This window comes from Rousettus aegyptiacus, unplaced genomic scaffold (genome assembly GCF_014176215.1).
Source record: "Rousettus aegyptiacus isolate mRouAeg1 unplaced genomic scaffold, mRouAeg1.p scaffold_m13_p_7, whole genome shotgun sequence".
Lineage (NCBI taxonomy): Eukaryota > Metazoa > Chordata > Mammalia > Chiroptera > Pteropodidae > Rousettus > Rousettus aegyptiacus.
Genome location: NW_023416310.1, coordinates 2,934,295 through 3,138,278, shown reverse-complemented (window position 1 = coordinate 3,138,278; position 203,984 = coordinate 2,934,295). Strand labels below are relative to the sequence as shown.

At 46.8% G+C, this 203,984-nt stretch overlaps 2 protein-coding genes, 1 long non-coding RNA gene and 3 pseudogenes across 9 annotated transcripts; 5 read left to right on the top strand and 1 right to left on the bottom strand.

Moving 5' to 3' along the window:
- Positions 1 to 16,814: 16,814 nt before the first annotated feature.
- MBOAT2 (membrane bound O-acyltransferase domain containing 2) lies at positions 16,815 to 92,305 on the top strand. Its single transcript, XM_036224578.1, has 13 exons — positions 16,815 to 16,981; positions 49,056 to 49,201; positions 52,663 to 52,740; positions 67,123 to 67,218; positions 74,952 to 75,007; positions 76,271 to 76,325; positions 81,106 to 81,292; positions 82,032 to 82,224; positions 82,575 to 82,678; positions 85,214 to 85,278; positions 86,642 to 86,774; positions 89,062 to 89,213; positions 90,494 to 92,305. The coding sequence occupies exons 1-13, from the start codon at positions 16,907 to 16,909 to the stop codon at positions 90,717 to 90,719; spliced, it is 1,566 nt and encodes a 521-aa protein (XP_036080471.1). The 5' UTR covers positions 16,815 to 16,906; the 3' UTR covers positions 90,720 to 92,305.
- Positions 71,347 to 71,465, bottom strand: LOC118606279 (annotated as a pseudogene).
- On the top strand, positions 88,215 to 88,333 carry LOC118605917 (annotated as a pseudogene).
- Positions 92,306 to 107,969: 15,664 nt separating the features above from the next.
- On the top strand, positions 107,970 to 184,160 carry KIDINS220 (kinase D interacting substrate 220). 7 transcript variants are annotated; one of them, XM_016121147.2, is made up of 30 exons: positions 107,970 to 108,129; positions 115,218 to 115,359; positions 116,537 to 116,635; positions 117,651 to 117,749; positions 121,502 to 121,600; positions 122,433 to 122,531; positions 124,780 to 124,878; positions 126,399 to 126,596; positions 128,835 to 128,933; positions 130,886 to 130,984; positions 132,254 to 132,352; positions 133,138 to 133,315; positions 135,708 to 135,872; positions 136,834 to 137,013; positions 137,779 to 137,944; positions 139,300 to 139,451; positions 139,607 to 139,896; positions 140,609 to 140,749; positions 141,421 to 141,664; positions 141,836 to 141,924; positions 143,347 to 143,491; positions 144,858 to 145,020; positions 161,023 to 161,201; positions 162,112 to 162,338; positions 164,351 to 164,464; positions 170,516 to 170,548; positions 176,209 to 176,337; positions 178,107 to 178,205; positions 179,165 to 179,401; positions 181,193 to 184,160. In XM_016121147.2, exons 2-30 carry the CDS (start codon positions 115,252 to 115,254, stop codon positions 182,450 to 182,452), a joined length of 5,289 nt encoding a protein of 1,762 aa, XP_015976633.2. In that variant the 5' UTR covers positions 107,970 to 108,129; positions 115,218 to 115,251; the 3' UTR covers positions 182,453 to 184,160. The 7 variants fall into 7 exon arrangements, with proteins under 7 accessions (XP_015976633.2, XP_015976632.2, XP_036079938.1 ...); XM_016121146.2 differs by having other exon boundaries at positions 122,430 to 122,531; XM_036224045.1 differs by lacking the exon at positions 170,516 to 170,548.
- On the top strand, positions 157,989 to 158,104 carry LOC118606351 (annotated as a pseudogene).
- Positions 184,161 to 185,282: 1,122 nt separating the features above from the next.
- LOC118605022 lies at positions 185,283 to 189,550 on the top strand. The gene is made up of 2 exons (XR_004951852.1): positions 185,283 to 185,838; positions 188,186 to 189,550. It is a non-coding gene; the product is annotated as an uncharacterized LOC118605022 (long non-coding RNA).
- The last annotated feature ends 14,434 nt before the right edge of the window (positions 189,551 to 203,984 follow it).

Sequence of the window (203,984 nt, the reverse complement as noted above, 5' to 3'; positions counted from 1 at the left end):
AGTTACATTTTATCTTGTCAGTGTGTATGTTAAGTTACTGATTTGAGGGTCCTATTAGTTTTCTGATTTGTATTGTAAGTATGTTTATATTGCAAATCATATGCATATAAGGTAAATAAAACATCTATCTATATTTCAAGAAATACAGGACCTGTTAATAGTAGTAGTCTTTGAAGTAAGGTAACTGTCACTAGTGAAAAAAGTTCAGGCCTCTGAAAATGGTAACAATACTGTAGTTAGTGTCATGCAAAAATCAGAATTAACTGATAAATTTCTCTTTGACTAAGTACACTCAAGACTGTTTTCTTTTAAAATCTCCGAAACACCTAATTGACTTAAATGTCAAATGTCATTCAAAACACCCCAGAAAGCTTGATTAACTGATAGAGTTTTCACCCCCTGCCTGTAGAGCAATAATACTGTTTTTACTACGTAGAACTTGTAGAACGATTATGGCAGCCTCACCTAGCTGGACCAAAATGTGACTCCGTTGGATAAGCAGGAACGACAAAAATGTTCACAGCAGGGTTCTCACCCTTGAAGCTATTTAGGCAGGAAGGTGGGTGGGACCTGTGTACACACACACAGACAAAGGACAAATGGAGATTCTGGAGCCAGCGTCAATCCTGTGATACTCTGGGGAAATTGCAACCACAGAATTTCAGAGTTAGCAAAAAACTCAATCATATAGCAACTCCCTCATTTTACAGATGAGGAAAATGAGGCACAAGGGTGACTCATTGGAGGTTAGTCAACTGGATGCCAAAGAGATCGAGATGAAGATCCCCTACTTTTTCTACTGTACTGTGTTCCCTACATGTATTTCTGGGCAGAGTTTGGCTGTGGTCAGGGGACATGAAAGATCTGAAGTCACTGAGTTAGCAAAGTGTAGTATTAAAAATAAATCTTGGTTGTTAAGACCATTGATTCGAAGGCTGAAGGGGGAGCTTTATAAAGGACGGATCGGGCTATTAACACCTGAAATCACTGAACGATTTTAACATTACCGAAAAAGAAACTCCCAAATAGTATATGTCTCCTGATGCTACACCATAGGAAGTACACATTACCACCTGTAACAGATTCTTGCCAAAAAAATAAATCAAAGCCAAATCCGATTAAGCCTCTACCTACCAGTCGTAAGGAAATACAGAGGATGGAAAAATAAGTTACACACCACCACAAGGGTGCGACTAGCTGAATCCAGACCGGAAAATTCTACAGATCTGATGTCTATAGAAAATGGACGACCCAATTTCTTCGATGACGACATTAAAATAAGAAGAAAGAAAGAAAGAAAGACATTGGGAAAGAGGGAGGGAAGATGTTTGTACATTAAAAGAGATGGAAGAAATATTAACCAAATATAACACACGGACCTTGATTATCTCCTGATTCAAGCAAACCAAAACACCAAAGACTCTAATAAGACAATCAAGGAAATTTGAACACTGACTGATATTAGATGACATTAATTTTCTATTCTTAATATTCTTAGGGGTGTGTCTTTTAGAGATACAAACTGAAGTATTTATAGATTAAGTAATAAAATGTAATTTAGTTTCGAGTTATCTACCTGGGGACAGGGGAGTAGATGAAAGAAGCTTTGATTCATGTTGATAACTATTGAAGCTGAGTGATCGGTATTCGTTAGACTATTTTCTCTACTTTCGTATATGTTTGAAAATCTCTAAAATAAAAAGGTGAAAATAAAAATAAAATGAAGATAACCAGAAAATGTATGACAGACTCTACACATATAGTCTGCTGCCAAATTTTTAAAAATAGGATTAGAGAGATCTCTGAGTCTGTGATGTTTCTATTTAAAGTCATAATCCTACGTCTTTGCTGAATAACATCCGAGCATCGCCGGACAGGACAGGAGGGACCCTCGGCATGTCTCTGCCCTGCGCGTCATATTGTAATGCAGCTTTGCGTGTCCGTCTCTGAAGGGAGGGGCTGGTTCTTCTATCACTTTTCTGTCCCTTGCACAGAGCACGGTATTTGGTGGGTGCCAAATAAAGAAACGTGTTTTTAAGAAAAAACGTTGGTCTCATTTACCACTTTAATCAAAATTTTCTTTACGTTAAAATGCAAACCTGTCGTTGTCATTGGTAGTGTTATTCTAAAATAACACTTACTAAAAACGAGAAACAATGTTAAAAGGAATGAAGAAGTGATAACCGAATCCCCTTCCATAGCTCTTTACCTTCTGCCCCAATCTTCGATTTGCTAATATTTCCTTGGGAATAATTCCTTTTTAAAAAAGCCATTGCTCTGTATCTGCTTTGGAACTTTTCAAGATTCTCAGTCTTACTTAAGCTGAAATTTTTTAAAATGGCAAGATACTCACGCAAATTATTCCGATAGCTTTCGAATTTTACTCTTCACTTTCATTAACAAAGCTCCCAACGTAGGGAACAAGAATTTGCTGATCACTTATTTAGGACATTGTCCAAATAAAAGTCACATATAGCTTTCCCATTCAGCTACCTGAAACTCTCCATTTCTTCCTTTCCAAGTTGGAACTCAAAAACCACTAACTTTTAGAAATCGGAAGGATGTAAAGGGTGTAGTTGACTCTTTGCAAAGATGGCCACCAACAATTCTTCCCATTCTTAAATGTACACATCGCTCCTTTCATCAGAGGTGGAGTGTGCTTCCCCTCCCTTCACAACGGGGCTGGACTTGTGACTTACTTTGATCAATGATGATCGAATGAAAATGACATCGTGCCATTTCTGGGCTAAAGCCTGAAACGGCCGAGCAGCTTCTACCTCTACCATCTTGGTGCCCTGGGCTGCAACGTAAGTCGAGCTCTCCTGTTGGAGGGAGAGGCCACGTGCAGGAGCGCTGGCGCCCCCACTAACGGGGAGCAGTGGGGTTCCGGACAGGGGCGGGGCCATCTCGGACCCTCCAGGCTTAATCCAGCCCAGCCGACGCTCTGTGGATCAGAGACAAGCCATTGCCACTGAGCCTTGCCCACACTAAAGATCCGAAGCTTGTTGTTTCAAGTTACCTTGTTGGGGGTTAATTTGTTATGCAGCTGTAGAGAACTGATACAAAAGGGGAAGGTGAAATCCTTTCTCCGTGTTCCGCCTATTGTTAGAAACGAAAATGCTAATTTCCGTCGTCTCCGCCTGCCACAATTCTGCCCATCTTTGCCAGCTACGCAATGGTCCCCAAGTGCAGGAGATTGGTCGTGTCTCGATTGTTCTCTCTCCGAGGGCTGAGGCAGCGTAGGTTTGAGATGCACCTGGAACATATTCCAGGAATTCTTTCAAATGCCGGGAAGGAAGGAAGTGCTCAAAAAAAATTATAGGAGTTTATATTCAGGAAACAGGGACCAGCTTGAAGGGGCTCCCAATAGTCAAGTCTGGGACATTTTGCCCAGCAAAATGATTAAGTACGAGAATGAATTATAAACCATTTACAAATAGAAACATCGTTATCAAATTATAATAACTAGACAAATAGGAAGAAAGAAAGAAAGAAAGAAAGAAAGAAAGAAAGAAAGAAAGAAAGAAAGAAAGAAAAAAAGAAAAAAAGAGATCGATCAATTAACGGATGGGAGAGAAGAGAGGACTTACTCTTATACCAGAATGCTGAAGCCAAATGAGGCAAAATATTAATCCGGATCGGAATCTGGATAAAGGGCACGCAAGTGTTCCTACAGTTATTTTTTTTTTGGTATTTTTAATTATTTTCAGGCTGAAATTATTTCCCGATAAAAAAATTAAGCAAGAGTTCAACCGTTTTGAGATACGGCCCATGAAACTACTTCTCAGCGCTCAAACATGAACCACCTCTCTCCTCCCAACACCTCTAGCACTTAACCGTGTTTTTTTTTTTTTTAATTATCACATGGAACCTTGTTACTCAGCCGCTCAGGGTTCTCGGGTGTGAGAGGCTGTATCCTGTCTTCTCATTCGCATGCTTCATCACTCGCTCCCGTCCCCAGTGTGACGCCGGCACCCGGCACCGAGTAGGTGGCGCCGGCTCTGCGTGGTCGGCGAGAGCCCTGGGCGTGAAGCCTCGGCCCGAAGTCTCTGCTCTACCGAGGTCCTCTGCGAACTCGGGCGAGTTAACATTCATCTCTGTGCGTCCGTTGTTCCGTTTATTAAGTCGGAGGGCTGCGGGTGGCTTTTCCCATTCTAAAACCAGTGGTTAGATATCTGGTTATGCTGAAGCAATTTTATATTCTGGAAGTAACATGTGAAAACATTAGGAATTAGAATATGAGTTTCCCTGTATTAAAAAAATGCTTGATAGCATAGCAGGCTGCAGTTATTAAGAACGATTTAAGAATTTTGAGGGTCCCGAAATCTTCGAATTGACATTTTGAGGAAATTTGTTGAACTGTATGTAGGTCCTTCTGCTTGTTGCATTTTGGTGGCTTTTTTTTTCCCCCCTACCATGGACGCTGTGATGACGACTGGACTGAGGCGCTGAGAACACTGACCGCCCCGACCCCTCCCACTTGAGTTATCTGTTTTCAGCAGTTAAGTTGGTTTCATATCAATCTACCCACACTCTACCTGGCTTCCCTGTGGCTAACAAAACACACTTGCAAGATACTTGCTTGGTTGAGGTTACAAGCCTGCCAGTGGTCCTTGGCAGTTGGATGTTCATTTAATCGTTCTTCATTTTCTTTTTTATGGTGCTAATGATTTCGAGCAAAGACCCACATCTTCTTTCTCCCTCCCTCTCAGGGCTAAAAATGGCTCTTTTCAGATTGAGGCTAGGGAAAGTCTTATTCAAATACACACCTTGTTACTGAAAGATTAAAATAATGGATATAAGAGGAGTTCCTCCATTTTATTGACAGAAATAAGTTCTTTCTTTTAATTTGATCTTTGCCTATGTCATACCTAAATCTACCATCATATTCAAAATTTAAAAGGTGTCAGCTATTCTGAAAAAAAAAAATTGATCCATTGATATAGTAACAACATATACTTCATTTTATTTATATCTATGAACAAAATTTCAGCCAATAGAAAGTTATGTTTAATTGAGCATCACGCTTTCTAGTTGTCAAGGCTCCTATAAGGCGTACGAGAATTAAGTGAGAAGTGGTGTGTACATTGAGGCAATTGCAGATATTTTGTGAAGAAATGAATACATGAGCAATAACTAATACTTAAGCAAACATTCGTTTCATGCACTTCGCATGAATTGTTAATATTTTCAAAAAACCCACTGAGCTGCTCAATCACGTCAGTGAGTTGGTTTCGTCTTGATTTTTGTCACCAGCAGAAATTTTAAAGGCAACAGTGGAGTTCCTAAAATTTCTAATACTGGGATGGATCATTAATGCTAATTTAGCTCATTCATTCAGGCTGAATCGGATGCGCTTAATTCTCCAGGTGGGAACAAGTGTAGTAAATTGGAATAGTCGTGACCTTCGGAGGAAACTTCTCCACGGCTCTGTGTCACCTTCGAGCCCCGGCCTTCCTCCATGGCATCCCAGTGACTGTGCTTCGTGCTGGTTAACCGACCTCATGTTGGGGATACAGGGGTCCCCCATCACCTGAGGCTTCTCTCTTCATGGTTTCAGTTACCTGCAGCCAAACGGGGTCCGAAAACATTCAGTGGAAAAATCTCGGAAGTAAACGAGTGATGAGTTTTAAACCGTGCACCGTTCTGAGATGTGGGATGAACTCCCACGCCCTCCCACGCTGTCTCGCCCAGGATGCGACTTTGTGCAGCCTGCCCACCCTGTGTGAGCTCCCTGCCCATTAGTCACTTAGTAGCCATCTCATTGGTAACCAGAGAGACATGACTGCTATTACAGGATGTTGTTATAATTGTCCTATTTTATTATTAGGTATTGTTGTTAATCTCTTACTGTGCCTAATGTAGAAATTAAACTTCATCAGCAGTGTGTGTGTATAGGAAAAACATAGTATATACAGGGTTTGGCACTGAGGGTTCAGGCATCCACTAGGGGCCTTGCAGGACAACCCCTGCAGCTGGGGGCGGGGCCGCTACAGGGGGGAAGTGTTCTACGGCAAGCTGTTTTCACTGCTGCCTCTTTTAAAGGTTAACAAGAATTCTATCTTGGGCCACAGCCCTTACAGACATCAAAACCACCACTGATGGAAAAACATTGTTCAGAATGTCCACCTTGTTAGTGGCAAAAAGTGACGGCTCACTTGGCCACAGAACAGGGACATCATCGTGACTTCTCTAAACAGAACTCCTAATTTTTGACTTTGTGAATATGATATCTTGGGGAGGAAAGGCTTGGTTTGCATATCTGAAATCAAATATATTACACAGATCATCAAATATATTAAAATCAAATATATTACACGGATCTTTGACCACCACTGCCCAAGGTCAAAGGTGTGTTTCGACTTTTACAGAGACACCGTAAAAGGGAAGAAGTGATAGTGTGTGGAGTTCGTGTCTGTGTTATAACCCGCTGTCCACATTGTCAGATGCGATACTGGTTTTTAAAAACTACTGGATTTTCGATACTTTGGTGAGTTTATAATTCATTCTCCTCCTTTTAAATAAAGCATGTATGTTCTCTGGAAACTCGAGATGTATTCCAACTTGAAAGTTCAGGGTCTTATTGTGAGGTTGTGTACATTTTAAGATCAAATTTTTAAACTAAATTGTTTGCCTGACAAAATGTTTACACCCCTATCTTGACAAATATCTTTATTCAGAATAGGATTATAATTTCATATCTCAATAGGGAGAAACTGGGCATTGCAAATACAATAAGTTTGTCTAATTCATGTTAAGAAATATCTTTGTTGAGAAAAACTTAATGACATAAATGTAACTTAGAAAAGAAGTAAACTTGGTTCAAAACTTAAATCTAAACATTGCTCATGTGTAATATGAAATATTTTAAATTATAAAGATAACATATGTATTTGTTTTTGTTTTTATTTTCTGATTAAACTGTAATGCTTAACAAGTTTATAAATATTAATATGTGGTTAGCTGTTTGGAAATTTCTGATGGATGAATCAATATTCTTTGATATGGTATTATAGATTATGATATGTAAACTTGGCTGATTTAATGAGCATTTAATTCAATTAGAATATGGTTCAAATGAATAATTTAATATGCGTAAGGTTTTACTGTTAGTGGCATTTACGTGGCGTTCTTTATTACTCATGCTATTTTACTATAAGTTGTGTCAGAATCTCCTTGTCAGAACAGTGAAATTCCTGATTTCAGCAAAACCTGGTCAGTGGGCTGTAAGGATTGTTTGCTTTTCACTTTGGCAATGCGTAGCGGTTAGCATCAGTGAAGGTGTTACAAGTTTATCCCTGACACTGTGAAAATCGGAACAGTAAGGTAGATCTCATATTTCTTCATGTTCTCACTTATGTTTCATAAGTGGTCGATTTGGTCATTATGCAGACGGCGGAACAGTGAGCTGGTTAGCGGCTGCCTCGTCTCTGCACATGTGTCTGGGAATATTCTGAGCGCTTGTTTTCTTGCGTTGTTTGTACAAATTCCCCTCCTTATAACGTAGCTTTTTTGTAATGTGTGGAACATATTTTATTGTTATCTTGTTACTTTTATTCATTACAAGAATTTTCAGTGAGGAAAATGTGTATAATTTTGTGAATGATTTAATGAAAAAAAATCTGGAAGGAAAAAAACCAGTAAATCAGGAGGAGGCTGGATGATAAAGTTGAGAAAATCTTACATGAGAAAAGATAAAGAGCAGGAAAATAGAGAAAAAATTATAGGATCAATCTAGAAAGTCCAATATCTTAAGAATCCCATAAAGAAAGAATAGAGATAATGAAGGGGAGAAAATCATCAAAGAAAAAATAAAATTTCCCTGGATTAAAGGTCATGAGTTTCTAGAATGAAAAGGTCTGTAAAATACCCAGCATCAGATATAAAAAAAAAGACCCGCCCCAAAACACACACTAAAATTTGAGAATGATAAAAATAAAAAGAATGTCTGAAAAGCTTCTGGAGAAGGAAAACAAAAACAATGCACATACAAAGAATCGGGAATTAAAGTGGCATTTCTTAACAGTGTCATGGGACCATCTAAGAAAATGGAGCAGCGATGCCTTTAAAATTCTAACTGCAAAAAAAGCTTTAAATCTCAAATTCTAGATTCAGCTTTAGCAAATGTTACGGACTGGCGTACTCAATACCCATTCCCTTTTCTTCTTCCTAACAGCCTTCTTCTGCTTTAAACGGCAGGGAGCTAAAACCAAATTTCCCAGACTGCCTTGCGGCAACGGTTCTAAAAGTCACCAAAGTCCCATCGAGCAAACTCAACCAGGAGACGCTCGGAAGGTGGAGTCGTGTGAAGTGGCAGCTACACAGAGGTGTCGGATGTTCCGGAGCATCTATGGCAAAGGTCGTATCATCTCAGTGTTTCTCAGACTTTTTTCTTTTCATTATTGCTACCCTGAGGTGCCTCCATAGACATTTTTTTTTCTCTAATTACTCCCATTAATGACATTTTCATGCCTCAGATATACTGTATGGGTAGGTACTATATATGTGTTTTATATTTTAAAAAATAAGGTTTTTTAAGACTTCCCGTCCTCCCAAAACAATTTTTTGCCTTTCGGGGCCATGTTGCCCCCATCGAGAATCCCCGTCCTATCTCATTCCTAGAATCGTAAGTATACACGGCAGGTGGCAGTGACGGTGGAGTTATCACGCAGCCCGATGGTGTCACTGAGTGTTGTCCCTGGCTACGTAACACCCACGCGTCCCGACAGAGAGAAGTGACAGGAAGCCTTCCAGGACATTGAAGGAAAGTTCTAGGCTGAAGGCTGGCTTTAGAGCATAGAGAGCAGCCAGTCCGGAAGGAAGCAGGAGAATGTGGGGTTCCAGGACACCTGTGAAAACATAGAGCTGACAGATCCCCCCTGCACAGGAGAGTCACGTGGTGGGATTTAGAGATGAATTAGTGACAGTTATCTGGAACACTGAATGAAGAAAAAGAAAAGGCAAATGCTAATTCCAGAAAAAAAATGCAAAGCAGTGTAGTAATAGAAACCATTTTATAGTATACTATGTGACTCGTCTTCGAATAATATTTATGAGGTCAGAGTAAAGGAAACTATGAATATCTATTAAAATTATATCAGGAGGATAAGGTTGAAGGGGGGATGGGAAAAGAGCTGTATTCTCGTTGTCCATAGTAAGGCGGTCAGTGCATAATGTTTAAAATGAAAAAGTCTTGAAATAGTGGCATAAATGTTTTTTATAAAAGAAAATGTGGAAGTCAACACCAACACAGATGAGTTATAAGAGCTGAAAATGTTGACTGTGGGAAGCAAAAATCAAGAGTGGGAGAGGGAGGGCAGGAAACCTCCTCTTTTTAAAGTCTGTGCTACTTGATTTTTTAACTTACACGTATGTTACTTTATGACAAATACCAATGAAATGAAATTCAAAACATGAAAGCAAGAGAAAAAAGTGCCTGTGCTGTTCTAGGGCCTTCTGATGGCTTCTTTTTCTTTCTTTCTCTGGATGATCTTGTTCATATTTGTCTGTAATTATTTTTTCTTCACAGAAGACATCAAATGTACCATTCCTGGGCAGAGACTTTAGAGATGCACATTACTTACAGGTCTTGATCTAGATGAGTTTCCTGGAATGGAACGCTGCAGCAAACGACTTTTCTTTGCTTCCCGAATTCTCTTCCGAGTACAATGTTCTGTCATTTGAATGGTGTATTGGCCAATGCTGGCTCTCAGATGAGGAGTCTCAAAGTTGGCAGATTTCCGATACTTGTAAGAAACCACAGAAATATAAAGAAATATTAATGTCTTTATCTTTATTATACATACAACAGCCAATAAGAATTTACTCTAAGCATTTAGTTTTGATTTCATTTAAATAACAAAATGGGCCTAGTCACGTTAGTTGTCAGTTATCAGTGCTGTTATGATTAGTGGATTTAATTAACGTTTCAACATAGGAAAAGGGTTACGGATTTATTATTTGTAAGTTTGAAAGACACTTAATAAAACCTAGCTAAATTACTTGTTCCGGTATAAGAGTCAGCACCTATGAATTATTTATGTGTTTTCTTAATTAGAATGAAGTTCTCAACAAAGTAAGAGCCTTGAGTGATGGCCCCGGACCTTCTGTGTGTGCTTCGGAACCTCCCACGGGCACTGGCGAGGTGCCGACCCTCAGGGCACCCCCGGCCTGGACATAGTAATTCTCCTTCTCTCCTTCTCCTCCTTCCCCTTCTCCTCCTCCTCCTCCTCCTTCTTTTTAAAACTTCGTGTGTTTGGTATCGCCCAGCAATATGGATTTTATTTTGAATATTTATGTATTTATTTATGATTTTTAAAGTTTTTATTTATTTATTTATTTGTTTGAAGGTGCATCTGGATTTTAAACACGTGTTCTGGTCGATTCTCGTAAAGGCGGTCCCCGCGGAAGCCACTGAGACACACTGAGTTGCTGGGTTGTATCAGACCTACTTGAGTGCGTTTTATTTTCCTTTTCATTTGTTTCTCAATGACACTCAAGCAACTCCAAAGGGAACAATTTTAAGTGCTCTTTCAGATGAGTATCTAGGGACCAGTAGCTGGACAGATTTTACACAAAGAAAGAATAGAGTAGCTTTATGCAATGAGATCAAATTCCTGGACCCTGTCCTAGAATAATGGAAGATCCTTTCATTGGCTACCAGCTGGATGCTAACCAAAAAAGATAAATATCTGGGGATTTGGAGATGGTATTTAAAGAAAGGCTATACAGAAGAATGAGTCTAATGGTATTTAGGATTTTTAAAATCATCAACCAGAGTAATAACTTTTAATTGTGTCACAAATAGTTCAAATTATAAATTATACTTTCATTAGCTTAGTTCTTACCCAAGAAATTCTTATATAAATTACTGTCTGTCTTTTTTCATCTTTTTTTCCTACTGTGTAGGTTGTAAAGGCTCAGAATAGATACTGCCAGTTAAAAAACAAAATAATCTTACTTACCACAGTAGATTCCAGCATTTAAGAAGGAGGAAAAGTTTGCCCTTAGTTGTCATCTTATCTACTTCTGCAAATATAAAGCTCTGGTCAGGTGACACAGGCCAGAACCATAATAAATCATTTAGTGTTCTCTTTATACACCAAATCTTAGCCTTGGTGTTTTATTTTTCCCCCCTCCTCTCAATTCGGAGGGACAAACTGACTAAATCAACCTTTTGTTGTTAATTTACACTTCTACTTGGTATGTGGTACCCGCGGGAAACGTGACCATAGACTGCGAGACCTGCTGCTCCTACAGTCACGATGGTGATGATGGCGGTGATGACGGCTCATATTTACTGAGAGCTTACAATGGGATAAGCAATGAGTGTTTTATGGGCATTAAGTTACGTGAATGGCACAAATCATTATCGTTCCCATTTTATAGATAAGAAGATTGAGGCCCTAAGGATTAATAACATGCCCCGAATCAAATAAGTAACAATTAGCTTCAAATGCAGACAATCTGGGTCCAACGCCCACCTTCTTCACCCGGTACTTTCTATGATCCTCACCGACCAATGTCTCAATGAAGTTAGGGGTAATATTTCAAATGAAGACTCTAAGAAAGGGGCTCCCACTGGTGGTTATTTCCACCTGATCTACTTCCTCATTTTGGAAGTGGCGACCCATTATTCATAAATCTAATAATGCAACTGGTTTAAGCTACCTAGGGAACAGTTGGTACCTCTTTCATTACAGATTTTTATTTTTAATGTGTTGTAATTTTAATAAGAACTGTTTTACGCCATACAGTGTTTTCAGCCTAGATCAGAATTTACATACAAAAGCCCAAGTAAGAGAGATGAAGTATCTGCTTTCAAATGGAAAAATAAATTAAAAGATAATTTGATGAAATCAAAACCAAGCCATTATCTGATTATGAGGAAATTCCTCAGCAGGTACCTCACGTTCAACCAGAAGAGTCACCTGTTCTGGAGAGTTGGTCCTTTGGCAAGGGAACTGGGTTAGATGTGGCAACCACAGACCTGATGCGTGTGGTGATGACTCTCTCTCTCTCAGTTCTGCCCTGCTCAGGGCTCTAGCCTGGACCCTGTAATCTGAGGAACAAACCCAGCATCTGAAAAAGGACAGTAATGAAGGAAGGGTTTAAGTAGAAAATACCTATTACAAAAGTAGGGGGTTTTTGTTTGTTTGTTCGGACATTTTCCTCTGAAGAGGAAAATTTGCTGAAAGCGGCAGGCCTCTGGGCGAACTCTTTGGTGGGCTGGAGCATCACCTGGGGCTTTCCCTTGCCAGGGCCGGCAACAGACACGCGGGGACCGAAACCGCCTCCCGCGCCGTCAGCTGAGACTTTTTGGGAGAGCGGCGCGGCGTCAACACATCTAAGGAAGGGCGCTCATCTTATAGCTAGGCAAACGGAAATAACCTGCAGCATGAGGTCGACCTGGGAAAGCGAGGCCTTCTTCGCCAGTGTGGTACCTGGGGTAGGGGCGGCGCGTCCCGCTCGTGGCGACGGTGACGCCGGGGGAGCCTGGGCGGGTGCCGTGGCTCCCTCACGAGATGCTTCATGATCCGGACACGAACGCGACGTGGGGCAGCGCGGGGCTCGGTGCTTCGTTATTCCGTACCCGAGGGTCAGAGGGTTTCGGACGGCCCCGACTTCCGATGAGTGAGCACTCGCTGAGATCGGACTCATTCTTCTACAGGTGCAAAAGCCATACAAGTCCGTGAGGAGGATGAAACGTTTCCCCCGGGTGCACAGATATCACACACAGACCGTCGCAGGCCGCCGAGAATGACAGACGCGTTCAAGAAGATGGGCTGATTAGAGACACGATAAATCGGAGACAACTGTGAAGCCGGCGGAGGGAGAGGGAGACAGAACAAGAGTTCTAGGAATTCTCGGGAATCGTGTAACTTTAGAGGAAGACGGGACCACGGAAATTATTGTTATTATTTTTTTAATCTCCTAACGTATGGACAATGACACCGAAGGTGCCTGACCTGTTACAGTGGCCTCGTCAGAGATGGGCCGAGCCAGGCCTTCCGCGCCGGCCTCCGGCCTCTGGACTGGCCCACGTCCGCTTTCTCTCCTTCGGGCTACTTCGCGATGTCCTCACTGAATTGAGTCAGGTCTTCAAGGGTGACGTTCTGAGTTCCACTTTTTTGGCCTCAAGCTAGGGTGAACTTGGAAGTATTAAAGACGGAAGTGTCGGAAGTGTCAAAGAAGCATTAGCTGGGGCTTTTACTATGTGTATGTTCGAGTGCCTGTTGTGATCGATGCCGTTCCTGGATCTCAGGGCACAAAATGGGCAAAACAATTGCCTGAGAACTCTAGCTTCACTATCACACTTTTTTTTTTTTCTTTTTTTATGAAACAAAAGCAGCTTGGCAGATTATTCATTTCTTCTGGGTGGCTTATTCGAAGTTAAAAATAAGTCGGGAAGGGCAATTTTCATTTTACAGATCTTTAACCACCACAGGCGTTCCAGGAGGGGCATGTCATGGGGAGGGTGAGCACGGGACGGGGGGGCGGGCAGGGGGGCAGACAGTTATTCCCCGTGAACTGCGCTCGGCGCGCTGACTATTCGGTCTAAGTTAGAACCTCTCGTTAAAATATAGTTGCTATATCAAAATCCCTTTCCTACTAGCTATAATTTCTAATACTAATTTTACTAATATCTTTTTAATAATTTAGCCTCCCATTAATTTCGCGCTCATCATCACAATCCTCTTGTGAGGTAAGACGAACAGTTAGCACTATCCACAATTGACAATGAGAAGCTTAAGGCACAGAAAAGTTAAGCAGATTTCTCAAGTTCAAAGCTGTTTGGTGGAAAAGTCAGGACTAAGCTCAGAGCTTTTGACTACCAGCCAGGTTTTTTTTTTTTTTTTTTTTCCCCTCTCCTGGATGTGTTCTTTGATTTTAACATTTAAAGAGAGACCTTATTTGGTACTTTTATTTTTTTAAAAAATTAATCTATTTTTCCAATTACAGCTGACATACAATACCATATTAGTCGGGTGTACGACATAGTGGTTAGACATTTACACACTTCACGACGTGATCACTGGATAAGTAAAGTTCTTATAAAACTTCACTCTGGGTTGTGTATGTGACTGCTTCTTCTTTAGATTATAAATAGTGTTTACTCTTTAAAACCCCCCCCCCATATTCCCTGAACATAGCCAGTACCTAATAAATGTTTGTTTTTAAGAATTAAGAATGTGAGAATCACCTTTGTAGGGTGGATGTTATCTGAGATAGGACAATGAGGCATTATACATAACTAGTCCAACTCTTTCCCCTCTCATCACAGTTTAAGAGCCTCTGGTCTAATCACCAGATGCCGGTCAGAAGGCATCAGATACACACTATTATCATGGAATCATTAGCTTAAAGAACAAGCCTCAGTTTCTTCATCAAAAACACAAAGATGAAGTATTTTTAATCTGAGAAAAATAGTTTCATTTTCAGAAGTACATCATATTTCTTGGATGGTAATATATTTTAAGTCTTACCATGCACCGATCATGGTTCTGAGCTCTTCACATAGGTAAGATTTATAATTTATGGATTATAATATGTGAAATATAATTTATCCTATTATTATGCTCATTTTTACACATGAGGAAACGGAGGCTTAGAAAGGTTAAGTAACTTCCCCATGATCTCACAGCTAAGAAAAGGCAGACAGCTGAAAACCTACTTCTGTCTAATTCCAAAATCTAAGCTATTATTAATGCTACACTATATTTTACTTATAGCATTACGACTCTGACACAGCTAAGTTTTCCAGATGGCTAAGATCCTCCCCGTTATAGATATTAAAGTAATTTCATGTAGTCACCCCAAATAGAGAACTATGTTCTGTCATGTCCTACTAAAAAAGTCAGTCTAAGGAAACTCCTCTTTGTAGACACGATTTGTTTTAGACCTGAGAGTGTATCTTCATGCTCCTTAGGTTGTGATCTGTTCCCAACACCCACCTTTAAGTTTTTAAAATGGTATTTCAAATTTTCCTTTAGTTGGTATGCTCAGCCACTGTATACTCTCTATATACTTCCCCACAACTGAAGGAAAAAAAAAAACTCCCAACATTTCCTAAGATTATATTAATAGAGAGGTCTGGATTGTCAGGACAATATGCTTCAATGAACTGCCCACTGAACAGGTTCGCTCGCTATTGATTAGGACTGTCATGGGAAAATGGCCCAGGGAGAATGAAGGTCCAGGCTGGATGGTTCTTCCTTCTACCCCTTATCCAGTGAGGGTCGAGAATCTGCCAGTCTAGAACTACGTTGACCAAACAATCAAAGAACATTAGGTGGGAAGGGATTGAACTGATAAATTCAACTGTCTCTTTTTCAGAGAGACAAGTGAGGTCCAGAGGAGCGACTCCCGGAAGCTGGCGTATTCCTACCTGTGCCGTCCCTCCTCTGTGACTCTGCCGCAGGAATCAGGTTGACTGGACTCCTGAGAGCCCGTGAAATTCGGGACTGGGTTTTCATGAGGAAGACGGCGGCCTGGCGTCTAAGAGGTAAACTGAACGTAGATTACCTGGATGGCAATACTTTATTAGCGGTGCGTTCTTGGGCAAGTTGGTTACCTCCCCTGTGACTCCATTTCTTCCATCGGTGGTGGGTGGTAAGAGACCTGTCTCGCGTGGTGGTCGCGGGGAGTACGTGTCAATATACCTTCAAAGCTGCGTTTAAAACATGCAGTTAAACGCTCAAGAACCGTTAGTGATTTCTACCAAAAACTTCAGACCGTTATCAAGTCCTCGAATTTTGAGCCCTCCTGATATGCCCCTCCAGCATTCCTCCGCTTTGGAAGTCTTCTGAACAAAGGCTGACACTTGCATTTTCAAGAAACTCAGATGGGTTAAGGTCGGGCCAGCAGATTAGATGGATGTCCACGCCACAGACGAGCCGCCACGCTGCCTGCAGGTACGAGAAACAGCGCACGCACAACCGAAGGTGGGGCCGAAGGCGACGCGCGGCGAGGTGACGCGTAGCAACAGCGCTCGTCCCTGAGAACCGCGGCCCCTCAACGTCCAAGGAGCTTAACGCGACGAGCCCTCTGGGCACAAGCGAGAGCACCTGTCTCCCTCCCTGGGTTGGCCGAACCCCGCCCGCCCTCTCACCCCTGGAAGGCCCAGGTAGGCTTGAGGGTGACCGAAGGGCGCTCACAACTATAACTGGCCTCAAGTTTGGGCTTTTTCCCAGCAATCCCGAAGACAAAGGGACTTCCTATGTAGGTCAGTTTTTTTGGTTTGTGGCCCTCCTCCCGGCCCCACGCTCTGTCCCCCCCCCCGCCCCCGCACTGGTAGACGGCGCCTCTCACGTCGTCCCTTTGTCTGGCGGCCACCCCGGCCTCCTTTGTTGTCCACCGTCCCTCCTGGAAAGAGGGGGGCTGGCCTCTGACCCTCAGGTGGCAGGCCTGGGGAGGCGAGATGCGGGGACCCCCGCGCCAGCCCCGGGCAGCACCTCGCGCGACAGCCCGGCCGCCCCGCTGCCCCTCCGCCGGGGCCTGGCATGGGGCGGGGCGGGGCGCCACCGGCGCTCTCTGATTGGCTGCGGTTGTTGGGGCGCCGCGCCGCGATTGGGCCGCGGGGCTGTCTGGCGCGAGGGCGCGCGAGGTGGGGAGGGGGCGGCTGGAAGCTGCTGGAAGTCAGGGGGCGGTGCGGGCGCGCGGGCGGCTGCGGCGCGGGCGCGGGGACCAGGGCCGCGGGGGCTGCCGGGGGCGGTCGGGGACGCGGGGGCGCGGACGGGGGGAGGGCCCGGCAGGTCCCCGCCCCCGGCCCCGCCCCGGCCCCGCCCCGCGCCGCCCCGACCGCGGGCGGCCAGGGGGCAGGCGCGCCGGCTGCATCCCCATCCTCGGCGTCGCCGGGCACAGCGCGCGGGCGAGCGGCGCGGGCGGCCGGAGCGCTAGGCCGGCCATGGCCACCACCAGCACCACGGGCTCCACCCTGCTGCAGCCCCTCAGCAACGCCGTGCAGCTGCCCATCGACCAGGTACCCGAGGAGGCCCAGCTGGCATCGCGCCCTCGCCGCCCCCTCCGCGGCCGTGTGCCATCCGCTAGGGACCCGGGACCTAGGACCCGGGATCCGGGGCGCGGGCTGGAGCTGGGGAGGGCGCCCCTGAAGGGAGGGGGCGACCCGCCTGTTATTGTCCGTCCGCCGCCTGGCGCCGGCCGTCCCTCCCGGCGTGCCCACCCAGCCCCCACCCAGCCCGTGCCCGTGCCACCCGGGGGGGCTCGGCACCGACGTGCGCGCATGCATGCTCGGCCCTGTCCCCTGCCGGGGCGGCTCCGGGGCCCGGGGCGTGCGTGCATCTGGCGGCCGGCCACCCGCAGCCCCCAAGCTGCCCCCTGTGCGAGCGGGCACGGGAGTAGGCGGTGTAGACAGCTGTGCTTTGGGCAAGCCGGGTGTCTGCCCTGCGCGCGTGGCGCCCGGTGTCCCACGGGGAAGCTGGATGGATGTGCCCAGGTGGAGAGCGCTCTAGGCAAGGCGCGTGTGGTGTGGAGGAGGCCAGCTTAGGGGCCAGCTACCTGCTTGCGCTTTGGGACAGTTTGCGTTGAAGTGTGGCTAATAGGCAACAGTTTGGGAGAAGGCAGAGGTTATGAAGAAAAGTCAAAGTGAGTCAATAATCCAAGGAGTTCTAGCTGCGGAAGTTGCAACCTTGTAGCTAGAAGAAGCCACCCTATCCCCTCTCTGCCAGCCCTCGAAAAAGCCTTTGACACTATATAGGGAAGGGTGTCATTCAAATGAGGGTAATTGAGTTCTTAAAAAATGCCTCAGGATTATTGTGAAATAAACAGTATTGGGTAAAGCAACGCCATCATTACTCAGAAAAGAAAGTTTGGAAGTATTTTGTCAGAGTGACATTTAGGCAAGTTGTGGATGGTGACAAATGCTCTAGCCCTAAGCTTAATGTAATTAACTGAAAATTTTGCTTAAAGGTGTTCAAGTGTTTTTGCTACAGAAGCGTTTGCACTTTACAAGGGACCCTGGGTCACTGTCCTCTCGAATGTGTAGCTGTCATTGATGTCGCCGGGGATTTCATGTATGATACAGGATTCCTCTGGTCCAGACTATGTCTGACGGCAGTGAGATGTGACTCCTGTGCCTGGCATTATGACACCAGGTGCTTTGTGCTCTGCTGTATTTTTTTTTTTTTTCCTGTGTCCAACAAGTGTAAGAAATTCTACCTTCTGTTCAGATCCGAATTCCTTGCTTATATTTCAGTCATAACTTTTGGTTCATCGTAAAATACCTAATTCCCCACACATCTTGAACAGTTACAATGTGTATCATGCGAATAGATTTATTAATTAATCGTGCACTGTAAGAAAGTAGTCCTCTCTGTTTATTAATACACTGACCTGAACTTAAGGTTTTCCTGCAAAGGAGTCTCACTTTCCTGAAGTACAGTGTGTCCTTTTAGCGTATTATGCATTACCCCCTGACCTAAGCAGGCTGCTGCAGTGTATCAGAAACTGCAGCGTAGGTATCTCTTTAAAAATGTTTTTTTGCTGACGAAGGGCAAGGTGTATTTTAGGGAGACAGGTATATTCATATTCTCACTGTCTCTGTCTCTCTCTTCCAACCATGGCGAGATATTTTCTTTAATATGCTACCACCTTTTAATTTCTATAAAGCTTAGCTTTTAAAAGTGATTTAATATTAACAAACTCATTTAGACATCTTAGCAACCCAGAGCAAGCTCTCCTCAGGCCCGGAATAAGCAGGGGGATCTGGGAAGGTGGCAGGACCTACAATTTGACTGTCCCTCTTTATTATCTGTGTCTCGATGTGGTACCTGGGACAGTATTTACTCTTGTGTGCCCACTCCGAATTTGTAGAGCCAGGTGTATGCTCTTTTGAGTTGTTTTCTCTGAGCGAGTCTTAAGAATGTTGGATTAATATCAACAAAAGCCTTAACTTCTCACGTAGTGATAATAAATTGTTGAAGCACTGAAGAGTTGACTTTTTGTGGATAAAGCTCTTGGAATACCTGAAAACTGAATGTAAAGTTGGATGAATAAATAGTCATTTAGCCATTATTTTAAAAGTGAGCAAAATAGAAAATTACTTTTGTAAAACAATGGAAATAATTGAGTTCAAGTTGAAAGCTTAGGAATTGGTTGTAATCAAATAGTATGATTCAACAGGAAGAAGACGAATCAGGAAATGCAAAGGGTAAAAATATAACTTGTTGATATGTTAATTTGGTATGTACTAAACAGTGTTTTGAACATTTAGGAAATTATAAAAGTGTTTTTTGAATGTCAGAGGAAGATAAGGACCACAGGGCCAGAAAAAGAGCTTAACTTTTTTACTGGAGTGTAGAATTTCTGAAATGATAGAAATTACTGGTACGGAATAGAAGAATGTACATTTCAGGTGAGGTAGGACAGAAAGGAGGAAGTAAGTGGTTTGCAGTAAGACCAGTCACAGTCTAGGAAAAGGAGTACAAGATCTTGCCTTAGACTCCTGGATGTTTACTCTTGCCCGAGAATTCCAGAGTGACCCTGAGGTAACCATAGTAATTTGTTCAGTGGGCCTTACATTTAAGTAAAAATATAAAACCTAGTATCGAGTGAGGTTCAGTGATGCTCTAAGATAAGAGATCTCTAGCATGTGACGTTTCCCCTTTCTAGGCCTTGCATCACAGGTGGCATTATTTCTAGGGCAGTTATTAAAGGGATCTGTGGAGGGTGGGTTTTGCGGAATGATTGGGCTGAGGGACAGCCCTGCCGGAGACAAGCGCTTCTCCAGGTGTGCTATGGGGAAGACATCAGATGCCCCTGACCACTGTGTTCTTAGTTGCTGATGATGTGAATTTTCAAAAGACTCCAAAGTGAGGAGGCTTAAACAGGGAATTAACGACATGTTCCAGAATGTTCCAGATCAGCTAGTTTTTAGTTTATTTTTTTTAATTATTTTTATTTTTTTAAACCTCAACATGTCATTTATTCTACTGCATCTGGTTTACCTCAGTCTCTGAGTTATCAGACTGAGGTTGCTCCCCAGCCCTCCTCTTCCTTCCTCCCTTCCTCTCTCTTTCTTCCCTTTTATTTTTTTGGGGCTAGTGGTGGTGGACAGATATGATTTAGTAGCTCTTCCTTTATTTCGAAGCTGCAGTTCAGATAATGCACAGGACAACCATGCAGATGTGGATTTTCTTCATTTGAAAGAATGATACTTAACGGCTCACAGCTGGCATCCCAGGGTGCGGGAGGGATTACCTCCCCCCCCCCCGTTTTTTAAAATTGAGGTGCACTTGACACTATAACAGTATATCAGTTTCAAGTGTACCTATAATAATCCATTAACACCTAGAAAGAAACATCTGAGTTTTTTCCCTTTTTAACCATTTTGTTTCCTTATTTCCGTTGATACTGTAGCTATTGTGAAACTAGAGTAAATTTCCTTAGCGACATGATACCCAGGTTGGCAGACTCGCCAGATGGACAGTTAGGGATGATACTGGCCTGATCAAACAGCCCTGTTTTATAGGGACAGGGTCATTGTTTTAGAGATGATGCGCTGAACTTTTTGGGCAGGGATTGGGGCAGGCGGGAGACTCAGATAGCTGCAAAGGTTTGGAGGAGGGAGGTGGGAGGGGGAAGGAGGACCACCTGTCGCATATTATTAATCCTGCAAAGTCAGTAATAATTATAATAATTATAAACCTTATAGTTTACAAATTTCTTTCACTTGCATTATTTTATTTCTCCAAATCCTCACACCACCTTATGAAGTCAGATAAAATTCAAAGCCTGAAGTATTCAGCTTCAGGAATATATATATTCCTTGAGTAAATATACACACACACACACGTATACATACACACACATACATAGGACTTTGAGTAAAAGGTCTATTTTAATTTATAGTCTTTACATGTAGCAAATAATTTTGGTACATCATTGCTTTAGAGCTGAGTTGCCAATATATTTTTGGAGGAGAAGGCGGAGGGGAGCAATTTCCCAAACACTGAAGAGCTGGTAGTAATGGTTGGGATAGGGAAAATCGTGTATGTAGGTAAGGCTCATAAAAGTCTTGATTTTTTTTTTTGGTCAGTTTGTTGATTGACCTTTTCTGTGTATGCTTCCCCCCCCCCCAACCCCCGCACCGCCCATATTAAGGAAAGGAGTAGTTTAAATCATTAACCTCTTTAATCCTCCTCCAGTTCTGTACAATGACGAACCCCATCTTATAGGTGAAGGAATAAGTGAAGTTCTTAGTATTGAGCCTTTTTTACAAATATGATATGACTTTTAGAAGAAGCTTAACAGCAGCAAAAGACAATCAAGGATTAATTTTAATTAAAAATTGCCATTTGAATGCTCTAGGTTTGGGACATAAATATTGAACTCATTTGTCTCTCCTGTCTGCTTTTACACCCATGATGAGCATCAGTCTTCATGAGGAGAACCCCAAAACCCTGAGACAGTCTGTCGTGGACGGGGCCTGCTGATGAAGAAACGTGGGAGACTGGGAATCAGGAATCCGTATTTTAGGCCCTGTCAGTTAACTAATTTTAAATGTGTCACTTCACATGAGTGAATTTTCTCCTATGTGAAATGTGCGATGTGCTTAGTTTTGCTTTGTTTGTTTGTTTGTTTGTTTATTGTGCTTAGTTTTAAAATTCCATGATTCTTTGTTTCATTAACTGAAGAAGCCGCCCCAAATTCTTTTTGGACTGTGTTGGAGGGAATCTAAATAAAAACGGAGGGGAGGAAAATGGACTAATAAATCTTGACGTTTTCAATGGTAAGACTTGAAGCACCTCGGCAAAATACCACATTCCCTGAACGTGGCAGTTAGCGTCGGCTTCCCGGACGATGTTGTCTCCCTTTATTTGTAGAAAGAGGTTGTGTTGGGGTTTCCTGGACGTGCCATGACTGAGTTTGGGGCCAGACTCTGCCAGCCTTGTGTTCTTTGGCAAATTATTGTATTTTAAGTCCTGGTTTCTTCGTCTGTACGATAAAGATAATAGTAAGTAGCATCTACTTGTAGGTTATTGTGAAGATTCAAACAGTCTATGTAAAGTGCTTGCCCGGCTCCTGGTACATGTTCGATACACAGTCCTTTTCTCTTTACAAATTATGAAATGTTTGGCATTTCTTCGATATTTTTCTTAAGGGAAGTTAACATCTGTTCCTATGCATTCTATTTTTAATGTTTAGGGTTTCGTTTTTAGGAAAGGGGAGACGAGGCTCAGGTTCGATCGTGTGCCCACGCAGTGATTACGCAAGATCACAGTCCAGGTTTGTGTTTGGAATCAAAAGTGGTTTTTCTGCTTCCTTACTGCTCCAAGAGTTCTTTGTCCCCCTGCTTTAAAAATGCTTCCTATGTTATTACTGCCCCAGTGGGTACAAATAACCCTGGTCTCTGTGTACTGTCGTCCGCTGGGGCCGACTTTCGAGGGAAATAATCAGAACACACACACGACTCCTGCCTGCAGTGGGTCTAACAGGTGGGGCTTTACGGTGATCGAACTTGCGAGATTTCTTTAAAATAAAACAAGCCATGAACACGGCCCTGAGAAGAGTGGTCATTTGATGATTTTATGAATGACATGGGTGAAGCCCGAAGTCATGCTTCGGTAAATGTGTTAGGGTGTGGAAAGGGGGCAGGGGTAGTGGATGCGTGGAACGACAGAATCAGGATGGGGGTCTGAACAGGTGCGCGTGATGTGCCCTTCTTCCCTTGTTTATCAACATCCTAACCACTCTCACGAGCCTGCGTCCAGCGCGCCTTGCATGTAAACCTTTCCGGGAACGCCATCTGACGTGACTGCTTTCTAATTTGAACAAAAGCTTTTGGGATGTGGCATTTGTATTCGGCTTAGTGTTACGTGTATCACTCAGGGTTCTGGTACGAGACAGATTGAACTAGGTAGGTAACCAAGGAGACTTTAGAACCATCTAGTACCAGGATATGGGCAGGTTGGGGAAATGAGCAAGGAACAGCACGGTCTGCCAGCACCAGCTCCCCTGGGCCTGGAGGGGGACAAGCGGAAGGAAGGGCAGAGCCCCCAGGTGGGGGCTGTAGGAGCTGCCTGCCAGGGGAAGCTGTGGCTTCAGGTGACAGACCCGCTGGCCCGGGGTGGACTTGAGGAAGGGGCACTTGGGAGAGACGAATACCCCCTCTCTTCCCTCCTCCATCTCCTGCTGGTGGCTCCTTCAGGGTGCCAGTCGATGCTCCGGGGGAGCAGAGCGAGCTGGATCTGGGAGGCATTTAAACGCGACCCAGAGCATCGTGGTTGCTGACGTGTGTTTCCCGGTGTTACCGCTTTCTCCACCTGGCGAAGTCGGGGCTCTTCGTGCACCTGCTCATTCTGCCTCTTTCTCCTCACTCGTACGTTTTGAAAGAATTGTCGATTCTTGCCTTTTCCATTTCCCTAATTTCTGTTCACTTTTACAGCCATTGTGATCAGGCTTCTGTCTCCAGCACGGAGAGCCAAATCCAGTGACAAACTTTGAGGAATGCAGGCTAAGCAGTTACGTCCTTGCTAAAAATTCTTCCCAGCTTCCATGCAGTGTCTCTGAGGTCGCTTATATCAAAAATCACGTGGGATTGCTGTTCAAAATATATACTCTCGGCCTCTACCGAGACCCACTGGACGAGGGCCAGGGATCTGCATTTTTGACCAGGCCCCTTCCTTCCTCGGCACCCCACCACCACCGCCATCGGAGGTACAGAGCTACCTCGCCTCATTTTTTAAGACTCTCCATATTATTAAAAAGTTATAAAAATGCGATACATTTTTTAAAATGTGTATTTAAGCAATTAACATATAACCTCCAAAATATAATCCAGTGTAATTGACCATATAATTCACAAGATTTGGGAAAAATAAAGTTCCCAGTGCTCTCTGGGTGGGATGGCCCTGACATGGGACACGTTTTAGTGGTGTGATGTCCATGCCGCCTTCCAATTCTGTCACCGTATATCTGGTGTCTGTATGCATAACCTCATGTGTAGACGATATCAAAAGTCTAAATTTGGGGTCTTTCCTGGACGCGAGGCCGCCCCGTGCGAGGCCCTGTCCCCCTCCCCGCCCACCCCGATCCCTCTGCTCGCTCACCTTCGAGAACCACTGGCCCAAAAGAGACCTGGAACCTCTGGAGTGTGGCTGCCGGCTCCTTCTCGCTGTTCAGCCCCTCCCTCAACCCCTTCCCCCACCTCCGCCCACTCTCTGGGCAGGGGCCCTGGCACAGAGGGCGGAGAGGGGCAGGGCTGGAGCTTATGTCTGGGGCTGCTGCCGCTTCAAGTACCCGTCTGCTCAGTTACCTGACGTTCCCCCGGAGACATTTGCGGGTCTTCTAACTGCGAGTCTTTGAGCTCTTTCCTCTGCCTGAAACCCCTGCCGCCTGTTTTTCTTCTCTGTCCGCTCAGCAAGCCCGTATTTTTTAATATCTAGCCAAAGCCCGCGCCTCCTTGATAAAGCTTTTTAAGATCTGCCCCATTCTTCGCGGCCCGCCTCCCTGCCGGAACCTCCATTGTGTGTCTAGGGTGCACACGCGCTCGGAGCCAGGGGTCCCCGACCCCGGGGCCGCGGGCCGGTACCGGTCTGCGGGTCTGTGGCCGGCGGGGAGCAGGGCCGCCCAGGCGGAGGTGAGCGGCGGGGTCTGCAGCCGCTCCCAGCGCCAGCATCGCCGCCTCGGCTCGTCAGGCATTAGACGCCCACAGGAGCGCCGGGCCCTGGGGCCAGAGGGTCGGGGACCGCCGAGTGGGTGCGGACTTCGCCGCAGGCCGCGGGTGCCCCAGGCGGAGCCGCTTTAAGGAGCCGCCGGCGCCACTTGTGTCCCGAGGCGGGCGCTGTGGGGGAGCGAGTGTCGACCTCCGTCCGTAGCCCCGGACTCCGCCGGCCCCTCCGTGTCTGCAAAACCAAGCCCAGTGTCACCCGGATCGATCTGTCACGAAGGAGTTAATGGGCACATTTTCGGGGCCTTTGCCCCTTTCCACTGGCGATTCGTCGATGTGGAATCGGCGATGGGCGCCCCTCGGATTTCCGGCGGGCTCCCCTGCCCTGTCGATGGCGGCGGGCCTCGCACCCCCCCCCACCCGCTTACCCCCCCCCCCCCCCCCCGCCAAGGCCCAGGGGCCGCCGCCTCCTGTCTTCACCCCCGGCGCTTGGGCCCGCCCTTGGCACAGCGCGCGTCCGGGGTGAGGGGCGCAGACCCTCGGGTTCCGGCCGCCCTGTGCCCGTGCGTCGTCGGAGCCCCCCGACCTTTCGGAAGCCTCGGTTTCCCCGTCTGTCCAGAAGGCGGGGCGACGGCGGGGCCCCGCACAGGGCTGCGCAGGCGTCGGGAGGCGCTGCGGGCGGCGGGCGGGGCGCTCGGTGGCCCCCGGGCGCTTCTCCAGGGCGCCGGGGGACACAGTGTCCCTCGGGCCTCGGGCCCTGCCATCGGGCAGTGAACTGGCAGCGATTCACTTGCACGCGCGGGCGGGCCGGGCGCGTGCCGGGCGGGGCGCGGACACGCGGGACTGGGGGAGCACGCGCCGGCACGCAGAGCGCGGCGCCCCGAACCGTTGCGGCGCCGCCGCCCCTCGGCGGGGTCGGCCGGGCAGCGGGGGGCTCCACGCACCCCTGACTGCCGCGGGCCCCGGGGCTGCGGGGGGGCCCTCGGGGGTCTCTTCCCTGGGACCCCCTGGCTGTTTCACCACCTTTCGTGGGGCTGCGAGGTGGTGGCCTTGCCCTGGGTAAGGCGCTGCCTCGTCTCCGCAGCCCAGCTGGCCGGGTCCGCTCCGGCTGGTCACTGCGGGGCCCCCTCCCGGCTGCGTAGCCCGGAGAGTGAAGGTCCCGTGTCGCGAGGGGGGCCGCGCAGCCAGCGGGCTGCACAGACCTCCCCGGCGGGCTGCTTTTCTTCAGGAGGGCGAATTAGAAGATGTGCAAACCCTTGGTGTGTGGGCGGGGGTGGGGGGTGCGACTCATTATCCAGAAGGAAGTGAACGGGGCTGTGAGAGGGGCCGGTGTTCTCAGCCGGATGATAAGGGGGGGAAGGGGCGATGGGGAGACAAGCGTTATCAGCGCGGTTGTCCAGAGACCGAGGAGAAGGGCGGCTTGGCGCTTCGTTCTCTTTATCGATACAGAACAAAGGGCTGTTGTGTCCGGCCCTCTCCCCACCCAGCGGGGCCCTCCAAATAGGGTCCTTGGGGGCACACCCGCCCCGCGTTCCCAACCAGCCTGTCCAGGGGAGGCCTGGCTGTTGGCCAACAGCAGGTGTTTATGGCGTGATGAAGCCAGGGACCCCTGGCCCCCAGCTGCCCACCAGAGGACCTCACTTCCATGAAGGCCCAGGCCTCTGCCCAGCTGGCCTCGCTCCTGTCTCGGGGTTGGACAAACCTGTAACATGCTTTCTGTTTTAATTTACAATCACGTAGAAACCTTTTTAGTTTTTAGAGGTCTTCTATGCCAAACAAGGTGTTTGTGGAAGGTCACAGTTGTAGATGACATATAATTTTAGACATTTTAAGTTACTCAGTTACATGTAGAAATAAAACAGCTTTCTACTTATACAAACAAACAGAAAATTGTGGATCCTTTCATTTTCGTTTTGAAACTAAGTTATAGGTAAAACCACAGCGCCGCGAGATGTCCAGGGGACACCCACCGTGTTCAAGCGGAGTGGGGAGAGGGGCCCCGCCTTTTGCAAAACCACTGGTCTCCTGGGTGCTCAGTAAACAGTGAATGAAATGACTGAATGAATGATTTTAACAGTATCGGATTTCAAAGGCAAATGTAAAGGCCCGCGGTGAAGTTCTAGCAGTTGGTTGTGTAGAAGGATTGCTGTCCGAGGCTGGCATGAGGTTTTATGCAGAACGCGGGGAGTTTTGTGTGGGGTGAGGTGGTGTTCGGCCAGCCAGGCCGTGGGTTGGGTAAGGCCGCTAATGCCAACGTACACTCCCGGTTCGGATGTCTTGCGGGGACCAGGCAGGGGCTGGAAGCGAGTGTGAACGTCGAGGCAGCCGCTTCCTGAGGCCTGACCACATGACCGTCTGGACGGCCCAGGCCCACTCAGGAGAGCCCCCACTCACGCCTGCTGGTGGCCACCGGAGCTGATTTTTCAGGCAAAAATTCTGGACTTTTTGTGAAAATAGTAATTTTAAAATTTTGGCGAAAAGTTTTCTTTTCAAGAGCCTTAACAACACACCTAGGCCAGGGTTAGCTTATTGGCCATTAGGAAGTAGGTAGCAAGTTTCTGTTACGGTTTGGTGGTGGTCAGTCTAACCCGAAGCACGCGGTCCTGTCCTGAGACTTCAGAGGGTCACTGACGGACGGAATGATAGACATTGCAGGACAAAGGGACTACAGAAGGCTTGCAAAAGGTGCCATACCGCAGCTGATGATTTAATTCTTGTATTTTGTCACTTAGTAATCATCCTTAAACTGTTCAAACGAATTTTAAATTTTGTCTGACTAGTACTTTTTATTCAGAGAGGCTCACGTCTTGGAATAATCTTGGAAAGTTAATACCTCATTAAGATGGGAAGGTTGGAATTTCACACTACTATCTTTGTTCTTTTTGTGGGTCCAATATGACAAATATGAATTGGTCTAAGTTGTCAAGGCTATTTTATGAAGTGTGACATTAAAAAAAATAACTCTAGCTAGTAGGGAATAAGTAATACTTGGAAAGATCTTGCTTGCCTTATTAAGCCCCTATCAGCTTTTCAGGGGTTTTTTTAGAGTTAATGTCGAATTTTGGCCAGAGTGCTTTGTCTCGTGATCGCCGCTGAGGCCTCGGGGTATGCGTTTAATCCGCCATGCCTCTCTGTGAGTGTTGGCATGCCTTGCCTAAGAGCAGGACGGCACAGCTGTTCATGTTAGCCGCATTCCGGGGACAGACCCGGCGGGGGTTTTGGAGTCTGAGCAGAGCTGAGGAGGTGACTCTCCAGAGGGTGGGGCGGGGGAGGTACCCTCTGCTGGTACTTAGGACCTTCGATGACAATCAAGGTTAAGGGGTCCTGACTCGAGATTATAACCCTGCTGTGATCAGGGTCTTCTTACGTGTCTCGTAGTATGAGACGAGTTATGTGTTCTCTTGTTCTTGGAAAATATCTTTAAAGCCACATAATAAAGGAAAATCTGGGTGAATTTGGAATCACCACATTGAACTTCAGCCTTCCACTAGATTTGAGAGGAAATTCTGATAAACTCATCAAAATTGAAGAGTAGAATTTTGGGTATTGTTGATTTATATACTTGGTAGAAGTTTTGATATGGGTTAGAAGGAATCTTCTAAAGTATTAGTTTTTTTTATGTATATATGAGGTAAAGGAAATATAAATTAGTGGAGAAATATGCCATTCAAAGGAGATTTTTGACTCAGGCTCAGAATTTTACTGCATAGGACAATAATTTATAGAATAACTTTGTTAGGAATATGACATTTGGTAGGAAACACTTGTAGTTTGTTTTTTGTTTTTTTTTTTTTTTTTAATCTTGCTTGGAATATCACAGATGAAAGGATGTCGGGGCCACTGCAGCAGAGCAGACTGGAAAAACGCCAGAAGGCCGGCCTTGGCTTGTTTTCCTTTTTGTGTTGATTTTATCAAAAGCAGGAACCTCTGGAAAATAATGAAGACATTAAACTACTTTTCCCTACTTTGCTGCTAACTCTAGATTTGGGAAATGCATGATGTTGGAGTTTGCGCTCTCATGAAATCGAGGTCAGGGCACCTCGTTTGGCCAGTAAGGCGGGTCAGCAAGGGGACCAGCCACCTGCCTGGGGAGCAGTGGCAGCTCGTGCAGGGCGAGGTGTGCCGAAGGAAAGCCAGGTGTCCTGTCTTTACTGCGAGTTCCCTGTCGGGGAGGATGGACAGCCCGACCCAACCCAGAGCCCGCTCTGAAACTGGGGGCCACGCAGACCAGGCACCAGGGCTGCGGAAGAGAAACCTTTGACACACTGGCGTCATCCCGAGAGTCATCGCGGGATTGGAGAGCTTTAGTCTATAGTGAACGTTAGTACTTTTCGGAACATTTTTAAGAAAGGAAAGTCGTCGTGTTACTGGCGTCACTTTAGATGTTAGTAAGTAGTAAGGCAGGAAGGGACACCCAGGCATTATCGCCTGCTGAGCATGTGGCGTTGGCTGGGGCTTTGTTAGAGCCCAGCGAGGCGCACAGGTGAGTCCGGCGGCTGCTGGCTGGCGGGAGGAGGCAGACCGACAGACGCTCGCAGCCTGTAATGAAGTCAGAGGAGGGAGACGCTGGAATTGTTTGGGTGAGGCCGCTGCAGAGACCCAGCAGCGCCATTGACTTAAATGTGATAGAAGTTGATTTTTCTCTGATGACAGTTTCGGTGTGAACGGTCCAGATCGCTGGATGGTTCTGCTCCACCCGGTCCTAAGAAGACCTGTGTCCTTCTAACACATTATTCTGCTGGCAGAACAGCAGCGCGGGGCCTTTCCGTCCCCTGCTCGGGGCTGGCATGCTGAGGGCAGCGGTCCTTGAGCATGCGTGAGACTCCCTGGAGCACCCGTTGGAACGCAGATCGCTGGGCCCCGCGGCCAGTTTCTGGCTCAGTGGGTCTGGGTTGGGGCAGGACACTTGGCAAGTGTAACTGCTTCACAGGTGACAGCACCGCTGCTGGCCTGGTGACCATACTTTTCATATTTTGAGACTTCTGGTCACCCAGCAGGCAGGGAGGGGAGAGAACCCCCATGGTCGCAGTCGTGGGCCGGAGGTGGCCCGTACACATCCCTTGACTCGCGTGCCTTTTGCCAGCGCTTTGGCACACGGCTGCCAGGCCCAGTGCGGAGGCGAGCGGAGGTGGGCAGTGATGTCCCCTGTCTGGGGGCCACGTCCAGCTGCGGTCGTGTTGGGATGGGAGGGCAGGGCAGGCTCCGCGGGGTCTAGAACCATCCATGGAAGAACAGCTGCAACCTGGAGGTGGATCGGTCAGGGCAAGGTCACGCTTGAGCCCAGATCGCGAGGGATCGGCTTTCCCGGTGACCCGGAACCAAAGTGCAGGTCGCGGTTGAGGAAACAGTGTTTGCACAGGAAAGCGGGAGTGGCCTGCAGGCTCCCTGCTTCGGTGGGTGCTGACGGCGGCGGGCTTCGGGCGCGGCCCCGCGTCGCAGAGGCTCGAGGGTGGACGGGCAGCGTCTGTGATGCAGCTCGTGAAAACGCAGACGTGTTTCCCACGCGAGGATTCCAGCGGCTAAGATCATGGGCTCGGGGCTCAGCTTGGGGTCACGCTGTGCTCCGCCACGCGGCGTCCCTCACGGGCCGCGCGGGTCGCTCGAGCTGGGCTTCGCCCGCACCCCAGGGCCCAGGGCGCCGCGAGTGCTCTGCAAGCGTTCGCGGATGCCAGCATCGCACCTTTGCCGCGAGCCGTTTCTTGTGAAGGAAAATCTTCTCCGGGCAATCGTGTGGCTTCCACTTGAACACGTCTACGACGGGGAGCTCAGTCCTTCCTCAGCGCAGCCGGCGCCCTTCCTGGATAGCTGCGGAGGTTAGAGTTTGTCATCTCGGGGCCGACAGACTTTCTGGCACAATCCAGAAGCGGTCTGAAGAAGCCCACTTCTCTGTGGCCACGTCTTAGATCATTGGATATGTTTCATTCTTCATGTGGCTTTTGAACAGCAGCACTGTAGTAAATTAGCTAGAGCCACCCCTGCGTCTCCGAATGCGGAATTTGTGGGTTTGTGCGTGAATGCCCCGAGCCCTCCCGGGGGGCACCCACATCTGAGAGCCCAGCGTCCGAGCCTCGTCCTCCTTAGGGAAATGCAGAGTTGGTGTACTCGTTTCAAGATTTATTGTTTTTATGCCTCCTGTTATTTACTCAAATGTGCTAAAATAAAAAAGTGCTGATGTAGTAATAAGCATGCTCTCATAAATAATACAGTTGAGACAATGACAGAAACCACCAGACATGCCTCAAATACCGTTTTTTTTAGACTCAGTGGACTCATCGTACTCAGCTGGCTGATCGTGTGTCCACCGTGAAAAGGCGTGTAACAGAAGAACATGGACAGAATGCTGGAAATGTGTTATCTGAGATTATCTTTCAGTAGCGTCCATCGAATCACATTTTTGGTCCAATGTCTAATGGCTCAGCATTAAAATCAACCTTCAGTCAAAGCTGAATATTATCCAGGCACATCTCAAAAATTTCTTTGTCTTCAGCTCTTGGAAATGATCGATAGCATCCTCTAATTGTTCTGCGAACGTTTGTTTCTTTTCCTAGGTTAAAAACAATAGAAATTCTCTCTCAGAACATTCTTCTGAAGAGCGTTCGGGTTTAATTAGTGAGAACAGAACATGTTTTGAAAACCCCAGTTCTCTTTCACACTTTCCTTTTTTCTTCCTATTACATATTCTTATTAAGACTGTGTGATTCATTATGGCCAGTGTCGCATCTGAGTGTAGGGTTTTTCTCCTTGTGAGATTGAGATGACAGAGCCAGTCAGTCTGCTGTAATTCGTTCGCACAACATGTGTAGGATTCCCAAATAGAGCTTTTTCATTAAAAAAAAAGCATCGTCGTGACTTAAATGGAACTAAATAACTAAAAATTGAATACAGTTCTTAAAGGTTGTTTTATGTTAGTACACTCAACAGTTTCACAAGTAATAGAATTATAATCTAATCTATCTTTGACTTTTAAAACATTCATAAACATTTGGCTCAAAGGATATAATGTGCTTCCCAAGGCCGTCATATAAATGAACCCTTTCTCGGTACTCACGTCAACACATCTGGTTTCTTGTTTACAGTTTTCCTCCTCATGGGTTTTAATATTTTAATCTTGCAGCAACAGTCATGTATTTATATTCTAACTGATAAATATATAAATCTTATACACGGTGATTTCACTCTGAGTTAAGTGTTAGATGCTTATCTATGTATATTTTATATTTGTAGTTCATATTCATATATGAACAATAAATATGAGTGACAAGCATTGTTTGTATTGTGTTATTTTGCTGATCAGAAATGACGACAGATTATTAGGCTATTTTCAGTAATAACTGATCTCGACAGATTCAAGGATATGTTAGAAATGACCAGGAAACAGACATCAGGCTTTTTGGCCTGTTATAGGCCAAGACCCAAAACAAGGCAAAATAGTGAATTTGGACTGAATAACAGGGTGAATGAAACCAAACTTCAGTTCATCTGCAACTTGAAAAGTGGGTGAAATTATGTATTTCGTAATGCTTTTGTTCTTTGAGAGCCGATTCTTCTTCTTTTATAACATATGTTTAACATTCGTACATTTCTGATTTTGTTTGTGCTTTCACTATGTCTTATGCACCCTAATCTCTTAATAGGGAACTGAATTTAGTTTGTGTATTTTCTGATTTAAAACATAACACATTCATTGTATAAAGCTTATAAAATACAAAAGGTATAAAGATGAAAATTTAAAAATCACCTATTATCCTTTAGCCCAGAAACAAATTTTGCCAACTGTGTGTGTGTGTGTGTGTGTGTGTGTGAGCATTTAAACAAAATTGGTCTTGGACTGACTATAAAATTTTGTAACCTTTGTTTTTACTTAACATTTTGAGACTTTTCCAATTCTATTAAATTGCTTTCCAAAACCTATATAAAGGTCCATTATTATGATTTCACAATAAATTTCCTCATGTATATTTAGTGAATATACCTGTTCATAGGAAAAGAGGTTTCATGGGTCTGAAACAATATGTAAAATTATTGGTTTTTGAGTGACTGCTAGAACTTTTCCCTTTTCTCTTAAATCATTGCAGTCATTTATGTTCTCTTTTACTATTTTAGCGTGTCCTTCCTTTATTTGTTTTTTATTTCTTCACGCCCACTCCCTTTAGAAGTTACGCCGTCGTGTCCTTTGGTCCCTGAACGTTTGTGCATGGGAAGGTCACCTGTCCTTCCCTCCTGCCCCGCGGAGTGCCACCCCCACGCCCCGCTGGAAGGCTTGTCAGTGCGCCTTTCTTAGGCGGCAGGTGCCTCCTTTATCCCCGGCCTCTGGCGTGGCCGCGGGAGGGCGTCTTCTGCTCACTGTTGCTGTAAGTGCTGGTTCGCGAGGCTGCTTCTTCTGCTAGACTGAGCTGTTGGGTGCAGGGCCTCGGTCTTCCTCATGGGTCCCAGGGCTGGCGCCTCCTCCCGCAAGCACCTGTCATGTGTTTGCATGGTACATTGCATACCAGTTCTGACTCAATTTTAAGCCTCCAAACCTTTTGGAAGGCCACCAGCAGATTTCTTTAAAAAAAAAAATATATATGTGTGTGTGTGTGTGTGTGTGTGTGTGTGTGTGTGTGTGTGTGTGTATATATATACACATACATACACCAAATCAGTTACTTGGAAGCACTGCTACACTTAACCTAGTTATAGTGTTTGCTCGCAGGTTCTCACTCCAGTTCAGTTAGTGCTGAGAGAGGTAGCCCTCACGCAGGAAGGAGCCACACCACCTGCGGACCACACGGCGCTGTTCAGAGATGCCGGGGCTGCCTGTCTGCTGTCGCCCTGCCTGATGCACGAAGGTCACCGCAGCCACTTCTGATGAGGCATCATAGTTAATTGAGCAGACACTCCACCTCATGCTTCCTCCCTCTTCTAGCAAGCCTTACCTCATGCTTCTGAGAGCAAGAGGGAAAACTCCACGCATCCTTGATCTCTCTCTCGTCGGTGAAGAAGAAACAAAACATGGTCATCTTGCTTTAGGAGACACGGAGTGCAAATTGTATGTCTCATCGCTGCGCAGAGCCATCCGGGGAATTCTCTCCTCCGCTGAGTAGGGCCCCGAGCCCCATCGCGATGGCCCTGCCGGCCTGTCGGACCTCACTTCCGTCCAGCAGGCCCTTCTCTTTGCCTGCGTCTGCAGTGCGCTTCTCACAGCTCCTTGGGTGCTTCGGGCGCGTTGCCGTCTCGGCCTTTGCGTGGACGGGTCTGCTCCCCGGCGTCCGTCTGTCGCACCGCCTCACGGGGGGTGGCTTCCTGCTCAAAGCCTTCTCCCCGGGGCCTGCTCTGATGGTCTAATGTCCCCGTCCCGAACCCGAACCTCCCGTCACTGCGTTCTCGTTTGTTGTCCGTCTTATTTTTAAAAACGTTGACCTTACATTATGTCACACATTTCGACATTATATAGTCACGTGTTTATTGTCTGTTTTTCTCACTAAAATACAATTTCCATGAGATCCGGGACTCTGGCTTTTTTTTTTTTTTTTTTTTTTTTACTGATTCGTACCTTCTTCCTGTAACAGTGCCTGGCACATAGCAGGTGCTCGATAAACATTTGTCTTTTATATTAGTGAACTATAAACCTGGCGACTATGTGTATTTTTTTTTAGCTTTCATTTTTTTAAAAAAAAAACACTAAGCAAATACAAGTTATCAACAGCAAATGACAGAAGAAATGACCTGTCTTAGCATTAACTTCTATTTCCTTTTTGGAATTTCAGTTTACATTGAAGTTCACATGGGTTTGGGAACTTACTTTTTTCTTGTTGGGAAATGGGTTTCAAATGGTGACGGTGCTGTTTTTTGGTTTTTTTTTAGGCAGGAAACCCGGGACTAGTCACTTAACTTCTCCAAGCTGTGAAACAGAGGTAGTGGTAACATCGCAGTTTTAGGGTTCTGGTAATTCGTAACCTCCCCTTGCCAGATTTAGCCCGGCTGAGGGAGGGAGACACAGGAGTCGGACCGCCGTGGGTCGGATGGTCAGCCTGGCCGAGACAAGCCGTGTTGGGGTCCGTGCGCAGACGGGCTGCCCCGTGGAGGTGCAAGTCCTTTACCTTGCGTTAGTTCACCTCGCCCAACGCAGGCAGGGCTGGGCGCCTGCAGGGCCCCCCGGAAGGAGCTCAGCTTCCCCAGAAACGTCCCACGTAGTGGAGCAGGCCGTAGGCTGAAGGAACCCCAGAAGGTTTAGTGAACAGGGGGACAGGAGTATGATCCTAGAAGAAACATGAGGCCCAGGAGGACCCCAACAAATAGTCCATGTTGCATCAAGGCCTTTATAAGATATTTCCTCTGGAAAGAGTCGAGGCACAGGAAGTGCTCACTATTAGCCACTATTATTGTTGTAACACTCGCGCGTGTGATCACCGACAGCAGTCATCATGCTGGACTGCAATTTTTTTTTTTTTCCCTCGCTTACTCACTAGACTAGATTGTAAGCTCCTGGGGCGAGAGAACTATTCATTATCTCTTGAATCTCCAGTGTTGAATTAGTGTTGGCTTGTAGCGGTCATTGAATAGATAGCTGAGAAGAATGTCATAGTGGAAAGAGTGTGGATTTTGGAGTCGGGAAAAAGGAATCTGCTTTAAATTCCTTTTAGGTCCAGGAGGAGACATGAAAAAGTCAACGCCGAGAAAGGAAAGTGGACTAATGTGTGTATACAGTGAAGGTTTTTAAAAAAATAGTAGTTAAAACAGTTTCTGCCTCATTAATGAACCTAGCTAAACAAAATAACACACGTCCTGGATATTTCCTTTTTTATCGGCTTTCCTGTGTTTCGTGCGTCGTCCTTAATAGGTAGTGGTTGAGTTAGGTGCCTACAGAGTGCTGGATAATTTATAAACATCAACGTCCAGCCGCGTTTTCTAATTAAGTGAAGACGAAGTTAGAGAATTTAACATCGAACAAATATAGTAAAGTCTTTTTGAATATATCTTATGAATATGAAAAGTGAGTGAGTGTTTTATGGAAAAACGTCCGTATGTGCTCACAGGGTTTACGAGAGTAAGTGCCGCTTGGCGGCCGGTGTGGGCAGCAGGCGGCGGTCAGCCGCGTCCCGCCCGCCGCCGCCGTCCCGCACCCCTGCATCCGAGTTCCGTGGCGCCCTGAGCGTTGCTCCGGCTCCAGCAGCCCGTGTGCCCCGCTGGACAGGGCCCTCGCGTGACCGCGCTTGGCGGCCGGGGAGACGCGGCGCGGAGGACAGCGGCGATCTTCACTCGGACAGAGGCGGCCGGCCCTTCTCTCTCCTCAGCCGGGGCCGCTTTGCCAGTCCTGATTTCACTTGCGAGTTAAAATGTCACCTGGCAGCCACACTCAGGATCGGGCATGGGCTCGAGGTCCTGACGAGTACCGTGTCCCAGAAGCTCACACGGAGCGTGTGGCCCCTTGGTGTCACCCCTGGGTGACGCTGTGCGCAGCCCCAGGATGTGCGAGGCGGGTTACATCTCAAACTCCAGAAGTAGCCCTCGCATATTCAGAAATGCTAATTTTTCTCATTGTGCGTTCCCCACGCTGCTGAAAATTAGTCCCACGTCGCGATCTTTGATTTTGGTCTCAGCTTCAAATCTGGCTGCCCTGCCCTGTGACTCTAGCAGGGTCCTTGAATTTTCTGAGCCAGTTCCCTATTTTTCAAATGGGGATAATAGTAACTGCTTTCGCTGGGTATTGAGAGTACCGCGTGGTTAACGGAGGATGCAGGGTGCCTTGCACGTTGTAGCCGCTCGACAAGTGGCAGTTATCACTTACCAAATGGGCAGACGGCACTAGGTGGCTTCCACGCCGAGTGTCCGCACTGTGCTGGGCACGTGCTGGCTCCTTCTCGAGTCTGACACCCTCGATCGCCCCCCGTAACAGCACCTCACAGCTCTCCTGACGGGTGGACGGGGGCGGTGCAGCTGCCCCTGAACCCCAGGGCCCCCCAGCTAGTGAGCATAGTGAGTACTAGGAGCTGGACTAGAACTCGGGTCTGATGGGACTCGTGCTATGCAGCTCGCAGTGCGGTGGACACAGCAGCTCTTTCGATAGGCGGTTACTTCTACAGTGAGTGAAAGCGTGTGATAGAGTGTGTGTGTGTGTGTGTGTGTGTGTGTGTGTGTGTGTGTGTGAACCAGTTCGAAGGTAATGAAAATCTCACTTTTTTAGATTTATGAGTTTGTTTTGTAAATTACTGCTAGGGAACCTTTCAAAACCAATCATTTTTTATTGGCAGTTAAATAGAAAAGAAAACTATTGCCTTTGTTCTGTGGGCCAGGGAGTGTAAGATTTTAATGGTCATTGTCTCTTTTGGGAGGAAAAGGAAAACTTCCAAAGACTTAGTTTCAGGCAGAGGAAGAGTCAATTTAAAGACCGTTGGTTTTTAAAAATCGTTTATTGTCCTTTAATCTTGCTATTTTAACATTTTCTTCATATAAATTTTTTTTTTATTAAAATGAACAGTATTGCATATAAGAGCCAAATTCATTATTTGTCGAATCCTGTGCTATCTTCTTGGTTTAGACTTTTATTTTGCCGAAGCACACCTCCAGAACGTAACTTCCTGGGAGAGTACACAGAAAGTACTTTGCGAGTCAGTCTCTACGTATTTGAAAATATCTTCATAGAACTGTACGTCTAACGTAACTCTCCCTCGTGGCGTTTAAGACGCGTGCTGCTTTGTTTTCCGCATGTGTAATTGCCGATGAGAAGTCTAACGCGAGTCTAGTTCTCTTAACTGTGTGGTTGACCTCATTTTCTTTCTCAAAGACCCTCTGGGTCTTCTGTTTTCCTCGACGTCCTTAAATTTCACGTTGTGTGGGTGCTTGGTAAGTGCTTTCATTTCGAAGGCTCGTGTTCTGGGAAGTCCTCCAGAATTAGTTCTTAAATAACTTCTTGACTCTCTTTGTTCTTGTTGTTGTTGTTTGGAACTACCGTTTGTTAGTTATTGACATCTTAGATGAATTCTCTCTGTATTCTCTCTTGCTACCCATGTCTTTCGGAGACTTCCCTCAACTCTACCTTCCAACCTTCGGTGAATTTCATTTTCCATAGTCACAGCAGTATTTCCTGTACTTGTCACTCCCTATCAGGGGTGGAACTTATTACCTTTGCTCTTGAACCCAGACAGGTTTATGACTGTTCTGACTAACAGAACATGGAGTAAGTGACATTATGTGACCTCTGGGATTAGGTCATTAAAAAGCTACAGCTTTCATTGGTGTGCGTGGCTCTGTGTCTGTCTCTATATCTCTTTCTCAGAGTGCTTGTCCTTGGAACCTAGTGTCGACCTTAAAGATAAAATAGCCAGCAAAAATGAGCTTATTAGGGAATACCGGACGAATTGCAATTTGGGACATGGAAACTGTGGCAAACTACAGGCAAGTCTGGAGAAAAAGCTGTGACGCCTTACAGAGAAAAAGGAGAAAGTTGGGAGGGGCAGTTATGAGCAGAAGTTCATTGGAGGAGGTCGAGGTGGCGGTGGCTTCTCATTGGCTGAGTGTGTTGAATTCTCATTGGCTGAGATGTTGCTGGGCAAGGAGAAAAGCTTCCTTCTTCCTATCGAGGTAGTAGAGTAAGCTTCTTCCTGGCTAAATTTGTAAAGTAAGCCGCCGTGAGTGGTATGTGTGCGAGAACTCCTCCTTTATTCATTTTCACACCAGCCACTGTGTCGTGAGGAAGCCCAGGGCACATGGAGAGGCTGCGTGGAGGTGTCTGACCATACAGCCCCGGCGAGGGTCTCAGACGGCAGATGGCAGACAGCATCAGCCGTCCGATGCGACTGAGTGAGCCTTGAGACAATTTCAGCCTCCGCCGATGCCAAACAAAGCAGAGATGCTCTCTCCCTGCCCGACTGTGACCCGGTTGCAGATTCAAGAGCAAGAGAAATGTTGCGTTAAAGCCACCAAGTTCAAGTGTAATTTCGACATCATCAAATTTCTCATTGTGGCATGCACGTGTTTTTAAAAATGTTCATTGAAGTATAACGTATGTGCAGGGGAGTGCGAGGTCTGAAGTGTATGGTTCGATCAGTTGTGACAAATGCACATACACTGTGTGACCCACGTCCTGTGCAACTCACCCTCACGACGGTGAACTTGGTAAACCAGAGTGTTAGGTGATGAGTTGGAAGAGATCGATATGAATTTGGTTATCATCTAAATGGAATGGGAAGCTATTAGAATTGAAAAAAAAACATGAACTTTTTATTTTAGAACAGTTTTAAAATTACAGAGTTGTGTCGTGCAATTTCCATGTAACCCACATCCGCTCTTTCCTGCAGTTCATGTGTTGTTAACGTTAGCGTGGTTTTGTGGTGAGGAAACCCATATCGATACATCATTGTTAACTACACTCCATACTTCACTTGTGTTCCCTTAGTTTTTACTCCAGGTGTGTGTTAAGCCTGGGCTGCCGCAACAAAATACCAGACACCCAGAGGCTTAAACAACATTGTTTCTCTCAGTTGTGGAGGCTGAAGTGTGAGCTCAGGCATCTGGCCAGACCCCTTTCCCTGGCTTGCAGGTGGCTGGCTGCCTTTTTGTTGTGTGTTCACATGGCCTGTGTGTGTGTGTGTGTGTGTGTGTGTATGTGTGTGTATGTGTATGCACGTGCACATGTGTATGCAGGAAAGGCGAAGGGAGAAAGGGAGAGCACACTCTGGTGTCTTGATTCTTACAAGGGCGCCAATTCCATCATGAGAGCCCCACCCTCGCGACCTCATCTAAACCTAGCCACTTTCCTGGGCTTCGTCCCCAGATTCTATCACATTGCAGGGTAGGGCTTCAATGTACAAATTTTTGGGGGGTGAGGAGGACAAATATTCAGTTCGCAGCAAGGTCATTTTTGTGATCCAGGGGCCCATGCAGGACAGTCCCACATTACATTTTGTTGTCGTGGCTCCTCAGGTTCCTCTATCCTGCGACGGCGTCTCCGACGCTCCCAAGTGGGAGGACCCGGCGGCTCGGAGGAGTCCTGGCCGGGGACTGTGCAGGTGCCCGTCTGGTGGCATCTAGATTTGTCTGATGTTTTTCTCGTGATTCGTCTCGGCTCATGATGTTTGGGCAGAAGACCGCAGAGGAGCAATGCCATTTTTGTCACCTCATGTCAAGGGTACTTACTTTCGGCCTGACCGACCACGATTGGTGTCGACCTTGACCGCCTGGCCGAGGCCGTGTGTGTCAGGGTTCTCCTTGGGGGCCGCTTGTTTTATGCCCTTTTCCGCCTTGAACTCATTGGGAGAGGTCACTGAGCAGCCCACCCTAGGGGGTAGGCTGTCAGCTGCGCCAAACGGAGGAATCAGCTCATCGGATTCACTTTTTAAGAGGACTCGTCAGTGAGCGGAGGGGAGAGCAGGACCCTGGAGTGCGGCCAGGTGTGGGGTCGCCGAGCTGGGCCGCCCCGGGGACATTGGAGGCGGAGCTGGTGTGCAGACGATGGGTGAAGCAGGAGAGATGTGGCTTCCGGAGCGTGGGACGGGTGGGCCCGAGAGAGTCTGCCGAGGCCGCGTTCCGGGCGAGCCGCGCGGCCTGCGGGGGGAGGTGGCGCGTGGAGCGCCGGCCGCGACTCCGGGGTTCGGGGTGCAGGGCAGGGCTCGGGGCCAAACGCAGCAATGCCATTGTGCTCTCAAACCAGGAATTTGCTTTGAGGGAATAAAGGGCCTGTCGTAATTTGACCAGAATGATGAGAAAAATTAAAATCAAACAAATATGTCTTTTCTGGGCACATTGTGAATAAAAGGAAGAAAACATAAGTGATCTTTTGGTGGCCGTCAGTGGCTCTGTGTGTCTGACGTTGGGTCCCAACTAACACAGTCAGACGAGCAGCGGGAAATTCAGAATTCGATTTCCGTGTCTTATAACTCTTGGAAAAAGAAGCTGGAATTGTGGTGTTTTCCCCTGAGGAACTGTGTGCATGTGTTTTGGGGGGCCTCACGGGCAGCCAGTGTGCCCATGCATTGCATTAATCTTTCTTAGAGGGAGCCGGTCAGGAAGGGGGGTCCTCTGCTCGAGCCGTGTTGTGATGTAGCTGCTGGTTTTCATCTTCCCCTGGGGGGGACCCTGGCCCCCGCGCCGCCTCCGGGGTGCCCCTCCTCACGCGCCACTCCCTCCGCTGTGACCACTGTGGGCGGCTGACCCTCCCGTCTCGATTCCTCTCCTCGCGATGGTGACAATGGGGAGGCTGAAGCATTTGCGTTATGTGGCGCCCCAGTAGGAATTTTCAAAGATAATTTGGCAGTTACGCACAAAACTACATAACATCTGACCACGCCGCTGACGACCTGACGTTTAAGTTGCCGTACACCAGAACTTGGCCCATTACCATTTAGAAAATAGACAAGTTAATGATAGCGGGAGAATTCGTGGTTCTCTCCTTTTCTCTTCCCTCCCCCGTCAGAGCCATTTGGACTCGTACATCCTCCCTTTCCTGGGGAGTCAATCTTATTTTACTTAATTTGTATTTTAAAAATATTTTTAGATTCTGCACCTATTGGGGAATTGATTTTAAACATCAGATTTTCGGGAGACTGCGTACAACCACCATGTGCTTTAGAGGGTGGTGAACCCCTCACCCATATTCCAACTTGGAGACACCCGTGTCAGGCCTCCTGGGTGCCCCTCTTAGAGCTCATCCGAGAGAGGGGTGGCTTCTGGAATTTGGGGTTCATCGTTTCCTTGCTTGTCTTCAGAGTGTTAACCGCAGATGTACGTGTCTTTAAATACCGTGTCTAGTTTTCTGCTCAGTTCTGACTTTTAACTTTTATGTGAATGATCCATTCTGCATGTCTGTTTTCTTCAAGGTCTTGTTTTTTAAATCGATGACATTATGTTTGCGAGATACATCGATCTCGATATTGGCAGCTGGGGCTGTGGGCTTTCATTTTCACTCTGGTCTAGTGTATTCACAGCAGAATACACTATATACTATAACTTACTTGTGTTTTGCTGTCCGTTTGGATGGTTTTCAGTTTTTTTCCCATGGGAACTGAATACCCGTTAAACAACGACTCTCTATCCCCGCTCCGCAGCCCCTGGGAACCTCTCTTCTGCGCCCGGTCTCTGTGAATTCACTGTTCTAGACGCCTCGGGGAAGCGGAGCTAGCTCCCCGAAGGGTGCGAGCTCGCACCCCCTCGGGCCGGCTGGCCAGGTGGGGGGCCCCGTCGGGGAGAGGATCAAACGTGTGACTGACGTTCGTTCGCTTTTCTTCTTCACTGTAAATTTCATAACCCACACGCGTAGGTAGCAGCTCTTCGTATCGTCACTCTGGGAAACACGGCGCAGCCCGCGGCCGCGAGGTCAGGTGTATTCACGCGCTCTCCTCGGTGGTAACGAGCTGCTCGGGCCCACAGCTGTCGCCTGCCGTGGCATGACGAGTGACCCTCCGCAGAGCCACAGTCCCATTGCTGTACGTTGGCACGTGTGGCTCCCCGCAAACCAGTTTTGGCTCTACTGCTTTTTCTTAGAAACGGCAGGGTAAGAGTCATCTTTTGGGGATAACGTTTATTAATGTCGTTAACCAGCTTGACTATTTTGACTTTAATTAGCGATGAGCTTCCTGCGATGGCTGTGTGGGGCTGTTTAACATTTGCCTCGGAGTTGGGGTAAACGTTTGGTCCTCTGGGATGCGCAGACGGACCCCCCCAGCCCTGGCTCCCGCCCTGGCGAGACGTGTCGCTGGTGGAGCCAACGCGTGAGGACCGCGTGGGGTCCTGCTCCCCAGCACACCCTCCGGCAGACGGTCCACCTTCACCTCCTGTGATCCACTCACACTGTATGGTTTGGAACGCAAACGCTTGTTGCGATTTGTATCAAAGCATTACTTTTTAGCTCATGCTTAATATTGAGATGGCATCAAGCAACTGGAAGAAGGGGGTTGCGCATAATTCTGGAATAATAGGGTGAGCTATCCGAAAGCCCCAATGTGAGCCGGCAAGGATTTAACAGCACCCTTGTCAAGGGCTGGGCACGGGCCAGGACTAGGTGCTGAGGGGTATAGTAAACACAACAGACAAAATCCGTGTCCTCCTGAAATGTACACTCCAGTGATTATCGCAATGATTTACTGTAGGATAACTTACAGTGTGTGGCATCAAGAGGCATAGCAATCAATTGTGATCTTTTTTGGTAGGAATGTCTGAAACCTTTTAAAGTCCTAAAAGGAAAAGTGAGAAGTTAAATACTTTGGCTCATGCGAATAATGTATTCTTTAAGTGATAAAATGTTTAAATGTTATTGCCAGGTTTTGGGTCGAGCAACTGGATTTATGAGGGTGCATTTACTTGAGACGGGGCAATTTGGGGGAGAATTTGGTGGGGGGGAGGTCAAGAGTAACCTCTGGGCCACAGTATGTTTTAGATTACTCACTCACTAGACATTCAGGCGACGGGGGATGGTGGCAGTTGAGTAAGTAGGTGAAGTCTACAATTTCACAGTGAAGTGTCAGCCAGGTAGGACGAAGTCCCCGAGAGTTAACTCAGGAAGTTGGGCTCGCTTTACCGAGTCACAGAGACTCTCTGTGAGAAACTTAAAGTGATAAGAATTTTCAGTAAAATGCTTCTAGCTTTTTAAACCATGACAGCGATGAATGGGGAAGAATGTAGACATTTACGTGTTCCACATCTGTATTCATTTCAAGATCGCGTGTCAGTTGCTTGTCCGCAAAGCAAGATACTTGACTGAAATGATACAGCCTTCCAAAAGTAAAGACGTCTCAATTGTGTCGGAGCGTCTTCAGTTAAATCCAAATGATGGTCAATCCGAATTTATTTTTACTTAAAACATTTTAAACAGCTTTATTGAGGTATAATTGACACACAGTAAACTGTACGTATTTAAAGTATCAAACTGGATGTTTCGACGAATGTATCCCTTCATGAAACTATCCCTGCAGTAAAGGTGACCCACACTTCCTAGCGAGGCCGCCTCTGGCCGCTGCCTGCCCTGCATCTCCAGGTGACCGCTGATCTGCTTTTTGTCATTACAGATTATTCGTTTGCGTTTTCTAGAAATTATATAAATAGAATTGTGCAGGAGGTACTCTTTTTTTTTTTTTTCCTGAATTCTTTCAGTATAATTATTTTGAGCTTCATTTACGTTGTGTGTCAAGGTAGTTCATTTCTCTTATGGTCTGTTGCATGGATAGACTAGGATTTTTTTTTTATCCAGTCATTGTGAATGTAGACTCCTCTTACTTTTTCCTTACTTTTTTTTCCTTCTGATCTGCTGGTATCATTTGTAGCCTGAGTGACAAATACTTAGTGACAAATGCTTAAGTACACACACACACACACACACACACACAGACACATACACACTTGTGCACCACACACACTCGAGTTCCAAACCCTCTTAACAAAAGGGCTGTAGCTCCGTGTTCTCACGTGTACTCCCCCGTCCTATTTAGGGGTGAGCTCCTTGGCAGTCGTTTGTCGGAGTGGGTTCGACAGGGGTTGGGGTCAGAAGCCGATAAACCCTCCATGTCTATGCTGTGTGATATCTTGGGGTGTTTATTTCAGTAGATTGCCTTTGCTTGAGCTTCATAATTTAGCAATTGTGGATGCAATTAACCTAGCACCTTTTAATTCCACAGGTAAATATAAATAGATTCCTTCTTCCTTCATAGGAATTCTGCATAGACAGTTAAGACTGAAGGTAAATGAGATAAGCTTATGGACCCAGCAGGAGGAAGAGGCCTGCTTTTAATCTCGTCATTAAATCACGTGCTTTCTGCTTCTGTTGGGTGCGTTTGGAAGAGCTTCGGTTTCTGGGGGTGATCTGAGGTCACACTTCAGGGTCCGTCAGTTAATAAACCCCTGGGAGTCTGGCCGTTTCTAACGCCGTCGAGGGCAGCACGGAGTGGGACGTGGTGGGGTGTCAGGGCTGTCACCGCGGGGTTCTCTGTGCCTCTGTCTGGAAGGCGAGAGGAGGGAACCTTCTAACAAGGCGCAGGCCGGTCCTCGCAGAGCGAGGCTCTTGCCGGCTAAACGCACCGTGTTTTCTTTACACGGGATTAGGACGGGCCGTTCCCACATGATTCAGGAGGCAGGGTGTAGTCCCGAGAGGCAGGCCCAGTAAGTCCCAGTACTCTGTGTTCTCCTGACAGCCGTCCGCAGCCTGCCCCCTGCTTAGCAGCCGTCATCGTTATGGCTCATTCATGTTCCCCTGCTGGCCTCTAAGTTTTGTAGGCAAGAATAGAATGTATCTTCACGTGTGTATATTTACTTATTTTTTATTTCTGGTTATGAAGTTTCTATTTGTAGCAATGAGTACGAAGAGCTTTAAGCCCCTGAAGAAAGACGGGAGGTAAATTCGAGCTGTTATGTCCTAAGTAGACTACGCTCCTTGATTTGAAGCAAACTCTTGAGACGTGATTCTTCTCCATGCTTTTTCTTTCAGTCCGCTCACAGCACCGGCAGAGCCAGGCACTGCGCTCTGGGGTGGGCAGGGATTCATGGACGGATGACATTTGTCTCCAGGCTTGGAGAAGCTCCCAGTCTAAAGAGAAAGCCAGACCCATAGGCCAGTACGTGACAAGGGCTGTTTAGAAATGGTTTAAAGGGGGTTTTGGAAGCCCGAGGGTGTGAGTAAATGTTGCGGTGTCTAGTTGAAGAGCTGGGTGGAAGTGACCCCTTAGCTAAGGGAGGGGCCTGCGAGGGAGGGCAGATTTGGTGGAGTAATGAGATCGACAGACGAGGGTGCAGGAGAGAGCTCAGCGTGAGAGTCCGGTCTGCATTTTGTGCGCGCTGGTCTTACTGGATAATCTGTAGGTTTTTATGGTGCTTACGAAAAGCAGATTCCCGAATTTTTGGTTTGAATTCGTTTTCACTGTTTATGGGGAGATCATATTAAATGAGTTTGACGTTACTTTATCAATGTGAGTTCCAACAGTATCCATTGAAAGAGTAAAGAGTTGTTTTTCTATGCTAATGGGCTGATCGTGTTTGAGAATGCTTATTATGACACCCTGTAAGACCCGGCCGCCTGTCCCGTGGCATTTAGTGCGATGAAACCAGCAACGCGGATTCAGTGGAGGGAGATGAGCTGCCTGTGCTGTTAAATCTTGGTGGTCAATCTTTTGTTCGGAAATTGGAAAACAAGCATGTATCACTTTTTCAAAACGCACGCATTTGGGGGCAGATAATAAATGCCCATAGCGCAAAATAAACAGGAGAACGGGGCATATGTCGAAAAATGTCTCCCTTTCACCCCTGTCCTCCACGCTGAAGGACGGCCGGGCACTGGGGCGGGGGGCCCCTTCCAGAGCCGTCCCCAGCGGAGGTGTGTCACAGTGTGGAACCCCGGGGGCAGCAGCTTCCAGGGCTGGTTAACTCAGGCCGAAGTCAGCCGAGTGTTTCCGTCCTGGGGCTCCCGTCCTCCGTCCTGCCTGCTCTCTGTCCCCCACTCCCAAATTACTGGGGCAGTTTCTGTGGAGGCATCTGGTCATTTGTGTAGGTATGTTTTCAAGGAAATCGGTTTGAAAAGAGAGAAATCAAGTCTTTTTGGTCAAAATTTCTTTCCCTTCAGAAGAGAGCTTACACAAAGGCGGCGGCCTGGAACAAGCCGGGACGTCCATGGGCCCCACGTCGGGTCTTTCAGCGTGTTCGTTAGCCGCGGGAAATAGCCGGCTGTTGACATTGTCTCAGCTAGGGTGGCAGTGTTTTGCAGGGAACGTTTTTGAAAAGTCTTGCCTGTAAGGATCGAGTTTCATCTTCAGACTTTTCTCTGGAAGTAGAGAAGCAGCCGTGGGCCAGCCTCGAATCCGCCAGACTCGGACTGCGTCTGGGGTCCCTGTTGTTACAAGTGACCCCATTTTGGTTGAGGAAAAAGGGGGAAACGGTGCCTTGTTCTAAGGATTGAGTGAGATGATCAGTGTGAGGGACCCAGACAGGACGGACCCCCACATGTCACGGCTGCGACAGGTCTCCCTGCATCTCTGCCTCTCCAGCATCCACCCCCCCCTCCCGCCCCGCCCCACCTCGCCCTGACTAAGTGACTAAGCCAAGGTTTCAGTTTGGGGAAGTTTCACCTTTAAGACCTTTCTTAATGTCTGAGTGTGCATGCATCCTAGCACTTTGTAAAACCACAGCACAGGGTCTGGGCTTCTGCATCAGAGGGTCCTACAGATTGTTTTCTTGATAGGAATTGATAGGAATTATGCTGCCCGCTCCTCCTGGAGTTCCCGCCAGGGCTGGACTGTCCAGACCCTTCTTGTCCTTCACAGCCCAGTTACAGGACCAGGTGCGCCTTTCGGGTTCTCTCTCTCCCAGGCCAGGGCACTCGCTGCCCCTGCCCAGGTCCCCCCAGGCCTGCGACACCCCGATTGTTCTCTCGGGGCAGGACCCCCCCACCCCCATGGCATGTGTCTCTGTGTTTCCTGCACAGTTACCTTAGCTGTAAGTGGGCAGCGTATGGATTATTAAGCTCTGTGATTTAGACAGGTCCCCGAACACCAAGACTCGGTTTCCCCATCTGTGAGGCGGGGCTTTCTGCTCTGGACGGCAGCTGCCCTCACCAAGGTCAGCGGGAGAGTTGCAGTCATCAGATGAGGTGGCTTGCTGTGGACTTCATGCCCTATGACATCCCCGGGTGGCATGGCCTCCGGAGCCTCCCCTTGCTTCCCGCCCTGCCCCCAACAGCTGACTCCTTCTGCTTGCTGCTGGGACTTGGTCCCAGATGCGCCCGTGGCAGGTCTGTGTGGCTCGTCCCCGGGTCCTCTCGGCTTCCTGTGGCTCCCCTCCAGCTGCGTCCCTTCCCCCCAGGTCCCCATGGGCCCGCTGGCTCCAGAGCTGCCTTCTAGCCGCCTTCCGGGGTGCCTTCTCGTCCCCCGGGCTTCTCAGACCGAGCATCCCTCAGGGACGATTCTTCCTCTTGCTACAACCCGCTCAGCCCCCCACAGTGCCCTGTCTTGATTCATGCCATCATCCGTTAGGGACTTGTCGCCTTGCCCTTCCCCCCTCATCTGCGCGTCTGGGGGCCAGCCCTGACAGCCCCGTGGCCGGGGAGCTCTTCGAACGGGCTCTCCTCTCGGCCGTCCCCCTGTCCCCCCACCCTCCTGTCCCAAGCAGCGCCCAGCACAGCGTCCTCACGCTTAGCGACGACACTCCCAGCTTCGCAGAAGCGAGAATCAAGCCACTTTCTTATTTCCAGAGTTTTCGGTGGGTCTTCATCCCTTAGGGGCCGGGTTTCCGCGCCCCGCGGTGGCCTTCACTCCTCGTTTTCCTGCCGAAAATGCCTTTTCCCTGTGTTCAGACAAGGTGGTCCTCGCACCCTGGGGATTCTGAAGACCCGGTGTGTGCGTTTGGGGCTTTGGGGTCTGCCCCCAAAGATGTCGATGGCAGTGAGGCGTGACCTCGTTTCGTTGAACCGGGAGGTCGGGGTCGAGTGGATGTTTGCAGAGACGGAGACGGGTGTGTGTCCGTGGCCGAGGACGATTCCACGGGGATGACCGCGTTTGGCTTTGTGTCAGGCGGATGCAGGGGGGGTCTGTGCAGCCTCTACGGGCAGGCGGCCAGGTGCCGGAAGCGGATTTTTTGTTGTCGTCGTCCGTATTTTTTTTGCAAGTTTCTAATGTCAAATGGATTTTTTTTCTTTTATTTGTAGATTTTTTCAGACACATTTTCCTTAATATTTTGCAAGACTGCTTCATGAAAGAGAAGCGATCTTTCTTGAGTCTTTAAATATCACGAGTCTCGTTACCGTATCATTTCTCTTGGGAGGAAGAAAGGCCGAGGGCGAGGAGAGTGGGTGGCCCGGCCGCCAGCTCCGTGTCACGCCCGCGGGGGAGGGGCGGCGTGGTCCCCGGGCGGGAGGGCGCCGTGGCGGCGGTGGGGACTCGGGTAGATGCGTCCCGCCCCCTCGTGTTGTCCGGAGGCTCCCTTCTCCGCGCCCTCATCCCTTGCACCCCAGAGCTGTGACTTGCGCTTCCCACTGTTTCCCACGTGGTGCTTTGAGACCAGCAGCCTCCCCGTGGCCCCCCGCCCGGCGTGGGGACAGAGCTCCAGGGGAAGAGGACGCGTTCCGCCAGACCCCCGGGATCTGCGTCGGATCCTGACCCCGGGCTTTCTCTTCTTAGCGACCTAAGTCATTCGACACATTTTCCTTTCGCTCAGACCACAGGGCACCCGCCCGGGCTCCCCATTTCTCTGTCTGACCCCCGCGTCCACCAGATCCTTGCTGGTCCCCTCAAGGCCTTTCGGGCACCACCTGTCACTGTCACCTATGAGCACACACACCGTGCGTCGGGCCATCACTTTGAACTCGAGGCGGTCACCCCTGGGAAAGTCCCTGAATTTTCCGTTTCGTTTCTTTTGTAAATTGGAAGATCTTAATTTTATACAACCTTGGTGTTTTTTTTGTCCTGAGAATTTAAACGTGACAGCACATTAAAAATTCAAGTCCGTGTCGCTAACGTGAAATTTTGATTTTTCTTTACAGGTCAACTTTGTGGTGTGCCAACTCTTTGCCTTGCTAGCAGCCGTTTGGTTTCGAACTTATCTCCATTCAAGCAAAACTAGCTCTTTTATAAGACATGTCGTTGCTACCCTTTTGGGCCTTTATCTTGCACTTTTTTGCTTTGGATGGTAAGTATTTTGATCCTATTTAAATGAAGACGTTGGATGTCTTTGTGAATCAGTGTGTAGAAGGATACATTATGTAGAGTTTTGTTCTTATACTGGTAAAATTTAAAGTGTTTATTTTTAATAGAAAACATAAAGAGTGGAGAATGGGCTTTGTCTCCAGTTTGGGCTCAGAGGGCAGTTTCGTTAATAATTTATGAAAAAGGACAGACGAAGAATAAAGACATTTTACTCTGTCGTGAGGAATCCTTCTCACCTATTTTGCAAATAAATAAACTGTTTAAAATAGTTTTTTATTTCTGGGCAAGTGGCCTTCGAGAGTCTGGTAAAACCCATCGATAGAACTCTATTACCGTTTTGTTTTTGGATCCCACCATTACCTTTCGTTGGTTTTCGGTGGGAAGGGCGATTCCGGGGAGAGCTCTCGCTCACGGCCCCTCTGAGCCCTGCACGTTTCCTCCAGTTAACCGCTTCCTAACTGTCCGCGCTGCCGCAAGGGTTTGAAGTCGGAAACGCCACCTCCCGTTTGTTCAGGGGCCCGTGGCTGTGTGGCAGCAGGAGCCGGGAGGCAGCGCCGCGCCCTGGCAAAGCCGAGGACTCCCCGCGGCTCCTCCTGAGTTTCCTTCCTCCCGGGCGGGTGTGGTCACGGTCGCTGTGTGTCCGCAGGGCCACAGGTCCGCTCCAGGCCCTTTCTGCCGGTAGCCCCGCCCTTCACTGAGTCGCCAGCTTGCTTTTTGGAAGGCGCGTTACTACGTTACTACTCTGTAAAATTACTCTATCGTTTTACCCACTTCTGTTTGGCTTAAGCTTTTTTTTTTTTTTTAACCCCCCTGCAAGTTTCTTCTAACAGAATTCACTTAGCGTTTTCATCACTTATTTGACCGTCTTGATAACAGTGTAAGGTAAGGAACAGAGTCAGACACCCCTGACTCCGCTCTGGCACCTTGGCCTGGTGGCCGTGTGACATCGGGTGTGTCATGCCTCACTTTCCTCATCTGTAAAGTGCAGCCAGGGACCGCAGGGAGGACCAGCAGACAGAGCACTAGGGACAGGGGCTGACTTAGCACGATGGCCGCTCACTGCGGCCGTGGAAGGCGACACGGGGTCCAGACCATTGTTGTTGTTGTCCGTCGTTACCATCGTCCGGTCGGTGGTCCAGACTGGAAACTTTTATGTTCACCCCATGTCTTTTTTAGTGCTTATCGTGCAGTGTCAAAGCAGTCTGTTTATTCGTACATCTTTCTCTCTAGACTAGAAGCTCTCTGAGGACAGAGACTGTGTCCCATTGACTTTTTAGTCCTAGCGTCCAGCGCGGTGCCTTTCAGAAAGTACAGATGTTCAGAAAAGATCAGTCGAACGATCAGAGACCTTTCTCAACCTTTTAAGAACGTGCTCTTATTTACTAGCAATAAATTTTATACTTGCCTTTAGTGTGATTAGAAGTTCAAAATAGGCAAAATGTGATATCTAAAAACAAACTAAAGTTTTGGAATAAAGGGCTGTTTTGTTTTCAAAGTACTAAGGCATCTTGAAAGATTATGACATATAATTCATCGGGTTCCACCTCACCCCTTAAGGATCAGCTAACGGACACATTGCCTAGAAAGAAACAACTTTAGTTTTAATGTCAGTTAGGATACCAACTTTTAGTTTCTGCAACTCTAAAACGACTAGGGTTGGATTGTAATAGACTTTTAAGAAAGTCTACTCTTGAATTTTTATATTAATAATAACACTTAGTAGTCGAGTGCTTACCGCCTGCCAGGAACCCCAGTCAACACTTTCCTTGTATTATCTCTTCTACAAAGTACGAAGTGGCTGCCGTGTGTTTATTACGCTCGTTTTTCTACTGAGGGCAAACGGAATGGCCGCATAGGAGAAATTATAAAGAAAATCCCCCGTGCAGTCAGGGAGTGGAAAGGCAGCTTGACGCTTGTCACGGAGGTTGGCGAGACAGAGGTGAACGCAGATCTGCTCCGTGTGGGTAAACGTCACAATCATGAAGGCTGAGTACCGGGCGGCCGGCTCCCCAAGAGACGCCGGGCGCGCCATCAGCACGGGGTGCTGGGGCGCTGGGCGCCTTCGGGCGGTGTGAGGCACCGTGGCGCTGTTTGAGAAGTGAAGCTCTTGGTTTCGACCGTTGCCGTTCACGCCTCATGTTCCGAGGAGTCCCCAGATTGTTTTTGTTGTTTGTTTAAAACAGGTATCGTTAGTGAGTCTCGCTCTCGATTAATAAAGCCCCCTTCAGCATTTTCACGGGGTTTGTTAGTGAGAGGTGAATGCTGGCAGTACACAGAAGGCGGATGATTCGTTTGAAAAAGTGTGTTTTAGTCTTATTTTCGAGCTTCCTCCTGTTTCAGTTTCTACTCATGTATGGTTTCCTGCTTCCTTAGGGTCCTCTCGTTGTAGTGTGAGTGCGTGTGAGGTGGGGTGAGAGACAGGTGGCCTGGCCGGGTGACCCACAGACGTGCTCTCTGCGATGAGTAAAATGAGTTCCTTCTCTCGGCCTGCCTTGGAACCTGCTTCCTGTCTATACTATTTCTATGGGAAAATTTGTTCCAAAATTTAAGTAACTTTTCTATGATGATTAGGTTAAAATATAATTTTTAATCATAGGTTAAGATCCTTATTAATACATTTAAGTTGTGTACAACGATTTGAAAACTTTTTCATAAATTATTTATGCCATCGAAAGGGGAAGAAATATGCACACATAATCCAGGGATAGTTTGGATTGATTTCAGAACCAGAGATTCTAATCATGTGTTGCATGAATTTTGTGGAACGAACGGGTCAATTAGCGCTCTCATTTAATGGTGAATTTCTGCACGAGAACATTGGAAAATGCTGTGTTGGCTCAGCCAGAACGCGATTTCGTAGGTCGATTACTGCAAATTGAGTTAACTAGATTTGTACAAGGAAGCTTATACAAAAAAATGTGACTGGAGCCATGATGTTTTCAGAATGAATAGATTCGGGTCTATGTGCCTTTGAGTAAATTCTAATATTTAGTACCTTGTTTTGAGTAATGCTTGAAAAGAGCGAGTTCACAGCTGATAATGGAGAAGTTCATTTGGGGAAACAAATAACTGATGTTCGGACGGGACAAGTCTGACGTCCAGGTTTATGACAGCTTTCCATCACTGTGCCTCGAGATATGGGGCAAGCCGTAATCCGGAGCCACGTAACCCCACAGTGTTTTCACGTAGCTAGGCGAGGCGAACTCCCAGGGCGCCGAGATTGCCTTGTGGGGTTCGGTTTTTTTTTTTTCCCAGCTCTTCTGGGGCTTGCGGTATGGGCCTCCCCTTCCAGGGTGTTTATGGGATTTTAGGCTTTGGAGAGTTGATTTCTTATTCTGTATCTGGGAATGTTCTATGTTCCACTCAAACACTCAGTCGCCTAAATCATTTCACCGTGAAGTTCGTGAATGGGTACCCTTCTCACGTTGCTCTCGCTTTTTGCAGGTATGCCTTACATTTTCTCGTACAAACTGGAATTTCCTACTGTATCATGATCATAATAGGAGTGGAGAACATGCACAAGTAAGTGTTCGCTTTGTTCACATCTAAATGTGTATTTCATTATGATAGAATCGGATCAAAGTAGAATTTTATTTTATAGCATTCAGAATTATTCTAAGTTGTGGTAGTTTTTTCCAAGACTTGACATAAATACAAAAATAAAATCATTCGCGCGCAGCACTCCTCTGTTTACGTAAAGCAGGGTCTCTGAACCGCAGCATCGCTGCCATTCGGGCGGGTGGTCCGTGGTGTGCAGGGCCGTCCCGTGCACTGTCGGACGCGAAGCGGCGCCCAGCCTCTGCTCACTGGGTGCTGGAGCATCATCCCCACGAGCCGCGACCACCAGACATTTCCAGATGTTCCTTAGGGGGCAATACTGCCTGCCTTTAAGAACCATCGGCTTCGTCTGGGCGTGACAGCAGTGGGAAGGAGTGAGATAAGGCGATGGGAGAGAGATTGAGCAGGACTTGGTGACGGGCGGGACGTGCAGGCATGAAGAACAGTGTCAAGGATGACGGCGTGAGCGGCAGAGCTGATGAAAGCGCCGTTCTCTGAGGCACCAAATCCTGGAGGCGGGGGGTCTAAGGGTGCACATTGCAAGTGGGCATGTGGTCAGCACCCAAAACAGTGCTCAGGGTGCAGTAAATACTCAGTGAAGCTCTGCTGAATAAACGAACATTGACGACTTTAAAGCAGCTGTCCCCAACCTTTCTGGGACCAGGGACCGGTCGGTGCTCCTATGAGAATCTAATGCCTGGTGATCCGAGGCGGAGCTGAGGCGGTGATGCTGGCACTGGGGAGCGGCTGCAGATACTGACGAAGCTTTGCTCACTTGGCAGCTGCTCACCTCCTGCTGTGCAGCCCGGTCCCTAACAGGACATGGACCAGTACCGGTCCCAGCTTCGGAGTACCTGCAGGAGCTGGTGGCTGGGTGTACACGTCTAGGGCAGAGATGTAAGTTTGAGAGTGGAGGTATAGAAAACTTACTTGGTCGGACACCCAGGGGCAGAGCATAGTGGTAGGTCCCACCGGCAGATCCTGCTGGGCGGGCGGTCCCCTCCTAAGTGTGATGGCACATGCATGCACTGTACTTCTGAATTTGGAAACACATGATTCCACGAATTTTGCACAAGGAAGCACGGACCTACAGCTGATTGATTAGCTTTTTTCCAAATCTCGTTCTCTCCGGGTCTTCAGGGCTCGACTTCTTGGTCACGCCCGGTTTCGACGTCCCGCCCTCTCTCAGCTCCCGCGGACCGCACCTGCGCTGGCTGCCCTCCTCCCTCTGTAAACCAGCACTTACAGTCCTTGCTGTTTTAATTTTCATTTCTATAAGAGGAGTAAAATGTGTCGTTGGTGTTTCAGGTGAAGCAGTTCGTATACCATTATGACCCTATTTTTAAAGTGTTGCAGAGATGACACGTTCAAAGTGATACTGTATTTAATGTCAGACAAAAAGAACTGTGTGTGCTTTTAATCTGGACAATAGAAGGGAAACATGGCTGGGTCGCTGACAGCAAAGGACTTGTATATTACCATGTGAACAGAAGAAACATTGGAAGGTTAGTAAATTCACATCTAGTAAAAGGAAATTGTTTCTTTTTCTGAAAGGCAATGGCATTCCACAAAGTCCACTTCATAGTTCCCCGGCCCTGCGCTGTCCAGTAGGAGAGCCATTTATTACATGAGCCTGTGTTAACTTAAAGTAATTAAAGGTTAAAATCCAGTCGTTCAGTCACACACAGCCCCATGTCCAGGGCTCAGCAGCCACCGGCGGGTGTTGGCTACTGCATCGGACAGATGGGGAACATTCCTGTCCTCTCAGGGACCGTGCGGCGTTAGGGACATCGAGTTGTAGACGCTGTTGTGTTACTCTTACAGTTAGAGTTGGGGAGGCAAGTGCTACCTGCATGTGTGCTTCTGCTGGACATCGGTGCCCGGAGTGGACATGGTTGATGAGCGTGTTGGGGTAGCCAGGGCTTGCCGTGCGGGTGGTTACGGCAGTGACAGGAGGCGGGCTTGACCTTGAAGAGTGTGTGTTCGTTCGTTCTTTCTTTCTTTCTTTCTTTCTTTCTTTCTTTCTTTCTTTCTTTCTTTCTTTCTTTTGGTGTGTCATCCACATATGCTTTTCTTTTTTTACTTAGGCCTTTACAGTAATTTAAAACGTTTTTAACCAGTCAGACTTTAAGAATTTCACTTTAATATACTAGAGGGACTTACAGCATTCCTAGGTGTTGGTCAAAGATATTATGTGTAATATAGTTTCATTTTTTTTTCTTTCAGTCTAGTTTTACATGGTAGGTGCAATGTATTTCTTTGAACGAGAGGGTTTAAGTCTTTATTTTATTTATTTGTTTATTGATCTTTTTGGGGTTTAAGTCTTTAAAATGAAAGATTTGGACTTTCATGAGTGCTTAACAGTTTAAAAATTATTGAATCTCTCTGCTTTATGTATAAGATTTCATGATATAGTTGTACTCTATAACAAATCCACGTATATATTAAAATATTTTAATATAAGCTTTACTTTTGTAGCTTCCTTTAATGCTTATATATATCGTATTATTCTGATCCATATCTAATTTACCTTTAAGACTTAATCTATTCTAGAACTCAGTGCTTTTTCTAGTTTATATTTTCAGTTAAGCTTTGAAATTTTTGAGGAAAACAATCGAAAACCTTAGGCGATAGAGACAAAAGGAAAAGAGTTTTGAGGGATAGAATGTTCTGTATATTAAGATGTCAATGCTCCTTAACTCACGGAGGGAGAACTTGACTTTTGCTAGATCTGCCCAGCATTTCCGAGAGCAGAGTGTGGCAGACTGCAGAGGACCGGACAGCGAGTGTTCTAGGCTTTGCAGGACAGGTGGACTCTGCCACAGCGCTTCAGCTCTGCCATCGTTCCGCAGAAGCACCGTGGACAAGACGGGAACCCTTTAGCCCCGCCGCGCCCCCGCGAGACCGCAGAAACAGGCGGTGAACTGTGTTTGGCCAACCAGGGCACTAAGCACAGAGATCTTAACAGGGGCGGGGGGAGGGGGAGGCAGGCAGACCCTCTTCCCAGTAGTTTCGAAAGTACAAAATAAGCTTAAGGTTGCCCCGTGATCATTCGAAACTCGCTATAGCACAAATAGTGGGACAATGAACTTTCTTGAATGACTCACTGTGGATTATTGTTCTGAAGCAGGTGGTTTCTGGAAAGTGGGTTGAAACGTTTGCCTTCTTCTTGGTATAGCTTTTGTGAGAGAGGCTCGTTGAAATAACGCACAGCCTGACGTTTAACACTTACTGCGATTAAGATAATTTTAAAGGGAGCAGTAAAACCGCAAGATGTAAGAGTGACATTAAAAAAAAAATCAGTTTTATTTCTACATATTAGAAATGAGCAGTCCAAAAGTGAAATTTTTGAAAATCCGTTCATAGTAGCATCTGAGTAAGAATAACGTGTTTAGAAATAACTTTATTAAAAGAGGTGCAAGACCGCTACGCTGCAAATGAAAATCACTGCTGATAAGAACACCTGAATAAACGGAGAGATATACCATATTCATGGATCGGAAGACTCAACATTGTTAAGATGGCAATTTGCCCACAATTGTAGAATAGATACAGCGTGATGCCTATCGAAAATTTGGTTGCAAAACTGACTGTATAAATTCACTAAAATTCATTGACCTCTTACTTAAATTAGGTGTTTTATGGCATGTAAACTTGACTTCGGTAAAGCTGTTAAAAAGACAAGAGCATTATAAGGAGAAACGCAAGAAGGAAGATCAATATTAAAATAAAATAGCATACTTTTTGAAAGTCGGTTGAAGGGTTTTGCATATTTTCTCGCTTCGGCACATTTATAGATGCACCCGCATTTTTCTGAGTTTGGTTGTGAGCGAAGGGCCAAGAGGCACATCGAAGGCGGACGGCGTCCTCCGGGGAAGGAAGTGCAGACGTAGGCGGGAGAGCCCAGCCGCCTCTCGACGTCGGAAGGGGCCTTGTCTGTGCCGTTCTTCCGAGCACTGAAATGGAACCGGGCTCTGAAGGAGCCTCATTTTTTTTGGCCCGAGGAAGGACAGCCTCAGTTACAGGCGGAGCGCTTCACAGTGGGCTTTGCGGGGCGCTCCGTCTGTCACGGGCGATGTGTAAGGAGGTGTCTGGGGGGCGCCGGTTTGGCCGCGACGGGATGTGGCGGGGCCAGGTGCCGTCCCGATGCCTGTCTCACGGGAGCGCGTGGCAAGCCGCTGCCGCAGGTGCAGGAGCCGCAGACCGTGAGCTGTTTGCGAGCACCTTCGACGCCCCGCCAAGTCCTAAGTGAAATCGGAAAGTTCCGCGGGTTCGGGGTGGACTCCCTGTCCTCGCTCTCTGATGCCTTAGTCGATCTCTTCTTTCCCTTTGGGTACCTGGTGCCTTATGTATTTACTTATTTACTTTGCCTCCCACCAACACCTGGGGAAGGGGGCGGGGAAGGGGCTGACTGCGCGCCGGGCTGAGTGCCAGGAGCTTTCCACTGCACTGGGGTGGCGGCACCCTCCTTTCGCAGGCCAGCGGATGGGGACTCTGCGTTGCTAGGTAACCGTTTGAGGTCAGGTAGGTTGAAGATGATGGATTTGAACCCACGCCTGCTCTGTCCCAAGGCCTGTTGTTTATTCTTCCATAACATGCTGTTTCGGGCAATTTCATTTCGTTTGACTGAAATGCCTCCCACTGTCTGTCACAGGCAGTATTTTTGGTCCTCGTCTCTGCTCGTGAAATGCGAAGGTGTCCCTGTCTAAGGAACGACAGCCCAGCCCGCAGCGCTCGGAGGGGGCTCCGCCCTGAGAGGCGGGGCGAGGCAGTGCGGCCGCGCTTCCTCCTCGCGGTGCCGCGTTGTAGAGCTGTCCCCAGGGTCCCCTCGGGCGTGTGCGTGTGCGTGTGTGTGTGCATTGTGTGTGAGAAGTGGCTGGGATTTATCCTTCCCGCCTTAGATGACCGCCCTGTTCCCCCAGAGGTCCTGAGCTCCGGGGAGCAGTGGCCGCAGCCTGTCTCCCGGGCCCCGTGCTCTGTGGGGGGCGGACTCTCTGTGCGGCCGCAGCCCCGAGACCCGGAGCCGGCTCGCGTCAGCATAAGCACTGAAGTTGCCCCGGCCGCAGCCTCCCTGTGCAGGGACCCCCTCCGTCCGGCCTCCCGTCACCGCACACCTTTCCTGGGCTGCAAGACGTTCGTCCCACTGCCTGCTGGTTTCTCTTGGCCTCCATGCTGGGGTGTCGGTCCCCAGGACTCGTGGCCCCAGGGCGGGGAGCAGTGGGCCGCGGGACGCACTGAGCAGTACCCTGTAGGGCTTCGGCTTGGGGAGCGGGCGCCTCACGCAGAAGGTGGGGAGGGGGTGGCGAGTGGACCGCATTCACCGCGAAGGAGCCGCGAGCATCGCACGCAGGGCCGACCTTCCCGGAGGCCACGGCGCGTGACCGTGACGCGCACAGGTGACAGCTAGGCTTTCACTGGCCGAAGGGCCAGTGCGGCAGGACTTCGCTGGCAGCATGAACGGCGCGGGCACCGGCATTGAGGCACGACGGAGCGGGGTGGGGAAGGCCGCCAGCGCCGCACACGGCCGGGTCCCCGGGTGTGGTTGGACGTGCGTGTGTGGGCACGTGCTGCGGGGAGCAATAGTGTCACCCACAGGGACACTTCGCGGGACCTCCCGTCTCCCCTGGCCGTGTATTATTTGTGTAGTAGTTGCCTCGTTCAGTCAGATGAGAAACAAAGGAATCAAATGCGATTCGTGTACTGAGAGGTAGAGATGGGGCTGAATTCTTACTGTTTTAATCTAGTCTTTCTCTAGCACGTTCCATTAAAAAACGGGCACACATGTGCCTCGCTTACAGACAAACGTGCGAGTGATTCCCACATGCATGTGGATGTGTGCCGCACCTAGCCACGCTCGGATGGGACCGCGCAGTGAGAGCTCTCTGTGCGCGGTCCCCTCGCACGGGCCGTCCGCAGGCACACACCACTGTCTCTCCCTCTCGGCTGGAACCCGGACCCTGTCTGTCTTTCATACTGATCTGTCCCAAGGTCCTCGCAGACTGCCTGGCGTGTGGCAGCAACTCAGCAAACATTCGCTGTCGGAATGAGTCCGAGACGCAGCCTGTGCCTCCCCCGCCCCCCGGGCCTTCGCCTCGTTCCCCAAGAGCACGTTCTCCATCAGCGTCTTCCCGTCCTGGAAACTGCATCCCTCCCCCCCACGGCCTTGTCCGCTCTGTCCCCTCTGCCTGGACGACTGTCCCTCCCTGGCCCTTCTCGCTTCCTTCTGGTTCCCTTTAGTGCTGTGCCCGTAGAGTCTGGCCCAGACGCCCTAACCGAGGACACAGTATCTGTCGCCGCTCTCACGGAACTGTGTCCCTTTCTTCTGCAGATTTATCCCGATTCTTAAATTATAGATGTTTCGAAGAGCCGAGTAACGCATTTCGCCTTCGCGGACTGCTAAGGCATCTTTTTAAAAATTGGGAGATATTAAAAAAATTTCTCTTCAGACGCGCTGCCTTTACCGATGATCCAATCGAGCGGCGGGCATTGCCGCGAGAAAAGCGGGTTCGGACTGTGGCCTCGACGACCGGGCGAGCGCTGGTTCGGAGTCGGGGCTGCGCGGGTCGGGGTTCAGGCCCCGCTAAGCCGTTCGCTGCTTCCGCCTCCGTTCTCCGGCGGGTGCGCAGTGGGCGGGCGCCCGGCGGGCCTGCAGCGGGCGCGTTGGAGAGTCAGCCGTCTTCTCGTTAAGCCAGCTGTTAAAGCGATTTGCAAAACATGTAAAACAGTGCCACTCTGCTCATCACGGTTTTTTTTTGGAACATGTACTTATTTTTCATCAAAACATTGTTTAGGTCGGCATGTTTATCATCCCTGTTCTTGAATTAACAGGATTTTCTGAAGTCCTCCGTTCCGTGGTAATGCAGGAAATGTCAGTGGCTGTCGTTTACGTGGGTTACGCTGCTTTGGTTTCCCCGAGTTTTTAGAGGGTAAAGGATCCTAAGACCAAAAAATGTGAGAACAGCTGCTCTGGAGTTCTCTCTTGTGGCCGGCTTTGTGGACCACCCACCCAGCCCCTGTCCCCAAAGCCGCCGAGCTTCCCTGCAGGTCCCCTGGCGTCTGCGCCGTCACCCTCCGCGGGGGCCCCACTCTGCTTCTGCAGGCGGCGGGGACCGCGGCCTCCTGGATCCGAGCTTCTGTGCCCCGGCGCTGGCCCCGCGTCTGCCCCGCGCCCCGCGGCCCAAACGCTCTTTGGAAACGCGGGCCCCGCGCGCCCCGGGCCGTCCTGGACCCCGCCGGGCTCTCGCAGCCGTGCTTACCGGTCACCTCTGGGCCGGAGCCCACCCCCCTCCGCCCCGTCCAACGTCACCTTCCCGGGCACGGCTCCCGTGCGCCTCGCCGCACGCCGTCCGTCCGCGTTTGTTCGAGACCCCGGCCGGGAGCCGCACCGCCCGCTCCTCTCGCTCAGCCAGCCGCTCGGTGGCTTTGCCACGCTGCCCGGGCCGTCGCCCTCTCTCCCCCCAGTCCCCCCAGTCCCCTCATCCGCCAGTGCCCACCCCGCAGGCGTGCAGCGAGCGAGCCGCGAGAGGGCACACGTGCTTCGTTCCTCCTAGACGGCGGCGTGTGCACCCCCGGCGGGGTACGTGTCGGCAGCTGCGAGAGGCTCTCGCTTTCGAGCGTGTTAAGGTGGGAGGACACCCGAGTGTCGGGTTCCGTGAGCCATGGCGCGCGGCACCCCGGGCGGGAGCCGGTGGGAGCCGCGGCCCGGTCGGCCGGGCCGAGGGGCTGGGGACTGAGCCCCTGGCGGGCTCGTGCTCTCAGACGGCACGAGGCACAGCGAAGGGTTAGAACGCGCGTGCGAACACCGCTGAATCGACTGCCCACCAGCCGACCGCGTCCCGAGGCCCGCACCGAGGGGCAGGCCGGAGAGCGCCCCGGCCCCAGGCCCCGGTTTCCGAGAGACCCCGACCCGCTCGGCTTTGCTCACCTCCGGCGGGGGCCTCTTCCCAGCCCCGCTCCCTGGATCTTTTGTATCGTGAGCTGAAGTGAGGATTACAGAAAACTGTAATTCACAGTCTTTCTTGCTGCTCTTGCTTTTAAGACCTTTGCAGAATTAACTGAATCGCTCTGTTTTCTCTTTCTGCTTTCCACCTAAATATTTTTTTCACCCTGAAGTGTAACAGAAGAGAGACGAGTGACCTTTTGTGCGGTGGGAGGGCAATCAGGACCCTTAATTAAAATGCAGCCCCTGACGAAGGGAGGTGACGGGCTCCTCGTCTCGGGGTTGGTGGTGGCCCGAGGTCTTTAAATTGGGGAACGCTAGGGGTGAAGCGAAGCTTTTCCCAAACATTTTTTCTTCAGAGTCCTGGTTTTAGTAGCAACTGGAAGGGGCTAAAACTGGATGTGATTTTTTATTTATTTATTTATTTTTTGGCGGATAATCGTGTGTCTCAGTCACCCAGAATTTTGCCATTACATTGTCAGATGTAGTTTTCGGTATTATTGAAAGTTTTAAATTTTTGTTTCTGTGTATTTGCTGCCTTTCTAGGAAAGGCCGAATCGGGGACCGTTCGTCAGATGGTGTTTTGAACTAGAATCCAAAGGTCTTAATCTTGATATAAAGCATAAAAGTCCATATTTTGAATGACCAAACAATCCTGCTTAATAACACCAACAGCCCAGATCCAAAATTTCAACGCATCTTTGCACCACTTTCGGAAATTCCCTTCGTAAAGAACAATTACGTGACTTCATCGTGTCCCTGAGCCAGGTGTGGGAGCAGAAGTTGGCTTTTGTGGAAAAGCCGAACAATAGCCGGGCGGTTAGGTCCGTTTCTGCAGTCAGTAAACAATGAGAGCAGGAAAGAAGCGAGCGGCTTCGCGGGCCTGTGCCACTGTTCGTGTCTGGTCTGGCGAATACGGCCAAGCTCCTGTCCTCGTGTTCATGACGGAGGTTTTATAAAAGGGCAGCAGGGTCCCGCACAACTCGTGTCACAAGTCCACGAGCTCTCCCCGTCCCGGCCGAGGGAAGTGGCCGCGGCGACCCACAAGCCCTGGCTGCTCAGGGCGAGGGGGCGTCTGTCGAGGGACATGAGGGCACCCGGAAGCCTCTGGGAAGGAGTTACAGGTGTGTCCTGGTGTCTCCGCGCTCGGGGACAAGCCTCAGGGGGTCCCAGAGGACGGCAGCGCTCCAGAGTGACTGGGAGCAGAAGGGGGCCCCCTGAGTCTCGCATGAGGGCAGCATGGCTGTCTTTTGCTGGTGAAGAAGGTGGTGTTTAGCGGTGGTTTCAAATTCTTCTGTCAGCGTAGCAGACACAGAGGTGACTTCCCCGTGACAACTCCGTTCTGTCTGCCCGGTGACCCCTGGCAACCCCTCCCGGCCACCGAGACTTCACGAGACGTGGAGACGTTTCTGACTTTCTGGATCTCTGTTGGGGGGACTTTACCCACCACTGAAATACTTTCCGCACCAGCCCGCAAAAAAAAAGTTTTGATTGCTGGAACGTCTATATATAGCCGTAAAAGTGGACAAACTTGTCAGAACCATTTTAGGGCTCTGGAAATTGACCCAACGCAAAACAACAATTTGAGAAGCGTTTATTCATAAAAAAGCGGCTGACCTTTGAGGAAAAACAGTGGGAATCAGGGGTATTTTTGCCTGGGGTCACCTGCATTCCTCGTTCCTTGGCGAAGCAAGTCTCCTAGCGTAGGGCTGGCCATGGAAACAGCACGTGACACCAGAGGCTGTTGACTTGACTTGGCGCGGACGGCAGCAAACCCGTGCAGTAAGGAGCTAACAATGCCTCCGGCTCTCCTGTCCTGAGGACGTGGCCGTACATCGAACAGAAACGAAAGGAGAGAGCCCTAAAGAAGGTCTCTGTGCAGCCCTGGCCGAGGGGAGGCTGCCTCCATGCCCAGGGGAAGCCCAGGAGGGCCTGACGGGAGGGGGCAGCAGGTAGAGCTGGGGCCGGCCTGCAAACTGCTGGACCACCACCAGCTGAGCTCTCAAACCAGAAAGCAGAGGCCTTCCTGGCTGAGGGCGTCGAGCATAAGCTCTGACTAATCACTGGCTGACCACTGAACTGTGCAGATACAGGGTGACCCCTAGAGCATTTTTTGTGGAGAAACAGGGGGGCAGGGCAGGGTGAAGAGCAGTCAATTGAAACTGTCTCTAAATGGATCCAGGTGTTGAATTTACCAAAGACTTTAAAGCAGCTTTTATAAATATGTTCAAAGAATTAAAAGAAGACGCAATGACTATGACTCAACAAACAGGGAATATCAATAAAGAAACAGAAAAGAGAACCAAACGAAGGTCCTAGAGTTGATTCAGTAAATAACCAAAATGGAAAGTTTACTGGATGTGCTACACAGTGGTTTGTGAAGGCCAAAGAAAGAATTCGTAAGCTTAAGATGGATCAGTCGATGTTAGCCAGTCCGTAGAGCAGATGCAGAAAAACATCCGAGAGAAACAAACAGCTTAGGTGATCTTTTCATAATCCGACTGTATTTTTGTGCTTCTGCATGGAGCATGAATAGGGGAACTTTTTATTTCTGAAAGGAAAGCTAACCTTTTAGCCTCAGGTACCTCATTCGTCCTTCTCCCATTAATTTTACATGCCAGCTTTCAGTAATGTCAGTGGTACAGTGAGTCTTTTTGACCTTCTCTGTTGGGTGAATCATTCGGTGTAATTTTGAAACCACACTACGTTATAAATCACCGTGGCATATTTTATCTGCTAGGGTAGGGCAAGTCCTCCTCATTACATGTTTAGTTTTTCAGAGGACCTTGAAAATCAGCCAGTCCAGTTCCACTAAAAGTGTTATTAGGGTTCGATTGGGATTATCATGTTGAATTTAGAGGTTAATATGAGGGGAGTGGACTTTGATGTTATTTGAATTTTCAAAATACATCTAAAAGTTAATCCATACTAACACTTTGAAAATTTTCACATGTCTTCCCCCAGAAATTATTGATGTTTCAAGGCCAAAAAGTACTGAATGTTTTGATAGATTTTTTTTAACATTAAGGAGGCATCCTTTTCCCTTAGTTTACTAAGAGTTTTGTTACACGGAAAAGTTATTGAGTTTTATTAACCGCCTTTTTACGTATCTGCTGTAACTGTTTTTCCTTTTGGCTCAACACATTGATCATATATATCCCTCGTCTTCCTATATTGAATCATACTCGCATTTATCAAACAAAGTCCACTTGACCGAGGTCAGCTATGTTAAATCACGATGAGTTTTAGTGTGCTAATTCTTTATTAAGGAATTATTTCACTATTGCGGCATGACACACCACCCCAGACTTAGTGGGTTAACAGGCATTTATTAATACTTTTCATGGTTCTCTATGTCGACTAGACAGCTGGCCGGCTTTGCTCAGGGTCTGGTGTGGTTGGGACTGCAGCCACCTGCAAGTTTGCTTGACCGTGCATGAGGGTTTTGCTCTACAGCGGGTGGTCGATGTAGGCTGTTGGCCGGAGACCAGAGCGCTTGAACGTTGCCTCAGTGCATGGGCTCAGATGGCTCACACGTGAAGGCCGGGCTCAGACAGAGCGTGCCCAGGACAAGCCATCCAAGAAACCCAGGAGGAGGCCGCAAGGCTTCTTATGGCCTCGCCTCGAGGTTTCAGGAAGACATTTCCATTGTACGCTCTTTGCAAACCAAGTGATTAAGTCCCGGCTGGGTTCAGGGAGAGGGTTATTTATATTCCAGCTCCCGATACACAGTCCCGCACGTGCGAAAGGGAAGCCTGTCTTGGGGACAGCGATCTCTGGAGACAGTTCTTAAAAACCTGCCTAGCAGGGAGAGTCTAAGAGGCATACCCTTAACGTTCTTAGAAACTCTTTTTTTTTTAAATCTGGGAGGTTTCACAAAGGCGCGCCCTTCATCTTTCTGAAGTGTCACCAGACTCCGTCGTTACCCTGACTGCGAGTATTTTGCTGACCTGAAAATCTATCCCGAACCCTTTCTATTTACCTAAGTTCCGCCCCGAACCTGGACATTTTTCTTTCATCGTTCGTCTCTTCCTGCCCGTAGCTCATCATGTGCATCTGAAAGGAACCAGTTGTAGCTTTTATTAGGTGTGTTTTCCACTTTCCACATTAAGACAAGCGACAGCGTTGCCCAGTTTCTGCCGGTGTGTGGCGTGGGTTGCCTTTAACCTCGTCTCCAGTTACGGTCTGGCCACCGCCCTTCCGGTCCCCAGGACCATTCCTGCTCCCCCGCCCGAAACCCAGTGCTGTGATTTAGGGGTTTGTTTTGGTAACACCCTATTTTCACTTACTGATTTCTGTTCCGATTATGTCACTACATCAAAATGCAGTGCCCTGAAACAAATTGGTATATTCTTTTGCTTATGATTTTGTGGGACAGGAGTTCAGGGAAAGGTTCACCTGGGTAGATATCTTTTTTTCGTATGACATTAGCTTTTTCACTCATGCACCTTATGACCTGGCGCCGCTGGGCACCTCTCTCTCACACACTCCCTGCTCCCCCTGCATCTCATTCTCCGGAGTCTCTGCATGTGGTGGCCTCGGGACAGTAACACTTCTGTCCTGACAGCCAGCCTCCAAAACGCAGACAGTGGAAATTGCCAGGCTAGTAGGGTCCACGCCTGGAGCTGGCAAAGTGTTGCTTCTGCTGTAAATTACTGGTTAGTGCAGTTGAAGGGCCGACCCCGATTCAAAATGAGGAGAAAAACAGACCCTGCCTCTTGACATGTGAGCAGGAGGTCAGGTTGTAGAGAGCAGTGACCCGGGAGATGTCGTTACAGCCGTCTTTGGGAAATTCAATCTGCCATGTGATTTTTAAAAATTATTTTAAGTTTGATTTGTCAGTACTTTGTGTGCATATGCATTGTGCTTTTTATCAAATATAGATATCAAGAAATCTATTACCTTCGTAAATCATTTAAATTAGGAAGCTTTCTTTCTTTTTTTTTTTTTTTTTTTTTGCTCAAGAATAATTCAGGTGGATCAGAATTAACTGTCTAAAGTTTGAAAGAACTCCATAAAATCACCTGCATTGCCTACATGAGAAAGTTTAAGATTTTAATTTAGTCAAAATGTTGCAGAAATGTTGCAAAAATCAGACCGAGGAGAAACCCAGCAGCACTCGGAGAGTTGGAGAACTCAGGTTTATTATGCCAGCGGTTGCAGAAGAGCTAGTGCTCTGAAGGTCTGGGCCCCGAGCTCAGATGCAACCTTGCTTTTATAAGGTTTGTCCACGCAGTTTCATCTGGCCAGTTGCATGGGCCAATTGGTTAATTTGTTGTCAGGCAGTTACAGAGCGGGAGAGTCGCTATGGGTTGCAGTCAGTTATAGCGGTCATTTAGGCAGAACGAGCAAAAGGGAGGACGAGTCTTTAGTGAGCTTCGAGGTCACTCTGCCTTTTGGCCTGTACGGCAAGCAAACCTACAGAACTGCTTCGTTCTGCACAAACAGCAGATTATAAGGTTAGCCTTTTGAGTGAAAATTCGTCTTCAAGATATGTTGGGTGTTTTTCCCCTATTGATTCCTTATGACACACACATGTATCTATTATGTATGTTTCGAAAAGTGTCTTTAGAAAGATTTCTTTCCCCGGCTCGAGAACGTTCGACTGCTCATCCGCAGCTTGTATGTGCTTTGGTGTTGTGTTACGTGTGTATTGCTTACTCTGTCCAGAATCGTGAGACGAAGGTGTGTGTGGCACCCTTTCCCCCGCCCGCGTCGCTCACCCAGCAGGTGAGAGCCCGTCCCTTCCTGCGGATTTGCATTGCACCTTTCATTGTGTGCAGTGCTATACTATCTGTTCTAGAGTCCGTTTCTGGGTTTCCGTTCTCTTCTGTTGATAGGCAAATTTTCCCCCCGTACTATGATTTTAATTATTGTAACTCTCTCCCAAGCATTTTAAGATTGTGAAAAATCACTAAATGTCTGTGTCTATGAAGTGTGAGCAAATGCTACCTGATCCACACGCAGGGCGTAAGCTCGTTAAACTATTGCGGACGAGTTTAAAAAATCTTGTTAAGAATTTGTTTAATTTATATTTTAGCCAAATATTTTTGTGCTAAATTTTGGTTTTGAGGAAGAAGGTAGGAATGAATAGAATAGATACCAACACTCACAGTTTTATGCTTATGAGCATGACTTTCAGATATACGTATGGAGGTTCTTCAAAAGAAAATAATGAATGAGGGAAGGAATTGCAATCACGTACCGTTACAGGTGGTACACAATTCAAGTAAACTGAAGCAGAAACTAGTAAAAAGTTTTTGTGATTTATTAAAGAAAGCTGTTTATGGAATAGAACTAGTAACATTTAATTTTTGAATCTTATCGACTAATAAGTTACTTTAAAACGTATTCTTTAACAAAGTGAATCTTTCGTTTCACTAATCCAGCTTGGTTTTGTTTTTCAGGTACTGTTTTGTGTTCGCTTTGGGATACCTCATAGTGTGCCAAATTACTAGAGTCTATATCTTTGATTATGGACAATATTCTGCCGACTTTTCAGGGTAAGATGAAAACTTTGATTTAGTAGCCTGTTTATTCTAACATGTTGGTTAAAGGACTAGAGTCGCATTTAGTAGTTCAAATTAAAACTATTACTAAACTTTTTAGTTGAACAGTACTTATGATTTTAGGATGTTTCTTCTTGTAAAGTAGTCTTTTATCGTGTTATATGAGTCACAGAAATAATCTTTTATATTGACTTTTAAAATTTCCCAATACATAGTAATGCGGGAGCCAGCTGACTAAAGTCGATCAGTACCTGAAAGAGGGGGGTGAAGCCTAAGAAAAAAGAAGAAAGTATGAAAGCACCTCGGGAGGGCATCCAGTCGCTGCCGCAACCCCGAGTTCATTTAGCACAGCCTTTATATAAGTTTTTGGATACAATAGCAAAGCACAGGGTACAATGTAGTAAAGCACAGGGAGCAACAGTAAGGTACAGAGTACAATGGCAAAGCACAAAGTACATTACCATAGGAATGCCGACATTTACATAAGTTCCTATTCTTTTCTGGGCTGTAAAACATTCCACTATCTTAAGAAGATTTCTCTCGGAGGCAAACCTCCCCTCCAGGGTCAGTAATGTTTAACTCCACACCCTGCTTCCTAGAACCTTTGTTTAAGCAGTCTCAGCAGGGGCAGCTGCTTCATGGCTATCAGCTACGTGACTTCTTCAGTGTCTCTTAATGGCTCCCGACATAGCAATTAAATTTGTTATATGGCATTCCGATACTGAAAGCATTTTCTAATTTTGATTTCTGCGGTCGTCTGTATCAGCCTCCCTTGAGCCTGTATCCTTGCTGCCTTTTCTTCCTTTCTTCGTTCTCCTGAGTCCCTTTCGTACAGTCATTCGTCAGCTTCTCTATAAGACCTGGTCGCCTGTCCTTGCTTCCTGGCTCCCCAGGGGACTTTTTGGGACCCAGAGGTCCTTGGAAGTAGCTTAATCAGTCTGAATTCCTAGAGCGGACACTTGAGCCTGTATTTCACTTACATGGAATGTTCTACATTCTTATATTTACTGTTCAGCTGAGTAGTGGAAACACTCTGGCTTCTGTTCCTTCGGAGGGGATTTAGCCCCTCCGTGGTGCTCTGCCTGTCACAGAGCCGATCGAAGGCCTGCTGTGAGAGGAGTGTGGACCCAGTCCTTAAGGACTCCCTTGCTCGCCATCTTTGTAAAGGGACATCTGCTAACAACCTGGTGCCAGGTGGGGACATCGAAGATAAACCTCTGTATCGTTTACTTCAAGCCTGGCCGCTTTCTCTGTTGAACAAGACACAGATGCCGCTTCTAGGTCGGGCAGTCCTGAGTCCGCTGGACGGGATAAATGACGACCAGTGAATCCAATTTAAGGATAACCAAAGTGGAAAAAATGAAAACAAATAATGACACCTATAGAAAAAAAAAATTGTTCGAGAGTAAAAATGGACCAAAGGGGTGTTGGCTCAGAGAAAAGTCACTGCCGCCAAGCGAGAGAATTTCAGGAGATTTCTTTCTGGAATTTCTCTTTCTCCTTAATGAGATTAAAACGAATTTTATTAAACAGATTTTAAAAATAGACTTGGATGAAAGGAGGTTGCGCTCAAAGGAACAAACGAAACCAAGCCGGAAAAAAAAAAAAAAAAAACTGATTAAACACACTAAAAAAAAACTAGATAGACAAATTAGCAATATTTGAGAAGGGAGAATGAGTAAAGTCACCCAGCCTTTGTGCTAGGCCGTAAGTGGCCTGTTGCCCGCGAGCCGAAATACAGGCAGCGAAGGCAGGTCCCTCCCTGGGGATCACCTGGGAGCTCTTTTATGTGGGGCAGTCTTAATGGAAAAATCCGTGTGTGTGTGGTTAGGATCAGGATGCATGCAAAATATTAATTAGATGAAGGAGATTTGCCTGTTAACAGAGATTTATTTTTGCAGAAAGGTCAAAAAGCTACTGAGGTGGTTAGCTTTCAGAAAATATAAAGATGAGTATAAAACAATTAAATAGCTTTCCTTTACGTCAGCAATAATCCATTAGAAAATATAATAGAAAAAGGATCCTCATTTCAAAAGCAATAAAAACTGTGAAATACCTAGGAATACATGTAAAAAGAAATGAATAGGACCTCTGTAAAAAAAAAAAAAAAGAAAACTATAAAACTACTGTAGGATGTAAAAGAAGTCTAACTGGAGAAATATCTTGTTTACTCGGATAATAAAATTCACTATTGTTAAGATGGAAATTCCTCTCAAGTTCATCTGCAGGTGTAATGCAGTTCACGTTGGGGTTTTGAGGGAAATTAGACAACTCGACGTGCTCGAGAGAAGCAAATTCAATATAGAAACATAGACCTTTGTGAAGCAGCAGTTATTTAAATATGATGGAAACGACACAGGGACGGACAAATCAAGGAAGCCAGAGTAAAGGAAAGAGATCCATGCCCGTGAGAAGAAGGGTAGAATCGAGCTGGCGAGGTTATGGGTCGGTGGGGATGCCCCTCGCCGCTGCTCAGCGACCTTGAGACGGAAGGCCTCCCTCCCATGCCGATTAGCGACTTGTAGACGGAAGAAGCAAGAACAGGCTTCGTGGCGCGAAGGTAACGGGTTCTGATCAGAAAATGCTGATTTTCGTGGTGCCAGAGGGACAGCTTAATGCGTCCACCCAGAAAGGTGATGCGACACAATCTTCCACTCAAAGCAAGGGTGTGTTTAAAGCGAACCAGGTGTTATTAGACACTCGGCCGAATCTTCCTTCCCGGCGCCTCCCGTGTGTTCATTCAGCGAAGGCGCATCGAGCACGTTTTGTACCTTTGTTCAGTGCCGAGTGCTTTTTTTTTTTCCCCATCGACATTTACATTCCTTACAATGCGATCACCGCACTAAGTCCAGTAACCACTTATTTTCATATCTCAGTGGCTGTCATTTCAGTAAATATAAGTCTAATGTACATGTAAATAGGTATTTTACATTAATTACAGCAAAACACCAGCGGCGTGTAAGGCGCTCCGGACCATGGCGTTTCCACGCAGTTCTCTTTCGCTGTCTTCTACACAAACATCCCCGGCATTGCGCGTACCCAGAGCTTCAGCAAACATTCGTCCCATGAGTGAAAGTGGCCGGCGCGTTCGCAGGCGACCGTCCTGTCAGGCCCAAGAAGGGGCAGGCCTTTCGGTCTGAAAGCCCCGGGTGTGACTGTCACGGTCACGCCTTTCGGAAAGCCTTGCGAGGGCCTGGCTGCCCCACCCCCATCCTCCCGTCCTGTCGTGGGTAGGGACGGCGTAAATTATCCAGCCGCTGAACCCCGGTGTCCCACTTACCCTGCTTCGCCCCGTGGGAGTTCCCCGGCGCCTTGACCTACATTCGGTTAGAGGACACGGTCTGCTTCGCTGTTGCCAGGGCCATTTCAGTGGCCCGGGCGACCCCATCTCACGGATGGTCACGTCTGGTCGGAGAGAGAGCTGGCTCCCCGGCCTTCCACAGCCGTGAGTAGCGGGGTCGGGACCGGCGCTTTGCGACTCCCGTGCCAGCTGCCCGTTCCCCTCACCACCCCCACCCCGGTCCTCGGTCTCCCCCCTCTCTCCCCCCTCCCCTCCCTGCAACTCCTGCCCCTCCTCAGGCGGCTCTGTCCTCCTGGTTCGCGTCCTGGTCAAAAACCGTGGTGGCGTTAGGTCTCAGACCCCGCCCCGACTCCGTTATCAGCTCATCCTCAGATCCTGTTGGCTTGACCTTCAGGTCACGCTGGGCCGCGCTTCAGCCCGCCTGGGGCGTCGCCCGTCGGAGCCACGTCCCTTCCTGGCCGCTCAGCGCATCCCCCGGCCCAACGCAGGCTGTTCGCCCCCGAGCCAGAATACGTGCGTTTAAAATCAGGTCCTTCTCTGCCTCAAAGCCTCGGGGTCCCCATGGCACCCCGCAAAGCCCTGCTGGGACTGCCCCCTGCACCTATCCGCTGCTGCTCCCGTCCTGCTCACTCACCCGCCCAGTCACGTCCAACATGCCAAGCGTACTTCTGCCCCAGGGCTGTGGGACTGACCTTTCCTCTCTTCCTGGAGCATTATTAATTTATTGATCGATTTATTTATTTTGGGCGCGGCAACCCTCGGTTGACCTCACAGAGGGCAAGGACCTTGTCAATTTACAATCCCTTATTTTTTATTTCTTACACCTTCAGCACCTGGTCTTCCCGGGTGGTCTCCCATCCAAGTACTACCCGGGCCCGACCCTGCTCAGCTTCCGAGATCAGACGGGCTGGGGCTCGTTCAGGGTGGCGCGGCCGCAGACTTCCCGGGGCGTGCTCGGCCCGGACCCCCACGTGGCTCGCTCCCCGACTCGAGTTCTCTGTTTAAAGTTCACCTTCTGGGCGTGGCCTGTTCTCGCCCACATCCCGGCACACCCTCCCCCCACAGCCAGGCGCTCGGCTGCGTCCGGCACACCTGTCACCTGTTTGCCGTCTCTCTCTCTCACGTCCTGGCACTCCCTCTTCCCCGAGCCACGTCATGCTGCCGCTCGGCACTTGGCAGCGTCTGGCATGTGTGTGTTCACCTGTTAATTCATTTATCACCCGTCTCCCCGGTACAATGTGAATTTCACGCCGCCTTGTTCACGCCTGTTCCTCCAGCATCTGGCGCACTGAGGTGCTTATCAAATACTCGTTTTCTGAATGAGGGAGTAAAGTCCATGCTCGGCTCAGAAACTGGTGGCCTTTGTCATCGGATCTTGCTGCGTATTCATTCAGCATTCGGCATGTGGGGTTTATTTGGCTTCAGGGGATTTTTGGTTTATGGAGGAAAGAGACTGGAGTCCTTAGAGACGACTGCGTGTGGACAGCCAAGGGTTTGCCTCTGTTGTCGTTTAACTTATACCCCGGTGGCAAGCCGACCGTTTACCTAGTAGGTGCTCGTAGCTGCTTCGGAGCGTGAAGTGAGATAATGCAGCAGTGAGGAAGGCGATTTCGTTTTCTCATTCGTTCTCCGATAACGTTTAACGACAGTCAGGTTTGACCGTGCGATAGAACTAAATCCTAGAATTCTTTGCAGAGAAAAAGAAGGCAAGTAAATTTTTAAAAATTTCGCATCCTTTTTATAAATGTCGACGAGTGTTTTAGCAGTTTATGTCAGGTGGGTATTTTTCTTTTTTTTAATATTACCAGAAACCATTTCATCTAAGTATTTATTTCGGACATTCCCATCCTCACTCCCGGCGGAGTTTCAGTGGGGGGAAAGGTCTGTGGTTCCACCCGTGTGTTTAGAAGGTGTGGCGGCTCCATCCTGTCACTCAGAGGAGATGCTGTAGCCGTCTGCCCCGCCCGGGCCCCGGGGACACAGGGAGGGCGTTCTGACTCGTGTCAGGTTGTCTCAGACTTCCCGGCACCCCGGAAGCGATCACGTATCGGAGGCTCCACTAGACGCAAAGTCAACAGGGAGTTAAAATGCCAATAAAGGTGTAGGTGCAATAATCGTGTGAGTCGCTCTGCTTGTCGCCGAAACGGGTGTTTATGAAGGAAACGTGCCCTTCGGAAAACCCAGTGCAGTTAGTCTCCCCGCGAAGGGCGCACGGCGCGGTCGGGGGTCTTCACTCCCAGGGGTTCTCCACACGCTGGGGCCGCTGCCACGGGCTGGCGTGTGTCCTGACCCCCCCCCCATCACTCCGTGTCTCCCGCTCACCCTCGCGAGGGGCCCTGCGCCCACCACACCCGGCAGAATGGGAACCGTGCGGGCTGAGGGGGGTGCGGGGAGGGGGCCGGGACCCCGGGGGTGCCGTGCGGCCATGCTCGCAGGTGGCACCTGCCGCGTGTTTGGAGCGTCTTGTATACGTACCCAACAGTTTAGTGCGTCACCGCGTCGATGAGAGAAATCTAACAATGATTACGTTTCAAGGTGACATGCGAATTACGATTTAGAACTGAAGGGTGTTTTATAATTCATCGGTGAACTAAAGGGAATTCAGGCAGGGCGAGAGAAAGATTCCTTTCTCCCAGAGAGATGGAACTTTAATAATCCTCGAAGGCACGTACAACACCCGGCGAAGCTGACCCGCAGCTGGGGGCGGCTGAGAGCGGCCGGGGGTGGGGGGGTTGGCGGAGACGTGACTTCTGGAGAGTGAGCGGGGCGGACGTAGCGCTCACCGTGCGGGAGCCCAAGGGGTTCCGCTCCCCTGGTACTTGGAGTTTCATCGGACAGTTTTTGACGAGGTCTCGCCTTGGAGGTGAGGAGAATGAGCTGTGAGGCCGTCGCCAGTGGTGGGAACATTTAAAACCAGCCCCTTGGCGGTGCCGACGTTGTGAGAAGCCATCTCCTTTCCTTCTGCGTTTAAAGAGTTAGCAGACATTCGATCCCAAACGTCCACGAGGCATTTGGGCCACACCAAAAAGGTCCTTGGTATTTGGCCCTGTCGGAAACGCCCACACTTAGTGAACGTCCCTGGGTTAGATAGCCCGCGATGCTTATTTCGACTTCTGGTTGGCAGCATCAACGCATCGAAATACCATCATGTTTTATTGGACCTGTGACTGTGCTGTGGTCGGATGGCCAGCAGTAACCCTCCTCGCTCTGTGGCCCAGCCGGTCGTGGCACGTGGCGAGGGGCAGGTGGATCAGCGTGGATCAAGCGTCCCTCCTCATGGACGTTTTGGACAGGACCAGAAAGCAAGTACCCGATCTCGGGGACCTTTCGTCATGGAACACGCGTCCGTGTGGATGTTTTGGACAGGACCAAATGTCCCGCAAGAGTTTAAAGATGCTGGCACTTTGCCGAAGGTGGCAGGGACACCGAGCGGTCAGTCTCGGGCTCTGAGCGGCGGGCCGGGCGCAAGACCGGACGGGGTCTGAGCCTCCTGCCCCCCTTGTCCCCGGCTGCCGTCCTTCCCTTGGCCAGGCTAGGGCGACCGCGTACGCCAAGCCCAGAGAGTGCGCCTTCCACGGCAGGCGCAGCCCCGTGTCCTGCTTCTGCCGAAATTCCCAAACCGTAACCGAGCAACTCCGTCTGAGAAGTCTGAGAGCTCAGGCTGCCGTCTGAGAAGTCTGAGAGCTCGGGGGCGGAACGGAGCCGGCTTCATTTTTCTCTTTTTTATATTTTCGAGTCGTCCATTCAGTCAGAGGTGATAAAATGTGTTAAAGAATATTGCCGTTTTCTTCCGTGCATCCTGATTTTAAAGTCTTCTTGCCTTCAGCGTGCGCCGCGGTTTGCCGGCCCGAGGGGGCGGCCTCCAGGGCGAGGGCGTCTGTGACGGGCCGTTCGCCCCTGGGCGCCTGGCCCCGGGGGTGGGCGGTGGACGGCCACCTTCTTCTTTCCCCCCATTTCGCTCCTGTCCACGTTTCTCACCCGCGCCCTTAATGCGCTCCCCGTGCCCCTTTCCTCAGGCCGGTCACTCCCCACCTTCCAGCTGAGCCCCGAGACACAGGCCTGACAGGGGCCTGACTCGCCCGCGGGGCCCTGTGCCCCGCCCTCTCCCCCACCTAGCGTCCCCTGCATGAAGTGGGCAAGGTGGCGGGGCTGCACCCTCAGCCATGGCAGCTTTTCAGGACGAGCTGCTCCGTTCTGCTTCGTGAAGCGACGCCCAGGTTCCCCACCCCCCCAGGCCCTCCCCCTAGTCCCCGCCTCAAACACGAGGCCCCCGAGCTACCTCTTTGAAATCCCTTGGAGGATATTTTTTAATGTTAAAAAAGGTCAGGGTTTCATAGTCATATAAGCCAAATAAACTTTTTTTTCCCATAGAAAGTATTATTTGAAATACACTCTTTTAAAATATTTATTTTTTGTTTTGTCGCAGCCCAATGATGATAATTACCCAGAAGATCACTAGTTTGGCTTATGAAATTCATGATGGTAAGAATGAGAAATTAATTTGTCATCACTGAAAGAAATTATATTCAAATAATCTTTTGCTTGAGAGATTATCATAACTTTTTGTTCTTTATTAGAGGAAGGGTGGGGATGAAGTCGGACGGGAAAATAAATAAGTATGCATAGAGTTATTAAAGTGTGTTTTTCTTCAGGATTTTATCTTTATTTTGCATTCAATTCAGTGACAAAGCAAAGTAAAATAGTGTGATTCAGTCATATGACCCTAAAATATTATGACGGTTTAGAATAGACATTGGGTTTAAATTAAGTTTTACTAATTCCTGCTTCATCTCTGTGTTCCATTTTTATTAAGATTTGAATTTTTTTTCCCCTTGGCCTTTGTCTCTTACACACACACACATATTCTTAGTGTAAGTATTTATATATCTTTTATTTACAAATGTTCATATTTTGCATCTTCAGTGAACAAACACCTTGCCAGAGGACATGCTAACAGTCAGGACTCTGGGCAAAAGAGTTGGTCTGTGGTTCCTTGAAAGGCTGAAGGTGCACCCGTCAGCACCCAATCAGCACCCTGTTACCACAGGCGTTTGTAGTAGCCGAGGGCACTTCACAGATGAGTTTTTTAGCCAGATCTGTGCCATCTGCTAGGGGAGACCTACAAATATTCTGAAGCATGTTTGCGTCTTAATTCAGTCCTCTTTTAGTCTTCAGATTGGGTCAGGACCTAGGAAGTTGATTGTAATCACATTATCCTCCCATTTTGGGGGCGGCGGTAAGGTAGACCGCTGAAGATGGTGGAGGCGTACGGCTCCCACTTATCAGAGTCAGGCAGGAGGAAGTTGTTCTTGCCATAGCACTGATGTCAGTCACTTAAATCACCCAATAATAGAAAAACTCAATGCCCCTTTTTTTGAAAAGCCATAGCCTTTACTGTTAAAAGTGCCAGCTCTTAGGAATTTTCAAACTTTACGATTTCCTCTGGAGGAGTCGCATCATTCTCTGGTGTGTGCTGTTCGCCTCACGCAGACCTAGACGTGTTGGATTGCATGGTGGCTGTTGTCTTACACAGACGTAGACGTGTTGGGTTTCACGATGGTCCTTCGACGTGGCTGAGCCTCTGGACCCATTTTATCAAACATGATAATGTCGGGGCCACAGCATGAACTGCAAATGAGAAAGGGACGAAACTGTGAATGGGAAAAAACGCCATTGTTTTTTTCTGGAGACGTCGTAATCGATACTGCACCATGATTGATAGGAGCACCTATTTTTATTTCTCAGGCATGTTTCGACAGGACGAGGAACTGACCCCATCGCAGAGAGAGTTAGCGGTAAGGTACGTACCTTCTAACTGCATCCTGCCATGGTTCGCGCTGTCTCTGCCTGAGACGCACATCGCTCACGGCCAAAGCTGCTTGTCCTTCTAGAGGTTCTTCATGAACACCAAACCCTCCTCCCTTTGCATACCTCCCTGACACCAAATTTTGCTAGGCTAGGCGAGGCATCCGTTCTAAAGCTCCCATGGCACCTTGAATGTAGCATCATGGAGTACACACCCTCTGCGTACCGTGAGACTGTCTGCCAAGCTTTCTGCCTCCTCGAAGGCTCTGAGTTCTCTAAGGACAGGAAGATCACAGTCTTCACATCTGCCATGTAGTGATTAAGAGTAATAATCGCCATTTGTAGACCAATAACTTGATGACAGGTATGGGGCTGGGAACTATGAAAACACAGGTGCCATGTTTTCAAATAATGAAGAGGTAGTAAGACATTCTCATTATTATTTGAGGAATTCATTCTGAGATAGGCTTCTACTTCATTAATTATAGGGACTCCGTTGACTAACCTAAGGAATAGCTTACTGTCTTGGCGGGATCTATCTTAATCCAGTATAATCAGAGATCAAATACACATTTTACTTAAAGAAAAATGTCTTACGAAGTACCTTGTTTCCTGAGAACCTAGAACTAATCAATGCAGGGCTGTTAGAGAATGAGATTAAGCTTGTGACAGTAGACAGACCTCACCCCCTAAGTGTTCGCCTTTGATCCCAGGTAGCCTGTCTTGGGGATCTTTTTATGTCTTTTATTTTTTTAATTGTTCTATTTTGACATTCTCTATTGTCAGTCATTAAATGTCAGGAAATACATGCTCGAACATACAGAGCCGAGGAGAGGTTAACTCGATCTCAGGTTTCTAACCTTTATGCCTCCGTGGTCCGTCCCCGGGACCACTCAGTGGAAACTCAGGTCCCGTTTGCCCTCGGCCTCTCACCTCCTGCCTGGCAAAACCCCGGACCTAGGTAATCCAGCTCCCTGCCCACCCGAGCAGTGGGAGCAGGCGGAGTGGAAAGACACCCGGTCTTGCCGATTGGACTCGTTTCGCATTCGTCACCCCAGATTTAAAATCATGGCCCTGAGTGTTGCCGACGATTCGGCCGCGTTTCCTGAGTCCACGCACTTTCCCACTCTCTTGTGAGATTGTGTGCTCTAACACTCCTCCTTCATACTCGAGGCGGTAGCGGAGTTTATTTTCGGAGGAAGTAAAGGCAACTCTACTTCATTCTGCAGAAAACGAGTCTGCCACACCGCCTGTATCCGTGCCAAACTCTGTCCTCCTTCCAGAGGCAGGCGTTAGCTGCCCATCACCCACACGCCCCGCCCCCTCGGCCCCCGTCTCCCCTCCCCCGCTGCAGTTAGGTTTTCGTCCCCACTCCTGGTCTGATAGCGTCCTGTCAAGGTCGCCCTTATTCTTGGCAAATTTAATTGTCGGCCTCAGCTCGCATGTCGCTCAGCCCTCAGCAGCACTTGACCCAGCTGGTCCCTTGGTCCTCGAAACACCTTCTTCACCTGCCTTCCAGGACACTGCGTCCTTCGGTTCCCCTCCTGCCTCTCTGGCCGTCTCTCTCCGTCATCTTTGCTGAGTCCCCCCCTTCCCTTAGCACGGGCCCTCCGCGTGCTCCCTGGCCCAGCCCCGGGGCCCGCGCGCCGTCTCCGGGTGATCACAGGCGATGCCGTCTACGTAGCCGAGGCCTCCCGGCTTCCTATTCCCATGCCGCCCCGTCCCCCGAGCGCCGGCCTCATGTAACCAGCGGCCACCTCAGCCCCGGGGCAAGGACCACGACTAGGCGCCTCGAGGAGGACACGGTCGCCTCGGGCTCCTGCTCTCTCTCCCCCCGGCCCGTTGGTTCCCCCCCCCCGTCACCCACTCAGCTCAGGGTGGCGCCGTTTGTCACAGGTGACTTAGGGTGTAAACTCAGGCCAGCCCCGTTTTCCTTACCGCACATCCACTCCGGCACGTCCGCTCGTCCTGCGAAACCTGCCTCCGGCCTGACCTTGACATCTGACCGTCGCTTATGTGACCGGCGTCTCGCCGTTCCCGTGAGAGCCCAGCCCAGCCTCGCTTTCCGCACGGTCTCCGGCGATCGCTTCCTACCCGGGCTCCGTTGTCCCCGTGGCCGTCCACAGTCTGCTTCCCACCCAGTAGCCAGAGGCCGTTTTGACGCGTACTGGGGTATATTACTCCCCTCCGCTGATGAACACCCTCCAGTGGCTCCTTTGGGAACTGAGAGTAAACTAACAAGCTTCTGGCAGGAGCCGGGGCTTCCGCCCTGCCTGGCCCCGTCCGCCTGTGACCACACGGCCACCTCCACCTGGAGCGCCTCTTCCTGCCCCACTGGTACGCGCGAGCCCTCCGCCTGCTTTGTTTTTCTTCATACCGTGTATTACTGTCCGGTGTTACGTGTTCGTTTATTTTGATTGTCCCTCTCCCTACCCAGCTGTAAGCTCCGTGAGGACAAGACTACGTCTTGTCTGTCATTGCAGCCCCATTACCTAGATAGCAGGTCACCGCTGAGGACGATTGTGCTCCCAGGAGGCGTGTGACGATGTCTGGAGCCAATTTTGGCTGTCACAAATGGAGAGGAATGGCTCTATTGACATCTAATGGATACAGGCCAGGGATGTTGCCAAACACCCTGTGTGCACAGGACAGTCCCCCAGAGCAAGGAATTCTTGTCAAAATGTGACAAGAATCTGACAAGAATCATCTTGTCAGTGATGCCGAGACTGAGAAGCCCTGACCTAGGCCAATGCATAGCTGATACCAAATAAAAATGATGGATCGAAAGAACAAATTTTCATTTACTATCATAAGCGAAGTATTATAATTATACTTGGCTTTCGTTTTAATCACATATACTATAGTCGCCTACTGCAGCCCCTAAAAGACTTGTCCCTTGATGTGACAGTCAAGACAAAGATGACTTCAGCAAATTTCATGGTTCGGAGTTATCTCCTGTCCTTGCGACTGTGATACATAGTTTGCCTTGGGAAGGCTGAGCTGCGCGCACAGAAGCTGCCATTGTTTTGGGGCCTGAAATAATTGGTGTTGAAAATGGAACGCTGTTGTTGGCGCACAAGAGGTCCCTTTGTGGCTGGCTGCAGGGCACGTCCCGGTGGTGAGCCAGCGAGAAAGCACTGCGTCTCGGCATTCGGTGGCAGGAACCGCCCGAGAGAATCTGCCCGAAACATGTTTCTCTCATCAATGCTGAGTCCTAAAGAGAAAATGCTTAAAGTCCAAAACACCTCTAAATGGGGAGAAGTGATTCTGAACAAATCGGAGAAGGCGTCGGGCTGCGTGGCGGCCCGGCGAGTGCCAGGCGGACGGGGGACGGTGCCCTCTCGCCGACCGCCCCTCACGAACGCGCGTCTCGGCCACGCGGCGTATCTGTGCTTCTTCGGGAGACAGAGAGGAAGAAGGGGCTGTCGCGGGTTGGAGAAGCCGCCGACGGCTCCCGGGCGTAGCTGTTCTTCTGCGTGTGACAGTTTACAGCTGCCAGTGGACAGCAGACTTGATACATGGAGCCGGTTTTCAAAAATAAATAAAAACATCCACCACGACTTCACTTACGTGGCGATATGTGCAGTCCGCAGATCCTCCTCCGTCACTAACCATTTTCACCCGGTTACCTGCGCCGACCACACCTGGCAAACTTTAGATACCGTGAGCCATTTGTCGGCCCTCAAGGCAGTCGAGTTGGCAATGTGGGGCGACGTCCTCGATTCCTTTCTCTCTGACACCCACACCCAGTCCCTCAGGACACCCCGTGTCCAGACGCGGTGTACGCCCCCCGGCCTCGCACTGCTCCGAGCCCCGGTCACCTGCTGCCTGGCCTTCCTCTCTCCACCCTTCCCCTGTCCGCACGCACAGGGACTAGAGCAGTTTGTTTGAAACCTAAGTATTCGGAGACGGTCCTATAGTTTTTCATCGCGTTCAGAATAAACCCTAAGTCCCCAGGTGGCGTGTAAGGCAGGCCCCCTGCGATCGCGCCCCGGCTCCCTGCCCCGTCCCCCCGCCCCGTCCCCCCGCCCCGTCCCCCTGCCCCGTCCCCCTGCCCCGTCCCCCCGCCCCGTCCCCCTGCCCCGTCCTTCCTGCCCCGTCCTTCCTGCCTCCCTGCCCTGGTTCCGTCCAGTCCGGCCGCACCAGCCGCCCCGCCGCCGAGGCCCCGGCCCGGTTCTCGTCGTGCCCGCGGCCTGGATTCCGCGTCCTGGGCGTTCACACGGCTCCTTTGCTCGCTGCCTTCCGGTCTCTGCTCTAAGCTGCCTCACCCGGGAGGCCGTCTCTGGCTCAGTGACACAATGAAATGCCCCCTTCTCTTTGTGGCACTTCGCATCCCGGTTTTTATTATCAGTTTGAGGCAACCGCTAGGTACGTCCTGCGAATGCAGAATTGCTGTTTTGCTAGCTGCGGAATCTCTAGACTCCGGCGCGTGTGGGCGCGTGGTCGGCTCACCCATGGATTTGCTAACCGGGTGACTAGGAAGAGGTGCCTCTTTGTGCCGGACCTCGTCCGCCGTGGGTTGGTTTCCCTAGGAGGAGTTAAGGAGAAACCCTTCATGGCCGCTCATAAAGCTCTGCATAGAGGCTCTTCTAGCCATGAACACTGCTGCACGTTCCCGCGTCCCGACCTTTCGAAGTTCTTGTTGTCCGGATGCAAACGGCAACACGGGGGTGTTGCGCGTGGGAAGAGGCGGGAGCGGAGAGGCGGAGGCGCGCGCTGGCCATACTCCCCGGGGCGCCCGCCACGCCTCACGAGTCGCTGTGTTTCACTCGCAGACGCAGGCCCAGCCTCCTGGAGTATCTGAGCTACAACTGCAACTTCATGGGGGTGCTGGCGGGCCCCCTCTGCTCCTACAAAGACTACATCACCTTCATCGAGGGCCGATCCTACCACGCCGCCACGCCGCCGGGCGACAACGGCAGAGAGGACCGGCACGACGGGAGAACGGAGCCGTCGCCAAACGTAAGGCCGCGCGCACCCGCCGCCCGCGCGCACCTGCCCCTTAAGCTGTTTAGTGACGGACGCTGATGTTTTCCAGGTTTGCGTTTACCCACCTCCTCCCTTAAAATCCTTTTTGTCAAGGGAAGTGGCGTCGCCCAGTCCCCAGGAGCGATGCTCCGCGGCTCTGTGAGGAGGACGCTGTACAGTCACGCAGAACGTTACACGAGCCAGCCTGCTCGTCCAGGCTCTTCCCCTCCTCTGCCTTCTGTCCCAGCAAACTCGCAGCGCTCGCTTCTCCTCGCCTGCTTTCGCCCCTTATCCTGATCACTGCCAGTCCAAACCGTCCTCCTCTTTAAGGGCCGACCGCAGTCGTCGCCCGGTTCCCTGTCCGACCCCAGCCGTGAACCGTAGCGGCAGCGAAACCCCGATCGCGCCTGTCGTCCGCGCGCGGTCACTGCGTCAGCCCTCACAGTCAGCTTCCAGGGTCGGCGCCGTTAGCCTCGCCGCGAAACAGACGAGGAACCTGAGGCTCGGAGGCTGAGTGATCTGACCGAGATCCCGGGGTGGCGGGCGCGGGGCTAGCATTCAAACCCAGCCGGCCTGCGGCTCCCCACCAAGCGGCCTGAGCCCCCTTTCTCACTGCTGGGTCCCCGGGGCTGCTGAGATACTGCTTCGTCGAGAAAGGCTGCGAGACCTTGTGTAGGAGAGTCGCAGACGGGAAGGTGGGTTCGGCTCACGGTGTCTCGTCTCGCCCTTCCAGGCGGCGGTGACTCAGAAGCTCCTGGTCTGCGGACTCTCCTTGCTCTTCCACCTGACCATCTCTAACACGCTGCCCGTGGAGTACAACATCGATGAGCATTTCCAAGCTACTGCTTCGTGGCCCACCAAGGTCATCTACCTGTACGTCTCTCTCTTGGCTGCCAGACCCAAATACTATTTTGCATGGACGTTAGGTAAGTAATGCGTGACTTTTTCTGTTATTGTGCAGCTGTGAAGTGTATCTCACCCCACACGTAGCCGTGAGACTGCCCCCTTGAGGATATGTAGTTAAAGACCAATTTGAACAATGAGAGTCATTTATGTAGAAGAAACACACCTTAGAACTCATGTCCAAAATTTAGGGATATATCCCGAAAACTGTTAGGATAATCTAAAAACTGGGTCAAGAATCCTTTTATTAAATACTAGATTAGACTGGGAATAAAGCTACTGTTACTATTTAAGAGTAACATATACATCTTCTGGGAGAACACGGCAGATTGTTACGTAGGTTCTTAATACTTTTTTTTTTACTTTTCTATAGCTGATGCTATTAACAATGCCGCAGGCTTTGGTTTCAGAGGGTATGATAGAAATGGAGAAGCTCGTTGGGACTTAATTTCCAATTTGAGGATTCGGCAAATAGAGGTACGTAAATCGTTAAGAAGCTGGTTACCATAAGCCATTCGAAGGTCCATCGTTTGTTTTCATCAGTTATGGTGTGACGTCCAAGATGCTATTAAAATATTTCTAGGACGAATACTCACTCTTTCATATACCCGGTATCCACTGGTCATCAACCATGTGCCCAGGCCCTGGGCATGCGGGGAATAAGATAGGTACGATCGGGGTATGCAGGGGCGGAGTTACAGGGCCGCAGAGAGGCAGGTGATGCTCAGAGAGGGGGCGGTGTGTGCTTGCTGTTAGATGATCGGAATCCATGTTAGACGAGGAAAGTGTCCTGAAGGGCATAATACCGTAAGCTGAGTCCCGATGAATGATACAGGAAGTGGCCGGGCAGGAGGGAGCAGCGGCCTGAGGGAGTGTGGCTCACGGAGGCTCACCGTAGCGGGCGGTGACAGACGAGGCTGGCGAGAGAGCGGCCGGGCCGAGGCCGAGGCCGTGGGAGAGGCCGCGTGAAGAGCTTTCGGCTCTCGTGAGCGCGATGGAGCGTCGTGAGTGGGTTCTGTGCCTCACGCTCTGTGGGAACCTCGTCGGGCTCCCGACAGAACAGACCGACTGGGAAAACACGTTTTTAGACAATCAGGAGTATCTGAGTACAGTACGGGTATTAGAGGATGTGACGAGGTTACTGTTCATTTTGTTGGGTCCGATCGTGGTTTTTCAGAAGTCCTATTTATGGGATGTAAATTCTGAATCATTTACAGGTGAAATCGGATGTCTGGTATTTGCTTTGAAATACTCTTAACGTCAGTTATGAAAATCGAGAAGGGAGGGAAAACTGGTCATTTTGGAAGTCGGGTGATGAGTATGTGTTTCTCACCTTCGGTTCACGGTTTCGGAGCCTTCCGAGGCGTCTTTTCCTAATCGCCCACCATGAAATTTTAATATCGCAGATAAACCGTATATCCATTTATGTACCGTATGTACTGTGTGCTTTACATGTGAAAAGAGTAAGTTTCCTTGGCTTCTTAAGAACCAGCTTTCATCCTCGTCGGGGCGATATCACCCCCTGTGAGAAAGGGCGATTACACCCCCACGAGTGCAAGAAAACGTATGAAGAAAAGAAGGGAGTTCACCGTGGGTCTCGGCGTCCAATGCTGCCGTGACGTCTGTGACACAGGGACTCACAGGTGCCATCGGCTCTGACGCCTGGGAGTTCGCCCATGATTTGGGTGACAGTCCCGAGGGAGGGCAAAGCACAACAGCCAGATTGCACAACTCTTAGACGTTTTTTACCCATAAAGGGAAGGAGGGTAGAGATAAGGCAGGAGCTGAAGGGGCGGGTGATGGGTGGAAGGAAGGATTTGTGTTACGAATAGAGAGATGGAAACGCGGGTGCTGACTGGAGTATTTGAAGAGGGGCAGTGTGAAAACTGAGCACAGGGGAAGAGAGGCTTATCCGTAGCCGAAGCCCCTAGGAAGATGGGCAGAGGGGAGGGGCTACCGAGGGCAGGTGGGCAGGTCGGCCTCAGGACGAGCGGCCACTTCCGCTACGAAGGCAGGGAAGGGCGAAAGCTTACGCGTGGGTGCTGCCGGGCTTGTAGCGCCGGCTCCCGCCATCTGTAAGGTCGGAGGCCGAGTTCCTCGTCGTGAGGGAGGGAGGAGGCGATAGGACCAGGCATGCGAGAGTGAGAACGTTTGAAGTGTCGGACGGGAGCTTGTGACATTGCTGACACTTACCTGGCTTTGAGTTATAAAAGGAAAAAAAAAAAAGACAACGTCACACGGTTCGGTTTGATAGGCATCTCCAGGAAGAGCATGAACCGTCGAGGGGAACGGAGCCTGCTCGGTAGGTTGAGGGCCCGTTGGCGTGGAGAACCGCGACCTGATGACGGCAGCCGCGAACGCGCGTGCCATTCCGCGTTCGGGTGTGATGAACAGGGAGGCCGGCGGGGTGGGGCTCCGCGGTCAGGATTCCGCTAGGTCGGTAAGTTAGACGGAAAAAGAAAAGGCGCCCGAGATTTTGACGCGCGTCGTAGAGAACGGGCCACAGGACGGCGGGTGGCGAGAGGCAAGAGGAGACCCGAGGAGGAGATGGTTACGTAGGGAAGGAGCGGGGGCCAGGCGGGCCGGGGCGCCCTCCGATCCAGGACAGCTCCGTGGGGAGCCGGCGGCAGGCTGGCCGCTCACGCAGGGGCGGGTTCCAGGCGGGGTGGCCGCAGGGGTGCGGAGCGGAGGGAGCTGCGAGACCGCGATGTCAGGGGACGTCCATCCTCAGGAAAGGGTCGTGTGCGTGCTCCGTCACAGAATTTCACGACGCCCCTAAACATTAGCCTAGAGGAGAAAATGGCGGTGATCCGTTTGCCCGTAGATGCTCCCCGCGGCGGACAAGCCCCTCTGCCAGCGTGACGGAGCTGTGTCGGAAACGCGGCGTCCGGAAGGACATCTCTGCCCTGCGTCGTCAAGTTCATTTAGTTTTAGCCCGATAAAACGTTATTACTTACACTTAAAGCGTCGTTATTTTGTTGGCCAAAGAAAAGAAGTTCCTTTGTTTTTCAGATGTCAACAAGTTTCAAGATGTTTCTTGATAATTGGAATATTCAGACAGCTCTTTGGCTCAAAAGGTAAGGGGCCCCTCAGGGACGACCTTCAGCTCTGCTTCGGCACCTGACACTGGAGACCGAGCTCCAGATTCTTGGTTAAATTAACGTGTGCCGAGTGACACCGTGACGCTGGCATTCCCCAGGAGACGGCGTTGACCTGCGAAGCAAGGTCGCTGTCGCTGACCTCTTGGCCCGCCCGCGAAGGCCTCTGCCGAGGTCAGACCACACCAGGGTCCCCCTGCTCTCGTTCCCTGGAGATTTCTTTAAACCAGAGCGTCCCTATCCAACCACCGTACGCACGCCCTAGACTTTGTAGCGCAATTCCAGTTGTAAATGTTTCAGTTCAACGGGGCTCCATCCGCTAGACACAGGATGCAGAGATGAGTGAGACAAAGGCCTCGGCCTCTGCCGTCCGAGTTCGGGTCTTGCTCAGGACACAGCAGCGCCGCAGGCACGTGCCGTTCCCTGCGGCCAGGGCGCTGAGAGGGAGGGGAGCAGGCACGGCGAGGACCCGAAGGGCGAGGAAGGGCTCGCGCTGAGGTTCGCAATCAGAGGGGATTTGTCAGGTGGACGCAGGAGGCAAAGGCGGCCCAGGCAGAGGTCATTTACAGAAGATGAAGCTAGGAAATTCACAGACACTCCCAGAGACTCTGCCTCGCTGTTCCCAGCGAGACACAAGACAGAATGCCCTGTGTTGAATTTATTTTATAAATTTTCTCTGTAGCCGTAGGTCTTTAAGCCCCATTCTATGTATAGCAACTTCCTTCGGTAAGAGCCTTGATTTTATGACAAGTCGAATGCCTTTCTCTCTTGAGATAACCAAAATATGTTGTCATCATTCCATGTTGCCTTGCGGTCCTCCCGTGGCTGCGGATTTTCAGAGCTAGCCTTTTCTGTTATCTTTGTTGTCGTCATTAAACTTTAAATTTGATGACTTAAGAAAAATCTTATTTTCATCCGAGGTTCGTAATCTGTTACCAGAAAACTCTAGACCAAGCACGGCCTACTTGCCAGAAAGATTAGTCTCGTTAGATCAGTTGGGAATTCTTAATGTTATTTAAAAAAAATAATAAAATAATGTAAAATAAAAATAACTTTACTTTTAAAGTTTTTCTAATAAATAATACAGAATCCCAAACACTAGAAATGATCATTTTAGCTATTACTCATACCAGGAAGAAGATGGGAATTAAGTTTATTTTCCTAAATCTGACACTGTACAGCTGTGACCTCCCCAAGGACACAGATCACGTTACTGCCCCTAAGATACGCTGTGGTGATTACCCCGGTGCCCCTAAGCCCTGTCGGGCAGGGAATGGCTGTGGTGGCTTCACAGAGTCTAATCGTGCACTCCTCTTGGCCCTGTGCCTTTTGTGGTCCTCAGGGTGTGCTACGAACGAGCCTCCTTGAGCCCGACCATCCAGACGTTCGTCCTCTCTGCCATCTGGCACGGGGTGTACCCCGGCTACTACCTGACATTCCTCACAGGCGTGGTGATGACGCTGGCAGCCCGAGCTGTAAGTAGCGAGAGTTTCCCGTCCTACCTCAGCGGCGGTCTCCCGGAACTGGGGCAGAAACCGAGTCAGGGGTTGACAAGGCCGGCCCCGGTCAGCGCTCCGGCGGGAAGCGAGGCGTGGGCCCGGCGTGCCGGCCCGGTGCGCCGTGGGCCGCACACGGGACGCAGCCGCGGGGTGTGCGTCGTCGTCACGGAACGTTTAAGGGGAGCTGAAGCTGAGTTAAAAAGGAAGATCAGTGGGTAGGTGTGTTTCAGAAACGTTCCTGGAGAGCGGTAACCTTCGCGTCGTCTTCTAAATGAAGACGAGGGTATCGACGGGCCTCGATTAAGGGCCTCGATTAGGTGCGCGGCCCAAGCCCGGCGGCAGGTGCCGCGTCGGGAGCAGGGCACAGCTCTCGAGAGTGTTCACTAGCTTGCGATCTGGAGTGATATTTTGGAGAACGGTTGAGAAACTGGGTTGGAGATAGGGTTGGGCAAAGAAGAAGGGCGCGACGTGACAACACGGGGCTTGAACACGCTTATCATGTCACTTACAGGTAAGATGGCGTCACCGAGTAGTTACTGCATTCAGTTGTAAGGTACCCTGGAGGTATACCGAGGGCTCACCTGGCAGTGTGGAGCATAACTGGGGGCATGAAGCGTGTGCACGTGTGTGCGTGCGTGTGTGTACACGGGCCCCACAAGGCCTATGACATAGATCCCATGAGTTTTATAGATAGTAGGTGTCATAGGCGTTCAGAGGGGAGAGAAGCGAAGTCCCTTTTGGCCAGCTTTGCTAGAAGTAGGCTCGTTAGGCAAGCGTGGTTGGATTTGGTGTTGGAATGATAAAAGTGATTTCAGAGAAAATGACACTCCAGGCATGGAAATGACATTAGCAGAGCTGGGTTTGACAGTGCGCGGCGTGTTTGGGAATGACCTGTAAACGTGGTTGAAGCCGAGCTCCCCGGCAAGCGTAAGCAGGGCACGGTTCTGGAAAGGCAAAGGGCGAGGTGGGGGGAGCAGACAAGTAGCAGGAGAACTTGGTGCCAGGCTGGAGAAGAGCCTGATCCTCATCCTGTCTGTGCATCAGGGAGTCAGGTGAGGTTTTTGATCGTGGGACTGGAATGCCGAAAGCCGTGCCTCAGGAACACCAATTTGCCTTTGGTTGACAGAAGGGAAAAGAGAGCGGGCGGCTGTGGCAGGGAGCTGGGCAGGCAGCGGAAGGAGCCAGATTCCGTCCTGGCCGCTGAGAGTGAGGGTCTCTGTGCGGGACCGCCATTAACCGTACCCCAGATCCCCCCTGAGGACCTCGTGTGGCATCCTCGTAGCGGGGCCACGTTTCCCCTGTAAACACATTAGACAAGGAAAGTGGGGAACACAATAGAAAAAAAGAAAATAATGTTTGGTTAAGTTACACATTTTAAAACTGAAATGTTCTAGAAGCTTAAAAAAATTAAAATAGTCTAATGGCCGTGCCACCCCGAACAAGCCTGATCCCGTCTGATCTCGGAAGCTAAGCAGGGTCGGGCCTGATTAGTACTTGGATGGGAGACCACCTAGGAAGACCAGGTGCTGTAGGTGTAAAAAAATAAAAAATAAGGGATTGGAAGCTGACAAGGTCCTTGCAATCTGTGAGGTCAACCAAGGGTTGCCTCGCCTAAAAAAAAAAAAAAAAAAAAAAATTAAAATAGCGATAATTAGATGAAACCTTTTTTTGAGACGCTCATCTCAGCTTCCATTAATGAACAAGTAATGTGCATACTCATTTTTTTGTTATTTTTATCAAATTTCATTTTTTAAATAAATAATGCCTGACGCTCATTGGATACTGTCACAGACGCAGAGGATGGAGAAGAAGGAGGAGGATGTCTCATTTCACAGTCGCTGCTGTGAACATAGTTAATACCTCGGACAGATGGAAAATAGGTTGAGCTTTATTTATATACTGTAGTTTTACCAAATATGGTTGAAGGACCTGTAGAAACAGTGTTCCTAAACATGTCATTTTTAACTTCTTTTTGAAACTTTTAATTTTAATACAACTTCAAATCCAGAGAAAAGTTACAAAAAACGTCTCGGTGCCCTTTGCCCAGATTCATACATTTTGCCTGCGTTCTTCCTCCCCCTTTCTCCGTGGTTTTTTTTTTTTTTGTACAAAAATGCATGAGTTTTTCTGAACCCACTTTTCCGGTAACGGTGCTGCAGTTTTGGACTCCGGCAATGCGTGAGTCTCAGTCACTTCACAGTCTGTGTACTTTTGTAAGTAATGTTATCAGGACGAAGCAAATATTCTTGTTTCTTTATTTCAGATAAGAAATAACATCAGACATTATTTCATTGAACCTCCCCAGCTGAAATTTTTGTATGATGTTATCACGTGGATGGCTACTCAAATAGCAATAAGTTACACAGTAGTGCCATTTGTACTTCTTTCTATAAAACCGTCGTTCAAGTTTTACAGGTAAATATTACTCTTAAAAATACGTCAGTGGGAATGACTTCGCTTTTCAGAGCACTGAGCTATTAGGTGTCCTCGAAAAGGTCTGCCATTGCCTCCTTTCCTGCCGCTAAATACACTATCAGTTACTCTTTAATTTTAAACCAGGCAGCCTCAGGTTTCCTCAGAGAGTGGTTTCGCTGCTCAGCCCTTAGACGGGAGTCTGAGTTGGAAGAAAATGAGCCGGCTAACCACTGCCTCGAGTCTCTTGAAGATTTAACTAGAAAATAAAGTTTTTGTTTTTGTTTTTTTTACAAGGAGTTATTACTTCTCTTAATTTCTTTATCGAAAGAACATAAATTACTTATGTTTCGTTTACTTGCTTTTGTTTCACTCCCCTTTCATGCTTCACTGGTACTCTGTCATCTCTATGTCATGGAAATTGTCGTCCCGGAGTCCACATTTCATTTTTCTGTCTCCTTCCCGCACGTTAGGGTCATCTTTGGAGTGAAAAGCGTTATCTTTTCACAGATGCCCCGTCACCCGAGCACACGTAGAACGGCAGGCAGCTCAGAGTCTGTGGTCTGAAACTGTTGACTGTGACGATAATCGCACGGGGAGCCTTTACGTGTCTCGTGCTCGAATTTCATTTGAACGAAACCGTTACATGCTTTTAAATGGAATCAAGCTGTCGGTGGGATTTCCCCCTCGGCTTTTCGTTCACAGTCGCTTGCACTCAGTTCAGGTCACATCTGATTTATATTTAATTCGAGGAACGATATTTCTAATAATATCTTTAATAATGTGACATTTCGTGGCGGTAACCATCAAAAAGCAATATCGCTTATCTGTGACTCCCTTCGTGAGGGTGCTCGTGACTCATTAGGGACAGTAAATCGCAGGGGAGGTCAAAGGAGGTCAAGCCCACGGCTGTCCCTGGTTCTCTTGTTCACTCACTTCTTGATTCTGTGGTTTTGAGGGAGTCCAGGTCACTACGGCTACTAATAAGCACCTCAGGGTTTTTGTTCTATTTAGCCGTGGCCTTTGACTCTGACTGAAGAGTGTAACGGGACAGCTGGGATAGCTGGTCTCAGGCTCGTACCCGGCCTGGGTTTATCCAGAGCTTCGTGAATGCCTCCTGGCGTACACTGTAGAGTTTCATCTCAGGGTGATGGAGGGGACGGATATAATGCAGGAAATAAACACACCCTGGGGGCGGGGCCCGTGCGGCATTGTGACAAGTATGTAGCTATCGAGGATTGTTAATGAGCAAAACTTAACAAGCTCTTTCCTTTTTCTTCTAGCTCCTGGTATTACTGCCTTCACATTGTTGCTATCTTAGTATTACTGTTGCTACCAGCGAAAAACACTCAGAGAGGGAGGAGCACACACGAAAACGTCCAGCCGTCACGATCCAAAAGGAGTGACGAAAGAGAAAATTCTCTGGGACAGAATAGTTGTTCCACGACAAACAGTGTTTGCAGTCAGAACCAGGAAATAGCCTCTAGACATCCATCATTAAAACAATGATGGGGAGAACCCTCCATGGCTATTTTTTGTGTGTTAACAGAAACCAATCTTAGCACCTTCTCAAGGGGTTTGGGTTAGTCCGAAAAGAGATGGAGTGCGGGAAATCGGACCGTCGTCGGTGGGGCGTTTTCTGTGCACCCGATGGGAAACGGAGTGAAGTAACCCCTCCCATGCCATGTCCCTGTGGGCCACGCCTTATATAAAATATTTCCATTATTTCAACGGGCGCTCGGGACCTCGGCGTACGTCCGCAGGTCCCATGCGTGCCCTGCTGCTGAATGTACGTGTGCACCCCGAGACGCTGAAGAGGTGGAGAAACAACGTGTCCATCCGGATGACGGAGCGAAATCAACTTTTCCCAAATGACTGTCTTGCCTTAAACCATTTCCTAAAATATTGTTCCTACATGGTATTTTTAAGTGTAGTATTGTTGAGAACACTATTTCGATATTCGATGTTGTGTGCCGTAAAGGAATTCTGGAGGGATTCGAAACAGGATATTTAAGGTCGTGGGGTACTTTAAAAAATGCAATAAACATCTCAGCATTGGAAGGGTTTTCTTAAGGCATCTCAAATGACTACAGGACGCAGTGGACCTGCCAGCAGGGTGCTGGATGATAGGTACCGTATTCCCCTGAGAGTTGAGTTACCTTATGTCGGTCAGAGAGCCCTTCAAGGATGAATTCCTTAAACGTAACTGAAGGTTGGCAGTGCGATATTTTAAGCCTGTTTTCTTGAAAGAGAGAGAGAGGATGACGAGGAAGGCAGACAGGCACGGATGAAGATGTGGGCCAGGCTGGGGGCGGCAGCAGCTGTGACGGGCAGGAGCCCAGCGCAGGAGCCCAGCGCAGGGACCAGGTGCTCAGCAGAAGTGCTTTCCCCCCTTATTTATCGGAGTTTTCTGTCATTATCTAAGACGTAAAAATTTAATAACTTTTTAATACATTGGACTTTGAAATTTCTCAAGTAAAAGTTCTACAGAATTCTAAGAGGATTATGAAAATAATCACAGTAGATCGCTCGAAGGTTTTGACGGAGAAATCACTGAGTAAGGCTACTGTCCGGCTAATCACTCTCTCACCCTTGACAGTTTAATTCATATTTAGGAAAGTTTTAGGGAAATGAAAACTTAGTCATCGGGTCCGAACTGCACCTTTAGAGAATCATACAAATTAGTTTCCCAACTCTTAATGTCTCGCATTAAAATTTTGCCGTTAACTCTCGTTGATGAGTTTTTGATTCTGTAAGTAGAAAAATATCCTTTTATCTTATGGGCCATTTTTGCCACAGTGGACCCCACCTGGAATTGCTATGAGGCATCTCCTTTAACCCCACAGAGCCCTGCGATGCCGCAGTAGCTGCAGAAGAGCAGGGGGGTGACGCCGGGGGGTGTCGGGGCCTCGCCATGCATCCCGAACCCTGGGCCGTGAGGCAGGCGGGGCGGGCAGAGCCTTCGGACTGACTGCACCTTTATTTGACCAATTTTTTGTGGAATTTATTTTCTTTTTGCCTTAAATTATTTAATGAATTGCAAACTGTGTGTCTATGGTAAGTCTCTTTATGTCCGTCATTAATAAATGTGTAAATGAACTTAAGAACAGAACAACTATCTGGTTTAAGCGATGCAGTATTTCATTTAAAGAAGGAAAAGCCAAGGTGCGTGGGACTTTCGAGGTCTTAATCGGCAAAAATATCAGTGTGCCCTTCTAGAACTTCAGAAATATCTGAGTATTCGTTCACATGAAATGTTTTTATTTTTCTAAAGGTAAATGTTTTCCTACCCGCTGAGGTTAGCCATGTCCTGCGACCTTCTAGAAAAGAATATAGGTAGCTGAGTAAATTTTCTCGTTTTCCTCGTGCGTTGAAATTAAGCTCGCTGTGTAACGTGAGAGGGTAGAAAAGGATAATCGTGAGAAGTATCCGCCTCCCGAAATCTCTCCTCCATTTAATTAATGCTGCAGAGAATCTAATTGCCATTCAGAAAAAGTAAATAAATTTAGAATTTAAAAGACAAGTCTAGGCATGTCATAAGTGAAAACAAGAGAGCTTATCGAAACGCGTTTCTTCAGCCTGTTTAGCCATTTACAAACAATCACCATTCGTTTCTATTACCTGACTCTCTTTTATTTCTCAGCCTGCAAACATGAAATCACTGTTATCTCTTGCTCAGTGAATATAATCATAGCATTGCCGTTGAGAAAGCAAGATAATTGTTCGATTCAATTGCTTTGAAGATAAATAGTTTGATTTCCTTCCCACTGGATCAACAAGTTTTTTTGTACAAAATGGCTTTGGATAGCTTTTCTCTAATCCTAGGGAAGTTGTAATCACAAGTATGCAACCTAGGAGAAAAACTAAAGAAGTAATTCTAATTCTCAACTTGACTTTTCTCCTTGAGAGGAGGCTTTGTGCTCCCTAAAATGAATTTATCTACTTAGAGTATTGCAAGGACTAACACCTCTACTTACAGGAGAAGAACTGAAAGCTGGTATGTCTCTACTACTGTGAAGTCTGAAGCGATTCACTGTAATGCGTGCTGCATTTAGATCACGGAATAGGACTCAGTGCAGATTTACATTATTTCTCCCCTCTTCAGTTATCCGGAGACCACTCCAGAGATGATCGGTCAACATCATATTGATACTTTTGGTTAATTGCGATACTACTCAGGGAAACAAATGAACACAAATAATTATTCTTCCCTCGATTTCATTTTCTGGAAGCAGTTACAATTAATTTAATTTGATGTATCTCAGCTGTCACCAGTTTACAAGGGGCTTATTCTCAGTTTTTAAAACAAGCGTTTATATTGGATCTTTGGGTAAGTGGAGAAATTTATTTAACTTCTAAAGTGTCTCGCATGAAAGAGGTTTATTCGGCTTCAGAAATGCCCAGCCACCATGGCACTTTTGCTTAAAAAGTATTTTTGTAGGATCTCCGCCATATGTGATAGTCACATACGGGATTTCCACAGATAGCAATTTTGAGAAAAATTTGTAGTAAAAAGGATGGTTCTAAAAAGGGTAGGTGACTCATGAAGCGCTCAGTGTGTCGGGCAGAGACCATCCGGCTCCGTCATCGGTGAGCCTGTGACTTGGACAAGTCACCTGTGCGCTAGACCAGGATTGCTCAATGAGCCTAGAGGGGACAGTTCTGAAGGTTTATGGCCAGTGGTGTTTGCAGTAAATGGAAGTTTTAAGCAAGATGTCTAAGAGGCACAGACAAGGGCAAGTTCACACTCAGAATTATTGGCACGGTCATTTATTATTGTGCTCAAAGCCATGATTTCTCAAAAGGTTTTCCGCAGCAACAGAAAAGCTTTCAGTCCATTAAATCAGAAGGCGTGGCAGTGGACCAGTTTTCCCAGAGATAGCCCTTAAAATGAACCTTTTGTAATGAAATAGTCTCTACTGTAGAAAACATATTTTCCTTTCGCTTTCTCTGCTTTTTTGGTCTCTGTGCTATGTAAAACTGAAGAAGATATATGCTAAAAAATATATTTTATACAAATTACCAATTTTAGTGGACAGGGTTTACCAACATATCTCAAATAGTATTTCATTCAAAGATATTTAAAGCGTATTTAATTGAGTTATACTTTATTTTAAGCTGCAGAAAAATTACTTTAAATTTTTGCTATTAAGGCAATTACAAAATTTATATGTTTAATCAAGGACGAGATTATACTTAGGACAAAAATCTCCTATTTAAAATTTATACCTTACACATTTTAATTCATATATTCATGAACAGCCCTGGACATTTATACTTTTTGCCTCGTTATAAACCGTTTGAAGTAGTAAATGGTTTTAAGAGTTCCATATTATAAGTGAAAGAGAAAATTCCGTGAGAGAATAATTGTTCCAGGGTGGTGTCAGCGAAGGATTTGTCCCGAGTTTTAGATACAAACCAGTGTTTTGTGGTGTTTCCTTCAGCCGCCCATAGTCCATCCTGGCTGAAGATAAACACATCAGATCTAATGTAGGTGCAGAATTCTAAATAACACTGTGAAACGTAATCTTAGCTGCCCTCCTGTACCTTATAAAACTGACGACACTTGGCCCAGTGTACTTGTACTGAGTGGCTGGTCGTTGGTACTCTGAGCCTAGATGCTGACAGTTCTGCATTCTACAGCCTGTCTGCGTAAAGGGGGCTTTGCATCTGTGCACCGTCCTGATGCCGAAGGGAAGGATTCGCACGGAAAAGAAGAAAGCCCACTCCTAAATGTGAATTTGGAAGGTTAGAACTGAGGGGGTCTCTCCAGGGTTGCTCTGCAGCACCACCAGTCAAATCTATTTATAGTAACTCGTTACAGAAGAAAATTTATAAGGAATTCCCCACGCTGGTATTTGCCGGAGCGCCCTTGTGATGGGCGACTCTGCCATGCTTGGAGGTTCCTGGAGAGAGGAGGCAGCCACTTCCACTTTGATGGGCGGGCTGCTTAGTACTGTTTTTATATGTTTTAAAATAATATTTATTTTAATAGGTTTTTAACAGTATGCAAACCCCAGTAAAGAACCGACGAGCTCTGTAGGTCATCCATTGGGAAGACTTTCTAAAATGGACATATTTTTATGCTAATTTGTCTTGCCTTTAAAACCGATTCCAAGTCTTTCAGTACACCTTTTATAAAGGAGACCGAACAAACAAAATAACACCCCGGGACGACGGGTTCTATAAATAGTAGTGTAAAGATCTGTGCAAAACCGCAGTCTACAGCTTCCTCAGTGACACACGGCCAGGTCTCCAGTCATGTGGGATCAAAGTTTGCTACTATAAAAAGAAATGGAAATAGAATGAAAAACCAAAAGTTACACAGCACCATCAGAGGAATGACTAACCATTTTCTCACTAACGCGTTAGAAATGGAAACGGTGACTGGCCGGCTGCCTTTTCCTGGACTTGTGACTGTGTCCCGCCCAGTCTCTATTTTGGGGTAACTTCTTTAAGAAATTGTTATGTTGATACTCCTTTCTTGTCCTTTCCCGTTGAAGGACAAACACACATAAAAAGAGTTTGACAGACACTTAAAATATGCGTCTTTCCCAATTTTAAGTGTTTTCGGTTCTGTACAGATGGACTTGTCCACGAAGCCCGTTTGCTCCTGACTTTTTGTCCCGTGGAGAAAGGAAGCAGACCTCCGACCCACGCATGCCCCCAACCAGGCTCCACCCGTACGTGACTGCCTCTCTGAACCAGGAGGGGCAACGGGAACGGTTCAGGCGAAGCCAGAGGACCACGGCCACACACAGGGCGAAAGTGTGTGCCACCTCGTCCCGCCTTCCCACGAGAGCTGCGTCCCGCCCCTACCTGGAGGAGAGGACCACCGTACCCAGAGGAGGCCGGGCGCCAGGGGCCAGTGTTCATAGGACTCACTTGCCTTCTTCCCTGGGTGGGAACAGAATGTAGTGTCCTGTGCTTTTCGTTTTTATTATTCCGAAATATTTTTTTAAAGGAGTGTTACTTTTCAGCAGAGCCACACCTCAGCTCCCGTCGCGTGGTGAGTTAAAGCCACCTCCGTGTCAGCCGCGGCGTGACGTGACGCTTCCGTGAGCACGCGCTCCTAGTCTGTGTCCTCGGAGCTGCGCTGGTGGCTGCCCGCTGGGTTTTAAAGATGTTTGTAACTTACATACGAATGTGGTTTCTTTCTAATTCGTGTGTCTTTGAGACCGATTAAACGGTAGTTTAAAAATACACGTGTGCGTGGGCTTATTTCGGAGGCCTTAAATTCCGCCCGTAGACCTGAAAACCGGGCCTGCCGTGAGAGGCGATGGTCTTTTCTGATTGAAGGATTCTTCGATACGAGGATGATGTTCTGAGGAGTCATTGACTCTCGCCTTAAAAATCATTTAAAAGAAACTATCGCCGCATTCTAAACACTCGGGGAGGCGATTAAAACAACCTTAAATTTGTTTGTAGTATCACGTGTTCTCTGCTAAACCAGACTTATTCAGTGACAAGGACGCTGACTTCCCTCTCAGTTGAAAGGAAGTCGGCTTTCCCGGGGCTGCTGTTGGCCTTTGCACTGTGCTCATGACTGTGTCTGGTTTTGGCTTTTGCCAAGCAGAGCACTGGGACTCCCACTGGGTTTCTGCACCACGATTATGTAAACTTGAGGGAGCTTTGGAGTGCACTTCCAGGTGCTTCCAGGAGCTTCCAGGAGCTGTCGTGAACCCCGGGTTGGGGAAACACATCGGCTCGCGCCGTTACAGAGATGCTGGGGTTGACGCGTGCACTAAGTCCAGGCTTGGTGCTGTCAGTCCGGAAGTCCTTAGGCTGTGATGGCAGATCTGAAAGACCCCATTGGGCCATGAGCAAGAACAGCTTGGACATGGTGCCCGGAGCTGCCTGCCAACGCAGCCCTTCCGTGTGTGTGTGTGTGTGTGTGTGTGTGTGTCCCAACAGGCATGACGGCTAAGGTTAACCTGATTTGCTTCACAGCACAGAAGGCCCTAGAAGCCAGGTGATGGCAGCCCTCCTGCTTTATATAGATGGACACTGTAATATAATTTTGTCTTTCAATTATTCATTCCGTAGTCGTTTGATGAGTTCTTACCTGTGTGCTAGGTAATGAAAGAAGAGATTACTGCCCTTCAAGGAGCGAATAAACGATTACCATAACTACGGAAAGTGCTTCATTAGAGGCAGGTGCACAGGGCACTTGGGATGAGGAGGGGGCAAGGTGCTCGGCCAGAGTCGGATGGTGGCACAGAGGAGTTGGCGCTTGGGCTTGTGAGGAAGCGTTTGGCGGGGCTGAGAAAGACGTGCAAAGGGACTTAATTAGATGAAGAAAGAAAAGCACATGCCAAGGGCTTTATAGTGTTAGACACAAATAGAGTGAAAGTAACAGGAGTTACGCAAGTTTAGATGTGTGTGCCAACTGTCTCACCATAACTTATTTTCCTCCAATTAGGAAAAAGAATATTAGGAAAAAACTTGAGTTTAGCCAGTTTCTAAAAAGTAAAACAAACACTCTGAGTATACAGATCAGTCCAGAACAACGCGCTCATGCCCACCACTCAGACTGGACAGAGGGTTTTGCTTCGCCACATCAGGTTCAAAGTCGTCTTTGTTAAAATAAAAACGTCGCACGTAAAGCCAGCAAACCCGCCCGGACCTCCACTTCCCCCTTGGACATAGCTATGCCAATCCGAGCCTCTTCGGGTAAACTTTTCGTATGGTCAGCCTTTCTTTCTTGTCAGCTTAGATGTGTGACTTTAAAAATAGTTCCGTGTTCTCTTGCTCTAATGTTTCTCGGCGTTCGCAGCAAAAGGGGTTGCAGGGGCTCAGCCCGCTTGTGGCCAGCACCAGGTGTTAGCTCAGCTTTTCCACATCGTTAAAAATAGCACATTTCTCTGTACTGGTAAAATATTTTCAAGTATGCTGTGTTTGGCGTTTGAGTCTCCTTTTCGGTCACATTGTCCCCAACAAAACCAGTGCACTGCCAGCACACGGACAGATGGGCCGGCGGGGGCAGAGCGGGGCGCGCTGTGCCCAGGACAGGGGTGCCGCTTGCTGGTTGTCATCCTGTGATGAGAATGGTCTTGAAAAAATGTCAGCTGTTCATAGCCATCACTGGGGAACTCAGCTGCCCAGCACCTAGGGACCAAGGGCCTGTGAGAAGGTGAGCCCTTCCATGGGCCACGGGGCCACCAATCCCTCGGGAAGTCGAGTCCCTGTTTGTCACTCCACGCTTTTTAATGCACGAGTCATTAGCCTCAAGAAGAATGTTGTGTACACGTTGCCTTAGGATCAAGACTCTTCCCTCCCTCATCCCAAAAAAGACAAGTAGTGGAAACCAATCCTAAAGCCAACCTCGGCCTTTACAATAAGGCTTCTTCAAAGAGTAGTCTACACAGCACCTCTGCTTCCTGACTGGTCCCCGACCCTGCGGGACCGCTCGCGAGGGCCATCTTTGGCTTCTGCCGCTGAACGTGATGGTTCGTTTCCCGTTTTTGTGTCACTGGAATCCTGCCGCGTCTGGCTGTGTTGACCACTCTCTTCTTCCCTTGGCTTCTGTGAAACTGTCCTCTGCTGTTTCTCCTGCCTCTTTTTATTATACTGATGCGCAGTATTTTCCTGAATGTCGTTTTCTTCCAGGGACACATTTATGCCATAGACGAACAATTAAAACTTTTACTGACTTTCATCAAGAATAACAAAAGGAGACAATGGAATAATCCAAGATCCATCCAAGATAAGGAAACAGCCCAGATGATTAGCATCTGACTTTCTGAATCACTTCGCTCCGGGAGGAACTGACTAAGAATGAAGAACTAAGGAACCCGATGTGCTGATCACAGGCCCCTGACCCTGGTTCATTAGGAAACGGGATCCACAGACCACAGCATCAGTCGGTGTAGCTCGCGCACGGTCGTCGTGCCGTTTGGGGGAAACCCGCGTGAGTGTCTGACCAGTGCAGACTGCACGGCCCCCCAGCGATTGCACGGAAGTTTCTTTTAAGTCTAGTCGTAGCATTTCAATATATTTGTGTTTACCAAATCATCTCTATTTTCACCCGTAGCGAGAGCGGGAACCGTGTGTCCTCATGCAGCCGTGTGCAGGCCTCTTCCCAGGGCCCCAGACCTTGCCACCACCCTGGGGATCCGTGGCGCTGCGTTAGGGAAGTTTCCCCCGTTTCCTCCACGTCTGCCTCTGACGAAGAGCCGGCGTCTCCCGAGAACACAGTTCCCTCGCACACCGCTTGCGGGCTCCCCTCCGTCGCCCCTGGGCCTGGCGGCAGGGCCTTCTCGTTGCCACAGGCAGACAGCTGTCCCAGCCTCCTTCCCCAGGCACCAGAGTGTAGAAGCTCACGCCGTCTCTCCTTGTCGGTGCCGCCATCCGTACTCGCCGCCCAGGGTCACTCCCGGCTAGAAAATATTAGAACCCGGCGATCGTCACTCTCTCCAACATGACCCTGGAGGCTTTCGATCCAATATGCTCGCGGAGCTGCGGCCTCGCAGGTCCCCGGCCCGCCGCCCTCCAGGGGCCTCGTCCCCATCCCACTCAGGCCCCCCGAGTAGGTGCGCCTACGCCCCGCCACCGCCGCGGTCTCCGTTTCGAGGGCTCCACTCGCAGCCACCGCCCCGCTCGCCACCTCACTCCCTCGAGCCTCCAGGCTCCACCGGGTCCTCGATGCCACCACGTTGATGTTCCCGTGATCTCGGCCCACGTCCGTCCGTACCCCCTTTCCCGGCTGCCCTGTGCTCTGTGATGAGAACGGCGGCATCGCCACAGGCTTCTGTCCTGAGAGCGCAGGACGGAGTTCTGCGCTGAATCCCGATGAACCCTACGTCGAGCGATCCAGCAAAAAAACGAAAGGGAAGTAGGGCGCGTTGGTAATGGGAGGTGCTGAATCACTGAAAAATTTATAGAGGAACTTTTTACTTTAGAGTAGTTTTAGATTTACAGAAAATGTGATGAAGGTGGTACAGAGCCCCCCCCACCCCACCCCGCACCCAACGCACTTCCCCAACTGCGAACGTCTTTTGTTCACGTGGTACCTTTGTCACAGGTAATAAACCCGTACTGACTGACGCATTGTTTTAAACTAAAATCTCCACGTCAGTCAGGTTTCCTCAGCCTTCGTTTTTTCCCGATTCCCTTTTCCGTCCCAGGGATCCATGCGGGACACTTTCCGTCACTGTGGCTCCTTGGGCTCCTCTCGACGGTGACAATTCTCAGCCTGTCCTTGCCCTTGATGACCTGGCAGCTCTGAGGAGCACCGGCCAGGGGCTGTGGAGTGTGTCTCCTCGCAGATTTGCCAGATGTTTTTCTCTCGAGTGTGTTTCGACAGGAGAGAACTTCCTTCCTGCCCAGCTGTAGACCTTCCGATCTCACAGGTGTGATGATCGAATGGACGTTTCATAGACCAGCTTCCGGCTCCATCCGGCATAGACCTGTGTGTCTTTCTCATTTTCCAGAGGCTTCCAGCACCGGGCGTGTGCTTCCAAGCACACGCAGAATCTGACCTTCGTTACAATGGGCCCAGTTCGAGCCACGCCACCTCTTACTTGTGTTACCGCGAGAGCCCCCTGCTTCCACCCTCCTTATCCCTGACAGTCCGTTTTTCTCGGAGAAGGCAGAACGAATTTTTTAAAACTGGTCAGTCATGTCCCTCCTGTGTCAAAACCCGTAGGTGGCTCCCCGCCTCCCCTGCGGTAAAATTCACCGTCTTCATTGCGGCCAGCAGCGCCCTGCTGACCTGGCCGCTCCGGGCTCGTCCCCTCCTTTGCTCAGGCTGCTCCGCCCGCCTTGGCTTCCTTGCTGTCCTCTGACTGTGCCAAGCACGCCCCCATCTCTGGAACTTCGCAGCTACTCCCCCCTCGGCTTGAACTATCCCCGCAAGGCACGGCCTCTTGCGTCTCCCCGCTGGCCTTTGCTCCCGCGCTCCTTAACCTTCTCACTCCGAGTTCTGTTTCTCCATCACCCTCGTGAGAACCTGCAGACTGTAGACCATTTGTTGGTTTGTCGTCTGTTCCCCACCGGAATCAAAGCTCCACGAGGGGAGATGGCAGGGGCTTATCCTCTCTGCCGCATCCCCAGTGCCTGGAAGGGCGCTGAGCACATGGTGAACACTCGATAAATGTCTGTGGAGCAAGTGACTATTACAGTGGCTCATTCGCTTATTCGAGAGGAAGTTGGCACATAACAAGGGCCCATTAATTGGAATGTGTAAAATGAACAAATGAGCGAATGAAGGCTGATCCCACAATTGAAAACCTCTGTTGATACTCCTGGTGTATCCCTCAAGAGATACTCTATAACTTCTTCATTATTTACTGGTGAGCAGTCTCCAAGTAGGTCTCTAAGGGATTCTGTGTGTGTGTGTGGGGAGGCGGTTACACATTGCTTCAGGCTTATATCCGGATATACCGGGGTTTGACTAGTATGATCTGCTTTTCTGTGACTCTTTTTTCCCTCCCACACTCTGGTTATATAATTATATTAGTCATTTTTTGACTCTATGTCACTCACATTCCTGCTGAAGTAAAATATTTCTGCCCACCGGAAGTCTAGCCAGTCTGCAAGGAAGAACCAGCTCAAATCTTACCTTGATTAAGAAGGCTTTCCAGCTTCCTCCAAGTGTAGTTAGTCTCTTCCTCTTCAAAGCACATCAAAATAACCAGAGCAAAGGATGAAGAGGGAAAAGATAGACAATACGGAGAAGTGAGGAAAAGATATAGATAGAGAGTATGGGCAAAAGTTCTAGCATCTGAGTGGCTAGAGTCCCAGAGCCAAGAAGACAGAATGTCAGGGAAATTGTAGATACTGATTAAAGTCCTCAGTTACTATGAACTCCAAGAAAAATAAACAAAAATAAAAAATAAAAAATAATTTAAAAAAAGGGCCAAGAGGGATGATCTTTGAGAACTTATTCTAGAAAATATTACAAGGAATTATAAAACAATAGTAACTTAAAGCGTTATATCGGTTCAAGGACATCCAAATGGGATGAATATATCACGAAGAGGTCAATTTAATTCAACGAAGAAGCAGTCGGTAGGGAATGTGGAAGTAGAAGAGAAAAGGTTTAATACTTCATAAGAAACAAACGGTTAAATGTCGGTTTTAGAGAAAGATATAGGAAAAAAAATTTGCAGAGATAAATTAGAACCAATAATAAAAGTAGTTGAATCCAATACTATATTAAATGATGTGCTAACCTAAATTTTAAATATATCTTTGAGGAGAACGATGCTTGATATGATAAAATGAAACTAAATTCATGATTAAGATAGGAGACAGGTGAAATTTAAATTACACAGTTTTTATGGTACAATAAAATTAAACATTAATTCCTAGTCTCATGAAATCGAAGCGATTAAAAACGCGGTGGACCTAATGCGCTATTAGTACCTCGTTCTGTTCCAGCCCTGTTCCCTTTCCCGGGCATCTGTGCTGATAAGTGAACTTCGGCATCAACGGCCCACAGGAACTCAAGGTGTCCGCTTAGCTCGGAAGTTTCATGCCCGGAAACGGAAAGAGCCGCGCAAGTCCAAGAAGGGGAGGAAAGAGCTGCACCTCTTCCCAACTTAACGTTGCCCTAAAAAATACTTCTGATGCAAAACTCTAAAGGAGAGGGCGCCAGCCGCGGCCGAGCTTCCCGACCGTGCAATGCCCGTGCTCACCTCTTAGCCACGTCGTTTCCCTGACCCCTGCTCACTTACCTCCTCCTTTCTTTGAGGGCATCGCTCAACGCCCACCAAGCCCGGAGACCACCGACTCTCCCGAGCCGTCATGTCCTTGGGTCTCGGCCTATGCTAGCTTGAGCGGATAGTATTTTCTGTTAGCGTATCACCCGCGTCTCTAATTAGACTGCACTCTTGTGCAGAGGGGCTCCAAATCTTCAGTCTCTATCGGCGAGTAAGAATTTGATGATGAAAACAGCTTGAGGGAGTCGGAAACAGCTGTGGCAAGGGGGAGGGTTGGCGACGTGCAAATGCATTCGCCCTACTGGTGGCTTTGAGTGGCGATCCACTAAAACCTGAAGTCTTTTTCCTGTAGGGTGATATTAATTTAGTTATAACTCTTGCTCTTTCCTCCATCTCTGTTTTTTTTTTCTCGTCCCTGCCCCCGACTCAAACACAGGGTTTTTACACTTGCTTCTCTCCTCTTGCCTCTCGCATCTGCTCTTAACTCTGTCCTGGCGTGTGCCCCTTTTCTGTGTAGTGCCGTCCTAGACATGAAGAAGCATTCCTCTACGTGTTTTTTTTTTTAATTTTTTTTTTATGTAGAAGGAACATACTGTTACATGAGTCCGAGAGGAGACTGGCAAAGATGTCATCGGAAGTGATAGCTACAACCATCATCGATCAAGGCAAAAAAAAAAAAAATGACATCTCGGGAGCATCCCTGGGACCCCTCCTCTTTCCTATAATGGATGTTTAAAATAATGACTTTGGTCAATACAGTTTCAAGTCTCTCTTTCAGAAGTCAGAGAACTCTGAGTGGTGTGATTAAGGGTGATATCGTCTTCAACTAGTTCTGTATTCGCCACATACTTTATAATAAGCACATATACCTTTTATTATCAGAGAAAAAACAATTTTTAAAGCAAGGTAGTATGTAAAATGTCTTCAGATTTCTATGGAAAATTTTCTACGCAGTGAATCCGAAACCGTGTAAAAAGCTTGGATTGCCGAAAGCACCACCCCAATGTGTTGATTCTGTTGAAAAAGATGGGAGGGTGATTAAAATTACAGTTTTGATGAGGAGCGTGGTGAGGAATGAAAAGATAACTCATATTTTTCTTTCTACATAATGCCACAGGACAAGTACAACAGCCAGATTCTTGAAGCGATTTCAGTGATTCCACTGAAGCCAGAAACCTTAGGATGTGTTTGCCAGAAAGGTTCGAGCAAGCTGCATCAACCACACAAAGACCGCTGATAGAGGAGGGGGCGTACATTTGAAACAAACTGAGGAGGCAGCATTTCAGTTATATTTTACAATAGTTATCTCAGTTCGAGATATGAGTCTGAGAGTCTGTAAGTATGAAAGGAATAAATAGCATTTGGTCTGAGTTAGGAACTATTTATTATCAAAACAGATACGGCTTGCCAGATGTAACCATCGTGTTGATAGAGGAGAACGCCATAAGATTATAAAGTAACTTTATTTTCCCTTTATTTGCAGGCTGCTCCCGCGAATGCTCTATTTCTTGCTCCCCACCCCTGGATGAGAGTTTTTGAGTAAGTCTCATAGTTTTCATAACGTTTGCTCATCACCCTTAGGTCACAAACTGTCACGTTGCCACTTTCGGTCATTAACAGTTCTCATTTTAGTAATTAAACGCCTGGCCTGGAATAATAACACCGCCCCTGGACTTAGGGTTCCCCCTTCACAGTTCAGACCTGCAATGGAGAGGGGAGCCCCGCTCGATGAATCCGTTCCCCGCCCGCCGCTTCCCTTCCTCCCATCACATGACCCCCGTCTCATCCACCTTCAGAACTGGGGGCTGCGGTAAAGCCTGTGACTAGCAGCTCTTTCCAAACTGCTATCTAGACTGCTTTAAAGATATTTCTAAAAGAACAACTTGTACACTGAGTATCTTCAGGGATTCTTATTTGTGGGGAAGCGGCAGGGAGGAGGTTCGGTTGGCATAAGCGACTGTTTTTTCAGTGTCTGGGACTGAGTGTCCCACTTCTGGACCGGGCTTTGCAAGGCTCTTGACTGATACCCTCCCACCCCCCGCTGCAGTGCTGTGATGCTTGGGCCCACGGAAGCTGGAGCACCACCCGTCCTGTCTCCCCAACTCCCCCTCTTACTACTGTATTCCAATTTCCCCCAAGAGAGGAGTCCTGTCAGCCTGGTTCGCCACTCCTGAGCATGGCTCACACCTGGTGGGCAGAGCTCAGCCTGCACATGAACCTGGTCCTGCCTAGAGCCAGCCTCCTGGGCTCATGTGGAGGCCGGTTTCACTAGCCAGGTAGTGCTGCTGGGGTTACAGAAATTATGGGGTGAAGGGGATGGGGTTAGGGTGCTGGTGGAGAGGTGGGTTGGAAAGGGGGATTATTATGGGGGCAGCTCTTCTCCAAACGGTGTTTCTTAGGGGAAGGCGCTGAAGGGTTCTAGAGCCTGTCTCCCCGAGTCATCGATGCACTAACCACACACTCTGGGGAGCTCTTCTGGAGCCTTTTGATCCAACATCTGTTACATAATCCACGCTTTCTCTTCGTGTCCACTTACTCATTCAGGAAACGTGTTGGATGCCTTGCCGACTTGAGGTATAGTAGTGTCCTCTTATCTGCGGGGGACACATTCCAAGACCCCCATTGGATGCTTGAAACCGTGGCTAGTACCGAGCCCTATATATACTATGTTTCTTCCTCACCATCTATGCCTACGATAAAGTTCAATTTATAAATTAGGAACAATAAGAGATTAATAACAATAACTAACAACAAAATAGAACAATTATAACAACATATTGCAACAAAAGTTCTGAGAATCATTGCAGGGCCATTTTAAAGGCAAATCAGGGTGACCGAATATAAGTACTGCTACCGTGACAGTCACTCTGGTAACCTTGATGGCTACTGAGAGACTGACGGGCGCGGAGCATCTGCAGCGCGGAGGCGCTGGACAAAGGGGTGGTTATCGCCCAGGTGGGACGGAGTGAGATGGCGTGAGACTTCATCATGCCATGCGGAGCGGTGCATAACTTAATACTTATGAATTGTTTATTTCTGGAATCTTCCATTTAATAGTTTTGGAGCAAGGTCGACCAGGGGTAACTGAAACCCAAGACAATGAGACCGCGGACGAGGGAGGGCTCCTGTACTTCATGTTCAGAGTACAGGTTCTCACCCGGGGCTACGGATCCCCGTGAACCCATAAATTCCAATCCCCTGTTGCTCTCAGAATCAGTGGTCACTTTAAGGCCCGTTAGAGCCTCAGAAAATGGTTTGATGTTAAAAAGGTATGTTCACATTTGAAATCACTAATTTGGACACAATGGGACCAAAATCCAAGCCTGAGAATGGTGTTTTATTGGAATCAGCTGAGGGGATATGTTAACTCCCCAACAAGTTTCGAGTCTTGATTTTTACAAAGACCCACAGATGATTCTGATGTGCCAAGATTGGGAACTATTGAAAAGTATCTCCCAGTGAATCAACCTGGCAACTCATGGAAAAAGCCGACAAGGAGTATTGTGTGACAGCATCGGACGTTGGTGTGACATCATGAGACAATGAGAAAGTATCCCAAAGCACATGACAGAGTCAGAAATTATGTGGCTTCTTCCTCAAAGGCTTGTCAAGGCCAGAACTGTCCTCAAAAGGGAGAGGGGAGTTGGGATAGAATAAAGATGGAGTGTACTTTATGGTGGGAGAAAGACAACAAGTTAAAGATGCTTCAGGACATGCTTTTGAGTACCTCCTGTGTCCTGGGCTCTGTGGCGTAAGAGGTGAGTGAGTACAGAAGACGGAATGACAAATCAGCATGAGGTCCTCCAGACAGCTTAACAGAAGAGACTCCTTTAGTTGTATCTTAAAAAACAAATAGAATTCATCTGCTGGAATCAGCGGGACAAGAGGCAGGAAAGCATGTCTAGGTGAGGGAACAACACTTTGGAAAAGAATGGAGAGGAGAAGGAGCATGGCCGGATGTTCCAGGAACTGTAAATGTCACCGCCTGGGGGAGGGGCAGGATGGGAGGAAAGCAGTGGACAGGGCGATGGCCAGAAGTCTGGCAGGGCCCAGCTCCTGAGGAGGCGTGTGTGTTAAGTTCCATTTGATAGTTTGTTCTATGGGAAGGGACGACTATGGGGATTTTTATCAAAGATGTGACATGATCTCCAATCTCCAGAGAAATGGTTAGCAGAGCACCAGTGGAAGCAAGGAGGGTCTTTGGGGGCTTTTGGAATAGTTCTGGAGAGAGTTTCTGAGGTCTTTAAATGGATCGGGGGGTGAAAGTGGCTGCAGTCAGGCGATGGGCTGATCTGATGACATTGGGGAGGTGTATGACTCCCCAATTCCTGTCTCTGTGGATGGGGGCAGGACCCAGGCCCCTTGACAGGAGCAAAGCAGGAGCAGAATCCCGTTAGGTAGGGGCAGGTGATGAGTCTGGCTCTGGAAACTGCGACCACTTTAACGCTTGAAAGAAGCAGCCCCAGAATAAGGGTCACCGAAGCCCAGAGAGGGGAAACATTTCCAGGAGGAAGCAGTGAACGAAAGGGCTGTGAACGGAAAGCTGTCAATTGCCCATTGGCCTCTGGCAAGTCCCAGATCCCCTCTTCACAGGTGGGGGTGAAGGCCAGACTGCGGGCCCGCAGAGCCGGGAGTGAGGAAGCAAGGAGCCGGCGGGCTGTCTTCCCCAGGAACAGGTGGCACAGGCGTTCGGAGAAGGCAGGGACCTCGCTTCTGCGTTTCCGTGGGAGGGAAGTGAGCTGACATTATTTGCAATGTATTTGCAATGTCTTCCGAAGTTATCATTGTGGTTTATCTCTCTGCAAAAGCTCTGATGATAATGGTGAACAGGGATTATAAATGAACCATAATAAAAGGAAAAATGCTGACAGTGGAGAAAATATTGCCTGGCGCGCCCGTCTGGGATATACCGATTCAGAGGCCGGGGGTCGGCAGCGCCGGGCGACTCAGCTTCCGCGCACCTCGCCTGTACCTCCAGGGCCGGCGCCCGCTGACACCTCCCGCCCGGCCCAGGCCCCGCCCAGGCCCCGCCCCCGGCGCGGGCCGCCCACGGGGGCGTGGCCACCAGCGGCCCCCGCCCCCTGCCTTGCGGCCACGTGATCTGTCAGTTCGAGGAGACGGAGGAAAATGGCCGCCGGGCGTGTTGAGGGCGCCTCGCTGCAAGCCGCGGTCTGTCCACTGCCCGTCTTGTGACGGCGCCTGCGGCAAAGCGCGCCCTCTCCGCCGGAGCTGTCCTCAGGCCGGGCCGCGGGACGGTCAGTGCGGTGGTCGGCTGTGCGCGGTGACCGGGAGGAGGCGGGGCGAGGCCCGGCGGGGAGGGGGCGAGGCCGGGTGTGGGGCCCGCGGCCGGGCGGTCCGGGGGCCCCGGGTCCGGCTCTGCGGAGCAGTCCGCGCTGGCTGCGGCGCCGGGAGCGTCTCGGACTTGCGGCCCCGGGTGGTCGTCTCCGGGGGTGGAGAGGCGCCTCGGGTGGGAGGGGAGGCTGTTAGCGACCCAGGGATGTGTCTTTTGTGGGGCAGCGGCCGGCACGCCCACCGCCCGGAGAACCCCTTCGGCTGCTGCGGCCGAGGCTGGCGCTCGCGGTGTCTTTCCCGGGGCTTCCGAGGGCGAGGTGGCTGGTTTTCTCCCTTCGTTTTCGTATTGGGCTCCATTGCTCCATTGTCCTGTGCTGGCCTTTCCACGCCCGGCAAAATATCAGCAAGCCGTTGATTCCGACGCTTTCAGTGGTTTCTTGAGAGGGAAACGATTTCTTTGTCAACCAGTAGTGTCGGATTATTTTTCTTTCAAGTTACTTTGACATGTAGAAAGGTTTAAACCAATGAAGACTATTTTCTTATTAATAACTGTTTACGGAGCCATCTCTGTTAGCCTTTGGGGGCGCTGGTTTAACATGTAGCTTTCTTAGCCTTAGCGTCGGCGATTCCCAGCCCGCTGGTCTGGGGCGTGGCTCAGCCCTGACCGCTCCCGACCCCCAGGGGTGATTCTGACCTATTTTGTCTCTGTCTGCTCTTGGACGACGGTGAGGATCTGACATCTGCCTTTTTTTGGAGGCACCGTAGTGTCTCTGGTACTGAGCCAAGGTTGAGAAGTGCTGCTCCCGGGTGGCAGTCTTTGTTCTCTAGCGTTACCAGCACGGACACTTCCATCAGGATCGTTTTGGGATGCTTGTTACAATGTCACTTTCGCGGCCCACCCCGGGTGTACCGAGTGGGATTATCTGGGGCCCAACCCCAAGGGATACCTATCGACAAGCTTAGTATTGACACGCTTCCCAAGGAACTCTGATGCACACAAGTTTGAGAATCTTTGTTCTGCACTCTTTGTGTGTGTGATTTCCAGATCTCTTTTTCCAAATATTGGGTGGATTCTCCAATTTAGCTTTTTGGGAGCACCTCAGATTCGGCCTGGCCAAAGACCCCCACAGCCTCATTCACCCAGCAGGAGGGTGGGGCAGGGGGCGGTGATAACCATGCAGAGCCAAGTCCCACGTCCTCCTGACTGTCCTCCTGACTGTCTCTCGTTCAGAGCAGCACCACCCCAGGTCCTGTGCTTGGCATCTGGTCATCTTCCATCTGTTCTTTGCATCTCCAGTCAGTCACAGAGTTTCTTTTCTACACCCAGAACCTTCTGGATACGTTGGTAGGTCAGAGTGTCAAATGTGGGGGATTTTATGCTGTCCAGTTCATATCTCATTTAATCTCCATCCTCGCCACCTGGCTCCTGTCCTGTGGGTTGTCTCTTTTAGTCATTCCTTGACTGGTATTCAGGGTCCTTATTCTTTGCGGTTTTCTAGTCTGGCCCACACACACTGCTGGGAGGTAAATTTTCCTAGGACCACTTGAGCATACCATCCCCCGCTTCCTGCTTTTGTTCAAGAATTGTCAGTTTCCCTGCTTTATCTGCTACTGTATTAGGACTGTTTAGAAGGCAGGACCAGACTGACTCTTTTACCTGAGGGAAAGGGGGACTTATAGGACTGAATGAGAATCAGCACGGAATCAAGATCCAAGGGAGCATCTCTCTCAGGGGCCACATTCGTTTTCTCACTAGAGGAGTTTTCTCTGTCCGTCGGTATCTGTTGGGTTCTCTCTCCGCTGACTGGTTGTCTCAAAACTGTCATTTTGCACATTGTGCATAATGACTGGGTCTCTGGTTTCTAATTCCCAGTTCTCCAGAGAGGAATTTGATTGGCCCAGCTTATGTTTTCGAGCAGTCGTATGTTACAGATCATATGCCCATCGCTGCGACGGCTGATGGCTGTTGAGGGAAGCGGGAGCTGTGGGCAGGCGCAGTCCTACAGAGAGCAATCTTTAGGTTTGCCTGTCAGTTACTCTACTTGACAGGTTACCTATGGTGTCTCTGTTTGTTCTAGACCAGTAGTAGGTTCTGGGGCTATAGGAACAAAAGATAGGTTTGCCTGTCAGTTACTCTACTTGACAGGTTACCTATGGTGTCTCTGTTTGTTCTAGACCAGTAGTAGGTTCTGGGGCTATAGGAACAAAAGAGAGACAGCTTTTATCTTTGAAGAGGTTGCAGATCTAACTGCTCTTAGCGCTCACTGTTTGCTTAAATATTCCATCCACGTTATTCCTGGGCCCACAGTACATAGTCCCTCAGTCAGCGCTCTCCGTTTTAATGCTTCTCTTTTTGCCTGGTATATGCCCTTCATTCATTTCCCACCTATTGGACCCATTCTTCCAGGATCAGCACAAAATGATCCTTCCACGATGTCCCAGCGGGAGTGACTTCTCCAAACGCTCAAAGCACTCAGGCTTTCTCTAGCACTCTTCTCCTTGAAGTAGAGCTTGGATTTATTTGGTTGCTATGTCATTTGCTTTTTGAATTATGTTACGTACTTATGTATGAAACCTGTTTCTCATGTTAAATGAGAAATAATATTTACATTACAAAATTTTTAGAAAATCAAATAAGATCGTAGATATGAAAGTGTCTCAAATTGTAAAGTGATAAATGCTATTTTTATGATGAATGTCTCATGTCTCCTGTAAGCTTACTGAGGGCTTGATAGGAATCCACCGAAGGCTAGCATGGGCCTTGCACATGATGGTGCCCAGGAAATACTTGCAGAGCAGATGAGATCTTGTCCCCTGGGCTTCCTTCATTCACCTGATGTCTGGCAAGTCCCTCCTGTGTTCCTTGAACTGTGTCAGGCCTTGGGGAAACAGCAGTGACTAAGCCAGACATACTTCCTGCTTGGGAAGACGTCGCTGCAGTGAAGTGCAGTGAGTCTTTAAGTAAAGCCACTCTGAGAAGAGCCCAGAGGGGGGAAGAAGGACGAGGAAGGGGGAGGGAGAGGAGGAGGCGCTGGTCTGGGAGGGGAGGGCCGGTCAGGGAAAGGTCCCTGGGAAATTGACATTTAAATTGAGACCTGAAGGCTGTCTAGGGGTTAGTTGGGCAAAAATGTATGGGGGTGGGGGTGGGGGTGGGGGCGAGAGTGGGGGTTGGCAGTGAGAAGATCCTGGGCCTTGTGAAGGTGAAGGGGAGAATGACTTGAAGACAGGGAATTTCTGGGAGTGACGAGAGGAGGATGCGATGTGAGGCTGGGGGAACCCCTTTACAGCACTTAAGAGGGAAAGCGGGGTAATCGAAGGTGAAGCCTCTGAGCGAGGGGTTGGGGGACCTGGCCTTCGAGGGATGTAATCACATTTATTGGGCATGCTCGAGGTCAAACTCTTGGTTTACCTTGTTAGAAGCCTGGTTGATGGGAGTCATTTTATAACTTACTAGACGTGACAGTCTATTTTCTCCTGCTAAATTAATAAATCTGACTTGTTCGAATTCAGTCCGGGAAACATCAGTTCTTTAGTTTGCACAGGAAACTCGTAGGTGCTTTTGAATGGTGAAGGTACGACTTGTGAAGTGCCTGCCATTCAGAAACTCAACAATAAAGAGGGGAAGGTGGAGGAGTGCAGAGGTCGTCAGAACTCGAGGTAGACAATGTCGAACAATCAGCAAAAACGGCTGTAGCATTTCCCCCTAAATACACAAAGTGGAGAGTCGTTTCATGAACCCTCACGTACCCATCCCCAGGTCCAACCAGCAGTTATCAGTATTTTGCCAATTTTATTTCCGCCGTTGCTCTCTTCCCCCCATCACTCCCTTCTTCCAGGACTTTGAAGAAACCCGAGCCTCCACAGGGCAGAAATAATGTCTCATTCAGCTCGTCAGCGATAACCCGCAGCACAGCGCCTTGCAAATTTCGGGCGGCCCACAAACTGCTATGAGATCGAGCTGTCGCTGAATTGTAGCCGTGTAGAATTGTATGCATTTTTTCACAATTATATGACAAAAACAGATCACCTTTCCAAAATAGATTAGTTTACCACTAATCGGGCAGCTTATGGCAAAACTAGTTCAATTTATAAGATTTTTTAAATTACTATTTTAGTAAGTTTTCTGCTTAGTATTAATTTTAAGGAATTGAGGTCTAAAGTCTTAATCTTAGCCACTGTAACAGTGATAACTCAATAATGTTTTATGTATCTAAAGGTGATATACGTACAAGTCACGTAACAGATTGAGGAGAGAGGTAATAAAATGTTGAATCATTTTTTTTCTTTAATAGTTGAGGTCAATATAGGTACTTTTTTTTTTTTTTTTTTAAACTGAGCTCATTCTGGTTTTACGTGGTATGCATGCAGTATAGGTGAACTAGGTGAAACTGTCCAGGGCTTGAGAACATGGAGGGGAGAAGGAAGGAGGAGGCCTCAGAGGAGGTGACCCCTGAGGTGGATTCTGAGGGCATGTTCTGGTTTGTTAAAAGTTAAAGCCGGGTCAGGCTTCTCGGGCAGTTGGATCAGGATAGGCTTGCCCATTCATTCTGGTTGGTGGGTGTCCACTGTTCGTTAGACACTGTCCTGAGTGCTGGAGAGTCATTAGTGAACAAAACAGAGATAGTCACCACTCTTGTTGATTGCATTTAAAAAGTTGTTTAAATTAGTTTCAAGTACATTGGTTAGAATCTATATAGTTCATAAAACAATCCCCCCGATTAATCCCTCCCTCCCCTGGCCCTCCACCTAGCCATCGTATTAATTAATGCTAACTTATTCCCTCTACCGTGCTCCCCATCCCTGTGACCAGCTATCAACCACTAAATTGTACTCCTTAACCCTTCACCCCGTTCTCCCAGCCCCAAACCCCCCTCCCCTCTGTCCATCGATCGTCCACTATATTTATGAGTCTGTTTTCATTTAGTTCTTTGTTCCTTAGAGTCCACATATAAGTGAAATCATATGGCATTTATTTTTCTCCGTTTGGCTTATTTCACTCAGCACAAATAACCTCTAGGTCCATCCATGTCGTTGCAAATGGTAGGATCTCGTTTTTTTTTTTTAATGGCTGAGTATCAAGTTACATTTTTGAGTTGGGATGGAGAATGAGGATGCAGATGAAAGTAGCTAACTAATTACATGGTGTCTCTACTGACGGGAAGTTCCACATGGAAGAATAGAGCAGGGCCACGGAATGGGGAGCGCTGCTGGGGGTGCGGGCTGTTTCACACACAGCTGGCAGGGAGGCTCTGATCAGGCGACTTGGGAACAGAAACCCACTGTGGCCTGAGCAAAATCAGTGACACACGCAGAGGAGGCTGGAGGCTGGAGTTAGGACCACGAGAGAGGCCACATTTCAGAATTTACTGTGTCGCATCGAGGGTACGGAAATTAGTGTTGGGCCGCATGGTCACAGTGGTTGCTTCGGTGTAGTAGTTAATGGGGGAAAGGTGAATAGCGGGCATCTGCTAACCATTTGGCCTGTGGTAAGAGTGTTTGAATATACTAAAAAATCGCGTTGGCCTATTACATTCGTTTGCAAGTTCTAAAAATGAGCTTACTGCAACATAAAGATTTGTTTTCTAACCTTGCTGTTTGTCTGTATCTGCCATTTCCAAAAATAACGTTAAGACTTGAACTTTCTCGTTAATTGTGCAGAGGAACAAACAGCCTTCTATTCTCATTGCACAAAAATGCTGTGGACAATAGATTCAGATGATGGCCATTCGTTCCAGAAATATAGTGCCTTCTGTGGGCCAGGAACTGTGCTAGGAGCTGGGTACTTGGCATAAAACAAAAGATAATAGTCCTTTCTCTTACAAGACTTATATCGTAGTGGAAGAGACAGCTGTCAAACAGGTTATTATGTAAATTACAAGTTTAGAAAAGTGCTAGGAATCAAAGAAAAAAGGACCCTGTGAAGGAAACAAAAGGATCCTATGGTAGGGAATTATCTGGGTCAGGGGACTCCACTAAGAAAGGGTAGTTTAAAAATGTTAAAACTCTATTCTTAGGTAAAACAGCTAATAGTTCTCGAGTTTGTATTAGACACTATTTTAATCACTTTGCATATAAATATGCTGTTATTTAAAGATGGTGAAACTTAGACACTGGGTCAGGACTCGCCCAAGGCGGTAGATTATTAAGTAGTGGAGTCAGGAGTCAAACCGAGGCAGTCTGGTCCCAGGGTCCATATTTTTTACCCCTACGCTAAGCTGCATGTTAAGAAGAAAGCTTTTTTGAAGAGAACATTGAAACTGAAGATTGGACAATGCTCATGTCTTTGTGTCCAGATATGATTTCCAAGTGGTCTTGTTTTGTCTCGACTTCATGGTTAGCGTGACCTTCTCCGCTGCGGCGTTCTGAGGCAGAGAAGGTGGACGGCAGGAGGGGCAGTGGAGCACTTTTCTTTTTATCTGGGGAGGACGCGGGGGCTGGATCTGGAGTTGGAGATAAGACCGAGATGGGGGGCTGAGCAATATCCCATCGTACGCATGTTCTCAGCCGTAAGAAGTGAAGTCCTGCCGTTTCCGGCAGCGTGGGTAAATCTTGAGATAATCAGCCAAGTGAAATAAGTCAGACGGAAAGGGTTGAGAATCACCTGATTTCACTCATGTGGGATGTAAAACTGAAAGCTACAGATGAACAGGACAGAAACTCACAGACACAGACAACAGTTTAGTGGTCGTCACGGAGGAAGGGCGGGGGAGGTAGAACAGAGAAGGGGCCGAACGTGTGGCGCCGGAAGGAGGTTCGGCTGGGCGGTGCGCGCAGCGCAGAGTACAGATGACGCCCCGTGGAACCGTACGCTAGGAGCCCGTATGATTTCATTAACTAATGTCACCGTAACAAATTTAAATAAATAAATTTTAAAAATGACTAAAAAAAGATTGAGATGAGTACGAATCTTGGAAAGAGGGGGCGGGCATTTTGACAGCTGAGCTAGGGGGCTCTGCCTCCCCTCCTGCTGCGGGAGGTATGTTTGTGCAAGTTAAGGTTTATGTTTTCTAATTACAAATTATGTGTATTTTATCAAACCTGCTTTTAACAGGTATTGGAATAAAGATAACTAGCTTTCTGTGAAAATGTCAGTCCTGATATCACAGAGTGTCATAAATTATGTAGAAGAAGAGAACATTCCTGCTCTGAAAGCTCTTCTGGAAAAATGCAAAGATGTAGATGAGAGAAATGAGGTAAGACCAAGTTTCTGAAATTAAATTTTTTTCACGAACATTTGTCGACTACCTACTACGGCTAGGACTCTGTGCGAAGGGCGAAGGTGAGTAAGTAAGACATATGGAGTTCTCACCCTTGGTGATATTGTTAGAAGAAATTACATCATAATTTCTTTAAATAGAAGTACTTCAAATTCCATATTTTTGGAATACATTTGAACTTACATAAATGATTGCATATTGAATTTGATTTATGATTGGCTGTTTTGCAGGTGGAATAATCGATATTCAGGAAGTTTGGTTACTAAAATCTCAAGTGTTTCTAGGAGGCTTTAGAGAGCTAGATCCAGTTTTCCTATAAATAGATTGACGAGACAAAATTAGGACCTGTCAAAATGTTTTTTTTTTAATGGAGCCCCAAGTCTCTCTCTGAGTTGTTCATTCTACACACCTTGAGAATTTGAAGACCCTCATGCTATGTCCTTTTTAATAAGACAAGAAGTATGTATTGACCGTTTTCAGTAACTTGTATTAGATATTTCTATTCAGCAAGACAAGTAAATAAAATGTTGATTTCATTTCATCATGAACACCAAAGTTGCAACATTTCATGGATTAACAGACTTTCTATGAGTTTTTTAGTGGCAAGGTATGTTTTATAAAACTTCAGAAAAATGGTTTTGTTTCTTAAAACTATTTTCAGTGTAGTGTAATTTTTTGCCAGTGGATAAGATGAATGAGAAGTGATTTTGGTGTTACACACATATAGGTGTGTGTATATGTGTGAACTTTTGTCCTTTTAGTCCTAACGTATTATTTAAACCACACTCTATGTCATGTTTTATCTATATTGTTAGAGAGTTTGGTTACCATAGATATCCTAAGATTTTTATGTACCTCGTGGTAATCGCTTTTTAGAGCCTGGTATTATTTATATTTCCTTATTTTGAATAAAATTGCAGTGCTGAAAACAGATTACTAAAGCTGTGGTTAAAAAAAAAAGTTTCATTTTCTCTGACTTTTACATTATTAGTAAACTGAAAAGTTAAGATTCGAAAGGTGTTTCTAAGTTTAAGAAATACAGTAAACATCACTTAACCTACCATTACGAAAATGTAAGACCGGTATATTTAACTGGCATTTCAGTTAAAGTACAGCGTCTTGACTAGTTCTCTTTGTCTGTTACATTCTCCAGTGTGGCCAGACTCCATTGATGATAGCTGCTGAGCAGGGCAATCTGGAAATTGTGAAAGAATTAATTAAGAATGGAGCCAATTGCAACCTGGAAGATTTGGTATGTATTGAAATGATTTACTCATTTGTCTTTTTTGCTTTCCTTAACTTTGCCATTTCTTTGTTTTTAAGCAGTGATTCAATAATAATAGATTACACATTGTACTTTTAAGTTATATATCAGCTTTGCCTAATATGTTGTCAATTTTTTATAAAAGGTAATGTAGGAGAGAAATTTTTACTCTGAATGATAGTTCTCAGCATTTCATGTTTTTCGTATACAGATGGCACTAGCCTTATAGGAAGCACATACACATAAAACTAAATGCCTGCCTAGTGAATATCCATGTGTGAGTCGTGTTGTTATGTAACTTCCCTTAATGGCATCTTATTATTATAAATGTCATTACACATGATAATAGCCTGAAAGGTGTGGTCCCTTCTGATATCACCTTTGCGGGATAAATTACTTTTCCAAGAGGCTTACTTTTCTCCTCTTACTGTCTCTTTGTTCTGGGAATTGTTTTTTAGAACCCAAGAGTTGCATCTGTTTTTTTTTAATTGATGATTTTAATTAATGATCATTTGAATTAAATTATACTCATGAATAAAAGTTAAGTTAGGATACTTGTGGCCTTTATTTAAAAAATAGTTCCTTATCACATATTCCTAAACTCATCACCTGGGATCACTTTAGTTTGGTAGCTGTGAACATGCTCTTAAATCTAATTACAGTCTTTCATTTCAGTTTGTGATAGTAGTTGCTAGCCACAGGAGTAGCCTTGAGTTTTTGATAGTCATCTTTTCTCCCTTTTAAAGAACACAGTCTGTGATTAAAGTCCAATGACAAGACTGAGCAAGCAGTCGTGAAACCATTTCTACATCATCGCGGTAACACGAGTAGACAGATAAACTCCTTCCAGAGCTTAGACTTCAGTGTCATTTTAGAGTAGTTCAGAGTGGCTCAGAACGGGTCAGTGTGGTAAGATCGTTTGGTATGGACGTTCGAATTTCCCTTCTCATTTTGAAATGTTATTTTTGGTTTTGAAATGGTACCGTCCATCTCTGTGTTCAAGGATAACTGGACGGCACTTATATCGGCCTCGAAGGAAGGGCACGTGCACGTCGTGGAGGAGCTGCTGAAGTGCGGGGCCGACCTGGAGCACCGCGACATGGTATGCGCTCGCCACGCCGCCTCGGGCCGCGGGCGTCTTCCTGCTGGTGGCAGATACGTGTGCGATCGCGCGTGTTATGTGGGAGGTGACCTGACGATGGGCATCGAAACGACCCTCAAGAATGTTTTAAAACTTAGGCGATGTAGGATACCTCTTCTGGAATGTTCTTAGTCATCATTTTCAGTTGTTAGAGTTTAAAATTCTGACATATTTTTAAAAACGCCTCATTACCCTTTAACATTCAATGTTTTAGAACTTATGAGAGAATCATTTCCTTTAAGAAGAACTTTAAGAGAGACATAGTACAGTTTTTAAAATATTTCAGTTTAAAGTCATAATTTTCAGAATGATATTTATAAGTTTATTTAAAAATATAATTGTATTTAGACATGCCATCTATACACATTCTGAGTTTAATGAGATATGGTTCTTGATTATCTTATTTAATCTTGGCATCTGCTTAAAGCATAAAGGTGAAGAAAGAGATAATTTCTGACATATTTGTTCTGCAAAATACTTAGTCTTTTCAAAAGTTAATTTTTAAGAGTGGAAGAAAAGAAGGAATTGATTTGCTTTGATATATGAAACATGTATTACTTTGTTGATGATGCTTTATGAAGTATAGGTAGGTCAAGTTTTTAAGAAACGGTAGCATTCTACCCTCTCACACTTAATATTGTATTATATCCACTGTTTTCAGAACAGTTCTGTGTGGCTCAGGGTTAATTTTGTTCTCAGTGCATGTAGCTCAGGAAGTGGAGACCAGAACAAGTGCTGTTTGCCCAAAGCCACTCAGCCACTTGGGCTGAGTTTTGGACCCAGGCGTCTGCCTCACCGCCAGGGCTTTCTCCATTCTTCCGTACGTGTGAGCCGGGGAGGCGGGAAGTATAGCGTACATTCACATTGTGAACGTGTAAAAACTTAGTAAGATTTGTCAAAAATGATTTCTTAAACTTTTATAGTTCTCCATAGCACTTATTTCCCCAGAGTAATTGTCTCAACACCTTTAATATTTAAAGGGTCTTTGTGTTTGGCTTTAAAACACCAAAAATCGGGACAACTGAGGACTGTCTGTCTTCCGTAGTAGTTGTGTTGAACGGCCCTAAGCTCAGAGGATTGGGTGGGTGGCCGCAGCCATTGAGCACCAGGGGAAGGCCTGGTCCCTGGGGCTTGTGTAAGGAGAAGGGGGTGACCACTGGGAGGTCATCTGGGGTTCAGGGATAATTCCAGGTTGTGCCGTCAGGAAGTCTGCTGAGGATTCTTGCTTGAGAAGACGGGAGCCAAACTGCGGCTCTTGCTGCAGGCAGTTGGTTCCAATCTTTTCATTTTGCAAGTTTGAATGGACATAATTTTCTCAAGATAAAATTTTTGTCTCATCGATTCTTGCATAGGGTGACAAATTAAAGTGAGGTCATGGTATTAAAACAATTCTGAGCAGGCATTTTGCAAATTAAAATGCTGTGTGTGTAAGACTTGATAAATGCCCAGCTCTGTAATTTGACCTAAATAGATTAGGTCAGCGTTTCCTGTCTCTCATGACCTTGACGCTCCAGGACTACTCGTCTGGCGTTTTTAGATGTCTCTCAGTTTCCCATGATTAGGTTGAGGCTGAGCCTTGTTGGGAAGGCACCGCGGAGGCCGTGGGCCCTTCTCAGGCACCGGCTAGGTGGCTGATGTCACACTGCCTCTGGCGACGTTAGCCTTTATCTCTCGGTTAAGGCGATGTCTGCGGGTTTCTTTGTCGTCAGATTACTGTTTTTCCCTTTGTAGTTACCGGGTATTTTGTGGAAGATACTTTGATACTACACAGAATATCGTGTTTTTGATTAAACTTGCATTTGTTTAAGCACGCACCAATGTATCTTGCATGCGTAATTATTGCTGGGGTGTTACAATGATGATTTTTCTATTTCCCTCATTCCCTCTACATTTGTTAATTGGAATTCTTTTATAAGGGAGAGTTCTCTCTGTCACTCTGTCTCATAGGTAAATATGTATGGACTCGTGAATGTTTATTATTTGGGTAATAATTCAGTTCCATACCTGTTTTGTTGTTCAAGATGTCCATTGGCCGGTGGGCACGTCCGTGCCCTCGTAAGATGTTTTATCCTTTTTAATTTTTTTTTAAGCACTTCCTTACTGCCTGGTGCCAGAAGCAGCTTCAGGCTTGGGTTTGTATCTCGTGCTTTCCTTGGCTTGTTTTCCTGATTATCAGCCCTGGAATCGGTTTTCCAAGGAACCCTGGTGCCGTTTATTGGAAAACGATATTTAGAAATCAGTATCTAGGTGTTGGGTGTGCTTATTGCTACCGGGTGTCACTGGCTGTAGTTCTCAGTGGATAGAGGCAGGAAATGCATGTCCGTGTACTGATTCTTACACGTGCCTTTATTTCGGTAGCTACCTGTTTGTATATATATTTTAAAAAGAGACTGGGCCGATACCCCCAGCTCAGTCCGTGTAGCCTTCTCCCTTTCCCTAATTTGTGACTCTTCTCTGATATGAGCAATCTGGCTGTCATTATCTACACAGTACTTTTGCTTATTTATTTAGCCCTGGTGTATAAACGAAGTAGTTCCAGAATTTCTAATGCACATCCTGAGAGAAACAGATTTCCATGCTAAGTACAGTGTTTGTGTACAGTTCTTGTTTTTAACATTACAGTATTCAGTCAAAATATTGTTCTCCAAGGTTACCTAGGGTCAGTTGCTAAGTAATTGTGTTGTTATATGATTCATTTGCAGTACTGTTAGATTCTGTCCCTGTCTGTATTCCGTCTTTCCAGCCATGCTGGTTGACTGTTAAAAATTTTTGTGTACAGTAAAGTTCAGTCTCTGTGGTGTGTGATCGTCTCCGTTTTGACTGGTACAGAGCATCACACCCCAGCACCGCAGTTGGGCACAGAGCAGCTGTCGCGTCAGCTGTGCCCCGCTCTGTGGCTTCGTGACCGGCCCCTCCGCCCGCGCCCCTCGCCCTGGGCGCCACTGCTTTGTTTTCCCCGTCTGCAGTTTTGCCTTTTTCAGAAAAGGGCAAGTATTTTTTAAGACTTTTTTAGGCACAGTGAAACAATCAGAAGGATTTATACTCTCAGAGCCAAATGCGGATTGGTCCAGATACTGATTTTTTTTTAAAGCATTCATTTCTTAGTATAATTTGATTACATCGGTCTCTTTTATTGAATCGCATTACAGCTAAAGAGAAAATTACTCAAAAATTTGCTTCTGTAGAATAGAAATCATGCTGTGAATTCGTAGTTGCCTTGACGACTTCGCCCAGCCCTGGAGACGGCGATCTGCACGTCGTGGCCTCAGCATCGTCTCCTGTAGGCTGAGGCGCCGTGGGGTCTGGGTTCACGGGGAGCGCCTCAGTGCGGGAGGGGAACGGCTGCTCGCATCCCCTCCAGAACAAGTGCAGGTTCATACGAGGCGGAGACTGTCTCGAGACACACAAAGTTTTCTGAAGAAAAAATTCTGAACAGTGAAATTGATCTTGGAAAGAATCCAGCATGAACGTTTCCTGTTTCGGTTTTCATTCTATAGTACAAAGTTTGGAGTAATTATTTCTGGGTTTAAGAAATTTGACTTATTTCAGTCAGGTAATATCGTCCATTTCCCTGGGGAGCTTGGGAACTTAAAACTCCATGGTACTGCCTTCATGAAGCCATGATTTTATAAATACTGTTCGCAGAAAGAGCTTCATTAATGGCGTGTTTGTGCTTGGAGACAGCGCAGCGTTTTACCCCGTCTCTCCTGCAGGGCGGCTGGACGGCGCTCATGTGGGCCTGTTACAAGGGCCGTACCGAAGCCGTGGAGCTGCTGCTGTCGCACGGCGCCAACCCGAGCGTCACTGGTCTGGTAAGCGTCAGCGGAGACGCCGGTCAGTGCCATGAGTAGGACGTCCTCCCGGCGATGCTGACGGCTGATTCTCCTTGAGACTTCCTAGTGGATAAGCATGATGGGGATTTTCCAAATGTTCAAAACGCAATCAGAAATGTTTCCTAGCTTATTTCAAAGGCAGCTCTTAGAGTTTAAATGTTAATTACAGTCACATAACATTTCAAAAGGAGACTTTGAAATCCTTAAGTCATCTTGCCTGTGTTCTGTGGGAATGCATTCTTAAACTCTTTCTTTAAAAGAAGAGACATATAAATATTCATACCATTTTCCTACACATTCTGAAGGACGGTGACGTATGCATTACTGCTCCGCGTGAGACTTGATCTCAGACTGTAGATTGAGAAGCTTCTGTTGCTCCCTTTTGTAATATATATGTGTATCAGATCATGTTACACACGTGAAATATCTTTCAATTTTCTATGTCAGTTGTAACTCAGTAAAGCTGAAAAAAAGAAACTTTTATTTAAGTTAATGGAACGATTAGGTCAGTTTCACATTGTTAGTCTTGCCTGTTGGCTACATAATCACATTAAATGTGTTGAATCTGTAAAAATGTGTTTACAATATATAGTTATTTAGGGTTGAGTGTATATTACCAATTACATATTATGAGTATTATGTGTGTTTTTAAAGTGGAGAATGGTCTGTAACTTGATTTTGAAATTATTACTTTGTATTACTCTATTTACTTTTCTTAGCAAATGTACGATGTAAATATCCACCTAAAAGATTTTGTCTTCCTATCTTCCTTCCTGTCGACCGACCTACCCGCCGGCCTGTCTCCCAGCAGTACAGTGTTTACCCAATCATTTGGGCAGCGGGGAGGGGCCATGCAGATATAGTGCATCTTCTGCTGCAAAATGGTGCTAAAGTCAACTGCTCCGATAAGGTGGGTTCCGGTCCATGTTCCGTCTGCTCGGTGTGTCTGAGTTACGAGTGTTTTCATACGCTCTCATGAGGCTGCTCACACATGCCTTCTGCTTTATGAGTATGTTATACAGAAGTTCGTGTCATGATGGCTCTCTTGTATGTGTTAGGTACTACGTGTCTCATTGTTTTTATATCACACTCGTTGTCCCCAGGAAAGTAGACAGGCAGGACTCCCTGTCCATCATTTGAATGTTTCTGCTGCGACTCTTCTTCCTACCTTCAGTCCTGTCTGCTTTTTTGTATCGTTGCCAGAATGGTGTTTCTAAAATTCAAGGTTCGTTCTCTCTCATGCTTAAAATCCTAGACGTCAGTCCCCGGTATGATGTGTGAGGATAGGCCTTGACTCCCTTTCTGCTCGCTCTCCTGTGGTCTGTACCCCAGAGCTACCTTGCCCACAGTATCTTAAGAATGTCCTCTTGTTGGAAAAGTTTCTTAGGAGAGACCTAAACCAGTTTGTAAGAGGGAAAGGAAGAATAGACTGCCGATGTGGGAGCAGATCGTTGGGTGAGGTTCTAGATGAAGCAAGGAAAATAGGGTCAAGGGTATATACATAAAGGGATTGGATTTATCAGGGACAGAGGCCAGGCTTTGAGAAAAGGGAGAGAGGTTTACCGATTGGTCCTGAATGCTGACTGCAGAGAGGGTCGCTGGATGTCAAGGTGAGGAAGGTCGTGCCAGATGTCAAGCATCGTTTGTAATGTGGCAGGGAGATTATCTAGTGTGAAGAGCCGTGGGCAGAGTAGAGTTCATAGCATGTGCCCTTGTGCAGTCCAGTTCTGTAAGAAGGATGAAGGCGAAATGCAATAGGCGTTCAAAGGACGAACTCCCGCTCATCTGTGAAGATGTCTCAGATTTCTGATTTGCAGCGTTAGGGAAGAAGGCATTTCAGCCCGTGAAAATGTCCACAAAGGAGGAGGCTCGGGCAGAATCTGTTTCTGGGAGAATGTAGATGTGAGGGTGAACCCAGCACGGTCCCCAGTGTCCCTGGTTCTGTGTCGGCCTGCCCCCAGGCCGTGGCCTTGACAGCTGCCTTCGTCTCATGTGTCCCTCCGCTTCGTTAGGTTCCTGGCCCCATGTGCTGTGTTGACAGCCCTGTGACTCTGCTGTCGTGAGGTCGTGTCTGTCCATCAAGGAAGAGCGCCAGGGCCGCGACTTTGACCAGTGTCCTTCCTGGGATGCGTGGTGTAACGAACCGAGCGGTGCTGCCCAGTTCAGTAGCCACGAGCTGCTTACGGCCGTTTAGACTTAAGTCAACCACAATTAAATTAAATTAAATTAAAAATTCAGGTTTCTAGTCACACTTGCCACATTTCGAGTACTCAGTAGCTGTAGGTGACTAGTGGCTGCAGTATTGGCTAGTGCAGAATTAGAGCATTCCCATCAACACAGAAAGTTCTGTCAGACAAGGCCGTTGTAGAAAGTGACGTTCGTTCGCTGTTAAGTTCAGTCTGCAGCCCCCGATGTCGTTGAAGGTCACCGAGCACATTCACGTGTCTCTTCATAGCCAGGCTCCCCGAAGGGAAAGCGTCACTTTTATGCATAATGATTATTCTCTGATGCCTTTTGAATCCTCTTCCAGCAAAAGGTGCTTTTGCGTGGTTCCTGGGCTGCAGTTTATTTTGTCACATACAGAGCTGATTTGCGGTGGTGGTTAATAGCACGGACTGAAGGTGGGCTTGTCGGGTTCATGGGTCTTGCTCTACCTGTTAAGCTTTGTGAGTTTGAGCCTGTAACCAACTTCTCAGGGCCTCGTTTACTCACCTGTAAAAATGCGACATGGCAAATTGTACGTATTCTTGTCATAAGAATCACATGAGTTTACGTGTAAAGTAGCTGGAACTGTGTTTGGTCCTCGGTGGTTACTGTTTTTGGCTATGGTCAGACTGTTAAACTTCAACTTGTAATTCACAAGATATGGGAAGCAGTGAAACTTATGGAAAATGAAAGGGTATGACTTTATGATGGAAAAATTGTCATTCACTGATTATAAAAATTAAAAGATTATAAAGTTGATTAAAAGATGGTTAATCATTTATTCAGGAGAAATGAAATGGGAAAATATGATTTATCTATGATTAAATCATGATCGGTGTAAGCAGTAGTCTAAGAATACACAAAGTATAATTTTTATCAGAATTCACGTTGAGAGCTAGAGTCTCTTCGTGCACCTTTGCCAGTGACTGTAAGTGTGCTGCTTGTCGTGATAGTATGGGACCACCCCTCTGGTCTGGGCTGCGCGCAAGGGCCACCTGGAGTGCGTGAGACATTTGTTGGCCACAGGAGCTGACGTCGACCAAGAAGGAGCTGTGAGTATCTTTTCTATTTTAACCTCCGATAAGAGAGAGATGTTTTTAGTTTTAAGGGAGATGATATTTTTTTCTTAGTATATGCCTAGAGAAATATCCCTGCAACTCTTAAGTGACACATAGAAAAACAAGCATTTTCCTTCAGTTATCCTGATAAACAGAGATATCACGTATTGTAAACTATCGCTCTGAAGGGTCTGTCGCTGATGTCCGTGAACTTAGGCTAAAACGATAGACCGTTCAGTGATCTTCGTGTAAATCAAAATACTCTTAAATAGTTTGAAACACTATTAGTCATGGGAAAAAAAGTTTTACTCTATTAAAATTCCTTTTATTTAAAATTTTAAATAATATTTTTTTTTTGGATACTTTTTACTGTGACTTATTTTCTTTCTCCAATAGACAAATTTAAAAATAACAGAAATCAGCAGTCAAAATCTAGAAAGCTAAGAAATTTGTTCCATACCTCCTACCAACTAGCAGTTATTAATTCCTTTTGGGGCATTAGCTGTGTACCCAGCTCTGTGACAAATGTGCCGGAGACACTGGAGAAGCCCAACAGATCGCTTTTCTTTGAAGTTTGTAGAGTACAGTTAAAGGAAATGACATTTATGTCTAGAAACGGTGAACACAGGCACTGCGTGTGTCAGTGTTACGTGAGATGGCGCAGACAGGCTTCTGAGGGGAGAGGCCACCAGCCCTGCCGCAGTGTCACAGCGTGATGCTGAAATGAACTCGTGTGGGGCGTGGTGGCAGCCAGTCCCTCCCGATTCCCGCGGGGGCAGAAGCCGCTCACTGCCGGCCTTCGGGGAGTAGGTGGTGTTTTAGTGCTGGAGACAGAGCGTGAGGCTTACACAGACGTGGAAGTCATTCCTCTCGCCGCCTTCCTTTCTGGGCGGTGCGTCAAGCGGCTGAGCGCCTTGTCTGTGTGGCTAGTAACTGCCAGAGGATTTGAAAAGCCTAGTTATTTTAAGATGTGAGAACTATGGCTTAGTTTTGGGAGATTAAAATAAGAGTTTTTGAAAATGGTTTCTAGATCACTGTGAATGACAAGCATATATTATACTTTTATTGAAATATCCTGTAATTATTAATTCATTGTTTTACTTTGGGTTTTTTTCATAGATTTTTATTATAAACAATTTGTTTGAAGTCTGAAAGACCTTTTATGGATTATCTGATTTAGAGTATGTGTAGTTTTGATTCATTCTGCCAACAATTTTATACTTCACTACATTCGTGAGAGGGTTTGTTTATTGTAAGAGTCTTAATTTCAGATTATCATTTAAAGAACTGAATGTCATAACAGTTCTCTTGACTCACAAGAACTAATGTATCTTCAAAAATAGAAAACATCCCTCCTGGCCATTTTTGGTATATTTCTGGTTTTTTACTTGGCTTTTATCAGAAATAACTGTTAACAGCTCACCTTTTTAAAAACGTCTGTTTTATGATTATGACCATAATGGTATGTTTTCTCCAACATACTAACGTTTCTTTGGCACATTTCTGCGTTCCAGAATTCAATGACCGCACTTATTGTGGCGGTCAAAGGAGGCTACACACAGTCAGTGAAGGAAATTTTGAAGAGGAATCCAAACGTCAATTTAACGGATAAGGATGGGAATACAGCGCTGATGATTGCGTCGAAGGAGGGCCACACCGAGATCGTGCAGGACCTGCTGGACGCGGGGACCTACGTGAACATGCCCGACAGGGTAGGCCGCGCTGCCCTCCGGCGCCGGCAGTGACGGGCGGGGAGGCGGGCTCCTCAGCGCCGTGCAGGACTCCGCACGCGTGTCGTGCGTTTGTTCTAAGATGAGTTTTAGTTCGACCTTTAGAACTAGCAAGTTAAAGAGTATTCGATCTTCGTGAAGGATGTTCTTTTTAATTTTCCTCAGATGATATCATTATTGAAAATGTCACGTGCCCCGTTGGTCTTTAACTGTCTCTGATGTATCTCCCTGTAGGTGTCGTTCATGGTCACAGGGCTTCAGATAGCACCTTACACTTAGAATTTTCAAAATTTCATCTCTTGCTCTGACCTCTTCACAGAACGTACATCCAACGCTACGTGAATTCTCTGCTTGAATGGGCTTTGAACTTAAGGCAAAACGGCCGTCTCGTTGGTTGCATCCCAGACCTGCTTGTCCCGCGGTCCTCTCAGCGCAGCGCACGGCACCGCTGTCCGCCCTGTCGTTGCAGCCCAGCTCCCACGCACCAGCTTGATTTCCCTCCCGCCCCACCGTCAGCAGGCTCCGTGGGCTCAGCCTGCAAAACGCGTCCCGTATCTGTCCATCGCCCGTCATTTCCAGGGCCACCTCCCTCGTCCAGCCACCATCTCCCGTTACAGCAACTGCATCTTAACCGGGTCCTCTCGTTGGCCCGGATTTATTCTTCACACTGTTCTCAGAGTGATCTCTAAAGCAGTAGATCTCATGGCGCTCCTTCGTTTAAAGTCACTCAAGGCTCCCTCCTGCACATAGGACAAATGGTGCTGCTTTGGTTGATAAATACCACATGCCTTTGTCCTTGCCGCCCTCACTCCGTGTCCTCATCGTGCCCCACTCTGGCTCCCGTTCCAGTGGGCCGCAGCCGCGTTACCTTCCTTTCCTTTTCCTGAGCTCACTGATCCGCGGCTGCGCCGGGGCCCCCGCCCAGCCTGCTCTCTGGGACGCTGATCCTCAGGGTCCCGCATGGCTGCTGCTCCTCGTCGCCCGCGCTCAGCTTAAGTGTTCTCTCCCCAGAGAGAGCTTCTGCAGCCACCCGGTCTGAAGTCCCTGCGCAGTCAATTCCTATCACTTCACTACACCTGAGCTTATTTGCTTGGCGTGTGTCCAGTTGTGTTTATCACATGTCTGTCTGTCTCCTCTAGACTGTCAGTTCTCCCAGAGATGGGACCTTTTCAGTCTTGTTTCCTGACACGTAGATAGTGCACAGCACGTAGTAAGCAATGAAATATTTATAACCGTTTAGTAATTTACTAGTCTGGACCCATATTAATGGTAACATTCTCAGCTAAAATTTGTCTGCTGTGGGTTATTTCTGCTTCTGATGGGGTAGGTAAGATGCCATACCCTGGTGCTAAACTTAAGAATCCTCAAGGACCTGCAGCTTGATTTATAGCCTGCAGGGGCCACTCAGGGTTGAGACGGGCACAGCTCATGGACTTACCCAACCCAGATCCCCATAGCTGATTTGCAGTTTAGTAGCGAAAAAAGAAAATTATGCCCGTTGCCAAAACAGCCATGTCTGTTGTTTGAAACAGTGGGAGGCTATGATGAACAGTGATTGTTGCTTGGTGAATATAATTTCAGGGCAGAGCGATGTCCCTGTGAGATAATGAACTTCACCTAAGCCGTGTTCTGGGGGATGTGTCGGTCCTCTGCGCTGTGGGCTTGACGTGTCAGATTGACTAGAATGTGGGTGCCGGTCTGAGAACCGGCCTTCTCCCTTATCTCGAAGCAGTTGCTGACCCCCCACTCCCCACCCCCCACCCCTCATCCCCCACCCCCCATCCCCCGATGGCTCTAGCTTTACAGCCCGCTTTTGTAGAGCCCATGGCTTTTGTCATCTGGCATTTTTCCAAGGGGTTTGGATTACATGATTTCCAGATGTTCATCTGGTTTGTTGACAACCACAGTGTCATTTTATTTAACTTATGTTTGTCGTAGAAGATTACCTTCAGAGAGAATGACTTACTGTTCTGGGTGACCAGTCTTTCTAAACTTTTGTCCTGGAATTTCAGAGTCCTCGTTTTGAGGTATAAATTTTTCCATTTCTCACTCTGAAGGCTATTAACATCAGGTATGATATTAACTAAAAATTTTTTCTTGTTTAGAAATACTTTTCCAAAAATTTTCAGGAAGATCTATTATATTACTACATGATTATCCTTAACTTCAAAACAATGTTTGTCTTCAGCATCAATTCACCCTGTTTTTTTGTCTTTTTAGAGTGGGGATACTGTGTTGATTGGTGCTGTCAGAGGTGGTCACGTGGAGATTGTTCGAGCGCTTCTCCAGAAGTATGCCGATATAGACATTAGAGGGCAGGTAGGTGATTACAGCGCTGCTGTTACTCTTTGAGTGTGATTGGTTGTATGTGTTAACTGATTATAATGTCATTTTTCCAACTTTTTATGGAGATAAACTTATAAACCCTAACATATTTAATGGAGGCCTATATTATTGTTTTAATCCCATGATTATGGAATTTCTGTATTAATGTCAAGTTAGATTTTGATCAAAGTAAAGCAAAATGAAGCTCATGGTTTTCAAATTTACCTGTCTTCCTATCGTATAAGTATTTTCAATCCAGAAATGAGTAGTTTATAATACGGAGACTGTTGGTGGCACTTTGAGCATCTGCAGTGTATTTATTTTCTTTGCTATTTTCTCTCTGTTTTGTCTTCTTCCTCTACGTTCTTCCATTATTGTTGTTTTATCTCTCCTCTCCTTCCCTCCCTTCTGCTTTAACCTTTTATAGGGTCATTGGGTAGCGCCTGTGGACTTCAGTTGAGGCAGTCATAGCTAAACAGTTATTAATTTTAGAGCTATAAAGGTTGTAATTTTAGGTAAAAGCTTTCCTGAATTTGTAGAGTTATCCAGTATTTCAAGAGCTTTAGATTTAAAGTAATCTGTACTCAATAGTGCATTTTGTGGTTGTATAATCTATATTTCTGCTCAGTTTTTCCTTCTCTTTAGCTTATATCCAAATCCCTTTTTGAATCAAACTAGTAAATATTATGTCAAGTGCTATGAGGGGCATAGCACAGGACCCTTGCCAGTAAGAAACATGTATTTTAGGTAGGACGCTTTCAGTTAGGGTTTTTTGTTGTTGTTGTTATGTATTTTTTTACACGAACACAGAAAGCGATTGATTTCACTTTTTGTATACGGTGGCATTTGATCGCTCGCCTAAAGAAAGGTGCAGATGTAAGAGCCCTGAGGTGGACATCGGGAAGGCTTTTGGGAGATGGGAGAGTTTGAGCTACTTTCGAAAGATTGGATTTAGGTAGCGGGAGAAAAAAAGGAAGGCTGGGTATTTCCGGCAAGGATAGTAGATGATTGGATGAGAAAATTCAGGAAAATGGGCAGGTGAAAGACCGCACGTGAATAAGCCCGGCAGGCTGTGGCCCGGGGCGGGGGTGGGAGGAGGAGGAGAGCTGGGAGTGGAAAGTGGGGTGAAGGCCAGAGGGGTCGAGCGCCAGGCTAAGAAAGTTGGGGAGCTTACGTACATTTCTGAGGAGACTCCATTCTGGAAACTTCAGTATAGGAAACTTAATGTGGCAGCAGCAGAGAGTCATTTGCTACCTTTTGGGTTAAAATCATTATCACTAAAGGTAATCACTGGATCACCTATTTAGACTTCTGCGTAGCTGCTTTTTGCCTATCAGTCCTATTGTTCTAGGTTCAGTCAGTCTATTTTGTCTTTTAGCTCTGCTTTCAAGGCCTGTGTGGCTCTGGCTTTGCTTTTTGAACAAGATGGGTTTTAAAGGATCTGATCGAGATTGGTGTACGCGTGTGGAGTGGATGGAGATTAAGAAAACTAAAAATGATAGCAATGGTCCACTTTAGGCTTGCGTAGTACATTCTCATACGTTGCCTTTCGAAATGATTGGGCATTTGGAAAGCGGAAGGTCAGAATGTTTACATGGCTCGTCAAGGCTCGGAGCGCAGGGACCAACGGCTTCTAACCCAGGGCGCGGTCCCGGAACCGGATCGCACTGCACAAGCGACTTCACCGCGCCGCCTCCGTGCGGGCGCTGCTTTCGCAGCCAGATGACATTAAGGTTTCCTAGGCGTCTTTCATGAAGGATTTCTCAAAAGTAGATCCAAGGTAGAGCCTAACTAAGGGTTAATGCTGCTCCCCACCGTGCCGGCTGCTGCTCAGGTTCCCAATGCTCCATGGCAGAGATGCTGATGACGGTGCTTAATGTTTGCAAACAGCAATTTCTAACATTGTGTCTTCTACACAGTGACTGTCGATTCTTTCTATTGCGTAGGACAATAAAACTGCTCTGTACTGGGCTGTGGAGAAGGGGAACGCCACCATGGTGAGAGACATCCTGCAGTGCAACCCCGACACCGAGATGTGCACGAAGGTGCGGGCCGCGTCGCCGAGCAGCCGCGCCGGGCGCGGGGGCAGGGGGGGCGGGGGGGGGGTCAGTCCCACCTGTTCTTCCAGCGTCTTCGATCCGTAATAGAATGACACCGCTTCTACCAGACACATTCTGTGTCAAATGAGGGCGAGCACCGCATCCTTTCAGGAGTTGGGGATTCGCAGCGAAACAGAGCGTGTCATTTATGACCTTAGTGAAATAGGTTCCTAGAACACAACGCCAGCTATTCATAAGCCGCGGCCAGATCCCATCCCCGGCGCTCCTCACGCCCAGGTGTCGGGGACGCAGACACATCTCAGAGACCGTGGCGAGTAGTTACCGTTCCCCAAACCAGCCCTGTGGTCTTTTACTGAAATCGTGTGAAAAATATAAAACTGTATATGACTTCAGTGATTGTATTGACCTCGTGTATAATAGTTTTCTATGGGAAAGATATATTTGGAATTTTAGATTGAAAAGGCAGGAATTCTTAATGAATAAAGCAAACTTACGGAGTCACCCACCAGATAGTCCTATTTCATTTGCTAGAGATCGGGACAAGCCGCTTTCTAAACCGGTACTGGTGACTTCAGTGCCACGGGGCAGAAAGGTTCCTGGGATACCTGGTTTGGAGGCGGTTCCTGACAATCTCTTTATCTTTGGATCACCCGTCAGCCACTGTGGCCACCTGCGGCTTCTGACCAGGGTTCCCTTTCCTAATTCTGCGTGGAACTATGTCTCTTCTTATTTCCCTTAATTTGATTTTGAAAGCAAACATGAACTCTTAAGGCTTTCCGGAAGCATACTGCTTGTATCAGGTTGTTTTCCCCATTACACACAGGTCCCGAGGGACACAGATCTAAAGCGACACTGGTATAGATTTTGTAAGAATCTAGACACTGGCCTGCCTGGACGGTCACCGGCTGGGCTGCGGTTGGTTGGCGGGGAGATGCTGGGGAGGGGAGGTGCTGTCCCAGATTTCGGAGGCGGGGCTGGGGATGGCAGCCACAGTGAGGACCAGGGCACTGTGGCCAGAAATGGCTGATGAGGTAGCTAGCCACATCCTGTACTGGGCTGAGTGATATCAAATTTTGATGCAAATGATTGCTAGTTAGTTTTTATAACTATGTTTTCTTGAGAACATTTTAAACACAGGTCGGCACCAGAGTCCGATATTTGAAGTTCTGCATGTGCACTTATGTGACCCTATACATTTAGGAGTCACGCTATTAATGTGACACATGTGACACATGTTCTTATCTGGGCCCACAGGATGGTGAAACGCCGCTGATCAAGGCCACCAAGATGAGAAACATCGAAGTGGTGGAGCTGCTGCTGGATAAAGGAGCCAAAGTGTCTGCCGTGGACAAGGTGACCGTCCGTGCAGGGAGGACAGTTTTTGGGAGGCGGTTGGTGGACTTGCGTATCTGGTGGACTTGAGGGGTCTGCTTTACCTTGCGGAGGGAGAGCTGACTTGCTGGGGATAGCTGTGTGGGCGCCATCTCCGTGGCTGTCACGACGGCATGCTGAGCGGGGGCGGGCCCGGTGTTCAGGAAGCTGCCTCAGACCTCCCTTCAGCTGCCACGGGCCACCACACAGGGCGGCACCAGGCATCGTCCTTGATGCACATAAACAGGAGGAAAGACTCTGAGGACCTGGAGCAGGTGGGCGCGCGGGGCAGACTGGCACTGATGTTCACCCGCGGGGCGGGCGTGGCCTGCCGTAGCGCTGCCCCATGCCCAGCACTCATGCTCCACGGGGCGGCAGTGTGGACACGGGGAGAGGAGGGTCGTGAACAATACGGACTAGTTGAGGAAGGTGGGCGGCCTCTGTCGACAGTCCGTGTTTGGGTGATGGACGGTCATGAACCCACGATGGAAGCGGGGCCATGGCCTGGGAGGAGCCGCGGGAGAAAGCCTGTCGCTTCTCCTCTTGCAGTGAGGCGAGCCCGTGGGAGAAGTAATCCCACAAGACGGCTAGGAGAGGGGAATTTCAAGGACGATAGAGATACATGTTCCTATTATTTACATGCTCTCTATGAAAAATACGAAAAGCTCAGATTTTCTGTTATTTTACAGAAACGTGAAACTCATTACTCTGTATATACTTATATTTAAAAAAAGTGAACATTCCCTCTTCCTGTCACACTTTTATAGAAAGGAGACACTCCTTTGCACATCGCCATTCGCGGAAGGAGTCGGAGACTGGCAGAACTTCTTTTAAGAAACCCCAAAGACGGGAGGTTGCTGTATAGGCCCAACAAAGCAGGCGAGACACCCTACAACATTGACTGCAGCCATCAGAAAAGTATCTTAACGCAGATATTTGGAGCCAGTAAGTACTGGGTTTTGTTCCTGACCAAGTTTTCTAAAGAAATGAATGTTTTAAGAAAAAATTAAGAGACCAACAGCAATTTTGCATTTATCATTTAACCGGAGATTGTAAAAATTGAGAAAGTTCATACTTTATGGTGGAAAAATACCCTGTAAGTCTAAAGCTCTTTTGCATTGTGTTGTAGCATTCTACATGAAGTACGTTCAGAGCCATCAATGAGCTTTTAAGACCTCTGAAAATCTAGCCTACTTTTCTAAAAACCTTTCCCCATGTGTACTTGGTGCTTTTAATGAAAACATCCCGTTTTCTGTGTGGCTCGAGCACTTAGAGTTCTCTGTCTTTGCTTGCGTTGTGCCCGCCGCAGGTCACGCCTGCTCTGTCCCCAGGGATGCTCTTTACTTGTTAACGTCATCTCTCTCCGAGGCTCACGGCAGATGTTCTGACCTGCCCGACCAAGCACGATATTTGCTTCGTTTGAATACTTAAGCACTTGTGTTTATATTATTTCCTTTTAAAATATTCATTATGTATGGCTTTTTATTCTATTTTCTTTTAGAATTTCCTCCCTTTAAGATTTCAAGTTCTTTAGAGTAGGGACTGTTTCTTCTTACATATTATGCTAAAATAATTTTTGATTGAAAAGAATGCAGGAGTGTCATCATTTTTATGTGGTCTTTTGAAATGTGAAACAATTTTCTACTAGAATTAAAAAAGATATTTCCCATTGTCCCCTATCTCTAAATTCATAATTGTTTGACCCTCTAGAATTTTATTTGCCTTTCTAAAAATGTTTTGTGCCAAGTATATAGCCTTAAAAAAATGAGTCATATTATAAACACTCTTAATAACGAACTATGTCATATTTTAATTACATAATTTTTAATCATAGGTTCTAAGTACGTTCAGTTCTCTATTGATAACTATTTGATTGTTTTGCTGTTAAAAACTAGTGCTGTAGTGAACATCTTTGTACATATACCCGTAACTCTTTCTTTTAGGGTTATTTGCTTAGAATAAATTACCAGAAGGAGAATTGGCAAGTCAGTTTTAATAGATTTTCCAAAATGGCTGTAACAGTTTCTTCTCCCTGGGGCCGTTGACTTTGACCAAGACCAGCTGTTGACAGCCTTGCTGACGTGGGGCGTTAATCCTTAATCTTGCTAATCAGACCCATCAGAAAAGATCTCATTTTAATTTGCATTATAAAGTTGTTAGTGAGATTAAGAGCTTTTAATAATGTTCATAGGCCGGATCTTTGCCCTTTTCCTCTTTGCATCCTTTGCCCACATTTTTCTTGAGCTTTTAATATTTTTTAAAAGTTGATTTTCAGTGTCTTTGTAGGTTATGAATTTTGATCCATATCCGGCCTATATGTAGCATCCCTCTCCCCAGCTTATTCTGTATTTATGGTGATTAGTTGTTTATTCTCCATCCAAAAATTACGCACTTTTGTAGTTTGTCAGTCTTTTCCTGTAGTTCTGGCTTTGAAATTACATTGAGGAAGAAAGGCCTTTTCTATGCAAAGATTTTTTAAAAGTTTTTTTTCCACCAATTTTGTCTCCTAATATTTTATGGTTTTACTTTTCACATTTAATTTTTTAATCTTTGAGAAATTAATTTTTGTTAAGGTATGAGATGTATAGAGTTTTAATTTTACTTTTTTTAAAATGGATGTGTGACTTTTTAACACCATTCATTAATTCATCTTTACCCACTGAGTTTAAATGCCACTTATGTTCATATCCTGTGTGAGTTCTGTGATCTAATCATCGTTGCTTTCAGTGTATTTTGATTTTTCTCCAAAGATAACTAGTTTTGGTAGTCTTTAAATTTTTTTCTCAGCTATTCTTACATGTTATTCCTTTTCGCTTTTTCAAAGTATTCTTATGGATTTTGATTGGAATTGCCTTGAAGTGATCAATTAATTTGGGGATAATTGCTATCTGTAAGTCATTGAACCTTTCTGCAGGGAATCATAGAAAGTCTCTTTTTCTCTGATTATCTGGATGTTTTCAGTAACAGTTTGAGGCTTTCTTTATATAGATATCATATCTATTAAATTTATTACTATGGACTAGTTTATGTTTTAATCTTGTTGATTCTAAAGTGTACCTTGTTCCACATTTTAAAATGTCGGAAATTGGAATGTGTCTTATAATCAAGGAATAAGAAAGCATTGTGTCACAGCTGGGCAGTGCGATGTAATAATGCATCAACAGGTATCTTAAGTTCTGTGAAATAGAGTACTAATTTAAGACTCTCTGAACCTATTTTTACACAGGTCTAAGCGTTTAAGTTTTTTTTAATTAAATACATAATATGTGAGAATCGATTTTCCTTTCTAATGGCAGTGTCTTTTTAATGAAAGGAAACGGTGTGTTTATGATTACAGGACACTTGTCCCCCACGGAGACGGACGGCGACATGCTGGGCTACGATCTGTACAGCAGCGCCCTGGCAGACATCCTCAGCGAGCCCACCATGCAGCCACCCATCTGCGTGGGGCTGTACGCGCAGTGGGGAAGTGGGAAGTCGTTCCTGCTCAAGAAGCTGGAAGGTAAAGACGTCTGTGTGAGGGCTGTTTCCATGCGAGGGTTTTCTCTGGTCTTTTTTTTTTTTAAGAAAAGAAAACTGGAGTTTTAGGTACAGGTGTGTGTGTTTGTTACTCTGCTTACTGAATTGAAAGCATTAGGGTTTTACTCCCCTCCAGCTGATCCTCCACGCAGAGTCATTTGAGTTGTTTCTAAAACAAAGACTGGCTGTGTTTCAACACATGCAAACCCCCTTGGCGGCAGAGTTTCTGCATGTGCCCTTTAGAGTCATCATCTCGGGTCCTTCGCTGTCTCTTTGTGTGGCCGCACCTGTCAGCACTACGTCTCACACGCTCCGTGCTCAGGCGCAGAGGGCTGTTTGCTCTTGCAAGAATAGGCTGGATACTTCCCTTAGTTGCTTCCTGTATTTGGAGCTTCCTAGAAAGCTCCCCCGCATCCCTAGCACCCATACCTTTGGTGTGGCAAAATGTTACTCATTCTTCGAGGACAGGTTTCAGTATTGGCTGTAAAAATTGTGCCAAGTTTTGTAGGACGATTTGTTTAGGGCTCATTTGGGCTCAACACACACCTGTAAAAGCAGCGATTCTCAAACGTGATTGGAGGAGGGAGAAGGGGCCATGCAGATTGAAGGCACATAAGCAAAGCACTGACTTTCAGTTTTATATATGGAAATTAGGCCTTATTGCTTGTATAACACAAACCTCAAAAAACATCAATACAATCTTGACAGATGGGAATATCGAAAAGGATTTTGTGCCTCTTCTATACGAAGGAGGAGGGTGGGTGAGACGGGAGTGGGGTGTTTACATTTACCAAAAGAGAGCACTGGTTCAAATGGCTCCGTAGCAACATTTTAGGGACTTAGCGCCCAATCAGCATTTCTGTTGAAAATGTGAAATTTTCAGATCGAGTTAGGAGTCGTGCTTAAACAAAACACGAATAATTTTTCACTGACCTCTCTTTCAGATGAAATGAAGACTTTTGCAGGGCAGCAGGTCGAGCCCCTTTTTCAGTTCTCGTGGCTCATCGTGTTCCTGACCTTGCTGCTGTGCGGAGGGCTGGGCTTGCTGTTCGCCTTCGCGGTCGACCCCAACCTCGGGATAGCAGTGTCTCTGAGCTTCCTGGCTCTCTTATACATATTTTTCAGTAAGTCTTTGCTTTTTTTTTCTTTTTCTAAAATGTAGGAAATGTCAAGATTCATTGTTTTACTTAAAAGATCTACATCTCTCTTCAAAAGCAGTGATTATCATAATTAGATTAGAAAATCGCTCTTTTGCTGTTTTATAAGTTGGCCTAGAGGAATGCTGTTCATAAACCTGGCTGGAGTGGCTTTAAAGACGAGTCTTCTACTTGTCAATACCAAGGCAGAACTCTGGTTTATTACACTTACCCTTTTCTGTGTTAAATGATGATTTATATCAAAATCTTTTTTTTTTTTTTTTTTTTTGAAAACAAGTCTTCACAGCCACCTCTGGCATGCTCTTGAGCATTTTAATCATGATCGTAATTTTTATTTTATCTAAAAGCAAAGTAAAAACATATAATCCCTGCTCTTGGAGTGTCTTCAGTTGTAAGAAAGGCAATAGATTTACTGTTGGAAGAACCAATAACTTCAGTAGCTGCAGAGAGCAATAAAGCCAGTCATTTACGCCGGGATCTGAGCTAAGCGATGTGTTTCTGTTTAAGGCATTATCTTTCTGCTGTGTTTCCTAAGTCATGTTTCTATTTGTTTACTTTCCATTTGTCGCATACCTTCTCTCTTTTGAAGGAGATTAATTAATTGAGTAATTCTTTGAGGAAAAGTTAGGAAATAGCCCGGGACTGTGGAAAGCTAGGTAAGCCTATCTGTTATTTGACTATTTGGAGAAAAGAGCTGTTTTGAATAATTTTTCTTTAAACTGTGACTTTCAGTCGTCATTTACTTTGGTGGACGAAGGGAAGGCGAGAGTTGGAACTGGGCCTGGGTCCTCAGCACCAGGCTGGCCAGACACATCGGGTATTTGGAACTCCTCCTCAAACTGATGTTCGTGAATCCGCCGGAACTGCCCGAGCAAACCACTAAAGCTTTACCCGTGAGGTGAGTGGCTCCCGCTGACAGAAGTACCTTTTAATGAGGTGAGCAAAACACAGTTCACAGTGCATCATTTCCGAATGTACATTTCAAAAGAAGACATTGGTCCTCGCAGCTTCTTACGTGAGAACTCGACGCACGAGCACGCGTGGTCCAGCGCCCCGGGGGACGCCACGCGTCACGCCTCCCTCTGGGCCTGCAGGGTCGGGGCGCCCTTCCGTGAGGACTCTGTAACTGACCACGTTTCATAGGGGCGTGAACCCCTTTCCCTCCCCACCCTTGTGGCACCTGCTGGCGTCCTTTGGGCGCACTTTGAATGCAGGGTGCGGGACCTGGCGTGGGGCCCCGGCACCCCCACGTTAGTCATTGTATGACCGCGGCGCCTCAGCTTGCGCTCCAAGCTGCTCTCCTTGTCGGGATTGAAATAGATTTGCCTGCCCGTCCAAAATTATCCACGTCAAATACGAAACGTGTGAGAAAACTGATCATAAAGATGAACTGCGAGCGCCAGGGAGCAAAGGGGAGGAGCTGGGCTCCAGAGGAGGGGACGGGGAGGGGACGGGGAAGGTTAGGGGAAGGTTAGGGAGCCGAGGGCCCCGGAATTCAGTGGAGACTGGCAAAACGGTTCAATATTATAAGATACATTATGTGTAACTTCACATGGAAATAAATAGGCCGAAGTAGATAAAACATGACAACTATAATGCATAAAAAATAAGGATAAAAACTTAGAAGTAATGGATTTAGGATTTAAGTATTAAGGAAAGAATTTAAAAATGAAAAGTTAAAATGAAAAAGTTAAAAATAAGTAGAATAAAAGGGAAAAATTTTTTTGCAGAAAATAAAAACATTTTAAATTAATGAAGTGATTTAAAAAAACAATTAAAATAGCTGAAATCAAGACTACACAGCAGAGCACAGTGTGATCGAAGAGTATGTCTTACTGACTACGAGGTTTTTTCCGGGCTCTAATCTTTCAGCCGGTGCTGAGGACACTTTCCCTGGAGCGCAGCTTTCCTGGCACCCGCTGGGGGCACCGCTCTTTCACCCCGGTGTCACGAGATCTGCTGAGATGTCGGATTCGTTGTCTGAACTGTTACAGCTTTTGCTCTACTCCAGCCTTTAGTCTGAATTTCTTTATAAATCTCTGCTACGTTTAACTTTTGTTATTGTCTTTTCCTAAGAAAAGTACGTAAGACGTTAGAAGTGGAAGATACCTAATTCCAAGTTCTTTTTCCCTCCTTAGAATTTTAAAAACAATATTTTGAAAGAGACATAAAATAATAGGGTACGTGATTCGGAGATGACGCACGTTGTTGTCTTCAGGGATCTGAGTGATGTTTTCTTTCCCCTCCCCGAAGGTTCTTGTTTACAGACTACAATCGGCTGTCCAGTGTGGGGGGAGAAACATCCATGGCCGAAATGATCGCCACCCTCTCGGATGCCTGTGAGAGGGAGTTTGGCTTTTTGGCAACCAGGCTTTTTCGTGTATTCAAGACTGAAGACACACAGGGTAAGGCTTCCTTCTTTGTGTGCGTAGGGGTTCAGGATGGGTGACAATATGAACTCTGATTATCGGGTCTGTCGTATGCTGTCGCCGTAGCGTTTAGGATTTTCTAGACACTCAATATGTAAATAATTGTTACAAATCGTTTGTCCTATTTACAGGTAAAAAGAAATGGAAAAAAACGTGCTGTCTTCCCTCTTTTGTCATCTTCCTTTTCATCTTTGGCTGCATAATTGCTGGAATCACTCTCCTGGCCATATTCAGAGTGGACCCCAAACACCTGACGGTGAATGCCGTCCTTATCTCCATCGCATCTGTTGTGGGCTTGGCCTTTGTGCTGAACTGCCGGACCTGGTGGCAGGTGCTGGACTCGCTCCTGAATTCTCAGAGGAAACGCCTCCATAGCGCTGCCTCCAAGCTGCACAAGTTGAAAAGTGAAGGATTCATGAAAGTAAGCCCTCGCCGGCTGTTAGCAAACAACTGACGTGGTCGTTTGGGCTTCGGGGCATGTCCTCTTTAAACGTCTCATTCGTTTTAGTTTTATTCCAGGTCTTTCCTGTGGAAATGCATATTTGAAGTAGGAAAAATTATAGCAATACCACATTTCTATAAAATAGATTTTTATAAGATACTCAAAGGAGTTAGCAGGTTGATTATTCCTGGGAATTCCTACCTAATAATAAAGATTCCTCTAGAGCCTGGTAGAATGAGGAAGTTGAACCAATATAACATGTGAAATAGCATCGTACTTTTAGGACCAAGGGATGGTCTCCAGTATCCCCAGCCACTTCCTTTGATCAAGGTCCTATCCCATCGGGGAGCCATCTGTCCTGTGGTGTTCAGATTGTTTAGATTTGCATTTAAATCCTAGTCTTTCGACATTCAGAACTTTTGATCTTGGCAAGTAAGTCACTCACCCCAGTTTAATAATTAAAAAGAAATGGGTGTGACAGTGTCTACTTCATCATAAGGGTGAAATGCTCCAATTTATGTGAAGTCACTTTGCAAATTGTGAGGCACTCACTGTGGCTTTAAGTGGAACCGTAACCGGCAGTGAGGACTGGGGCGTTCTTTTCTTCCCGTTGGGTGACTTTCTGTCAGGCTCGTAAAGAGACCTGCTGGACTTTCTCGCGCCTTCCGCGCCGTCTCCCTCCTTCACACAGGTTCTTAAGTGCGAAGTGGAACTGATGGCCCGGATGGCGAAAACCATTGACAGCTTCACTCAGAATCAGACGAGGCTGGTGGTCATCATCGATGGGCTGGACGCCTGCGAGCAGGACAAAGTCCTCCAGATGCTGGACACTGTACGTCTTCACCGTCTCGAAGCTTGTAGTTGTCACATACGTGGCAGCTGAGAGGAACGACCTCATGAATGTTTCACATGGAATTTGAATAGTACTTTTCGTTTTGTGAAAATAGTCATTTTTTAAGTGTTGAGACATAGTGAGAGTAAATGATTCATCACAGAGTTAAACACTCTTAGCTTAATGGCAGAAGAGGAAATGAAAAATGACTGACTCTGAGGACCGTACGTAGTGCGACCGCAGCTTTGCTGTCCAGAGAGTTATGGTCAGAGCCAGAGGCACGAGTAGGGAGCCCGCAGAGCCTGTGCCTTGTCCCCGCGGGAGGCATCGGTGGCCCTCTGTGAGGCGCGCGGTCGGCAGCAGTGCGCGACCGGGTGGAGCCCGGCGTGCCCCGTACCGCCTCTGTGTCACACGTGTGTCGGTCTTACCTCCTGTGGAGACCACTGAAGTGTCTCAAAGTAGGACAGGATTCGTTGTTTTCTGGGGGTTTTATCTCTGTCAGATGGTAAAAATCCAGATCGAGACTTCAGCGAAATTTGTTTTCATATAGAATTATGTTTTAATGAAAAAAAAAAAATATAGCCACCAAAGTATAACGCTAATTTTGAAGAGACTTTTTATTACGTTGGATCATTTAAAATATATATCACAAATACACATTTCTTCTGCAGGTCCGAGTTCTGTTTTCAAAAGGCCCATTCATTGCCATTTTTGCAAGTGATCCACATATTATCATAAAGGCCATCAACCAGAACCTCAACAGTGTGCTTCGCGACTCAAACATAAACGGACACGACTACATGCGCAACATAGTTCACTTGCCCGTTTTCCTGAATAGTCGTGGACTAAGCAGTGCGAGGAAATTTCTTGTAACTTCAACAACAAACGGGGACATTCCATGCTCAGATGCTACAGGTAAGGATCACGTTCTTCGGATACTTTCGGATTGAAGTAATTTTGTAATTTTGTAGTTTTTCGTGGTGGCGTACCTTTTCCCTTGAAAAACATTGTTGGTAGTTCGTTTCCCTTTGTATATCACGTACAACAGAATTTTAGTACAAATGGTGCTCTTGATAAATCTTTAAGGGCTGCAGGAAGATGCCGACAGAAGAGTTTCACAGAACAGCCTTGGAGAGATGACAAAACTCGGGAGCAAGACAGCCCTCAACAGACGGGTAAGGCGCCATTGGTTTTGAGCCGCACGTTTGTGTTGCTGTTACTCAAGCGATACTAAGGCGACGTCACTTAAATACTCTTTTGTAAGTATTGTACTAAGCTCGTCAGGTACACTTTATCACCGAATTTTCCTGCAGCTTCGATGGCTCTTGAGGGAGTGGCTGAGCCCGCAGCCGTGTAGCCGTACTGCACGGGCGCCCCCTCCTCTCCCAGCCCGTTCCCGGCCCAAGCGCCGCCCCGGACCCCGGGCCGATTGATTTGGAGTCTCTGAGGGTCTCAGGCGCCCCAGTGATGTCGCCCAGCCCTGAGAACCACTGTATTCATTCCAGGCGCCCGTCGCCACCATGTCTGCGGGGTGAAGAGGCTTGTAGTGCGGGAAAGCCCCGTGCCTTGTCTCCCCGTCGGCCTTCCTCCTCCCCTAATGTTCGTGAGCTGTGACAAGTGCTTCTGTCCCCACACAGTGATTTCGTGCCCTTCCCAGCCACCTTGGGTTTCTCCTGGGACATTCCAGTCGTCCCTGCCCTAGAATCCCCTTTTGTATGGAACAAGGGAGTATGACGAGAAAGGACGTAAGTTATGGAGATAACTTAAGGATGGCAAGGTCGGGCTAGCATTAGCATCGCCTTTCTTTTCTCTCTAGTTCGTTACATTAAATTTGGACATTTTACATGAAGGAAAATCAGGTCTTCAGTGACCTTTCGACATTCTGATTTCATGCCGCTACCCTATACAAATATGGACATGAAGTTATTGTTATAAAGGACAGTCGATGGCACTGAATTAAGAGGTGGCATGATTTTCCACTCTGAGTTTCTCACCTGGGAGCCTGGGCCCGGGCTCCCTGCGTAGCACCCACCACCCTTGGGTTCACGGCCTCTGATGAGAGACCCTGAGCCGTGCCCGGTCCTCCTCGGATCTGGTGGGGTCCCCCGCCCCACCCAGCAGAGTCCCTTCATTCAGCCATTCGGTTGCTTTAACTCAGTGCATTTAACGCACATGTGAGGGTGCTGAGAGCAGCTGTGCCTTTTAGATAGTTGTCACACGTTAAAAAATAACCTAAGAATCAAAACGCTGAATTCTTAAAACCAGACAAGGAGTCTATTGCTTTGTTATTTCAGAGTTCAGATAAATGCTGAGCTCCTGTGAGAGTCTGGATCGAATGCTCTTCCTGTAATTCTGCTCGCTTCTAATCTTCAACACACCGAGCTTTCTCTCACTCTGCAACTGTAAATCAAAATGCATCTGAAGCCACAGCACAGCGTTTGAAGCAGTTGCTGCTGATATCACTGTATAATTTTTCTGTAAAGAGTCTGCCTCAGGGAATACTGCTGCTGTCACTTTTTATTACAGAACCTTCCTCTTTGACCGAAATTTTAGATTTGTCATTGTCACCAAACAGCCTCACGTTCTCACTGTTTCAGGACACGTACCGGAGAAGGCAGATGCAGCGGACCGTCACCCGGCAGATGTCCTTCGATCTGACAAAACTGCTGGTGACGGAGGACTGGTTCAGCGACATAAGCCCTCAGACCATGAGGAGACTGCTTAACATTGTCTCCGTGACAGGTGACTTTTGTTTCTCGCTGTCTTCTGTTAGGCAATAAACTTTAACAGTAACAGTGCGACGCAGTTTCGGAAACAAAGGGATTTACTCTCTATTTATGTTTCTGCTGCTAAATACCAGTTTTATTCAGTTTCAGCGAGAAAAATCAGCCATCAGTTGTGCACTATTATTTTAAAACTTATGATTTAAAATAAGTCCTTTGATTTCATGTCAGGTTTAATTGGATTGCAGGTAAAGGCTGTGCCACTGATCTAGCAGGCCAGACCCTGCTTGCCAGAGAAAAGAATCCAGGGATGCACATACCAGCAAATTTGCTGAGGGAGCGAGGGGCCGAGGATGTGGGAGGAATTGGGTGGGGGGATCGTGTTTATCTGTTAGTGGTAAGGAGTGGCATAATTCATATTTGAACTGAAGCAAATAGGTACAAGCTAAGCTGATAATGGTCAGGTAAAACCGACAGTGTTTAAAATGAAAAAACACTATCAGCGGTTCAGAATCCCAGCAGAATCAAGGGAGAAATGGTGAAGCAGGGAGATAAGACACCCGTCTGAAAAGGTCGATGGCGCAGCCGCCCACGTGAGCATGTGCCCAGTGCCAGAGCACTGGTTAGAGTCCTCAGGAAACCTCAGGGATGGACAGGGTTTTAAGAGAATGTGTAAACAAATCTTAGAAACACATTATAACATACTTGGTAGGTTCCTTACATAGGCTGCCCTTAGTATCTAAAAATGAGAATGTATGGGATTGCACATTTAACAAAACAGGAACGGTCCAGCATATTTGGATTTGTTTAAGAACCATCAGTTTGCTTTTAGGCAGTACTTTAGAGCAGCGGTCCCCAACCTTTGTGGCACTGGGGACCGACATTCCTATGAGAATCTAACGCCTGATGACCTGAGGCGGAGCTGAGGTGGTGATGCTGGCGCTGGGGAGCGGCTGCAGATGCAGATGAAGCCTCACTTGCTTGCCAGCCTGCCGCTCACCTCCTGCTGTGTGGCCTGGTTCCTGACAGGCCATGGACAACACTGGTCTGTGGCCTGGAGGATGGGGCCCATCATAGGTCCACTGATGCTCTTGCTGTGTGCTTGTGGGCAGTGTCAAGACCGCCTGACACACACTTCTGAAGGATTTTGCCTGCATGTACGTGGTCCAACCACACAAGAACTACTTTAGAAGTAAGTAGGGTTTAAGCACTAGAAGCTTTCCAGGAGAGTGCTTTGAATTATGTAAATACTAGGTTGGAATTTGTTGTGTAAATTAAGCGGCAAGTTTTAAGGGTTTAAAGTTAAATTGTGAATATACTAAATGTTTCACTTAACACAACATTACACATCTGTGAATTAAAAAATGTTTTTATATTCCTTACAGGGCGATTACTGAGAGCCAATCAGATTAGTTTCAACTGGGACAGGCTCGCCAGCTGGATCAACCTTACTGAGCAGTGGCCATACCGAACGTCGTGGCTCATATTATACTTGGAAGAGACCGAAGGTATTCCAGACCAGATGACATTAAAAACCATCTATGAAAGGTACTTTCTTTGTCTGGTCTCTTCATATTTAATTTTATCTTAGATTGAGTTGACTTTTCAGAAAAAAGTTAATACGTATAAAGCAAAATGAATACAGGATAATATGTATAAAACATACACTTCTGGATTCAACTAATCATTCTTGTTAATTCCATCATAATTTTGAAGTTCTATTAGCATAAATATGTATCCCATTATATGAAATTTACAGCTTTATTTGTGTAGTAAAACATTTTGTTTCATGAATAACTGGTTGTACCATAACACAGGTACTGTGTAATTATGAATATATGCTAGATGAGCAGTTATTGTGAAAATTTAACTTTTTAAAAGTTTTAACTTCTTAATAATAATTCACACCAACATAATGGGATTTGTTAGTCACATGATGTATTTTTACATAAAGCCATGATTGGCGTGGACAGGGAGTCCTTTGTCACTGAGACACTGTTATTTTTGTGTAAATAAAAGTACATTTGAGGAAAGATTCAGCCTTCACTTAGAAACCATGACCTGGATTCTTAGTGTTCTTTTTGTCTGAGTTGGCGGTGTTCCTAGAGTAGTGTATTTGAAAGAAACCTGAAGCGAGGGCACGGGAAAGCGGGCTGTCTCGCGGGCCCTTGTCTTGGGGGTTGGGGGGGGCTTGCCATGGGCAGCCCCTCCTTCTGGTGTTGGTACCCCAGCCTGTCTTCCTCAGTGCCAGGTTCTCCGCTCCGCCTTCGCGCTAGTCTGCGGTCTCTATGAGGCGCAGGGAGGTGGTTAGAATGGTTCCAAGTGATTAACAAGGAGGATTGTGGGTCACAAAGTTTCAGTGACTTCCCAGAGCCACACAAGTCTCACGTAGCAGAGCTCTTTCGACCCAGGTCTTTCAGACTCCACGAACTACTTCTGCGCCTGTCACTGTTCTAAACCACTTACAGTTTAACTCTTCTCATCCTCACGGTCTCGGAGGCAGTAGGTCCTGTTATTCTCATTTTACACATGAGAAAATCGAAGCCCCGGAAAGGTACGCCGCTTGCCGCAAGCCTCCCCGCAGGAGGCGGTGGGGCTGGGGTCTGAAACGAGGCGCCTGGCCCCAGGGTCCCTGCCCACGTACTGGCCGCCCCTCAGCGGCGGGTAGCGTTCAAACTCCCCGCAGCCGTGGCGCTGTCCGAAGTGCCGAGGAAACTGAGATTGTGTGATGAACCTAGGTATCCGAAGTTTTTGCATGTTTTCTTTCTAGAGTATCAGATATTAATATTCTATTTACTACTTAATATTTTATATATAAGATGTCTAATATAAACTGTCTTATTCCAATAACAGTTGACCTATTAAGCAGACATTACTGTAATGTATTATTTTTCTATAATTTTTTGCCTTCATGAAAACATCAGTTTTCCCTATTTAAAATCAACTATTAGTTATCACCTTTTTTCAGTTTTCCTTCTTTTTCTCTTCCATCTATCCATTCATCTATCCATCTGTCCGTCCATCTTGTAACAGTAAATAGTCCAGGTCAGTTTTTGGTTTTGGTCGAGAATAGGACTCGAATCAGTCTCTTTCCTTTCCTTTCCTTTCATTAAATGTAATGCTCAGAAGTATACTGTGTCTTAAAAGTACACCACGTCTCAGGATTACAGAAACGTTGATCAGCTGTCATTGTCAAGGGCAGTGTGCTTGGCCTCCTGGGCACTGGGCCTGCAACATGTGCTGTTAAGAGTCCAGACAGTGCTGAGAGAAAGCTGCGTCCTCAGGAGCTAGAAGCAGGAGAGAGGTGAAAACGAAAAAAGATTTCTAAAGTCCCTTGAAAAACTTATATTTCAGTTCAACCCAGCACAAAGTTAGTAAGTGTCTACTATTTGGATAGTAGGTGCTGGAGATACCGTGGTGAACAAGTACACGTAGGTTTACTTTTTGATCCAGCAATCTCACTTACAGAAACTTACTCTGTGCGTGCACCTCCACGAATCCAAAACAGCGCTTACGTGGGGTGGTTTATCGTGGTGTTATCTGTGGTGGCATAACTGAATCACACATTTACGGGAACATTGGATGACTAAATGAGGGCACATCTTTCGTAATAGAGTATTTTGTAACTGTAGAAAAGAATGAGGACAAACTATGATTTGATATGGGGGAATTTTCAAGATATTAAGTGAAAAAGGCAAAGTGCAAAAGAGTGTATAACATGCTCGTGTTTGCAAAAGAAGGTGGGTTAAGAACTTCCATATATGAATATTGAGATATGGGTTCTTTTTCTGTAAAAATACAAAACAAACCCACAGGAAGATAAACCAGAAACAAAAAATGTTTACCTATAGAGATGCTTAGATCAGAAATGAGATGTCTCTGAATGTACATTTTTATATAGTTTGATATTCAAATCATGTTAAAAATAAAAGTTAGGATAGAAAAAAGCAAACCCTAATATTGACTCAAACAGATCTTAAGGGTATATGAAATTGATGACCCAATCATACAGATAAAATAATTCAAGCACCTTTGAACTCAGTACTCTGACTATTCTTAGTAGAATATATTCTGAGGACAAAATTTAACTGCATAGATATCTTGAACTTATTAGGTGTATGGTTGGTAATATTGTTGTTATACTTCTGAAATCCTTTTGAGTATGTCGTAGGGTAGAGTAAATGAATAGATAGATATTTTGGGGCACCTCTGTCTTTCACCCAGTGGGTCCATACCAGCGTATCTCCAGCCAACGAGATACAAATATTGAATGAAAGAAATTGAGGAAGAACACTATGATATTCGATTGGATTTGGAGATATTAAATAATAACGCATAATTTTAATGAGCTTTCTCCTGGCTTTGTCTACTGAAAGAGCCTAGAACCAAAAACACCCTAAACTTGTGAGCATACCTAGAGCCTAGATCTTGGTTCCTGAGACCCGAGGTGCCTTGGAGAAGTGGCTAGTGCCAGACCTACGGCGGAGAAGGCTCAAGGTGACCCTGCATGGTTGTGCCAGAAAGCAAGGAAGGACGTCGTCAAATGGTGGGGTCTGGAGAAGGGGGCACAGGACTGAGCTCGAAGGAGCACCTTTCACACTGGGGCCTGTCATAAGGAAAACTGATAGTAACGGATGATAACACTGAAAAAAAATAAAATCCAAAAGGGGTAGCTGTTTGTGCACAGATCATAGGAGAATGCCAGCTAACATGTGGAAGGAATGAGTAAAATAGGAAAGTCAACATTTTTGACTCCCACTGTGATAACCGATTTGAGCAAGGATCATCAGTAGTGTTGAACACCATTGGGGGAGGGTCGTTGGGGTACAGGATGCTCACATAGTCTCAGAATACCACTCTTCAGGTCACTTCGTGTTGCAAAGAGAAAGGACCTTTACAATGGACAGAGCTAGATGTCACTGCATTTTATCGAATGGTCAAGACATTAATGCATCGTAACGGATACATAGCATCACACGCCTCTAGATCAAGTGTGGCAGAGGCTACCACATCACCTGCGGGGTATGGGTGCCAGAAATGCCTCACTCTGGCTCTAATCGTGAGGAAACAGCCAGATAAATCCAGAATGCGGAACATTCCACCAGACGACTGGCTCAGACTCTGTATTGGCCACTGGGGGAGACTAATGCAAAGTGTGAATTGTGATTGGAATCTGTATCAGGAGAAAAATAGAGCACAGAAGGACATTTTGGGGGTAATTGAAGCATCTGAGGTTTTGAGTCTATTCATTTCCTTAGGCATGGTAGTGTTTTAGGGAGATGCGTGCTGAAGGACTTTGGCGTGAAATATACTTACAGATGGTTTGGCAAAAAAAGTGTTTTATGTGATTGTATGTAGATATATGTATGTATATATGTGTATCTATATATGTTTATATATTATACATGTGTGTATAAAGGAGTACACACACATATCCATGGAGCACACATCCTAAAACCCCAAGTGGATGCCTGAAACCATGGATGGAACTGAACTATATGTATATATATTCATACACGTGCACACTGTTTTTTCCTACATGTACATCATACCTGTGATAAAGTTTATAGATTATGCACCGTAAGAGATTAACAACCGTAACTAGTAATAAAGTAATAACAATATACTGTAACAAAAGTTGTCATGTGATCCCTCTCCCAATATCTTATTGCACTGCACTTATCCTTCTCGTGCTGATGTGAGATGGTAAAATGCCTCATTAAGTTGAGAATTTTTACCTTTTCACTTAAAAGGAAACACTTTACGGTTTTTCTTTTTCTTTTTCTTTTTTTGGCATATCCGAGTTGCCAGTATCACTACTCTTGTGCTTTGGGACCATTGTTAAGTAAAATAAGGGTGACTTGAACACAAGCCTTGTGATATTGCCCCAGTTGATCTGATAACCCAGAGGGCTACTTAATGACCAACCAGTGGGTACCATGTACAGGGAGAGATGCTGGACCACGGGACGGTTCATGTCCCAGGTGAGATGGAGCGAGATTCCATCACACTACTCAGAGCAGCGCACAATTTAAAAATGATGATTCGTTTACTTCTGGAATTTTCCAGTTAATATTTTTGCACCATGGTTGACTGTGGGCAGCTGAAACCACGGAAAGCAAAACCACAGATAGAGGACTAGAGTGTGCATGCGCACGCATACACACACACACACACACACACACACACACACACACACACAGCGGAGGAGGGCGATAGCAGGTGTATCAGATGTATTTTAATTTGTGAATCTAGGTGAGGTGTATTTGGGTGTGTGTTGTTCTGTTCTTTGAATTTTCTATGAGTTAAAAATATTAAAAGAAATTTTAAAGCAGTGGAAGAGATACAAGTAACTAAAATATAGGATATTTGACAAAAGAAATATTTTCGAGGGGGATGTTTTTTATCATGTAATTAAAATAGCTTAGAGTGAATTTTTGTAGAGGGAATATTTTGTGCAAGCAAATACAGAATATTATATATTGGAAGTATAATCAGATGAGGAGACTTTGCTTTGCCATTAAATTAATCCATTTTAGACTTCAGCACTTGGGGCTGGCATCTATGAGGGGGTTGGATTCAGGGTGATTTTGAGATGCCTTTTTTTTTTTTTTTTTTTTTGAGAAGTATGTCTTATATGTCTACAAATACTAGGAGTGTTTTGTAGATAGTCTGTGGAAGAGAAAAAGACAATGTAGTAAATCTGAGAATTCATTAAGAAATTGACTTAAAATAATTAAATTTAAGATGATTTGAATGAAAAACTATGGGGAGACAATTTAATCAACTTATTGTAAATTCATATATTAGAATATGTTAGAATAGTTTCAATGACTGTTTCTAGTTAACTATAGTTGAGTTCTTTGATGCTTTTGCTTGTCATTTGAATAATAGAAAGTTTTATTTACAGCAGACAAGCAGCACTATATAATTGATATTCATTTATTAGAAGAAATCTGATTTGGTAAAAACAATTAGAAAATAGTATTTTTAACACTAGTAGTAAAATTTTTTTGGTCCATAAAAAGCCTCATTTATTTTTATAGCAATTTGATGACACATCTGCTTGCTTTATTCAGCTGAAAAAGAAAATGTTGGTTCTTGGTGTTTGGTAAAATTGCTTTGTTAAATTATTTTCTAAAATTGTTCAACTTTTAACAAATGACATTTGATACTAACACTGGAAAGCAATTTCAGCTCATTAAGTAGATCCCTGTGTAAACCGTTGGAACATGAAGATGACATACTGTTCACTCAAGATTATTTTAATTGGTACAATTATTGTAATTTTCTTGCAATTATGTGTTGAGCTAAAAGCTTTTGTCTAGATCATTTGAGGTTTTTTTTTTTTTGGTTAACATACATTTAGTAAGAAGAAAGGAAATAAAATAACTGTAGATAAAGATTTTCTGTCTACTTTTTATTATAGCGTTTTAGACAACCATTGAAACATTTTCATATAAAACTTTATTTCTGATATTTTTCAAGCATTTTAAGCAATGATAGAGGTTTTAAAAAGATCAATTCAAATAGTTTTCACGAAGGTAATATTTAAAATTTTTGTTTTGACACTGCTCAAGAAGTCTTTTACTCAGGATGTTATGGTCAGAATAGTTTTGTGATAAGGATAATGCCATATTTTATTTTGGTACTCTTTTATTTTTTAAATTTATTTTTATTTTTTAATTTTTTAAAAAATAATTGAATGTTTTGAAAGAGCCTTAGAATGGTAGCCATTTTTCATTTTATTGAAATAGCTTTTTCCTGAATAGACACTTTAGCCATTTAATTTATCATATATTAAACTCAATATCTTTAGATTATTCAGATAGTGGTATTTCTGTACTTAAGACATTTCTGTCATAAAACATTGTGTCATGATATTTCTTCCTGATATTCAGCCAAAGTTTTTATGAGCTTAATGTGATCCCTTCTGGTTATCTCATGCCCCTTGGCTCTCACTCACCACCTTCCTCTCTCCATGTCCTTGGGGGTCATCAGTGGTCCCCAAACCCCATCACGTGATGCAGATTATGCAGGGGTGTGTTTCTGTGCATGTGGACTTAAATTATGAATTTCAATAGCATGAAAAATTGGACACTGACAGTTAATTTAGATGTGTGAAGTTGTCTCATCTTTGTAGTACAAAGTATATTCTTTGTGCTGATTAATTTTCTCTTTATTTAGGTTGGAGATAGTATGTATATTTTAAACACTGTTTCAGTGTTTTTGATATATAGTTAAGAATCTTAGTTCAGTTCTGTCTGCTTGATCTGGTGCATTTCTGGTTGTACGTTGTTTATTCTTATTCATTGTCTCGGTGGAGATGAGTTGGAAAATGTAGGTTCCTAAAGATAAAGGTGAAGGGCAGAATTTTTAAATTCATGTTGATATCATGTCTACTTTTGTTTTTTAGAGGAAAAAAAATAAAACGTTGAACTAGACATCTTTGACTATTTTAAAATCGATCTTTTTGTATATCTTGCTACTTTGTTTTATTGTTGCTACCAGACTTCTATTAACATCCAAAGGTGTGAGCAAAGTTAATGGGAGAAAGCTTCCTTCACTCATTCAGAAAATAGTTACTGAGTATCTATTGTGGACCAGGCACCGCTTTAAGAGCTTGGATATGTGGATGAGCAAAACACACACATCCCTGCCCTGACACGCTTACTCTAGCAGCAAGTGATGGGTAATAATACCTGTACTACGTGACCGCACAGCGGGTTTAAGGGTGACAGGTGCTCTGGGAAAAACAAAAACCGGAACCGAGTCAGCAGGAGGAGGCGGCGAGCAGATTCTGTGCTTCCTGAGAGGCTCACGGTAGTCCTTGAGGCGGGGAGCGTTTGAGCAGCCTTGGAGGGGGCAAGGGACTTAGCCAAGCAGATGCTGTGAGGAAACATTTCCCGGCAGAGGGAACAGTTTGGACCAAGGCCCTACACCCAGAGAGTGCCTGGAATGTTCTAGAAATGGCAACAACAGGGATCTGGGGCGGCCAGAGGGGACTCAGTGAGGGACGGGACGTGGAGGTCAGCGAGGTCAGGGGGTGCGGGTCATGGACAGCTTTTGGAGGGTCATTGTAAGGACCTTGGCTTTTACCCTCAGGAAAAGGCAGATCTGTTCCAGGCTCTTGGAAAAATTGCGTCCGTGCCCCGTATGCTCTGAGGTGCCCAGTGCTTGGCCGAATCAGTGTGACGTGGCCTGCGTTTGGGGACCCTGCTGGCCCGAGGGAGCGTACTTTGAGAACCTGTGCTGGAGAGGAGAGGAATGAACCTGGCTGGAACCGTGAGGGTAAACGAAGCGTCGTGCAGAAAGTAGGCGGTGACCCACGGGAGAGATGGATGCGTGACAGAGGACGACACTCGGCGGCACTGTGGGAGCGCGAGATGGCGAGGGAACGGAGATCACGCACAGTCCGTGGCAGCGTGCCGAGAGGAAGCTCGCGGTCCCGGGCATCGGCGAGGCTTCACGTGGCGGTTTCCCTGCGGTGTCTCCTTTTACAACCGCGTCTTATTTCTTAAGGTCACGTAATGCTTTATTTCTTAATGAAAGGGTGGGTGTTAAGCCTACTTTTTGGATCATTTTTAAATCACCTTCTTTTTCTCAGACTTGCCAGCTGCCTCGCCTGGTCCCCCGCCCCCTGTTTAAGCCCCTGGTTGAGGGTGGATGGAAGGGGGTTCGTTCCCACAGCGTTGGGACTGACAGCTGTGGTCGAGAAGTACCGCGTCGATTCGTGCGTACGGAAGACGGACGTGATGGTGCTGGCTTGTCACATTGGGCTCTGAGGGTAAAGAGACGTTAGCGGTCCAGATCCTGTACACAGTGACCAGGTTCATCTGGCGCTGCAGACGACCTTCTGCGGCTCCAGCCCCTTTCACCGTCCTCCCGGGATTGTCAGCTTCCCCCTGCAGCCGTCTCCGGCCCCTCTCCCCCTCTCCCACCTCATGCTTCTGGTCTCATCTTAAGTGCCCCGGGGAGCCCTTTGTAAGCTGACGTCCCTGTTCTCCAAGGTTTTGTTAGATGTGCTCCTTGCGTTCGGAGCGTTCCTTCCCAGCACTTATGGCAGTTACCCTTTTACAGACATCCGCACTGCTCTTCTTTAATATTTGTTTCCTCAACTAGACTGCTAACTTCATGGGCCGTGACGTCCTTAAACGCTGCCGAAGTCCTTGTGTCTAGACGTTCCTGGCATAGAGTGGTCAGCAGTGGGTATTTCTGAAAGAGAAAAGAAATATGATAATGACATTTGGGTTGAGGAAGCGTGGATTGGGGAAGAGAGTAAGCAAGTAAACAAGAAGACTCATCCTATCTTGAAAAGAATGCTCTCCACACAGGCACTTGTTCTGTGGTTCTAAATGTGGGTGATGTTCCCCTTGTTATACCAGAAATCCCTGGGGCTTGGTCTGCAAAGATTGAATGGAGATTACGCATTTCAGCCAGCACCTAGCAGGTTCTGCCTTTTGTCTGGTGATACTAACCTCCGTGTTTGCATAGGCACCTCGCTGTAACTTTCAGTTCAGCTTCATTTTGAAGTTTCTTATGTTTATCATCGTTTTAGAAATGCCATTTTTTGGCGTCGCTTCACATTGGCACACTGGGCAGGTCCCTCCCGCTTCAGTTTATGTTTACAGGTTGTCGTCAGTATCATTTAAAATAAGCGTGACCTAGTGGGACTCCATTTTTGTTATGTTAAACATTTTGTTTGTGTTTATTAAAGAAATACAGAGTTTATTATGTGCTGAGCACATGATAACAAAAGTCCTAGCTAAGATTCCTCGAACCCTCAGTACATGCCACACGTCGGGCTGGGTGCGCTGCCTGGATTGTTTCGTAGCTCCGGGAGGCAGAGAGCGGCGTTCACCGCGTGCCACAGCCCGGGCTGCTGGAGCTTCCTCGGCCTGTTTCCGGAGGCCAGGGACGGCCTGCAGTCACACAGCTGGGCAGTAGGTCTGAGATGTTAGAAATACAGAGCGAAATTCATTGTTTTTTTAATTTTCAGATACATTTTATTTATTTTCAAACAAATATTTAGAATCATTTATGATTTATCAATGGGAATGTGACAGCAGATAGGAAAATTTCCAGAGGATTGAATTTATCTTTTCTATTATTCCATAATATGAGTATTATGCATATTTACATTAAAAAGTAAATCTGATTAAGGATTTAAAATTTACCAAAAAACTAGATCTATCTTTAGAGATCAGGTAGAGATTTATTTTTTTCCTGAACTTATTTTTTCATCAGAGCCTTGTGATTTCAGAATTTCAAATCAAAATATTTTTTGATTCTTCGAACTATGAGAAAAACAGAAGTCATACAATGAAGATGCTAGCTAATAGAAAGGCCGAGGTGAGATGCTGATGAAAAGCCACATGGGCATATGTGGCCTCTGTTAGCAATATCCAAGAAGTCCACCAGATGGGAGTCTTTCACCAGAAACAACGTTAGCCTTTTAGCCGAGAAACAAGATCTAATGCATTTTGTTTTTCCCGTTTCATAGCAGAAAAAATAAGGAAAACACTGAATTAAATGAATATTTTAAACTCCATAGTTCAATTTCTACTCCTGTTTTTAAAAAATGGCTTCATTTTTTAAAATGAAGAGGTAAATGAATGGTTACCTATCATATGGCATAGTTTTTGTTAACTGCAATAGTACCTTTTTCTCCTAAAATTCATTTAAATTAATTTTTGGGAAAAAGAGTGAATATGATCTTACGGATTCATATTTAGATTTAAAAATATCGAGTCCTTAACATTGTTACGTAGGTTCTACACTTAGTCAACATTAAATCTCTAAATTGTGTAATAAAGGATTTGCTTTAATCTGAGACATTTTCATGGGCAGCTTTGAGCTCAGAGCTTCTGTTTTCTGTGCCTGTTTTTCAGAGTTTTATTGTAAAACATTTGCTTTCTATATATGGTAAATGTAGAACTTTTATTTACAGATTTCTGAACAGCAGCAGTAATATGGGCTTCTCTTGTCTCTGGGCAGCAGCTCACAGTGTTATTAGTGTGCCTCAAACAGCTGTGGAAATCAGATCTCATTGACTTTTGTTGGAATATTTTTAAATATATCATAGTATAAACTCTTGACAAAAATAATGGGCTTTACTGTTGTACGTTTAGGCATTTGTGAATTTGTTTGTCTCTCTCAACCTCTTTACGGAAGTCTTCTCTGTTATCGTAGCTTAAAATTACTGTTTTGTCATCTGAATTGCTCTTTTCTGGGTAGGTGGCCTGCTGGACTCCACTGTCGTTCAGGCTTTTCCGCCTACCAGAAGCCTTTTTGCAAATTAGATCTAATGTAGAATCCCAATAAATGAAGCAGAATGAATATAAATTATTGATTCAAATAATAACATTTTCTAATAAATGCAATTCATGAGAAAAATGGGCTCTTCTAAAGAATATTAAAATTGAAGCATGAGGGTGATTTACAATCCTACATTGGTTTAAACATCTATTTGCTTCTCTACTTAGTTTTGTAATATAGCAAGGAAATTCGAAATCCTAAGAAGAAATCAAATGTTCCCAGGCTTTACCCTCGCTTCGTAAGGGCATGATGTTTTCAGGTAGCCTGATGCAGAAACTTGACAGCTTAATTGGGGGCTTTGCTGTGTAGGTGAATCACCAATGTCATCTTGTAGTTGCTCCCGTTTCTTACGATTAGCTGCAGCGCGGAGGTCTGCTGTTCAATGCGGTCCGGTCCCCTGGGTCATGAGTTATTGCCGCGATTTATATTACGCTCTGAGCTCCGGCAACGAGGTTGCAGTGGTGACGCTGCTTGCGTAATTCCCCGAACGGAAAAGTGTTGGTGTGGATTTAAAGAAAAACAGTGAAGCAGTTTAAATATACACTTGGAGATGGAGGAGGAACTTGATTTCAAAGTCTGCAAAAAACTGATGCCAAAAACCCAGGGCGTCCTGTCACACAGGCTTAAATGTTGGTCTTCTTCAGTGTCCTCAAGTTTAATATGTAACAGCATTCTATTCTATTATGTTTTTAAGGAGTTAAAAACATGTAAATAATTAAGAACTTCGAGCCGTAATTGTGGCAGCCAGTTCCAACCAGTGCGGTGAGCGGGGAATGGACTTTTGAATCAGGTGACTCAGGTTCCAGCTCTGCCACTTCCATCCGGGGCGATGTCAGGCCTGCTGCTTAGCCTCTCTGAGCCTCAGCTTCCTCGTTTTAAAAAATGAAATGTTGGGAGAGAGATGAGCAGGGTAAAACACCTGCTCAGAGAATGGCAGGCAGTAGCTATTAAATAATATTAGAATAAATGTTAATATAATAACATTCGAACAAATATTAGTTTTTAAATTTCCCTTTCAGTTGCTAAATTGAAGATGCTCTGAATAAATGGAAAGATATCCACGTTCATAGACAGGAAGACTAAATATTACGAGGTCAGTATGACCCAAAGTGATCTACGGATTCAATGCGATGCCGATCAGAATCCCAGTAGCCCGTTTCTTCTTTTATGGCAGAAACAGAAACCTAATCCTCAAATTTATATAAATTGCAAAGGACCCCAAATAGCCAAAATAATCTCAGAAAAGGAGAATAAAGTTGGAGGACTCATAATTCTTAATTACAAAGCAACAGCAATGAAAACAATGTGGCACCGGCATGAAGGTAGAGACCGATGGACTAGAATCGAGTCTAGAACAAACCTACACGTCTGCGGCCGGTTGAGCGCTGACGGGGGTGCCAAGTCCGTTGAACGGGACAAGCGATAGTCTCTTCAACAAACATTGCAGCGACAGCTAGATTTCCACATGCAGGGGAATGAAGTTGGACCCATATTTCACATCGCGTCCAAAAATTAACTCAAAGTAGACCATCCTCCTCTTTCCCAAGCACGAGGATCTTTTCATTATCAGAAAGGATAATTAAAGTGAAAATTATATTAAAAAAATAAGGTTCTTTAGGAATAATATGTTTTCTTGTGTAGTTTATTTATTCTACAAATGTTTATTAGGCAAAAGTGGTAAGACCAAATTCTGCAGTAGGCACTGGAGAGAAACAGTGAATAGAACCAAACTCGAATGGGATGTACAGTCTAGAGAGGGCGGCAGACAGACATCAGTAAAATAGTTCCACTCACGAACGTAGCACTCCAGGGTGACACGTGGAGGAGCACCGCCCGGTCTCGGGGAGGACCCTCCTGGAGGGGGGATGGGCGGGGCTACACGGGAAGAGCAGGTGTTTTCTGGGGCGAGACAGAAGGGGAGAAGGTACCGAGCTCCTGTCCAGGGATTCTGGTCGTCTTTGCACAGCTAATGGTGGGCTTACCGATGGATGCCGCCTTGTTTCTTACCTGTTGGCAATGGTGCTGAGTGCCTGCGTTCTGTCTGCTCCGTCCGTCTCCCAGAATCTCAGAAGTGCTCTTTGCAGAGAGAGTGTTTAACAAATGGGCATTCGGACGTGGTTCCACAGTGTAGCGGTTAGCATATCTGCTTTACCTGCAGAAGGTCCTGGGTTTGTGCCCCAGTGGAGCCGCAGTCCATGGTCTGTGGCCATGCCACCCTGAACAAGCCCGATGTCTGATCTCGGAAGCTAAGCAGGGTCAGGTCTGGTTAGTACTTGGATGGGAGACCACCTAGGAAGACCAGGTGCTGTAGGTGTAAAAAATAATAAATAATAAAAAAATGGGTATTCACTGATAGAAAGTATTCGAGAGTCTACTAGAAGTTAAATTTGTTTCAAAGTAATAAAACTCTGAAGTAGCTAGGAGTATTCCCTGTTTAAAATTTAAAAAAATTATCCTAATATTTGACTCTTATGATTAAATAATGGCATTAATCGGTGGCTACTTTTAGATAAAGTATGATAAATAATGCCTTCTCCATAAATTATGCTCTTAGAACCTGTTTATGTTTTGATTTAAAATAGAATTTTTTTCCATGTAATTTAGAACCTCATTTTGAATGGAAGTAATGTGAATGGCGTATGTAATTTCTGCCAAGGAATTAATGTGGACTTTCTATAAACCACTGTCGTTTATTATCAAAATGCTTTTAACTTACAGTGATGTTGGCATTAACAAGTGCTGCTCGATGGTAGCATGAAAGATGTTGCATTTACGCTTCCTGGGGGCTCAGCGATGCCCGAGGTTCTAAAATGCTTTCTGCGGACCATTTAACTGCTGGCAACTCCAATTCACACGATTTATAGTACTGGAAATTTACATCTACTCTTAATTGAAAAGTAAAGTTACATAAATTCTTTAAATACTAACCTTGGAAAAATATCTGAAAAAAATATAAAGGCACATATGATTTTGATGGCCTGCTGCCAAAAGATTATCATTTACATAAATATCTCTTTCAGTAGAAGAGTTTCGTGTATTGAGCTCAAAAGGTTAGAATAGAGCCTTCAATCTGGAGACCAGCAGTAGACCGTTGGCTTGTGAACAGCGGTATTGTTCATCGTATTGAGAACACTGTTCACATTCAAGTTTAAGCAGAGCTGGCATTAAAATGCAGTTAATTTGTTTCATGTGACTTGTCAGCTGCATGTTTTTATCTAAATCTTTCTAGCTTCTCTTCTTAGTATTTTATGTTAAACTCCTGAAATAGATGAACTACCTCGTTAACTGTTTAAGCTCTGATATATCGGCCCCTCTGCAAACGATTCTGTGGAACCATTCTCCAAGTTTTCCATTTCATTTTAAATACATTTAATGTCTGTTTGCCATTTTAATTTATCAAGAAGTAATGCCACTTCAGAGGGCTTTTCTAGTTCATGCCTGAGTCCCGTCCGTAAACGGCATTTCCTGAAACTCGTTAAGACCAAATTGCCATCCGCATTTTCTCACCAGCACCCCAGTCATTTCTTGTTCGTTAATCTTGTTTTCTGGATTTTCCCTTAGACGGCTTTTCATATTTGGCTACTAGTCAAGTATTGGGTCTTAGCAGTGAAGTGCAAGTCCCAAAGAAATAATGTCACTGTAACCGATGTCAGAGTAAGGTCCCATTTCACTTTTTGAAGGGCTCGAAAAATCTCACTGCTCCTCTGAAACTGTACTTAGTAAAATCTAACGGTTAATCTTCTTGATTAATTGGGAGTTGAGCGTTTCGAAGATGTCTCCAAATGTACAGTGGTTTTTAATCTGCTTTATGAGGTGTAATTGACATGCAGTAAACTGCCATATTAAAATTACGCAATCGCACAGGTTTCGATACGTGTATTTTTGGTATGTGATATGTGTACTCACGCACGCAGTCATCCCCGCCATCAGGAGAGCGGACACATCTGCCATTTCCAGAGGTTTCCTCCTGTGCCCTCGGATCCCTTCCTGCCTCCTTGCTCCCCGCATCCCTGACTTCTCAGGGAACCCCTTATCTGTTTTCTGGCACTGTCGATTGGTTTGCATTTCTGGTTTTATATAAATGAAAACATACAGCTTGCACTCTTTATTGGCTGTAGTCTTTTACTCAACATTATTATGGGATCGGTTCATGTCAGTGTATGTATGAATAAGTTCATTTGTTTTGTGCTAAGCGGTATTTCCATTATCTGGCAATACCTCACATTACTTAGCTCTTCATCCGTTAGTGGACATTTGGGTTATTTCCAGGTTTCTCATCTACTGCCTTGTCTTTTAAGCTTTCTTTCATATTTTCTATCCTTTTATCTCTCTGTCATGCATTTTTACTTATTGTCACAGATGGGCACATTGCCTGGCATGAGGTAGGTTGAACTATATGGAATTTGTCAATATTTGGCCAATTGACTTGTAAAAATGGCAGTTTTATATAGTTTGATAAAAAAAAAAGTATTTACTAAAGATTTTTTAATAATGTTACTTATTTTTATATGCCTGATATGAAATTATTTATATATATAAAATTCTGCATAATAAAAAAATACTAAGCGATGTACTATTAGTAACTAGTCATCATGTCATTTTGGTGAAATTATTTTTCCCTTCTTTTTCTGCCATATATATATATACACATATATATATACTTATGTAGTGAGCGTATATTAATTACTTTTATGATTGAAAATAAATCTTTTAAAAAGGAAAAACCTGTGTTTTTTTCTAGTTTGTGTAATTTATTTAAAATTATTTTTTATTCTTTTCTTTGCAAAGGAAAGACCCATGGTGGTATTCTATAATAAACATGGATTTTAGAGCCAGTCGGATTCTTTTTCTTAGTTTTGTGACCTTAGGCAGGCCGTTTAATGTGTGAGACCCACGATCCTCTCGTGTAAAACGATGACTCATTTAATTTGCACAGCAAGGTAATCGTTAACGTGTGCGGTGCCCGGCATGTGTGTGATTTTCCTTCCTCTGTTTTTCTAGCCCGGGTCCTGCCTTTGCTGAAAGGCAATGCAATTCTGACCTCACTTGTTACGTAGTAATTTTGTAACTATACCACACGTTTTGATTTTCTTTTCTTTAAAAAAAATTTTTTAAATGCGAGCAAAGTGTGTTATGTGCTATTTTTATAAATAATAAATTTTAATTTATATATAGTATTTCCCTTTCTAATAATGACGTTAATGATCTTTTCCATTTGTTTCTTATTTGAAGAGTATCAAAGAATATTCCAACAACTAAAGATGTCGAGCCGCTGCTGGAAATAGATGGAGATATAAGAAATTTTGAGGTGTTTTTGTCCTCAAGGACCCCAGTTCTTGTGGCTAGAGATGTGAAAACCTTTTTGCCATGCACTGTGAACCTTGACCCCAAACTACGGGAGATTATCGCAGGTGGGTGTTAGTGGGCAATTTACTTTTTCTTCTCTAAAGTCCTCAACGTTTTTTCTATTTTTAACTTAGCTGTATGAGTTTCTCCTGCTTCCTGAAAAACTCAAGAAGTATTGAACCAAGCGCTGGACAGGAGAATTAATGATTGAGCGTCTCTACCTCCTTTTGAGGAATGTTAAGAAATGTTATTTGTTAAACTCAGTTGAGCCTGTCTTCCAACTCACACACCAGAACCCTGACTTGGAATTAGATTCCTTAACTCACAGTCACCACTTTAAGAAGTCAGAGCATTGTGATTTTCCTGTCACCAGTCTTGTTAATAGGGGATCTTTATCCAGAGAGGTGAGAAAGCCTTTATAATACTTTCTAATTTTTAGCTTAAATTTGCCGACTGGAATTTGAGGAGAGACATGAAGTTTGGGGAGTAAGTGCAGTTCTCAGGCCACCACCGTGTGCCCGAGCACACACGCGAGGCCGCTGCCGAGATCCCAGGGACTAGGAGGGAGCACCTCGAGCTGCTCCCGCGTCCCGGGTTAGGTTCCTGTCACAAGGCCAGCACTGTCGCTCAGAGGCGAATGTGTTGGGTAGTTCGCCCACCCGCAGTCTTAGCTAACGTTGTGGTTATTAACGCTGGGCAAGCGCGAGTTATTAATAGTCGGTAACACTTGACGAATCATAAGAATTGTTCGAATGGCACATACAGATACCTTAAAGTGTCAGAGAAACGATCCTAGTTCTGGTAAGTGAAGGGGCGAATCCAGGGGTTGGTGGCATTCAGGCGGGGCGAGGCCGGGCTCCCCGAAGCCCGACGCAGTCCCAGTTCTGCCTGGCGACTGACGCGGGAAGTGCTCACTGGGTTAACGACTGACGCCCTTTTCTTGTGCCTTCTGGGGGTGGTCATTTAATGTTTCAGACGTTCGTGCTGCAAGAGACCAGATCAATATCGGGGGGCTCGCGTACCCCCCGCTGCCGTTGCACGACGCTCCTCCCAGGCCACCCTCGGGCTACAGCCAGGCCCCGTCCGTCTGTTCTTCCTCCACCTCCTTCCACGGGCCGTTCGGAGGCGGGGTCGTGTCGCCGCAGCCGCACAGCAGCTACTACAGCGGCCTGACGGGGCCGCAGCACCCGTTCTACAACCGGGTAAGGGCGCCCCGTTCTGGGTCGTCGTCTCTGCTCACGGACGCTGTGGTTTTGAAACTGCGCTTTAGCATTAACGTGTATAGTTAGAATTTAAGGTATGATTTTATTAATCAAAAGAATTTAAAATGTTAGTGGGTCTAGGCTCGGTTGAGTCCGCACGTTCGCAGTGCCCTCTGCTGTGACTTATTCTCTTGATAAGGGGCTGAGCTCCGCAGGGCCAGCAGAGGCCGCCGTGTGCTCCGGAGGGGTCCGCATCTCTAGTCGTTGATAAACAAACGTTCTGTTTGTTACGTCGTATAGTAATTTATATCATCATTTAAAACAACAGTGAATTTAAGTTTCTACAGTGGTTCAGTAAACCCGTATTTACTGTGTGTTACGGCTGTGAACGAGAGCACGATAGGAAATCCCGCCGGCGGGACTCAGATGTCGCTGCCGGAGAGGAGCGGTGCAGCCCGTTCCCGCCCTTACTTCAGGCTGTCTTCAGTCCCGTACCCTCGTTACTTAGTCTCAATGGGATCATTTCTACTTGGCGAGATGAAAGCGCAGTTAATTGTTAGTGGTATTCAGACCCCATCAAGCCATCCTCGCCTTAATGATTAACGTTGATATTTCCAAAGGAAAATGGGGCGTGAAGGCTGATATTATATGTTCTGAAACTAACTCTCCCTGCGAGCCGCTGCAGTGCCGTATTTTTGTTGTTTCCCTCGTAAGTCTAATTTGAGAAAACATAGGCTCTAGAATTCCTAGAAGCCAAGAGCCTGCCTAAACAGATTTCCCATGAGCTAGGAAGGAGAGTTAGAATAAATTTGGTAAAGGACTTCCAGAATTTAAATTTTCAGTTTTTGAACAATATTGGCCATGTGAGTCATTAGCTACGCCATTCATAGAACTGTGAATATCATTCCATTCTTTTATTCAAACGAGAGGAGACAAAGGTGGACCAAGAGCATGTTATAATACATCCACCTTGTAAACGTGACCGCGTAGTAGACGGTGTGAAATGCAGGCTTTCAGTTACCAGGCTTAAAATCTGCTGTCATTTTGCTTAAAATGGCTCAATCGATCATTCGATGACAGTTGACTTACTGAGACCAGGAGATATTTTTTTAATTTAAAAAAAATTGAAAAGTATTTTACCATCTAGGCTGAGACCTTGTATTTACTAATTATAAATGAATAACAATCACGTGATACTTTAATAACATTTTATTTTAAAGCACTGAAACATTTCTTGTGTTTTTAAGTCTAGTTGTTTTTTGCTCTAGTTATTTGAGGTTTTGAGTTTGAAAGTTAAAAAACTAATTTTCTTAAAATGGCAGGAGTTAAAAAAGTTAGAGGAAGATGTCAGTTTAGTGTAATGAAGCTTGGGGAATTTTAATCTTTATGTTTAACCCATATAGTCTGATAGATCCTGTTAATATGAAGCTCGTTACAAATAAATGCCATAGTTATAAATTTTGTCTAAACAAAAAAAATACTCTTGCCTATTTAGGAGATAGAGTACACACAGGATATGAGGTGAGCTCTAGGAACTTAGAGTAACAGATGTTTCTGGAGTCTATGGTAGCATGTCCTCATATAATCAAGACTTTTTTGATTTTACCTAAGGCTAATCTACTTTTGTGGAGGATAGTATCTTATTAAGACTCCATTCTGCCTTTTTAAAAAAAGAGATTGTGACTTAATATCTGTAAATCACTTAGAACCTGACACATGGTAATAAACCCATAAAATTTTTAAATGTAAAGAGAAACTCTTGTGTCAGACTATAAGGTATAAAATTTAGTTGCTTAAGAAAAGGCTTTTAGTAAATCAGCAGTATAAACATTTAAATAGCATGTCTTAAGTTTGGGTTTGCTGTCTTACAGAGTATGAGTGAGGCTTTTTCCTTTTGTCGTGTTAGAAGCGTGGAGTTGCATTTCATTGGTTAGTTTCATTTGTTAAGTCTCATTACATTTTGATTTCTGTAATTGTTCACCCCCTTCTTTTGTTACGTGTTTTTTCCATAGCCATTCTTTGCCCCCTACCTTTACACGCCAAGGTATTACCCTGGCGGGTCCCAACATCTCAGCTCACGTCCATCAGTAAAACCGAGTGTGCCCAGAGATCAGAGCAATGGCCTAGTAAGTATGGGAAAGGGTAACTAAAGTATTACGCTAATAAGGAACGCAGAGAGCGTCAGAAGTTTGCTTTTTCCTTTCCGTAATAAATGAGTGCGACTTATTTTATAAATAGTTTTAAGAAACATAAGCTGTTACTAACAAACTGCACTTTATTTTCATTTCTGGTAAATATCTATGGAGAGAAATGGCCGGCACTCTCAGTGGGTGACGCAGCGTGGTCCACGGCCGGCGTCCGGCTGAGCACGTCGTGCCGGCCGCCACACTCTCAAAGCCGAACCTTCTCCTCTGCTGATGTCTAGTGTCTTTTTAAAGAATGTGCATGTGAAGCATCTGAATATGTATGTTAGCTCTGTACATAAAGATTAGATGATGTGTTGAAAGAACATTGTAATCTAATGGTGGAAATTGCATAGGCTAAGAAAATTATTCTAATGTACTATCGAATCTAATCTCAAACAAAATACATTTGTGCCTAACATGGTAGGTGTTCCTGATGATAAAATTAGTCTAACACTTTAATAAAATTTCCCTGTTAATATATTTTTATAAATTAGGCAAAGATGTAGGCCTTAAACTGCTATTTATAATATTTTAAAATGTCACTGAATGAAAAATCGCATCCCCTCCTGGTTTCGGTGTTTTGTGTTGTTTGAGCATCATGTTCATTCGTCATCCTCGTTTGGCTCGCCCCTCACCGTTCACCCACACTCTTGTTTTGTGTTGTTAGGAGGTTATCGAGGAGGATGCTGCTGAGGGGTTTCCTTCACCCACAGACTCCTCGAGGGTAACGGAGTAGTCTTGTGGTGTGGAGTTCGAGCATCTCGTCGCTTCCGCGGCCGTGACGACTGTCTTAACCGTGACAACTGTCTTAACCGTGATGGCCGCAGTTCGCTAACTGCTTCTGTGTGTGACGGGCAGCTAGTGTAGCGTAGCTGAATACTAATAACTGTAGTTCACGGATTAATTAAAAAGCTAACGTTCCCCCTTTGTTTCCTCCGCTTTCCCCCCTTTTTCAGTAACGTGGGGTGGGGTTTTTTAATTGTCCAGTAGAGACGAGACTTTCTCAGCGCCATCAGGAGCACTTGATCGGTGGTGTGTGTTCCTTAGTGTTGAGCTGTTTTCACCTCTGCCTGATTCTTTTTTAAGCCACATGGAGCATATTTTTGAAAGTACCCCACATCACCCTTGAGACTACAAAAAGACATCCTGCACTAGATGGTGTAGACCAGAAATGAGTCTTTCATGACCCGTTCTTCATCTAGGTGTCCACAGGTTTTGAAGCCTCAGTGGAAATGCAGTACTGCTTTTCCTTATCTGTATTTTTAATAAAAGAATATTTCCAGGTAAATGCGAAGCTAGTTCAGCATGTAAAGGGAGATATTCAGTCCCCTGCCTGACACCTTAAGGCGGGTTTGTTAAAACAGACTTGCATAGAAAGTCACTTTGTATAGTTATCATTCAAGACCGTGTACTTAATAAGAAACATGTTCGATGTGATGAACCTTAAAATCTTCATCTACTCAGTCAGCGTGGAATTTAAGGATCCAGTTTGTATTTTAACTTCCGTTGATCTCTTTACAGCATGTCGTGCCTGTGTAAACACGGTCAGTTGACAGCTGCGCTGACCTGTGGCGCAGCGCTTGGCATCAGTGCCGTGAAATAATGCATCCCGGGTTAATCCGTGATGTTTTAACTTAAAACACGCGTTTGGATAGGCAGTAGTTTTGTAACTTTAATTTTCTTTGAGTTAATGTTAGGGAGAGAAAGAACCATCTCAGAGTTTTCACTGAGGGGTCGATGATTCTTTTTAGATCATTAACATTTTAGCTGAAGCGCTGGAGTGACTTCAGTTGTCCTCGAAAGATGGACATGGCCAACCAGAACGGTCCTCTCTGCGTGTTGGAGGGACCTGTGGTCCGTGGACCGTTGCCGCCGTTCACGGGAATGGCTTTTAGTTTAGTCAGAGAGCCTTTAACACGTAGGTTCATGTGTACGGTGCGATTTTCTGAGCTAAAATTCCTTGGCAAAATTTGATGAAAATCAGATACTGTGAAGAATTTGGTAGCTTAGTGACATGGACATGCTGAGATGGTAGCTGTTCCCATGCTTAAGTAAGGCTGTGAGTGCCTGCAGTTTCTCTCCGGGACCAGTAAAGGAGCGTTAGGCAAATTTTGAAAAGAGCTTTTGGAGAAGGGGAAATAATGCAATTCTAGAGAGGTACTTAGAGGCCCCGTTACAGAGACTAAAGATGCTCCAAATATATTAGTGCCTTTGTTTAGTAAATAACCGTGCTGTTTGCTGTTCTTTTAACATTTAGAGGTAATTTTAGATCTGCTTAGTGATTAATAGATGCTTACCAAGCTTTCTTTGTTTTTAAGAAATTAACAACGACAGTAGCACGTAGAATTTGTTTTGTAGAGGACGAGTAGAAGTAGACACTGAGTTCAAGCCAAACTAAAAGCAGCGGCGGAAACGTGGAGCAGTATCCGAGTATGGGAACATTGCCGGGGTCTTTATAGCTGAAGCAGCGTGGAAGAAGTCAGTATAAAAATTACCCGGCCCTGCACGGCTCACGTGACTGTCCGGTCCTGCCGTAGCACGCTGTTTGCTTCTGCGATGGCTGCAGGGCGGGGCCCTCTCTGCTCGCTCAGCCGTCCCTCGTGTGGGACGCGTCACACACCGTCCTGACAGACACAGAGTGACCGTTAAAAATACAGGCCAGACCATAAAGAGTCACCCAGCCAGTCCTTCCACTAAGGGTAGTCCCATCTTTTTTTTTTTTTCCCCACAAGGAATTTTTGATAAATCTTTATGAAAATAATTGGGTTTTCTCACATTAAGGAACATCGGAATGATTGTCCACATGCTTCACAAACGTGAAGATGTAAAATATAAGCCTCTATGCTAGCTTTTGTGTCCTATAATTTTATAATAGAGAAAATATGTGCCCCATCTTGTAAAACTGGAAAAAATTAACATTGGCCCCAAGATACGCTCCCAGAATGTTAGAGCTAGGAAGGACCGGTTGTTTTTCAGACATTTAAAGCAGAGAAGCCTGTTTTAGAAATACAATCTTAATCAGAACTCCAGTTTATCAAACCAGTAGGAAAAGAAGTCTGCCCCCGCCCCAACTTTCCCTTCCCCCTGTCCCGGACAGCCTTTCTTCTCGACCCTCTGAGAACCCTGGTGGCCATGGTCAAGTCCGGCTCCACGGGACACATGAGCTGTGGGACTTGGCTGAGCTGTGCGGAGGGCAGTGCCCATATGAGCGAGAGCCGGCGCGGCCAGTCACAGCCCGAGCCTCGATCCATGCCGCCTCCTTGGCTCCTGTCTGCGCTGCACGCGACTTAGCCGTGCGTTTGGTCGCCCAGCTCAGGTAGACCCTGCTGGTTGGCCTGTCGCCTCGGCCAGATCACTTAGCCTCTCAGACCCTCAGCTTCCTCCTCTGGGAAAAGTGAAGCTACCTCTCGGGTCTGATCTAAGGATTACTCAGCCTTGACCCAAAGACCAAATTCCGTGGAGCTTTAAAGACTCAGGGACTAAAACTATTTCATGTTTTAAAGAACAGACCTTTGTTGCAGTTCAGATACTCTAATCAGTTTAGATCAACTCAGCCTGTTGTCTGCGGGTGCTTCTCTGGCCGAAAAGGTGTCAGTCAATTTGTTTTCTTAGAATTTAGGGAAAATTCTTGGTTATTTGCATGCTCCACATACTTTAACAGTTCGAGAGCTTTCCAGGGGAATTTTATGTGGTGCTGTCTCAGTCCAGTTCCAACTAGAAAGTCGTGGTCGAGATCATTCTCTGACCGTGACAGGAGGGACCGTCACGGAGAGCCAGGTCGCCTCCGAGGCGTGGTGTTCTGGTGTTTTGGAGAGTAGCTCTTCCGAGTGTTGCGGTCTGTTTCTACCTAAGGGATGCTCATGGTGGTAACGGTATCGCGTCGCAAAGCACTTTGTTCCGAAGGAAGGAGTGATGTAGCACGTGTTGCCCTCCTGTCCTTTCTTGCATTACTTAGCATCAGATATCACAGATGCCGTGGGCCTGTTCAGGGCTTCAGCAGATTTCCCGAACCTTCTCCTAGGCAGTACCTAGCCTGGTGGCCACGGCAGTGGACGGAACTGGTGGACAGCCTTCCCTCGCTGGGCCGATGGGTTTGATGGCAGCCAGGGGGCAGTTACAGGCCACTAAGTCCTTCTTCCTCTACCTTCTCTGCCCCGGGGTTGACTCAGTACCTTTAGGCAGCTTTTTTTAGATCCCTTTTTATAACTCATTGGAAAACAATTAGCGCACAGTTTAATTGTGAAGAACTCCAGAATTGCATGGCAATGTTAAAGTAGCCTCCCGATTTCCAGTGTGCTGTTACTTTTACTTGTGGAGATTAATGAAAACGACTGAATGAATGAAGGTCTTGGTTTTCATTAAACTGGATCCAGTCAGTGGAGCGATAGGGTTAAAAGTAAAAAAGATGGGCTCAGCTGTAGGTGATTTGTTTCCACCTCTGGGTTAGAACTCGCAGCCTGTCTGCAGACAAATGTGTGTCCAGATCCCGCTGTCCCTCGGGGTCAGGCGCAGACTCGGGTGAGAGAGGCCAGACCGCTGCGGGCGAGGCTGCGCGCGCTCACACCTTGCTGAAGTATTCCCGAAGTGTGGTTTCATTATTCTGGTTCAAACTGTAAAGGAAATAGCCTATTTTTTCTTTAATAATAGAGTGAAACACTGTGTTCACTCTGGCTAGAAAGTCGTAGGCCAGACTTCACCTCGAAGAAAACTTTCTTCCTAAACCATCAGGAAACCGCAACTGGATCGATTGCGATATTTTCACAGAAATACGACATCGTGGTAATATTGCAGTGCTAGCGTGCAGTTAAAAGTTAAAACATGACAAAATCATATTCATCGCACTTGGCTAGTGCAATGCAGCGGCGATCCTCATCTGCCAGCTTTGACCTGATTACTGTTGCTCATGTAGTTTGGAGTTAAGTTACATTTTCCAACTAGGTTCACAATAAATATCTTTTGTGTTTTGGGTCTTGTAGTAAATTGTAATTTCATTAACACTTTTGTGGTTTTTTTTGATATTTTTTTCAAGTCTCCACACACAGATATACACAGTAATTTACTAAAAAGTCTCCTTATAATAAAGTTGTTCCTTAAACGGGAAAACTAGATTCCCGTGAAATACTCCAGATGATGGACATGTGAACAGAACGCCCGACTGAGGCCAGCACAGCCCCGCCCCTTCTTCCACGAAAGCGCTATTACAAGTTAACTTCAAAGCAACATTGTCATTGGTCTCGAGATCATTTTTAAATATCTTAAGAATATTTACCATCAACCCGATAAGTACAGAAAAATGATTATTGGCAGTGTGACTACTTTGAGAGTTTTTAAAAATCTACATCACCAGAACAGTTATATTAATCATGGCATACAGATATCTTTTCACCATTACATTTATGATTTCTCAAGTTGTAAGGCTCTTAAGGCCTTTTTAAATGGTATTGTTGGGTACATGCATTGTGTACTTCATGCCTCATCAAACAAAATTCAAAATTGAGACATCTGTTTCTGAACATTAACTACAGTGTAGCTAGATAACATGTCATTTTATGAAGTAATCATGTGAATTCCAAGTATTTAGATCTTGTTATTAAATTGATCTGCAATAAATAGTTGCAGTTTTTAAAAGAATATTTAACAGTTAATTTTAAACTTGTTATATAGTAGGATGATTGACTTTTCCTAGCAAATTTGATCTACCTGGTTTACTTGTTGAATTTATGGTCAGTGATTTATTTTTTTGTAGAATATAAATTTTGAGAGTACAAATTTAAAATTTAAGTACGTCAATTAAATTGTGTATGTGTTTGCGTGTGCGTGTGTGTGTGTGTGTGTGTGTGCTCCTTGCTTTGTGTTGCTGTGGAGGTGGTTTGTTCAAAGTGACAGGAAGGTAAGAGGAATGACAAAGTGGTTCCTGTGTTTATTATGAATATGTACTCGATGTTTACTCTAAGCTCGTGTCCTTCATTCTGTTTTATTCTTTCCTCAAAGCCGTGTGACTCTGGGTTTAACAAACAGAGACAGGTACAGACACTTTCGGTGAAATCTTTTCTCACTAGATCATTAGAAGCGATCGCTGGCAGCTTCGTGCTGGGCTGTTCATAAACCTGTGCTCCTTTCAGTGCCTCGGGCTTATCGCAGCTGCTTTTGGCCTTTGCATGGCACTCGTTTCTGGCTAATCGGTTCTAAGCTTAAATAATACGTTTGCCAAAGACGATAATGTTCAGAGTGTAGTTTTAACCTACTTACAATATAAAATCACATAGTTGCATCGAGGTAACTTCAATCTATTTTGTTAACTTGCCTGCAGAAATTTTGATTTGTGTGCTTTTTGAAATTTGTATTTAACGGTTTAAACAAACTAACACATCTTCTGCATTCAACTTGTCTGTGTTCGAAAAAAATTTTTAAATAAATATTGGTGTATGCTGAAATTATCTGTTCTCAAATTGTAATAGATGAATTTCAAGTAAGAATGCATGATAAACTTTAGAGTATTACCATTCTGTGTATTGTCAAAGTAATATCATTAGTTTTCTGGTAAGAATTTTTTTATTGAATTATTGCATATTCTTTTTCCTTTTCATTTTCGTACTATTTTCTTCTTCCTTTTATGAGATTTCCATCCAAAAGTCATTATTTTGGTAGCCAAGATTCCTTTGGTTTCAAAATAACTTTATTATGGGTGATTAGTTTAGAAAAGGGCAGATGGTTATCACTTTTCCTTCATTCAGAGAAGCACAGTGTAACAATTTATTGATGATTCGTCCTTTATCTTGATAAAGTCCAACTTGCAAATGACCGAGTCACTGCAGCTTCGGTGGCATTACAGGGATCTGAGGTTGTGCGTGGGTGTCTCCTCCTTACAGAGCTTCTGAAAGTCTTTCAGATGGAGTCTGTGTTTCCTACATAATCCTCAGTGAGGGAGACAATATGTTTTGAAATGATTGAAAACTGTAAAAGTTCTCAAGAATCATGAAAATGTAGAAGTTTTAAAGTATCAAGAAAGTAAAATTATGTGGAATTTTTTGTTTTAAAGGGAAAGTCTATGTTGCTGAATTCTCTGATTCTATATGAAAATAAGATTCTCTAACATTTTACATTCCCCTGCTAAGATGACAGAATTAATCTGTTGCATGTCTGTTATACTTGTCCTTCTTAGCACAATCAGAAATGGAATTCTTTCGTGATTTAAAAAAATACAACTTTTTACTTCAAAATAATTTTAGACTTAAAAGGTACAAAAATTGTATTCCCCTAATGTTAACTAATAGTAAAAATAGCATTCCCTTAATTTTTCCTAACTGTAGTATCTTTTTCAAGAGCAGATATTAAAATTGGCACAATACTATAACTAGACGACAGACCTTATTTGAATCTCACCAGTTTTTGCACTAATGCCATTTTCTGGTCTAGGACCCAAATCTGTTGTGTTTTGTTATTTCTCCTTGGAGTTCTCTAAGGAGAACTCTGTGACAGTTACTCAGGCCTTCCTTGACTTTCATGACCTTGGTTAATGCCTTCGAAGCACGCTGGTAGGTCTTTCATAGGCTGGTCCTCCGGATGGGTTTAGCCGCTGTTTTCTTGTATCGGACGGCGGTTATGCACCTTCGGCTAGCGGGCCCCGGGAATGATGCCGGGCCCTCCTCAGTGCGTCACGCCAGGGTCCGCGACGGTCCCGAGTCTCACCACCCGTGACGCTAGCCTTGGTCACCTGGTTACGGTGGTGTCTGACGGGTCGCAACACTGTGAAGTTTTATTTTACTCATTGTAGCGAGTGAATGTCTTGCGGGGAGATAACCCTGAAACTCCGCAAACGTCCTGTTTCTACTTAGGCCTTTGCCCATCAATTCTAGTGTCCGTCGAGTCCTCCTGTGTGTGGCCGGCGGTGGTGTCTTCCTGATGCTCATTTTCTGTTCCCCTTTTCTGTAAGGAAAAGCTGTCTCTTCTTCCTCCTTCATTTGCTTATTCGATTATTTACTTATGTCCATGTGGACTCTCGGCTGTTTATTGTAGCGTATAACCCAGTACAGTCATTATTCATTTTGGTGGTCAAACGGTTCATTTGTGATTTTTGCACCAAGATAATGTAAACAAGCATAAATGTGTCCAGAGAGAAGAGAGGTTGAGGAATAAGTGTTTTTGAAGACATTATTAGAGGTTATTTGAAAGATAATTCATTATTATTATTCAGCAATAAAGACTGAAGTACTAACGCGAGAACATGGGTAAACCTTGAAAACACTGTAAGCGAAAGAAGCTGGTTACAGAAGGCCGCATGTTATGCGGTTTTATTTATATGAAATGTCCAGAATCGGCAAAGTTATAGAAACGGAAAGTAGATCAGCGGTTGCCGGGGGTGGCAGTGGGACTCGGAGGGGATGGGGACAGGAGTGTCCTTTCAGGTGGGAACGCCCCGGCGTCGGCCGCGGTGACGGCTTCACGGCTGTGTCGGCAGACTAAAGATCACCGGACTGTGCGCTTAAATGGGATCGTATGGCATGTGAATTATATCTCAAAAAAGCTGTTCAAAAGAAAGAGAAAACAAGTATGGTTATTAAAAATTCATGGGAGGAAGTAACATCGCATCATGGCGGAGTGAAAAGACCCCTTTGTACCTCCTTGAAGTTACCACCAATCAGACAACTATAGTCCAACCAAGGATCCTCTGGCGACACACAGACAAGTCTGCGAGGTCCGGGCATCAGTTCATCTGCAGGTGGGCGTCTCGGGCCGAGCACCGGGAAGGACAGAGGCAGTGGCTTCAGGCACAGTCGGGCATCTGGCACCCACTGCGGCCCCAGCAGCCGTGGCCGTGGGGAGGACTCGGGCTGCAGCCCTCACAAGGCGCGTCGCTGGTGTTGGCGGGGCAGAAGCCGCGTTCCTGCCTGAGCAGCTAGCTCCCCTGGTGGCTAAACGTGGTGACGAGCGGAGACGTGGGTCAGCAGGGTGGCGGCTGCAGACTAGCATCCGCCATTGTTAGCAAGGAGGCAAAGCCGAAGACTCACGACCCTGCCTTCCTGTGCCCGTCCGTCACAGTGGGACCCGGTGGAGACAGCAGGGACACCCCGGACAGCACAGCACTGCCGTGCTCACAAGGAGGCAGTGCCGGGAGCTCACGGGCTCGGAGCCCCGCTGGCTGCCACATGCCACCATGGGGGCGGCGCCCTGAGACTGAGGCGGCCTGAACACGGGGCGCGCAGCGCCCTGGGGCACGTGGTATGTTTCTCACCATGTAGGCAACACCACCCCACGAGATTCTGCGTAAACAGAAACAAAAACAAAACCCTGCAGGATACAAAATCAGTATACAAAGTCCATTGTGTTTCTATATACTAACAGTGAAGTATCAGAAAAAGAAATGAAAACAACAATCCCATTTAGAATTGCAACAAATAAAATAAAATACCTAGGAAGAAACTTAAAGGAAGTGAAGGACCTGTATCCTGACTATCAGACATTGCTGAAAGAAATTAAAGATATAAAGAAGTAGGTATCTCATGTTCGTGGACTGGAAAAATTAACATGTTAAAATGGCCACATTATCTAAAGCAATGTACATCAAAATCTCAAGGGCATTTTTTCACAGAAATAGAACAAAGCAAATCTTCAAGTTTGTATAGAACCACGTAAGACTGTAAATAGCCAAAGAAATCTTGAGAAAAAAGGACAAATCTTGACTTCAAAATATACTGCAAAGCTACAGTAATCAAAACAATCTGATGTTGGAAACACACACACACACACACACACACACACACACACAGAATCGAGAGCCCAGAAATAAACTTACACATATATATTCACCAAAGAAGCCAAAAACATGATAGAGAAAGGAAAGTCTCTTCAATAAATGGTGTTGGGAAAACTGGACCTCCCAATGCAGAATGACACCAGACAAAGAAATTAACTCAGGTGGGATAGAGACGTAAATATAAGACCTGAAACAAAAAAAATATAGAAAATATAGGCACTAAATTTATGGACCACAGTCTCAGAGGAGTTTTTGTGAACTTGACCCCCCCCCTCCCAAGGCAAGGGAAGTAAAAGATAAATGAATGGGACTACTTCACACTAAAGAGTGTCTATACAGAAAAACAAAACAAAAACAAAAACAAAAACCATTAACAAAACAAAAGGGCGGCCAACAGAATGGGAGAAGAGATTTGCAAATGATTCTTCCTATAAGGGGCTAATATCCAAAATACATAAACTCAAACAACTCAACAACAGAAATTCAATTAAACACTTCAGTTAAAAAGTGGACAGAGGAACCAAATAGATGCTTTTCCAAGGACGCATACAAAGGGCCAGCAGATACTAGATGTCAGGGAAATGCAAATCGAAACCACAGTGAGATACCACTTCACACCTGTTTGAATGGCCATTATCAATAAGGCAAGAAATACCAGGCGTGGGAGGGGATGTGAAGGAAAGGGAACCCTCGCAGGAAGCCAGTGGGACTGTAAGTTGGTGCAGCCACTATGGAAAACAGTATGGCGGGTCCTCAAAAAATTAAGAACAGACCTACCATATGACCCAGCAATCCCTCTTCTGGGTCTCTACCTGAAAAATTTGAAAAACACTCGTAAAGATAGGACTTCTCTGTCCATTGCTGCATTATTCACAATAGCCAAGACACAGGAACAACTTAAGTGTCCTCCGACACAAGATGATTGGATAAAGAAGAAGAGCGGTGCATATAAGCCATGGCATGCTACGCAGCCATAAAACGTTGCCGTTTGTGACAACACGGATGGATCTTGAGAGTGTTATACTAAGTGAGATACGTCAGATGGAAAAGGACAGGAACCAGATGATTTCATACTATTGGGGTTATAGTTTCTATAAACTTCAAAAATAGACAGTTGGAGCAAGGAAAATAGCAAGTCGTAAGGCCCAGTGTGTTCGGTTTCTGGTCCAAATCCACCACCAGCTAGCTAGCTATTCTGTGACTTTGAAGTCAAAGCTTAACCCCTCTAGACGTCAATGTCCACACCTGTAATCGAGGAGATTCTTATGTAATTGACCATAGGCAACTACTTAAGTATGGCGCCACCAGAACATGTTCTAAATAAATACTATAATTATTTGCTATTTTGACTTTTCTTTTAAATGAGATCAAATTTTAGTAGATTGTATTTACTTTCATGTGTTAAGAAGTAATCCTGTGTTTTCATATGTAAGATCTGAAAACTTTAGCTGTCAGAGACTATTAAGTTATTCTGTAGAAACTTTAAAGCTATTAGGCACTTACCAATTTTTTCATAGATTTACCTTTTGTATTTTTATATATAGGCGTCAGTAATTTCCCCCCTTTCTTCCTTTCTAAAAACCCCTGTCCTTCTGTTATTAAGGGTCACGCCATTCTTTCTAGAGTTTAGGCTGTAAACATTTAAACCCCGGGCTTGGTTTGTGGAATGTTCTGTTTTAGAAAAGTGGTTTCGATCAGGCTGTATCTGCTGTAATAAAAGCTGCTCATTACGGTGTAGCAGTAGCTAAACATGGACCTCTCAGGACCTTTCCCCACGCTACACACATTGCTTATTTTTACTTTAGTTTGAAACTTTATTGTTAATCAGGGAACTTCGCAGTGTAACATCACAAGTGTGTCTCTGTCACATGACTGTGTGTACCTGGCACTGCATGCTATTTATACACGTCTGTGTCCATGATTTATGCAGGGACCGGGTCTTGCCGCGGGAGCAGTGTCGCTGAACTCCATGAATGTGGACGCCGTGTGCGAGAGGCTGAAGCAGATCGAAGGGCTGGACCAGAGCATGCTGCCGCAGTACTGCGCGACCATCAGGAAGGTGCGAGCCCCGCCCCCGCCCCCGCCCCCTCCATCCCCAAGGGCTCTGTGCAGCGACCCACCAACCCGACCCACCAACCGCCATTCTTAGCTGCTCAGCCACGTGGTCTCTGTTGACACGGGAAACATGGGAAACGGAAACCTGATTCCTACTGTTTTGTATCCTAAATTGCCCTTTTATCCCTTAGTTTGTAAATGGGTATGAGAAAATAAAGTAGCCCCGTTACAACGTCGTTCTTAAAATGACCTAAGAAATGCCTCGATGACAAATACAAACTCGAAAGGCTTTCACATTTAGATAATAATTCCTATGTGTAGTATGCAATATAGAACAGTACAAGGCCTTTCGTGCTGCTCTTTCTTTACTCGTAATATTTATTTGTGACTTAATAATTATCAAAGTGAACCACACTTGCTTCATTTTCCCCAAATTCTCATTTTCACGTCTCAAAGGACTTAGGCTCATGTCCCATTTGACAAAACTCCGTAGGTTTGGGTCGCAAGGCGGACGTATTTGAAGAAGTCGCTCTCCTCCTAGATCTTACTCTTGCACTTGTAGCAGCTGCCGCGAAGTTGGACTGTGACCCCTGGGTTTTCGAGGAAGGCTCCCAGGTGCAGGGCCGAGTCCAGTCCCCGTGGACATCACCGAGTTAGACTTTTCAATCCGAGAAGCATCGTGAAGCGGAACATTAATAACAAGCCTCTGATGTTTGCATTCTTTAAAGAATGGCAGCTAACACATTTTTAAAAGAATTATGGGCACTATAGATACCGTTTTACTAACTCAACCTCCTTTTAGTCAGAAAGGTTCCGGACGATGTCGCTTTCCTTGCACATCGGGTTAGCGCTCGTCTCTGTGGGCAGGAGCGGCCTGTCCGCGGTGCACATGTGACTCCTCGAGGCAGCGAGCTTAGTGTCAGGACACCGAGGTCTCCAGCAGGAAGCCTGTGTCGCTCCCTTCAGGACAGCGGTTGTGTGCCCGCTCAGCGCTCTCCTCCCAGGCTTCGTGAAGTCCATCGTAGCAGCTGGTTTCTTAAATGCTGCAAGCTCGCTTGCCAGGCCTCTGTCACAGGCTCGCTCTGTTCACTTTTTTTCTTCAGGATTAATTTGGAAATGGAACATTCTGTCAGTTTTAAACGCAGGTATTCCATAATTTTACCGCAGTTAATAAAGTCAGGTTTTGTAAAATCAGTAAGCAAGCTACCTATTATTAATAAAAGTTCATTGTTTCTTATTTGGGGGAAATTAGAATTACAGAGACCTAATAATGACATGACCATTTTGGGTGAATTTCATGGACTGAGGAATTAGTGGACGGACATTCTTTATGGCCGAAGTGACCCTGTAACTGAAAAAGCGAGTTTGTCAGAGCTCACGTCATTTAGAGCGTCATCAGCGACCGGCATGGCACGCTGCCAGACGTCTTTGTCCCCTCCCAGCAGCTGTGTTCGTGCTCGTATTTTACGAAATTAGAGGAGAAAAGCCACCAGTTTTGTTAGCGCTTGTGGCGGGGCAGGTAGTTTGGAAACAGTCGATCCCTGAAGAGTGACTTGTTTTACTTGAGTGCTTAGGGAAACCGTGGCGTGGCTTACGTTTTTCAAATTCAGCAAGTTTATTATAGTATTAAAGGGGACAACCTTTTTTAGGTCAATATCTTCTAGTCTCTAAGGACTTTCTCAATATTACATATATAAATGTATTTTTTACGCATAGTAATTCAGAATATGTCACATTTCTTTTGTCTTTCTGTTCCTCTTTATTTTTATTCAGGCAAACATAAACGGCCGTGTGCTAGCTCAGTGTAACATTGACGAACTGAAGAAAGAAATGAGTATGAATTTTGGAGACTGGCACCTTTTTAGAAGCACGGTAAGATATTTTATATCGACAGAAGTATTTGCGTTATATAAACAAGTGCCAGTAAGCACTGATCTAAACTGATATTTTTCTATATTAAAATAAAAACATGTACGAACTGCGCTTTATGCTTCTGCACAACGCCGTGTATTCCGTTGGGCAGAATGTGTACAGCAGCACTTGGCAGCCTTCGCCTTTGGGCGTCCCAGTCGGAGGCGGGGAGAGAGGCCGTGGCTGTCTTCATGCTTCACCGACCGGGACTCTCTCCTCAACCTGCCTCTGGCCAGGCTCCTCCAGGCCTCTAGGCCTCGGCGCCTGTCTTTGTCAGGCCCGCATCGCCTGGTTGTGGCCAGAGTCCCGCTGAGTCATTCTAGAAGGAATTTCCGGTCACTGTCCGATCACCCTCAGTCTCTGGTCCGGTTCCTCTTCCCCACCGGCCCAGGCGACGTCTGCCCGCCTGGCCGCCTCCAGCCAGAGTCCCGCCACCCTCGCTCACCCTGCCGTTCCCCCGCACAGCTTTCTGGCCACGGCCCCCGCCCGCCCCCTTTGCCGCAGGTGCCCGCGTGTACATGTCGATTTTGGGGCTGCGCCCCGTTCCACCCCGAGGTCTCGCCCCGTCGTGCAGTGGCTCCTGATGAAAATCCGCTTTGGCTACTGCCTCTCTCCGGCTTCCTCTCACACACTCAGTTGCATTTTGTTTTGTTTTCAAGTGAAATTTTAAACTAAAGTAATAACATAATGGTCAGATCAGAGTTTAATAGACAGATGATTATTGCCATTACTTTTTTTAGTATTAATTAAAATGAAAGATAAGCCAATACAGTATAAATTCATTAGAAATTCACTCACTGGACATATGGTTTCTCATTTCAATTATAATAACTGTATAGTGTCTCATTTTTTAAATAATTCTTCAAACTTCTAAAATGTGGCTTGACCTGGATATGAATCGGATTTTTCCCTCCGTGAAGGTGCTGGAGATGAGGAGCGCAGAGAGCCAGGCGGGGCCGGAGGACCCCCGCCTGCTGGGCGAGGGCGGCGGCGGCCCAGCCCCTCACGGGGAGGCCGCCCGCCGCTCCGCGCACGGCGAGGTGCCCCACGGCGAGCTGCCCATGCAGCCTCCCTACACGCTCAACTTCAGCTTCGAAGAGCTCAACACGCTCGGCCTCGACGAAGGCGCCCCGCGGCACAGCAACCTCAGCTGGCAGGTACTCCCCGGGGGGCCGTGCTTCACTTCCCCGGCGGCGAGGGCGGCATTTCAGTCACCAGGGTCGAGCTGGTGCACCGAGCCCCCGGTGCAGAAACTGCTTAACGAGTCCGCAGGGGAACGAGACGCAGGCCTTCCCACCCCCAGGGAGCGGTGTCCTGGAGAGGGCGGTCAGGGAAGTAAAGGGAAAGTGAGATCGCTTCAGAAATCAGTGAGGACGGTGAGAACAGCCCCGCGGGGCGACAGCACCACGGAAACGGGGACGGTCAGCGAAGCCCGAACCCTGACCTGCTGTCGCCCTAAGCTCTTCAGTCACTGGCTAAAGTACGTCGTTCTCGGAAAACTTGCCGCGTGGCGTCCCTGAGCTGCACAGTGTGGTTTTCGTAGACACACTGCGTGCGGCGTCGGTTTTCTGTCTGTCCTCCGACGTCACATGTGCGTGAGCTCTGTCTCCGGGGGTTCTCAGAAGAGGGAGGACGGGAGCGAGAGGATCAGGGATAAAAACCAAGGCGGGGGACGCAGGAGAAGGGTCGGGGGAGAATCGGAAGGAAAGCAAACGAAGACGAAACAGATCCGGACAGAAAAGGAAGCGGGCGAGGGCGGGAAGGAGAAGCAGCCGCAGGGAACGCGCCCGGGGCGGGGCGCGGTGCGGAGGGAGCGGCGCCCGGTAGCGCAGCCGGTTTTAAGGGTGTTTGTTTAGTTTGGTAGTGAAAATAATCTTTTATTGTCCTTATCTTTTTTTTCATACTCTCTACCTTATTTAAGTGGGAAAACCATGTTATCGTTGGGTATTGAGTAAGATAAAATAGCTCCCTACTTTACAAAGAGACAAGTCCACATTTGGCCCTTTTGAGCCTGTGTTTCAACAATAGTTCCTTTCCTTCCCCCGGATTCTTTTCAACAGTTCTTAAGAAATCCTTTTTCTCCGCTTTTCCACACTCGGTTATTTCCTACTGCAACCTGGAAACTCACAGCCTTTCCATTACTGCAGCAGCTCTCAAACTTTTCTTTTTAAAAGGAAAATCCCAGAATCCTTTTATACTCTTAAGAATGATCGAAGGCTCCCAAAGAAATTAGGTTCATCCAAGTTTTATCTGTCAATATTTATTATATTAGAAGAAAAACTAAGAAACTTTAAAAACACTTATTTATGAATTTATATAAAAATAAACCAATTACATGGTAACATTGTAATGAAATATGGCAATATTTTTCAAAGCAAAACAAAAGAGTGAAAATGATGTTGTTTTGCAAAACTCTTTAATGCCTGACTTGGTAGAAGACAACTAATGCCCATGGCGGCTTCTGCGTCGAGGCCGTGTCATGTCGCACACGGTGGGTCCCCCGGGGCTCCACTGTACACTGCAAGAGCGAGCGGACGGACAGGTGGCAGCTCTGTGAGAACAGTCCAGACCGCGCGGACCCCCCAGCAAGGTGCACGCCCTGCGTCCGAGAGCATGGGTGGCACTGGGGACCTCCCAGCGCTGGGCAGTGTCCTCCCTGTGGAAGGAGGACGCGGCCTCGTTTCTCTCTCTTCATTTTGGCCTTTGCTTTTGTCCCTTCGGCTTCCCTGATTATTGAAATTTGTATAAAGCTTTCTAATAACAGTAAAATGGTTGTTAAGTTCACAGCTTTTGTTAAACTGTCTTATGTAGAATCCTTTTAAAAGAATTCGGTGCATCAAATACTTTAAAAATTCTTAGTGTACATATATATTTCCTAAGCTGATGTTTATTATATACATATTTTTTGCTTATTTGAATTCCTAATTTTTTTTTTTTTGTCTTCACAGTCACAAACTCGCAGAACCCCAAGTCTTTCGAGTCTCAATTCCCAGGATTCCAGCATTGAAATTTCAAAGCTTACGGATAAGGTGCAGGCTGAGTATAGAGATGCCTATAGAGAATATATCGCTCAGATGTCGCAGTTAGAAGGGGGGACAGGCTCCGCCACGATGAGCGGCAGGTCCTCCCCACACAGCACGTATTACATGGGTCAGAGTTCGTCGGGGGGCTCCATCCACTCCACTCTGGAGCCGGAGAAAGGGAAGGATGGTGACACAAAGCAGGATGACGGGCGGAAGGCGTTCTTGATGAAGAGGGGAGACGTTCTAGACTACTCGTCGTCGGGGGTTTCCACTAACGAAGCGTCGCCCCTGGACCCCATCACTGAGGAGGACGAGAAGCCGGAGCAGGCGGGCGGCAAGCTCCTCCCGGGCCGGAAGAGCTCGGAACGGCCGAGCCTCTTCCAGACCGACCTGAAGCTTAAGGGAGGTGGGCTGCGCTACCAGAAGCTTCCAAGCGACGAAGATGAGTCTGGGCCGGAAGAGTCGGATAACACCCCGCTGCTTAAGGACGACAAGGACAGGAAGGCGGAGGGGAAGGAGAGGGCGTCCAAGTCCCCGGAGCACAGCGCCGAGCCCATCAGAACCTTCATTAAAGCCAAGGAGTACCTGTCGGACGCCCTCCTGGACAAGAAGGACTCGTCCGATTCCGGGGTACGGTCCAGCGAGAGCTCCCCCAACCACTCGCTTCACAACGAGGCCGCGGACGACGCCCAACTCGAAAGGGCGAACCTCATAGAGCTCGAGGACGAGGGCCACGGCGCGAAACGGGGGCTGCCGCACAGCCTGAGCGGCCTGCCGGACCCGGCGGTGGCGCGCATGTCCGTCTGCTCCGAAGACAAGAAGAGCCCTTCCGAGTGCAGTCTGATAGCCAGCAGCCCCGAGGAGAACTGGCCCGCGTGCCAGAAAGCCTACAACCTGAACCGGACGCCCAGCACCGTGACCCTGAACAACAACAGCGCCCCGGCGAACAGAGCCAACCAGAACTTCGACGAGATGGAGGGCATCAGGGAGACTCCCCAGGTCGCCATGAGGCCTGCTTCCGGTTCCAGCTCCACGGCGCTTCAGAATGAAAATCTGAAAAGCATGACGCATAAGCGAGGCCAGCGGGCAGGTCACACGAGGCTCTCGAAGGGGTCTTCGGAGCTCCACGCAGTGGCCTCTTCCGAGAGCGCCGGCTTCGGGGAAGAACGAGAAAGCATTCTTTAAGAACGGCCCCCAAGGGCGGACTGTGTTCTGTGCCCCGTGACAGAGCTGACCTGAGCTTTACAGTGATGCGGTCCGTGCACGTCATTTTGTACATCACCCACAGGGAGTAATGGGTGCGAAGGCCTTTGGGAAAAGGGACACGTTCTGTACGTCGGGAACGCACGAGGAAGGGCTGCTCATCCACCCCTCCCGTTGGCTTTGTAATTAGAACCTTTCATTGTGACAACTTGTTCTCACACCTGTCATCGGCACGTAACCCCCTAAAAATGTTTCGGACAGGATCCGACTGTGAAGATAGGTCAGAAATATTTTACTAAACATAAAGGGTTTAATTTGCCAAAGAAAATAAAAAGCCCAAGACGCTTTTGTAGAACATTCACTCATCAGGTGTTTGAGGGAAGATGTGTTAGGTGAACCAGAGGCAGATTTTGCTCTTAAGGGTAAAAAAAAAAAAAGAGAGAATCAACAGATTATGGAGTAGCCCAGAGACTAAAGGGAAATTGAGAACCGAGGCTCTACTATATAAAATAGGCAAGTTGCTTATCAAAGCGTTTTAAAATTTTAAGTAGGAAATGCATGATAAAGAGGACTTTAAAACTGATCAAGCAAGCCACAGGTGCAGAGAGCGTCTCCCAGTGGCCGGGAAGGGGGCCTGCATGGAGGGCCCATGACCTGCCCGGGACCTGGACGCTCCTCTGTCCTGGACCCGGCTTCGGGCGCCATCCACCTTCCAAGAAGCCACCCGGCTCGCACTGTAACTTCTAAATTGTGTGCCCGACTTTTCTCAGCCTACCAGTGAAGGAGAAGAAACATGAATTCTTTCTGTAGAGAATCAGAGAAAACGTGCGTGGTAATAGTCACTACTGAACATTCATGGATGAGAGAATGAGGAAGTTACATCAGAAAGGTCAGCGACAGTTGACAAATGGCGAAGAAATATTTAATTAGGTAAAACCAGGACACTGCCTTCTGTACCAGGGCAGCTCATCCTCTTCATCTGCGCCTACGTCAGCACGTTAATTCTGGGGGAGCATCACAAGAGAGGGAACGCTTGCAGTTTAAACACGTAACAGCGCAAGGGTAGGAGAGAGAGACCCGGTGTGACGTTTTGTGAACTGTCAGCAGCTACGAGAGTGGACAGTGGTCCCGTGTTCTGCGGACTCGCAGCGTGCCCTGTCGTCAGGCTGGCCTTTCTCGCTGTGTCAGCGCGGCCTGCTTACGTCGGATCACGTCCGGCAGCGTATCGGCAGCCAGGTGTGAGGGTGTAGACGGCGAGACTGCAGGTGCGCAGTTACTTAAACGTAGTGTTACAGGGGTGATGGTTTGCACTTAGCGGCTTTTTGTGAAGTTATTCCCTTGACCAGTCATTGCATTAAATAGTTGTTCTTTTGGGTTTCATTGCCTTGATCTTTGAGCGTGATCTAAGATTTTCATAAAATACTTACTTTGCATGATCTCAACAAATGTTTTAGCCAATTAAAATATGGCAGGATGTTATTGACATATATCGAAATGCTAACATTTTTGTGTTTATAGTGTTGTTAGTTTGCAACGTTGTGTAATTAGTCATTATTTCAGGGGCAATATTTCATTCCTTTTCAGTTGAGTAGATGCAGCTAAATATTGTAGTATATTTAATAACCGTGATGTTAATACTAACGTACTCAGTGTACAAATAGGTTTAGAAAAAATAAAAAATTGCATGCTATTCCGACTCATGAATTTTTATTCACTACAGTGATAATGATTCACATTTTTATCAAAAATAAAAAAGGTAATTTGTGTGGTTTTGTTTTTTTCACGTCTCCAGTTCATTAAAGACATTCAGGTTCGTGTGGTGGCCGTGCAGCCGGCACGGTGTTGTGACCAATCACTCTTGAGGGCTTGGCGCTTGGGTCCCAGGGCCCGGTGACGCTTCCGCGAAGCTGACTCATGCCCAGCAGCACAGCTCTGGGCCGTGCATTTCTGTAGCTACAAGAAGTAGGTTATCCAGACCCTGGGAGGGTGTCAGTTATTATGTGAACATTCTGGAAAAGTTTGCTTTTTCCTCCTGTTCAGAAATTGTAAAACCAGATGGGTTCTTGAGTCCCACCACCATCCCTTTGAGAGAGTGTGTGTGTGTGTGTGTGTGTGTGCGCGTGTGTCTATTTATAACCCGTAGCGCAGGCTGGTTCTCACATGTGCCAAACTGCTTTGAGCTGGGTGGAAAGTGGTAGGAAAGGGTCCGTGCTCCGGTCTTGCTCGTCCTTTCGTTTCTGTGGCATTCGGAATCTCACCGTGTTTTATGAAGCACTTCCCTTCCTGTGAAGCCACAGACAGTGCCGTTCACGGCGCACAGTGTTGAGCCGGGTTCGCTCCCCGGGCCGCGCGCAGTGGTCCCTGTCTGCGGGGGGTGCTGGGAACCGAAATAAGCTCTCGGTGTCTCTCAATTGCTGCAACGTTCACAATGCCGAATGTTTGAGGATCTCTACCATTCTGGGAAATTCAAGCCTTCACGACTAACGTTTTCATTATTAACAGGAAAACTTGCTTTTGTGTTGTATTTTACTTACACGAGTTTTATATAGCTGTCAGAATAATTTTAATTGCCTAAGCAAATTATTTTAGAAACTTTTTTGCTAAAATTCTTAAATTGGGTACTTTAGACCATTTGCATATTATAGTGCTGCAAAAAAATATATTCGTAATCATGATCTTTTTTCTTACAAACACTAGTCGTTGGAAAATATTTTGAATGAAATTAAATCCTTTATTCTCGCTGAAATACTAAATTTAAATGATTTTAACATTACATAATTTTCGGTAGTACCAGGAATTTAGAAATTCAGCCTATTTAGAAGTATTCCAGAGTTTAAAAATCCCTGAATTCCTAGCTAACTCTTGATTAAATCAACATAACTACCAGGAAAAGCGAGAACTAGAGGACGTACACAGGTAACGGGAAAACTTCGGCAAGCACTTGAGACCGAATATCTAGGCTCCTTTGTCCCCCACCTGACACTTGGCAGAGGGAAGGAAAAGGTGGGGAGACTTTTATTTGCTCGGGGTAGGGGTGAGGCCGGGCCGGCCTGGGTGGCCTATCTGAAATGACTATGTATTTTTAATTTCCACATCGTGGTGTCCCCCCCATCCTTCCCTACCTCAGAATTTTAAACATAGACCATAATTATGCAAATAAATTGAAAAATAGACATTTATATATAACTGAGCCCATACTGGATGGTCTTTTATGCTCGTCACTTCAGAAAGGTTGAGAATCCTTGGTTGAGACAGATTAACGAGAAAGAGAATTTAAAATCTTATATAATTCTAAACCCTTTCATGCCTAGGAAGAAAATGGCATCCTTGAGATAGATAGCTCTTCAGAGGATCTGGTTTAAACTAAGGTATGTAAAGCATTTGCCTTCAAATTCAAATAGCTTTAAGCCAGCTGTTGAAAGCAGTCCTCACCCATTACAGAATGGGTATTCTCGCCACTTTAAGAAATAGAATTAAGCAACACCTAAAACGATTGCTGGAAGCCCAGTACTGTGACCTCCGTGGGCAAAGCTTTTTGAGTAAAATTCCTAGTAAAGCGTGGCCCGGGGTCCCTGGGCTCCTTGGGGTAACGAGGCCCTGTGTGGGGGCTGTGCGGTGGGTGAAAGGTATCACAGCGAGAGCTTCCTGGCCTCGGGGGCAGAAAGCTTTCTGAATGGGGGGCCTGGGGGACACTGTGGTGAGCTCTGCCCTGGATTTCCAGGTACAGCGAGGCGATTAAGAACATTTATAAGGATAAAAGGGTCAAGAGTCTAGACGGTTGGTAGGATGACTCTGCAGTCAATGTCGGTGATTTGACCTAAGCGAAGACCAACCGAACGACAAAAACACGAATTACACGATATCGTAAAGTAAAGGCGGTGCAGCTGTTTGAAAGCACACAGAATACTGCGAATCTGCCCGTGGGGCATGACCAGCGGTTATTTGTTGCTAAACGATAGGCGGAGGTCTTTAATTTCTGAGTTTCGGTGTGCGTTCGGTGGTATTTACACCCGTGCCGTGCATCAGGGGCCCCCTAGTTTCTCCAGGATTGGACACAATATGAGATGATACATCCACTGGTTTATTAGAACTCGAGTAAATGAAACTTTACTTTTAAAAAGCATGTAGAACGTGTTCCACATTATTCAAATTAAGAAGCTGTTTGAAGTAAGGTCATCTCGATCACTATCATTCTCTAGCTTGCACATGTATTTTATGCCCATAGACCCTGTTTTCTTCGAGGAGGCAAGGGCTGTAGGCTTTAGCGCCCGCCCGTAGACTGTCCCCTGACTGCTCACCCCCCTCAATGGGCTTCCTCACCAAACACCAGGCGGGGGGTGCCGTGGGAGTGCTGTGGCCACACCGTGACCCTGCCACGCGCCAGCCCGCTCGCCTCGGCCAGTGTTCTTTGTTCTTAGTGGTTGGTAAGTTTGACTTTGTTTTAATAAAGTGTTCCTTTTACGAAATTTTAGGTAAAAGCCCAAATGTAGAGTAAAAAGCATATACATAAACGCACCTAGAAATAAACTGACATTTCATATTTTATAGCATCTTGGTCAAATGTTAAATAAAAAGATTGTTATTTTCAAAATTATCATAGTTCCTGACACTCCCACTTTTTAAGATGTGTTTCTGAGAACTTACTGCATATCGTTATACTTTATATGCAGTAAAACTTTTTGTTTATAAAGAATTATTTTCTTTTTGAATTCTTGTTTCACTTTCTCTTTTACCTGAATTCTTTTCACTTTTTTTGTCTCTAGTTTTTTTTTCACATTGCCATGCATTCATCCTCTTTTTACCATAAAACACTCCTTAGAGGAGCAGAAAGGGAAAGGTCAGGACAGCTTTGAGACGCGGCCCTGGGTTTTCAGTGGCCCCTGAGCCAGTGCACACAGTGTGTCTACACTTGGAGCGTCTGCCCGCAAATCCTACCCTGAGGCTTCAATGAACCAGGTTTGGATGCCGCTGCTCAGCCTGTGCCCTGGTTCCTCCCAGGCCCCACTCTTCCCCGTGGCTCTGGTCCCAGCTCGGTGCCTGTCCCGCCCCTGTCAGCGTTTCTGTTGATGACCCCGGGAGGTTTTAAGACATAATATCAGGCTTTGTTAGAAACTCCCAGGGAACGATGCCCAGAGCCCTTCTTGATAAGCGCCATCCTTTTTAAGTGCTGGGCCACGTGATCTGCATGAGTGTATTTTAAACTCCTGTGTGCCTTAAGTCTTCTGTTTAGTCTTTTGTGAGGTGCCCATCTTCTATTTATAGAATTGGACAATCAAATTTAAATGGTTCAATTCTGCATTTTACTGTAGGGTATTGAAAATAGTTGTAGGTATAACTTAGCTATGGTGAGCATGTTTTCTCCGAGCCCAAATCGGGGCGCATCGTTACACTGAGGATATTTAACGCCAGGACCATCCCAGAAAATCTGACATGCGGGTGGACCCTGGCGATAGTTAGGTTCCCAGCCTTTCTTTTAGCAGGATTCGGTTTTTTGTTGACCGGCCTCATTGCTCTCTATCATTCCCTGTCTTAGGTTGACCATTCCGATAAATGTGACCCAGAATAAGCGTGTTATACGCAGATGTTTTACACGTAGGTGGGCCAGTACGTGTCGTTGGAAAATTTTTTTTACTGATATAGATTAACCAGTGCAACAACACCCCCAAATCTCGTTGACGTAATACATGTGAAGTTTATCTCTTGTTCCTGTAACAGTTCGGTGTTACCTAAGTCAGCAGAAGGACTCGGGGACCCAGCTGCCTCACCCGCGGCCTCACCGGGCTCCAAGGATCAGAGTCTCTGCCCGTCTTCGGTATGCCGTTGATACACAGGGGAGGAGCGAGGTAAAGGACCGCGCGCGGGGAGTTTGTGTTGCCCAGGCCTGGAAGTGGTGACATCCCCCCTTCCTTCCGCCTTCCCAAGTCACGTGGTCACGCTGAGCTGCAAGGGAGGCTGGGAAAGTAGGGTCCCTGTGTGCCCTGGAGAAAGCACAGACGCTTCGGCGGGTGCGGAGCGGTCCGTTTCGCTTCAGTGCCGGGTGCGGGTCATCCGCGCTGGGGAAGCTCTGTGACGCATCCTGGGTCGGCCTCCAACGGCAGTCAGTTCCTCCTGTTGACGTCTCTTTTAAATTTCACTTTGTGCGCAGTTTTCATTCTGGCAAGGAAGTCTGTGAAGCCAGACGCCATGCCCCTGAGGAGGGGTCTGAGGGGAGGGTCGTTTTCGGTCCACCGTTCCTCTCCTGCACGCAGGAAGCCGCGCAGAGCTCCAGCGCGGAGCAGGCCGCAGGGGGGACGAGCGAGGCTAAGGACGGGGCAAAGGAGAAGGCCGCACAGCTCCAGAGTCCCCTGTCACGCCCAGACTCTCGGACCCCCCGGGATCTGCCCGATTTTAAGGTTGGACGGTGAATATTTGCAATCTCGGCGTTCGGCTGCGGTCGAGTCTTCAAACTTCCTTCCTCCTGGGACGGTGACAACAGCGGCTGTGGGCTGCTCCTCCTTGCACCTGGCGGAGGTGGCCGGACTCGGCCCCGGGCACTCCCGCCCTCAGCGTGGGCACCCGCGGTTAGGGAGAACGCGAACCTCTGTGAGCGGCCGCGCCCGTCCAGGACACGCAGCTCCCGCCCGGAGGAGCCGGTGGGAACTGGGCGACGTCCGCAGTGTGGTTTTCACACAAACCCTCCTGCAGCCCAACTCACGCGGCCGCTGTCCAGTTTTTTTCCTACCCGTTATTTCATCAGTTCTAAGATGCACATTTTTCACATTTTGACTTTTTGAAATACAGTTGATGGTATCAGCGGCAGCATTTTTTCCCTTGACGTTGCCTAAAGTGATGACGTGTCCTACAGTTGGCAGAGTCTGGCTTGCATTGATGAAACATATTTCAATACACAGCGTGGTCACGCTGAACTGTATCTTTAACAACAGTAACGGGCTGGAGGTGGTTTGTTCCACTGACCCTGCGAATGCAATGTTTTATATTGAACATTTGTTTTATCAGTTATGACTCATCCTGTATTCATTTTGGATATTTAAAGTATGGTGATACATGTATTATAATAAAAAATAGCTTACATTTATGTGACCTATTTTGTGCCTGACGGTGTGCTAAGACCTCTACATGGATTAACCAATTCAATCTTAACGGCTTCACGAAGTGATTCCTCTCATCTTCAGTTTACAGAGGAGAAACAGAGACAGAGGCAGAGAGGTTAAGTAACTTCCTGAGGCCACACAGCTGTGATGCGGCAGAGCCAAGAGGAGTCCGGTGCGGGCCGTGTGGCTCGGGGACGCCCACTGTTCTTGAGTTAGTTACAGACGAGTCAGGTCTTGCATCTTCCTATGACACATTTTCGTTTCAGTTTCGTTTGCTGTATTATCATCGTCTACTCGTCTTAAGATAGGGTTGGGGTCTCTGAAAGTGCTATCTATCCATTTAAAAAAGTCTTTTAAAAACCTATAGTCATGTGAATTCTATCTCTAGAGAAAAAAGCCTTTTTTTTTTTTTTTTTAAACATCGAACATCTTTGTTTCTACTAATTATTTTGGAACAATGTTCGATTTTTGGTTAAAATCCTGTTGACTTTCTTTACCGTCCTTTGTCCCATCATTATTCATGGATTAGCCTCTGCATTAAGGTGTGTAGTACTGTCGAATGTGTTCATTCTACCTGCAGTCTAGCTGTCACATGGCTTTCATCTGCTGGCCGGCTGTATGTCAGCATTATCCACATTCAGTGTTAGACTGTAACCCTAAGTACACTGTATGTGTTTTTCTTTATATTCTCCATCGAGCAGTGTTGATACTTAGTAAGTGTCAGAGGTAAGTAATATGCGTCTATTTAAAATTTATTACTGCAGTAGAGAGTCCCCCCCTCCCCCCCCCCCCCAAATGATTCTGGTCACTGTCTCCTAAGGAGAGAATATAAAAAAAAATAGGCAAAAGAGGACTCTGTCCTTCACAGTGACAACTGATCACGAAAGTCAAAAATTCAGTGGCCACGTCAATCACAGTGGAGTGACAGCGGATTGAGGTGGTGGTCGGGTGGCAATTTAGTTTTCTACGGTTATGTGCCTGATGATCTGAGTGCTCGCCCGAGCCAGACACGGATCTGAGCGCTGCGCATGGATTAACCCGTTAAATCCGGACAGGCCCGTGTAAAGTAAATACCGTTATTATCCTCAGTTCACAGCTAAAGTGTTGGCATCGTTATCATTATGTTTATTTTTGAGAAAACTGAAGATTCAGGAGTTTGAGACGCACCCCCACCCTCGACTCCAAGGTCACCCAGCTAGGAGACAGAACAGGAACAGCCCCCGTGGGTCCCTGACTCCAGCCCGTGCCACACGGCCCACGTCACTCCCCGAGTGCCTGTCGCTGTCCCGCGCGGCCCTGGCCTCCGTATGCCCGCGTTGGTGGAGCGCGTCACACGCATCTGGGTCCGGAACGAGCCCCGGGCTCCCCGCGGACGCTGTCACCGCCTTCCTCTGTCCCGTTCGCCTGAACCACAGCCGCCTCGGCGCTAGGCGGTGAAGGGGTCCAGATCGACAGGCCACCCGGACCTCTAAACCCTGCGCACCTCAGGACACATCTTCCTCACTGACGGGCGCCCCAGGACTGAACTCTGCCCCGCCGAGCTCAGGCCTGATGCCCGTGAACGTGCCCCGGTTAGGCTTTCCGCCTCCCCGTCGATGACTGTGGCCTTCGCAGGTAGGGGCGGCGGCGGGACGGTCGCCGGGGAGCGACTCCGAGCAGCCCCTGCGTCTGCAGACGAGTCACTCGTAAGGCAGGTGCATCACGACAAGTGTTGCCGTGCTGCGAGGAGCACGCCGCGCTGTGCCTGGGCTCGGCTCGGGCTGCCGCACGAAGCGCCACACACTGGGGGCCTGAGCCGCGACAGAGTCACGTCACGCGGTTCCGGAGGCCGCAAGCCCAAGGTCCCACGCAGCAGGTCTGAAACGGGACCCAGAACTGTCCCCCTCCCCGTCACTGGTGCCGTAATGGCCTCCGGCACTCAGGCCCAGAAACCCAGTTACCTTTGCTTCTTCCTCTTCTGTCCCCTCATCCCCTCGGTCGCCAAGCTCTTAGCTCTGCTCCGCGGTGCCGCTCCAGGCTGCCCTTTCGCGGTCCCGCCACCTCGAATCACCACCATCACCTGCCCCCCGCTTCTCCCCTTCTAGTCCGCACACGAACGCCCACGGAGCCTCCAAAACCGGACGTCATCATTTCCTCCTTACCAGTGGAGACAACTCTCCCGTCACTCAAAGCACACAATTCCAGTGACCCGCGATGGACATGCGAGGCCCTTCAAAGTACGGCCCCAGTCCACGCCCGCGCAAACCAATTTCTAAGCTAAAGTCGTCTACTTACCTAGTTTCCCCCGAGTATTACAAAGGTCTTCAGGAAACTAAACTCGCAGCTGGTCCTTATTTTCGTGAGTTTGCCCTCTTTTCCTCACATGCGGACCTGCTGTTGGGTCTTGGCACAGTGTCTTCTATAGAAATACAGTTTAAATGCTTATAAAGTTATCACAGTCCGAGGAAGTGCCCATTCACGCCCTCATGGCTGCAGCCACCGCCATAAGCCAGGCACAGGGCCAAGGGCGAAACTTGAACTTGGTGCGTAGTGTGTTAACAGAATCTATTTGTAAAAGAGCTGCGACAAGGTGAAAAATAATTTACTCAAGAATTTCAGATAGATTTCATGGGCGATAGGTGATTAAGCGTGTTATTGTATAACTTAGGGAAACAGCAGTCCTGAGCTTAGCTCAGTGCAGAATGCTAACGGTCTCCAAGGAGATCTTGAAAGGTTCAAGTCTGACACCTTAATCTGTAAATTAGAAAATCGGGCTCGGAGCGTTTGCCAGCATGTTGCAACCTGTTTTGACTCGCAGCAGCATTAATCTCAACATTATCGAAATCTTGTTCCAGCAGCCTTAAAAAAAAAAAAAAGAAGAAGAAGAAGAATGTGTCATTATGCATTGGCTTAAGTGGAATTAAGCATCATTTGGAGCAAAGAATTGACATCCAAGATTATGTGGAGCCACATTTTCATGTAACATGTAAATACGTAAAAAGAGATGTGATCGAAATGAAACGACAGCAAAGGTAAGAGTGTGACCCTGAAAATGCTCCAAGGTGGAGAAGACACCGACGTCTGGCCCAGTCAAACGTCAGCCGCTTCCGTGCTCACGAAGAAGCCGAGGGCCGTGATGACCCCAAAGTGACGGGCACTGGCGAAGTGTAAGCCTTCGAGAGTGAATCCCATGTTCTGAAGGACAACCTGGACACAGGTAAGCCTGTAAAGGTCTGTACCACGGCCTGAGTGACGGATGGAGAAAGCACGGGCTTCGCATTTGTTCTGGTCTTTCAAAGAAAACCGAACCAAAATACCGTGAATCTGAGAAAAACAGTAATTGGCGATGAAAGGTGGTGTTTTCTCTGTGACCCGGAAACGAAGTGTCAAAGTTTGCCCTGGGAAATTACAACATTCCCAAGATACCGCAAAGCACACAGGTCAGAATCACAAAATCAGGGATACAGTAATAATCATTTGATAAATTTTGATAAAGACTTTTTAGTACAATTTCCGGAATGACTCAAAGGACTAGGGAACTGTTCAAAACACGTGATTTCCCATTCTTTTCAACTAATAAAATTTTTACAAGCTAGATGTGATCGAGATGTCTTGGGATAAAATACTAAAAAAGTATGATAATGAATCACTGCGCAACGTCTAGCACATCACTCGGAAGAAAAACAATCGGTGACGTTGCTCTACCGAAGCTGCCTCCGGAACGACTTCTTCACATACATGAGGCTTCGCGGCACTTACGTTTGTACAAATAAAAACACGGGGATTGAAATTCGTGTTGACTCCTGTCTCATTTATACAAAAGTTATCGATCCACGGATCCTTAAAAAAATTGAAAAACAGTCTTACCCATCTCATTAGGGACTCATTTCCTATAAAGTATTATCTTAATGTTTATAAAAATGTTTAAGTATTGAATGATTTGTGATAACTGGAAAAACATTTCTAAATTCAATATGTATACATGTATGTATAACAGGGTGATAAATGATTTGCAAACATATATTAGAATAAAATTATTTCGGAGGAATGGAATAGAAATACCGATTCGGGGAGAAAAAGAAATGATGTAAATACAAGATATCGAATACCATTCGATAGCCATAATCACCCGCAATCAAAATACAAGATGGCTCTCGTATTTTGAATGTGGGTGATTATGGCTATCGAATTGTGCTGATATTTTGCATGAAAATTAATTTTGTAGCTAGTTAAAGTTATAACGAAAATTTAGATGGCAACTTAAAAATGGGTGAGTGAATCTATGGTTTATAAAAATCCTTTTAAAGAGGTAAGACAAAGAAAAATGTTTGAAGGTTATAATTCTTAACTATGAGATGCCTTACCTTCTCAGACCATGCTCAGGTTATCAACTGCTGTGTAAGAATCACCCCAAACTGAATGGCATAAAATGACAATAATTATGTAGTATTGTAGCATATATATATATATGTTTGTTTTTTATAAATCTTTTTTTATAGACCCAGCGGGGCTCTGCAGGCATTCTTGCTCGGCTCAGGGTCTCGCGTGCAGTCGTGGCCGGATCGTGGTGGGTGCTGGACCCTGAGCGAAAGCCTCCCTCGCTCCCGGGTCACCTGGGAGGGTGCCCGCTGGCGGCAGCCTCTCCGCATGGGCTCTCTGCAGCGTGGGCTTCCCCACGAAATGGAAGCTCCACACCAGGGCGAGCGTCCTGAGGAGAGAGGGAACCAGCAGCGGAAGCTGGAGAATTCACGGAGCGTCTCCTCTGTCGCATGCACAGTCCAGCCCAGGTCCACAGGCGGGGGACGGAAGGGCATGGGGGGCCAGAAAGATCTTTCCAGCTGTTTCTGGAAACCACGAACTGCCGCAGACCGCTGCGGGCCTAAGGTAGACACCAGACATGTCCCCGGGGGCTCTCCGCGGACGCAGAGGGGTGGGGGGCAGCTCTGCACCCCGCCCGACGCGCTCCACCTGAGTTTGGAGAACCGCTTCTCCTCCAGGGCGGGAGGAGGGGACCCCGCTGCGTCCCTCGCGCCCCTGAGGCTGGTGTGGGGCAGGAAACCGTCCTGGCTGAAAATATTTGAAATCAAGTAGATATTGTCCCTCAACACTGAAGCCTTCAGAATCCTTCTGGTGTGTAATTGCCTCCATTCCTCCCCCACCCCCCGGCATGATTATCCCTTAGTTGGAAAATGTCATTTGAAATTTACACCCTTACTACAGTGAAAAAGATGTAAAAAATAGAAGTGACTTTCTTTTCAGACACTGTCGCCATCTCTCTTGCATATGGCCCCCTGTGTGGGTTTTTTTTTTTTTTTAATTTTATTTCACTGATGATTTAGCGATGGAATCTCACAAAACTTGGGCTGTTGCCTATGACAGAAAATGTTGAAGTGTATAAAAATCTTCAATATATACTATTTTCAGATTGCGTATCAACATGAGGCTTGGGATTCAAGTCCCTCGTCTTTATCTGTCCAGGGATCACACAGAAGCCACCACCTTCCTGTGCGTAGATGTGTGGAAGTGGCCCCAGCGCCACTCCGGCATTTTCAGAATTTGGTCCTTTCGGCCACTTCGGCCAGTCACTCGGACTCGAAGGGCGTCACTGTCAACTGTGAGACTGAAGAACACTATCAGTTGTGTATAATGAGTTTCCGATAATTAAGATATTTCTCCTTAGAGGAGCCGCATACATATTATAGCTGGGAGGGGTGGGTGGGGGTGGCTCGTTGGTGGGGGGGAGGAAGGAACCCTGAACTTTATTTATCCTTGGCCGTTATACCTCGCCATTCCATTTATCATTAGAATAATCATTTCAAGTCCAAAAGCTTTTATTGTATGGTTTAATCTATCTATCTATCTATCTATCTATCTATCTATCTATCTATCTATCATCTATCTATCTATTATCTATCTAATCTATCTGGTCTTTAAGATATGCCAAAATTATCCCCGACATTGTACAAGTGGGAACATTAGTTACCTCACTTTAAGGTTCTGCTTATAGCCAGGCATGTAACCAGCTGGGAGTCACGGTCGGGGACAGTAAAATGATCGAATGAGTTACGATGTCCTGTGACGTGTGCTTATGTAATATGCTATTTGGGTTTTTTTTTTAAAAAAAAAAAAACCCAACAACTAAGTGCGGTCTAGCTCATCAGTTTGAAACACGTTGGCTGTAACTTAGAAAGACACGTATAAACCATTGATGTCTCGACATCTCAGCAGCCGGGGAAATGGCAGCTCAGTTCCTAGACAGAGCGTTTCAGTGGCAAAGCAAGATGGGCCTGGAGGAGCCGCACGGCCCGAATCCCTTGCCATTTCCGCCACCTGCTTCTGGAGAGCGTCTGCCATGGTGCCCGCGGTGGAGTCAGCTGCTTCTACTGGCAGGACCTGGGCTGGGGCTCCGGCTCGGAGCATGGGGTCCCTTCTGCTTTGCACCAGGAGCGAAGGAATCGGGGCCTGGGGCCGGCCCCGCTCCCCGCCCGCCCCACGCCCCGAAGTTCTTAATAAGACGACCTCGCGTAGCCACCATCCGAGATGGCCCCAGCGACCCCCGCCTCCCGGAGATCACGCCCCGCACCCTGTGGTCCCCTCCCACTGTGCCGGGGTTGCTCTCTGTGACCTGCAGGGCGGTGTGTCACTTCTGAGGTTCGGCGGTAAAGGACTACAGCTTTTGTCTTAACCATTCCCTCCCTGGCTCACTCTGGGGGAGCCAGCTGCCATGTTATGGAGAAGCTCGTATGTCAAGGGATTTAAGATCTTTGGGTGACAGCTGGCCAGGGACAGAGGCCTGCGGCCATCACGCGAAGGGGTTTGGAAGCAAGTTCTTCAGTGGGGACGGGCCTGGAGGCGAGAGACCCCGATCCTGAACCATCCAGCCGAGCCAGCCCTGGTTCCCGTCCCTCAGAAACTGTGCAAGGTGCTGAATATTTGTTGTCTTAATTGACTTAGCTTTGGGGCCCTTAGCGATGCGGCAGCATAGAACTAATACATAACCCAAATTCTATTTTAAATCCAAGACTTGGTGAGCTTTCGGAGTTTCATGTCGAGAGGAGAGAGGAGGGCCTCGAGGAGTCCACTGGAGTAGCAGGTGTTCGAGGGGCCAGTCGAGCATGTTAACAGGGAGAATAAAGTTGTCAAGTGGGTATAAAGTATCAGCCAGCGAGTTGCAAAAGTCCTTGCTTGAGGATGATTCTCAGAAGTCACTTGTCAGGTGCAAAACCGAGGCTCGAAAAACTTGGCCAGAAAACTCTTCCCTAGTTAAGACATTTTTAAATCGAATCGACTCAACCCGTTTGGATTAAATTTAAATTTGAGATTTCTCGCTCCTTTAAATATTTCCCTTCAGGGGATTAAAGTCTCAGTTGACATTTGTTATGCGTAGTTTTTCCCTGGTAGGCTTCGGCGAAATCCGGTAAAATTAGAACATTACGAATGGCCTTTCCCTTTCCCGTTTGCTTGCTTGCAGTGTTTCCGTAGAGTTTTATTTTTTGAGACAGGAGAACTTTGAAGGAATGTGTGAGTCTTGAAGAACTTTCTTCCAGAACCGGTGCAGCTTGTTCAGCAGACGTTCATTGGTCACATGGAAGGTACAGCACTGTCTCCAGGTGGAACATCGTTCCAGAGGCGGACCTTGTTCTGCAGGGCGGCGGGAGCTGACGCGTGAACGCGCAGACTGCTGTCCTCGGCGCGGGACCGCGGGAGAGGAAGGGGGGACGGGACACGTCCCGGCCTCGTGCAGGTCGGCCCGGCTGGCGGACGGGGGAGCCCGTCGTGGGCGCCCGCGTGCGCACGGAGCCGCACGCCTCCCCGGGGGCGCGCAGGCCGCCGAGCCGGGCGGGGGCGTTCGGTGGCTCTCCTCCAGGTCAAGGAGACTCTCGCGGGGTGCCGGGCCGTGCACCCCAGCAAACACAGCACTGTTTCTTTCTGACGTCCGCGCCCCCGAACGTCTCCCTGCGCAGAGGGGGCCGCGGGCCGCCGCTCGGCTGGGCCTGCGACATCTGCCCTGGACCTCTTTTCCTTCCCCGGAATATTTTAAGGCAAATCCCAGGCATCGCGTCACTTCACCCGTAACTATTTAGTGTGTGTCTTGAAAGAGCCAGCTCGTCCTTGGCCACGCCGCCCGGGCACGCTGATCCCGGTTGATCTCAGAAGCTGAGCAGGGCCAGGCCTGGCTGGTGCCTGGATGGGAGACCGCCTAGGAAGACCAGGCGCATAATGCTCATTCCACATCTAACAAAACGAATTCTTTGACGTCGTCTAATGCCCAGTCCTCATTCACATCTCTCCAGCCGTGTGAAACAATCGTCCTTGCAGAGTTTGGGAATCCAGGCAAGGCCCACCCGTTGTCCTGGGCGGTCATATTTCTCACGTCTCTTTAAGTGGAGTCCAGGCGGCTCTTCCCGCCCCCTCCCCGCCCCACCCTCCTTCGGCGTGGTCGGAACAGTGGGCAAAGCCGGGTCCACCGCCCCCTCGGGAGCCACGTTCTGGACTCACCTGCGCCTTCCCCGCGGTATCATTCTACTTGCTCTCTCCTGCTCCCCACGGACCAGAAGTCAGATAGAAAAGTGTTACGTGATTTCAAACTCTTTTTTTTCTCTAATAACGATCACAAGTGCTGCTGTGTCCTTCTGCCTGGAACACACCGGAAGGCATCCCACGATCCGTTGTCTGGGTGGTCACTAAAACTTTATGAATGACGTCGATCCTATTTTTGTCCGTTTAAAGGCCATTGACTTAACTTTATCTGCAAACTCTTTGCCTTGCACTGCTAGACTTTTTCTTCTCAATTATTAGGACTTGAGTGTGTGTGGCATGTTCGCTTGACTGAAGGCTTGCCTGACGTTCAAGGTTAAGTTGCTCGCTTATTGTGATGCGCCCCCCCCCCCCAGCCCCCATTCCCAGGGCCACCAGGGAAGCCTGCCCTGCATTTTCACCTCGCAGAACTGAAACTCTAAACCTGCTCAGAGGTACCTCCTTTTCTCCCCTCCCCGGCTCCGGACACCCCTCCTTCTGCTTTTGGTCACAACAATTCTGACTACTCGAGGTACTTACTGACTGTTTTAAGGGTGGAAAATCTTCAGAGCGAGCCAACTAGCTAAGTTAGCTACAGGGAAGAAATATCTTTAGATACCAGAAGTTGTCCTACTTGCTTGGGTGTGGGTTTAGGAAATGTATTGTATAGGATATGAAGATGGCCGGTGTCTGCTTCTGTAATCTGCTCACTTATTAACCAGAGTGTAGTACGAGGTGATGTATTTGTATTGAGTTAATGGTCGACTTCTGCTTTCTGTAAACTGCTTACTCGTTTAATGTAGTTTTGGGCTTTGTGAGCTGCCTCTTTTGAAATTGTAAGAGTGAAGACTTCCCAGTAAATCAGTAACAAGGAGGTGATTCCTCGAGGCACCAAAGTCCCAGGAAGAGGCACGACATTCCAAGATACAGATAACAAGACTGTCTGCCAGGCTATGTTTGATCTAGCAATTCCCCAGATACATTTATCTTTGTAAAGGGCATTAACGGTTAACTTCTGCCTTCTGTAATTTCCTTACTCTCTCTCTCTGTTCTAAGACATAGTCCGAGGCTTTATAAAACTGCCTCAAACCAAGACCCGGGGCTGATCCTCTTGTGGGGAGAGTCAGTCCCTGTCGGGCTAATAAAGGCTCATAATTAATCCCGATTGGCTCCGTGGGTCTTAGATCTGAACGCGCCCCAACACCTGCATGTGAGTGGAATCCTCGACCTTCGGGTTTCTGCGACCGGCTTGCTTCACGCAGCGCGATGCCCGCGGCTTCCGCCCGAGTTGTGGCACACGTCGGACCTCCCTTCTGAAGGAGGAATGCCGCTCCGAGGCATGTATAGGCCATGCGTTGCCTTCTCATTCCTCTGCTGGCGGACACGGCTGTTATGAATAATGCTGCTGTGCACGTGGGCGCGCGGATGTCTCTTTGAGACCCCGCTTCAGTTCTCTGGGGTATATACCCACAAGCGGACTTGCTGGGACCTATGCTAATCCTATTTTTAAATGTTTTGTGGAGCGGCTCTACTGCTTTCCACAGTGGCTGTATCATTTTACATTTTCACTGAAGGTGTACAAGAATTCCAATTTCTCCTCATCCTCTCCAACACTTGGTTTCTTTTTCTTTTTCTCTTTCTCTCTTTCTTTCCTTCCCTTCTCCTTCCCTTCTTCCTTCCTTCCTTCCTTCCTTCCTTCCTTCCTTCCTTCCTTCCTCCCTCCCTCCCTCCCTTCCTTCTCCTTTCTTTCTTTTTTATAATAACCATCATGATGGATGGAAAGTGATATCTTATTGTGGTTTTGATTCATTTTTTCCTAACGATTAGTGATGGTGATCATCTTTTCATGTTTTATTGGCCACTCGATTATCTTTTTTTTGGAAAAGCACGTATTCAGGTACTTTGCCTATTTCTAAATGGGGTTATTTGTTTTGTCGTTGAGTTTTAGGAGTCCTCTGTGTGCTCTGAATAGTGACCCGTCGTCGGGCGTATGGTTCGCAGACACTTCCTCTCGTTCCCTAGGCTGCCTTTTCACTCCGTCCGTAGTGTCCATCGATGTACAGTTTTAAACGGTCACGAAGTCCAATTTGTCTCTCTTCATTTTCGTTGCCTGTGTCTTTGCTGTCACATCCAAGGAATCATTTCCAAGTCCAATGTCGTGAACCTTATGCCATGTCTTTTCTTCTAAGAGTTTTATAGTTTTAGCCCTTATGTTTGGGTCTTTAACGCATTTTGAGTTAAGTTTCGTGAATGGTATTAGGTACGTGTTCAACTTCATTCGTTTGCATGTGACTATCTGGTTTCTCGGCACCTTTTGTTGACAAGACTGTCCTTTCTCTACTGAAGGGTCTTGGCATGCTTGTTGAAAATCACTAACCATGTGCATGAGGGTTTATCTCTGGGCTCTCTAGTCTATTGCATCGGTTAATATACGTCTGACCTCATGCTAGGATCACGCTACTTTGATTAACGTAGCTCTATAGTTAAGTTTTGAAATCAGGAAGCGTACATTCTCAAACTTTCTTTTTCAAGATTGTTTTAACTATTTGGGGTTCCTTAAAACTCTATATAAATTTTATGATGGATTTTCTATTTCTGCAAAAAAAAAAAAAGAAATTGGGATTTGACAGGAATTGCATTGGCTTCATAGATCACTTTAGGTGGTATTGATATTTTAACAATATTAAGTTCTGCAATTTATGAGCATCAATGTCTTTCCACTTGTTTATGTCTTTTTAAATTTGTTTCAGCAACATTTTGTAGTTTTCATTGTGCAAGTCTTTCACCTCCGTTGGTTAAGTTAATTCCCAAGTATTGTTTTTGATGCTATTGTTAATGGAATCGTCTTAATTTCCTTTTCAGATTGTTCGTTGTTAGTGTATAAAAATGCTCCATTAGTTTTCAGTCTGGGTTTTAACCTTTTCTTTGAGTTTCCAATTTCAATAACTACATCTTGTGAATTTATGTTTTCAATTAGCTCTTTGATTTCTTTAAATCATTTTAGTCATCCTTACTTTATAGCCTTTATAGTTCTTTGGTTTCTAATCTTTCCTTTCCATGTCTCTACTGACACCTTCTCTGAGGGCAAATTGTTTTTCAGTAGTTTAAAAAACTTTTTAACTTTTTTTTAAGTTTTAAACTTTCTTTAAGGAAGCTGTTAAATATGTGAATTTTGTGTGGTCTGTATTGAGGGCTTCTCTCTCCAGAGAGGTTTTGCATTTGTTACTGTCAAATACCCTGGGGATATCGCCCATCAGGAACCATTCGTATGTTCATTACCCAGCATTAGAATTTCTCAGACCAACTGGGTGGCGATATTTGAACCTCTATTTGCTCTGAGGGCAGATCTACAGCTCTGCATTTTCAAGGAAGGCATTTCTTTCCCTTCCTGAGCTCAGGCCAATAGACAGGCTTCCTAAGGCCTTCCTGGGCTAGCGAGCAGTCTTTTTCTAGTCTACGCCTCCACTGAGATTGTGGGCCTTCGAGGGTTCCGCATGGTGGTCTCAGTTCCAACACCCCCCACCAGGTCTTGCTGGGCGCCTGTCCCTGACTCGCTGCGAGTGGCAGCCTCGCCAAGGACTGTCACAGAACGTGCACGCTCGTCACTCTGCTCTTCCGTTCTCACTCCACGGTCCTGGCAGAGTTCCCCGACACCCCTGCGGTCCGGGGTTGGTAGTCGTCGACCCTCGCGAGTTCTGTGTCTTTGTGCTCCAATCAGAAGTCCTGTGGCTGTGGCCCTAGTCTGTCCGTCCACTGACTGCCGTGTGCCCCTGGTCACTCACTTCACACCTCCAAGCCCAGGTGCTGTAGAACGGAGAGACTGCGAGTCCGTCTCCCTCCGAGGGTCGATCCATGTCGTTGAGAACGAACATGAAATGTAAACTGACCTGCACATTTATCGTTTGAGGTTAGTGTGACCTTGATCCCCAAACCTGATGAAGGACGACACAAAAAATAAAATAAAACCACAGCTCCATTTTATCCTCAAAAATTCCATGTAAAATACTGGCTAACAGAATGTGACAGTGTGGATAGAGAATAATAAACAATACATGGTGTTCAAGTAGGATTTACTGCAGAAATGCAAGGCCACGTTCATATCAGAAAAATCAGTGTAAATCATTAGAGAAAGCATCAATAAACACTTAAAATATTTTACCAAATAGACCCTCGAATTATGCCTTAAAATCCCCCCCCAAAAAAAACCTCCTAACAATCAAAAATTCTTACTAAAATTGAAAGACTATATATTCCAACGTAGTCCTAGAGTTAGGTCATGCATAATAGAGGAAGTCTGACCTACCTTCATTAGGATCTGGGCTGAGACAAGGCTGCCCACTCTCATCTCTGATCCTTTAACAGAATGTTGGTTAACATTTTTAAGCAGCTCAAAAAAATATTTTTTTAATTATTTATTATCATTATTTATACCTAGAGCACCTGATCTTCCTAGGTGGTCTCCCATCCAAGTAACCAGGGCTGGCCCTGCGTAGCTTCTGAGGTCAGGCATTGGTCTTGTTCAGGGTGGCATGGCCATAGACCACAGACTAAGGCTCCACCCAAAACCTGCATGTAAAGGAGACGTGCCAAATGCTATACTATGGAACCATGTCCTCAAAATATTTTTAGTTAAAACCTTAAAGAAAGAGAAGGGGAAATGTTCTGGCTTTTATTTGCATTCTCGAGTCGTTACCCCCTCCTCCCCCCACAATCTAATAACAATCTGTTTGAGGCTGGAGACCATATCTGATGCATTTATGAAATCCAGGGCAGTACCCAGCCTAGACTGGGCGGTGGATACTAGTTTGCCAAAGGGGACCCTATCTGAATTATGAAGTAGTAAAGATGAGACAAGATTCACATGTAGAAACAACTGTGCACATGCTCGAGGGGCAATCTCTCATAATAGCATCATTCATTTTCAGAAGGCTGTATGTCCCAGGGGTCTTCTCCCCTGATGCTCCAGCCGGTTGCCCCCCAGGTCCCAAGCCTCCAAGCCCCGGGCCCTCTAGGACCCCTGCTCGCGAGCCGCCTTCCTCGCTCCAGACAGCAGGTGGCGCCCGGCCTCCACCGGCCACCCCCGAAGGCTTGTCCCGCTCCACTGTGAAAAGTCCCCTCCGAAAGGTGCCGCTTCTCCTCGACGCTGTTGCTACTCTGGGTCCTCGTTGAAATGCTGCAAGCGGCCGGGTTCCCAGCGACCGTGCAGGTGCTCGAGAGCGCCCCGCCCCGCGCCCACGGCTTTGCGGGAAAAGCCAAGGGGTCCCCGGTCCGGCTCAGGTCCCTCGCGCATCCGAGCCGACCATGCGCGGGTCACTGAGGCGGGGGGAGGGGGGCGATAGGGCGCTGGGGTCGGCGGCCCCGCCCGTCGTCCTTGGAGGCAAGGGCAGGCGGGGACGGGGGCAGCGCCGGGTCCTCGCGTCCGTCTTCCGCCCGCCGTCCCCACCGGGGCCCAGCCCGGTGCAGGGCGCTGGCTGGGCTGACGACAGGTGGCCGGGTGCCAAGTGACAGGTCCGAAGGGCGGCCGCATCGGGAGTGACCCTCGCGACCCAGGTGTGGCGGCCGGAGCCCGCTTCCGCGGGGTTATGATTATTAACAACAACGACGGCCGGTCCAAAGCATGTGGTCACCCGCGGGCGCGGACGGCTTCCGGGCAAGCATGTCGTGCTGGGCGAGCCTGGGGCCCCGGGGTGCCCGGGCCGGCTCCCCGGGAGGAAGGGGCGTCTCGGCCGCCAGCGCGGGGCGCGCGGGTGCCGGCCAGGTGCGCGGAGAGCCGAGGCCGCCGACCACCCCCGCCCCGCGCTCTCGTGCTGGGTCCCGCGTCGCGGCCGGAAGCCCCGCCGCCGCAGGGGCAGACGCGGTGGCGCCTCCCAAACACCTGCTGTGCTGGTGGCCCCAGGTGAGACACCTATCCCGCCCGCCTGCCTCCC

Coding starts and splice junctions, on each gene's coding strand:
- MBOAT2 (XM_036224578.1), top strand. CDS start 16,907: ATGGCCACCACCAGCACCACGGGCTCCACCCTGCTGCAGCCCCTCAGC. Junction 52,741..67,122: donor GGAGTGGAGAACATGCACAA/GTAAGTGTTCGC, acceptor TTTGTTTTTCAG/GTACTGTTTTGTGTTCGCTT. Junction 76,326..81,105: donor CAGAGAGAGTTAGCGGTAAG/GTACGTACCTTC, acceptor TTTCACTCGCAG/ACGCAGGCCCAGCCTCCTGG.
- KIDINS220 (XM_016121146.2), top strand. CDS start 115,252: ATGTCAGTCCTGATATCACAGAGTGTCATAAATTATGTAGAAGAAGAG. Junction 117,750..121,501: donor ACCTGGAGCACCGCGACATG/GTATGCGCTCGC, acceptor TCTCTCCTGCAG/GGCGGCTGGACGGCGCTCAT. Junction 124,879..126,398: donor ACGTCGACCAAGAAGGAGCT/GTGAGTATCTTT, acceptor TCTGCGTTCCAG/AATTCAATGACCGCACTTAT.